The sequence below is a fragment of the Micromys minutus genome (genome assembly GCF_963924665.1).
Source record: "Micromys minutus genome assembly, chromosome: 4".
Lineage (NCBI taxonomy): Eukaryota > Metazoa > Chordata > Mammalia > Rodentia > Muridae > Micromys > Micromys minutus.
Window position 1 is genome coordinate 6353117 of NC_137973.1, and position 254146 is coordinate 6607262.

Below are 254146 nucleotides of genomic sequence, written 5' to 3' on the forward strand. Positions count from 1 at the left end.
AAAAGAAAGAACTATGTCTTTTAAGTCAGGACTCAGAAAGAAAGACAAACCCAGACAAGCCTCATAGCAGTTAAGGGGCTACTCTAGGGTGGTGTGGGAATTCAGGGAAAGTGCAGTAAAGTACAGAAAGGGATGGTTATTCTGCCTTTCTCTTTATCATGGCTTAAGGCAAGCCTGCCTTTCCAGGGCCGATCTACCTTTCTGAAGGTTGATGCTTTGACCAGATAATAGGTATAAACTGGATTAACTCATTTATGTTTGGGGTCACTTGAAATGTTTTGCTGAGGCCTGGGACTTAATCCGCTTAAACAAAAGATGTAGTTTTCCTTTTTTTTTTTTTTTAACTATTTTTGCCACTCATGAAATGAAATATTTTCATCTTTCCAAGTACCATGTCCTCCTTCTGAGCCTGGCTAAGATTAAGGCCGGCTCAGAAAACACTGCACTATCCTCACATTCTATACTAATGAGATACTGACTCTAATGCCTTGGTTTGTTAACTGTGAGAATGGACCAGATGATGCTTGGTAATGGTGTTTACAACAGCAAGAGTTTTGAGGGCACCTTCAGAGGGGATCCGAGTTCTTACATCCTCTAACAAACAAAGAACTGAATGGGGACACCAGTTGCAGCAGAAGCAGAGAAGGTTTATTAAGATATACTTCCAGAGGAGGAGGCAGACCCAAGCAAAGAGATAGCTTAGTTGCTCAATGGCCATGTTATACAACGTCTTGGTGCTTTGTGTCACATCGCATGGTCTTTCTGGATGATTTACATAGTGTAGGCTTTGGGACTCAGTAAAAGCTTTCTTGCACATGCTATGTAACATTTAGTTCTACATACAACTTCATATATCATATGTCTCATTAGTATCTTAAATCTCAACACAGGGGTATGTGTTTTAATATTCTAATGTGTCTCAAATCACCCCCCAGACACTCTGGCTTGCCTCTGAACCTCTGCCAGGGGACAGACACCTAGCCTCAACTGAGAGCTTTCTAGCCTTCTTCTGTCATCTCTGTCCATTCCGATACCTTTGTAATGTCTTCCAAATCTCTCTCCCTACCATACTCTCCTGCCCCACTGTGGTTTCTCAACTCCAATAGTCTCTCTGTATGCTGTGAGGACGTTTGTCTCTGAGAATTAATAATTGGCATCCTAGTGACTTCCCTAGCCTGGTCAGTAAACGCATGTCATTAGCAGAAGCCCCCACCCTGAAGACATTTATTCAGCTGTGCACTACCTTGTCTCATTAGGGTCATACTTGAATTTCTCCACTTGAAAGAGGGGTGCGAAAACCAACTCATGGCTGGGAAAGTCTGACTATCTGAATATCACTTTAAGCTACTCCATCTTGTCTTCTCTCCATGGGGCTTAGGTATTACTAAGGTAAGAGAATCTGAACAGCTCCAAAGAAGAAACATTCAAACCACTCCAGACCCTTTATGGCCTATTATAGAAAACAGCCAATCACTGATGCTCTTCTGTGAGATGGATTTTTGTTGTTCTCATCGAGTTCCCTCGATGTTGTTTTCCGCCATCCTACACAGACTACAGAAGCTAAGCAGAGTCAGGCCTGGTTAGTATTTGTATGGGAGTTTGTTCTACTTAGGGATCTAGAGCACTGGATCTAGAGCACTGGATCTAGAGCATTTCCCCACAGATTTGTGGTTGCCCACGTCCTCAGCGATGAGCATGTCAGTGTTTATGTAAACACTCTCATCCTAACGTTCAGGTTATTCTTGCACGCATGTGAATAATGGTGGTGTACTATCCAACAGATAGGCTCTGTAAATTGTAAAATGTGAGCCAAAATATGTTACAAATTGTAAAGGGCATGAGACTTCAGGAAATGAATAGAAATGGACATCACGACATCATCTGAATTCTTAGGGATCATCCTGAATACTTGTGAGATGTTTGGTTGGTGATACTCTTCTGAATGACCCAGACATTTACATCATCAATTAACCCTTTCTAATCCTTTCTGCTTCTTAAGAACTACTCATTTGCAATCTTAAAACGTTCGTTTTCATTTAAAGATGTTGTGCTTTTAAATTTTCAACAAATTATGGTCAGTTTTGTCTTTTTTCAAAAAAAAAAAAAAAAAAAGAGAGAGAGAGAAAGACAAAGGTCAAGTTTACCAAGCACATAGTAGGGTTCAAGCATTATCAGTAAGACTCTTCATTCATCTGAGCCCTCAAAGCTCTTCTTTGTAATATACCACAATGATTATACAAGCAACTCCAATTAAATTTAGAAAACAAACAAACAAGAAGAGACCTTAAAATAAGAGGGAGCACTTAATAAGGAAGGGTTCAATGAAAGTGGATGAGAGAAGACAATGGAGAAATGCTGTGTGTGTGTGTGTGTGTGTGTGTGTGTGTGTGTGTGTGTGTGTATGTGTGTGTGAGAGACAGAGAGAGATCACCAAGGAATAATGTCTGAAAATTAAAACAGTTGCTTTCAGCTCATTTTTCTACCATTCAATTGATTTTTTTATTTATTTCTTTATCTTTGGAGATAGCGCTTCATGTAGCTCAGGCTGGCCTTCAACTGGCTCTGTAACCAAAGATGGTTACAGAGATGGATCAGGCCTAGAATCCTGATCTTGCCTCTGCTTCCTAGCTATTCAGTGGCATTAAATGTAGTTTCCTCCATGCTAAGAGAGCTCCCACATGCGTGTGAAGCATGACAAGGTGGCTGCTGAGTATTGTGGCACGTGTTGTCCATGTCGACTGAGTAACAAATGCTTCTGAGGACATAATCACAGCTCGTTATTTTATGGTCACACATCATTTCATTCCCTTACTAATGTTTAATCCTTTTACCCAGCTTACCTATACAACTCATTAACTAGGCTGTGCCATTAGCAATTATTGATAATTTCTAAATCAGACCCAGACAAAAGATGTTTTCTTTCATTTTGTTTGCATTTATAAGGAAAATGTCTGCTTTTTTTTTTTCAGTCTAACGGACACAATATGTCCTAAAGTTGTCACAGTAACCCAAAGAGGACTGACAAAATACCACAGTATATAAACAATCCATGCATTAAGGAAAATGTGTGAACTATGCTTTTTTAAAATCTTTTATTTCCTCATAGAGTCTTCTCATAAATGTTCCTTGCTCTGTATACGCTGGAAGGCTGTCAGATGTATATGGCACGGAGCATTTGAAAGGCCTTAAACCAGAGTTCGAATCTCTATCTGTGACTGATGACGTAATTAACCGTGAGCACTGACACATCTGACAAGTCCTTTTCCTTCCGCACAATAGATTCGCTCTACCTTTCAACCTTGTTGTGAAGACATGGCGTTTCCAGAGCTGTTAGAACACTATCAACAAAGAGCAGTCAGATACTACATGACAGCCACCGTGCTGCTCAGTAGCAAGCAACTGCCTTAGCTGGAGTTCATGCCCAGTAACGTTCTACTGACTAATACAGATAATCGCCTACCCTTTGATAGCTTTATTAAACCCACAGAAGTAACCGATGCTCCGATGCTCCTTCCCTTTTGGAGACTGAAGATACTGAAGATAGAAGAGCCCGGCAGTCATAGAGCAGTAAGCACAAATCTGCTAGTGCATTCTTGTCCGCTCTTCCAGGATATGGAACGTCGGTTCCCAGCGCGGGGAGTTATCTGACAGTAGAAGTACAAATGAGAAATTGAGGTGCTCTAATCCCCACTGTACCAGCAGCCAGTGTGAGATAGATCCACAAATCCTTTCTCAGGGTCAGCCCCACAATGAGGCCTCCAGTCTGGGGGCCCAGCTCTAATCCTCTTCATTTGGTGATTTGGGTAATCCTCTGGCCTCCCTCTTTGGGGATAAACCTTATCTTACTCCCAGGAGGGAAACAGGGAGCATTGGCGTTCCAGTCACATATGATGAAGTAAGATTCCTGTGATGATACACAAGAGGGAAGCTGAGATAGTCAACTGAGGCTGTGATCCTCTGCCTTCATCTGTAAGAAACATGGGATTTTTTTTTTTTTTTTTGTAAGCTTCCAAAAAAACAAAAGATAGGTTTTTCAAAAACTTTCCATGAAGGTACAGGTTCATGATTGGAAATTTGGAGAGGCCATTATACAAAAAAGGTCTCATCCTGAGGGATGGCCAGGAGGTCCCACCCTAGTGCCCCTGGGACAGACGCAGTGCAAAGATCGGCTTCTTCTGCTGTTGGTTCCCCTGTTAGGAGGCACAGAAGGTTAATCAGTTCTGAAGCAGAGGTTGCCAGGGTTGGAAGACAATGATTAAATTTGCATAATCTGTTTGGAAGGTGGCCTGTCACACTGGATAGACAGTTTTAACTGAGAATCAGATGACCCAGGTTAGATTTCATTATTTCTTTATTATTTATGTGGACTTGGGAGGAAAAAATAACCTAAAATAGAAGCTTTGGGCTTCTTATATGTAAAATGTGTGAGATATACTGGCCACAGAGTTTAGTGGTGAATTGGCCAAAAGAGCAACTGTAAGAAGCAGCCTCCTGTACCTGGTACCGAGCAGTCTTTCGCTAGGTGTTAATTATTTTTAATTCTGTACTGACAAGGAGTGTCAGTTCTGGTCATATTCCTGCTTGTGTCTTACCTCTGCAGTCTGGAATTTGACAGAAACGTTAAGTTCTCTTTTAAAAAGCAGTTATTATTGATTTGGTTTTGGGTTCCTCTGGATAATCAATTATGCATTATTAGTGATTTCTATTGCATCAGAGTTAAGCTCTAATTTTTTAGATTTGCCTCTGTACAGACTTTCATATTTCTAACATTTGCCCATATTAGCATAGAACTATGTTCTTCCAAAGCCTTCCTAGTTTCTCATTTGTCTAAGAGTTAGTACAGCTTTGCTCTTAAAATTTAACGTCGATTTCAAGGCAATGGTTTTAAATGGTTTTCTGTGGCTGGGTATGAACCGGGCTTTCTGTTTTCAAATCTGCATCTGAGAACTCCGACTGCATCCTATAGCCAACTGAGAAGAGCTACTGGAACAAAACAGTATTTCACAGGAAGTTCATAAAAACTGCAAGTGTGGATTACCAAGTACGTAGCTGGCATTTGCCTCGGTTCCTCGGTGAGTGTAATTCACCCGAATGCGTGCTTTACACTGCCCTAGGAATGATCAGAAGCCCACTGTTGATGGTGGACATCCTGCCTGGGGTGGAAAACAAATGCTAGGCTCTAAAGAATAACATGGTGGAGCTAAATTCTTTATGGACGGGTCATTGAAGCACCAAGGATGTCCACATTAAGGCAGAAAGGAAAATGATTTTCTTAAACTTTTACATGAGGTGCTCTCTGAACTTTTTGTCTCTCTGAACTCAATTGGAGCTCCATCTCCATACGGCTCAGTTTTGCGAACCTACTATGAGTGAACAGAGCGGGGGAGGGGGGACTGTTGGTTTTGCATCCCATATCTGCAGTCTTTATTGACTCTGGTCAGTGATCTGGCTTTGTGGGCCTCTCCTTTCCCTGTATGTAGAATGGCTAGGCACAATGAAATGTGTCTCACTGTTAAATGAGATAAACCAGAAGTAGCCCTGAATCTACTATAGCGTAGTCAACCTGAATGGTAGGGTAGAGCTGTTGTGGTGAAGGGTGTTGGTAGTAATGCTGGCCCCAAAGCTCCCTGTCCTGCTTTATCTATATAACAGAAACTGATCCTATTGCTACGTGGAAACCCACCCCTGCCTCTGGGAAGCCTGTCTGCGTAGACACACAAACAGGAGCCAGAAGAGAACTATGACAAGAATAGGGATATCCTTGTCTACCTGAGAGACTCCACAGCTTCAGATCTCTGCTTCGTTGAACTGAGCCCAGTTATACACGATGGTTCATCCCCCTGCCTCCACCTCTCTAATTGATATTTTCTTCCACAGTCACTTACTGCATATATGATCTGGCATGGACTTTCTCTTTACACAGCATGTACTGGGCTTTATGTTTTCATTTTAGAAGTCAATCCTCCCCAAATTGCACAGAAGCAGAAGTTGATGGGCAGGACAAAGGGGACCCTCCGTGCCCTTTAACTGTCACCAATTCACTCATGGTAGTGACAATAAATATAAACACGGTCTCTACTTTCCCAGCTAAACATAAAATCATTTCGAAATTGTCAATGTACATATTTTTAAAGCTTTACTGGCAACACAAAGATACTAAGTTCACGGTGCCTGCGGTGTGTGCAGCTCAGGGTTCAGTCCTGCTCAGTGGGGAAATTCCGTTCCACACACGGTTTGAGGGTCTCAATGAGACCATGATCTGACACCCTTTCTCCTCAGCATCCCACCTGTAATAATGAATTCTAAGCTCAGACCAAAGACAGACAGCGTTTTCTCAGCAGCTGTGCTGTGCTTCTGACATATAAAGCTTCGAATAAACCAAGCATCTGAAATTGCCATTGAGGTCAAACCATATCTCCTTGACTTTTGACTGGTGTTTTTTTTTTTTTTTTTAATTAACTTCTTGGATTACTTGCTTTTGTTGTTGTTGTTGTTGTTGTTGTTGTTGTTGTTGTTGTTGTGATAGAAGACCTGCAGAAGCAACTTGCAGAAGGGTGGGTTAGTTTTGGCTCACAACTTGAGGACACAATCCATCAGCAGTGAGAAGACTGAGAAGTGAGAGCCCGAGGCCACTGTCTCTTGGCATTCAGAGGGTTGTTTTGCTTTGTTTTCTTAAATGAGGCTGGAAGATGGTAGCAGCCAGTTTGATTTTACTCTAAGATTCAGCCGGGATCCCAAGCCCATGGTCTTTAGAAACACCCTCACAGAAGCACACAGAGGTGCATTTCCATAGTCACTCTAAACTCAGTGATGCTGGCTGACAGCGGAGTAACCATCAAAGTTCTATGCAATCGTGTTTTGCATATTTTGCTGGGTATATCAATATAGCCTCCCAAACATCTCAGAAGAGGCGTGTCACTGAAGGAGAGCTTGGAAATATCTGATTACGTATTATGGGCTGAATATGCAGCTACATATCTACAAATGGTTAGTTTCTTTGCTTCATCCATGCTGTTTGTGACAACTGTGAAATGGGCCACACACACACACACACACACACACACATACACGAACATGAACATGAACATGCACAGGCGCACACACACGTGCACACACATTTCCTCTTGATCTTTTTCCTTAGCTGTTTGGATCTCTGCAGAAGTTGCTTTTCTTTTGCACTAGTAACCACGGGAGGATTAGCTCCAACACTCTTCTTAGGCTGAGCAATGGTAGAATGCACTTCTAACGCCTGAGTACTCAAAAAAAAAAAAAAAAAATCCTGAGTGGCTGCCATAGCCTGAACTCTGGGGAATTTGGACAAGCCCACCCCAAGGACTTCACATGGTAGTTTAGTGGGTGAGGAAGGGCTGTGACTGGGGTATTAAGCTGGCCCTTGGTAGTCCCTCTGACGATCTGCCTGATTTGAAAACACACACCAACAGCTCCTGCACATTTGAGATATATTTATTTGCCTTGATCTTCTTTGCAATTTTATCTAGAAAATTGTATGTTCAAGTAGAGGGGAAGGTACAAAGTATTTGTTTTCATTTTTTAAAGTTCTTAAAGGGCAAGACAGTTTCTATAAGAGGAGTAAGAGAAGCCATGCTCCTTCAGTTGCCTCCCCTCTTCCCAGCCTAACCCTTCGGTCACCCTTGTCCAAAACCAGACATGCTATGTACAATTGTATCCAAGGCCTGGGACTTCTGTTAACTAAAGAGTACGGGTCACGTTGGCTTCTTCAAAAACAGTCAGTTAACTCTTCCTTAGACTTCTCTAAGCAGAGGAGACAACTCAAAAGCAGTACCAGAATAAAGCAGTACATTACTCTGAAATCAATCACTTCATACTCACAAATAGAAAGCCAGCCTGGCCACCTCCAGAACGACCACTACAGTCTTGCAATGAGTTGCGGGTTCTGCCCCCTCCAGACACAAGCTGTGTGCGGAGCTCGCTTAGACCATGCTGTGGAGATGGGTTGGCTTAGGATGTCCAGAAGAGGGACTCACTAGCATAAAGACAGCAAGGAAGGATCCATGGCATATTAGGATAAAATACCCAGACAAAAACAGCTTAGCAAGAAACTGTTCCTTTGTCTTCCAGCTCCAGGTTACATAGAGTTCACCACTTAGAGGAAGTTGAGGGAGAAATCCAAGCTGCCGGTCATATCACTTCCACAGTGGAGACCAGAGATAACATGGGTGCATGCATCCTCACCTGTCCGTCTTCTTGGTCGCTCATGCTCACTTTCCGCACACTTACACATCTCAGGGCCTCACTCATGAAATGCTGCTGCTGCACACAAGAGGCCCAACATTCCTACAAGTTCACCACAGACATTTGTTGCTCTCTTCCCACGTGATACTAGGTCTTGTTAAGGTGACAGCTAAAACAAGGAGGAGAAGGAGGAGCAGGGGGAAGAGGAGGAGCAGGAGGGGGAGGAGGAGGAGGGGGAGGAGGAGGAGCAGGAGGGGGAGGAGAAGCAGGGGGAGGAGGAGGAGCAGGGGGAGGAGGAGGAGCAGGGGCAGGAGGAGGAGCAGGGGTAGGAGGAGGAGCAGGGGGAGGAGGAGGAGCAGGGGCAGGAGGAGGAGCAGGAGGGGAGGAGGAGCAGGGGCAGGAGGAGGAGTAGGGGGAGGAGGAGGAGCAGGGGGAGGAGGAGGAGCAGGGGCAGGAGGAGGAGCAGGAGGGGAGGAGGAGCAGGGGGAGGAGGAGGAGCAGGAGGGGGAGGAGGAGGGGGAGGAGGAGGAGCAGGGGCAGGAGGAGGAGCAGGAGGGGGAGGAGGAGGGGCAGGAGGAGGAGCAGGGGGAGGAGGAGGAACAGAAATGGAACTGGTACACTAACCTCAGTAGAGACTCTGTAGGGAAAGTCTTGGGTTGTCGTCATCTCAACTAGAGCTGAGAAAATGCAGGTGAAATAGCATTTATCATAACCACGTGTGGAAGATGAAGATCGGTAGAAATAAAGCACAGGTGCTGCTTTCGGGCTTGAGAAACTGTGTGAATGGAGATGCAGCTTGCAGTGAACAATGAGAGATCTAAAGGAAAAGCTGACCATCAGACACTTCCTCCCACTTCTGTTGTCCTTGCAATAATCAACCCAACATGAGCCAGTTCCCCGTTTCCCACAGGGCTGTCTATATAAATCGTGGCCTCTGAACACAGCCCAGCAATCAGTACAGATTGTCACAAGCCAGGTCTCATGGGTTCCTACCACCATGATGCTCTCTGCTCAGTGGGTACTTTTCCTTCTCCTGTCTTCGGCCTCAGGGGGTCTGCATCCATTTCCATTTACAGTCATCCCTGTGTCCTTCACTTCTTGGTTCTCCTGCTCATGGCATCCATACGCCAAGCATCTGCAGGGACAGAGTGTCTCTTCCATCACTTTATCTAGCTCAGGTATTAGTTCAGTTATTGGAGGGGACTCAGTGATTTGTAGATGAACTGGCCCCATGGCAGCCTACATAGCACTGCTCACAGACACCACACAGCGTCGCTGCAGATATAAATGCCTCTCCGTAGACTTTGATTCTGTGCCACTCCAGAAACAGGTGCCTCTAAAAGGCCTTCCATCTAATGCTTAATTGAGTACTGTTTTGTTTTTCATTGTTGTTGGTTTTGTTACTGAGACAGGGCCAGGGATGAATTTCGGCCTATTGTGGTGTTTTATACACAGCCAGCAATTCCTGGTCAAGCATTGTGCAATGAGCTTCTGACCCTTTTTATTACTAAGACAAAAAATATCTATTAGAATAATTTGCTTGGGTTGCTTTTTGCCATAAACCCCACCAGAAGTCTCTGAGCTTCTGGTATTTCCAACAGAAAGGGACACTGGGGCAATTGTGCACACCTTTGTTTAGCTTGTCCTACAAAGATTGAAGTATGTTTATCTATTTTATAGCTGTCTCATATGACAGTCCTCCTTATTAGGCTATACAGAGAGATGAGCATCTCTTGGGTGATATAGGGTATGAAAATCTGTCAGTGAGTGTCCCAGGAACCCCAGAAGAACTAAGGATCTGTTACATTAAAGGCACAGGCTGCTACAGAACCTTTTCACCAACTTTGTCAGGCCTGATATGCACGCTCTCACACTGTCCTACTGACACAAATTTTACAACTGTGCTCAGACCTTGCAACGTGTGGTCAGCCAGTTCCACCCTCAGTCTTACCAGTGCACCTTTATGGAACTTGGGTACTCTTCTAAACCTATTAACAGAGGGGCTTGTGTTACGCCGTCTGTGTAATGGAACTTATTATGTAGGATAGGAAGGATAACAAAGCAACATCCCAGACTACCATCCCATGATGACTAGCAGGACTGTGGAGTAAAACTTGGAAGAGTGCTCCAATCACTGGCGAGGATTCCAAGTGAATGCAAGTCTGTCCTTGGGTCCAGAAGCTTAAAGGATGCTAAAAAAAAAAAAAAAAAATGCATTAGCCTGGAAATACCTCACCATCTCTGTCAGTTGTTCAGTCAAAGGCACAGTGCTGGTCACCACAGCAAATATGGAAGGGACTGACTGATTATAGCTCTCTGCAACACAGTCATTTTCCAGAATCCATATCTTCTTCATGAGATGTTCAAGGCTGTTTAAAGAGCTTTGGGCTGAGCAAATAATCTCTACTTCTTCTAACTCCTAATGATTTCTGAAGTCCCATCACAGTCCCCAGGCAGTCTATGCTGTTGTTGATATTCATCATCCTACTCTGCGTGGGCAGCATACAGGTTCCCATCTCATCCAATCATAGAAAGCTTCCTTTGCCTGCCGGTGCTATACCTATATGGTCTATAATGCTATGCAGGTGCTCCAGCAATACATATGTCCCAAGAATGCTCACTTGCAGTGGAGGAGTACACACATATACTCTTGGGAAGGATAGTTACCCATGTCCAAGCTTGGTCCTTCTTACCTGTTCTTTTAGTACCGTATCCATCCATGCGGTATATGTACCAGTGCTTTGGGGTGTTGTCATGAATTAAAGTACACTCAGCTCCAGTATTTACCAAAGCCCCCGTATTTTGCACATTAATAGCAGACCACTAAATCCATAATTTGATATGAGATTTCTGGTTGCCATGTATGGCCCCCACCTGAAGGAACCCTTATCATCCATCAGAAAAGTGACTTAGGTGGTTTCTACCTCAGGACATCTCTGTCATAACTAGAGGCACAGTGGGGAACCGCCTTACCTGCCATTCTCCCCTTTCAACCCTTTGGTAAAATCCTGGCCAGATTTAAAGTCCCTCAGGAGCTCCCTAGGAATTCACCTCAATACAAATCTTAACACCTTTGTTCCCAAATAATTTTGATGGAACCGACTGCCTGTTTTCTCTCTCATCCGGATGCTTTAACACCTGCCTCAGATGGGCTTTCTACTGCTGTGGTGATAGACCATGGGAAAGTGACCTGGGGAGGGAAGGGTTTACCTCATCCTACAAGTCTCGGGTCCTACATCTTCATTGGCACCATCCCCACCAATCATTAACCAAGAAAATGCATCACAAACATCCAGTCATGTGGAGACATTTTCTCTGTTGAGAGTTGAGAGTCTCTCTTCCCAGTTGATTCTAGCTTGTGTCCTGAGGATATAAAAGTAACTAAAACATACAAATTCAGTTTGTTTGATGGTTTGGATCACTGAGGTTTTTAAAGCCCCTCTTACCACATAGAGACTGCAAACCATCACAGGACTCAGCAGAGCCACACAGGCCCCACAACCACCTCATGGGCCTTCCTGAATTAACTTCTTTCCTAACTCTCCTGTGAACTATCTGGTCCTCAGCGTCAAAGACTGCCTCTCCTTTTTCCAGTTCCCTCAGCAATATCTGTTCACCCTCTACTGTATTTCACTCCATGCTATTTATGGGGACCTCATCTGGGGATAAACAAATACACAGTCCTATATGCAGTCCATGTCGGACAAATCTCTCTTATATTCCCTCAAGTGTACCACCTTTCTTTGTCTTAAGTAGGGTGGGTGATTCTGTTTTACAGTTTTACTGCCTCCAAACACTCAGATTGATCGATCCTCTCTGCTCCTGTGTCCAACAACTTCATATGTGGACTTTCATAGCCTGCTAAACCATCTTTCCCAATCACACAGTTCAGGTGCTGAGTATCCCCAACATCACAGTTTCTTGTCCTGGACCATTATTAAGGCCTGGTCTGCATACTGAAGCACAGACTTTCTCTTCTCCTCTATTAAAGGAGGGGCCTGTTGTCTATCTTCTGTTACTTCTACCATGTCTTCCTCCCCCTCCTCCTCTTCCTCCTCCTCCTCTTCCTCCTCCTCCTCTTCCTCCTCCTCCTCTTCCTCCTCCTCCTCTTCCTCCTCCTCCTCTTCCTCCTCCTCTTCCTCTTTCTCCTCCTGTTTCTCCTCCTCCTGTTCCTCCTCCTCCTCTTCCTCCTCCTCCTCTTCCTCCTCCTTATCCTCCTCCTCCTCTTCCTCCTCCTTATCCTCCTTACTCTCCAACTCCTCACTCTCCAATTTCAACAGCAGGTTTCAAGTTATTGAACGCCTGAAAGAACTTTTTAGCATAGACTTATTGATCTAACTGGAACTCCACCAGCATGACTATGTCATCATTTCTTTTATCTAATTTACTCAGTAAATCAGAGGCCAGCGCAGAAGATGATAGCCATGTGTCCTTTTTGGGTTATAATTTTTTCTTTCTGCAAACAAGTACCCTCTAGTCAGTCATCTCAGCCTCAGAAATATTTCTTATTAAACATGGCGGTGGCCAAGCAAACTCTGTACCAGCTTGCCAATACTCATATCCCTTACACACTACTCTTAGGGACTACAGAATTTTATATAAACCTTAAACCATTCTCCAGGCACCTCCAAGAATCCCTGTAAAGGAGGGAGAATAAATTTTACTGGCTGCCACATGAATGCTATGGTACACACACACACACACACACACACACACACACACACACACTAATAATAATAATAATAATAACAATTTTTACTAAGTTTTAAGAGTAGATAGTAGAAATTTTGTCTGCTGGTGACTTCAAAGAGAGGTAAGATTAAGCTACAGTTACCAAAATCCCAGTGCACAGATGGACGGAGGCAACGTCAGCTATGAGTTTTATGAAGAACTAGAGAGGGACTCTGCAAGTGTCTCCACTCTAAAAATTGCTAGGTGTTTAAGGAACTGGACGTGCAATGTGGTCGCTGCACAGTGATTGCGTATGCCCAGTGACCACACCATGCTCCCGGCATGTGTGCATTCAAAGGAAACTGTGAAACGGGTAAATAGGTAACATAAAATAAAGTCTGCATCAGATAAAACAGATCTGCAAACTATGGAGAGTAATCAGAGGGTTCACATCCACTTCATGAAGTCACTCAGTCATCAGTGTCTGATTAACACATGTCTGCTTAATGCATCTTGTGAATCAAAATGAGCATCAGTGCAGGAAGGTCCAGGCACTCTGCGCTCTCCTCAGCAGCCCTGTGTACCACCTCCAGACAGATCTGATGGCTGTTATGTTTCTAGAGATTCTATTTCCCCGGATACAGGAACAAAACACCATTTTAATAACATAGCTATAGGGTCTTCTGTTTTTTTAAATTCAACCATATACACTCCCTCATAAAATCAAAAGCCAGCATCCTGAAGTTTGTAGCTTGACCATTTTTTTAATTTTTAAATTCATGTTCTCTAAGAATTTGTAAGCTGGGAGGGACTTTGGAAGATCATCTGGCGCAAAACCTGCCAGGGACAGATGGTGGCCTGTCCCTTCCTGGTCCCCTGGAACATGAGAGAGGTGGATGAGAATGAAGAACAAGAATAAACATGGCTTCCAGGGAAAAACAAATCTTAAAACTGGGAAAATTTTAACCTTTTAATTCCAACATTCAACTATTTTTGTTTCCACTTACTTAAGTGTTTTATGATCATCCTGCAAATAATTGTCTTAGGAATAAAATAGCAAATATATAATAATGTCAACTATTGTAAAATTATATATTCATAAAAGTACTCTAATTTTTTATTAATTCACTTATTTGTGTGTGTGTGCGCACACACACACACACACACACACACACACACACATGATTGTGCACATGCACATAAGTAAGTTAGCACACAGGGCATGAAAGGAGGTCACAGCACAACCCGTGAGAGTCAGTCTCCTTCTTCCACCACATGGCTCTTGGTAGAAATCCAGGTCATCAGGCTTGGTAGCAAACACCTTTACCTGCTGCTCAGCCATCTTGCTGGCCCCATGAGTTTACTTTTACTGGAAAGACTAGGTAGCAAAACGAGGTAGCGACACATGATGAACAGGACAGTCCTTTCATGTAAATGAGCCCAAACCACTGAGCATGAGAGATCACCGAGCTTAGCCATTAGGAATACCTGCATTTGATTGCTGCATGACATTTGGCAAATTACTCGACCTCTCTGTGCCTCAGCTTCCAAATCTACAAAATTAAATGAATAAATGAATACTTCTTTCATAGGATGATGTGAATAATACATTATTTATCTATCTAGTCCTTTAAAAAAATACGTGATGGAGCAGAACTGTTGCTTGCAAACATTTTATTATTATGATACTTGACATATATGCTGATAGGCAAAAGTGAAGCAGGTTTTATGACCAAAGTGGCTCTCAGTCGAATCCCAGTGGCATTTCAGTCTTGTTTGAACTATTGTATCAGGGTGTTTGACTTTTACAGATAACTGAAAGTTTTAAGAGAATGGAAGGAAGAAATGTGTTCAGCAGGGTAACCAGTTGGTCTGGTGAACAACACCGGTCGCACTTGAATCTTTCTGACGTGGACAGTACGGAAAGCTCAGCAGCAGCTCTTGGGGCAAAGACGGCTGCTGTCCGGACGAGCCACCGTGTGTGACGTCCCCACCGCTACTCATGCCGCGCCACGGTGGTTATTGCCTCAACTATGTTAAAATGCATTTTTGTTTCCTTAAGTGCACTAAACATTTGACAATTTCCATTAGCACCTCTGTAGAGAAGTTGCAAAACAAAAGCAGAAAATCGTATAATTATGAAAGCATCCGACCAATTTTCCCTGTCATTTTCTATTACTTTTAGGTCAATAAACTTTATTTCCCATATAAAAAAATAAGCACATAGAGTACCTGAAAAAGCCTAAAGCACTTTATTGTCGTCTTCAAAAGAACATCAGAAATACAGCAGTTGCTGTTTTAAACTCTGAACACACAGGCCTTTGCTGCGCTCAGCGCTCCGGCTGTCTATAGGCAGGTTTCCTGTCATCCAGGCTCCTGCCTACATCAGACCTGTCACGGCCTCAAGACCCTGTTACCATCAGGAATGCTTTTACTACTTTGCAAATAAGTGTTTGCTGCACCTATTATTAACACCGCTATAGTCAGTTTAATAGCCATGGTCCCCTGGTAAGTACACAAAGGGAATAAAAGTGACAAATCCCCACTGACCTCGAGGTTATGAAAGTTTGGTGCTTCCCAGCGCTAGTGGGTGACCTGGGTGTGGTCTGCTCCTTGCTAAGTTTTACTCTTATTAAGTGGCCGCCCAGGTCAGGAGGATCCAGGGCACAATGCATTCCAACAGTCACAGCCAGCATGGGTGTTGTGAAGGACATGCTAAGAGTAATATAAACTGGGACCACTGACAGGGAGAAACCTCAGAGGAAATTACACGTGGTGTGCACCCACCCATGTGAGCCGTGAGTGTTCATGACATGGAGACCTGGGTCTGTGTGACGGGGAAAATGGGGTCATGGGTCAGGGTGTGTGTGTGTGTGTGTGTGTGAGTGTGTGTGTGTGTGAGTGTGTGTGTGTGTGTGTGAGTGTGTGTGTGTGTGAGTGTGTGTGTGTTTGTGAGTGTGTGTGTGAGTGAGTGTGTGTGTGTGAGTGAGTGTGTGTGTATAAAAGATCCGGGTAGAGCCTAGGTATAGACATGATGGAGTTGAAAAACATCACAGTGTCAGTTTCTATCTTCTTGAGAAATGAAGCTACTTTACAAAACAGACTATGACTTCAAATAACAAAATTCCCCATAAATCACGGAAAGGCAATCTGCATGCATTCAAAGTAGCATATTGATTTGTTACCAGTCGACAATTGCAGTTGAAAATAAGCATTTCTGCCCAGCACTACTGGGACTGGCCACCTCTCAGGCCCTTCATGTCACTTCCCTTGCTGGGCTTCCTGTCACCCACAGACTGTCTCAGGGAAAGCCAGTTATCAATGGCACGGAATCTGTGCGTGCATTCTGACCAAAGCCTCTCTTTGTTCTGTGGACTTAAACAGGTCTCTTGAACCCTCTGGGCTTTTTTATGAAAATGAAAAATGAAGCATCCAGCACATTGTAACTGCTTCATTAGTGGGAATCATTAGCTCTTGAGTAGGTGACTAGACTTCAGTGTAAATTAACTTCATTAGCATCTCCAAGTGTGGAATAAAAAGCTCCAGATGACCTTCACTGTCCATCTTTTCGGAATAGACAGTTCTGAAGCAGGTGCCTGGGATGGACAACCACAGTGTTAAATGAAGACCGCCCACCACCACCTCACACGCTCTTCACAGAACGACATATACGATCCTAATCCCTTCGGGCACTCAATGATCTGTGGCTGCAAGAAGTAAGAATGTCACCCAGAGAGGCCACAGCTCAAAGAGACAGTGTAAGGTACGAAGTGAATGTCACAGCAAGGACTTTGAGGCCTTGGTCCTGAAGGACAAACAAGAGTCTTCCGGATAGGAGGTGTACTCCCAACACAGTTATCAGCTCATGTGAGGCAGAGGCTATGGCGATCTGTTTGTCTGGAACTAGATCAGAGGTTTAATTTGTGCTGCAGACAACGGAGGCAGAACACAGGTTTGGTGTGAGGAGTTTGTACACCAAACAAAGGGAAACAGGCATGTGACAGATGATCACACTGAACTCTGCATACATGAGGATTAGTCATGATCTCAATAGAGTCCCTGTTGTCTGGACCTCATAGCCCATTAGCAGAGACATCAGACCACTGATGTTTCTGATGCCAAAGCCCATGTACTTCCCTGTGCTGCCAGCTACCCACAAACTCCAGAGAGGTCCAGGAGGAGTGAAGGCTCTTCCGATAATCCTGGCCCTCGTGGGCTCCTCTACTTCCAAGGTGACAGTCCATTGACCAATCAATAGCTAGGTCACCATGTCCTCTATACCAGCTCCTTCTGTATTCTATACAATAGCAGCGTATTCTGAAGTTACAGGGCACTTTGGGATGGTGACTTTGAGATTGTCACTCAACTCTCTCAGCAACTTGGTTTTCTTGTCTGGATTACATGATGCCACCTCCAGTGGTTTCCCTGGGGAAAGTTAAGCCACATGGGAAATAGCCTTCGGCAGTATATGTGCTAAAAGTCCAAATGTGCTCATTGTGATGTAGCTGTTACCTTCATTAGCTCCATGACACACATAATAAAATCATGTGTAGAGTTTACCGATAAAGAAACTGAGGGCCAGAGGAATTTATAAACCACCCAGCTACACAGCTGCACAATGACAGGGATGGGACCTCAAGCCTGGTCTTGTGCTCCCACAGCACCTCTTCCACAGTGATGACATATACACACAAGACAGCCTGGTTTTTCACGTGACATCTTGGAGTCCTTAGGGACACACGACTATGTCACTATTCTGTCACATTCATAGTAACCGGGCTAAGAGTCATCTCTTAAGGACACACACTCTCAAAACACACAGCAAAGGAACGAGTAGAAAGATGATGAGTTATGCCTGGCATATCACACTTGGATTGGAAGTCTATACACACTAAGCCAAAAGTGCTATGTCAAATGTTTTCAATGAAATAGGTGACAAAGCACATTGAATCACTACGAAATGGTCAAAGTGACTACCTTCCAACAGAGACACAGACCAGTGATCCCCCCCCAAATTGTTCAAGCTTCAACTGGACGCCCATGTCAGCCGCCAGAGCATATATACAGCCCCCTTTGGACTCATGCCACAGCTACTGGTGTGTCCACTTCCTCCAGCCTTTATATAATTAGCATACAGATATTATTAGATGGTGATAATGTCTGGGCACATCGTACTCCGTTTACAGGCTTGTAGTTAAGGCTGTTAGTCACGCCTCATGTGACTACAACCAAATCTGTCACACAGTCTAAACTGACCAATAAATCCATGTCAAGCGGAGAGAATAATTCCAGTGATAATAAAAGGCAACCAGTTCAGATTTTTATGTTATTGGCAGACGTTTCCTGCTGCTGGAATGTTGTTTAACTTGCCGGGAAGCAGTGGTTAGCACCCAGAAGCTCCTAGGGACAGACCCAGCAGTGGGAATCAAGAGAGCTATTAGCTTCCTGAAGACAAGCTAATTGTTAGATCTGCTGTTGAATTAATAAGTGCCATCCATGGGGAAGAAGCAACTAGAAGGATCTGAGGGGTACTCTGTTGTGCAGTACATGAATGTGGTTGCTATGGTGACATGTTTGTTCTCCAGGAGACAGAAGTTGGAACATAGGGCTCTTGGAACCAAGGACGCCATTGTCTGCATGAAGCCCTTTGCCTTGGCTTAGAAGCCATGAAGCTTCTGAGTCACAGTAAAGGCTGCTTTGGGTCTAGCATTGTTCTGGCAGAAGCAGAGGCTTACGGTTTAAAGCCATGAAGTCTGGCAAATGGTTCAGCAGCCGAGCCTGGCTCAGTTCCTCCCACGAGAAAGGGCTACAAACTGCCTGCCAGTGTGAGGAGGAGGTGAGCAAGAGCTCAGAAAGGGATCTACGGTTCTAGATCCATCTAAGACACAGAACTAGCATTCAGCCCCATTACCTGGACCCGTCTACACCGTGACAGACAGGTGCCCACACTGTGACGTCATTTCCAAATCTGATGCTCAAGAGCCTCTTTGGATGTATGAGAAATATGAACAGTGACACACAAACACACACACAACACACACACACAACACACACACATACACTACTGATTATATAGTCTTAAAATGCAAGTTTCATGCAGCATTATACGCACGTGCATGTGCGAGTGCGTGTGTGCATGCGTGTGTGTGTGTGTGTGTGTGTGTGTGTATGTGTGTGTGTGCATATGTGCACACTTGTGTGTATGGAGATATTTTTGTTCATGCTCAGTTCTCAGGATGGAGGAAAGGCTGAGGCTCTGCTTCAGGCTCCCACAATCCTACTGCAGAAAGTCCTGCTTCCCCTCCTTGTCTCTTTCAAGCTGAGCTGTCCCCAGCTCTGTCCCCCAGCCTGTTCTCATCTGACCCCTTCCTCGGGAGACCTAGTCCAGTCTCTAAGCTTTAACTCGCTCCAGTTCCAAAGAGAGGTCTTTAGTGCGGCTTTCTGCCCAGTTCTGGATCCGTATACCCAGCTTCTATTTGTGTGTTCACCTGATACCATAAAGTCTGTTCTTAAAGTCTCCTCATCACACTGACTGAACCAGTGTCCTTTAGAACAGCTGGTGCTCTTAACCAAAACTGCTGAGCCCTCTCTCCAACCCCCATATTAAATAAGTTTCAGCTGGACTTGGAATGTAAATTCTGTTTGATCAGACTTCAGTCATATTTCTTTTTTAGTCTTTGTGGGTAGGTGGGTGGGTGTGACGGGTGGATGGTTGGGTGGGTGTGGGCAATTGTGCATGCATGTGTGTGTATGAATGTGGAAGCCCGAGTTTGACAGTAAGTGTTTTCCTCCATGGTTCCCCTCCTATCTTTCGATACGGTCCCTCAGTGAACCTGAACTCAGTTGCTACCCCGAGTCTGATATCACCGTTCAGAACAGACGACTGAAGGCATAATCTTCAGTCTCTACTTCATCAAACATTCGGTACTGTGCTAATTGTGTTAATAAGGCTGAGAAGAATGAACTAAAAAAAATCTAAAAATAATACGTTAATGAGTCATGATGCCTTTTGTGGCGCTGCATTATTTTGAAGAAGAAAAAAAAAACTGTGAGGAATGCAGATGAACAAAAGTCATGACATATTAATGATTTCAAACGTGTGCTGAGCTGGGAAGTGTCATGAATAATTCACGTAAGACATCAATTGTTTTCCTTCATACAAAAGGTTAAAATGCAAAACTGGGGGAAGGGAATACGCAGGAAGACGGGCTTGTGTGTCACTGTATCCTGTGACCCCCTTGCAGTTGATACAAGTCCAAGCCCTGCGGTCGCCTTCAAATCAGTTCAAGGAGTGAGACTGAGGTCTCCGGACTCAGCTCTTCCTCCCACTGGCAGCTGCTGGCCAAAGTGAAGACTATGTATTTGATACCCGGTGAGTTTAGTCTGTTTTGTGAACTCAGATCTCCAAATCCTGAACGCACAGTCCCCAGGAAGAAAAGAGAAAGGAAGCAGCAGTGAGGCTCTGGTTTAATCCAGTCTCTGCTTATCTTCACCTTGCAAGCAGTCGCAGCAGGGAGCAGGGGGCTGCATCTGAAAGGATGCTCTCACAGGTGACAACAGTGAACCGGCCAGTAGCACAAACCCATAGGGTCACATCTTTGCTTTAATATGATACTTTGGCCTTTGTCTCCCCTTAAGCTGACTTGAAAGGCAAAACTGTAATACACAAAGGAAAACAGCCCCTAAGCCAGGTGTGGTATGCACAGCTGTAATAGCAGCACATGGAAGGCTTAGGCATGTGTGGCCAGCCTGGGCTACACACGAGATCCTGTCATAATCAATTAATTCACTAATCAATAGTCTATTTTAGTTGTATATATGCTTTCATGGCTTAATACATGCAAAATCAAATTTCTTTCAGATCTACATGATATATTTATATTGTATAAATAGAATACATCGTGTATATGCTTTTAATAAGCATAAAAAATTAACTTAAATGACAAAAGGAAGAGCAGGGCTGGAGAAGAGGCTCAGTGGTTAAGAAGACTTGCTATTCAATCATGAGGACCAGAGTTCAGGTCCCAGCATTGACATCAGGAGAGTCATGGCCATCTATAGCTCAAGAGCCAGACATCTAAAGTCTTCCTCTGACCTCTGCAGCCACCTGCCCACACATACACGTACATACAACCACATAGTCACATGGACATAGACACACACACATGAAAATAAAAACAGACCCTTAAGAAAACTTTCTGCTGAATTCATATGACAGCTCTTCTCTTGCAAGCTGCCAGACCTCAGACGCATCATTTACATCCGAATGCTTCAGTTTCCTGTGTGGTATGAAGATAATAAAAGAACCCCTCTCTCAGGAAGTGCAAATCAAGTGCTATACTTATACGTTTGTACACACACCCACCACCTACTACAATGACTAGATTGCTAATAATTGGTAAGCACAGCAGCTATTTTCCTTGTTAAAATGTTTCCTCAGGTGGAAATATATATATAGGTGTATGTGTGTCTGTGTGTATATATGTGTATATATATATATATATATATATATATATATATATACATAAATACATATACATACATATGTATATATGAATACAAATATATTATTATACTGGGATATTATGCATTTATTTGTGATAGATAAGAATGTATTTATATACATGTATGTTTCTATCTATAACATGTTTATTTATGTACGAACACTTATATATTTGCCTATGATATCTAGATAAGTCGTAGGTAAATATATCATAGATAGAATAGATGATAAATGCTTTAATCATAGTCTTCAATAGTTTCTCACTCACAAAAATATAAAAATTATCCATCACATTAATATATAATGACATTTAACAAGTGAAATAGGATTATTTCTGACTTCAATTTTGACAAGCCTGATAAATTTTTCTTACTTTAAAAATCACTAACCAAGCGTGAAAAAGCGAAGCTTACCCTGGACGGTGTCACAAATTTCATCATTTGGATTCATCTGTTGGCTGGCTGTGTTTGCAGGTCCTTTCCCTGGAGTTTAATGGAAGCAGGCAGCCTTGCCCAGCAACGTGCAGGAGAAACGGGGTTTCGCTCTCCTCTCCACTCAGCCCTGCGCCTTTCTCCTGGAGCAACATCAGCAGCTCTGCGGGAGACTGGCTAGTGTGGGCAGAGGGCCGAGGGACACTGAACTATTGGGTGTTTATTCACTTGGAGTCATATTTGTGTTTCTACTGTTAGTAACACAACAAGTCTATTGCCCCATTTATTCCTTACAAATTGCAGTCTGAAAGGGCTCAGAGTGGCTTAAAATGTGTGAAAAATGTCCCGGGTGCCTTTTCACAAGAGGCCAGCCATAGATCATTTTCAGATTCACTTCAGCATGGGGATGAAAGCCTAACTTAATGAAAAACAGCATGTTGCAAAAGTATGTATATTAACATTAACAAATTCAATACTATTCCCAGGATGGTTGGGGGAAACCTAATACCACTTAAGGAAAATGGTATTATGGAATCTTTTCAGGGTAGTGGTTCGTCACTTTGCCACCTGGAACAACACTGTTGGGAAAGGTACATTCGGAGACCCACCTGCAGGCTGGAGAAAGCACAGGACTGAGAATCTCTGGATGGGAAGAAGAGAGTGAGAGAAATGCTGAAAGACAGGAGCTGAGACTAGAGAGAATCTGAACCCTAAGGGATGCCACCTAGGGTACCAATGACTCCTCCGGTTCGGGTACCAACGACCCCCAGGTTGTGGCTGGGAACCAGGGGTGGAGGCCAGGGTCTTGTGACATATCTCAATCCTTCGTTCTCTCTCAGATCTACTGAATAATAACTCTGGGCTAGGCCCTGCTGTCTCCTTTGCAAGATCACTCAGTGATGCTTTAGTTCTAGTGGGCTGAGAGCAGGGTCAATGGTACGATGAAAATGTAACGTGTTAGCCTCGCCAAGCAACAGCAACTCCTACTGTAAGTACTGGTGGCTGAGATCCATCCAGGCCAATTAAGTTGTTGAGGGAGACAAATACATTGATGTTTTCTGAAAACCCACCAGGTCACTTTAATGTGGAACCAGCTTTGATGCTTAGACTACAGGTTTGTAACGTGCAACAGACCAATCACAGAGAGAGCGGGTTGCATTGAGGAGCTCTCCTCTCTCGTTTCAGCCTCATAATGTTGGTCTGTAATCAACACCTTCTTCTAATCGTCAATACCAGTTATGCATGAACTCGGTAACAATGCTCCATGACTGTTGGTATCAAAAGTTCTTCTTCTCCTAAGTAGCTTGAGGTCCACTTCTGTTCACACAGACTAAGTTGCCAGTTAGAATTATTTAGGTATGGAGGTGGGGAATGGACAGCTATGAAACCAAATAATATATTTGCGTTTTCCCTTATGAGTTGAAAAAAAAAGTATCTAGTCCCCCTACCCTAGGTCCAATGTCATCTTTGGTCATCAAAAAGGCTTGGGCACTCAGGAACTGAGGAATCTAATATTGATGAAGGACTTCTGGTTGGAGACTTATCTCTAAAGAGGGAGGTAAGGTCTCAAGCTGGTTTATAAACTGTAATTCAAACAGATGAAGAATTTCCCTCAACCATTCCTTAGTGGCTGAGCCAGGATAGTTCATGAAAACCAAGTGCCACCCCCTAGACCAGTTGCCCACATTCTTTTGGAACTCACTGCACAGTGGGCTAGCCTGCTCTCCCCACCCCCCATCCCTCTCTTGCTTGTCAATGGAGGCTTAGATCACTGTCACCTTCAGACACTCTCACAAATACTTTATGCACATTGTGTTTGTGAATCACCATCGCATCCCACAGGGCAATGTTAATGTCATGATGGTCCCCATTTTCCTGCGGAGTCCAGACTGGGATTTGGTATTTGCCACAGAGTCATACCATTCCCCCTCCTGGCACATCATTTGCACAGGACTTTCCTTACACCTGATTTCCCACATAAAACAGCATCCAAAAGGTGCAAGGTCATGGGAGATGCCTAGATCAGTTCTTCTCATTGTGATAAAACGCCTGGTAAAGATCACTCTGGAAAGGAAGAGTGTAATTTAGCTCACAGTTCTTGGGTAAGGTCTGTCATATCGGGGAAGATAGGTCACCTGGTCACACTACATCCAACAAGGAAGCAGATAGCAACAGCTACTGAGGCTAGCACAAAACTCCAAGCCACAGAAGAGTGATGCCTTCACTTATGGTGACTTTTTCTACATCAATCAACTCAATCTTGAAAACTCCTCACAGACGTGCCCAGCAGCTTGTCTACTAGGCAAGTCTCGGTCCTGTTAAGCTGACATCAGTATTCACTTTTGTCTGCACAAACACACACATAAAACATTAGCCCCTCATTTCTCGGCATCTCCAGGCTGAGCTGGAATCATCTTTCCTTCTGAGGGATAACACGGACTCTCTAAAGGAGTGGCTTAACTCAGGTTCTGGATTGACTAGTGTTCTGCGCGATTAGCATCTCCCTTGTTCCCACTTTCTGCTCCAGCCGCTGCTGCTGTAGAGTCTCCTTGTAGCTGTGCAAAGAAGCGGAAGACCCAGCCTCATCTCCAGCATTTCCTGAGACTTTTTGGAATGACACACAGAATCCTGTTGTCTAGGAAGAGAGACAAGAGCCATGGCACACCTCCGTGTTCCACAGCCACCTCCCACTAAATAATTCCAGCCCGCTAATAAAAAGCAGAACGTGGTGACAAGCCCAGTGAAAACCTAGAACTTCTTTACAGCCATCTGCATGCTGAGCTGTCCCATAGGTGACAGAGTGAACGTCAGCCTTGAAGACGCACTGCACACAATTCACACATCCGTATGTGGCAGGCCCGCTAACTGTCCTCAAGACTTGCCACGGCAAACAGTAAACAAAGTACTAGACACACACTTCTACCAGGACAGATCAGGAGTTTGAAGACTCTGCTAGATGTAATCTTGTAAAATGGTGACATCAAGTCTTCTCGTAAATTCATATTGTCATCTGTTCAAAAAGTATCTAAGGACTAGAGAGAGAGCACTCTGCTCGTACAGGGGACCCAGGTTCAGTTCCCAGCATCCCTGTCAGGCAGTTGTGACATGTTTATAGCTCCAGCTTTAGGATTTCTGACTCCCCAATTGGACCTCCAAAGGCACCTAAACTCACATGCACAAACATACACAAACAACTAAAAATAAAACTAAAAATTTTTAGAATTATCTTTATAAAAATAATAGATTCTTATTTATTTTCTTGGTTGTTACACACTTGTGGGAATATATACATATGAGTGTATTGTGATACACACACACACACACACACACACGGTTTCCTGGGTCATACCTATGTGGATAAGAAGCCAGACTACAGCCTCAGGTCTGAGACCCAGGCATACCCTACATGGCAGGCACGGGTCGTGCTTATATGGGTGGTGATAGTGGCACACACAGCAACCACAGTCTCCGGAGGCTTCCAGGAGGAGGACTGTTTGAATGGCTAGGTCCAGAGCCAGAAAGACTCCCAGGAAGACGAACATGTAAAGTGATCTCACTAGAAACACTAGAAACAGAAGAGCTGAGGCCACAGGAGTGGCAACACTTTTCAGCTTCTCCAACCCTGACTCTCAGCGAGCCACAGGCTTTACATCACATATCCGCATTCATGCACACACATGCATGCATATATACACACACGTATTCACATCTACACACATGCACACACATAAAAATACACATATGAGAACCTTACAAATGTGGACATGCACACACGTACATACACAAATATGCACACTTAGGCATGCATACATGCAGAGACGCATATATGTGGACATGTCTATGGAGACACATATGTACAAATGTGCACACATGTATACAAAACACAACAATAACAACAAGAACCCAGTAGAAGCATCCCAAGCTGCCTGTCACCTGACTTGGGGAACAGCACTCTGATGGTGTTATATCGTCAACCTAATTCTTTTGTTGAACGCCGTTGTGTTTCAGTTTCAAGAACGCTGCTTTATGGAGGAAAGCAGAGCGAGGTCTTGGCAGAGGGGAGGACCGGGGTCCAAGCCAGTACGAAGCTTTGATCAGTAGTAACCGAGTGCCTAGCTCACCTTGTCATTGACCCACTAGCCTGATTCGTGCCAAACAATCTCTCTTAACTGATAGGAAACCTATTGGCTCACATCTTCATGTCTCTGGTGGGACAGCTTAACAGTCCAACAAGGACTCATCTTCTCACCTGACCTTACAATAAAAACCTTTACAGAAGAGAGCTAAAAGTTACACCCTCTAATGCGGTCAGAGTACCAGGCATCTCTGAGGGAATTCTCCCAAGGGAGTTGGTGTCTGGGTTGACATCAGTGGGGAAAAAAATCCTACTTTCTAAAAATAGCTTGAGCTGTTCGTAAGTGTTCTAGAAATGCTGCTCGGTCAACGGTAGCTCTCTCTCTCTCCTTCCTTGTCCTCAAGAACAGAACCAAGTTCTTGTCTCCTCACTTGGTTCCACCAGCTGAAATGTCAAGGTGCCTTTTACTAGCAGTTGAGTGGAAGGGAGGGAATGGCCCTCTCGGAGTAGATACAGGACTTACCCGGACACCAAATCCTCATCCCAGAGATTTATGTCTGAGGAGAGCCAGCAGTGGGGGAGGCGGCAGCAGCTAACAAGCAAGGGCTTTTTGTGGGGTTTTGTTGTTATTGCTGTTTTTGTTTTTGATTTGGTTTGGTTCGGTTTGCCTTGAGTTGGGTTTGGGGTTGGTTTTTGCAGGAGCAGGTTTTTAAGAAAAGAAGGGCGAGTCTGTGCTAGGGTGAGTATGTCCTAATTGAATTGATTGTTAGACCTTGGTGTTTAGTCTCAGGAATGGGTCAGGAGTCAAATAAGGGAATGGATCTTGGGAGTTTGTTTTAGGAATGTTATCTAATGGGCGCACTCGGGACTGGGAGAGCCCTTCAATAAACAGCCGCCTGTTCCAGGATTGTGATCCCGAGCCAAGAGGGAACAGTTTGAGAGTAGCATCTATCCCAAGACTGATAATTCCCAGACAAGGTGGTTGAGGATCACCCCTCTCAGCCTCTTCTCCCGGAGGGCCTGAACCCTTGATGAAGACACAGGGGAAACCAGGTGCTCCCAACCTCCATCCTCTCCCTGACACAAGCTGAGGTACCGTCTGACCTTCCATTTCTTTTGGAAGACTGGGATGATAATGAATACCTTGCCGTAGTGTGATAAAGGTCAGACGCAACGTAGGTAAGCGGGAGAGAGCCTGACTGTCAGCATGTAGAGGTGCTGGAAAGGATCACAGCCACATTTGCCATTGTCATTTCCATGATCTAGTCTGACTGATTGTGACTGAAGTGAGGACTCATTCTGGACCACGGCCCTCTGCCCATCTCAATACACAAACAATATTGAAGCCAGTGGCTAGACAGTAGGGAGGTCCCCAAGGAGCACAAGATGTGTTTAAAGTGGTAGCAGTCAAGTCACGATGTGACATGAGCAATTTAAAAGAAAAAATGCTAAAGAACTGACTTCCCTGTGCAGCATGTTCCCAGATCTCAATTCTCCTACATTACCAGACCTCTCCTCCCAAGCCCTGTAGGACATAAACCTGTTCTCGTTGTCTCCGAATTCTTCCCAACCCCTCACTTGACTCTGTTTCAGGCACGTGGGGACACTTGCCAATGCCTTACCTTGCCTCATAGGCCTGGACAATCCTGCAACTCTGAACTGGATACTCGGGCTCAGTTTGAAAGGGCTCTTGATGGCTGGGGATAAAAAGCCAACACAGAGTTTCTCTGCAAAAGAAGCATGCTGGGATCTATCTGCAAACCCAGAAAGAAGTGTGCTGATGCCTTTCAAGTCAGGTGGTAAGGAGTCCCTGAGGGGGGAGATGCACCTGAGACTACAGCAGGAGCCATGAGTCAGTGTCTCCACTGAGCTGTGACCTCCATGATAAGGGCCTTTTGGGGAAGAGAGATGCATCAGTCTGTGAATTTTGCACAGATAAGAAGCATTCATTTCAAGGGAAGATGTCAACCAAAACTTAGAAATGAGCTGATATGAGCAAAGTTTGCTGTGCTTGAAAGTAAATTCTTGGTTATATAAATTCATTTACTTTTAGATTAGAGCACGATATTAAGAATAAACAAACTCAACACAAGCTCAAACAGCTTCCCTCTCACTAACCCAGCTCCCTGTCTAAGTGTCCCGAGGCAGGGTCTCATGTAGCCCAGGCTGGCTGCCAACTTGCTATGTAGATGAAGATAACCTTGAACTCCTGTCTGAATTCTGGGGGTTATAGGTATGAGATGTCATAGTTTAAGTGATGCTGGGTATGGAACGGGGTCTCATGTTTGCTAGGCAAATAATCTACCAAGTGAGCCAAACAAATAGCCTTTGTTCACTAACATTCATTCATTCATTTTACATCCCCATCCTGCCCAGACCCCAACCCTCCTTTTTTCTCAGTCTCACCCGTCAAATTCCTTCTCCCATTATTCCCTCCCTTCTCAGAGAAGGGGAGTCCCCCTTGAGTACCACCCCACCCTGGGACATCCAGTTGAAGTAGGCCTAAGAGAATCCTCTCCAACTGACACTCAACTAGGTAGTCCAGTTTGGGAAGAGGATCCAATGGCAGCGACCAAGTCAGAAACAACCTCCACTCCAATTGTTAGAGGATCCACAGGAAGTCTAAGAAGCTGCACATCTGATACAAATGTGTAGGGCTTTTAGGTCCAGCACCCCCCCCATGCTCTTTGGGTGGTGGTTCAGTCTCTGTGAGCTCCCAGGGACCTAGGTTAGTAAACTCTGTAGGTCTTCCTGTGCTATCCTAGCCCAACTTGAAACATATCCCACTTAGATACCCAGTCCCTGACACTGTAATGATACTCTGCTGTGCTTGCAGACAGGAGCCTAGCATAACTGTCTCCTGAGACGTTTCATCCAGAAGCTGATGGAAGCAGATATAGAGACCCACAGCCAAAGCGTAGGTAATTCTCAGGGAGTCTTGTGGAAGAGTTGGGGATAGAGCTGAGCATGCTGGAAGGGTCAGGGTCACTAACTTTCAATACCATCAATTGAATATTGGAGCCTGCATATACATGTAGTGGCCTTGAAATCAGAGCACCATCACTGCTGTCTTTCAACTTTTACTAGTGTTTAATTGGATTTAATTAAAAAAAAAATTCTCAAAACAAGAGAAGTTGGTTAGGGCAAGATAATACCTTCTTTTGCTGTTCAAAGTTCAAGAGCTGGTGGACCAGGATTACATTTGTGCCCTGCTGAGAGTCTTCTCTTCCATTAGTGTCATATGTCCTGAAGTCTGTGCAGGCTAGACAATTTATATGAGCAAGTATGTTTGGTTTTGATGAAAAAATTTGCCACTCAGTCTATGAAATGCCATACTTGGCAGGATATTAAAATGAAGGAGATTGGGCATATTATTGTACTCTTAAGGACTCCACTGATACATCTTCACACAACACTTGAGTTGGTGCTGAGCCTTCATTTTGGCCAAACCCATCCTCCCTGGGGTCCCGGGTGACAGGGACATAGCACATGGAAAAGGTGTATTGAGAAAAAGCTTCAAAGACAATGGAAAACCATCAACCAGTTTTCCTTATTCAACAATCATTAAGAATTCTAAAGTTATATAGCATCTTGTCTTTACATGAACCCAAGACATATGCTCATGGTCATGTGTGTGTGTGCCAAAAAATGTGGTTGTGTTGAGACTTGAACACACACGTGATACGTAGATATACATTCAGATAAAACATGCATATACACAAAATAAATAAATAAAATATTTTAAAAGAATAATTTCAAAACCAATGACCTCCCAGGAAGGATAATGATGGGAACCAAGAATCAGAAATGCAAAGGCTAATTTTAGGCTGGTACCATCTTCCCAGCCCCCACACACACTTTCCAGGGAGCCAATTACACCGAAACAGAGCACTTGGTACTGGAAGGAACTGTATGACCACATAAACTAATTGCTTGACTAGGTGACAATTATTCAAACAATCTCCCTTTGGCAGCTTGAGTTTGGACAGATATACTCTACAGTTGTGACTAATTAGATCCTCGGTGTCACCAAAACCTGGTCGCACATAGGACTACAGAACTGAACTTGGAAGGTCATTACAGATGCTCACCATTCCCCTTCCCAGTTGCCTTTACTGTGTGGCAAGGCTGCTGGCATAATCCTTTCCCGCAGGCTTCACTGACGACTGAGGGCACAAGTGTTTGTTAAGAGGGAGGCCCAGTCATTGAGACCAGGCAATCACTCAATAAGATCCGCAACTGTTCTCTTCTCTTTATTCCGAACTGACGACCGGAGTAGAGCAGACAGCGTGTTCACGTGACTCCTACCGCTTAGCTGTTCCTTTGCTTCTCGGTGGATGCGGGCCAGCTTGCAAGGCCCGTAGGCTCAGCTTGCAGTCTGGATCAGACACTTGTTCTGGGAGCGTGGTTCGTAACTAGTGGCAATGTTGCCCCACCCCCAAATCAGCTACATTTGGCAAGGTCCGGAGAAGCTTTTTCTTTGCCACACTTAGTTTGAGTCTACTGGCACCCAGAACGTAGAGGGCATCCCATAGTGTAGAGTTCGCCCTCTCAGCCTCTGTCGTGTGCGTTACATTGAGAGGACCCACTCGGTACAACCCAGATGAGGCGGGGTCGGGACTCAGCTTCCTCACTGCCTATAAGGAAAATGAGCTCCTGGATTCCTCTTATAGCCAGAAGTCCACATGGGAAAGATACAGTAGATGGCTTGCCATACGGCCCAACACAGTGATGCCAGTGCTTATGAGGACGGTAATGGTGGAGCTTCGCGTGCCGCAGGCTTTAGTTATGAGCCGTGAAGGGAGGAGACGTGTAGGCTTTTTTGTCTCCCAGAAAAGTAAGCGGATCACAAAGGCCTCACTCTTCCAACTTCAACCCTTCTCAAGTTGTTCCCAGCAAACATTGAAAACAGATTCTCTCCTGCTAGCTACTCAGTGACTGAGAACTTATCTTTCTGCTTTAATTGAGGTGCGGCTCTTATGGGAAACAGGCTATGTCTGAGTTTATGTATTTGGACGCAAGAAGGTACATGTGTGTCAGCAGCTGAGGATGGTGGTACCGCACAAAAGCATGAGATATGTGATTGCACCTCAGCAACCCCCAAACCAAATGCAATTTATTCCTCTGGCCTACCACCTAAGCCGCATGCTTCAGACTTCCCAGTCCTCTAGGCCGCTTCTCAGACACGTGGAGATCAGAATTCCTTTGTTTATGCTTGGAGTTATTTGTACCACTGACTTGACAAGTTCTCATGCAGGCACATCTAGATAGCCCTAGGAGATGAAAGTGTCCTCTGAAAGCTTAGTGAGACACTTACTTCCTAATAGAAACAAGACAGATCTTCAAAAATGAATAGGTCTACTTGAGCTTACAAGAGGGAAAAGACAAAGAAGATGATTATGTATGTACTTTATTCCTCACCAAGAAGTGACTTATATAATAGACTCAATGTGGATGTTTCATTTGACTTTCATTCACTGGGTTTGGTGGCACATGCCTTTAATCCCAGGACTCAGGAGACAGAGGCGGAAGGATCTCTGTGAGTCTAGGGCCAGCCTTGTCTACCTAGTGACTTCTAGAACAGTCAGGGCTAGAGAGAGAGAGACCCTGTTCCAAATAAAAATACATACATCCTAAATTTTTTCCATATTTAAACATTATACTATGCCTGAAGACACAAGAATAAACAAGCCACCATCCCTGTTCTCAGGACCTTCTCTGTTCGTTCCTCTCCTCTTGATGCCTTTTCTACCCCATCACCTAGGAGTCTAAGATGAGTTTCCCAGTCATTTCCAGGGACTCATCCAACGTACCTAAAATAACCTTTCTATGTCTCATGAGAATACTTTCTTTGGCTAACTAAGTCAGTTCCAAATCTAAACCATCAAATTCTACCCTAAGCAAGGTATGCTCTATTCTTGTGGAAAATCCTCCTTCCCCTGCACACTCTTTTCTCTGTACACAAAATGTAATTTACAAACTTCTATAAGGCAGGCCCCACCTATGCTATGACCTAGTACAGGGTATAATCACTGATCTCAATCTGAAGAGAGGTACTAAGCTAAGTTGCTTTCTTGGTTAGAAGAAGACTGGGAAGCAGGCCAAGGTACAGAAATACCCCCAGGAACACTTACTGCCTATGTCTGTGCCTGACATCTAGCAGGGAACTAGACCAAAGCTTGGAAAACAAATGTTTGTTTTTCAAAATTCAAGTACAAGTACCAAGAAGGATACAATCCCAAAGACTAGGCCCCTTCTTATGCTGTGGACCAAGAGCAGGTGGTTTAATGCAACATGCCTCTTGAACATATCAGCCTAGCTCTAACTGGCATTTCATGAAGTAAGAGAAGGAACAAGAAAGACAGCAAGGAATCCTACCAATGCAGCAGGACCTTCAGAGCCCAAGCTGGGCACACTTTTATTCCAGAAGAGGAGGATGCGATCGGCAATCATCCCGTGTCAGACCAGAGTAGCCTCGAACCGAGCCCAGGGCACAGACATGAGCTTCTGCTCAGACGGTCGGTCTGAAGCAGGGCCTCAGACAGAGGTGGAGTATGTGTAGAAAAGGGACTATTGTGTCTCTAGAGAAACCGGGACAAAAATATTGAACTTCTACTCTGACACAGTTCGGTATCTCCTGACAAAGCCTGGAAGACTGAAGACTGCCGGGCCAGCTATGGAATCCCAAGTTTGCTGCAGCTGACAATAGGAGGAAGACAAAGGCATACATAAATAATACGCTCTGTGGGTGGACAAAAGCACAGCTGTGCACGCGTGCTAGTGCCGTCCCCAAAGGAGACAGTGATCGGATTAGCTCAAGTGTGAGTCAACTGTGCTTGTTCTTTGCTTCTCACACTCTTACCATATACACTCTTACCGTACACGGGAGGCACAGCGTGAACGTTACCACACGGTCTTTCTGGAGCCCCCCCCCCAAAAGCCAGGAATCTGCAAACTGGGCCTGCATAACTGGGTTTGGGCACCATGACATTGGACAAGACAAGATGGTTTCTTAGCTCTGGTGAAGACAGTTCAGGAACAGCCCTAGCTTCACTTGGTAGTCAGTACAGCTAACATTACTAATGGTCTCCCTAGGACATCAGAGAAAAGGAAAGTCCTTCTACTCAGCAATAAAACCCTGTATACAGAGCCTTGAAGGCTGCCCTCCTATGCCCCTGGCAGAAAATTTGTAGTCGTGGCTAAGCAAAGAACAGTGTTCTCTCATTTAAGATGAGATTGGGGTTTCTCTTTGGCCATGGAAGGTTCTAGAAAGGTTTTTCTTCTATAGTCCTTCCTCTAAAAACATATTCTTTCTAAGAAGGATATTCTTCCTAAGCTCCCTCTGCCTCAGAGTTCAAAGACTTTTGTTTGCTCTTTACTAGTTTAATATACATAACAATAGGCCTGTTCTGCTTATGTTTTGAAATATCTTGTAATCATAGCTAAATGATTTAGCAAGTTAAACTCATTGGATATGTCAGAAATGCCTAGTTCATTGTTAGAATGGATGTTTAAGCAATGGCCAATATGAGGTTATTTCTCCCAACATAGACTATTATCAGATCGGCCTGAGCAATGAACCAGTCTCTTCTGATCTCTTCAAACAAACAGTGGAAACTTCTCCGATATGCCAAGTCATAGGGTGGATGTCACCGTAGCAGACAGAATTCCCCGTTGTCAACTTTGACTGGATTTAGAAACACCTAAAAGACAAACTCCAGATGTGTGTGTAAGTTTTCACACAGGTTTATGTCAGGAGAGAAGACATCTGCTGAATGTGGGCAGGACAATCACGTGAGCTGAGTAGAAGCAAGCAAGCTGAGTGCCAACATCAGTTCTCTCCCGTTCTCATCGTAGATACAATGTGACCAGCTGCTTCGTGCTTTCCAGATCATACCTTCCCACCATGACAGACTGTACCCTCAAACTGCAAATCAAAAAGTCCCTTCCATTTAGCTCATGTGTATTTTGTCACAGCTATGAGAAGAGCACTGTGAGTATACACAAGCATGTTGTCATTACCTCTAGATTTGAGCTGAGTCTCCAAAGTCACCATTGGAGAGATCTATCTCTAGCCACCCCCAAGCTGCATGCTCTCCCAGTGTATCAAAGGATCAATGGGTCTTATCTGTGTCCCCTGGCTGTTCTTCTAGGTGATGATGCAGGCCCTCCTACTCTAGGAAACTCTATTCAAATGACCCTAAGCAGCATTTTTAGCTCACCAAGGCCCCTCCCTACAAGTATTTCCTAAGGGCAGACACTGCCACTAGTACACACACTCAGAAACCTAAAAAGGAACCTAGAGAGAACTTGCACAAGCAGTAGGCAATTGAGGGCATCCATATGTTTGCTCACAAGGCCCCAGGGTGCAGAAGTGAGGAGAGAGAGGAGCAGTCTACAAGATGAATGAAGCTAGATCTTCCTACCAGCAGCACTATACGCTGTCGGAACTCCAAGGAGTGTTAGAATTTTAAATCTCACCCTAACCTCCCCGGTATTTTCATGTATTAGAATATATTTGTTAGGGTAAACGGCTTTTGTATCCCAGGAGGGCTCCAAACTCACTAGCTGAGGATGACCGAGAACTCTTGGAGAACTCTTAACGTTCCTGCCTCCCCCTCCCAGGAAGCTTATTGTTAACCATCTATATATAGACAGCCTAAATGACAAGTTCTGAGCACTTCTGTAGCCTTCAACCTGTTCCCTGCCCCAGGGCTCTTCAGTGTTAGAGAAATGGGGCAGCCAGTGGAGTCTGCTCTCCTACTCTGTGGGCATGCCTCCAGCCTTTTCTTCTGAGCACAGAGTTCCTACTGTCCCATCTGTCACTGCCTACAGCCAGCTTTGAATGGACCTGTCCAGATGGATTTCTTCCTCTCGTTATTTAACAAAGCCATCAGAGCTCTAGGATTGGGATGGAAACATTTGAAGAAATTATCAGTCTTTAATGTATACCTCATCTCTTTGAGCATGTGTCTTACATATGCTATTTCCAGAGTTCCCAGTGTTTTGACTTCAAAATGGCTTCCCTACATAAGCCTGAACTCTCTTAAATTGTCCTTGTCTCCCCTTGGCACACAACTCTGTTGCCAAGTCCTATTTCCACACTGAAGATATTTTTTTCCAAGTGAAAGAGAAGCAATCCACAGAGTCTGAGTTACACCAAAATGTGAATGATTGACAATCACCCTCTTCATTTCATGTACAATCGGCTATTTCACAGAGTTCTGATTGGCCAGGCAAGGTGTTTCATACTTGTACTCCCAACAGATGGGAGGCTGAGGCTGGGAGTCACAAGTTCAAGGACAGCCTAGAATATGTAATCAGCTCTGTCTCAAAACACAGCTTTGATTACGTAAAGTGAGTAAATTCAGATGATAGTTATTATACATATTGGAAACAAGATGGGTAATAATTTTTACTTTTAATGGTAAAACATTTTACATTATTGATATTAATAAAATATAGTAACAACGTAATTATGTTTAAGACCAACATGGTAAAATATCCCAGGAAAAGAATGCAAGCTAATTGTAAATTTCACTGGTTACTTATTGAACCACGGATGGGAGCTGAAAGACACAGGTGGACGTGCGCGGGATTCCGGTGCCCAAAGGATGTTATGGACGAGCCGCTTCCTCTAATCCCCACGTCAATTCTCAGAGTGTGGGAAGTCGTAACTAACTTTACATCGCAACCCTTTCTCCTCTTCAGGCCTGTAGGGAGGTGATTGTAACCCCAGAGAATTCTTTTTAAACTTAGAGAGAGTTTATTGGCAAATATATATATTAGAAGAGGGGAGGATCCCCAAAGGGGCTTCTAATATGTCCGATACCTTCTCAAAGACTGGTGGACGGAAGAGGAGAAGTGATTTCATTCTCCCTACACAGCAGGGAGTGCTGTGCAGACCCACAGGCCATAGCCTGTGTGAGCTCGAGTTTGAAGGGAAGAGCAGGCAAAAGACCGATGTTGTGACCCCATAGTTGACCTTATTTGTCCTCAGCAAAGGAGGCTAGTAGCTGTCTAGGTGGTTGGGGGTAAAAAGAGGGGGGGGGGTTCTGGGTTTCCTCTCCCTCTTTTCTCTCTCTCTCTCTCTCTCTCTCTCTCTCTCTCTCTCTCTCTCTCTCTCTCTCTCTCTCCACACACACACACACACACACACACACAATGATTTTTTGAGATGGGATCTCGAGAAGCCCAGGCTGGCTTTGAAATTGCTATACAGTTGAAGCTGGTCTAGAACTCCACACTCCTCTACTTCCAGCTTCCAAGTGTACAGTTAAAGGTGTGTGCAATGTCTGGGCTGTAACCACTCATTTCTGAGACATATCAGAAGAATTTGGAGGAGCCCCATCTGACTTCACCACAGGTGAGCCAAGCGGTCATCCAGGAGTCTGTAGAAGGCTGGCTTTCTAGGATTGCATTCCAGAGACAAAAGCAAAGAGAGTTCCTTCTTTGTTTCCCGGAGCAGTCTAGAGGAGTCAACATTTTGCAGGAAGCATGCCCGTGCCCCTAGATCTCGGAGGCAGCACCTTCCTCATCCTCTTGCTGGCAGCTGCCTCTCCCTGCATCACACCCAGCACACTCCAGACTCAGGCCTTTGCACCTGCCACTTCCTTCCCTAGGAGTGCTCCCCCAAACCCCCTTCCACCCACACATTTCATGCAGTCTATCAGATCCCTTCTTTGCTTTATTTTCTCCTTAACACTCGCAACACAGGGGCACACTGTGAGTTTCTCATCTAACCAGTTTCTTACACAACTCTCCATTAGAATGTAAACTCTACCTGACTCTTAGCAGACCTGCAATAATGCTCTTAGGGAAAAAAAACACTTAGCAAATACTTCGTGTGAACACCATTTTCAGAGTTGTTTACTACAATAACTAGCCTCCTTTGGGGTTTCAGGAAGAACCTCATGAACAGCAAGATCCCATTCTCTTCGGAATACTCGGTCTAAAATAGAGCTTTTAAAGTGTTATTTCTACCTAATATCAATATGAGCAAAATTCACATCACATTTCAGATATCAATGGCTAGGAATGTGGGCTTGCGACCCACTTACGTGCAATTTACCTGCGAGAAAGTAGAAAGTTCTGAGCCCATCAGGAAATAATCGCTAATTCATTAGGGATGGGGTCTTAATGCCGGTTCCTCAGTTCTGATTGGTCAGTGCTGGTTCTTGAGCACATGGTGTTGCTGTCTTTTCTGCAGGGCAAAGCGATACACAATTTATTCATTCTTTGCTTTGAGGGCTGTGGAGAGAGTAACCAAAGCAGCAATTTCCTGAACTCAGAGGGGGAAAATGCTTTGCTTGAAAATAGTTATTTTTCATACAATATATCCTGATTACAGTTTCTCTTCTCCCTAGTCTTCCCTCCACTCCTCCACTCCTCCACTCCTCTACTCCTCCACTCCTCCACTCCTCCACTCCTCCACACCTCCACTCCTCCACTCCTCCACACCTCCACTCCTCCACTCCTCCACTCCTCCACTCCTCGACATCTCCACTCCTCCACTCCTCCACTCCTCCACTCCTCCACACCTCCACTCCTCCACACCTCCACTCCTCCACTCCTCCACTCCTCCACTCCTCCACTCCTCCACTCCTCCACACCTCCACTCCTCCACTCCTCCACTCCTCCACACCTCCACTCCTCCACTCCTCCACTCCTCCACTCCTCCACTCATCCACTCCTCCACTCCTCCACTCCTCCACTCCTCCACTCCTCCACATCTCCACTCCTCCACTCCTCCACTCCTCCACTCCTCCACTCCTCCACTCCTCCACTCCTCCACTCCTCCACTCCTCCACTCTTCCACTCCTCCACTCCTCCACTCCTCCACACCTCCACACCTCCACTCCTCCACACCTCTACTCCTCCACACCTCCACTCCTCCACTCCTCCACTCCTCCACTCCTCCACTCCTCCACTCCTCCACTCCTCCACTCCTCCACACCTCCACTCCTCCACTCCTCCACTCCTCCACACCTCCACTCCTCCACTCCTCCACTCCTCCACTCCTCCACTCCTCCACTCCTCCACATCTCCACTCCTCCACTCCTCCACACCTCCACATCTCCACTCCTCCACTCCTCCACATCTCCACTCCTCCACTCCTCCACTCCTCCACATCTCCACTCCTCCACTCCACTCCTCCACTCCTCCACTCCTCCACTCCTCCACTCCTCCACTCCTCCACTCCTCCACTCTAGTCTGCGCCGACGTCCTTTCTGTCGATCACTGTAAAATGAACAGGCTAGTAGGGAATAATAATAAAATAAACTATGCATTGGAACAGGGTAAAACTAACAGAAAGAAAAGGGCCCAAGACAAAGGCACAAGAAACAGATATAGATGAGATCCATACTTTCATACAGCCAGAAATTTCTTTAAAACACAAAAACAGTAGCCATAATGTATTCACAAAGGATCTGTCGGGTAAGAATAGATGATAGACAGGCAGGTGGACAGGCACACGGACAGACAGACAATGTGCTGACAGGCAGACAGATAATCTTAGAAAAGACAAGGCCCTGACACAGCCTTATGAGACAAGAAAACTCCAAAGCCTTTGAGTTTGTTTTCCCTTGAACATCTACTGCTGGGCACGCAGCCTACCCGTAAGAGTAGTTTGTTTACCCGGTGAGGCTCCCGTTTGAGAAAACTAAACTTTAATATGCAAGTAATTATCAACTGAAGATAGCTTCTGTCTTGGAGACCTGTGCCCACTTCTCCACTTAGCTCTGGGAACCCATCAGGCACAGACCATGCCGTTCTTATGTGGACTGTCTCAGTGTCTGTGACTTTACAAGGTGTTGGTCCAGTCTAGAAGGCCTGTCGCCTCTGCCTCTGACATTCACTCCATCTCCCTTCTGCAGCTTTCCCTGATCCCTGGTGGTTAGGATAAGATATAGACACCCAGGTTAGGACCGAGTGTTCCAAGGTCTCTCGCCCTCTGCCTGTTGCTGTGGGTCTCTGTACTTGTTCGCATCTGCTGCAGGAGAAAACTTCTCCGACAATGACCGGGAAAGGCAATGATCTGAGTCTAGTTCCTGAGGAACTGCCACACTGTTTTTCATAGCAGATATACAACTTTGCACTCCAACAGCGATGGTCCCGGGCTCCCCTTATTTTACATCCTCACCTGCGTGAGTCGTCCTTTGTTTTGTTGATCTTGGCCATTCTGACTGGCACAGGTAGATGAAAGCTCAAAGTAGGTACAGTTTGCATTTTCCTGATGATTAAAGATGTCGAACACAGCTTTAAGTGTTTCTCTGCCATTTGAGTTTTTTTTCTTTTGAGAATTCTCTGTTTAGATGTAGACCACATTATCCATAGGGCTTTTTGATGCCATGATATCTAGTATTTTTAGCAATATTTTAGATGTTAACCCTTGATCACATGTCTTTACATCTATTCTATTTATTATTTATCTATTATCATTATCACTATTACTCTGTAACCCATTACTATTGATCTATCATGAGTTTAAGTCTATTTCCCACTTTCCCTCGTATCAGGTTCAGTGTATCTAATTTTATTTTGAGGTCTTTAATCCATTTGGAGACATTTTATGCAGGATGATAAATGGGTCTATTTGGACCCTTCTACGTGCAGCCATCCAGTTAGACCAACACCACTTGTTGAAAATGTCTTGTTTTTCCCGTGTATTTCCAGCCATTTTTTAAATCAAAAGTCGGGTTTACGTCTGGATCTTCAGTTTGATTCCACTGATCAGTGTGTCTGTGTTTGTACCAGTCCCGTGGTGTTTTCATCTCCAATGTTGTTGATTCAGATCACCTCTTTCCATCTTTTAGTTAACTTCTTTAGGGTTTGTTATCTTATTGATTGTCTCAAAATTTTTGTTTCATTGATTCTTTGTAGTTTTTGATTGTTTGTTTCTATTTTACTGATTTGAGCCCAGATTATTTCTTGACATTTACTCTTTTTGAGTGGAATTTCTTTCTTTTGCTCTAGAACTTTAAGGTGTGTCTTTTAAGTTACTAGTATGAGGCCGCTTGAGTTTCTAGATGTAGTCATTAATGCAATGAAATTGCCTCTTAGACCTTCATAATTTCCCATAAGTTTGGGTACATTGTTTTCTTTTTCATTCAATTCTAGAAAGTCTGTAATTTGTCTTGACCCATTTCCCATTCATTAGTGAGTTCTTCAGCTTCCATGTATTTATGAGTTTTCCATTGTTTCTGATATGGTTGGTGTCCAGCTTTAGTCTATGGTTGTCAGATAGGATATACGGTACTATTTTAGTTTTCTTGTATCTGGTGAGTCTTGCTTTGTGTCCATTTCGGTTTCTGAGAAGAAGGTATATACCCTTTCGTGCTTGATTGAAATGTTCTGGAAATATCTGTTAGGTCCATTTGGTTTATGACGTTAGTTATCTCCAGCATTTCTCTGGTAAGTTTTTGTGTAAGTGACCTGTCTATTGGTGAGAGCAGGGTACTAATGTCTCCCACTATCAGTGTGTAAAGTTCATCATGTGAGGTTGGCTTTAGTAGAGTTTCTTTTATGCAATTAGGTGCCCTGTGTTTAGTGCATAAGTACTAAAAATTTCAATATCCTCTTCTTGGCATTTTCCCCCTTTGATAAATATGTAATATCCTTCCCTATCTCTTCTGAATAGTTTTGGTTTGAGGCCTACTTAGTAAGATATTAAAATGGCTATCTGCTATTGCTTCTTGGATCCATTCACTTAAAATATTTTTGTCCATCCTTTCTTCCCAAGATGATGTCTGTCTTTAATGTTTAGATGTGTTTCTTAGGTGCAGCAGAAAGACAGATATTGTTTTTATATCCATTGGGTTAATAAGTGCCTTTTGCAGGGGCGTTGACACCATTGATATTGAGAGTTATCAATGAGTGGTATTTGTTGATTCCTATTATTTTGATGTGGTGGTGGTGGTGGTGATGGTGTTGTATGATAGTGGGAGTGTGCATGTGTTTGCATGTGTGTGTGCATGTGTGTGTGCGCGTGTGTGTGTGTGTGTGTGTGTTTGTGTGTTTTCCCCTCTTTTGATTTGCTGGTCTGTGATTACTTACTCTGTATTTTCTTGTATATGGTTAACCTCTAGTGATTGAAGATTTCCTTCTAGCGCCTACTATAGGACTTGATTTGTTGATCGATAAAGCTTAAATTTGATCTTATCATGAAATTTTTTTCTCCATTTATTGTGATTGAAAGTTTTTCTGAGTCTAGGTGGGCATCTGCAGACAGACTTAACGGAACATCTGTCCAGCCCTTCTGGCTTTACAATCTCTATTGTAATACAGTGTATTATTCTAACAGGAGTGTCTCTACGTGTTACTTGATCCTTTACCCCTTGGATATTACAATATTCTTCCCTTGCTTTGTATCTTTATTGTTTTGCGTATTGTGTACTTAGGGGAATTTCTTTTCTGGTTCAGTTCACTTGATGTTTTGAAGTAAATATCTAGTACTTTGATAACATCTCCTTTAGATTAGGAAATTTTCCTTCTGTGATTCTATTGGAAATATTATCTGTGCCTTTGACCTGAGTTTCTTCTTCATCCTCTATTCTTATTATTCCTAGATTTGGTCTTTTCATCCTGTTTCAGATTTCCTGAACGCTTGTACCTGGAGCTGTTTTCGATTTAACATCTTATTTGACTGGCATGTCCATTTCTTCTACCATGTCTCAGTGCGTGAGAATCTCTCTTCCATTAAATTCTTTGGTGAAGCTTGCCTCTGAGGTTTCCTTTCCGGCTCCTAAATTTTTCTTTCCAGATAACCCTAACTGTGAATTTTCCTTATTGACCCTATTTTTATTTTCAGGCTTTGAACAGTTTTGTTTATTTTCTTCAATGACTTCTGTTGTGTTGTGTTGTGGTTTCTTTCAGAGATTTTTGTCCTGGTCACTGTTCTGTTGTTATGGCAAGACACTATGACCATGACAATTTTTATAAAATTTATTTGGAGCTGGCTTACAGTTTTAGAGGTTTGGTCCTTCATCCTCATGGTGGGAAGCACAACAACATGCAGGGACACGAGGTAGCTGAGAGCTACATCCACACACATAGGCAGCAGGAAGAGTCACTGGGCTTTGGCTTCTGAAACCTCAAAGCCCAACTTCCCCGAACAAGGCCATCCCTCTCAAGTAGTGCTACTCTCTGATTCAGTATATGACCCTGTGGGGGCCATTTTCATCCAAACCACCACAAAAATCATTGATGTCCCCTTTAAGGACCCCTGTCATATGCGTGACAGCTATTTTAAGGCCTTGTCTCGTGTTTTCTACTATTCTGCAGTTCTCTTCTGTAGTAAGGCCACTGGCCTCAGTGGGGACATATTTCCTGGTTGTCAGCGATTGGGTCTATGCTTGCATGTAGGAATATAGATTATGAATGGCTGTAGTTCTGGGTTCTAATATCTGGCCTTGTCTTTGTTGGGTGAGTGTTTTGTCCCTTGGTTCCTGTTGCCCTCTCAGATCCTTAAAAGAGTGCGTGTGTCTGTAGGAAGATTGACTAGTAGAAAATCCTTCTGAAATCCTGATAGGCGTGGTCACTGGGGATTCTGGGTGGAATGTATTTCTAGGTACTAAGAGATAGCACTCAGGAATGAGGATGGACTAGCAGGGGAGAAGCAAGTGAGAGGCTCTCAGGAGTGAGAAAAGCAAGCATTCCACCAGAGTCTGCGTAGTCCCCTGGGTGTGGGAACAGAAAGGGAGAATGAAGATGTAAAGCTCTCTTCCCTGCTTTCCTGGCCTGCTCACTTCTCTGGCAAGTTTGGCTGGTGGGTTGGGAACGCCTGCAGGAGTTGGAGGCGAGGACAATGGAATGGCTGTGGAGGAAGTTTGGAAGAGATGATCTGTCTGGTCTTCTAGAGATGGAACAGAGAGAGAGAAGAGCCCTTCAGGTGGCCTGCTACCAAGATGGAGTGTAACTGTGGTTTAAAGGATGGGAAAAAATGAGAAGTACCCAGGGAATCCTTCCTGGAGACAGGAGATAGGAAAAGGGGGTGAGGGTGGGGGAAGGAAGGCTGAAAGAGAGCCATCTGTGTGACCTGCTGGAGAGGAGGGTGGACCAGCAGCAGCAGGTAATCTACCACAGAGCTGGGAGCTGGGGGTCAAACTGGGATGGGAGTGTGGGTTTGGAGAGGAGGAGGAAGAGGAACCATCTGCACATAGCCTACCGGCTTCTCTAGCTGATGTGGACTACAGGTTGCCAGAGAATGAAAAAAAATCTATTTTAATGAAAAAAAAAAGAGTGATCAATTCTCAGTTGACATTTCTGTATTTATCTTTTTATAAAGTTGATAACATCAGTAGCAGATTTTTTTTTTCACAGACTCTGGTGAGCTTGTCTATTTTTTATATATATTTTTAGTTTGTCAGGTTGGAGATTATAATTTAATTTCTGCTTGTCCTCTGCTAAGATCTACAAATTCTTCTAGTACAGAAGTCCAATACCCATTATGTTCACCCACTAGGGAAGGGAGACATTCCTTTTCAAAAGAAGGGAGGGCAGGGCATGAGTAGTTGTCAGAGAAAGCAAGAGTAATTAACTTCCACCAGGCAGAGGGGGAGGCCGTGAGGGCTAACCCGATGTCCCTGACTCCTCCAAGAATAAAGACCGCAATAAATAATGGCAAATGCTGAACGCTGGGCAGCTTCCTGGGTTGTCCCCACTTCCTGGTTGGCATTCTGAGTGACAATCTTCAGGATATACACAATCAGTGCAGGACAACTGCTCACAGTGTGCAGGGCAGCGGGGAGCAGCCCGTGCCACTATGCCAAGTTTCCTTGGGAACTGTACAGCAGGTTCTGTGTGCACGTGAGCCCTGAAATGAGAAGCCATTCTGTTCACTGTGAGATGACCCCAGAGCAGGTATTGCAGAGCAGAGCCAGGGTTCAGAAGAGAAACTGTGGCTAAAATGCAAGGGTCCGTAATGCTCAGTCAGGTAGCAGAAGCCAAACCCCGTGAGCCGTCTTGGATATCAGGACTTTCTTTTGCTGCTGATGACACCGTCTCCAGCCAGGTTCCCCAGATAACAGACTTCGGAAAGGAGATGTGTGCTGCCCTGAGAACACAGAACCACAAATGTGCTTTCTTCAGCGCCCGCCGCCATCTCAGATCATCTGTCATCTGTGAGCGAGCTCCCTTCATGGAGTATACCTTCTCCATCTGCAGAGTACTTGGGCTCCCTCCCACTATCCTGGAAGTCGAGGGTGTTAGAATCAAAATGAGAGGCTGCAAAGATGCCCTTCCTGACATGCAGTAGTGCGGACTTAGTGCTGAAGTTCTCCATTAGCAGCGAGGCCTGGCCCATCATCGGGGCCAGGCTGAGGCACCGGTGGGACCCAGCAAGTAAGGTCTTCAGGACTCTCTTTCATTTTGTCCACAAAACTTCCGGTTGTCATCCTCAGTGATGGGGGAGAGCTGGGGCAAGAGAGGCCATGACAGGCATCCGGTAGTTCTGAGGAAGGCGAGGAAGCTGCCGGCATTGTTTCACACTCATCAGGTCCTTTGGCCAAGCACAGCGTATGTTCAGATCCACAGCTGATACAAGCCTGTCAGACTGTGGAGACTCAGAAAGGAGGGCCCAGAGGACACCGGACACCAACACGGCTTTCTTTCAAACAGCTGGGATATCTAAACAGGGTTCACACAAGATGAGGGCGATCTCCCAATATCTTCCATTTCTTTTTGGCGTCATCTCTCCTCGTGCAGATGAGTGTCAAAAGCTAACGACAGCCACGCAGTGCTCTTCCGATGCAATGGCCCAGTCTGCCTGCCTGCTGTTGTTCAGACGTGGGAGCACAGACGACATGGTGAGTGGCCCTGCACTGCAGGACACCGTGAGCTGCCTTGTGGATCCGTCCGCATGCCCCAGCCTCAGTTCACATCACAAACATCGTTTCCATATAATACCTATTTTCATGTAGCTACAATTAGAGCGTAAATAATAATAATTTAGAATTTTAGGGTTTCTCTTTTCCCTCTTTAATGATTCCCAAGAAACATCACGCACATTTCTCCGCATTCTTTAAACCCTACATGTCTGCTCCTGAATAACAACTTATGGGTTCTGGCAGTGAGGGAAAGTCGCCCCTCTCCTCTGTCAGCTCGAGCCTCTTCTTTGCCATGGACTTATTAAGGGTTGGACGTTGACAACAATATTCCAGTTTTGTTGGCATAGCTTGGCATCATTCCAATTCTATCCCATGAGCCTCTTCTGGACACTTTACCAGGTAAACTGCATTGGGACAGGAGACAGGTCAAAGGGAAGCTGTTAAGACGCTTACCTTACTCTTGGCCCCTTCCTCATCTTTTCTCCAAATGCATAGCAGGCCCTGGGCTTGGGAGGTGGCTCAGCTGGCAGTAATGCCTGCCCAGGAGGTAGGACACTTGATTCCAGCACCAGACAGATGAGGCAGAAGAGGCGGAGACAGTGCATGGTTCAAAGATCGGGCCCCTGGAAAGCGCCCAATAAAACTTGGTTTCTTCCTTTATCCTCTCCTATGGTAAGAGAATAACGAGTGTCTATAAAGAACGCCTTCTTAGATTCAGTAACGGCTACTGAAAAGCTGGCTCCTGTGGGAGGCGGGGCCTCAGGACAGGGAAACTGGCTGGCGCTGCTCCCCAGGCGCCTTTGGTGCAGGATTGCAGTGATGCTAAGGAGCTGGGAGTTTTGATAGAGTTCTTAGTGCAGGTGCTGAATCTTTGAGAACTCGGAATCTTAGAAGAAAGTGGAGTTCAGTCCATAATTCTGAATGACAGGATCTCAAACACCGTAACTCTAAATGTTAAAACCAAAAAAAAAAAAAAAAAAAAAACAAAAAACAAAAACAAAAAACCCAAAACTACAAATATAGAAAAATAGCTTTAAATTTTAATTTTTTATTCTATGTGTATTTAGTATTGTTTATGTAAATGATGTGTGTATGTGTTTGCACGGTATGTTCACAGGTCATGCATGCACCATACACACGCCTGTGTGTGTGTGTGCGCACGTGCACGTGTGCACTCACGTAGGCCAGAGGTAGGTCTGGGGTTATCCTCAGTTCCTCTCCACCTTAAGTTTTGAGACAGAATATCTAGCTGAGCCTAGAGCTCTCTGATTCAGTGAGGCTAGAGGGTCAATAGACAGCAACAGGGGTCTGTCTGTTTCATCTCCCGTGTCCTCGGCCCTGGGACCGCAGGCACGGACCCCTGTACCAGCTTCTTATGTTGGTGCTAGATCCAAATTCAGGTCACCAGGCTTACGCCACAAGCAGGTCATTGACAGAGGCTTCTCCCTGCCCTGTTTAGTTTACATTTTTAAAGTTAACTTTTAAAATATCATAAAAATGATTAAAATAATTTATTGACGCATGCATTTTGGATGAAGACATATACTCATGCACAAAATAAAAATAAATACTTTTCAAGTGGATGAAAATGCCATCATTAGCCAATGAGAAGAATGTGGTTTTTAATTACTTTAATTTTTCTAACAAAGTGTTGATTTTTGCTTTTGTTTTATTTTGAGGCAAACAGGATGCTATGTGTGAAAGAGTGTGGGGCAGAATTATGACAACTGATTAGTCATAGTCACAAGTATCCTGTGTATAATCAAAAACTGCTTTAACCCTGTTCCCATGATTACCTTTTATATCCCCCTTATATGGCATTTTTGCCCAATGAGAACTAAGTCAAATCTGTAAAAATCTTAAAAGAATTTCAGTGTTAAAATTTTAATTATCTAGGGTTAGAATTTTTTTTCTAAAAATATTTGAAGAGTTCTTATCTTTCAAGATTACACCTTTCGGGATTTTGGCTTTTTAGGATGTAATCTGTGTAAAGGAGAGACTATGTCCTTTTTTTCTAGAAATCCTATGAGCATGTTACCGTAAGCATGACTGAAATCAACCCCATGGTCTGAGCACACTAGACAGGGGATGGCATCTTAGTCTAATGTGGTGGTTTAAATATGCTTGGCCCAGGGAGTTGCACTAGTAGAAGAAGGTGTGGCCTTGCTAGAGGAAGCATGTCACTGTGGGTGTGGACTTTGAGACCCTCCTCCTAGCTGTTTGGAAGACAGTCTTCTCCTGGCAGCCTCCAGATCAAGATGCAGAACTCTCAGCTCCTCCTGAGCCGTGTCTGCCTGAGCACTGTCATGTTTCTACCTTGATAATAATGGATTGAACCTCTGAACCTGTAAGGCAGCCCCAGTTAAATGTTGTTCTTCATAAGAGTTGCCTTGGTTACGGTGTCTGTTCACAGCAGTAAACCCTAAGACACCTGAGCCACTTTGTCTACTTCTGGAAACCAGGATTGCTTCTGGCAATGTGCTGCCATGAAAATTTGTTGGGGAAAAGTTTAACAACCAACTTCAAATCAAGGTTTCATTTGTGTAATCCATTGGTGTCCTCAATCATAAAGCTGACTCGGGGAACAACCAAGAACGCGAAGGGTTCATTTGGGTTTTAAGCTTGCCTTTCAATATGCAAACCAGCTGATCCAGTCTGTGTCCTCAGACCTTCAGCCCCACCCTAACTCTCAGCCCTCAAGCCAGTATTCTCTGTGCTATAAACCATGCAGGTTCTGATAGGCTGGAGACCATCCAGAGCCCTAAGCCCACTGACCAGTAACTAAGTTGTTCACTTTCCCACAATCCATTGAAATTTCCCAGTAAGGCTTCTTCCTGCCACTTAATCCTCTGGTTTGCTTTCTGTGGCAGGCATAGCATGACATAATCTCTCAGTGGCATGAGTCTTTCTGTGTTGGACTCCAGCATATTCTATGCTTGTTAATGTGCAGGTCTGTTTTAAAATACCCTGTGTCCTACTTCAAGGCTTCTAGTCTAGTTTTCTTTTTGTTTCCGTGATAAAACACCCCAACAAAGAGCAGCTTAGGAGAGGAAAGGCTTTATTTCGTCAAACAGGTAACAGGTCATCAGCGAGAGAAGTCACAGCAGGAACTAAAGTAAGGCTTTGAGGCAGAAACCGTAGAGGAACTGTTTCAGTGGCTCGATTCTCACAGGCCCTTACATATCCCGCGTCCACTTACCTAGAGACGGTGCTGCCTATGGTGGCCCAGGCCCTCCTGCATTAAATAATAACCAAAACCACCTTGTAGACTAAGAGCCAATCTGATCTAGGCAATTCCTTAATTGAGGATTCCCGCGCCCTTGACTCAAGATCAGCTGGACAATTAAGCCAACTAGGACAATACATAATTGGCCACAAAACTTCCAAACCATCCTCGAGACAAAGCTGTGCCCTGATTAACCCGCCAGGCTCTTCACTCCCCTTACTCTGTGCATTCAACACGCATTTATCCAGCCGCTACTCACCGAGACACACTTCTGGGCCTTGATAAGGAACCACTGAATACAATGGGCAAAGAGTCCTGCCCCTTAAGAAATTCACATCTCCGTAGGCACGACTGCGTGATTCCTTCGGAGAGACATGCTTTTCATAACAGGATGGTGGTCTCCTATCGGTATGACATCCGTTCATAGGATTCAGTAAAACTAATTCAACTAAGTTCATAGCAGAAACACAATGATAATGGCAAAGCTATGGTCTATCTCGCTATCAAAATCTAAAGGTAAAAAAATTTTATTTTAGTGGAAATTCAAAACAGACTTATGAATATGGGCCTCTTTATTTATTTATTTCCTGTCCATGCTTTTGATTTTATTTAGAATCAAAGGGTTAAATTTCTTAAGGAAAAAATAATTATTGTAAACAGGTCTTGGGTCACTGTCACACACCCTCCAGGGGTCTCTCTCTCTCCCACAGAAATTAGAGCACACCCTCCCCCTGCAGTCTCTTTCTATGGGAAAGAGTTGGTAACATGTTCTGTGACCTCAGTGTTCCTCTTCACAGCTGCAAACCCATCCTCCTCCCTACAGCCCAGACCCCAAACCATTGTGAGTAACAGCTATCTTTACCAGTATCTTAACTTCTACCCTCTTAAGCTAGGTAGGTCACAACTCAACCCTACTCTACCTCCCAAAAAACCTATGAAAGACAAAACTCCCTTTGTTCTACAGAACAGAATGGTCTGTGCCCCTTTGGTTCTAATGTGTGGCAATGACGCTGACTCTCCTAATTGTTATCCAACTTTACAAAACCTGTTTGCCTCAGACTCTGCTCTCTGAGGTTCACACAGCAATCTTCAATCCCTTCCCACTGAGCCTCCCAGCTCCCTTCTCTGTGAACCTGCTCTACCCTTTTTAAGCTATAACAATATGCATAGGGTGTTTTTTTTTTTTTCTAATACCTTCTCCATGCATGCCCCACTGCCCTGATAAGGAGACTTACTGGGTGTGTTGGGGCACACCCTCAAACTCAGCACTTGGGAGGCAGAAGCAGGAGGATCTATCTCTCCAAGAGCTCTAGACCAGCCAGAACTATGGAGTAAGAGAAAGAAAACAAAAACTAAATAAATAAACTTGCCTGAATCTTTCCTTGTAAATTCACTTCTGGTGCACACACTAGAGGAAGCTTCACAAGGAGGAATATTACACCATCAATTCTGACTTCAGACCATTTAGCTTTCCTGACCTCACTGTAGGTACAGTGAGCATGGACTTTTCCCACATCTCAGGTCTGACTTCTCATATCCAGTGATGATTGTCTAATTTATTCACACCAATCCTTCCCCTGAAAATTACTAAAAGTACTGAATAAAATATGTTTTCATCTTTTCTTAAAAACATCATTAAGCCAGGACACTATGGTGCCAAAACCAATCAAGGGAACATAAGAAAGAAGCCACTTACCGGAAGCTGTTTTGTTCCAAGAGTGGCTGCCTATTTAGACTGAAACTAAACTCTGAATTTCCTGGACTCATGGGGTGAGGTGAGGGAAATCAGATCCCAGGGCCCTGTAAAGGGAGACTATAACAGGCAAACACCATGTTAAAATGAAACATGAAAGGCTCTGCTGTGAAGAAATATGTCCCCTCCCATAGCCACCAGGAAGATGCTTTAACCCAGAACAAAGCAAAGGCAGGAAGAAAAGTGAAGGAGAAACTCAATTCTGAGAGGCTACAATCACAGGAATATTTGAGACCTTCAAAGGAGTCCCAAAGTTGTACTGCTGCCAAGAATCCAATGTAGCTTAGTATCACCAGACTGATGCTGACCCTACATCTCCTTGGAAGCAAAAGCCAACTTCCACCTAAGGGAAGAACCTTAATTGTATTAGACTTGGAAAAGCTTTGGAAAAGCTTTGTTTCGTGGGTCACGAGCAGCACACACTCCAAGGTAGCTAAGCACACAAAGACACAAGGTATCATAAGCAAGAGCCAGAAACAAACAAACAACAACAACAACAACAAAAACAGGCAAGAGAATCATCAGACCTCTCATACTGGAATTAGCACATATAGTTGTTAAACAAAAAGGCAGTTAGTACATTTAAAAAAATGTTGGAGCCAAAAATATCAGAAACGATCAAGAACTCATAAAGTGTTTGCAAGTTCTTTTAAGTGACAGTATCTCTGTCAATCAAAAAGGGAAAGACACAGGTCTTCACTTCCACAGCTGAAGGCAAACTACCTGAAGAAGCAACTTAAGGAGGGCAAAGTTCATTTGGCTTACAGCTCTGGGGTGTACAGTCCACCGTGACAGGGAGGGACTGGGGGCAGGAACAGAGCTGAGGTCTAATAATGGCAGGCATGTCAAATAACTAAAAACTACCTGGTCCCTGAAGGCCACCAATAACCCAGCACTCAGTAACTGGTTTGCTCTCTAAGTTTGTCTTCTCTTCACTAGTCTCCCTACCCACCCCCACCCCCAGTTCTTCTGAATTCACGGAGTTTTGTGCTCATTGAATTCTCTACACAACTGAGTCCTCTACACAGTATCCACACTCACACGCCTCTCCACTGTCACTGGTGTGACTCCTTCAGCCCAGCTCTTAATTGCTCCTGTGATTCATGCTGCTTTATAGAATGAGCAATCAGTATATAAGTTTTAAGAGCCTTGTACTAACCAAATGTTTTAAATAATCATGTCCTTCCCACAGCATAGACGGAAATGGTGTTTCCAGATCACTGAACATTTGAGACAAAGACAGACTTACATTAACTTCAGGTGCTGATTATGAAAGTGGAATGAAAACTTTTCAATTTCCAGGATCCACAGGGTTTATTAGTTCAGCCCTGAATACCAGTGGAAGGATGTTATCCTTATAGAAAATGAATGACAGAGTGATGGAGGGATTGCTCAGTGGTTAGGGGCACCTGTGCTCTGGTACTGGGCCCAGGCTTGGTTTTCAACACTCACACTGTATCTTACAGTCAGAACTTTTGTTCCAGGGGATCAGATGCCATTGTCTGACCTCTAAGGCCACTCCACATGCATGACTATATATATATTCATACAAACACCCAACCACATTAAGTAAAATAAATAAAGCTTTTTAACATTTTGATGCTATAAATTGACAGTACACCAATGACTCTCCTCATCATCTGAAATTGTGCAGCATCTGGTAGTTTAAAAAGTCCTTTGGGTTTCTTTGGAGAAGAAACTTTTGCTACAAAAAAATGCAAATTCTAAGGTATCTCTTTCCTTCAAAGATAAAAGCCACACATAGAAAGAGAGCTGGTGAAGTCTTCTATCTTTTCATGTGGAAAGAAGCTGAGAGAGCATTTATCTGTCAGCAGTCTTGGATATAGACCAAGCAGACATAATTATTGGAAATGGTTAATTGGATCTTGACCTTCACACACTCGAGCTGTAGCTCTGGGTACCTCGTTCTTAATGCTTTAGATGAGTATACTGTGCCTGCCGGCTAGCATTGAAATGCTCTAAAGACAAACTGGGAAATGCCCTACAAATGGATAGCAGCCCCCAAAGATTTTGTTGGCACATTCCAGATGACAACAGGCAGAGGCCAGTACAGTCTATGGAATCACCATTTATTTTCCCTGCCTTCACCTCCAACAACAATGTGGGGATGCAAGGGTCACCTGGGAATGAATATCACCAAAACAAGACTTGTGAGTCTTTCCCTTTCTAAGGTTTCAGTGAATACGTTTTAAACACTGTTTCCGAAAGTGAATCCACCCATTACTAAATCCTCACAGAATGCCGTATCTGAGGGCAGGTGATTGGTGTTTCCAAAGCATCTACAGTAGTTGGCTTCAGTCCCCTCTGTGTGGTTTATTCAGCCTGGGCCAGTAACTCCTGTCCTGTTTGAGAACGCACAGGCGAGCTCACACTGTCACACTCCTCTGTGTCCTCCTCGAGAGCACAGCTTTTCTCTCATCGTGTGAGGCTCTAATTAGCCAGTAGAGTTGGGATCTATGAGACCTTTTCCAGGACTGGCAAATCTCATTCCGAGTAACTAAATATCTTCATAATGAAAATTATGAGCAACTGCATATTTCAAAACTCAAATGGTCACACAGTAAAAATTACCCAACCCCCTAACCTGACAGCAAGTTCTGCCATTGGTTCAAACTACAAAAGTCTCCCCTTGGCTCGCGGCTAATTCCAGAAACTGTGCTGGTAGCATAAATGGATATTTCAGCTCAATTTGCCTTGAAATCTGGACTGTGGGGTTCACCCAGCAGCCTTCAAGCTCTTCCAACCAAGCTTCTCAATTGCTTTCTGATTCTTGACAAATTGGTTGAACGAGCTCAATGTGTCTGTCACTCCAGGTCTCGGTGCTCGTCTGTGTAGTACAATTAGCGGTGTGGTTTATTTAGAAAGCTTGTCCCCACCACGAATGACAAACTCCATCCCAAATGCTTGCTCTCCTGTTTCTATGGCAAGATTTCCTTCCAAATGAAATTGCTCTTTGCAACTCCGGAGTTGATTAACACATCCAACATTTATGGACTGTCTTCTGGGTCAAGGAAGAGGTTTTGGAGGCCCTAGGCTGACCCTCTAACTAAACAGCTCTGGTGGGTTTATTGGTACCCATAGCACAGAGAACAGTAACTGAGGCCTTTCCCACTCACACAAGTCCCACCCTTAAACTGGCTTTAAGATGGCCACTGCTACCCTATCAACTTCCTCTGTTAACTTACTGTACCCTACCATCCTTCCTTCAAAGACCTCCTTATTATCAAACTTTCCTCTTAATCCTAAAACTGATGTCTGTTTTCCGCTCTCATCCAAATCCTGCTCTTTAAGAAACACCGAACTGGATTCTGTAAACCCCACCCCTCAGTTACTTAGCAACAGCCAGGTATACCCCACCCCTCAATTACCCAGCAGTGGCCAGGTATGCTCCGCCCCAGTGACCTGACACTATAAAAGGAGCTGCTTGACCCCTCCTCGCTCTCTTGGCCTCTCTTGCTCTTGTGCTCTTGCAGCCTTGCTTTCCCTCTTCCCTTCCCTTCGCCCCTCTTTCCCACGTGCTCATGGCCTGCCTCTACTCCTCTACTTCTCTCTCTCTCTCTCTCTCTCTCTCTCTCTCTCTCTCTCTCTCTCTCTCTCTCTCTCTCTCTCTGCCTCCCTCTTAACTCTCCCATGACCTGAATAAACTCTATTCCATACTAAAAAAAAAAAAAAAAAAAGAAAGAAAAAAGAAACACCCAACTGCTCCATCCAATGCCCAGATTCTTTAATTTGTGTATATTGTGTTGGTTGGTCGGTTCGAGTGGTTTGTTTTGTTGGTTGTCGGTAGCAGAATTTTCCTAATTCTATCTTTTCTTGCTGAGGATTCTGAAATGTTTAAGATACAGCATGACTCAGAGCATCATGGGAGTACTCTGGAGCTTGATGAAGCACACAGAACCAGAGTAAAACTCGGATCTGAGCCCCTTCGGCTGTGTTCTGGTTACCAAGAGCTTCATATGGCTCTTGTGGAGGATCTAGTCACTGTGCGTTCCAATCTCTAAATGCCTCCATGTTTCATCCCTTTCTGCTACCGTCATCTTCTCTCTAAACCAGCCAGAACTCTCAGTGAGAAAAACACCATCCAATCATCCAAACTAGAACTCTATAAATCAACCCAAGACCTGTCCAGCTCATTAACCCTTCCTCATCCTCTGCAAGCCCTTTGGGTTTAGTTTTATTTCCATCATATATTAACCCTCATCCCTTCAGACCTGAACTGGACTCCTACCCTCTCAAATGACTCACTTGACCACTCAGAGTCATCTTCTGTACCACAATACTTTTTTCAAACATATCTTGTCATATCCTTACAGCTTTTAGAATGAAGGTCAGACATATTGGTTCATGGCTGTTCAATTTTGCTTTTCTGATGCTGTGACAAACACCATGACCAAAAGTACTTAGGTTGCAGATGTGCAGCTATTGTATTGTGTCCTGAAATTACTGTTTTCCAGTAGTCGTCCACCATCTCTGGCTCCTACAATCTTTCTGGCCCTCTTCCTGATGATTCCTGAACCCTGAGAGGAGGAGTTAAAAGTGAATGTTGGAAGGAAAGGTATTGGTTCAGGACCCCCAAGACCAAGTTCTTGGCACAGAGGAGACAGAGGGCAGGGGACAGGAGACATAGATACAATAGAGGATAAGAGAGAAGGGGAAAGGAACAAGGGAGAGGGAGGAGAAATATTTGTCCCAAAGGACAATGGCGTATCTGTGGGATAGAGAGAAGACAGACTGGGCTCACAGGGTTATACAGGTACAGGGGGAATCTTCTGTGTTAGGATGAGGTATTTAATTTTAATTGGACATGTTAATTAGATGAGCCAAAGGGAGATTTTGATTGCTAGACTTCAATACATTGATAGTAGGACCTTGGTAGTCAGTCTCAGGAGGAGGAATATACCTTGGAGGCTGGCTTTAAAAATGTAATCTAATGGCTTTTTCAAAGCAGAGGGAATGACGGGGAAGGACAAGGCCTGCTCAAGCTGCCAGATGTCCCATGAACTAACAGATGACTGTTACAGTGTGCATGAGGTCTGTGCAAGACCAAGTCAGGCAAAATCCCACCCTGGAAGGGAAAGTGGTCAGGAAGTCTTACCCTTAGCTGGGAGTTATTGGCAAAAGATGACTGCTGGGAGTGGAAAGGGCAATGTTCTTCAAGGATGTTCTAGTGGGTGGTATCACACCCATTCGCATATTGGCAGTGCTGAGTGAATTCTGTTGTAGAAGATGGGGGGGACACAGGGAGTTGAAAAAAAATATTAGAGTGGAGATCCGGGGATGCAGGCCTGGTGAGATTGTACTTCAAGTAGCTGGGGCACAGAGAGGTCTGAGCCGAGGACACAGAAAGCGTGCCCCCCCATTGGTTCAGAGGAGCAGGAACTCTGCCGTAGGGGCTCAGTTTCCACCCGGAGGGCCCGTGCGTGCGGACCAAATGCTCAGGCCATCTGACATCAGGAACAGCGGAGATCCAGGGACGCAGGCCTGGTGAGACTGTGCTTCGAGTAGCCGGGGCTCAGAGAGATCTGGGATGTAGGGATGGTTTAATATACAGAAATTCATCAACATAATAAACCATATAAACAAACTCAAGAAAAAAAAACCACATGGTCATCTCACTAGATGCTGAGAAAGCATTTGACAAAATTCAACACCCCTTCGTGTTAAAACACTTGGAAAGAACAGGAATCCAAGGCCCATACCTAAACATAATAAAAGCAATATACAGCAAACCAATAGCCAACATATAACTTAATGGTGAGAAACTTGAAGCAATCCCATTAAAATCAGACAAGGCTGCCCACTCTCCCCCTACCTATTCAACATAGTACTGGAATTCCTGGCCGAAGCAATTAGACAGCAAAAGGAAATCAAAGGGATACAAATTGGAAAGGAAGAAGTAAAAACATCACTATTTGCAGATGACATGATAGTGTACATAAGTGACCCCAAAAAATCCACCAGAGAACTTCTACAGCTGATAAACAAGTTCAGCAAAGTGGCTGGATATAAAATTAATTCAAACAAATCAGTAGCCTTCCTCTATTCAAAGGACAAACATAAGGAGAGAGAAATTAGGGAAAAGATGCCATTTACAATAGTCACAAACAATATGAAATACCTTGGTGTGACTCTCACTAAGCAAGTGAAGGACCTGTATGACAAGAACTTCAAATCTCTAAAGAAGGAAATCGAGGAAGATCTCAGAAAATGGGAAGATCTCCCATGCTCATGGATTGGAAGGATCAACATTGTAAAAATGGCCATCTTACCAAAAGCAATCTACAGATTCAATGCAATCTCCATCAAAATTCCAACCAAATTCTTCATACAGTTGGAAAGAGCAATATGCAATTTCATCTGGAATAACAAAAGGCCTAGAATATCGAAATCCATCCTCAATAACAAGAAAATATCTGCAGGAATCACCATCCCTGACCTCAAGCTATATTACAAGGCAATTGTGCTAAAAACTGTATGATACTGGTACAGAGAAATGGCATGTGGATCAATGGAATAGAATAGAAGATCCAAAAATGAGCCCTCACATATATGGTCACTTGATTTTTGACAAAGAAGCTGTAAACATTCAATGAAAAAAGGCCAGCCTCTTCAACAAATGGTGTTGGTCTGACTGGCACAGCATGCAGAAGAATGAAAATAGACCCTTTCTTATCTCCTTGTACAAATCTCAAGTGTAAGTGGATCAAAGGTCTCCACATTAAACCAGATACACTGAAATTGTTAGAAGAAAACCTTAGAACACATAGACACAGGAGGAAATTTTCTGAACAGAACATCAATGGCTCATAAGGTCAAATATCGAGAAATAGGACTTAATGAGATTACAAAGTTTCTGTAAGGCTAAGGACACTGTCAAGAAAACAAAATGGCAGCCAGCAGATTAGGAAAAGATCTTTACCAACCCCACATCTGATAGAGGCCTAATATCCAAGGTATACAAAGAACTCAAGGAATTAGACACCAGAGAATCAAACAACCCTATTTAAAAATGGGGTACAGAGCTAAACAAAAATTTCTCAATTGAGAAATATTGAATGGCTGAGAAGCATCTAAGGAAGTGCTTGACATCCTTAGCCATCAGGGAAATGCAAATCAAAACAACCCTGAGATTCCACCTCACACCAGTCAGAATGGCTAAGATCAAAAATTCAGATGACACCAGTTGCTGGCAAGGATGCAGAGAAAGAGGAACACTTCTCCACTGTTGGTGGGGTTGTAAACTGGTACAACCACTCTGGCAATCAGTCTGCCGGTTCCTCAGAAAATTGGACATAGTACTACCTGAAGACCCAGTTATTCCACTTCTGGTCATATACCCCAGAGATGCAACATACAACAAAGACACATGCACCACAATGTTCATAGCAGCTTTATTTATAGAAGCTGGAAAGAATCCAGATGTCCTTCAGTAGATGAATGGATACAAAAATTGTGGTACATTTACACAATGGAATACTACTCAGCCACCAGAAACAATGACTTAACCATATTCTTAAGAAAATGGCTGCATCTAGAGAATATCATCCTGAGTGAGGTAACGCAGTGACAAAAGAACAGACATAATATGCAGTCACTGATAATGGGATACTAACCCCAAAAGCTCTGAACACCCCAGAAACAACTCACAGACTATATGAAGTTCAAGAAAAACAAAGGCCAAAAAAAAGAAATAAAAATCACTATGCTTAATCTTTACACACCAAGAAAACTTTGACTATTTCCAGGTTACATCTTGTTTTACATGTACTTTATGCTCATTGTAACGAGTAAGATTTTAAGGCATACTATCAAATCTTTAAAAAAATAAAGTACTGGAAAAATGTATTCATATACTGTTATGCAAAAATGCTTAAAATGTGTACATTTATCTTTGTTTTTTAAAACAAAGTTGTTCAATTAAAAAAATTAATGTGAAGTGGAGGGAGTTGGGGGTACACTTGATCAAAACACATACTTTTTACACATTTTTCATACAATTTTTAAAATCAACTTAGGGGAAGAAAGTGCTTATTTAGCCTATACTTCTAGGTTACATCACTCAGGACAGTCCAGGCAGGAGCTCAAGCAGGAACTTGAGCCAAAACCATTGAGTACATGCTGCTTTGTGGCTCAATCACTGTCCCATGTTTACCTAGCTTTATTATGCATACATTATACAACATTATCTAGGAATGGTGTTACTCAAAGTGGGCTGGGTGCTCCCACATCAGTCACCAATGAAGACAGTCTCTCTCCCGAATGCCCATAGACCAGTCTGATGGAGGAGGCAAGTCATTAACTGAGGTTCACCCTCCTGAGGTTATGCCAAGGTGACAATAAAAACTATCCAGCATAATGATCATATCCTGTGTTGTCTTTATTATCGGTAACATCCGTGACAGAGTGTGTGACACACACACAGAGAGAGAGAGAGAGAGAGAGAGACAGAGACAGAGACAGAGAGAGACAGAGAGACAGAGAGAGACAGAGAGACAGAGATACAGAGATCTCCCACCTAGCTTCTCTCTCCGAAGGTTCTCAGAGCCTCCCAGAATGGCACCAACAACTGAGCATTTTATACCCAAACCATAGCCAGTTTTCTTTCTGTTTGTGACTGCCTTTTTCACAGAGCTATCATGTATCCAAGCACTTCTCCGTTCATACGGAAGAGTGTACAGCCCCTATAATCCTTGCTGGCTCCGACTCCGTTCTTTCATAAGTGGGTGCTCTTTCTTCTCCTTGGCTGTCCCTTTTCTCATGAATATTGAAGGTGGTTTCGGTCCTTCCGTTCCAGTTTACTTTGAGTCATACACTGTTAAAAATAGTGCATTCAGGGGCCTAGACAGGATCTCAGTAGTTAAGAGCACTTGCTGACACCTTCTTCTGGCCTTGAAGGGCACCCACATACATGTGAACACACACACATTGCATAAATAAAATGAATTATTCTTAAATAGCACATATTCCTTAGCTCCAATTTCACTTTGATGGTCATTACTCACTCATAGTCTGTGAATACTTCCATGAAAACAGATGAGTCAGCAAGAAGACTGTGGTGGTTTGGGCTGCTTTTACCCAAGCCTGAAGATCTGCATTCAGTTTCCTAGGATCCACGGTAAAAGGAGATAACCTACTCCTGAAAGATAGACAGACAGACAGACAGACAGATAGATAGATAGATAGATAGATAGATAGATAGATAGATAGATAGATAGATAGATAGATAGATAGATACGTAGGTAGGTAGGTAGGTAGGTAGGTAGGTAGATGTAACTTTTAAATCAAAAAGCATTTACTTAGTTAGTCTCATGCATTTGTTCAGCCAATGCTCTCTGCTGTGCATCATATAGCAGTGAACACTCTGGTGAGTTGTCTGTTCTCTTGTACTCACAGTGTGAAAGAAGAAATACACCGGAGAAAAAACATGTGTGATGGCTAACACCAAAGGTCAACTTGATTTATTAAAAAGAGCATGGGGGGGGGGGTTCTAGAGAGTACTATCTGGAGGAGGAAGAACTAATTGATTATGTAGGGGCCATCCCATGGGCTGGGGCAAAGACTGGGGAAAAAACAGAAAAGGGAAAAGACAACTGAACTCTGGCATTTCTTCTTTCTCTGTCTGTTGACCCACTAGGAGGTGAGCAAACATCTCCATGCTCCTAAAGTCTTAGAGCCCCCTTCCTGTACCTTCCCCACCAGGATAGATTCCAACTGTGAGCCAAGATCAAGGTTTGCTTTTACATTACATGTGTCAAACATTTAGTCACGGGAATGAGAGAAGCTTATGACATAACAGTTAAGTATATGAAAGTTTTCGTGTATGTGGGAACTTCTTTTTGTTTATTTATTTATTCACCTTATATTCTGATCACAGCCCTGACTCCCTCCCTTTCTCCTAGCACCACCCTCACCAGTCCCTCCCCTTACCTCCTACCCCTTTACTCAGAGAGGGGAAGCTCTCCTTGGGTACCAGCCCAATTTGCATCAGGACTAAGCACATCTTCTCCCACTGAGGCCCAACCAGGCAGTCCAGCTTGAGGAAGGGGATCCAACAGCTGGCAACGGAGTCAGAGACAGGTCCCGATTCAATTGTTTGGGGACCCACATGAAGACCTACATATCTGCTACAAATGTATAGGGGACCTAAGTTCAGCTTCTGGGTGCTCTTCAGTTTCTGGTTCGGTCTCTGTGAGTTTCAGGGAGCTATTAATGCAACTCTGAAGGTCAGGAACAGCTTCTCATTCCCAAGGGTGATATTCTTGAGGTGAACCCAAGGTGTGCTCCAGGAAAAGAAAGTAGCCCATTAAGGGCCTAGATATGAGAGTACAGCCACAGAGGTTCCTCTCAGCTACAGATGGAGAAAGGCAGGAGACTGGCAAGAGTGGGGGGGATGCAGAGATCATGGAGATGCTGGCCGGGGATGCTGCAGAAGACACGGTTAAGGAAATTCGACTTCTATCCCTTAAACAATGGAAAGGCTAATGTATTGTTTGGGGAAGAGAGTAACATGGTGAGAGTGGTCCCTGTCGCTAGCTTTGAGAGAAACAACTAATCAGGACCCACCTGGAACCAAGTGCAGGATGGCAGTGAGCTGGACCATTTGGTGCCAGGAGAAAAGAAGTCAAAACATTTGGGTTATTGCTCACGAGGTAGAACTGACAATGTTGACTGACTTTGGGGAGAAGAGCACTTGGGAATCAGCAGCTAGAGAGAACCTCAATCCAGTTGTCTACATCCAGGGAATGGCAACACTACTTTTATAACTGGGTGACAAAGACGACCTCGGGTCAGGCCATGCTGAAGTGAAGACACTTTAGGACTAGCAGAGTTGTCTAATACATTTGAATATGCAGGTAATGCATGAACCTAGAAGTAGAAAGGAGGGAGGGAAATAAGACTAGAAAGTTGATGGTCATTATTGAATACATTGTAATTAAAGCCAAGAAGATGAAAACAATCTCATTCGATTCTGGGTCTAGTGAGGTAAGGACAGGGATTATTTACCTTTGTGTCTCCAATACTTCAGACCTAAGACTTACTGGGAATATAGAAGATTCTTTGGTAATTTTGTTGAGTAAATGAATATGGCAAACAATAAGCTACAATTTTAAAGCATTTTGAATATAAAATACTTAAAAACAAAATGCATTATGATAGTGACATGAATCAACCACACTATTAGAAAGTGGTATTAAAATGAATAATCTAAATGAAAAAAAAAAAAGGTTGGGCAGAATAATAACTGCTTGGAAGACAAATAAAATGCATTTCACATGGACAAATTAAGGCACAGCTACGCTCCAAAATTACCAAAGCAGATTGCAAATGCTACTTTATTATGATCATTTGTACAAAGCCCGTGACGGTACAATTAAAATTTGATAATTATATTTGTCTATGCATAATAATTAGCAAGAGACAAAGAGATTAAAAAGGATAAAGAGGAATGAAAAAGTCAGCAACCTTTAAGCCATACACTCGGCACCACCCAGGCTTGGCTTCAGCAAGGCTGTCATGGAGGCGTGTTCTCCCTCCTCACGGTTCCTCTCGGAGATTTAAATGCAGCAAGACAACAAAACTCCTAGGGTCTTCTTATGGTACATTTGCAATTATTTTCAAAGGGAACTCGTATCTTTTTGTCCTTTTATGGAATTTATGAATTCATTCTCTGGGACCAATGTAATGGATATTGGTTCCACCATTCAAAGAACAGGTCTTTCCTGGTAACAAGTATACGTGTGTGTGTGTGTGTGTGTGTGTGTGTGTGTGTGTGTGTGTGTGTGTGTGTGTATCAGAGCATTTGCTGGGTGCTTTCATCCAATGTATGGAGGTCAGATGATGATTCCATGTCTTGTTCTATCATTTCCCAGACTATTTTCTTGAGATAGGCTCTGTCACTGGACCTGGAGCTACACTGACAGCCAAAGTCCCAACAGTCTTCCAATCTGCTTCCCACAGAGCTAAGGTTATAGGCATGTACAGCCATGCCCAGCTGCTTACATGGGTTCTTGAGATTTGAACTCAGGTCCTCAAGTTTTTCAGCAAGTCACCTTACCCAATAAGCCACTTCCCTAACTCCCAGTCCTTCCTTAATTAAATGATTCTTTATTCTTCCCATCTATTAAAAGATATGACTTGGAGTTCTCTTTCAGTTTTTGTGTATAATCCCACTGTCTGGGTGAGTATGACAATAATTCTGGAGTCACAATCTGAGGTAACTGTGGGAGGCAACAGACTCATGGAGCAATGGGGCTGTGGTGGGTGGAACATGTTACAAAGGGATGTTACAGCTGCTCCGTGCCTCCCTTGTCTTGACTCTAAATTGGGAGATTAACTTGCCGACTTGTTTAGTCCCTTCCAGCTCAGTAGTTTTACAAGGCTAACCCTAGGAACATTTTATTGTGCTGTGAAATCTCAGCTTTATTAAATTTGACTTTACATCATTACTTTATTATAGTGGCTCTCCATTAAATGACAACAGCTGATACACAGTATCTCCATCCCTAGTGAAGTTAAAAGCCTAAAGAAACAGCATCACTGTTTCTGATCTAAGATGATCTGGGTGATGCTGCTGCTCCGGTTCTCTGTGCTTTTACCATGATGCAAGCATCTGCATGGGCATTTACTCTACCTCATTTGATCTTCATGAGAGGCACATGCAGTAAATACTGACAGTATTGTGAGGATTCGAAATGGTATTTGTATTTTAACAGCTGGGTAATATCGAGGATCCATCTTCCAGAGCCTGATTTCTTGACTGCAATCTTACTACTAGTCTGATTTCTGGGCAGAGTTCGAGGATAGAGTCAAACCCAGTGGGGAAGAGTTGAGTGAAGCTGTCAGAGAAGTTTATTCACAGAATGCAACCTTAAGGAGTAAGCAAGAAGGGAAAACCAAAATGGTCCTGCAGGAGTGCTCAGTTGTGAAGTACAAAGCATCACAAACCCCTCCCTCTCATGGATGCTGCCTGGATGACTTCCTACAGGCAGCCACAGCTGCTGTGAATGCGTTAGTGCAGTGGTTTGACATATCCAGAGCACTCTGCTCTGTCCTGGTCCTTGGCCACCATGGGCTTCTATAACCTGAACTCCCCACTTTCTCAATGTCCCCTGAGCGTCGTAGGAATCAATAATACAGATGTGCCACGCGTGGCTCGTGACTACACAGGTACCGATTCACTGTACTGTGACCATTCGTGAATTTCCAGGTTAACCAGCATCTACAGGATAGTATACATTTTAATATTTCTCTTAAGCATATGTCTGGATAAGGAAGTGTAGATGTACAGGAGGGTAGTAATTGCTTTATTATTTACAGAGGCAGGAACACTTTTCGTCTGTTGGAAAGGGTGTTACTAAGACATAAGTTAAGGTTGAACAGGGGCACAAATTACAGACCACAGCTATGATAGAACACGGCACTGTAATCAGAAAACTTAGATTTTAATGTAAAGGACACTTCCCACTATTAAATCCTGGGTAAATTAACTTGAGACGTCTCCTCATCTACAAATGAAGATAATTAATGTTTCCATCTCCTGCTATGAAATTAAATGTTAAACACAAGGTCTGGCAGAGTAAACACTCAGTGTATCCTGCTGGAAGGTCGACACAGCTTCCTAGTCTGATCATTTCTCTCCAGAGAGGAAATTGTGGCAAGATTTTACCCTCTTTCTTTTAAATAGACCGCCATCATCATTCCAGTCTTAAATTTCAAGCAAACAAGCAAAAAAGGGTTTCAAACTAAAGTGATCTCTTCTGTGCTTTCACCGAGCACCTTTTCAGACACAGGTAAATCTAAGAAGTAAGGTGGGGGGGGGCACAGGCACAACGATGCACATTGACCATGCAAAGGTGTCATCTTTAATATCCAAGGACCTCATTGGTTCAGCAGTTGTATCTTCAGAGCAAATTTGAACAACAGTGCAGAGTTTGCACATGCCTCAGCCACAAGTCTACCTCGCATCAGGAGCAGCACTCTCTGCAAGGTGAGGTCTGCTGGTGGACTTGTTAAATATACGGAGAGTTGGGGACTTTTGTCACAATATAACGTTCAGTTGCGTACCATCAGGAGAGTGTATGCTTATGAATTTTATCTTTGAGGAATTGATATTTGGGGCTAGTAATTGAGTGATGTGTGCCTGCATACAAACAGATCGTAGGTTTGCTCTGCAGCCCTGCGGAGGAAAATATTGAGATTTTCATTTTGTGTGTAAACTCGCAATGATACCTACTTACGGTTTATGCTATCTGTATGATTTGCAGTATGTGTGTACTCAGGGTCTATATAATCTATCATTTTGTAGGTGTGAGTGCACGTGTGGGTGTGGACCTGAACACCTGCATGTGAAGGCCAACAACACGTGTTAAGTGTCTCCTCTGTCACTCTCTACATTTATTCTCCTTTTCTGAGACATTGAATCCGAAGCTCTCTGATCTGGCCACACTGTCTGAAAAGAAAATTGTCAAGGCCTGTGCCAAACTGAAAGGAACCCGACAAGTCTGAAAAGCAAAACAAGGGAATTTTCACTCGCAGCTAAAAATGTGTAGCTCACAAGCACTGAGATCACGTGATCTATTTATTTTTAATCTGAGAGTTTTAAATAAATTTATGAGTTTGGGGGAGTCTCTGAAAGCAGCTGTAAATGTTGAAGTATAGCTTCATTCACCCATATCCCTGTGTCGGTGACAACTGGACGTCCTGGTCTCCATTCCTGCCTAGAGTCAGCACCAACCTGCCTGCCCATGCCAAACAATCACACCCAAGATGGCTTTCTGAGTAACCTAGACAGCACTCCCTGGCCCTATTTTATTGTATGTGTTTATGTTATTATATGTCTATGGATGCCTTGACGGCGTGTATGCTCATACACTATGTACATACCTTGTATCCACAGAGGTCAAAAGAGAGTATCAGTATCAGATCCCCTACACAGGGGTTACCCTCAGTTTTGAGCCACCATATGGTCCTGAAAAATCAAACCTGGGTCCTCTGCGGGAATAGCAAGTGCTCTGAAGCACTGAGTAATCTCTCTAGCCTGCCACAAATTTTAAAGTTTCTTTTTTTACCGTGTGTGTGTGTGTGTGTGTGTGTGTGTGTGTGTGTGTGTGTGTTGCTTTCTTGTATGTATGTGCACACAGGAAGATGCTGGATCCTTTAGAACTAGAGTCACAGATGGTGGTGATCTACCATGTGAGTGTTAGGAGTTGAATCCGAAACTTCTGCAAGAACAGCAGGAGTCTTAACTTCCCGGGCAGCTATCCAGCCCTACAGGCTGCATCTTGAGCCTTTCTGATATGTAAGTGCAATATTCTAAAACATACAAAAATGTTTTTGATACAGGGTTTTACTGTAGTTCAGGCTAGTCTTGAACTTCTGGTTCTCCTGTCTGCACCTCATCAATACTGTGACTACAGATGTGAAATCCCAGATTCCACCTTATCTATGTTATCCAAGCCTGGGAGCAGCCTCATGGCTGCTAAGCAAACAAAATTATTTTAATCAAGAGAGAAACCAACACAGCATACAGCACAAAAGATCCTAGTCAAGGAACAAGCCTAAGACTCCTTTGCTTTGAAAACAAAGTAGGAAGAGTATAAAACTGCCTTATAGCAAGCCAGGCTGAGTTATTCTTTCAAAAAGCACTTCCTGGGTTGATATTTGTTCACATGGCAAACCTTACATCCCTGCTTTTGTCATCCTCCCAGCAAATGATCCATAAATGTACAGGAATAGAAAAAAACAGTTGTTAACCAGAGCGTGCCTGTAAAGATATTGCCTGTAGAGCCACATCTTAGCTTCAGGTGCCTGGTACAGAACCCTGTATTTCTGAAAATGTCAGCTAGCAAGGGCAAGAAGCTGAAAGTTAAAAAATAAATAAATAAAATGCACTCTGAAGATAAATTGCCCACATTCCCCATAGCAGGTGAATTTCAAAGCTGATGTTAGTCCTGACTGAGGTTTTCAGAAAATGAGAAAGCCTTTCAAACTGAAAGTGTAATCGTGTTCATGCACTTAATTTTTCCAGCTTCAACTGCGACAAGCATCACATGGTTTGTGCATTTAAAATCTTTAAAATATGTTTCTTCAGTTCAGTGTAAGGGTTATTTTCAAAGCCAAGGCGCAGCACGAATTACTGATGACAACTTTGGAAACCAGTAGATTTGTCCATTAAGACATAAAATGTGATCCTCCGACGTTCATCTCCACATACAGAAATGACAAATCTTAAGTAACTGTCAGGGTAATGGACAACAGGTACACATTTACTCCCTGTCTGCCATAGTCCTCGTAACTGAGGTGGGACCTGTTGTTAGGACCCTGAGCTGACTCATGGCTTTGGCTGTAGTTTAGCCCAGGAACTGAAATCCAGTTTGATGCTTTTCCGCTTGGACTGGAGTAGAGAAGAAGGAACAAACATAAGCAAAAGTTGAGAACGCCTTGTGATGCCTAACATAGTCCCAGGGAACTTGCTCGAATGAATCAAGTCCACCTCATCACGGGCTGGGAGTGTAGCCCTCCCCGTCCCCAGTCAGTAAGGGCTTGCTTAGGATGTACATTCGCCTTTCTATTCCCAGCTCCACACAACCTGCGCATAGTAGAGCACCTGTAATTGAAGTAGTCAAGAGTTAGTGCAGGGGGGAGCAGACGTTCAAGGTCATCTGTGACTACACAGCACACGTTTCAGGCCAGCATGGACTATATGGGAACCAACCTAAGTGCAGATAAAGGTGGAAAGTCGGGTTGAGGCTTGCTAGTAACAAAATGTACCGAAATAGTGGAGTGGATTTCATTCTAGATTTGTAACAGGCCTTCCATAGAAATTAGGATAAATTATGATGCACATAAACTGTAAAGCCGAACCTGAGCAGAACACGTCAGAAACAGACAACCTTGATCATGGAGTTTACCCTACTACATCTCTGCTTTGGAGCACTCTGAAGCATTTTTGAAACCCCACTGCCTCTCAGCATCATTCGGTTCATTCAGCAAGCGTTGGGTGACATCCCCTTACACGGCCAAGTTCCTATCAGCATGGAGGAGAAGGGGCAGGCTTTCAGGGAACCTGAGTTCTTTCCTACTTGCTGAACTGTGTTCTGAGAAATGTCCATGCAATTCGTCATCCTCCAAGCATAATCTTTATTCTCTTGCCTCTGCGTTTTACAGGTCTCCAGCCTGTATTCACTTGGCAAACTCTCACTCACGCCAGCAGTTAAAACACAGTCCTCACCTGCTCTGGGAAACCTTCCCTGACTCCCTTCTTGTGGCCATCTTTGGAGCAGATAAGCTACATACACTTGAGAGTGTTTACTCTGCTGTTTGCCTGTGTGTGTGTACAGTGCCTTCCCTGCTACATGCCAAAAGTTGAGCTGAGACTCAAACACTATGCTCAGTGAATGGATGGATAGATGGATGGATGGATGGATGGATGGATGGATGATGGATGGATGGATGATGGATGGATGAATGGATGGATGGATGATGGATGGATGGATGATGGATGGATGAATGGATGGATGGATGATGGATGGATGGATGATGGATGGATGGATGGATGGATGATGGATGGATGGATGGATGGATGGATGGATGATGGATGGATGGATGATGGATGAATGAATGGATGGATGGATGGATGGATGGATGGACGGACGGACGAATGGATGGATGGACGGACGGACGGACGGACGGACGGACGGACGGATGGATGGATGGATGGATGCATGCATGCATGCATGAATTTTTCACACCAAAACTGTATTAGAATGTTAGCTTATTAGAAAGCACTACATTCTTCATAAACAAAAGGCATACCAATTCCTGTGGTCCCCAGATACATCCTTGTTTAATAAAGAAAGCAGGAGAGCCGATCTTCTGGCACCTAGCAGTACTTTTGTAAAGATTTCATTAGTGAATGATTCTTTTGAATGAAAAGATATTTCTTATATTAGGCAATTTCATGAGCAATTAGAATAGGATTTTCCTTAAAAGAAAATATTGTTTGCAACATGAAAACGTTCTATCCGGAATTATTTAGATTCTGCTTTTAGGATAAAAGAAATTGATAGTGCAAGCTTACAGTACAAGTGTAAAAAAGATGCTATCTTTAAAAATTCATCTTGTGCTTTTGCTTTTTCCAACTTTCTTTTACATGACAACATTGCCTCAGAGAAAGTAGGCTTGAGAATAAGAAAAATGAATGATTCATCTTCTTTTTTTGATTCTGAAGCAGGCTTTTGAAATCTGACATCTAGAGTAGGTCTCAACAAAATTAAAATATATTAACTAAGGACCAATCTACCAGCTTCTCTTCCCAAGGAGGACCAGAAGATATAGAGATGCTCACTCAGTGCTTCCAGTAAGAAGATGAAAAGAAGATGACCCAAGCTAAGGTACCACAGGAGAAAAATCTTGGTGTAGGAGAAGACTTCAAAGTCAAACAAGCATCACGGTTAGGTTCAATGTGCTGGGAAATCTAAAGCCATTAGTAATCAGTTAGAAAGTCACACCATAATCCTGTGAAGAGGCGCTTTTATGGTGGCTCTTATCAGCAGGTGCTCCACCTGGGCTTTTTCAGTTTAAGCACACCCCAAGACTTCTGAACCCCACTCATATAGCTTTTAATAGCTCAGTTACTCAATGCAGCCTGAATTTTCTTATCAGTTTCTCTTCAACAGAAAGAGTGAGTCCTTAAGTTCCAGGGACTGAAGTTTAGTAGAAGAATGCTTCTCAAGCATGTGTGAGGCCCTGGGTTCAAGCCCCAGGTCTGAGGGTGAAAGAAATCTTTACTTGCCAATGGAGCAAAGGGATAATACAGATAATGTATTATTTACATAACATCTATATGCATGTTATATGTAGATATATTATATAATTATGTAATACATAATATGGACAATAAATAGAATAATATGAGAAGAAACAAATGCCATTATATAAAAAATCATTGAGTCATGCTCAAATAATCCCATTATTCATCTTAAATGAAAGTTGGATTGTCTGAAAACTCAATATGAATCATTTGTGAGAAGCATCTCTGTGAAAAGTATAATAAATCTGGGTAGAACATATCCAAAGCCCAAATTTTTTCTGCAAGATGTGAATATTAGAAACAAATGTTCAGAGAATGTGCATAAGATGATAACATGAGGACAGTGTAAGATACAAGGTACTAAGAGACTGAAGAAAAGATTCAGGGCAAAACTTTGATGAGAAGTAAAGAAGGGAGAACATTGGGGCTCCGTAGAGTGTTTCTTCCTAGCAATTCTGACCTGGGCAGTCTCTGGTCCAAAGACAATGTTCAAGATAATATGGTTGACCAGTTAGCTATAATTACTGAGAACCTCTGATGAATGAAGACTATAAGGGTCTCTAATTCTATGCAATAAAGATAATGAATCATTCAACTGACCAATCATTGGCCAGCTTTCATTTTGGGTCAACCTTTGTAAAGGAGCAAAGCAAAACATATCCTCTACCATAAGCTTATAGTCTAGAGAAATGAAGACAAAGTCTAGCCAAAGAATTATATAAGCAAGTACAAACTGCAGCAAAGGTAAATGTTCCATAAAAAAAAAACAACATAAGGCAGACATGGTAACTCATAACACTTGTAATCCGAGCATTTCTAAGACAAGGCAGGAGGATTGCTGCAAGTTTAAAGCTAGCCCAGTATATGTAATGAGTGCCAGTTCATTGTATTTACAGAGTGAGACCTCACATCAAGAAAATAAACAACAACAAAAAGAGATCCACCCACACTCTATGAAAGCTTTAACGGGAGACTTTGTGAATGTGGCTCTCTTAGCCACTGTCCCACTGTTATAGAGAGGCAATTCTTATAATAAAAAAAAAAGAGAGAAAAAACATTTCTTTGGTGGATTGCTTATAGTTTCAGAAGATTAGTCCATTGTCAACATGGTGGGAAGCTTGGCATCATGCTGACTGGCAGTGCAGCAGTAGCTGAGAGCTACGTTCTGATCTGTAAGCAGAAAGAGAGACTGGGTTTTGCATGGGTTTTTTAAACTCCAACGCCCACCTGCAGTGACACACTTCCTCCAACAAAACTACATCTCTCAGTCCTTATAATCCTTTAAGTTGTACCACTCCCTAGTAACTAATCTTTCAAATATGGGAGCCCATAGGGGCCATTCTTAGCCAAACCTACACATTGGATACCTCAGGATACTTGTCTCTTGGTCAAAGATACAAAATATTTAAAGGTTAATCCAGGAGGAGAGAGAGAGAGAGAGAGAGAGAGAGAGAGAGAGAGAGAGAGAGAGAAACAGTCAAGGTCATTAGAAGGTGCCTTTTCCCTTTCCATTTCTAGGTTTAAAATAATATAGCTTATTTTAAGACAATATGTCATAACCTTTAAAAAGATAGAACTCTATACATTCTTCTGCTATACATATATTTTTGGAGAAGTCTTAAGCTCATTAAGCCTAAGAATTCTTATCTGTAAAATCAAGAAAATATCACTGATTGTTGAATGAGGCAAATGAGGTAATGGTTATAAGGCGATTAATCTAAGCCAAATATAGACTGTTTATTAAGCTTTGGCTCTAGTCCATGAATGGCCATGACATGGCATTGGAGTAGAGTATAAGGAGACAGAAGTTCTTAGAGTTTGAATATGCCCCCAGCTAGAATGGCATGCCAAGCTACTAACAGAGTGACTACAAACTTGATGGGAAGTGTCATGTCTCTTCATTTTCCTTTAAATCTAATTAAATATTACTTTTACACATACCAAGAATATTTTTTCCTGGATAAAAAATTATTCTCTATCAGGAAATCCAAATTTGATTACTGGATTCCTGTATCCCCTTCAATCTTCTGTCTCCCAAAGTCACTTCTGATTAATACATTGTCCAATTATCTTTGCTACTTGATGGTAAAAACTCAATTGTCCAGAGTCTCTTTGTTCTTCATCTAGGACATTCTATCCTCTCTAATAATTCTCTCCCTCTCCATCCCTTTTCCTTTTTTTCTTTCTTCTCTTCCTCCTTTTCTTACATCCTTTATCTTACCTCTCCTCCCTTCTTTTTCATGTTGTAGCTCTCTTATCTTCCAGAATACAAAGCTAGTGCCCTTGATGGTTCAGGCTAGAACACTAGCACACCAAAACTGTGTCTGGAATGGGTCTACCAAGACAGAGTCAGAGGACACAAAGGCTTTTGTGCATCATATACACAAAGAGATAAAAACACAAAGAAAAATTACCTGATAAAAATTTTTAAAAATATGTTATGTACTTATTCTAAATGTTGTTGATATAGAAAAACAAATGCCTCTAACACACAGAATGGATCTTCAGATAAAACTTGAGTCTTTTGTTTTTGGGAATAGAGAAAGAACATCCTTAAATAAAAGACTGCATTGGAAATCTTCCTGATGCATATCTCAAATTAGTTAGGTGAAGCATTTGGAGTTTTGATTGTGGTAAAGAATAGGAGATGAAGAATGTTGAACAGAAAAAAAAATAGATAGGATGGATACAATTAAATATTTGCATGGATAATGGAAATAAAATAAAAGTCTAAATAAAATTTAGGCTTTTTAAAAGCTTCAAACCAGGAACATAGAGAAACTATTGTCAAATCATCTCATAAAGTTACTCCATCAGAGAGACTTTAACAGAGAAAGATGGATATGCAAACAGTTTGGTAAATGGAGGTTTCCTGAACCACTCGACATTAATAGAGCTATGACACAAGAAAGGGGTGAAATACTCATGAATAAAAAAGACCAGGGAGCTGTCATCATCCCTAAGGCTGAAAGGACATGAACCAACTTACCAGAACCCAAACAGTATCATTCACAGGAAGTAGACTCTAGCTAGTAAAATAAAATGAAAAACTTGATCTAGCCAAGCTCACCATCATTAGAGCCATGATAAAACACTGTATCAAGGAAATGCACAGGAGAATAAATCATCAAACGTCTTTCTCTGCTCCCCTTTCTTCTTTCGCTTGTGTCTCTAAGAGCTGAGCCCAGATGGAATCTATAGAAACTAAAGAATTAAGGAAACTTGAGTTTTAAGGGTTAAAGTGGAAAGAGAGTGGTCACAGATATACTTTTATCACCTGAGGGGCATCACTACTATCTGATAGAGGGCTAATATCCAATATATACAAAGAACTCAAGAAGGTAGACTCCAAAAAATAAAATAATCCTATTTTTAAAATGAAGTAAAGAGCGAAACAAAGAATTCTCAACTGAGGAATACCGAATGGCTGAGAAGCACCTAAAGAAATGCTCAATATCCCTAGTCATCAGGGAAATGCAAATCCAAACAACCCTGAGATTCCACCTCACACCAGTCAGAATGGCTAAGATCAAAAACTCAGGTGACAGCAGATGCTAGCAAGGATGTGGAGAAAGAGGAACACTCCTCCATTGTTGGTGAGATGGCAAGTTGGTACAACCATTCTGGAAATCATTCTGGTGGTTCCTAAGAAATTTGGACATAGTACTACCTGAGGACCCAGCTATACTACTCCTGGACATATACCCAAAAGTAGCTCCAACATCTAACAAGGACACATGCTCAACCCTGTTCATAGCAGCCTTATTTATAATAGCCAGAAGCTGGAAACAACCAGATGTCCTTCAACAGAGGAAGGGATACAGAAATTCTAGTACAATTACACAATGGAGTACTACTCAGCTATTAGAAATAATGACTTTATGAAATTCCTAGGCAAATGGGTGGAACTAGAAACTATTATTCTGAGTGAAGTAACCCAATCACAAAAGAACACACATGGTATGCACTCACTGATAAGCGAATACTAGTCTCAAAAAGCTCTGAATACCCAAGAAACAATTCACAGATCTTATGAAGCTCAAAAATAAGGAAGGCCAGAATGTGGATGCCTCAGTCCTTCTTAGAAGGGAGAACAAAACACTCATCAGAGGAAATACGGGGACAAATAAAGGAGCAGGGATTGAAGAAAAGATCATCCAGAGACTGCCTCACCTGGGGATCCACCCCATATGCAACAACCAAACCCAAGCGCTATTGCTGATGCCAAGAAGTGCTTACTAGCAGATATGGATGTCTCCTCAGAGGCTCTGCCCAGAGTCATACAGATACAGCTGAGGATGTTTGGTGCTAACCATTGGACTGAACATAAGGACCTCAATGAAAGCTAGAGAAAGGACTGAAGGAGCAGAAAGGGTTTGCAACCCTATGGAAAGAACAACATTATCAACCAACAAAACCTTCCAGAAGTACCAAAACACCAACCAATGGGAGAGACCCATGGCTCCAAGTGCACATGCAGCAGAGGATGGCATTTCGTGGTATCAATGGCAGGAGAGGCTTTTGGTCCACTGAAGACTTGTTTTCCCAGTGTAGGGGAACGCCAAGGCACTAAGGTGGAAAGGGTCACTGGGAGAGGGAACACCTTCATGGAAGCAAGGGAAGGGGGGATGGGAGTGGGAGGAAGGGGGATAACATTTGAAATGTAAATGTACATAATTTCCAATAAAAAAGAAAGAAAGAAAATAGAACTACTCTACAATCTGGCAATTCTACCTCTTGGTTTATAACCAAAAGTTATAAAGTCAGTATGTTGACGGGATGTGTGCTCCCATGTTCACCGCAGAACTATTTTCACTGGGCAAAATATGACAATGACCTAGGTGTCCATCAATAGGTAAGTGGAATTTTAAAAGTATGGTATATATACATGATAGAGAAGTACTCAGCCTCTACAAAGAGTTAAACCTTGTCATTTGCCCCCAGAATACATCCCAGAGGACGTTATTGTTGGGGTCTGGGATCATCACATTAACCACTCCAGACCCAGATCACAGTTAAACAGGACTCAGAAGCTCTGTGTGTGTGTGTGTGTGTGTGTGTGTGTGTGTGTGTGAGAGAGAGAGAGAGAGAGAGAGAGAGAGAGAGAGAGAGAGAGAGAGAGAAGCAATGTGAAATGCCTGGCAGGCATGGAACAAAATAGCTGGAGCTATGCTAGGAAAGCAAGCTTCAACGATTATACTAGTAAAAGAGGTTCTGATTAAAAGGCAAGTATAGAATCTATTTGAGGCCATAGAAATATAGAGGATAGAACATTTGTCCTAAAAATGGGGTAAGGGGACTTTAGTAGAGAAAAGAAAAGGTTATAAGAGTGGTCAAAGGTTATAAGAAGTCACACAGGAAGAGTAGGGTCTGGTGATGTACTACAGAGCAAGGAGGCTATTGGTAATAATAATGAATTGTTCATTTCCAAACACATGCTAAAAGAATGGGCTCTAACTGTTCTAACCACAAAGGAGAAGTAATAAGTAATAACATTAGTTAACCTAATTTTCTTATTCTATAATCATACACATATATATATATGTATATATATATTGAAATTTTGTGCCCGCTCCATTAATATACACAATTATCATTTTGTCAATTAAAAGTAAAAAGCATGGCTTGGGCTACAGCCCAGAATAGAACGTTTGCTGGAGTGCACAGGGCCTCAAGCATCACAAATAAAGGAAGAGAGGGCAGGAGGGAAGGTAAGAGGAAGAGAAGGCAGAGAAGGGTTACAGTTCAACCGTAGAACCCTTTCTTAGCATGAATCCATGTTCGATCCCAGCACTGCACAGACGAGGAATGAGCCATGCACATCTGGAATGCCATTATTTGGGAGGTGAAGGCCAAAGGATAAGGAGTTCAAGGCCATCCTTGGCTACATAAAGTATTTGAGGCCAGCCTATGCTACCTGAGATCCTGTCTGGAAAACACTAAGACAGAACTTGATTTCGATTTTTTAAAAAAACAACTCACCACCAAGTAAAGACTTAAATGAGAAAATGAGGAATTACCAGACTAAACAATAAGAACAACAAACGTTCTGGGCTGGAGAGATGGCTCAGCAGTCAAGAACATAGGCTGTTCTTCCAGAGGACCTGGGTTCAAGTCTCAGCACCCACATGATAGCCCAAACCTGCCATTTCCAGGGGTTCCAACATCCTCACACCAACATACAACACCCTCACACTGACATACAATACCCCCACACCAACATACAACACCCTCACACCGACCTACAACATCCTCACACCAACATACAACTCCCTCACACCAACATACATGCAGACAAGACACCAACCTGCATGAAATAAAAATAGAGAAAAAAATAAAAACCTTTTTTTAAAAAATCTTTTAAAAATAAGTGCAACAAATTTTCCTAGAAATGAGGCAGTGTGTGAGCAGATCCAAGGTTGGCCATTAGGAAGGAAGGCTGACACTAGCTAGGCCTGAGGTCCGCCGGTGCCCTGGTCTGTATGTTCTAACAGAAAATATAAAAACGAATGCAGAGATGGAAGACCGAGACAAAGCTCAAAGGACGTGAGCTCCTTGTCATTGTGTCCTCAGAGTGACCTTACAGTTTGCTCAACAGCTTCTCTAGAGCAAAAAGCTAATTTTTGCATTTTGGTAGGAACAACAGAAACGCAACCAACCTCACTTAGGAGTACAGCTTTCTGGTCACTGAGTTGAGATTATTTTGAAGAATGTTTAAAACGGAGGAGTTACTTTTTCAAGGAATCAAAAATAATTCTTAAGATGTATTTTTTCACAAGAGAGAGGCACACTGTGTCTGCATGTGTCACATGAGTGTGGGCACCTGTGGAGCCTATAGAAAACCCTTGAAACTCAAGTTGCAAGAGATTGTCAGCTGCCTGAAGTGGATGCTGGGACCTGAATTTCTCCAAGAAGAGCACTAAGTGTTCTCAACTATTGAGCTGTCTCTCCAGCCCTGGAAACTTATAAATAATTGCAAATAAAAATTATTTTTGCCAAGATTGGCTTACAACCTGTGGGAACTCGACTCAATATAGGGCACAAAAGCAAAATAATTAAGAGAAATCTGATGTCTGTCCAAACAAACGCTTGAAGTACCGTCAGCAAGGTGGCAGCTGACAAAGAGCCTCTACTTAGGGAGCACAGAAAGGTACAAGAAAGACTATGCCACTCAAGAGCCTCCTGCTCCTCCCAAGTGACTCTACAGGACCAAAGTGGGGACCAGATGTTGCCAGCTCTCTTCTCTTTCCTGTGGATTGTGGTTCTGTTACAGATGACAGGAATCACTCTATTTTAAGCACAAAGGGCAAAGCTCTTCAGCACAGGAAATGAGGTGCTTAGAAGGAGCTGAGGCTGGGCTGCCAGCAGAGCAAGGAGGAGCCAGCTGAGGAAGCTCAGAGCCACCTCAGCCAAGGCTGAGGGGAGATCAGAAAACTCTTACCCTACAACAGCTCAGAAGAAACTCCTCCGGAGGTTAGGAAGTGCTCCTGCCAAGTCTGTTGGCCCCAGAACTGTACCCCATTGCACCCACACTAGCCCCCAACATAGCAAGAGCAACAGGTAAAAGATACAACTGGCCCCCTTCAACACCCCCTGGCCCCACAAAGCTGGTGGTAGAAGTGTTGCTATAAAAATGTCCAGTGCACCCTCAACAACCCAAGGCTTTGCCAATTGATGTGGTAAGACACAGAACGCATCACCTGATAAATTTCAGTGCCAACGATGGACTGATCAAAACAACTTAAGTCATAGCTGCATGTCTATCCCAGAAGCAGCAGTTTCAAGTGGCCGTTACCTGGAGTCAGGGCAGTAGAGGAACTATAGACAGGGCAGTAAACCTTTTTATCCACTACTCTGTGTCTTTACACAAAAATCCTTTGGAATGTTTAATGATGGCTGGTTTAGTCCATTTCTGTTCCTAATAACACAGTGTTGGGTAACCTACAGAGAAAAGATTATTTTGGCTCACACTTCTGGTCCAAGGTCAAGGGGCCACATCTGGTGGTGGTTTGCTTGTAGTAGAGTCTTGAAGGGGGCATGGGAGGAGCTCATGCGTGACCTAGGCTCACCAATGTTTTTATAAGACTCTCTTTGGAAACCACCTATTAACCTACTAATCCATTAATCAGCTAAGAACAGAGCTCTTCTCATTCCTCCGAGGTTCCTTCTTATCCTCTCTCTTAATATCTCATAGTGGGGATTAAGTTTTAACATGAGGTTTGGAGTAGTCAAATCGTAATGCCGGTAATACATTCTACTGAAAAGATAGTTGTGGGCCAGCCAAAAAGAAATGTGCAAGTTCAGAAAATAGAACAGTAACTGACAGCGCGCACTTCAGGGCAAGAAGCAAAAGGACTTCAAGCCTAGATCACGTGCCTCACGCCTCCGCCAATCCCTGGATATCGCCCGGCGTGACTGTGAGAAAGAACTCAGACTGCCTGATGTTTGACACGAATCTTTTAGGAGCCCCCTTTGTTTCTTGTGATCTAAAAAAAGGAAAAGCCAAAACACTGGGCTAAAGAACGAAGCCATCCAGTGTGGATGCTCATGGAGGGGTGTGAGTCACCTGAGCCCAGCAACAACCTTGGGGTGGGCTAACCCTCCAGAATGCAGAGAAACAATTTTTTTTCTTTAAATTTATTTTTACTTTATGTACATGGGTGTTTTTGCTTGCATGCATGTCTGAATGAGAATGTCATATTTCTTGGAACAGGAGTTACAGGCAGTTGTGAGGACTTTGTAGGTGCTGGGAATTGAACCCAGGTCCTCCGGAAGAGTAACCAGTGCACTTAAATGCTCCATCCCCAATTACAGTTTCGTATTGCCAAGAAAACAAGCACAATTTCCTGAGTAATGTAGTTTATGAGTTTTGTGGTAATCACAGACTTTGAGCTTAATGTCCACATTTATTGTTTAAGTTTTAATATCTTAAAGATGTCTCAGTGAAATTTTTATATTCTAAAATGCTGCAGCAACTGCTTGAATTTAAATAGGACCTTTGTTTCCATTGCTTGTCCCTCAGCAACATTTCTTGTTTATGGAGCTCAGATTTCCACCAGAAATGCATATTCTTTGACCTTTCTTTCCTGTGGAGACGACTCATGATGAACACTTCTCAAAGCTCTGGGGTCACCCAGACTCCCACACTTTCCCAAGAACTGCGGTGAATTTTTCACTGAGATTGAGACAAGGCCAAATCAAGGCTTTAGACTTTGTCTTATGGTTTCTGTCGCTGTGAAGAGAAACCATGACCAAGACAACCCTTACAAAAGACAACATTTAATTGTTGGTTTATAAGTTGGTTTATAAGCAAGGCTGGTTTCTAAGTTCAGAAGTTCAGTTCATTATCATCAAGGTGAGAAGAATGGCAGCTGGAGAAGGTGCTGAGAGTTCTGCATCCTGTTCCAAAGGGAACCAGGAGACTGCCTTCCAAGCATATAGGAGGAGGATCTCAAAGCCCAACCCCCCAGTGACACACCTTCTCCAATAAGGCCACACCTCCCAACAATGCCATTCACTATGGACCAAACATATTTAAATCACCACAGGCTTCTTAACTGATATGTACACAAACAAACACATAAACACACACGTATAAACATGTATATATGTACATATACACATATGTATGTGTATGTATATATACTTCTGGCATTTATAATATACAATTTTTGTAGATAGATATATGAATAGATAGATAGATAGATAGATAGATAGATAGATAGATAGAGATCCATACAGTGTGCATGTTTGCAATTTGTACAACCATATGAAAAAGTAAATAACCTGTCATTATCTCTATCTTACTGAAGCTCAGGAGGTTTATGGCTTGCCTCATTAAGATAAGCTAGTGAACCAGATTTGGGTTCTCCATGACTGAATCCCACACTCGTTCCCTGCGTTGCACACATTCATTAAATATAGCCAAAGGGCTGGAAAGTTCTCAGAGAAAAGTGGAGCACTAAAGAAAAGATGGTGGCTATGTCCTCGTCTGCTTACAGCACTCATTTATCTTGGCATCAAGGCCAAGCGTGCCGTGAGCTTGCTCTCTGCTCAGAGACTGGGCAAGCGTGTGCAGCTTCTTGCCTGAGTCCCAAGCCAACATCCCTCCACCAAGAATTAGGCTCTACTTTTATATCCTTTAATCTTAAAGCCAAACGAGTCCTGAATCTTGGGCTCTTTTTTTTTTTTTTTTTCTTGTTAAATGCTTTCAAACGTTAATTGTAATTCATTTAGAAAGAAACAATTTCGGAAGGACTAGACAATTAAAATAACCAATTATCCCTTCACCCAAACTATCCCTACTGCTATGTTCTATGTAAGTCTTCCTTTGTGAGCATGTTAAAATGTGAAAGCAAATTGCATAATCTCTTTTGCAATTCTCTCTCCCCAGCACGAACCTATTTTCACATCATTTGTCTTCTTCAAGAACATTTTAGGTCCTCGTTGTATTGCATATTTTTAATGCCAGCAACTGGAAGCCAGAGGCAGGTGGATCTTTGGGTGCCAGCCTGTCTACATGGCGACTTCCAGGACAGCCAGCGTTACACAGTAAGACTGTCTCCATAAATAAATAAACAAATAAATGAGTGGTTGGATGAGACCCATACCATCCCATTGCATGGTGTGAGAGTTTACTTCATATCCCAGATTAGACTTTTAAATCAGTTCTGTTCTTTCCCACTGTAGATATGCGAGGCCTATCTCAAATCCTGTCTTTAGCAAAAAATTTAACCCTAGTTCCACATGTGAGCCCTAAAAGAGAAATTATATTCATCATATCCCATTTCTCTTCTCAGATAAACAACAGCTAATTGGGTGAAGTCAATCAACCTCCTGGCCCACAAGCCATTCATTTAAACTGATCAATAATCAAAGCCAAGGGAACCAGTATAATAGAATAGGGAGAAGGCATTTCAAATGTACTTGCAACCAAAAGAACCTGGACTGAAGCTCACACTGTGATGAGGTCTGAGGCTGAGTCTTCCTGAACACTTGTGTTTTCTTCATTCGACTTCTGCGGCTTGAGGTTGCCAGCTCAAGTCTGCATATCCAAAGTCTCTTGTGTGTACTGTCTAATCTCTCCCTATATTTACTGAAACCTTTATTCTCCAACTAATCGCCACTAAATGGTGATTTTTTTTTCTAATTTGCTTTTCCAAATGTTATCCTAAATGACATCTCCATGATCTCGGAGTGATTTTTGACATTTTCTATGGGATTGGCCTGTCGGAAGTTCTCTTGGGAACTACTTGTTTATGTCATTGGCTCAGGTCTTCCTGGCAGAGTCAGCATAGTTTACTCATTGATTTAAAAATGACTCCTTGACCCCTCCGACTTGCTGACTTTTATACCTCACTATTCCACTAGATTCCCCAGGCTCTACACAATGTTTGTTTGTGTGACGTCTGCATCTGCCTCCATCCGCTGGTAGATGAAGCCTCTCAGGAGACAGTTATGCTAAACCCTGTCTGTAAGCATAACAGAGTATCATTAATAGTGTTAGGGGTTGGCTATATCTCATGAGGTGGGCCTCAAGTTGGGACAATTATTGGGTACCTAGACAACACAAGAAGACCCACAGAGTCAACAATCTTGGGACCATGGGGGCTCACAGAGCCCCAGGGAACATATAGGAGCTGAATCTAAACCCCCTACATTTGTATCCAATGTGCATCTTGATCTTCATGTGGGTCCCCTAACAAGTGAAACAGGGGCTATCTTGGTCTCTGTTCCCTGAGATTGGATCCCTTTTCCCCTACATGGACTGTCTGGTTGGGCCTTGGTGGGGAAGGATATGCCTAGTCTTCCAAGACTAGATGTCCCAGACTAGAGTGGTTCCAAAGGCAGGCTCCCCTCCTCAGAGAAGGGGACAGTGAGGGGAAGGATTTGTAGGAGTGGGACTGGGAGGGGGGGCTGTGATTGGGATGTAAAGTGAATTTAAAAAAGAAATAGAAAAAGAAAGGAAAAAACAAACAAATACAGGGACTTCTTGTATCACAAATCTTGATCTTGATCATCAGTCTTTTTTTTTTTTTTTTTTCTGTTTGCTAGTGAGAGGCTGTAGTAGAGAGGAAAAGATGGGCCAAGAATTTCTGGAAAGATCTAAGGCCAAGAGTTTCAGGAAAAACCTATCATCCAAAGAGGACTGGGTTAGAAGTTCCTCAGGAGCTCATCTCCAAGGCTCCAATCCACCCCACTTCCTGGTTCATTGCTGCTGTCTCTGACATTAGCATTCAAGGAGCAAGAGAAAGAAAAGTGGGTTTGGAAGGAGAAAAGGAGAGGAGCCCTCACCCCCCGAAAAGAACCCAACCCAGCCTTAGGAGTTCCTAACCCAATGGTTTCACCTCCTGACTCTTGACCCCTCTCCCCTAGAGCAGTATCCTCACTGGGGAGTATAATTGTTTTGGGCATCCATTCATAGAAACTTTCAAAGATCCATAAACACATATAGTTTCAAATAAATTAAAGTCGATATCTGATATGATATGTTGTACCTGAGAAACCGCATCCCAGCATCCTTTCCCAACAGCATCTGTCAGTAACTTGTGTTGGTGGTCTGTACTAGTGCACAAAGTACCCTGAGATTTGAGCCAAATAAATAAATAAAGATAATGTGAAACCATATTAATTTAAAGGTTGGCAAGGATATTAACAAAATGAATGGTATTAATGTCTGGGTACCACATTTCTGTGCAAGTCAAGTGGTTGCTAAATCTTTGCCTTCAATAAAGTTGAAATGGGCTTCAGTTCAGTTGGCAGTTGATAGATTGTTTGCAAATGTTATTATAGATCATTTCATCATGCATATAACTCTGTGAGAGCCATGACAGGGACTGCCTTCATTCCTACTGCCATAGACAAGATTTCTGTTTGCATTGAGTACATTTCCTTAAACTTTTAACATTATTTATTCTGAATGTACTTATCAAATGTTATCATATTCCTGCACAGCTTTGATCAGTGGTGGTACACTAGTCAGAGCCAAAGATGACCTTGAGGTCCTGCTCTTCATGACTTCTATCTCCAAATGGTAGGACCAGAGGTACATGCCACCGGGCCCTGCTAGAGACTGAATGTATTGTATGCCACTGACCCGCTAAGCTGAGAGCACAAGCTAAGCCCCTGTCCTCAACCTTCAGTCGCCTGTGTTTCCAAGAACGAAGCCCTGTGGGTATAGATCCATCCGGAGGAGGGAAATTATTCTCGAAAGTGAGGCAACACCCTGAAGCATAAGGAATCATCTCAAAAGAACCAAGATTGGTATCACCTTACAGGACTAGAATAATGACCAGGATGTGCCTGATCACACTTTGACCAGCGACTCCTTAATTATGCCTGCCCCTTGCCCCCTGTTCCAAGTCTTCCTCTAACGCTCAAATGGGAGCCCCGACATCAGACACAGAACCATCAGAGAGCCCTTTTGATTATTTCCTTTTCCCAAAATGTTGATTAAATCTCTGGTCTCCAGTTTTTTCCACTGTTACCCATGTCTTTGATCAAAGCTTTGGATGGTTACCTGAGCCTAGCTTAGTGGGGATGCTGGGGGCGGGGCTTCCAGCCTGAAACTCCACCTACCAACTTAAAAGTTTAACTGCTTACCCATGGAAAGTGTATTGCTCAGTCTTTGCATAGCTTGATGTGAACAAGGGGATTTCAACTCTTCCCCAAAGGCTCCAGCTAGTCCTCCTTTCATTTTCAACCAACAAGAGCTGGGTGTGGGAGGAGAAAGAAGGAGGGGAGAGGAAAAAGAGCCAGAAATGGAACTCAACACAGCCTTAGTTGTTAGGACAGGAATTAGTTCTTCATCCTTATTTGAATAAATAACACTAGTTTAAAAAATAACAGTCCTGGGGGGCTGGAGAGATGGCTCAGCAGTTAGGAGCACTGACTGTTCTTCCAAAGGTCCTGAGTTCAATTCCAACAACCACATGGTGGTTCTTATATGTACTTATATAAATGAAATGAATAAAAAACTTAAAAAATAAAAACAGTCCATCTATCATATATCTTTTATATTTCTTTTTTAAAGATTTATTTATTTTATGTATGTGAGTACACTGTAACTGTCTTCAGACACACAGAAGAGGGCATCTGATCCCATTACAGATGGTTGTGAACCACCATATGGTTGCTGGGAATTGAACTCAGGACCTTTGCAAGAGCAGTCAGTGCTCTTAACTGCTGAGCCACCTCTCCAGCCCCATCTTTTATATTTCTTATAATTGTTTAAATTTATATTGTAAAGTTGAAGGAGCAGTTGGGTTTTCAAAATTCCTTTAATTGAATGGAGAGATGGTGCAGTGGCCTGAAGTCTTGTAGCTCATGAGCACAGTCACCTGTCATCCCAGCTCAGGACATCCATGTCGTCTTCTAGACTCTAGGACACATACACACGTAAACAAACATAATTAAATCTTCAGTTTCTCCTTAGGAACTATCGAACACCACTGTGTTTGGACAAGTGTCCACTCAGTATTCTTTCATTATTAAATAACTAAGTAGTGGGAGAGGGCCAAAGAGATGGCTCAGTGGTTAAATCGTACACTTCTCGGGGGAGACTCGAACTCAGGTCCAAGCGTCTGTGTCAGGCAGTTCCTGGCTGCCTGCAGGGTATCTGCTTCCCCAGCTTCCTGTGTCACCTGCACTTATGTGTGCATAATCACATATGTACATAATTAAAAATGAAGTAAAACTCCTTTCTGAAAAGCTAATAGACTAGAAAAACAACTCAGATGGCTTCCTGAAGCCCTGGGTTCAGTTCCCTCTACCAGAAAGGCAGGAGTAGCGGTTGGGTTCTATAATTGCAGCAAAGAAGGAAAGTAATTGTGAGTGGAGCCACCCACCCGTGTTATATGTCTCTCTTGTCTTCAAAGCACAGGCATTTGGAGCATCAGCTTCTTGAAAATCTAGGTATAGAGAGTTCCAGGTACAGAAATTCTCCTTTCTTCGCAGAGTTCACATATCAAGATAACAACCAGATCTATATACTTCTTAGCTTTGCAGTCAGGGTCAAGCTGCCGTAAGATTTGGGAATCTGCACTGAGGTCAGTGAATTCTTACAGCCCTCACTGACAGCTGGTCAGAGTACTCCCTGGTAAATAAACAGCCTATCTCTTTCCAGAAAAGACTTCCACTTTGACTGCTGCAGATGGCAGTTTGAGACAGGGGTCTAGCTCCCCTCCCTACAAAGGTCCATTGACCTTTATTGCAAGTGAAATAGCTTATGGGGACAATAAATGACCAACCTTACTGTACTGTAAAACAGGGCTCCCTCTCTCTCTGCTCAGCTCCACTAAGAGTCCTCCTGTTAATAGCCCTCCTCATGAAAGCCCAGTGGCACGGTCCAGGTGCAAACCTACACAGAAATACAGCTGAAGCTTCCAAAATTGCTTGAAGAAAAAACATGCCAAAGGGTCTTGACACAGGTAGTTCTTGTCCAGAGTTTGAGATCACCAATTTTGCATTTTTTTTTTTTTTTGCTTTGATCTAAAGGAAGTGGCAACTGACAAGATTCTAGAAACAGGAGAAGGAGCTTAGGCTAACATCACATCGACAGCTCCATCTGACCCGGTTATCAAAAATAAGCCAAACTCCAAACCAAAGAAATTAAAAGCAACAGAAAAGAAACTGCAGTTTGCCTTCCACAAAAAAAAAAAAAAAAAAAAAAAAAAAAAAAAAAAAAAAAAAAAAAGTGTAAATGTGCATTAAATCAAAGCAACTATGATTTCCTTTAGGATAATGTTAAGTATAAACATAGAAAATAAACATTAGGCCCGTACTCGAGAGGAAGAGACAGGCAGATATCTGTGAGTTCAAGGTCAGTGTAGGCTACATAGTGAATTCCAGAACATCCAGAGCTACATAGTAAGATCTTGTCTTGAAAAAAAAAGTAAATAACTAAATCATACATAAAATATGTTACAAATATGACTTACCACACTATCTAAAAGCTATGCATTCATCAAAAGATTTGTAAGTACTTGACTCACATTGATGCTTACTATATATATATATATATATATATATATATATATATATATATATATATATATATATGTAACATACTATACTATGTTTGTGTAAATAAACATTTATATAACATACTATACTATGATCGTGCCGGTTAATTTCTCATGACTGTAACAAAATACCTAACAGAAGCAACTTAATAGGGAAGGATTTATGTGACTCACAGTCGGATGCAGTACATGCCATTGTGGGGGGAAGGCATGGTGACTTCCTGATAGTGAGAATGTAAGGTATGGCTTCCCCGTCTCTCTTTAGAGAGAAATTAGAGAGAACTAGAGAGAAAGCGGACTCTCATGCCAGAAATGAGACCCGGATGGATGCCTCCCTAAGACTCCTTTCTAAAATAGCCTGCGAATTCGGGGTAGGCCAAATACCTAAAGGTTCCATGACCTTCCAGAACATCACTGCACTAGGCCTGAGCATCAAACACATGAACCTGTGGGAGACGGTTGACCTCAGATTATAATATCCCACTCCTGGTCATAATGTAAAGTGTGTTTCGTTCAACTTAAAAGGTCCCAATAGCCGCTCACAGTTACATTCAACTCAGAGCAACCTCTGAACTATGAGCCCCTGTAAAATAAAATAAAACAAAACAAAACAAAACAAAGAAGGAAGTCACACGCTTTCAAAACGCAATGGCACAGAATTAAACAGTCCCATTCCAAAGAAGATAAATGGAGCATAGCAAGAAAAGTTGATTAAAGAAAGATCAAAATCCATCAGGGCAAACGCTAAACCCCATAGTTCCATGTCCAGTACTCATGGCACGTGATGTCACCATCTGGACTCCAAACGGCTGCGTAGTCCAGTGCACATAGTTCCGCCATCTACAGCAAAGCATCTCTTTTATCCCTTTCTCCCTGTTTCCTCCAAGTACACTGAATTCACTCCAGTGGGTACCAGATGCTTACCAGGGAAGGTACCCAACCTTTCTAGCATTGAACAGTGATGCATATCCAGTCAAATTATTAGAATATTAAATAAGTTAAGCCAACCTATTTCTATTAAATAAATTGTAGTTTACATGATTACCTTTTTAACAGGAAAAGCTTCATCTGTTTACTCATTTATCTATGGTCCCACTGGGCTTTTTTTTTCCCTTTCTCCTAATTACCATGAGTGCTGTGGTTAGTGGAAGGCCACCCCTAATAATGTTTAAGCCAATCTCCTGTGTTGGTTTCTTTGCTCGTAACTGACAGAAGCAATGTTGATCCACCAGAACACTGCCAGAATTGTTTAGCCAAGTCTGAAGGAAGATTTTATGAAACACTGGCCAGGATGCAGACACTGCACAGGTCTGAACCTAGGACTCCTAGAATATGGCCACACGTTGCTTTAGTCTGATGCTTATAAAGGCGAACCCCACAAGGCAATGTACTGTCTACTTTTGTCCAATTGGGGTAAACATACACCCTAACACAGTTCTCGCCTACTACCACCTACTTGCACGTGATCACTTTCTGTGCAGTTACAGCAACCAACCTTGGTAACAGAAGTGAAAACCCATGGCTTGTTACCTTACTCCAAGAAGTCCCGGGCGTTCCAGGAAGTTAACTGTTCTCCCGAAAGTAGAGCTTACAGGTTTATCTGTCCTTAGGCAAGTAGGGCTTACAGTTTAGAGGCATTGCTGTTTTATAGACCTCTTAAGCACTGTAATTAAAACTTAGAACATAACTTTAGCCACCATAGAAACCTAACAGGTAAACTATTTGCATTGATTCGTGGTTCAGGAGGATTCAGGGTTCATCACAGCAAGAAAAAAAGTGCAGAAGTCGGTCTATGGTGTCTGCACAAATCACATGACACTTAGCAGAGGCAGGGTGTCAAGAGCCAGGGGCACAAACAAGATTCTTTGCCACAGAAAATAACTTTGAAACAAGTCAGTTTGAAGCAGTTTGGAGTTTACTCAGGAATGATTTTAATATAAATTTAAGTGCGAGGTCAATGGAGAGGCATTTAGGAAAATGGGAGCACACACCCAGGCATGGGTCACATTTAACACTCAGTGTTTGGTTGGTTCTTGAAGTTACATCTCAAAGGGTTACTAAAAAAATGAAATGAGATTACAGGGTAGTTCCTTATGTGCTGTGAATGCAAGTGAGGAAAAACTCTAGTTCTCAAGGGTTGTACCTGAGCTGATATACTGTGAACGAGGTTTATAGCCTTGCTTATGAGATTCCCAAAGGTTGCAGGCTCACATTTGGGAAAGGATTGTGGTCATATTTCAATGTCATATTTCTCAGGTCTTAAACATAGTTCATTGCTATATTAATACTCTTACTTGAAAATATTTCTGTGGAAAAGAGCGTATTATCTCTGTGTGAGCAACTTTTGAAGCAGATGCTAATTTGCCTCCAATTATGTTTTTTTCATTTTACTTAAAATATAATTACATTATTTTACATCTTCCTGTCCTCCCTCTTTTAAATCTATGACCTATTTTTCTTTGTTACAGACATGTGTTTTGTGTGTGTGTGTGTGTGTGTGTGTGTGTGTATACACACAAAAAATATTTGCAGAGATCTTTTTTTGTATGTGTATGATTTCGGAGTGACCAGTTGATATTGGAAAGCCAATTAGGGCGCTCATTCTTTTGGAAGACTACTACTCCAGTTCTCAGCATTTTCTTGGTTGCCTGTAGCTGCCTAGTCAGGGTAGAGCTTCTCCCTTTCACTTTAGCGTGTCTGCTGCTGTTGTCTTTCTTCCAGTCTCTTTAGGCTTAGTTTGAATTATTGGCTTCCACTTGAAGAGAGACTTCAACTAGACTCCAGAGCAAGAGACTCCTTTCCCTTCCAACTTAACCTTAATTTTCTGTCTCCCTTTTGTGCCTTCATATAGATTAGAAAGCAATCTAGGTTCAAAAGAGTCAGGGTATAACCCTAAAGGCCCAAGAATTCATGTCCTCCATCTAACACCCAGCACCTAAAGGTTCCACAAATACCCCAAATAATTTCTCCAGCTAGGGACCAAGTGCAAATACCCCAAATAATTCCACCCTCTAGGGACCAAGTGCAAATACCCCAAATAATTCCACCCTCTAGGGATCAAGTGCAAATACCCCAAATAATTCCATTAGCTAGGGACCATGTACTCAAACACTGGAGCTTATAAAAGGCATTTCACATCTCAGCATAACAGGCACCATCAAGAGACACTCTTGTTACCCTAACTTGTCCCTAGCACATCACATTCAGTGCAGAGACAAAGCCACAAGCTAAAAGCAGCACAAAGGTTTGGTTTGGTTTGGTTTGATTTGGTTTGGTTAGGTTTGGTTTTTTTGCTTGTTTAGTTCGTTTCGGATTTTTTGGGGGGAGTGTATTTTATTTTATTATTATTTTGGGGAGGTGGAAGTGGTGGTCAGTTGGGGTTTTTTTCTTTTGGGGGGCAGGGGGTGTTTCTGAAACAAGGTTTCTCTGTATAGCTCTACCTATTCTGGAGCTCTCTCTATAGAGCAGGCTGGCCTCAGACTCAGAGATCATCTCTCCAGCACCAGACCCAGCTTTTTCCATAGATGCTAAGGAGTTGAACTCAGACAGTTTTGCTTAGCTGGTAAGCACTTTCCCAACTGCAGCATCTCCTCAGACATCAGAGTTGTTTTTCTTCTGTCTTGTGTTTTCTTGAGGTGGCCTCACTATATAGCAGAACTATATAGTAGTCTCAGGTTCACTCAGTCTTCCTGTCCCAGTCTGTAGCGTGCTAGGATTATGATCACCATGCCCAGTCCACTTGCTACTTTTAACCATCGTATGAAGGAAGAGTTTGTCCTGAATTGTCTGTCAATCTCCAGAGCCTATTATGATGTACAATACAGAACGAAACACCTGTGCTGGCTAGATTTATGTCAACTTGAAACAAACTGTAGTCATCTAAGAGGTAGAAACCTCCATTGAGGAAAATGCTTCCATAATGTCAGGCTATAGGCAAGCCTATTAAGACATTTTCTAAATTAGTGATCAACAGGGGAAGGACTCAGGCCCTTGTGGATAGGGCCACCGCTAGGCTGGTGGTCCTGGGTTCTATAAGAAAACAGTCTGAGCAAACCACAAAGAGCAAGTCAATAAATAGCACCCCTCCATGGCCTCTGCAGCAGCTCCTGCCTCTAGGTTCCTGCTCTGTTTTAGCTTCTATCCTGACTTCCTTCAGTGATAAGCTATGGTATGGAAGTGTCCTTTTCATTCCTAACGTGCTTTTGGCCATGGTGGTTTGTAGCAGCAATAGAAAGCCACACTAAGACAATACTCAATTCAAGTATCAGTTTCTGACTCTTCCTGCCTCTTTTACAGTCTAGGGAGTAGCGTGATGGCCATTCCATCTCAGAGGTTTGTCCCGAGGGGTTGAGTTGTCCCTAGGAGGTTCTGGAGTCATGCCTAGCACATAATGAACAATCACCCAACCAAGGGCTGTTATTGCTGGCATACACAGTGACCTTCGAGAGTAAGTCGGTTCTTATTTCCTTCATCATAAACAGAAATATAAGGAACGCCATCTTGAATTCATATTGTTGGGTTAAAGAGAGAACAGAATGAAACCTTTCAGAAGTATTCCCTTTGATCTTTGCCCCTTGAAGAAAACGTAATGGTATGGAAAAGAAACCCTACTGGAGCTCAGACAATGAAGCAGAGGAACCCACATCTATCTGTCAACAAGCACTCATTTGGCAAGCATTCACTTTATCCACAAAACTATATGGACACTGAACAGAAGCCTCTGTTTCTACTCCGTTGAGTTAATTCGACAAGTGTTCAACGGTATGCTCTATGACTCTTTTATTCTGTGTGTAACCGGAGGAGGAGGGAAACGAGGCGTTCTTGTCCTTAAGCACACAAACTCCCTGTACAGGTAGCAGGAGACTATATAACCAGGTGCCAAATAACTTTCCCAAAGAATCCCGGATCTACCATGCAGGCGGTACTCAGTTAGCTAAGCAGTGTGTGCTGGCTAGAACTACCTGGCAGACTTAGAAGAATTTTCAAAGGACCATAGCCAGTTGGCTGCAAGAAAGGAAGCATGTTACCACCCAAGTGAGGACTAAATTAAACCATACTTTCTTCTCAGAATCCAGCCTTTTATAATTGCCTTTAATCCACCCCCAAATGAACAGGACAGCTTTGCATTTAAATATCAGCAGCAGGAAATGTTTGCTCTCACTGAGACACATTCCCCCAACGCTGTTGGAAGGTGAAGGCAGCTGCTGGCTTTGGCTGGAGGCTAAGGCCAAGAGGGCCTCTCCAGAGTCCAGGCTTCCAGAGCAGTGACAGCCCTGGTGGAGGACAGTGTGCACTTATCTGTTGGGGGGATGTTGGGGAAGTCGAAAAATAAACACCATTCACTCACAGGGTGTGTTACACTGTAGTTTTGGGGGTTGGTGTGGGCACCTGGTGGGATTTCTAGGTTCTTATGGCCCAGAAGAAGAAATCAGAAAAGAGCTTCTTCCCCTTCTGTGGGTTATTTTCATTCCTTGTGGGATTCTTTGCTAGTGGTGGGTTTTTTGTGGTTGGGGGGGGTTGTTTGTTTGTTTGGTTTGGTTTGGTTTTTGCACATACTTTATTTTTTTTTACCTGTAGACCACCTGCCTGGGGCTTCCAGCCTTTCTCTCTACCACTGGTGCCTTTTGTGTGCTGATCCTAAAGTGTTTGGACCTCACTCTGCCTTCCTCTCCTGCATAGAGAAGCAATGTGTTTAAACAAAGGTCAGGAGCTTCAGCCTCTCTGGGACCTTTGCCTCCTTGTCAGTGGGAAGGCTGTCTGACTGATTGAGGGGCACAGGGCCACTCATTTCCAGAAACCCATTTCTGGCTTTCAGTAAAACTTCCAAGTTGACAGAAAGTCCCCTTGTAAGAAGATAAGACCCCCCCCTCCCCGTTCCTGGCCTTTAAACTGCTCAGGCACACATTATTCTGTGTCTTATCAAGACTCAGTTAACCTGCCTTCAGAACTGACAGACTCCAGACGCCCCCAGGAGCCTCCTCAACACCAGGAGACCCGCTGCTTCGCCCAAGCAGCAGACAAGCAAATCTGCCTTCCTTATATGGTGAAAAGTGCCCTGCCCCTTTAAGGCCAAGACACTGGGCTGCAGTCACAGTCCCTGGGAAGTTTGCGGGCAGCCCAGTCCTGTATCTGATCCTTGCCGCTCTGCAGGTGAGTTCCCAAAACCTACCACCCCCACTTGCACTCAACTCTCAGAATTGTTCCCAAGATGGCTTGCAAAGGCTTTTCTGAACGGCTAGAGAATTTTAGGGTCAGCCGATAGGGAGTTACTTGCAGAAGTTTGAGTTGAAGGAAAAGCAAGGTTACCAGAGATGTGTGCAGTAATGCAGCCAGCCAGGATGCATCGAACTTCACCAGCGAGGAAGCAGTAAGATTACAGACCCCCCTCCGAGGCATTTCAGGACAGGAAAAGAGAGAGCAGATTCTAGGCAACGCCATGAGGGGTAAGTTTAGACTCTTGCGCTATATAAGCCGGTGAACTGCAAGTTTAAAGCGAGTGGGGGCAGGAGGAAACAACGCTTTCTGCAAGTGCTGGTGGTTTTGTACAAGCTGGAGTGCAGGGCTGACTGCAGAGGGGAAAGTCCTGGTGAATGTTCAGAGCGCTGGGCTGCAGCCTTAACCCTTTGTCTGGACAACTATAAGGCTTGATTGTCACAGATCCAAGGAGGGACTAGGAGGGGGTCCTGTGAAAAGTCCTGCGGTATAATGCTACAAGAGACTAATTCGGTGAGGAAGACTTCAGTCCTGGGAAAGGTCATGTATCTTCCAAACACCATGTGAAAGAATGCGCTAGGGAATTCTGTCCCTCACCAGCAAAGGCAGGAAGACTTAGTCCCCTTTAAGCTGACTGTATCTCCATCATTTATTAACTCTGCTTCCAGATGTTTCTTCCCCTGATCTGTAGCCTCTCGAGTTACCAATCTGCAATCGAGGAACAGAACTTTTGAAGGTCTAAATACTTGCTAGCACGGTGCATCTAGGAAAGGCTAAGATGCATTCTTTTGGAACTGGGATTTTATCGATTGCCTAAGGAGAAGTGGGTGTGGCAAAGAAAAAAAATTACTTGAGGGTCATTTTATCTCCTGCCCCAAGCCTTTTAACCAGGCCCATTCATCAGCTACAGTCGAAAGAGAAGTCCGCCCAGGAATTTAAAGGAGAGATGGTGTGTTGCAGTTGCAGGATGTGGGGGTCGCCTTTCTCTTTGCTAAGTCAGGATCTATTCATCCTCTGAGGCCAGCTGGTTTTGGTGCAGTAGCTGGCGGTGGGAAGGTTTAAAATTGGATTAAAATTTCTTACATATTCCGTGCTTTATAAAAATATTCATATGTCTGGGTAATCACTGAAGAATGTATTAACCAATGAGTGTACTATGCTATACCTGTTAATGCTTCCTAAAGACTCCTTGGATAGATTTTTGGTTTTATCAACGGGACCTCTTCCAGTCAAGGTTTTCCATTCCCATTCAAGAGCTTTTCTCTTGCCTGGCTGTTCTTGGGTGGGCAAAGTCTGACTCTGACTTGCTACCCCAAAATCATAAAAAAAAAAAAAAAAAAAAAAACTCTTGTGAGCTTGGCCCACAACAAATGCTACTGTCCAGGCAAAAAGTTCATAGTGGCAACATCGGCAGTGTCTGAGCCTATGGGCCTAGCTCTGCTCCTTTTGTATTAAGCTAATACAGAAAGAAGAGTTGGGAAGGCTGCTTGCTGTAGGCCTGATGATTTGAGTTTGGTCCCTGGATCCCACAAGGCAGCATGAGAGAACTGACTCCTAAGGATTGTCCACTGACTTCCAAGGGCACCGATGGCATAAGCGCATCTGCACATGCACATACACGCACATACACGCACATGCCTATGCGTGCACACATGTTTATATGCTGCTTTCAACGTGCAAGGAGAGCGAAATCTCATTCCCCCCAAATCTCTACGAGGCATACACGGTGATCTTCTGTAAACGTAAACATTTTAAAAGCACAGCTTCTTAAACATCTCACACAGTCGAGTGGCAATGGTATGAATTCACAAGGCCATTGATTTGAAGCACGCTTCAGTTTCCTCGCTGCTAATGTGTGGATTAAAAGGGACTTTCCAGGACGGTAGAAAGACCCATTGGAATTCACAAGGTCTGGGCTACATTTCTGGTTCCTTCCAGGGCTGTAGAGAAGTTTCTTAGCTAGTGTGAGCCTCGGTGTCCTTGTTTACAAAGTAAATGAGTAACTCACTTTTTCTCTCCCTGTGACCTGAAGACATATAGCTTCCTTAGAGGAGGAAATAAAGTTGGGAAGCAGAAAACAGCTCTATAGCCTAAGTTTAGAAGCACAGTGGGTTCCTCCTCTCAGCCCCTTTAATGTAGGACACTCCTCTCCGATCAAAACTCAATCCCAGTGATTAACCAAGATTACTGTGGGCCGTCTTACAGCAAACTCACATTCACTTGTTTGTGTTCAGAGACCACGAAGAGTTGACTTTTCCCTTTGGCATAAAAGCATTTCATTCATGTGCTTGAAGAGCCACAGTAAAGCCTCTTAGCATCTCTGTTGGAGGGATTCACTCCAGCAGAAATGTTTAAGGGGAATTTCTTGTCCGTATACGGCGATTCTTACATGAGCTTCAATAACACCAATTGCCGCTGTTTTTCTAAGAAATCTCTTAACACATTCACATCTGCTCTTAAGAATGCTGCAGTTTGTGTTGTTTGCACGATTCATGCCACTTTGAGAGCAGGAGTGTTTTACTGTATGTAATAAGAATGTATATGGCATACTTCTATATGGAAGGCAATCTCCTTGCCATATTTGGAAGGTAAAGAGACATTTCCGCAGCAGAAGTACCTGTCACAGCACACACACCAGCTAGGGAAGATGAATGACCCCACTCCCACCGAGAAACTGATCTCCTGGTCTGGATTAACACCTCTTCTATCAAGAGGCTGGATTTAGAGTCCCCCTAGATTGAGAGTTTAAATTGGGTGTGAGACTCTAGGCTTCTTCCTTAGTGTGTCTGAGCCTCAGCTCGAGAGCATAAGGGAAGGTTGATGGCACCTAAGCACATGGCTGGAGGGTCAGAAACAAAGCCAGCCCTGTCTGCTGCGTCCCAGTGTCTAACAGTTCCTAAGAGAGCTGCTAGACCCCCTTCGTAAAACAGTGGCCCTGGGGCTCAGCTAGTAAGATCTTGCTGTGAAATCAAAAAAAAAAGCTTGAGTGCAAAACCCACCACCCATGTAGAAGACTGTCAAACCAATGTTGAAGAGACAGGCAGATTCCAAGGACCTAGCTGGCTACCTTCTGATTCAGTGATCAATCTGTCAGAAGAAAAATAAAAGCAATTGAGGCAGACACTCAGTTTACTCCTTTGACTCCTGCATGCCCACACACATAAACTACCAATGCACATACAACACGCGAGCACACACACACGCATACTACACATATATGCACAAAAATAAAATTTTAAAACAATGTTAGCCCTGGGCCTTGTAGCTCTTCAAACTGTTTGCAAGTATATTTCTCAGAGTACACAAATGAAATTTTAATGTTTTAAAAATGTTTTGCCTGCATGTATGTATGTGCACTAACTACATCCATGCCTGGTGCTGGTGGTAATTAAGAAAAGATGTCAGATCTCCAGAGACAGGAGGTAAGATGGTTGTGGACCACCATGTGGATGCTGGGAATAAGACCTGGGTCCTCTGCAAAAGCAGCAAGTGCTAGATGACCGAGACATCTCTCTAGTCCCATAAGTTCATTCCTTGATTAAAAAGTGTAAGTTTGTGCTTAAGTAGAACCAAAGGTAGTTACTGAGATGACGGCAGGTACGTAAGTGTAGCTTAAAGGCTGCTGGGTCTGTGTTCTGTAGATTATTTAAGCTCATGGGAGATACTACAAGAAGGCTTGGAATGAGGAGCAGGAAGTGGTCCTAATGAGGCAGGGGAGCTGGAGACAAGAGAGGGGCTGCTCTGAGCCTCGGGACCCATCTCCAGCTCTTTGCTTTGACTTGTGCAGATAATTTTATTCATTTGTGAGGTGGCCATGATGAGGAAACTTGGGGAACTGTCTTGAGCAGTGTCCAGCTTTCAGATAAAGCTACACTTGGATCAGGAGAACAATGGTACCTCTGTCTGTTGCCCAGCTGCCTTGGGGGTGCCTGTGAGCCAAGCACACACTTGTCTGGTGCTCTTGGGGTCTGTGCTTTATGTTTGTGGCAAGGTGATGCCTGCCTGTGGAGAACTGTCGCTGGAGGCTTCTGGGTCTTGCCAAAGATGTGTGCATGGCAGTTTGCAGGATCTCCCGATTTGTCTCTAGTAACTACCACATGGGCAGCAGACATCCTTGGCTTCCTCCTCCTCCTTTCATCATACTTACATCCAACTACTCTGACTTCTCTCTGTTGTAATAATTGCAAACTAGAGAGAGCATAAAGCATTTGTTAAAATCAGGTTATGGCCTCATCCCTTGCATAACTATATATAGATCCGGACTGAGGCCAGAATATCTACACTTTTCTGTCACTGCTGATAGTCTAGGAGCCCCACTTTGGAAACAGGTCCTGTAACCAGCACTGGATTTCAGCTCCAGTGCTCTCGGGCTCTGCCCCTGTTCTGTTCTGATGTGCGCATGCGTGCATGTGCGTATGTGTAAAGTACAAACATCTCCCTGTTAAAAATAAAGAATAACCTTGGCATCGCACAATGGAACACCAGAACAAAATGGAAGTAGGTCAGCAGGGCAATTCTTGTAAAAAGGGCGCACTAAAACCAAACCAATCTAGGAAAACACCAGGGACAAGATGGCTTCCGAGTCTGAGCCCTAAATATGGGTCAGGTGACGGCATCTCCTCCCTTCACAATCTGACTGGATTAGCTAAAGCACACAAAGAGGAAGGGAGAGGTTCAGGGAATAAGAGTCCCCACTGGGTTGACTGCCTTATACCCACCAAAATTACTTATGATTGTGTATTAAACACACGTCGTGTTGTGTCTTTCCAGTACAAAATCAAATTCTCCCAATGTGCTTGGAATCCCAAAGCAAACTGGAAGAAAGTAAATAACCCAATTCTCACTCGCAACAGGGGGGAGATTTGATCCTCAAACCGAACATTTCCAGAAAGTTCTAGATTGCCCGCCCATACCTCGAGATCCCAGAAACAGTGCAGCAATGGGCTCTTCCACATTGAAGGTCCCCACATCATGACTGACTTTGTCCGTGGACCCCCTTCTCTTACATCTCAGACTCAGATAAGAAACACAAGTTCACGTTTCATTTCATTTTGATGATGGCTCCATTAAAGAACAAAAAAAAAAAAAAAACTTGCCTTCCCTCTTTATCTCAGAAAGGGGAGTCCATGTGTGTGTGTGTGTGTGTGTGTGTGTGTGTGTGTGTGTGTGTGTGTGATGGGATACAACTGACTGACAGGCAGTAGTTACAAATACAGACATTCTGCCCTAAAGTGGTGAGGACAGGACAAACACATTAATTATAGCCTTGTATGCAAAGGTCTCTTCAGACATCACAACCGATGGCATTATACTGAAGCCACCCCTATGACCTAATAAGGAGATGATGATATACCAGCTTAGCCCCTCCCTCCATCATTAATGGACAGTGTAGAATATTTTCTTCCCAGTGCTTTATACAAAGATGAGCATGATGATGCCCTTTTGATTCACCTTAACATTTGTTTGGTTGTTTGGATTTTGGGGGACTCTCTCCCTCTATAGCTGGTCCCAGTTAGAGTTTCCATTGCTGTGAACACACACCATGACCATGGTAACTCTTATAAAGGAAAACATTTCATTGGGACTGGCTTACAGCTTCAGAGGTTTAGTCCATTATTCTCATGGAGGGAAACATGGCAGTGTGTAGGCAGGAATAGTGGTGGAGTTACAAACAATTCTACTTCTTGATCCAAGACAGCAAGGAGGAGACTGGATTCCATGCTGGATGGAGCTTGAGCATAGGAGGCCTCAAAGCCCAGTCAGTCCTACAGTGACAAGACCACACCCACTCCAACAAGACCACACCCACTCCAAGAAGACCACACCCACTCCAACAAGACCACACCCACTCCCAAGGCCCATGGGAGCCAATTACATTCAAACTGCCACAGTAGCCTAGCAAGGCCTGTATCTCTTTATGTAATCCAAAATGGACTTGAACTCATTGTAATCCTTCCTGCCTTGGATGTCTGAGTGCTAGGATTACAGGCGGAGCTACTATGTCCAGCTCATCTAAGCATTTGCTATGAATAATAAACCGATATAGCTCAATGGTATCAATTGAATCAAAAACAGCTATTAAATATCCCTAGACACTGATGATACAGCATAAAGGAAAGGGATACAGCAGAATTTACTTTCTAGAGAAGACAAACAATAAAAAAAGAAAGAAGGAAGAAATTATAATACTTGTTCACAGAGGGGAGGTTGTGTGTGTACTCTCCCACCCTCCCTCTTTCCCTCCCTTCTTTCCCAGGCTGGCCACCCTCACAACCAAACTTCAACATTCAGGTGGCTGAGGCAAGAGGGTTTTGAGTCAGAGGCTAACCTGGGCTACATTAAATGATTGGCACTTCTGAGGCAGAGTCCGGGTGCTAGATCTCAGTGTTGCTTAGAGGCATGCACACAGGCTTTACCGCTCAGGCTGTGCTGCAGAATCTCTAATGACAGCTCCTCTGGAACCCTAAGGGCAGCTCAGTCAGAGCTGCCGGAAGCTGCTGAAGCACTGTTAACACTGATGTCCAGAATGGAGCGAGGAACTGTGGGAGAGCAGACAGGGGGGTGGGCAACGACTAGACTGTGAAGAAGGAAACTACATATCCTTAAAAGTACATTTTCAAGTGAAAAGAAAAATAAAGATCAGGTTGGACACAGTACCCTGCACCTTTAATCCCGGCACTCGGGGAGGAAGTAAGCAGATCTCTTGGGGCTAGCCTTGTCTACATAGTGGGATTCAGGACAGTCAGGGATGCACAGTAAAACATGTCTCAAAAAATATCACTTTGGAAGCTTTTAGCTGTGCTCAATATTTATCCAGTATCCAGGACACTAAGATAGGAGGCTTGCTGCCCGTTCTTAGCCATGATGGGGCTACCCACTCCATGCTGAGTTCTGGGAGAAGGAAGGCTACAGAATCAGCCCTGACTGAAATGAATTTTCATTTGTTCAGTCATTTTGGCTACCAAAGTGGAGAGAGACCAGCAAAGCACAGAAATCAAAGACCGTGGTTCATCAGGAAGTCATTCCAGCATCCACAGCGGGCAGGGCAGCGGCCTGGCTGAGGCCCATAGTAGGAAGGTTCCCAGAGGACCCTGTCTCCAAAGGAAGGCTCTGTCGAAGCCTGTAATGCCAGCACTTGCAAAGCAGAGGCAGGTGGGTCACTGTGAGCTCCAGGCCAGCCAGGACTACACAGCAAGGCTCTTTCAAACAAAAGGAGCCTACTAAGTAAACATAAACCGTTTCTCAGGACACCCTGAACTTAACTCCTTTTGATTTTTCCATTTGACACAAGGAGTCGTTGAGGCACCAAATTCCAGAGCTCAATCTTTCCAGCGTAAGCCAGATTCCTCTGCAATACTGCCCTACCATCGACTGCATTCCAAGATGCTCCTTCCTCAGAGAGAGAACTGGTTTGCTTCTAGCTTGCAAAGAGAGGTGATGTCACCCATGCTCCCTGAACAACAGTATATACTTTCCCTCTATGAAGAGTCACCAGGAATGATCCTGTTTGTATCATTTTATAAAACCTGGGTCTCATCACATGGATGACAGGTACCAGGTCTACATTTATTCTTCTGAAAGGGTATCATCAAAATATCCTGAAGAGATTGCAGGCATTTTAGTGCTAATTTTACTACAGTCTTAAAACCTTGCAAATAGCTTCCAGGTGCATACCAGGCAATTCAGCTTCCGGGACTTTAGAGGATGCCCCAACTGCCTCTCCTTATAGCTGCATCTTCTGCATCCCTAAGCACGTGGTCCCCAGACTTCTTAGACTATCCCTATATACAGAGACCAATGAAGCAATAGGAACCTGTTGATTTGCCTTCACAGGGAGAAGCATCCCAGTGGTATTGATATAAAGAGGGAGAGAGAAAGTAGGTATCTGTCTGTCTGTCTGTCTGTCTGTCTGTCTGTCTACTGGTGAGTGCTTCCACTGTGTGGCAGGTGCCTCTGCAGTCAAACCTGGGTCCTGCCCATGTGTGATCTCAGAGTTGAACATGGTGACTGGTCCTACCTTCCCTCTAAGCGGACAGAGTCCGGTGCTCACCAACTCATATTCTGCCTTCTACTTTCTGAATTTTCGAAACTGAGGAGAGACAGAGAGATTAGGCTACCTCTCATCCTGAACCTCTTTAAAATTATCTTGGAAACTGTATCAGCCCAGCAACTAAGGAGGGGCATAGCTCAGTGGTAGAGCCCGCATGCTTAGTATGCACAAGGCATCAGAGTCAATCTCTGGCACCTTTACTTTTCAAGGCACAGAAGTATAGCAGCTGTCTACTTCTGCCTGGCCACCTTTTCCAGCACTCAGGAGGCAGAGTGAAGCCTACCTCTGTGAGCTTGAAGCCAGCCTTGTCTACATAATGAATCTCCCAGGACTGTGTAGAGAGCCCTGTCTCAAAACAAAAATAAACAAAACATAAAAAGCACCCAGGTTCAGATATGGAAATAAAAACCTAGAGAGAAGGCTAAGATGTGCCTCAGTTGGTAGAGTACTTACTTAGAACACACAAAACCTTGGGTTCTGACCCCACTGCCTCATGAACAGAGTATAGTGTTGGACCTATGCAATCCTAGCACCAGGGGCATAGAGACAAAAGGGTTATTTTCCTATATAGTGAGATCACGACTAGCCTGGCTTTGTGAAACCCTGTCTCTAAAGAAAACAATGCAGAGTTCTGCCATCTGGGAGGCTTAGGGATGGCCCTAGAGGTGACACACCCCACTTGTCTAGCCAAGAACAAAGCAGGGTCGAGTACCAGGTATGTGTTTCATAGAAAGCAAACTTTTCACATCCAGAAAATCTTGTCAGAAGTGGTAACTAATCACAAAAAAATTTGGATAAGACCACTTTGATTGTCAGAAACTAGGTGTTAACCGAGGGAGGGCTCTTTCAGACTGTGAGATGCCCAGAGGCCGGGTATCTTTGTCCTCTCAGGCTCCTCAGGGACTTTTGCACACCTAATCAAACCAAACCAAACCAAACCAAACCAGCTACACCTCCCAGGCCCTCCCAGCAGGAGCAGGCTGCATCTCTCTTTGAACCTCTCTTCCCCTGCGCGTTAGTCCTTCTTTCTTTGGAAAGAAGCTATCCCATAGGCAATTGTTTGGGTCTCCAGCATTTAGCTGAAACACACACTCACTGAGCCAGTGCTCAGTAAATGTTTGCATGAAGGGGAAGGCAGCGTGTGCAACTACGGAAAATGCCCAACAATTCAAAGCCCCAAGACCATTTTTACTTAAAATCCCATCTTTTCCCCAGATGATCTGAATTTCTTAGAATGAGGGAGAAAGCAAGAGAGAAGGGAGTTTTTGATGTTCTAACAATAATTTTTCAGATACTCGTTTTAATACTGTGTCTCCACCAAGATGTATGTTTCACACTGATGTTAAGAATACTAGTCTACCTAGCCTTTATGAAATACTTTATATTTATAAAAGACAACTAGCATATACTTCCTTGTAAAATGTACAGATTCAGCCAAATTGAGGTGGCACATGCCTTTAATTCCAGCACCCAGGAGACAGAGGCAGGTGGATCTTTGAGTGTAAGACCACCCTGGTCTACAGAGTAAGTTCCAGGATATCTAGTGCTACACAGAGACATCCTGTCTAGTGAAAAAAAATCCAAATTCTTTACTTAATTGTATGCCTCCTTGAGATCTTCCTAAAAAAAAAGCAAAACAGAACCACATTCCAACTTAGAGAGTTTAAAATGTTCTGCCTTCTCTGAATAAGCTTGGAGCCTTTCCTTTATTGAAATAATGGAAGTACCAAGCATCATTAAAATTACTAAAGAGCATAATTCAAACTCTTGGCCCGTCCACTTATGTTACCAAAAATGGTAATGCATTGCTGATGCCAGGAGCAAGGAGCCAAAGCCAATTCTGGCTGGGTTCTGGGAGGTTGGACTTAAGTCTGAAATAGCTGTGGCAAAACTCTATGCCTTGGATTAGGGATGTCTGTCCACAAGGCCTCTGAGCTCAGCATCAGAAAAGAGTCAAATGCCATCTGTGCTGCTCCCTTGGTGGGGGATGCTACCGCCCAAGGTTAGCAGGAACACTGACTGCCCTTCAAAGTGTCATCCCCTCAGACACTGCACTGCTGAACAGGGGCAGAGTAATGGCGTCTTCAACTTCATCGTCTGGGTGTGTGGTGGACTCTCCTCTGTCCATCTTTCTGAACCCTGTTTGCAGTATGAGGGGCAAAGGTTTTGAACTCAATTATTTTTATTTTCTTGTTTGCTCTGTAAAGAAGAAATTTCTTCAGGTTCTTATTAATTCTGTCCTGGAAGTAAACCATGATACAAATGGTGGTTGAATGGTGTCCTGGCTCGTTTTAAGTCAACTTGACACAGGCTGGAGTTTTATGAAAGGAGGGAACCTCATTTGGAAAGATGCCAACAATAAGATCCCTCTGCAGGGCATTTTCTTAATTGGTAATCTATGGGGGTGGATAAATGGCAGTAATAAGCCTCGTTCTGGCTCATTTTGGACATATTCTTTTTCTGTATGGTGGGTATTTGGTACTGAGGATCTGACCCAGGGACTTGGACATCCAAGCAAGTTCTCTGTCACTGAGCTACATCTCCAGGCATGTGTGTGGTTTTGAGACAATGTCTCATTTTGTCCAGGTTGGTCTGAAACTCATTATGTAGCTGAGGCTAGCTTAGAATTCCTGACCCTCCTGCCTCAGCCTCCCAGATGTCAGGAATATCATCATGTCTCTGTCTCTTTTCTCTCTCTGCCTGTCTCTGTCTCTATTTGTCTGTCTGTATTTCTGTCTGTCTCTGTATCTGTCTCTCTCTCACACACACACCACACATACACACTTACACATTGTTGAGAAATACTTTGTGAAAGTCGAGAACATTACTACACGTAAGGATAAATACTTTCCCTGCTCATCCTGGTTGCCAGAGTGGAAGATCCAAGGACACCTCTCTCTGTCTAGAAGCGGCCCCATATTGAATATAGAGGGTAATTCTCGTACAAGGCAGCCCTTAGGTAGCAGCCTGCAGAACGTCAGAGCACATAGGAGTGGCTGTAGTGCCACCTGGTACCAGACGGGCAGCGTGCCCTTGGCTACCCTGCAGTCACACTGAAGCTCAGATAGCTCATTTTTCTTATCCCTGGCTTAGCCAAGTTCCCTGCATTGGGTTTCTCTGATCTTTCTGCTGAAATCAATCTTGTCTAATTATCTTCTGTTCCACTCCTTTGAATCCCTTCCAGTCGCTTCCATTCCTCGGGTGTTTAATATGGAGTCTGGGTGAGGTTCCGGCTGTGGCAGGTAGAGGCAGCTGCTTGCCTCTTTAAGGAGCTAAGATGCTTTGCCAGGGAACCCTCTGCCTGAGTGCAGAGTGAGCCCAGCACAGGTGACACACAGCAGGTACTACCCACGGGAGGAAGCCATTGAGATTGCTTCTAAATGGCTGGTACACTCCAACTGGCATTTAAGGTGCTCCACACCCCACCCTCTGCTCTGGATTTTTTCTGTTCTTGGTTTTTTTTTTTTTTTTTTTTTTTTTTTTTTTTTTTTTTTTTTTTTTTGGTAGTTTTCCTAGTCCAATAGCTATTCCAATGATTAATTCTTTGATAGTTTGTGCATTTAAAAAGTTAAAATTCCTTTGATTTCTACCCACATATTTAATGAATTTAATTCATGTGGTAGGAATTTGGCAGATTAACATTATTTGTGAATTACTCTCTTTTATCCCTTTCTAGAAATTACTCCTAATCACATTAATATTCTCTTATTTTGAAATTCTGTTAGAGTGGAATTGGCCTTGGTGGTAGTTAATTTTCGGTTAATGAGCTACAGAGCAAGATCCGTGCGACTTCCATTGCAACATGGGTGTGGGCAGAGAAGACATAAAATGTGTGTCTTTAGATGGCATCATCTGGAACTCACTAGTAACGGATGCAGTGGGTGAGCGAAGTGAGGGCTCTGGGGAAACGGGGCTGCACTGGAGTTGCCGCAGTTGGGAGAGAGCTACGTGGAACTCATCCTGCTCTCTAATTAAGTGCTGCAAGTGCTCCCATGTTTTTAAAAAATTGTTTTTAAAAGGGTGTCAGGTTGTTTTTAAGGCACAGAAAATGGTATAAGTAGGCTGAAACAGAACCGATCCTTCTGGATTGGTGGAGAATGTACAGGGAGGGTAGGCTTCTGCCCACCTCTGCCCCTGGCCACCGGTATGCAGGAGGGCTTTGGCAACTTTTGCTTTCTTCAAGATTCAGTTCAAGCGTCTCTTTTCTTTTGCGGGTTTTCTAAACCACGCACATTGAGTGTAGTGCTCCTCGGACATTTTTTATACAGCATGCTTTGATGGTGCCTCCCCTGAAACCTAGAACCCTGACTGGAATCTCTGGCCTACTTATTGACTTTAATTGTTGACATCCCTGTTGACTGTATTTGTTGGCATCTATTTTTTCCTAGTTCTCTGAGCTCTTTGGCCTCTTTCGATCCTCTCTGGTGCCCGACACATAGATATCTGGATAAGTAAACAATGAAATAACCAGAAGAATGTCTAAATGCATCTGAGGTTATCTCCTTGAGACTGCATCTTTCTATGCAAGGACTGAAAGACCCCCGAATTGGGGAAGCCCCTCCCTCTAGTACCAGGAACTCGCAGAGAGCCTATCTTGCTGCAATCAGGCAAGAGGTTTATTGGGGGGAAGGGGGTAGACCAGAGCTCTGGGGACGACACATATCTCATGCAGGAGATAGAGGAGTCAACCCTGAACTCAATTAGGGGGACATATTTATAGGGAAAATTACGTAGATAGTTAGCAACAAGCGCATAGCAATTTCATTGGTTTATTCAAATTGGCACTCTCTGTCTGCTTTTGGATATGATTCAACTCCAGACCACTCTGTTTTGGGGCACACTGACCTTCATACTAGTTTTTGTCAGGACTGCAGAGCCAGACCTATTGAGACCAGGTGGTCTGTGGTTATTGTTCTCAGCCTTGAGACATACTTGTCCTCCAGGCAGGGTTAGTGAGACTAGCTTAAAATTTTAACTCTTTCAGGACCTCCTGCCTCCTCCCCATCTTCTTCTTTTGGCATTTCCCTTCAGCCACTTGATGACCCAGCTACCAGCCAGTTGTACCTGCCCAGCTAAATCCTTCCCATTTGCTGTTTCTACAGCAATGATCGTGTTCTACAGTTTTATGCACACTCATTTTTTGATGATACTCAGCTATGTGTGTTTAGACAGTCTTCTATTTATATACATACATATTTATATACATACTATACATACATATTTATATACATATATACATGCACACATATTTATATACATACATACATACACTGGGAAGATGAATTAATACATCAAACCTGTGATTTCACAGAGACTATTATTTAGGATAAGATAAATGTCGTTAGTGCTTGCCATGTTAACCACCCTCACCCAGCCTCATAGATCAAATGCTCAGTGTAATCTCTATAACTGAATTCTTGGCCATCCTGTTAGAAGCCAACAGCAAACTCATAGACATACTGAAATATCACTTTCTGAAACTGCAAAGTAAAAACACATACACTTTTCTTATGAGACAGCATCTCTTAATGCCCAAGTTACTCTAAACTCATGATATAGCTGAGCCTGGCCTTGAACTCCTTCCTGGTCTATCCCCCAAAGGCTGGGATCACAAGCTTGTGCTACCATACCCAACACTACATGTAAAGAGGATTATAACACGTAAAATGATGAAACATCTTTTGGGCTGTCGACCCACATCATCACAGAGGCTCAGAGTTTTAGTGGGGGTTAAACTAAAAGTGTGTAGATTGTGTCACTGATGTGAATTCTTATCTTGGTCAGTAATAATCCACCATGAGAGCCAATGTTGATAATTCTGTTTAATGTATGTGTTTCTCAAGTGCTGTTTGCCTTTTTATTCATAAAAATTTATATTAACTTATATTAACATATCAACTAATATTAATATATAATATATAATAATATAATATATAGTATATGATAAATATATAACACATAATATAAACAATATAATATAATATATAATAAATATATTAATTTATATTAATAATACTGCTCATATAAAATTCACTATATCTCATCAAGACCAATGTGTTACTGATATGTAAAGCATGTAATTATTTTACAGTCATTAAGACAGCAATGGAGCTGGAGAAGTAGTCCCAGTGGTGAAGAACACATACTTCTCTTCCCAAGGACCTCAGCTCAAATTCCAGCATGCACTTTGAGCAGCTCACTACTACCTATAACTCCAGCCTCAGGGGATCGAACACCAGCATCCTCTGACCTCTGTGGCACCGACATTCAGACAGTCACATGCACTTACTCATGCCACAACTCCTTGTCTCACACACACAACATTTAAAAACAGCAGCAATGGGGGGGGGGGGAATGGCCATAAGCAGAGGACATAAAGAATGTGTGAGGCCTTAGGTTTAAGCCCCGGCACTGACTGGCCATGGTTCTGCTATTTATCAATCATAATCTCAAGGGCTGTGGCTTAGTAGTAGATCTGAATCTAGCAATGGCAAGAAACCTAATGTCTAAAGTATGGCTCAAAATGATGGAATAAAGAACCTGCACACTTGTACTGTAGCAAAGGGACATTTGTACGCTGTTGATGACAGTTATATAAAGCTTTCCTTTTGGGTATGTTTATTGGGGTGGGGTCCAGATAAGGTTTCTCTATGTAACTAGTTGTCCTGGAATTCTTTTTGTAGACCAGGTTGGCCTCAAATTCTCAGAGATCCTCCTGCCTCTGCCTCCCAAGTGTTGGTATTAAAGGTGTGCACCACCATACGCAGCTCTGAGTTTAATTATAAAATGAAACAACTTATGGAACCATAGTACAGACTGTTTATGTTCCAGCCAGACCCCAGCAGTGGATACAGGTCTTGGCCTAACTGCTGTTTGGCTCCATGTGCTTCCGGGCTTCATCTGCTCTGCGGAGCTTAAGAGAAAGGATTGAGTCTAAGTTGAGGATTATAACTATATAAAGAACGTTCTAGAAAGTAGACTCGTTACATGTTCTAAAACAATCCAGACTTGTCTCTATTTAAATAACCACACATTCAGAGACGTGTTTTGTTTTGATTTCATTCTCTGACAAGGAAGGGAACGTGATTCTTTTTAATTTTAAAAGTTGATTAATTATTAAGGAAAACTGGCTAACAAAACATTTGGTTTCTGGGATCATCAAATCTAATCATGGTCACGTTCTTATAATAGATTTTCCGCTTGGAACAGATTAGTGAGGAACCTCTATCACAACATATCTCACGGGAAAGTAGAAGAAGTGGATGCTTTCCTATCCCTGGGATCAGCAGCGGGAGAATGACTTTGGTGGAGTTTGGGAAGCTCAGCATCCTGCGGCTCTTTAGCCAGCACATGGGTTTGTGCTTCTCAGCCTCCTAGCTCCTGGTGCACTCAAGCCTCCAAGGACACAGAGGCAGCATTTCTGGGAGAGTTCATCAGCAGCCCTTGTTTCAATATGCACTTACTCCCAAAGGTCGCTGTGAGCCATTAGCAAAGCGGGAGGTCACAAGTCATACAGGCTTTGCTGCCAGCCCATAGCTGGCTTTGTGAGAACATCCCTGTGAAGGTTCTGATGTAGGTGTAATGGAAAGAGAAATGGAATGCATATGCATATCCTAATGAAGGGATTCTTTGTAGTCAGCACTTATTCACATAATAATTGGGCGTCAGTGAAGCTGTTACAGTATAATAAAACGGGAAGGTCTTAGAAAACCATACATAGGCCATTGGCTATTAGTGTGATTTTAAAATATAATCAGTAACAATTAACAAAGCCCATAATATGTCTGCAGCCGTTTCTGCTCGCTGGTACTAATGATGCTAGAAACTGTTCTAAATGCGGCTCTCTTAAATTCTGTTTATGGGTTCTCTCATAGAATAACTTTATAAGGAGCATTTTCTGATATTTTAAAATAAAATTAAAAGTCATTTACATTGTACACTAAATTTTAAAAGTTAGACATAGAAAAATAAATGTATAAGAACACGCAAATCTATGAAATGTAATTTTTTAAAAAAAAATCCAATAAAAGAAAAGAAGAAAAAAAAAGGATACCCAAGTCCAAGAACTTGTCTCTAAGCAGACCCAAAATATCAAGGAAAATTGAGCTGGGGTGGCATGGGCTGGGAAGATAGATCCAAAGGTATAGAGCTTGCTGGACTAACATGAGGACTTGAGTTCAGATCCTCAGAACACACTTAAAAAGCTCAGACCATGTGCATGTACATACAAATGCTTGTCACTGAGTCTGATGGCTTCCCAGCCAACCAGGCTAGTCAGAATAGTTGACCTCTGACTTTGATATAGGCATGCACAGTGCATAAACACACACACACACACACACACACACACACACACAGAGCCATACATGTTAAATAACTATAATTTTTGTCTTTGTGTGTGTGTGTGTGTGTGTGTGTGTGTGTGATTGTGTAGCTCTGGACATCCTGGTACTTGTTGCATAGACCAAGCTAGCCTCAGCCTCGTAGACTGGCTTGTCTCTGCCTCTCGAGTGCTGGGGTTACGCTCAGCCTTTGTCTTAGAGTCTTGATGTCAGGTTCTGCAGGGTTTGGGTGCAGGCCGTTTGCTGAGAGACAGCAAGGGAGGAGATGATGAGTGGATTGTATAATCAGAAGTCTGCTCTGCGAGGGCTCAGACTAGATTTTGTCCGAGAAGAGACCTGTGAGTCCTGTGGCCACGCATACACAGCAGCTGGGGGAGGCATCAAGGCCTCCTTACAACAAAAGTATCTCCTACTTCCATTTGGTCGTGTGAACGGAAGGTGGGGGCACAGAGTGGCTTCCATGTTTGTGCCAGGAAAAGCAGAGTAGAATGTTACAAAGGTGCAGAATTTACCCTCCTGACACCCCAAACTTTAACAGTGTAGAAGAAATAGATGAAAGGGTTTTCCTTAAATTTTCTCTTTACCTTTTTCTTTAGCTTTTAGCCTGGAAAGTTAAAATGCCAACTCTGTGACACATTTGCATAGAATCAATTTTCCATTAAAAATACATAAGCTTTTAAGATATTGCTCTTTTTGACCTTTTCCTCTTAGTCAGCTTTCTGCAGAAAACTGATGATTTCCCTGACTATAGGCTGGTTCCCTTGTTCTTCTTTCTTTCTTCTTTCAGGCTTTTATTTCCCCTTTTGTAGTGGGGAGCAAACCCAGAGCTTCACAGTGCCATCATCTGACAACTCCAGTCCAGATTTTCTGTTAGCTTTTCATTGGTTAATCTTCATGTGTACGGGTATCTTGCCAGTTCATATATCTGTGTACCACGTATGTGACATGTTCCTGGAGACCAGAAGAAAGCATCAGATCCCCTGGGGCTGGTATTACAGAAGATTGTGAGACACCATTCTGAGTGGTGAGAATCAAACCATGTCCTCTTAACCAGTAAGACATCTCTCACTCCTCTATTTTTTTAAGTAACGATAGTCTACCATGATGGCCCATGCCTCTAACCCCAGCACCATGAGGAAAGTGGATCTCTGTGGGTTTGAGGCCAGTCCGTTCTACATAATGAGTTCCAGACCAGCCAGGGCTGTTACATGTGAGACCTTTTCTGTCAAAAAAGAAAAAAGTATTCATTATATATTTTTTCTTGTGACTTTCATGAACTGATCTATTACTCCAAAAGTGAACAGTCTCTTAGATCTTTTCCATGATTTTTAAATTTACTACATGCTGCTTTTACTGATCCACTTTTTGTTGGAGTGTTTGGGAGTTTATTTAAGCTAAGCAGCTTTTGACTTACAGAGCAATTCCTTCAAGTGTACATACTTTCATCTGGATGAAACTTTGGGCAAATTTGGATAAAATGAACATCTTCTGAAAAGTTCACTTACACAATTACTTTCCTACTTGGCTGGGGCACGTGGAATGTGAAAAGTTAGTGTTGACAGCTGGGCCAAGATAGCAGTGGTGGACCAGGACCTCCAAGAGAGATAGCAGGAATGGACTAGGATTTCCTTGAGAGAAAGAAGGCATGGAGCAGGACATCTGCACAAGACAGCAGGATAGCAGGGATGGAAGAGGACCATTCACACAAGACTTATAAGGTGCCAGTTCTTCAGCTCTGACTCCAGACTTAAATTGTGGGTGGCTAGAGCTAAGAACTGAAGTTCAAGTGACGATTCAGAGGTCAGTAAAGAATGAAGCTGCTTTGGGATTTGAATTTGAACTTAACAATGATGCAATGAGTGCCCTGGCCCTCCCTGTTGCCTCTAGTGCCCATTTCTGCGCATTTGCCTGATTCTTGCAGGTTTCTGGGTCCCAGCACATGAAGCCTTAGCAGTTTCTAGGCTCAGACAGTTTCCATTTCACAAGGAAGCTCTTGGGCCAGAGAGCTGCACAGACCCTCTTGTCCACGAAGGCAGGGCTGTTCAGAGCCAGTGCTAATGCTCTCGGAAAAGCTTATTCCTGCTCTACAAGCTGTGTCCCTGTATATGACATTGGCAATGGCAGCAGCCAAGTCTTATCATGAAGTGACCAGAACAGAGTTCTCATGTCTCCAAGCCTCCTGCAGACCCTTTGGCAAGCATAAGACAAAAACACAAGACGCAGGGTCTCCAAGGCAGCTTTTTACTTACGAGGGTCAAATGATACAGGCTTCTGTGCCTACCCCTCAGGAGGCGACTGTGAACCCGTGGAGTGAGTGCACCTATTGTCCCCAGATTGTCCTTAATGATCTGAGTTATACCTTCCATCGAAGCTCAAAAACAACTAGCTCAGGGCTGTTTAAGAATGTAGAAGATGTTGACGGAACACGCCCACAAGAGGAAAGTTTTAGCAGTTGACAGTTCTTTCCATCTGAGGTGAGACCTTCTTAGAACTTCAGCATGCTCCTTTCTCGTTTTTGTCAAAAGAGCGAAATTCCTACTAATGGAATTCCAGAATGGCCTCTGGACACTCCTGTTTATATTGTGCACTGCACATTCCTAGAGGGTACAACTCACATTGTTGTCTATACACATAGTGTCAAATGGCCCCACCCATAGGGGCCTATTGTACAGGTGAGGGCCTGGTGGAGATCCGTCTATGACCTCTCTCTGATAAAGATGCCCTCTTGGCTGTGCTTAGCCCTTTGGGTCACTAATGCTTACAAGCCACGCAGGGCACTCTTCATCATGAACATACGTTCTTCCATATTTCTGTAAATATCAAAACTGTTAGTCTAGGGGTCCCATGGTCGGGTTTGGAAAACACATTACTGGGTCTATTTTGTAAGTACTATTTGGGCTAGCTCTAGTCCTTTGGGAATGTATACGGTACAGTCACATTATCTAATGGAAAATCAAAACCTTTAAGATGCTTTCTTATCTTCTTTATTTGTTCTGATTATTTGTGTGTGGAAGTCAGAGGACAACTTTATGGAGTTGCTTCTCTCCTTCTACCTCTGAGGAAACAACACAGGTTGTCAGGCTTGAACAACAAATTCCTGTACCTGATGAGCCATCTCTTGCTGACCCAAGAGATGATTTTAAATAAACATTTCTATTAAAATATGGCACTATTAATGGGGGGATATAATCTTAGATGTACTGAAGACCATCTCTATAATGTATGCTCAGAAAAGCTACTTAGTGAAAGCTGACTTAGTAGAGGTACCATGGATACAAGAGAAGCTTCCTCACATATACATTAACGCAGCAAGTGAACTTGGTATTTTTTTTTTACATTTTATCGATTCTTTGTGAATTTTACATCGTGTACCCCAATCCCACTCATCTCCCTGTCCCCTTAAAGTCCATCCACTGCCCTTGCAACCCCCACAAAGGAAAAAAAATAGAATAAAGAATTCTTGTTGTAGAAGCTATGGTGTCCCACAATATAACCTTTTGTCCACACATCTTTATTTGCAAATGTTCGTGGCAATGAGTCACACTGGTTTGGTCTGAGGCCTCTGGCTTCTGTCATACTATCATCACTATGGCATCCTCACAGGGAGTCCTCTCAGACATCCTGCTGTGGCCTGGGGTCATGGAGGTCCTATAGCTTTGGAGCTTCACCACTGACCTTTCGGCGCTCCAGCAGATCATACTTGGAGGTAGATGTTAGGGGTGAGCCAACTCAGAGCCCTGGATCTGGCCTGGGAGGTAACTGAGTTGCTCAACCTGAGCCTGCAACGCCATAGTTGCCACAGAGTCACCTAATGCTGCAGCCAGCAAGGACCCGGTCAGCTCTTGGGCTCTGTGTTCTCAAGGCCAGCTCTCCTGTGCCTTAGCCACCAGGGCCAGCTCTCCTGTGCCTTAGCCACCAGGGCCAGCTCACCTGTGCATCAGAGCCAGCTCACCTGTGCCTTAGCCACCAGGGCCAGCTCACCCACCTGTGCATCAGAGCCAGCTCACCTGTGCCTTAGCCACCAGGGCCAGCTCACCTGTGCATCAGAGCCAGCTCACCTGTGCCTTAGCCACCAGGGCCAGCTCACCTGTGCCTTAGCCATCCAGGGCCAGCTCACCTGTGCCTTAGCCACCAGGGCCAGCTCACCTGTGCCTTAGCCACCAGGGCCAGCTCACCTGTGCCTTAGCCACCAGGGCCAGCTCACCTGTGCCTTAGCCACCAGGGCCAGCTCACCTGTGCCTTAGCCACCAGGGCCAGCTCACCTGTGCCTTAGCCACCAGGGCCAGCTCACCTGTGCCTTAGCCACCAGGGCCAGCTCACCTGTGCCTTAGCCACCAGGGCCAGCTCACCTGTGCCTTAGCCACCAGGGCCAGCTCACCTGTGCCTTAGCCACCAGGGCCAGCTCACCTGTGCATCAGAGCCAGCTCACCTGTGCCTTAGCCACCAGGGCCAGCTCACCTGTGCTGCACAGGTGTGGTGCAGGGCCCACTCTCCTGGGTGCTACAGCTGGTGAGGGGAGGGGCCAGCTTTCCTGCTGTCTTGACTTCAGGGCCAGCTCTCCAGACTGCTGCCTGCCACAGAGAGGCAGGGGTGGGAGTGGGCAGAAACATGGTGTCTTTTGATAAGGAAAGTGATACAAAGAAAGAGACATTTTTGCATCCCATTTTCCATCTTTTCTAGGATGAAATCTATAGTGTCTCTAGACCAGAAGAAGCCCATTTTCTTCTAGACATTAAACCAACCCCTGCTATTTGCCAAACACCTGCAACAGGCAGTCTGCCCTCTTACATCTGCAAACTGTGGTCGTAAAGTTGTTTAGAGACTGGCTGGAAACAAGGTCCAGATGTTCTCCATCCAGGACACTTCGTCCTACAGAGCTGTTCAACATCCCCAAAGCTGCACACAGGTGACAACGCTGCAGAACATCTGTGTCCTGGGTGTGACTTGCATGGAATTCACACAAACCCTTGGCCAGCCAACTCGTTATATACTAGCCACAGTGTAAAGGAAGTTCAGTGTCAGGGCTAGTTATTTCAGAACTGGCTTGGAGAATTTTTCACAGATCATCCTTTTATCCCCTACTCACGTGTATTTCAAACAGGTCCTCTCTCAGATCCTGCCTTCACAAGTTACAGTCCTGGAAAGAGCACTAACCCCGAGGGGCGTGGCCATTTTAGCCACAGGGTTTTATTGTGGATCCAGTTTTCTGCCTGTGACAATAAAGACCCAAGCTGACCTTAAAGGGATTTTTTTTGGGGGGGAGGGGAGTAGACAGGGAAGAAATTTAACATATTAGTTGGCAGTTAGTTTTGGTGTTTCAAGATAGGGTTTCTCTGTGTAGCTCTGGCTGTCCTGGAACTTGCTCCATAGACCAGGCTGGCCTTGAACTTAGAGCTCTACCTGCCTTGAGTGCTGAGATCAAAGGTGTGCAACTTCATTTTAAAGATTACTTTATTATGTATACGAGTGCTTTATTTGCATGAACGCCTTCATGACAGAAGAGGGCATCAGATCCCAGTATAAATGATCCAGAGCTATTATGTGGGTGCTGGGAATTGAACTCAGGACCTTGGGAAGAACAACCCAATGCTCTGGAGCCATCTCTCCAGCCCCACCTGCCAACTTTTATTTGTTTATGTCTGTGAGTGTTTTTATTGCGCATATGCAAGCATGCGTACTTCAGACATCCCATGCTCTTGAAGGCCCGAAGTTGGGTGTCCAAAGTTAAATATATTGTGAGTGACCATGTGGATGCTGAAAACGGAACCCATCTCTCCAGCCCTTATACTCTTCCTTTTACAACTTAATACAGTAATTTGCTGAATATTGCTGAACTTAAGAGGCTAAGCGCTGTGCTAGCCAGCTGCCTCAGACACTGGTGTGAATACTGTTCACACAGGGATTCCAAGTGGAAACAGGAGCTGGCCAGAGGATGCTGCAAGGAGACCCTTTCTGACATTTCCCCCAGTGAGGTGACCCACATGGGACCAAGATCTACTGACCTTATGGATGAGAGAATTAGAATAAAAATTCTAAACCCAAATTACCCAGTGCCGAGTCCTGACTCAGCCGCCTGCCTACTGAGTTTGTGACACTAGGCAAGTTACTTAGTATCACCATCCTTGACCTCTTCACAGGGAAATGAGGAGAAAGTTTCCTCAAAGAAATCTTGAGGAAATGAAAGTTAGAAAGTACCAATAACTCCAACAAATGTCTACCAACCCTTTATTCCTTTGATAACCCCACTGCTCATGAAGCACAGAGCATTTTTTTTCCACACCAGAATCCCATCTCACCTAAGTATTTTCAAGTCACCATAGCAAAGTATAAGGCTACAGCTATGCACTGTTTTACATGACTTAGAACAACATTTTTGAGACTAGGTCTAAAATTTGGAACCCAGGTGGTTAAGGCCCAGGCTAAGTATAAATTCCTCCTCTGGATGGTCTGAGCCTGTGTTACCACCTAGTTTCAGACTGTTTCGAGGATCGAACTCAGGGCCTCTGGTCTTTCGGATCATCCTTTTAACCGCTGGACTACACCTCTAGCACCCTAGAATAGGATACTCACAAAGTAAGGGTTTCGTGAAACTTCTATTTGTTTTTATACAGATGTGTGACCTGAGTTCTAATATAAAACATAATTCTTACCATGAGGCTATCAGAGAAGCCAATGAAACAGCAACTCTGAGGGTGTACATCACGTTACAGTGGATGCCACCGGTTGGGAGGACTGTCCCCTGACCCAGGTAGCAGGAAGAACACAAACCTTCCAGGAGGAAGTGGCTTATTGTCTGAGGTTTAGGATTTAAAAAAAAAAAAGTTGTTTGGAGAAGTTGGAGGCGGTGATGGAAACCAGGTCCTTTAGAGGCAACCCTTGCGGAGTTTTGGTCAGGGAGAGAGCTACATTCCTGGGAAGGCTGCACTTGGCTGCATACAACAGCCGGGACTATTTCAGAGTGTAATACTTAATGTGAGGGTGGTTGGTGGCCAAAAGGGACTTAATCTAGGCAGAAATGACAACAGTAGATTATAGGGAAGGTTCTGTTCCACAGTTCTCATGTCTGATTCACAGAGGTTGGAGGGCGTAGATCAAAGGAAGAAAGCAGCAAACTAACTTGGGAAGCTTCCCTAAAGAGGAAGAAGCCGGGACTTTTCCATCACTTTGCAAATCATTTCTCCATCCTACTGGACAGAACTGCTCACTGTTGCTGCCCTGAAGTTGGCGGGCCTTCCAGTTCCAAAGTGGGATGGAAGCCTGGGACAGGATGGTGGCTGGGCTGGCCAAGCACTTACTACGGCTAGTGGAGGAAAAGGAGACTTGGTACTTCCCTTCTGATCCAGATTGTCTGGTCAGAAAAGCACGTGAAACTACAGATAGTTCCGAGATGTTTACAGCTGGTTTTGAAATGCCACGCACTTCCGGCGGTGCATTTACCTTGCCAAATGTTTCATTTAGGTTCCATTTTCTGATCCCAGACTCTCCAGATGCTGAGGCGTGAGTGTGCCAGCTGTGTGGGTGGCTCAGGAGGTCCCGGTGCTTAAAAACGGGGCCGTCAATCTAATGTGCCTGTAACCCCAGCTGATTTCCCCACCTGCGCCTGCCAGGGAGAGCACGGCTCTGTGAATGTGTGTGTGCTGTATGCATGTGAGTACAGATGTGCATTCAGGTCTACCTGCCTGTGTAGGAATGTGTGAGGCCACAGGGTGACGGTGCCTTATTACTTCAGCTTATTTTGAAATTCTTTTTCTTGAGATAGGGTCTCTCTCTGAACTTGGGGCTTGCAGTTTGGGGCAGCCTGGTTCCCACTATCAGGGGCCTGTCTCCATATCCATCCCCAGCATGTTGGGGTTACAGGCAGCACCCAGCTTTTACAGAAGGCGCTTTACTCGATAAGCCATCATTTCTCTTTTAGGTAGTTTTTTTTTTTTTTTTTTTTTTTTTTTTTTTTTTGACCTAAGCTTTGTCATGTCTCACGGAGCAATACTTCCCGTCTATGGCACAGAACACAGGCCACCTCCACACCCTTCAGGGGCAGCCTGCACCCCTCTACAATCTCACAACAAAACATGTTTGTGGCACTAAGCAGGCTGTTTACAGATGTTCATGTGAAGTGTATTTTAAGTCCTAACCAGTCCCTTTAGACGGTAGCATTGGACTGACCAGAGACCTCATTTCCTGTTATTCAAGGTATTGCCGCTTCCAGACCAGTTAAGGTTTGATTACATTTCCTGGTCAGAAGCTTACCTAAGAGAGGAAATCGCTGAGACAAAGGCCTCTGCACCAAGTCCCCAACAAAAGCCTTGAAGGCCGGTGGCAGCCACTCCTCATCCAGGAATCCCAAGCATGTCTCTGCTCCTCCATTTGGAGGGTGCCAAGCTAGGGGTTTGCTCCAGACTAGCCCTGCTGGAATAAATTAGTTACAGGCCTAAATCTGGTAGTCCAAGAAAGCGCTCCATTTCCTTGTAGAGTTAAGAGCTCTCCCGTCCTCAGTACAGAGGAGGCATTGCCTAGCCAACTTCTTACAGGGCAAGACGGTTCAGAGGAAAGTTTTAGTCCTTAAAAGGTATCCTGCAGTCCAACTACATTATCCAAGGGAATAGTTTCCTTCATTGAACCTTCTGCCTAAACAAGAAGAACTGGCAAGTTCAGGTAGCCCGTGTATGGTCTTGGAAATTTTCCCTTAATTTTTTTAAAAATTTAATTCCCTGAAAGAAACGTCAAGCAAGCAAAGCCAGCCAAGGTACTAGGGGCATACTACTCAGGGCTGCTTTCTCTTTTTACAATCTTCTGGATCCATTCTGTCAGAAGGGATGTCTGGCCCCGCCTTTAGGATAGCTCTCCACCCCGCCTCCTGACCTCTACAGTAGATTCCAGGCTCACACTCCCTCTCCTAGCTGCACACACCTCGCTGAGGTCATCCTCAGTGCCGCTGGGAAGGGGAAGGAAACGTGAGCAAAAGCAACAGGTTCCACCCAGTGCCTGAACTTGGAAGTGGATGTCAGGGCGCGGGGAAGGGAGAGGAAGCAGTAAGAGGAAAGGTGGAAAGGAAATGAAAGGGGCCTGACCACTGGTCAGTTGAGCTCCTACTCAGCTTGTCTGATTGCTTGTGAGGATGACAGGAGGTCCTTCTCAGGGTCACTTGGGGACTTCCGCATGGACTGGGAGGCAGCAGGTCCGCGCGGCCCTCCAGGAGGCTTTGCTTGGGTAAAGAGCCCAGCCAAGAGGCCTTGATGTGCATTCAGCACACTGCCCCCTCCCCAGGGCGCGGCCCTCACGAACGGTAAGGTCTGCAAGCCTAGCGCCGGTACCCCCACCTCTCCACCCCCTCCTTCCGTGCTCTCCCAGCCAGCCTCCTGCTCCAGCCTCCGGCGGGGAAAACCGGGAGAGCGTACTGCGCCGCACCCCGCAGCCTCTGGGCATGCTCCGTGGCGGGACCGGGTCTGCCGCCGCCGCCGCCGCCGGGAGGGCGCGTCTTCCCTTCCCCAGGGCGGCGGCGCCTGCAGCGACTGTCGCTGCGCCCCGGCCCCACACACCTTTGGCGGAAGCAAGCACTGACGGGTCCCATCCTGCTGGGGCGAGGGCCCCACAGCACCCCCGTGCTCATCCTTCCTGAGAGGAGCTGGCCCAGGAGGCGAGCAGACGGGATGTGCCCGGCGACTACTGCGGTTCCTTAGAAAGTAAAGCTGAGCTCCTCCGGCTCGGCGATTCAGCGGCCGCCCGTAGGGGGCGGGGCGGGGCGGGGCCAGGTTGGGGGTGGTCCCAGTGCCCCCGCGAGGTGCGAAATCAGATTCTACCTCCCTCTTGGGTCCCGCCCCCAGGGAATCAGAATTCAGTGGGAAAGTGTTTGGGAGAATCCTAGGGGTGGAGTGCTAGGGCGCGCCTGGCGTAAAATGGTTAACACAAAGTCCGCGCGCGCCCCTGGACTATGAGGGTGAAAAGTGCGCGCCCTTGGCTGCACACCCCTTTGCTAATTTGCGGGTTAGTTAACCGGAGGAAGTCAACTTGTGCGGGGAAGGGGAGGGGAAGCAGCACAAGCTGCTGCTGGCTCTCGCCCCAAGGCCTCTAACTGCGATCGCACCTCAGGGCTGGCCGGCGCCGCGCGCGGGGAGGTCGGGGCGGGCAGCGGGCGGCCGGAGCAGCGGGCTCAACCCGGCCACTCACTCTTTCTGCCTCCTCCCCCCAGGATTACCGAGAGGATGGGATGGATCTAGGCAGTGACGCCGGCAGCAGCAGCAGCAGCCGCGCCAGCTCACAGTCCAACTCCACCAAAGTGACCCCTTGCTCGGAGTGCAAATCCTCATCGTCGCCGGGGGGCAGCCTGGACTTGGTGTCTGCTCTGGAAGACTATGAAGAGCCCTTCCCGGTCTACCAGAAGAAGGTGATTGATGAGTGGGCTCCGGAGGAGGACGGGGAGGAGGAGGAAGAGGAGGACGATCGAGGGTATCGGGATGACCGCTGTCCGGTCCGGGAGCCGGGGGACGTGAGCGCCAGGATCGGCAGCAGCGGCAGCGGGAGCAGGAGCGCCGCCACCACCATGCCGTCCCGGATGCCTAACGGCAACCTTCATCCGCACGACCCCCAAGACCTCAGGCACAATGGCAACGTGGTGGTAGCCGGCCGACCGAACGCCTCCCGGGTTCCCAGGCGACCCATCCAGAAGACCCAGCCTCCAGGGAGCCGGCGTGGAGGCCGGAACCAGGCATCTGGGGGGCTCTGCCTTCAGCCTCCGGACGGTGGGATGCGTGTCCCTGAAGAACCCCCTGCGCCCCCAATGGACTGGGAGGCGTTGGAAAAGCATCTGGCCGGACTGCAGTTCCGGGAGCAGGAGGTGCGAAACCAGGGTCAGGCGAGGACCAACTCCACCTCTGTAAGTTGGCCCGGGTGCGTGCCCACGCGCGCACACCCGCGTACACACCTCGCGCGCAGCCCACACACCCCTTCTCCGCGCTCTCGCCGGTGGCTGTGGCCCCATTCATCCTTTCCCGAGGGTGGGGGCTGGGCCGGAGAGCCTGCCTCCTGTTCCCCTGGGGTGCGCTTGCTCTGTCTGTGAGCTGTCTGGGTTTACTGGATGGGCGGAGAGAAGGGAGGGGCAGCCAGGGGGCAGCAGAAAGTCGGTCTAGAGGAACCCGCGAGTCATTTTGATGGAATTACTTAGGTTGTGAGTCACTTGCCTGAAAATAAATCTAGGGAGATTTCCTGACCTAAGTCAGTGCCTGCGGGATCTGTTTCACACCATAATAGTTGTGGCTTTGTCCATCCTGGTGTGCCTTCCAGCGTTACCCCTCACATCTCGCCCTGAACCGGGCAGTGCCTGTGCACACGCATGAATCACCTGCCCACACCTCAGATCTGGCGATCCGCTGTGTTCCATCCTGGCTCCTGGATTTGGATGGCTTAAAGGCCCTCCTTTGACTTTTCGTCCATGAAACCTGAGCGTTTGGTGACCTGGAGAAAGTGGGTGAATTGAACTGCCTGGGTGAAGGGGGGGGTGTTGCTGCCTCTCCCTGTCGGCGAATCCCTTCTTGTTTTGATAAAAGAACCACTTATAGTTCCTTACCGGAGGCTACTGCCTCAATTCTGGAAAAGCCAGACAGGGAGGGTGCTGGCTTGGAGCCGAAGGAGGGAGAGAAGGAGGGTTGCATCTATAATAAGCTCAGGCAGGTTTGTACTTGTCTTAACATTTTTTTTTTAATCCCTTGAGAGGAGAGCAGATAAATGACTTTAAAAGAAAGGAGTCTCGGATGGACCTCTCTTATCACGGTTTGAGATAAAGCAACTGTTGTAATTTGAAATCATTAGCGATATCCCTAAATAGGGCCGAAGGGCACAGTTTAAATGAGCTGCTTTCTGTGTGTGACAGCCAGCCGTGTGGCCGTGTAGGAAATGCTTGCCTCGCTGGTGTAATTTGGCTACTCTGAGTCTCCCGGGCTCCTGGAAATTGGGTGCATGCACTTCTGACTTCAGGGGTGAGAGTGCTAGCAGGGTTCTCCAGAAAAAAATTGGCACAGTGTCTGTCTGTGCCCTTGGTTGACAGAGCCCATTGGTTAGTGTTCCTTGAGAGATTACCTGTTAAATTAACACACTCCTTTTAACCCCAGCTGCTTATAAGTATGCCATGTCACTCACAGACATGGAAGCTCTCCGATACAGCCAGTGCAGTTTCTGTGCCTTTCGATAGAAAACACCCTTTTCCCGTTTAACTCCCGGGGTTTGAGCAACGATAAGCTGTTACAGAGCTGGGCTGGGAGTCTGGTAAGGTGAGATAGGATGGACTGTCTGCCCTCTGGGAACTTGACATTTAAAGGCTTGCCCGACCGAACCTTTCGCGGCCCAATGCTCACACATTCTCTTGTTATTGTGGGCAGTCTTTAAAACTAAGGTACTCCTTCCTTCAGCAACAGTTTGGAGTTTCTTCCTCCTTGTTTTCAGATTTCCAGGCTCCCAGCTCTTCTAAAAATGTGCGCTCTTGTTATTTTTTACAAGTCATTGCACTTTTTTTTTTAATTTTTAAAGAAGTTTAAAGAACACACACACACACACAGACAGACACACACGTACGTTGCGGTAAGGGATATATGTGCGCCATGGTTCGTGTGCGGAGGTCAGAGAAAAGCCTTTGGGAGTCTCTTCACATGGCCCCTGAGGATTAAGCACTGGTCATGAGGTTTGGTGGCACTTTAGCAGACTGGGCTATCTCACAGGCCGGTTTGTGTTTGAGTAAAGTTATTACTACATGTTTGCTAAGGATGGTTTTTTCAAACTAAGATCTCCATGAAATCACCTCAATACTTAAAAACATTGTAATACATCCATACACAGTCACGGAAGGCCTGATGCTTTCATTGACTTTCGGCTTTGTGTACGCACTGCATGATTGTCGAAAGCTTGTTACTTTGGGTTCCTGTTATAAAAGTTCTGAAAACAGCATTTAAATTCTGTTTATAGTTGCCTGGAGTAAGCAACCGTGTGGCCAGGAGCCGGAGAGCAGCAAATAGTTGGTGTAGAAGGCCTGTCTTTGAAAGCGGCAGGCTAGTCCTCTGGCACTGCGCTACTCTTTAGAATGTTGTATGTCTCCACATGAACAGGGCTGGGTGCATTCGTGAGCAGGAGGCTGTAAAACACAAAAGAGAGGCTAGGTTCTCTTCCCATAATCCGAGAGCCACCTCAGGGATTTGTCCTGGCTGCTATGTCTTCAGTTGCTCTATTGGTTTGGTTCCCTGACTCTTCCCTGTTCTGTTCAACTCTTAGCAGCTGTGAGAGGTTATTCCTGCCCACCCTTCCTAAAGCAGAGCGTCTCTCATCCTCCCCCACCTTGGCTTGGTTTTCTTACCACTTAGTCTCGTTTGTAAGTCCCCACTATTTTGGGTCTCTCAGAAATCTAGGTTAGCTGGTGAGCTAGGTGACTTGGTCCCAACACTGAGGAGGTAAGAGGCAGAGGCAGGTGGACAGCCAAAGCTACACAGCGAAACCCTGTTTGGAGAACCAGAAAGAGGGGCATCTAACTGAAAGTTCAGGGATCTTAACTCTGTTTTGGTTTGGATTGGGAATTGTTTAAGATCAACCTTTTAGGCTTATTTATTATATTTTATGTGTATTACCGTTTGGCCTGTGATGTATCTATCTGTACTATGAACATGCTGGTGTCTGCAGAGGTTAGGAGAGGGTATGGGATCTCCTTGAGCAGGAATTATTCATGGTTGTAAGCGACTGCATTAGTTACTTTCTGTATGGTGTGATAAAGCACCATGGCTGAGTGACTTGTAGAAGAGTTTATTTTGGGCTTATGCTTTCAGAAGGTTCGAGTCCATAGTGGTGAATCTGTAGCTGCAGGCAGGAGGCAGAGAGAACTAAGTTGAAATAGCAATGGCCTTTTGAAATCTCAGAGCCCTCCCCAGTGACAGATGTACTCCACCAAGGCCATACCTCCTGACCCTCTCCAAACAGCGGACAACTGGGGACCAGCAATTTAAATGTCCAATATGTATGGGGACATCTCTTTCAAATGACCATTACGTGGGTGCTGAAAACTGAACCTAGGTCCTCTGGATTTTGAGATAGTCTGTCATGTACCCCAAGGTGGCTACATAGGAGAAGCTGACCTAGAATTCGTGTTCCTCCTTCACCTCCTTCCCAAGTGCTGTGATTACAGGTGAGCATCGGCGTTTATAACATCCTCGTATCACAGGCCTTATCCAAAGTCCTCAGCTTACAATTTCGAACAGAGAGCCTGAGATGCTGTGTGATTTGCCCGAAGAGAAGCCTCATGGAAGGGTATCTTTTTGGCTTTGTGTGAGAGGGTATTTTTTTTTTTCCTTCCCACATAGGAACTATTTCCCCCACTTTCATACTTAAAATACTTTAAGACAGAAAGGATAGAGTACCCTCCTCCCTGAAATAAGTTAAAAGACTGTTTGGTTTTGTTCTGTTTTTTGAGACAGGGTTTTTCTGTGTAACAGTCCTGGCTATTATGGAACTTACTTTGTAGACCAGGATGGCCTCGAACTCACAGAGATCTACCTGCCTTTGCCTCCTAATCCTAACCCCGAGGGCTGGGATTAAAGGCATGTGCCTTCATATCTGCTGGTAAAAGACTCCTTACCAACAAGACCTCTCTCGTTCCTCGGCAATGAGAGACCATCAGTCCCACGCTTCAGACTCTCCCCTCGAAGGCAGGGTTGGGTTAGGTTTGCCCACCACAGGCTCCTGCAGTCGTAATGGGACCCAGGGTTCTTCTCCCAGGCCGTGATTGTCCTGCTTTTCATCTTCAACACCAAAGAAAGCCTTGGGTCTCAGAAGTGGTTTGACTTTTAGGCTTCCCTGATCCCAGTAAGACTTACGGCTAAGTTTAAACCATTCCATATTCATGTAGAGCTTAAGACCTCCAGCCGACCTTAATGTGTGGAGTTCGGGAATTTGCCCTTCCCCTGGTGCTGATAGAGAGATGCTGGGGTCATAACTGGGAAATCCCTGAGCCACCCAATGCAAGCGTGCTGGTGACTGGCTCCTACCGACTTCTGGTGCTTCAACCCCAATGGCAAGTTTGACCGATTCTGCATCTCTGTCTCAGTGGCTCACCTTGGGCTTGTCACATGTGAGGAGGCCCCTGAGAGGGCTGTCCCTAGCAGGATTGGGCCTGCCCGATCGTGCCAGGGCTTGTCGTTTCTTTTGGTTGTACTTGTTCTTGATGAATGCTAGGGCCAGACAGACTAAAGATAGTTCTGGACACTGGTGATTTTGATGCTAGACAAGAGCCTTGATCTTGCATCTATCTCTGGGCTCTAGTTTAATACTGCCACATCCATTTTTCTTTTTCTTTCTTCTCTCTCTCTCTCTCTCTCTCTGTGTGTGTGTGTGTGTGTGTGTGTGTGTGTGTGTGTGTGTGTGTGTGTATGTACACACACACGCACATGTGTTTTGGAGACAGGGTTTTTCTGTATAATCCTGGCTGTCCTGGAACTCACTCTGTAGACCCTGCTGGCCCTGAGCCCAGAGATCCACCTGCCTCTGCCTCCCTAGAGCTGGGATTCAAGACTTGCACCACTGCTGCGGGGCACCTCTCATGTTTCTTTACTCGGGACTCCTTGGGCTCTTCACGAAGGTGGGGTATGTTCTGGTCCAGGGCCCAAGGGTGTCTTTCCCCTTCCTCTGTGGTTTTCTTATGAGGCTTCTCTCCTTTGGTGTGTGTAATCTTTCATGTTTAACCTGTTTCTGAAAACTCAGCTCCTTTTACCTTCAATCTTGTGTATTCTCTAAAAGCAGATTTGTTAAGCTGGGAATTTGGCTCACTGGGTAAAGCCAAATATGGTAGGCCATGCATGCAATCTCAGCTCTCCCACAGTGAGATGGGAAGTGGAGACAGGAGAATTGCCAGAAGCAGGTGGGCCAACCAGCATGGAGCACATAGTAGTGAACAAGGGACAGCCTGCCTCACACAAGGGAGGAAGGGAAGACTGTCAGCTGAGGTGGTCCTCACCAGCACACGTGCCCAAACTCATACACACACACACACACACACACACACACACACACACACACACACACACACACACATATAATCCTCACCCCATATTTAAGGCAGTTTAACTGATGTAGAATATAAATTGCATAATTGATAATGTAAATTTGAAGTTTTCTATAATACTTATGTGACTTTTGACACAGCTGTGAAACCACAAAATCAAGGTATCAAATCCATCACCCCAAAGTATCTTGGTGTCCCTTCGCATTTCCCCTGTCTTCTTCCCAGTAATCACTGGCCTGATTTCTGTTCTATGAATTGACTTACATTTTCGGTTTCGTGTATTCCTTAGTCATCTGTTGATGGGCACTTGGGTTAGTTCTAGTTTTTTGCTGTTATGAGTAAAATTGCTATGGCCAGTTATACACAAATCTTTATGTGAACTTTCACCCCATTTCCTTTATGAGAAATATGAGAGTGGGACTGGATCATACAGTTGGCATATGTCCAGTTCCTGAGGAACTGCCTTCTCCTTCCAAGAAGCACCATTTTAGGTGACCACTGCCTTGACGGTATTTTTAAAAATTTATTTGTTTATTTATTTTCTCTGTGTGTGTTGTGTCTATGTGTTGTGTGTGTGTCTGTATGTCTATGTGTGTGTGTGTGTGTCAATGACTGTGTACACATACACATGTCTTGTTGCATATGTACCACAATATGGGTTCCAGAGGTCAAACTCAGGTCATCAGGCTTGGTGGCAAGAGCCCTTACCTGCAGAACCATCTCCTGGGCTCCATGGTCTTTGTCATGAGCCCTTACCTGCAGAGCCATCTCCTGGGCACCATGGTCTTTGTCAAGAGCCCTTACCTGCAGAGCCATCTCCTGGGCACCATGGTCTTTGTCAAGAGCCCTTACCTGCAGAGCCATCTCCTGGGCACCATGGTCATTGTCATGAGCCCTTACCTGCAGAGCCATCTCCTGGGCACCATGGTCTTTGTCAGGAGCCCTTACCTGCAGAGCCATCTCCTGGGCTCCATGGTCTTTGTCAAGAGCCCTTACCTGCAGAGCCATCTCCTGGGCTCCATGGTCTTTGTCATGGCTCTCACGCCACTAACGAGAACTTTGGCTCCCCCTCCTAGCAGCTAGTCTATGTCATTGCGTTGTCAGGACACTTCTATTCAGGTTACTGGGGAAGCTATAACATCTAACCAAACTCATTCTGCATTGTTCCAAAAAAAGAGAGTTATCTTTTTTTTTTATATAATTAGATAAGAGTTCTAGTTTTAGACCCCACTGTCTTAAAATGCAGTTTTACTACCATGCCCTTGACAGGTATATTTTCCTCATTTAGTGGAAAGTTAAGAATTATTTTAATTGATACATTAATTGAAAGTAAACTCTCCTAATAAGGTTATTTCTTAAGTACTTAAAAATAATTTGTCTTTTTATTTGTTTATACTATTAGCTAGTAGCAAACTTTAAATTGCCCACATTTCTCCCTAGAAAAGTGCTAATTACCATTAATAGTCAATGTATTGTTCTGTAAGAATTACAGCCCAGTTATTCTGCACAATACTACAGAAATAACTAAATTGCTGAGTGATTTTTCCGTAAGTTACTTGGGGACTATGGTTAAATTACACAAATTCCTGTTTTAAAGACTAAAATAAAATCCCTTACTAGTCCTACAAAATATAGGAAGGTTTAGATGTAAAGTTAGCTGATTATGCAGTCAGGAACCTAACACTGGAAAATTATGGTGTGGGATATAAGTATCATTTATAGCAGAACACACTGTGTGACAATGTAATTTTTTTTCTTTCTGGGATTACAGATCATGAAGGCTAAATGTATTTATTCTATGGTTCAACAATTTACCCTGCACTATCTTGTACCATAGGGAGACTTCCTTTTTCTACTTTGTGATTGCGTGCTGACTCTTAAGAGTGCAGATGCAGGTCCCGGACAGCAAGAGCTAGTGTTTCAAGGAGACAGGTGGTTCAGTGGAAAATGTGCTTGCTACAAGTCTGATAACCTGAAGTTGATCTCCTGGAAGGAGAGAAGACATGGACCCACACCATACATACAATATATACATCATACACACATACACACATGTACACACACATATAACATGCATATGCACACACACACACACACACACACACACAGAGAGAGAGAGAGAGAGAGAGAGAGAGAGAGAGAGCAAGCTTTGGTTATCCTGGAACTCACTATGTGGACCAAGCTGACCTCAAACTTGGAGATCTTCCTGCTTATGCCTCCAGAGTGTTGGCATCACACCCATCTTGAAAAAGAGTGCTTTTTGTTTTGTTTTGTCTTGTTTTTAAGATGTGAAAGAAAAATGTTCAGGTTCTAAATATACCAGCTTGCCAGAATTGAACCTCAGCTTAGTTGTAGGGTTCTGCTCAAGGTCCTGAGTTCAATACCTACCATTAGTTGTAGGGTTCTTGTCTAATCGTGTTCAAGGCCCTGGATACTTAACAGTGAAGACAAGAAATAGATTTAAGAAATACTCAAAGGGAGAAACTTTGATAAATATAATATTTTTATTCTTTGAAAATTTTATACAATGTGTTTTAATCATATTTGTAAACACCCCAATTTTGTGCTCCCTCTAGTGAGTGATTTGGGCTGCCCGTATACTCCTGGGTTCGGGGCCATTACTGGAGCACCTTGACTTGCCAGGGGTCTCACTCTTAAAGAAAACTGGCCCACCCTCCCTAAACAGTCCCTGGCTGCCCACAGTCCTCAGTTAGGGATGGGGCTTAGGAGTCCTGTCTGCTCCATGCTAAGACGTTGGACAGCTTCATCACGTGTGTGGTTCTGTGGAGGATCAACCACAGGGCTGTGAGTTCATGAATACAGCACACCTGTTGTATCCAGAAGACACCATTTAGCTCCGGTCCTTCCCAGCCTCTGGCTCTTCTAATCTTTCTGGCCCCTCTTTCTTTGTGGTCCTTGAGCCTTGGGAAGAGGTGTGATACAGATGTGTCTAAGCACTCCAGCTACACTCTGTCCTTTGGCCAATTGTACTCTGGATATCTGTATTTTGTGTGTGTGTGTGTGTGTGTGTGTGTGTGTGTGTGTGTGTGTGTGTGTGTGGTGTGTTGCATTGCAGAAGGGTCCTTTGAACTATAGTAACTGAATTAAACAAGATCTCTGCCTCCGAATAGGTTTGTCTGAAGCAACTTTGAAGCCTCTCTGAGATGTTTCTCTGAAATCCTGATGTAAACTTCCAATTATCCTCACCAGCTGACTGAGCTCTCACAGCTCACGGCTGGCTGGCTGGCACCTCCCCTGCCTGGCCCTGCCCCCCATTACTCTGTTCACTGCAAAGTCCTTGCCTGGGATTTCTTACAAGGCAAGCTTGGGAAGCCCAGCACAGGAAGCATTTGCTTCTACAGCAGGAGGCAGGCAGGGTTGTCACCAGCCTCACCTTTGAAATCTGACCCCCCCTCTGCCTGGTCAGCCAAGCTCTGAGCAGCCCCTCTTTCCCTGGGGTTTTACTCCACATACGTGCTGTTATGACGACACAAGTCAGAGGGGGCTTTCATGGTTTTGCCCACATTTGGACAAATTAAGGGCTCCCATTTGAAGAGATGACATCGGAGGATCGGGGTTCAGGACCATTCTTCCTTAAACTCAGAGGCCATCGTAGACTCAGTAAGACCCACGGACTTGACTAAAGCTGTGTGGCTGACAAAAGTCAAATTAGACTTGTCTGGTCTCAGGCTTTCAGTGACAACCTAAGCGCTGCTGGTCTTGTGGTTGGTTGTTATCTTCCTGTGGGTGTCTCTCTTACCTGTACAAGTCTTCAACATCTCCCCCACCCCTTAAACACACAGAGCAGAGTTCATGCACATCTGTAAGTTGGTATTTTGAACCACATTTTGGTCTCGATTCTTTAGTTTTTTCCGAGCTGAGAGACATTATGAGGTTTATTAGTGTTAATAACCATAATTTCATTACTATTCCTGAAGACCTTGCTCAAATGATCTGGTTTTGCACATACGTATTAAGATAGAAGTTTGCATGTCTGGGCCTCATCCCTAAAGACTTATGTGGTTTTGCTTTCTGAAGTCTGACATTCAGTTCTAGTTAACTTAAGAGCTGACTCCACAGCTGTGGTGTTTCAGAGGCTTTGTAATTCTGGAGCCTCTAGGAGAGGTGACATTGTTGACTCTTAGTTACTGCCAGTCTGTTGGACACCCGGCTTCTGCACCCATTCAAGGGCTGATTGTAAAATTGATCATCTCAACAGAGAAGAATATTTTAGAGGGATAATCAGAGAGGTCACCTCAACAAACCTCATCCCTTTTCAAAGGTGAAAATGGACTGTGTTGACCAGTGTCTTAGCCCAGCCTGACCGGCTTCCAGATACCCCATTCCACTCCAGTAGATACCATCACACCTAGACTGTGAGTGCTAAGGGAACGATCTCTCTGTCTTGTTCTATATATAAGTGAAGATGGTTCGTTTTTATCTAGACCGATGGTTCTCAACCTTCCTAATGCTACAACCCTTTAATAGTGTCCCAGACATTCATTGCTACTTCATAACTGTAATTTTGCTACTGTCCTGAATCATAATGCAAATGTTTGATATAGAGGTTTTTTTATATGTGACACCCCCAAAGGGTTTGACCCACAGGTTGAGAACTACCAATTTAGACATTTTAAGCGGATAATGTATTATGAGCTAAAATATAAAACAGAAGTACAGAAATTTAAAAAAAAAAAAAAAAAACAAGCAAACCAGAAAAGGCTTTATAAAATAAAGCATTTGCAGGCCTCCTGTGGTAGCACATGCCTGTGGACCAGTAGTTGGAAGTTCAAGGCACAAGGATCACACAAGATTGAGGCCAACCCACTTAGGGGTCCCTAAAGTCAAGGCAAGACCCAAGTCCCCTTGAGATGGCTTCAGCAGGTGCTACAGGATGAGAAATGGGAAATTCAGTATCTGGGACCTGCGGGATCCAAGGCTACTGTTGAGCAGCAGGGCCCATGGCCGGAGGAGGAGCTTATGGCCAAGTAGGCCACAGCTCTGAGGTGGAGAAGGAGACCCGAGGTAGGAGGTCTGTCCTCCAGAACAGGCACAGTATGCTGGATAATGTAGCCTTTGTGACGTCAGGCCAGGAATCCAGGAAAACAACCGGAGTGGGTAGCAGTGCCTGCTGGGAGGGTGTGTACCGGTGATGGTGGTGTGGACTGGGGTACCACCATAGAGCTTGGACTCTGTGCCTCTGAGAGGCATTGGACCACTGTGCCGTGCTGTGCTGGGTCTGCGGCTCTGTAGAGAGACGCAAACCTAGCCCTTTGTAAAGACTTAGCCCTGAAACACGCTCTTCTTACCTTGCATCTTAGAAATGCAATGCATGTTACTTGTTTTGCCTATTCTCGAAAATAACAAGCATCCGTGTTAACATTTTGGTTCTTGGTGTAGTAGGCAAATGCGGCATCTCTTTGAATAATAATTTTTTAAAAAGGATCAAATTGTTCTCAAGGGCTTTATCTGTGAAAAATTGTGAGCAGAGTTTTGTAGCTGGCCTGCTAACCCGCTTACTCAGGCTGCCTGTAGAGTTCTGAATCCAGATTACTAGATGATAGGACTCAGAACTCGTTACATGTCTTTTGGTGTATTGGTAGTCATTTAGAAGTAAAATTTCCTCATGCATTAACAAAAAGTATTTGTGACTTGTGAAGTCCACGAAATAGTCTAAATCGGGACGCTTGGCTTAGTCAGAATATGGGTGAGAGCAAAGAATAGAAAAGTGGCCATAAGGAGCGGGAGGCATGTGTGAGCTCTGTTTCCTGCGTGTTTCTGGATTTTCCAGCGGGTTTGTTTTTGACTTTTTATTAGTTTGCTTTGTACCACTACAAGGACTTTTCAGACCTGTTTCTAAAGCACGCATCCTTTCAGGGTTTTCTAGAACACACATGCTTTCAGGGTTTTCTAGAACACGCATGCTTTCAGGGTTTTCTAGAACACACATGCTTTCAGGGTTTTCTAGAACACACATGCTTTCAGGGTTTTCTAGAACATGCATGCTTTCAGGGTTTTCTAGAACACACATGCTTTCAGGGTTTTCTAGAACACGAATGCGTTCAGGGTTTTCTAGAACACACATACTTTCAGGGTTTAAGCAGAACTTTACGTCTCCCACCCTTTGTATCTTTAACTCGTGTTTCATTTCTGTTTCTTTATTTTTCATCCATTTAGAATTAGCATCTAGTGTGTTCTGATGTGACATCGACGTGTCGCTTTGCCCTTGATCTTCCCTCCCACTCCCTCTTGCTCAACCCTGTCCCCCTCCCCACGGCTGCTCTCTGCTTTCCTGTCCCTTCTACTTCACTACACTTCCTTTTACCTCTCTGTCTAAGACCTGTTTTTCTTTCACGCGCATGCACGCTCGCACACGCACTATGAGAGATCTTGGCATTTGTCATTCTGAGTCTCCACTGTTTGGCTCACCGGATACTCCCCTCTTCTGTCCCCTTTCCTGCAGATGTCATGGTTCCATTGTGCTCTGTAGTTGGATGAAACTCCACTGAGCGTTTATACAACGCTTTATCCATCATATATTGACGGACACCTAGACAAGATCCATTTCTTAACTACTGTGACTAGTGAATTAAAGCAGCGGCAGCCAACACACACTGACACCGGTCTCCATGGCCAAAGACAGGGTCTTTTGGGTGTGTACCCATGAGAGATACAGCTGGGTCACATGGTAGTTCTCTTCTCCCAGTCCACAGTGGCTGTACCGGTTTGCATCCCAGCTGGCAGTAAAGAAAGGTCCCTCTCTCCCCCCACATCTTCCATAGCACGTTTTGTTTTGTTCTTTGATGGTAGCCAGTCTCACTAGGGTTAAACAGAATCTCTAAGAAGTTTCTGTTTGTATTTCTGGGTGGCTAAGCATGTTGAACATTTTTTGGTAATATTTGGTCTTTTGAGGACTGAAACATGCATTATAGCCCATATATTAGTGGGCTACTTTGTGGGTCTCGGTGTTTATATATGGCCTACCTATCAACAGCCCCACCCCACCTCTGGTCTGATATAGTTGATGCAGATTTTCTCCTGTTCTGTGTGTCACAAGTTCACTCTCCTGATAGCTTCCTTTGCTGTACAGAAGCCTTTCAAGTTCCTATGGTCTAATGTGTAGTGCTTGGGCTTATCTCTGAGATATTGGAATCCTTTTCAGAGAGTTCTTGCGTGGGCCTGTATCCTGACATCTCTGACAGTGTTCTGTTTCCGGCTTTATATCAAGGTCTTTAGATACAGATCTGATTTCTCTGTCTGCCTGTGGAAACCTAGTTCTCCCAGCACCTGTGAGGACGGCGCTATCGTGGGCGTCCAGGCAGTGTCATTTGGCCAGCATTGTTCGGATTGCTTAGCACTGCTTTTGCTATTGCTGTCTTTTGCGTTCCCATGTAAATCTTAGGACGTCATCTTTAATTCACTGAGGACTGTCTGTCATTGGAATTATGGGGGGATCATGTTGAATCTGGACTGTTTTTGGTGATGTAGCCATTTTTACAGTATCTGTACCAGTCAGTGAGCATGGAAGAGCCTTTTGTTTTCTACTGTTTTATTCTGCTTCTCGGTGTCTTAAAGGGCATTAGTTAGCAGCTGATTTTTGAAATACTGTCAATTCAAAGGTTCTATCTTTTTTTTCTGTATTCCCAAGAGAGGTGATTGAAACCTTCAAAAATACAGAGGAATGTCTTAGCTATTTTTGTTGTTGATTTGTTTGGTCCTTGTTTAATTTTAACAAAATATTTCAAAAAAACAAAAACAAACAAACAAACAAAAAAATCAAGACAAAACCTTTTTTGAAGCAGGTGTGTGTTGGGATGGGGAGATGGCTCCGGGGTTGCTCATCCAAAGGCCTGGGGTTTGATTCCCATCATCCATATGGAGGGTAGAGACAGTCTGAACTCTAGTTCCAGGGGACTCAGGCTCTCTTATGTTCTTCCTCAGGCACCGTATGTGTGTGGTGTGTAGACATGCAGACAAAACCACCATACATACGGGGAGAAAAAATAGAAATAACATTAAAAAGGGGGATGTGGGGTAGGCTTTTCCAGGTGAAACAGGCAAAAGATGCACCATCTTCTTTAGCCGATGATGCTGGTTTTCAGGATGCTTGGCACAGGGCAGAACTCAGCACCACCTAGCAGGCAGGCATGGGCACAATGTCCTGCCGATCAGGGTCTTCCCAGGCACTCAGCCCTTTGTTAGGTCTCTTCTTGTTCTGCTATAGGATGGGAAGAAGGCAGCCCTGCTCCCTGGCAGCAGCTATGGGCTGGGTCTGCCTGCTAAGGTGGGTAACAGGCATGCTGAGAGCAATAGCAAAGGGTGAGTTGTAGTTCCTAAGCCAGTGACTTGATTCTGGTTCCTTCTTCTTTTGCCACAAAGAGAAAGAGCTTAGTTGTCTAAAAACGTTGAAAGCGAATGAGATAATTTTTTGACAATTCCTGAAACCCCTGGCAGTGGTATAAATTTATATTTGAAATTAGGACATTAAAAATATAATAGTATCAGGAATGGGGCTGTGTGTGAAATGTTGGCATTTTTAATTTTAAGCCAGCAGCATAATAGCTCTTGCTTCCCTCTCTTACCCAAAGAGAGTAAGTGTGGCGTCCAGTTATATCCAGAGTCTGAACTTTCGGGAGACTGTGGTACAGTGCCTTGGAACCTTAAGGCTACTTCCTTCTGCTAAAAATAACACGTTTATAAATGGTATCAAGATCAATTTTGTTCTCTCTGTTTCTTCTCATGGCCTCGGTAGCTAAATATTATCCTACTTAGGGAAATTGCAGAGTTTTGCTCTTTGTGACCCATTTTGACCTGGTCTGTCAATTTTTTTATGGACATCTTCATCTTAAGTACTCATGCCCACTGATTTTACTCTAAAACTGGTTCTGTAAGGGGCAAAAGAGCAGACGGCTGGGATTTTATTTTTGAACACTTCAATTATGTAACCAGTTATCTGCTAGTGTTTTTATCAAGCCTGCAGAGGGCCCATACTCCAAATATCCCTTAAAATAAGGTCTCATTCTGGAAGGAATAAGTAAGGAAAACACAGGAAGGGGGGGAAATCTCTGATTTACTATGGAATATAATGACTTAATTCTTAGATTTACTTTTCTGGTGTGGCATAAAAACCCTTAAGAGGATGGGTGCCCAAGACTTCTGTGCTGGGAAATGGGTACCCGCCCCCACAAGCTCCGCCCCACAAGCTCAGTCCCCCACAATCTCCTCTGTGCTTGAAGTTGCGCTGATGCATGCCTTTTGGAAATCATCGCACTTCAGAGCAAGAGTGAGTCATTCCCTCTAATGCTCGCAGACAAGTAACCCATGGAAGCCAACCTCAGGTGAGCAGCCCCATCAAAAGCTTCTGGATGTATCCCAGAGTTACTAGGGAAACGGCTCATCCTGGCTAGCTACATGATGACACATCACAATATGGTCTCAGGATTCTGAAACATCGGGAGAAGCCAAACACAGACTTGTGTAAGCAATATCTTATCAGATATTTGATATTTGACTTGGATTTACTTCCACACATGCACTGTCAGACATGTGTTTCTCAATGTAATTAATAACATCAATACCTTGACTACCAAATACTGTCAAGGAACCATAAACACACACCTGTGTTCTGCAGGTGAGAATCTGACTTTAGTGTGCCAGTTTTTCTCCACACACCTCAACCTCCCAAGGTTCCGGATGAGAAAACGGAGGCCCGAGCAAGTGACATGCCTTACCTGAAGCAGGGTGATTTGGGGCAAGGGGCGCAGCTTATGGAGAGGTATACTGTGCTTCTTGAAATGGGGGTTTCAAAAAGAACCCATGTGGGAAGCTGTTCTGATCTTAATAAAGGAGTGTTTTGTTTCCTTCTCTCTTTTCGGGGGGGTGGGGGTGGGGGTTGGTCACAATAGGAGTGATAATAGCAAGAGGAAAAGCAACAGGAAACAAGTTGGGTCACCCCACTTGTTAGCATTTAGTTTCCTTTTCCCCTTCACGGCAGTTGCAAAAGTGATTTGCTGATTCGATTCAGGGAGATGTGTCAGGGTTCAGTTTTTATTGTCAATACTAGTGAAAAGAGTCTTTAAGAAGAGATTGTAGTCTCAAGTTCTTCTATCTGTTGGACAGTTATCTAAGACCCTTACATTCCAAGGGGTGCTGAGTGCTGATTTTAAGGAGGTTGACCCTTAGGCTAGTTCTCTGCCACCAAATTCTGTCCCTGGCCCTCAGAGTCTCAGGGAGTTGTTCACACTGGCCTTGAACTCAGCAGTGCAGGGAAGCCTTCAACAACTCGGGGTTTTCCTGCTTCATCCTCTTAATAAAGTCTAATATTAGGTCGTAGTCTGTACCACTGGTACCCCATCTTTCCTTCTTCCTTCACCCTCAAGTTCTTCCTTGAACTTGCTGTGCAGTCAAGGATGGTCTTAAATGTCGGATCTCCCAGAGCGTCATTACACAAACGTGCCTCCAGGCCTAGTTCTGTGGTGCTGGGGAGTGAGGGGGGGCTGTGCTTGCAGGACAAGGACCTTACCAATGGAGCTATGTCCCCAACTCTCTGCTGTTTATTAATTTTACAAAGTTACAGCCCTTAACCACCAAACCTAAATAACTTTCATAATGCCCAGAAGCTAGTGAACATCATCCACATTGCTGAATGGTATTGAGACTTTATTTAATGCTGTTTTTCTTCATATTATGGAGAAGGAGTTGTTGAAAAGACAACCATTTGAACCTTTTTTTTTCCTTATTAGAATTTCTGGCTTTAACTACTTTGTCAACACACAGCAAACTAGACAAGTTGGAGATATTCATTTACTTTTTTCAAAAAACGTAGGAATCATTGATATCAGCTTTCTCTCACAACTCACTTAGAAATAATTGTAGGTTTACAGAAAAGTTGCAAGGATCATATGGAAAGTTCTGAATATTCTCCACTTACTCCTGATACTGTCGAACAGCTGTCAAAACTAAGGAATGAGCAATGGCACCAAACTTAAAGATTTTATTTGGATTTGTACTGACTTTTTGAAAAGTACAGCTATGATAAAACTGTAAGACAAAATTAATAAATAACATGACCAGTGTTGCCCGCAAAGTCTTTATGTAAGTAAGAGTTAGGCCACTGGATAGTGTTTGCTCTGTCAGTGCGTTTTGAAGATGGGGTTCCTGGCCAGCTGTTTTGCCTAAGCTCCTCTGGCAAGAAGCCCGGCAGCTGCTTCTGTGGGGAAGAAAGGGGCAGGAAGGAAGGCAGAGCCAAGGGTCAGATGCAGACTTGGAGGCTGAGGTGGAAGGATATCCTGATCCCAGAACAGGGCAACTCTGGAGGAAAAACCAAACAAAGCAGATAAGAAAGATGAGGAAGAAAGGCAGTCAGAGAAATGTGCGCAGAACACAAGGTGAATTCTTTAAACCCAGCACCTGAGTGAGGGGTGTCACAGAGTTCCTAAGCAGAGGCACTCTGCATGCTTACCCACACTCTTTCCGGTTTTCTGTTCTTTTCTAAATTATTCATTTATTTACTCCCTTCCTGGTCCCCTTCTCACAAAGACCCTCCCCCATTTCCCTTACTCTTCTCCTCAGAGAAGGTGGCCCCACTGGGTGCCCTCCCACCGTGGCCACACCAAGACTCTGCCACAGATATCAGTGAGGACCCTCTCTCACTGGGACCAGACAGGGCAGCCCTGTTGGGGAACAGATACCACAGTCAGGCGACAGCTATCGGGAGAGCCTCTGCCCCAGTTGCTGGAGGACCCACATGGAGGCTGAGCTGCGCATGTGTGCCCTGGGCCACACTCATGCCTATTCTTTGGTGCCTCAGTCTCTGAGAGATCCCAGAGGTCCAGGTTAGTTGACTCTGTTGGGCCTCCTGTGAGGTTATCATCTCCCTCAGGGCCTCAGTCCTTCCCCCAACTCTTCCACAAGAGTCCTTGACCTCCGTCCAGTAATTGACTATGGGTCTCTATCTGTTCCAGTCAGATGCTGGGTGGAGCCTCTCAGAGGACAGTTATGCAGGTTCCTGTCCGTAAGCATAACAGTATCATTAATGGTGTCAGCGATTGGTGCTTGCCCATGGGATGGGTTTCAACTTGGGCTGGTTATTGGTTGGTTATTCCTTCCATCTCTGCTTCATCCTTGTCCCCGCATTTCTTCTAGACAGGACGAAGTTTGGGTGGAAAGTTTTGTGTGTGGCTTGGTGTCCTTGTCCCTCTAAATGGCTGAGGACAGCCACAAGCTGCTCTTTGGCTCCAACTCCGTGCTCACCAGGGAACCATGCGGGAGTGTAGCCCTCAAAACTAAGTTAGGTGGGCTTTTGTGAAGGTGCTGGGTAAAACCTGGCCAAGGAGGGGAGTGGCAGTTTTACCAGGCAGGTGGGAGTGGCCTGTGGCTTAGAGGACTGGATAAGGAACATGTCCGGGAGATTTTCCAAATTGGAAATGGCATTGGAAGATTATTGAGACTGTCGCAGACATGCAAAGAGGAAGCAAATTGGGATGTTTAACATTTGCTGACTGACCGGATGATCCGAGATTTAAAAATCGAATCCTGGATGGGTGTTGAGCATCATGCGTCACTAGGAGAAGCTTATTCAAGTGACTCAGTGTAGTCTCATAAAAATGGGTTTCCTGTTTTCTTTCTTTGTCTTTGGCTGACAGGATGGCGAATTCTTCCCGAAGGCTTGTTAAAATTCGTTCCCTAATTGCATGTTTGATGTACTGTAGATTATGATAGCACCAACCCAGCATTTCTTTCAGCAAAACTGTTTCCCAACCCAAAATGTTTTGAATAAGTGCTTCAGTTCATGTGTTCCTGCCAATTCCTTAGGCGATCTCCCCTGGGCAGAAGGAACCCTGGCGTCCCACGCTAGTCTTCAGCGTCCCCTCCTGCAGAGGATGCTTGTGGGTGTGGAGGCCGAAGAGTTACCTTCCTAAAGCTCTGCAGTTTCCGCTAGGGAACTGACCTCTTTCCTTTGTGTGGTGTGTGCTTTGGTTAGTGAGTGATTACAAGTGGCTGACTCATGCTCTGGGAGTTTCCATCTCAGCCGCTCCTCCGCTCCTCAGCCAGCGCTGTGTGGGCGGAAGGGCAGCCTGCTTCCACTATAGGTTCACTGCGCTGGCTGTGGGGTCCTCCGACCTGTTAGAGGTAACTGCTGCCCAGCGCGCGTCCTGAAGGAACCGTGGCTTCTTCCTCTCCCTCAGCCCCTGCTCCTGTCCAGTGTGCTTGCCCTGTACCCATCTCCCGTCCATTCTGTGCCTTAACATCAGCACTGCTGGCTTCATTGTTTATGTGACAGGAACCCTAACTGGTGACAGCAGACAGCCTTTTGACATAAAACTCAAATTCAGATCGTGACAGTCATAGACTTGTTATCACTTAAGTAGACGTCTTAAACCAAATCATGGAATTGTGAAGCTTTGATCAGCCTTCAAGCCCATTGGCCCAATGTTCTTTAGGCTGCAGGCAGGAAATAATCACACAAAGGAAAAGAAACATGCAAGTTGTCCTAAACTGGACATAATCCATGAGTACCTACATACACAGACCGCAGGACCCTGACCCTCTTCTCCTGCCCTTGTGACTTGGAAAGGACAGGAGTGACAGGCACAATGGGATTCAGCTGTGTTCATGGTGCCAGAGTGTTGTTCAGACGTGGAGGCAGAGTTTGCTGCACTGTAGGTACACGTGTGACCTCAGCCTTTGATGCAGATGAAACTTATCACAGGGAAAGGAGTATTAGCCTGCCCTGGAGCCAAGCAGCGGCCTCATGTTTATCAGGAGTGACGACCTATGATACTATGCTCTAGATCTCATTTTCAATCTTAATTTAAAAATGCTCTGCAACCATTCCTTATATTGTGGACTGTGATTTGTATGTTCTAAGATGCAAACCTCTGAGTTCTGAAGGAATAAATGTGCTCTCTCTATTTTGTTTTGACAACTACTTTTCTTTATTGGATAGTTTATGTATTTACATGTCAAATGTTATCCCCTTTCCTGAGATTCCCTCTCTCCCATCCCCCTCCCCCTGCTTCTATGAGAATGTTCACCCACCACTCCCACCTTCACACCCTGGCATTCCCCTACACTGGGGAAACAAGCTTTCACAGGGCCAAGGGCCTCTCCTCCCACTGATGCCAGATAAGGCCATCCTCTGCTACATATGCGACCGGAGCCAGGGGTCTCTCCATGTGAGCTCATTGGTTGGTGTTTTAGTCCATGGGAGCTCCAGGAGGCTTGGTTGATTGATGTCGTTCTTCCCATGGGGTGGCAAACCCCTTCAGGTCCTTCAGTCCTCTCTCTAATTCTTCCACTGGGGTCCCCATGCTCAGTCTGATGATTAGCTGCAAGCATCTTGATCTGTATTGGTAAGGCTTTGATGGAGCCTCTCAGGAGACATCCATATCAGGCTCCTGTCAGCAAGCACTTCTTGGCATCAGCACTAGTGACTGGGCTTGGTGACTATATGGAATGGATCCTCGGGTGGGGCAGTCTCTGAATGGCCTCTCCTTCAGACTTTGCTATGAAACCCAAGAAGAAGGAAGACCAAAATGTGGATGCTTCAGTCCTTCTTAGAAGGGGGAACAAAGTGCTCACTCTGCTTTGGATTGAGAGCTGTGTTTTAAAGTTGTTTCTGTGAAGCTTTTCAGAAAAGCAGCAGGTGATGCTGTGCATACGTTTCATAGATGCCCTTATCTTTTCCACTGTTGTGTCTACTCCGTGAAGACATGTGGAGTGTGGGTGCTGTGTTACGTGTGGGGAACAGAGAGCAGCAGAAGCTTAACTATCCTGGACCGTCTTAGCCGCGTGGAGCTTCCAGTCCACAGCACAGACCGCTAGATAGTGTGGTGACTGATGCTGGGAGAAATGAGAAGACAGTTACTAAGTCTCACTAAGTCATTTGTCATCCTTTCCAAGAATAGACTGTGTGAGTGAGTGAGTGTGTGTGTGTGTGTGTGTGTGTGTGTGAATTTGTGTGTGTGAGTGTGTGCGAGTATATAAATGTGTGTTTTGAGTGTGTGTGAGTGTGTGTGAGTGAGTGTGTGTGAATATGTAAATGTGTGTGAGTGTGTGAGTGTGTGTGTGTGTGTGAATTTGTGTATGAGTGTGTGTGTGTGAATTTGTGTATGAGTGTGTGTGTGAATTTGTGTATGTGAGTGTGTGTGAGTATATAAATGTGTGTTTTGAGTGTGTGTGAGTATGTGTGAGTGTGTGTGAATGTGTAAATGTGTGTGAGTGTGTGTGTGCAAATGTGTGTATGTGAGTGTGTACATGTGAGTGTGTGTATGTGAGTGTGAGTGTGTGAGTGTGTATGTGAGTATGTGTGTGAGAGTGTATGTGTGAGTGTCTGTGTGTGTGAATGTTTCTGTGATAGGCCTGTCTATCTTTTGACACTCTTCCTTCTAAAATTTAAAATGCTTGCAAAAATTTTGAAAGAGCAACCGCGTCCCCACTGTGTGGTGTTTAATTGCAGTAACAATTTAATTTAATTGCTTTGGTGGCTAATCTTGATTGTCAACTTGAAACCATGGTCTTAAACTGAATAATTGCTTCAGTCACATTGGCCCGTGGCACATTTTCTTGTTAACTATTTGACATAAGCGGGCTCAGCCCGCTGTGGGTAGCACCATCCCCAGTTAGGTCGGCTGTGTGAGAAAAGTAACAGAGCGGGTGGTGGTGGTACACATCTTTAACCCCAGCACTCAGGAGGCAGGGAGGCAGAGCAGTCAGTTCTCTTAGAGTTTAAGGCCAGCCTGCCTTTCAGAGAGAATTCCAGGACAGGCAGGGCTACATAGAGAAACCCTGTGGAGAAAACCAAAACCAAACAAATAACGAACAGGCACACAAAAAGAAAGCGTGCAGGACTTAGGCCTGGGAGCAGGCAGCATACTTCTGTTAGCTTCTGGTTTGGCTTCTTGTGATGGTGGATTGCAACCTTTGAGTGAAACTAACCCCTTCCTTCCCAGGTTGCTTTTGGTTCTAGTGTTTATCACAGCAAAGCAAAGTAGAACATTAACAGTGCTTAGTGAGTTCCTTTAGGGCCAGTGATGCAGCAACGTTTCATTTCGTAGCCTAGGGCAGGCAGGTACTGCTAACTTCCCAGCCAAGCCACCCTGGACCCAAAGAAATGGTACCAGCCCTTTGTCTGCAGAGGCACATACACTTTCAGATACATCTGCTACAGCAAATATTTGGAAGTCAGTCACTTTGACCCTCATTGCACAAGGACTGGTTGCCTGTACCTGAATTCTTGTTTAGTTTTCCAGACAGTCTCACAGTGTTGCTCTAGACAGTCTGGATTCCAAGATCCTCCTGCCTCAGCCTCCTGGATGCACGTGCCTCTTATGTAGCTTGTCTTTCTTTACCCACAGCACAGCTACATCTGAAATTGTGCAATCTCTTGATACTTTCTTAGGCTTGTTTTTCTTCTATTAAGTATTCTTCATTAGTAGAAACCTAATTCGCTAAAAATGTGTTTAAACGAAAGAGTGTGTATGTCACGCTTTTCTTTAAAGTCTTCTAATCTCTACCTCTGTGCTTATTTCTACTAAACCGTTAGTTCTTGGGTGTGAAAAACTCACACTGGCTTAAAGAGAATGAAATGATACTGAGGTGAGTGAAAACGGTTGAAGCTCCTTTGCCCGGGTCCTGAGCAAGCTGTTGCCATTGGATGCAGAATGTGTTCCATGCTACAGGCAGCCTGGAGATTATGGGGCCTGTCCTTGCTGCTTGGAGGGTGACACCTGGAGCTTAGTTTCCTCTGCCCAGGAATCCTGAATCTACATCGAGCAATTGCTTAATCGGTAGCAGTGTGTCTTACAAGGGTGGCAGAATGCTTACGTGCATGCAGGATGCACGAAACTGCACACCCAGCCTGAGTACGAAGGCACATTCTTATAATTCCAGCACCGGAAAGCTGAGGCAGGAACATCAGGAGCTCATCCTGGGTTACACAGCAAGTCAGAGACTACACAAGGTTCCGTCCCCCGACAAACCAAGAACTCCTCTTTCCTTTTTAATAACCACAGATCTTGAAGTTGCGTTTCATTGTGCTTAGATAGGTGTGGTGTGGAAGAGAATCATAAGGGGTGGGAAATACTTGTGTGAATTTAGTAGTGGCTTGATGTTTAATTCTCAGGCCTCGGGAACTTCCTGAGTGTTTTGGTTAAAGGGAGTGGGCATATTTGTTGGGGTTTTTTGCAGGTCTGGATACTGTGAGATGGGACAAGGTTAACACAGAGAACCTGGCGGTTTCCCTTTTGTGTTATTGCAGATCCTACAGCAGTAAGACATGGGGTAGAAATGGTCACAGTCGCCCTAGGTTAGGACACTCTGTGAGCTCCTCCCACAGTGTGTTGTTGGAGAAGCAAGCCAGGTCATCGGATTCACAATGATTGGATTTCGGAGTCTGGGTTTGGAGTGAAGGGTAACTACGCCGTCAACGTGGGATTCACAATGATTGGATTTCGGAGTCTGGGTTTGGAGTGAAGGGTCTATGCCGTCAGAGCGTGAGCAGTGAGTCGGAGCAAGCGACCCGACCGAAAGCTGTTGGATGTCAACTCTGGTTTGCAAGTCTGAAGTGAGTGTGTCTCCCTCCACATGTCATCTAGTTGAGCAGGTTCACACCTGTTCATTCGCCATTGGTTAGTGGAAGGGATGAAGGAGGGGTCAGCTGCGCCCGGAGTCAAGGCATTTTCAGGCCTACCATCTGGATGCGCTCTCTGCTTTCATCTTCTCTGCAGTGCCCCTCCATCTTGGGAGCTGCAGGTGCCCTTCCCGCAGAGCCTGCGGGATCTCCGGGACCCCCTTCCCGCAGAGCCTGTGGGATCTCCCGGACTCACTAAAAGCCTCTCCAGCTCACATGACATCTTCATGGAGGAGCTGTTGCTACACAGGAAATTGGAAAAGATGTGCTGGGGAGAAGCGAAGGACTCCCCGGATGGTGTCCGTCTCCCCACTTTTTTTGGCTGTTTCCCTTTGACGGGTGGCTTGTGTTCTTTTAGTTAGCTGGCCGAATTCACAAAAAAGTTAGGGGCTTCATGGCATAGCGCTTGGCTGGAGAAAATGGTTTACAAATCAGTCAAGAGCAAAACTCCAGGCTGAGAAGATGGCTCTGTAAAGGGTTTTCCATGTATGTACGAAGACCCAGGTTTAGGTTCCTTGAGTCCAAGGAGAAAGTTGGGAGGGTGTGGTGGGCGGTCTGCAGCCTGCTATGCTATGCTGTGCTGGGAAGTGCAGAGGGGACCCTGGAGTGAGCTCAGTGAGAGACCCTGCCTCAGTCTGTAAAATACGAGGGAAGACAACCCAGACAAGGCCACACACACCACACACACATGCAGGAAGGGGAGAGAAAGAACAGTGAACTTTGACCTCCAGTACGGGTGAGAAACAATCTACCCTTTGGCCTTAGTATGTCTGACTCTGAGAGCTAAGAGGCAAGGATTGTGGGGGTTTCTAGAATCTTCTCCATCCATCCGTCCCTTTTAAAGAGTGAAATGCTTTAGCACGAACTCCACACTCTGAAATACTTTCTAAGAAGTCATATTAAGTATGACTCATCTTACACACCTAACAGTTGTTACATGAAATGCGGCCTTGGGCCGTTGTCTGCAGGGTCTCGGTTTGTTTGCTTCTTTAAAAGGCATAGCCACGCTTCCGGAGACAGAAGAGAGTGCTTTTCCATATTAACGCCGTGCTATTGGGGCACATGGTGTGCTTCCCTCTCCCGCATTACTGCACGGTGATTAAATATTGACTACGAGCCAGCATCTGACAGCCAGCAGCCTCACCCTGGCGAATGCTGATGCGTGGATGGATGTAAATACAGAAGCATCCCCGCAGGGCCAGCCTTTTTTCTTGGGCAAACCCTGAGTTATGCATGAGGCGTCAAACTCAACTGCTCCCAATAGAAGGATGTCACTTGAAACGAGTAATTCCTTAAAAAGCAACCCGATTCTGTCAAAAAAGAAAATATATTTTCCCAATCAATTTGAATAATAAAGAAGATGTTTGTGAGTTTTAACCGAACACCCGTGAACAAAGGAGCTCCCAACGCTGGGACTGCTCTGGCTTTCAAAGACTCTGACTGTCTGGTTTCTGTGAAACAAACTGACTGGAGTCATCAGATTTACTTCCAGGCCACGAATTGGGAAGTTTCAATGCTTTTTGCTACTTCATAGTCACTGCATTCTTTCTTGCCACTGTTGTAAGTAGGTTCCCTTTACATCACAGAATTGTCTCCCCCACCCCCTTTATGGGGGGGGAGATGTTTAGCTTGGTTTTCTAAAAGAAAATATTTTTTTAATTTCTTTTTTTTTTTTTTTGAGGTTATAATATAATTACAGAAAACAGGTTTTTTTCAGTATTTTTTCCTAGTAATAAAGTAGTTTATTATGAGATCTGATCAATTTTTATTGCAGTACTTTTTTTTAATTAATTGTGTACGTATATTTGGGTGAATATGTGTGTGTGTGTGTGTGTAGAGAGAGAGAGAGAGAGAGAGACCATGTGAAGACCAAGGGTCAACCTCTAGGGTATTTTATTTTTAAGATAATGCTGGCCGCCCATTCTATTAAGCTGCCTGGTCAGCAGGCTCCAAGATCCTTCTCCATGGGTGCTAGAGATCAAAACCTACCCCTCATCCTTGCACACCAGACAGCTCACGGACACAGCTCTCCCTAGCTCTTGCAGGACTCATACCCTGTCATAAACACCTCGACGAGGAACGCAACGGTTGTTCCTGCATGTTGTAAAACTGTTGATTTCTCAGAGTGATTTAAACACGGGTCTCCTTCTCAGCAAGTGTAGTCCTCTAAAATGTCGGCGTCTTATTCCAGCAAACTTTCTAGACTTTTCCTCCTCTGAGCTGCCTGGGCCACCTGTGTGGTGACAGCTGTCTGAGCATCAGTGTCACCGTCACCACCTTCAAGGTCTCCTGAACTTCTTAACAGATGCTTCATGAAAAGCATTGTGTTTCTTAGCTAGGGGTGGTGCACACAGCCATAAAATCAGCACTTGGGAGACAGAGGCAGGGGGATGAACAGCATGGAGCCATCCTGAGCTGCACAGGGAAAGCTTGTCTCCAAAAACCAACGTCTGCGGGTGCGGCAGAGTGTTGCCTAGCGTGTACCCGGTCTTGGGTTTGGTCCCCATCACTGTGAGTTTTTTAAAAAACTGTATTCCTCAAATGATTCAATTTAGCCAAGATGGACTGGTACATATTTGAGGGTTTAAAAATAATCTGTATTAGAGATATTATTAGCATTAATAGTAGTAGTAGTGGTAGTGACATAATTATTAGCATTATTGTTGTTATTAGTACTGTTATTATTATTATTATATATTATTAGTAGTAGTAATAGCCTATTCAAAAATTTATTTTCTTAAACACTGATGATTCCATTCTCCTTCGAAGCATAGTGAGGCATGTGCTTGGTGAGAACGAACATCACACGAGAGGCAGCGGAACACCCGTGAATGTGGTTCCGGCCCACGCTCAGTCAGAACACCCGTGAATGTGGTTCCGGCCCACGCTCAGTCAGAACACCCGTGAACGCGGTCCGGCCCACGCTCAGTCAGAACACCCGTGAATGTGGTCCGGCCCACGCTCAGTCAGAACACCCGTGAATGTGGTTCCGGCCCACGCTCAGTCAGAACACCCGTGAACGCGGTCCGGCCCACGCTCAGTCAGAACACCCGTGAATGTGGTTCCGGCCCACGCTCAGTCAGAACACCCGTGAACGCGGTCCGGCCCACGCTCAGTCAGAACACCCGTGAATGTGGTCCGGCCCACGCTCAGTCAGAACACCCGTGAATGTGGTCCGGCCCACCCTCAGAACACCCGTGAATGTGGTTCCGGCCCACCCTCAGTCAGAAGCACAGAACTGAACCCCAGAGAAGCCAGGCAGTGCGTGTGTGTCCCTGGGCTGAGGAGCTAACAGACATGAGGCCCCACAGCGAGGCCACTCACATGTGCAACCCACTCTCTGTACTTCAGGAAAGCAGAAGTGTTTGTGAAAACCAGATTGGTGTACGTATGGATGATGTGTTTGTTCACTATGGTTCAGAATAATAAGTGCAGCCCGCTCACTATGGGGAGCTGAAGGGCAAGAGAAGGTCTGACTTGGATCTGACCATGTGCATTTTCAGTCAAAGGAGACGAGAAATGCCCTACAGAGACACAGTAACTGCCACTCACACGGCACGCAACAGTTAGAGCACCAAAGCTGAAGACACTTGCCTGAGAATTTGTCAAGGACGTTCCCGCAGGAGTTGACTGGAAGATGTTTACCTCTGCCTAGTACCCAAACTGTTTGCATGGCTGTGCCTTTAGTCTGCACATGCTCAAAGCTGCTGAGCTACTGGCTCCACGTTCCCAGTTGGCTCAAGGCCTTTGCATTTTTCTTTTGAACACCGGGTGACTCTTCCCTGTACCTGGGTTGCTCAACAGTCTTGTGCCAACTGTGAAATGCTAGATGAAGTAAATAGATATATAGTGTAATAAGAAATCCCTTTCTCATTTTCAGTGTGCGTGTGTGTGTGTTTGTGTGTGTGTGTGTGTGTGTGTGTGTAGAAAGCAGATTTAACAAAATAACGGAACACATTTGAACTTGACAAAGGTTCTCAGAGATTGAGCTAAGGACTAGTAGTGTGGCCTCCGTTCCGCCCTCACACCAGCTGCCTCCTCTTGCTCCTTTGAGCCTGAACACGGTCAGCACCGAGAACCTGGCACAGCTTCAGAGAAACTCGATTTAGGCTTCAGTAAGAGGAATGAAGGAAATTACCCAAGCTATGCTTTTATTCCATTTTAATAGTATGTTATAGATAAAATTATCATCCTCGAGGATACGTAATAACCTCATCAAGATGACTTTCAGTGTGTTGAAAACAATCTTCAAAGCCGGGAGACAACCTCGCCTTTTGGTTTTATAGCTCGAACCCCCTGGATACTTGCAATGTGGATGTCATGAATTCGGTTCACTTGTTAGAGAACCCTATTCTGCACATGATACACTGTGGAAGGTTTTAAAGTATATACCATTTTAAGGCTGCATTTTTCATTTCACTCTTGCAGATGAGCAATGCGCTGATCAGAATCTGTCCTGAAAGCTCTTTCTGGATCTAAAGCCAGGCAGAAACGTCGAGATGCAATTTCGCATCTACACACTTAAGACAGCAGGGCTGCAGCCGGGACAAAGCTTAAGAGGGGCCTGCTGGATGCCGAGTGTTCTGCCACTTGTAAGAAATTCAGCATGGGGACACTCAACACATTCCTGGATGCGACTTCCTGTTGGCTTATGTATATAATCTGGAAGATTCCTGAGGAGAGGTTTATTGTCCACAGAAATTAAGTGGAAGTGTCTTCGGGGTTGGCTCTTTTCCAAGAGGCTCCTCTTAGGGCCAAATTATCCCTAATACCAGAAATATATAGGAGTTTACTAATTGTTAAACATATGGTACTGGGAGAAAAAACGAAAAGAAGAGAATAAATTCCTACTCTTAACACAGGCTGCTTTAGATCTGTGGTGCTTCCTCCCAACCCTGTAGTAATCATATCTCCAAAGAAATAGAACCGGTGTGTGTGCGTGTGTGTGTGTGTGTGTGTGTGTGTGTGTGTAGAGAGAGAGGGGGATGGAGGGAGAAGAAGAGAAGGAGAGATGGAGAGAAGGGGTTTTAGGCCTTGGTTTAGGAAACTGTGACGGATGCTAAGTCCAGGCCAGCAGCAAGAGTTGATATTGTATCTTGGAGTCCAAAGCTTAGAGGCTCTCTTTTTCTGGGACCCATGCTGTCTCCTTTTCAGTTGAATGGGCGAGACTGGCCTAACATATGGAAAAAAATGTTCTGCATTGCAAGTCAACTGATTTAAATGTCAACCACATCTAAAAGATACCTTCAGAGAGATTTCTTGCCTAGCTGATGACTGAACAGTGGGGCCCTTCGGCCTAGTAACTGTTTGGCTTTTAATTACTCAGCACTTTCTCCCTCCTTCCCGCCCCTCCATGCGCCTGCATCCAAATAGCAACATCTTTTCATTCAGTGCCTCTGGAGCTTGAGCAGACATTGAGAATACTAGAGCTCTTGTTGAAACCTGAAAGCCCATGGAAGACTGGGTCTGGGAACTCAAGCCCCAGGAGCTGCTGATGCGGATGGTCCAGGGACCACAGCTTGGGAACTGCTGGGAGTCTGTGATTCAGAATCTGCACTTTAGCCTCATGGCTCCAAAGCTGATTGTGATCGGAGGGAAGTTAGGCTCCCAGAGATGGGCCCAGGGAAATCAAGATTGCGCTGCTAATGTGTAAAACATCAATGCCAATCTGCTAATCTGCAGTGAGAACTAAAACAACCAGCCACCAGATGCCTGGTAGGAGCAGCTCCACAAGTGTATAGGAGACAATCAGTCTGCTGATGGACAGAAGGCAAAGTTAGGAGGACACTGGGGTCAGGTGTGACCTGTGCTTTCCAGTATAGGTCCCACATTCTAAAGTATCCAGAGCCTTCCAAAATCGCACCAGGAGCTGAAAAGCAAGTGCTAAGTCTGCGGAGGACTTTCCTACCACACTATAATAAACTAAGGAAAATAATCCCACCAGCACAGGAGGCTCAGTCTCGCTCAGCATTGTAGTTATAGGAGTTAGGGAATCAGAGCCAGTGGGGAAATGGTCAGGATTGGAGAGTTCGCCACAGCCACCCCGCATGTCTGTTTACTGGGTGCTATGTGCAAGGATTTGTAGGGCTTTGGCCCAGTCGGAGCAGTCAGAGTTGCAGCTCTCCAAGGGGGAGCCCAAGCAAGGCTAACCCGGCCACCACTACCCCCTGAGTAGGTGACAGGTGACAAGTGGCTAGCCACCTAGGCTAAAGCGGCTCCCAATGCAGAAAGTGTCCCTTATGGTGTTATAACTAGATAAAACAGCCGTGCTCGGGCTCCTCGGCGTTAGTGAAATAACTCTCACTTCCTTGTGGTCTTACATACATTTTGGGGTGAGTTGGGGTCTTAAGGCAGGTGCTGTCTATTGGCTTTGTCTGAGGTCTTAGGGATGCCTCAGCTGCACGTGGATGGGCTTTGGTGTGGCCTCTGGTTATCACAGTCCTTTCCACTGGGTGTCAGAGTCCCGTGTTCCAGGACAGAAACCTGGCTGGGAGTAGATTTTAAGGCCTACTGTTCTCAATTAGGAGCATTTCCGGGGTTTCCGAATCCACTCACCCTTACCAGGCTTTCTGTCTGGTGGGACGGTCCACTGCCCCGCACAGGCCCGGGGCTGGGAGGGAGGATTCCAGTCGTCATGCCTACAGAATCCACACTTCAGCCCTTGCCCTTGTCAAGTGATGTCCTCTCCACTCTGAAAACTCCAGCGTACAATGGAGCTCAGAGTGCAGAGATCAGAAATGCTGGAGTCAATCATTAAAATATTACCTTTCTACAGAAACGTGTGTGTGCACGTGTTCACATGCATGCATGTGTACGTGTGGGCACGTGCATGCTGAGGTCAGTGTTGGCTGTCTTCTTCAGTCGCTCTCTCCAGTTTTTGAGTCAGGGTCTCTCACTAAACCTGCAGCTTGTGAGCAGCCGAATTGGCCAGCCAGCTCTACGTAACTCCAGGGTTGCACCTCCGGGCATACAGTGCCGTCCTCGGTGTTTATGTGGGTGCTGGGTCCTTGTACTTGGAAAACAAGCAGTTGACTGACTGAGCCATCTCCCAGCCCCTCCCACCAGAAGTTTTGTTACATGAATCGCAGGCTGTTTTTAATGGCAAGTGAACGGGAGCAGAATGAGAAAGAACGTGTGAGGCGTGTCCTTCATACCCTGAGTCTCTTTCCCTGGTCAGAACTGAGGAGAAGGAACATGATTTCTTTGTGCTGGTGGCCGACTTAGAGGAAATATTTTTATACTTTGTGTGTTCGGTATTCGCTGTGTCCGTTTAGGAGCTACTTGTCTTTGTTGTGCCGTTTTAAGACTTTCACATTAGGTGTAGGGTGCCTTCATTAATTAAACATAATAATAAGAATAACCTGTGTGGCAGACGGGGTGGCTGAGTGGGTAAGGGCCCGTGTCACCTGAGGAGCTGAGTTTGGTGCCCGGGACCCACATGGTGGAAGCACTGAACCGCTCCAAGTCCTCTGTCCTCCCCACAGTGTTTGCAGAGAACATGTGTCTAAATGCCATGTTCTGTTCTTTCAAACCCCAAAGTCCTTTTCCTCCTGCAAAGCCATGCTTGTGCGTAAGGACAGTCTTCGGGACTGGTTCTGAGGGGTCAAGGGCCGGCTGAGCCTGTGCTGGCCCCTCACACTTCAACTTAACCGAAAGCCTCTCTTTAATTTCTTGTACAGATTAGTACAAATAGCATTAGAACACGGGGACATTTGACCTGGGAGCTGTCTCTAGGTGACATGGACAAGATGATTCTCAGGGATCTGAGCGGTAGATTGGCACAGGCTCAGCGACATGGGGTGAAGGTGATGTAGCTCTAGGGGTCAGCTTAGGGGTCATTGTGCCAATCCAGGCCCTGGCAGAAAACAAAGTCATTTTACAAGTTTCAATACAAGGACTTGTTTGCACAAGAGAAGGAAGGCAGAAAGAGCAAAACCCAGACCCCGAGCTAACCCAGAGACACTAGCTGCTAGAGACTATCATCTGCTACTGCTAGGACCGAGGCAATCAAGGGGAAAGACATGTGATCAGGATTTCCTTGGAGTCACGTGACTCAGGCCTCCTGCAAGACGAATGGATAGGCACAGCCACCGTCAGCAACATTGTCCTAGGCTGGCACTCCCGGGGTGTCTAGAGAGATGTCCCCCAGCCTCAGGTTCCTAGAGCCAAATCTCTCCACGTCTGTCCTCTCAGGAGGCTAAGCCTGTCGTAGGTCTCAGACTGAAGGGCTCTGCAGAGAGCCAGGTGACAGCAGAGCCTAGGGAACATCCTGCTCACAGTGTCAGAGAGCAGACGTCTGTGCTTCTGTTCCCCTCCTGTGCCGGGTCTTATGAACTGTAGTCACTCACCTGTCAACAGGTTTTCCCTCGGGAGGTTGGTACTAATGATGGGCGGACCAGAGAAGGAGCGAAGCTGTTAGTTTGTCTCAGATAATTATATCGATTGTTTTCTAAGTATTAATAAAGTGATGATGGTGATGATGATGATGATGATGATGATGATGATGATGATGATGATGATGATGATGATGGTGGTGATGATGATGATGATAGAAACAAAAAATTAAATGCCAGAGATTAGAGTGCTGTATAATTGTGGGTTTCTCAGACAAGGGATGCCTGTAATATTCTGATTTTGCTTACGTGATGTAAACCCATGTTTTTAAACAATTGCTTCTGTGTGTCTTTCTTTGCCCAGTGTGTGTGTGTGTGTGTGTGTGTGTGTGTGTGTGCGCGCGCGTGTGCGCATCTCCTTTTTCTATAGTTTCTTTGTTCATTTCTAGAGATGATGGAGTTGTTCATTGGTGGGGCTCCCCCTGTACTGTATTCAGCTCTGTGCGATCAACCTTTACTCTGGGGCCGTCAGATACCAGGCTGTACCTCAGAGACAAGGAGGCACTTGTGGAGTGTGGCTTTAGCCAAGTTAGTCTTTGACCTTGAGTTTCAGCAATGACCCCTTATGCTCCTACCCTGTGGTGCCCTGAGTGCCGTGTAGACAAACACTAGCATAAGCACGGTTGCTAAAAACCAAGTGTCGTGGGTCAACGTCAGTGTGGACCACAGTCATATTTTGATGACCATTCACAGTTTTGGTCCAGATGTTTTACTCACCATTCAACCTCGTGGAGTTTTTGTTTGCTAGGATTTGTGCCTTTCAGTCACTTAGCCGAGTTGGTTGTTTATTGGTTCTTATCATTCCCATGGAAGGGAATGTATGTTTTAAATTGTCGTTTAGGACTTGTTCCATTCTGTTGCTCATCTTTAGAAAGGAGCTGGGGGGAACTGGGTTTAACCATTTCTCAGGACTTTGTCAGTCATTACTTACAGGCGGATGTTTTGTCCATCAGAATAAAGATGTGGTGTGGTTGGGCCGACATGGTCTGCCATGACTGTAGCTCTGATTGGAAATTTAAGTAAGAATGTGGATTCCGGTTATAACCACGAAGAGACTTTTTATAGCCAGGGGTTAAGTATTTACTCCTTTTCTACGTCCGTCTGTCACCTTCTTGGTTCACCAATGAGCGAAGCTGTTTACAAACAGTATATAAGGGTCTGGGGAGATGGTTTAGTGGGTTAGTGCTGCGGGTCATGAGAACTGAAGGTCGGATACCCAGCACCCACTTAAAAGATGGGTGTGTGCTTCTGTAACCCCAGCATGGGGGTCAGAGATGGGTGGATCCCAGCGCTCACCAGCCAGCCAGCCAAGCTGACCTAGTGAGTCTCTGGTTCCGAGAGAGACCTATCTCATAAGGCTAAGAGCAATAGAGAAAAGCATGTCCTCCTTTGGCTCGTGCACCCAACCATGCAACTTTACAAAAATGAATACTGTATTGTTGCATTAAATAACAATAATAATAACAGCAATAATAAAAGGAAAAGGCACCATACCATGCTAGCTGCAGCTACTCTCTGCTCTAACAGTCTCTATACATGGCTAGCCCCATCTAGTGACCACCCAAATCCCTGTAACCCGGTAAAATCAAAACTCTAGAGGCTTGTAATTTATCAATCAGATTTATATCAGTAAATTCTCACCCCATAAAATGTCCACACAATAAACTCAGAGCCAGTTGATATTGATGCAAACTGCCAACCTAGATAAGACAGATTGTCCTGTAATAATCCATCTCTTATAAGATATCCATAGCTACCTGTGGCTACTTAAAGCCACATAGATCTGTGTCATCCTTCTCTTCTTCCATCTTCTTTCCTTCTCCTGGAGTCTACCATCTTACCAGGGGGCCTCTAGTTCTTTACATATTGCCCCCCAAGCTCTCTCTCTGTCCCAGAGACCTCAAGTCCCTTTTCTCCTCCTCTTTTCTCTCCTCCAACCTGGAATTCCTGCCTACTCGGGACTGGCCCAGTGATTGGTCCCCTGAAATGTTTATTCCTTAGGGGAAGGTCCTTGCCATACTATATAAATTTACCTTTGCTATAGTGGCCTTTATAATCTATCTTAGCTTTGTCAGAGTGATGCGGGCTTCTTCAGTCATCCCATGTGTCATGGCATTGTAAAGACTTCACCATGTTCTGGTCCAAGGACTAATGCTCCCCACCATAGGTTCTGATTCACCTGTTCCCCCGTATTCCTGTGTATGTGGTGTGAACTGTCAGAATCTGTTCATCTCTAGGCGTATATCTGTCCATTGCAGCTCCTCAGATGGTTCTACCAAGCACTCAGGGTCAAAACTACTAGCATAGCATGCAGACAAAAGATGAAACCGTGTGCTTGGCTTTGTGCCTGCAGCCTGTGTGTGTTAACCGTTTGGTTGTTTATTGCAGTATGGCAGATGAGTTCATCTCTTAATCGCCGCTGTAACAAATTGCCACCAACAATAACTGTTGTGCATATCTGTGATCTCACGGTTCCGAAGTCAGAAGTCTGAAATGATCTTCCAGGGCCAAAGGCAATCCTTCTGCAGGGTCTGGAGGCTCTCTGGCCTTCCCTAGCTTTTAGAAGGTGTCCACGTGCCTTGGAGCATTGCCCTGCATCGTTCTTACGTCAGCTTTAGCTGCTGTGGTCCTCTTTAACACTCCCGCAGCCCTCTTGTAGAGACACTTGTCATTATGTTAAGACCATCCAGCTTATCCTGGATAATCGTGTCTCAAGATTTAATTTACCCATACCTATGAAGTCTTCGCTGTCAAGAAATCATAAAGACCTAACCATGGGGTCTGGGGATTTAGGCTTAGCCGTGTGGGGACGGCAGTACTCTGCAGGAAAACATCCCTCCTCCACTTATCTGAGGAGAGCGTCCTCTGAGTCAAACCCAGGTCCTTGGTTCCGCTTCCTCCCCGACAGCATCGGAAGGAGGGACATTCTGTGACACCACGTTCAGAATTGCAATTCCACTGATTAAAAAAAAAAAAAAATGCTACCAGTTTTTAAATTCTCAGATGCCTTAAGAATTTGTTCTAGAAATAGATTATGTAACATTCGATTCTTTGTGAGCTCTGGTGGATTGCTGGTTTCTCTCAGATGGGGTTGCTTTCCCATCACCAAGCCAGTGGCTGTCAACAAGAAGTGAGTGTGGCTTCTGACTGAACTTACTCTTGCTACAGTCATCTACCAACCACCCACTCTATGCCAGTCTCCTAGATATGAAAAATAATGAACGCTTTCACCAGCAGGGGCAGCATTTCTGTAGGCCATCGTCAGCCTGTCTTTGCTTTCTTAGTTTTTGCTGTTGTTACTATCCTTTGTTTTTAGTATTTGCATATAAAACGGGCCTACCCCCTTCCCTGGAAGAGGTCCTTTGTGACACAAAAATGATTAAAAACTTCTATGAGAGGCCAACAAATAGGGTTTGAAGAAAATGGCAGAACACAGAAAAAGAACAACCTGGAGAGACAGGAAGCCGGCCAGAAGGGGGTGAAGCCTCAACAGTGGCTTCCAACTCCAACTGCTTAGTGGAATTGTGGGAAGAAGGAAGTGTTACCTTTTTAAAAATCCTTGCTCCTGGGGGCCCACCCTTAGCAATTAAATTTAAGCTGATTAAAAGAGGACTCAGACATCTGTCCCAGAAGAAATGATGTTGTGTTTGGTTTCATAGAAGTGAAACTATAACAAGACCTAAAAGCCTACGCCAGAGCCCAAGGACTTAGTAAAGGACTGAGAACTTTCTCTGTGTGCTCATACGTGCCCAGTAAGTCCTTCTGCCCACCCTGGCTCTGCCTCAGTTCCACGAGACTGTCTGCTAAAGACTCTCTGACCTTCGAGGAGAGCAGGACCGAGCTCAGACCCTACATATTCACTAGCTTCTGCTCCATATGTAGCTGGAGGGATAAGTCTTTAGGAGTTGTGGCTCATGTAGGCACGAACCAAGCTTCTAATTCGATTTTCACTACTTGTTAAGCATGTGGTCCTTGGAAAGTTACTTAATTGTGCCTTGGTCTCTTCACTGGTGACAGGGATGTGTGGAGGAATGAGTTCCAGGCAGAGGGAATAGCATGCATTGAATTATGAGTGAAGATATGCAAGTTGCATTGGGAACCCAGTACCCATGGAGAAGGATGTAATGGTGCCAACGGTTAGGGGAGGAGAGTCCTGTCTTTGCACGGTTTTGTTGTATTTCGTAGGTGGATTCTGAGAAACCAGACAGAAGTCTGGGTTTGGGGGAATAACTGACACAAAACTTGGAATTTGTAATATAACTCCTTCAGAGGGGACCTACAGGGGATGCATCCTCATGAACCATGGTTCTCAGATTCCCAGCATAGCATAACAAGGAAAGCACACCTGCAGATAATGGGAACAAACTAGGCTCTCCCTGTCTCACACTTTTATGAGATGATGGAAAAGGGGCTGCACAGTTTTGATTTGGGGCATAAGTTGTAGTAGGGAAGCATCATGCTCAAGCAAAGTACAATATTCCCACTTCTTTGGTGACAAGTTCTGCATTGACTGTGGAAAAACAAAATAGCAAATACTCTTAGGAGTGCACCAGAGCATCTACAACCATGCATGGGAGATATAAATCAAAGCCTTCCATTCTGAATGCCAGTGAGGGGAGAGTCTGGAAGTTTCTGGACAAACCCCACTGTGTCTTTCTCCAGATGATGTCACAGCACTAGGACAAGGACGCGAAGAACTCGGCTACTGAATTAGTCTGTGTTTCCATGACTGACGCACTTTGACTATTGTCTTTGGACCCTTGCTGTCAAAGAGATCTGTGTCGACTGCTTCAACCTCAAGCCCTTCAAAATCGTTCGTAACAATTCTTCCGCTGTATGACTCTACTCCTGGGACATTGAGAACTGATGGCTACTCCCAGTTAGGGGACAGATGATAGGCCAAAGCCCAACTGGATGAGCCAATGAGTTCTATTGGGGTTCCTTGCAGGAATATGATGGGCAGGTTATTTACCAGGAGCAGAAATGACTCAAAGACAGCTGCACCACCAAAGCCCACCTCAGCGTGGGTGACAGCTCACAGCGCTGGGAACCTGGAGCCCAGTGCACAGCCTGCAGGCAGCTTGGAGACTGCCCATCCTTTCCAGGTAGATGAGTCGGGCTGAGCCTCTCCCAAGCAGCTGAGCGTGTGGTGAAAGTCTCTCAGCAGCCAGCACTGCTCATGTGGAGTTAGGGAGGAAAGGGCCGAGCGAATCCAGTCAAACTAAGGGACTTCCTGAAGCCACTTTGAGTTGTTTACTTCCTGGACTTACGCCTCCCTGCAGGATGAAATTTGTCACTTGTCCTTCAACAGTGGCTCTCAACCTTCCTGGTGCTCTCTCTGACCCTTTAATACAGTTCTGCATGTTGTGGTGACTCCCCAGTCATAAAATTATTCCATTGCTACTTCAGGGTTGGAATTCTGCTACTGTTATGAGCCATAATATAAATATCTGATATGCAGGATAAGGCGTCACTGCCTACAGGCTGAGAACTGCTTCCTTGGCGCACCCTGGTTCTTAACACGCGTCTTAGACCATCCTGTTGTCTCAGCCACTTTTTAACATCAAGTGTCTTCATGAGCTTCCTTTCAAGATGGAAGGCACAGAGCCGAGGGCTCTGGTGGCGCTCATCCCAGCAGCCTCTTAATGACAGGTGATGCTTCACAGCTCTTGAACCTGAACATGTCCTTTCTTAGTACGTTAATAATAGTATCCCACAGGTCACTGTAAAACGTGATTTTATTGGAAGTCTGGGATTCAAATGTGGAACTTCTTTTTTCAAGGCAGGGTTTCTCTGTGTAACAGCCGTATGTCCTAGAACTCACTAGACAGACCAAGCTGGCCTCGAACTCACAGAGATCTGCCTCTCCTCTGCCTCTGCCTCTGTCTCTCTGTCTCTTCATTTTTACTTTGAAAGGATCAAGCAGAATGTCAACATTGTAGAATTTCTTACTGAAAACAGCATGTTGATAAGATACAGATTTTTATTGAAATGTTGTCAGACTTTGCTAAATTTTAAATTGATTCTTTTGGGAAAATACAATCTAATGATTTGTTTGGATTACTATTCGTCTGTGTTATACAAACTAGATAGTTGGAAAAAATAGGCTTGGAATCAGACAAGCCATGTGTGTGTGTGTGTGTGTGTGTGTGTGTGTGTGTGTGTGTGTGTGTGTATTATGACTCTGTCTGCATCTGTATTTATCTGTTATTTGTGTCTTTGTGTGTGACTTTGTGTGTGTGTGTGTGTGTATGTATTATGACTCTGCCTGCATGTGTATTTATCTGTTATTTGTGTCTTTGTGTGTGACTGTGTGTGTGTGTGTGTGTGTGTGTGTGTGTGTGTGTTTTAAGTGTTTGTATGGGGTCCGTGTGGAAGCCTAAGACTGATATCAGGTTCTTCAATTGCCTTCCACCTTATATTTTGAGACAAGATCTCTTGCTCAACATAGAAGTTCATTTTCTGGCCAGAATAATCCCAGAATCCTCTTGCCTGTCTCTTCAGTGCTGGGACTATAGGTGTATAGTACCATGCTCACCTTTTTCATGTGGGTGCTGGAGACCCAAACTCAGGTTCTTATGCTTTCAAGACCAGCTCTCTACTGACAAGCTCTCTTCCCAGTCCCCTCTAATCCCTTTAGCTGTTCCATCTTGAAAAACAAACTTAACTTTTTTTATTCTGACTCCTACATCTGTGGAGCGGGCACAGCAACTGCAGCCCATAAACAATGTTAGCTGTGTGCTTTATCTTTGTAACTATTATCATTTAGTTCTCATTTCCTGTCCAGAGGACCCGCGCAGGCCAATCAAGATGGCTGCTGAGCTGTAGCCCTAGACTACATTTACAGTTGCCTAATGTGGATGATTCTTCCAGACCCTCGCCATAGTTTCTGTTGGTTTTAACAGTAGTTGTTAAGCTGGAATTTTCCATCTGATGATTTGAGATTGTGGCCTCACGTGTACCTGCCAATGACGACAGTTAAGCAACCACTACAGCGTCTGGGCAGGAGGGCAATAATTTGACCTACATTCCTTTCCTCTGCTTTGCTCATAGTTGAGCCACCCCCTGCAAATTCTTTCTCCCCGGGCATTCCTTCTTTCTGAGGTAAAGGGGCCCTGCCCTGTGGAGGCCAGTGAGGCTCAGGTATGCTGCCTTAGCTACCTAGGGGCAAAGAACTGCTAAATGAAAGTCAAATTCGCAACCCTGTGCAAATACGTGGCTCAGCCTTTCAAAGCCCACTCTCTCATCCGTGAAGTCACAGAATGGAGGCCTGCACATTCCCAGCACTGAAACTGGCACAAAATCGAATGTGTTTGTGTAGTAAGAGTTTGCCAAGGTGCCTCCTGAAGGCAAAGGCCTGACATCGATGACCGTTGATGAACAGCAGGACAGAGTGACCCAGGCCCCTGACAGACAACCCAGCAGGGGTGGTAAAAAACACTGCAAGGGTAATGGAAGGGATTATGAGGGGCAGATGTGGAAGGCTTCACTGGGACCCGGTGGCTGAATTAGGAGTTGGCCACACAGCCGGTTGGGAGACATGAAGGAGAGCCGCTCACAGGACATTGGTCAGTAATCCTGCGTTGGGTGGGAGGGACTGACTGGGGCCAGGTTCTTCTCAACCTTGTTAGGAATTTTGGGCTTTATCCTTAGAGAAATGAAGTCTCGCCGAGGCGACTCACACTCGAATGTCTGAGCTGAAGCCCTGCAGGTGAGATGGAAGGATCTTGGGCCCTGGAAAGGTTTTTGAGAAGGCGAGTACTACCTTCATTTACTCACATATCCCCCCAACCCCACCTCCACTGAGTGTGAGTGGAACATCCCTCATGTGCCAATGCTCCTTCCTGTGTACAAAATGTCCCCTGAACACAAACTGCACACACTGTTGTGACCATGCCGTAACCCACCCCCACCTTAAAATGAGAGGTCTAGTGTAGGCAAGCCAATGTGCCTCCAGTCGGCCCCAGTGGTCATGAACCTGTTTGATAAAGTCACCCCGAGTCGCAGGATTCAGAGTCTTTGATCTGAATCCCTCACAGGGCCTCTTTTTCCCACAGATGCAAGAAAGGGGCCGATTCAAAGCTGCTCGAAGCAGGACAGGCTGTGTCCTGCACAGCTTCAGGGACTGACCTACTGGGGCTACAAGGGAATGAGGAAAAGGCAAGCGTGGATACTCAGGAAAGCTGGGATTGGGTGGACTGGGTTCTTGGATGAGGAAGCAGCGTCCCAGAAAGCTTAGCCTGTTTATTATATACAGTGAGATACAGAGGTGGGGTTAATACCTACACAAGGAATTGGCTTTATTACATACCGCTGGATAAGGAGGCAGGGTTAGCTGACCTCAGTAGGAGCGGTCTCTTTAAGGACGCAGTCTTTGAACAGTAGCCATCTGGGTAGATATAAAAGATTCAGGAAGAAAGCTGTGGTGGACAGTTTTTTGCAGACTTTGATAACATTCACACTCAGCCCATAGGAGGCATCTGCCTTCCCTCTGAGCCTCTCCCAAGGAAGGTTTTATCACCCACAGGGCTGAGGCATTAGTCCTGGACATGGAAAAAATACACATTTGCTCAGGACATCAGTCGGGGCTTCCTCTGCACAAAGGCCACAGCCACCTGTGAAGACAGAATGTTATTACCAGTTCCTGTCAAACAGGTGGCATCTGAGAGCAGACCACAGGTCTGAGGAGCACAGACTTCAGTAGCAGGTGCTCACCAGGAACTTTCTACATGTGATCTCTGCTGAGTGCCAGGCTGTGAGGGTCCAGGCGACACACTAGGAGCTGGGTCACGATCCTTCTTCTGTTTCTGTGAGACCTCGACCTGCAGCTGCAGCCCTTCTGTGTCCCCCTCCTCTGACACTCTTGCCTGTGAGAAAGGCCGTCTGCCCACATCTCTTCAATACAGACCCACACCCCGTCAATGCAGGGAAAGCCGGTTTTTGAAAAGGGAGACCCTGTACACTGAGCGTAGGGGAACTTTAATCCAGCAGCATTGAGATTCTGAGAAGGGATCACATCCACAGACCTTCTAGGTCTGTGTGATCTGGCAGAAATGACACACCTTTAATCCCTCTGCCTGGAATTGTCTGATATCTGTTTCCCCTAAATTAAATAAGAGATGTCTAATGTAGGAAGGGAGTCCAGTATGTTCCGAATATGCATTTTGTCATCTTTTCTATAGTAAGCAACTTCATAAATATCTTATCAGCATATTGCCATAAGTCTTTAAAGAAAACAGATCTGTTTGTTATAGTTTAAATCCTTTAAGGTCTTTTTCTCCTTGACGTTAGCTATTCAACCAGGAAAACTTTCAATTTATGTAATCTCATTATCACTCTGTAGGTCTGGCTGGCTTGGAATTCACTGTGTAGACCAGGCTGGCCTTAAACTCACAGAGAGCCACCAGCTTCTGCCTCCCAAGTGCTGAGATTAAAGGCATATGCCACCACCCACCATGTCCCACGTGGAATTTTCTTTTATAAACAGTGTCTGTGCATTTCCTATTTATTCCCATCCCCCCAAATCTCTAGAGGACAAGAAAAAAAATGAAACAAACAAAACCAAGATTTTAATGTAACAGTGAAAATAAAGGACTTGGCACAGTGCCTAATATCTGATAATCACACAACGTGTCAGCAAATTTTATGGCTACAGTTAATCATCTTATTGCTGTTGTCACAATTCTGATTGAAGAAACCCAATCTTCAGTAATTAGGGATACTATGATTATAAAACAAATGCATAAGAATGCAATTCTACAAATTTACAAGTAGTCTCTCGCTTGTACCAATTAAAAACCAAAAGAACAAACAAACAAAGATTGTGTCTGGGCATAGTTGGGGTTTCTATTGCTGTCACGTAGCACCAGGACCAAAAGCAACTTGGGGGAAGAAAGGATGTATTTCAGAAGGCGTGTCCTGATTATGGACTTCGATAAAGGGCAGTCAGGGCAGGAATCTGGAGACAGGCGTTGATGCAGAGGTCACAGAAGGTGCTGCTTATTAAGACTTGCTCCTCATGGCTAGCTTAGCCTGTTTTCTTACATATGTCAGGACCACTAGCCCAGGGGTGGCACCACCCAGGTGAGCTGTGCCCCCTTTTGCCCCACCCCAGTTATTAGTGTATCACAGATTTGCCCACAGGTCAGTCTGGAAGGAGCATTTCTCAGTTGAGATTTCCTTAAATGACTCTCCCGTGTACCAAGTTGACAAAAAACCAACCTGCATGTTACTAAAACACCCTGCAAGCACCGGGGGGGGGGGGGGGGGAGTGGCACACGGTGACTCATTGAATCAGTTCATCTTAGTTTTGCAAATATAACGTGAATTTTTGTTTTATAGATGAAGAGGCTGTAAGTAATAGTCTAAATTGCTCAACTGTAGTAGAAACTTGAGAAACTGGCCCTGTTGCGTCTGGAGAACACTTTCTTAGTTCCACGGAAACTGCCAGATACAGGAGGCAAAAGCAGTGATCTGAATAGATGAGTTTTCTCTTATAAAAAAAAACAAAAAACAAAAACAGTTTTATGCACAGTTTTTTTAAGTCCCAGTTTCTCTCCACATCTGAGAGGTGTCCATTCTAATATAATGTATGTAGGTAGAACTTATTCTGTAAACTGTGAGTGGGATTTTAGTGTCGTGACTCATCCTTTTAACAGCAGCAGATATGTCCCTACCTCAGATGAGTGCAGAAACATAAACAGTGGATAAACTGAGGCTGGACCGTCCCAGATTATTACTGTCAGTGACTGATGTTCCAAATGACAGAGCTTCCCGGAAGTAGGGTTTCATTTCACAAGGATTATGGAAGAAGTGTGAGGTCTGCTACCTAAGACAGCTTCAAGAAGGCAGACATCTCTGTCCTAGTGTTAGCTGTGGATTTCGCTTTGTCTTCCCGCCTATCCCCAACTTCTTGGTTTCTGCTTATGGTCCAAGATGGCCGCTTAAGCACCTGACATCCTGTAACACAATGAAAAGGGGACACTTTACGAATGTAAAAACCAAATATTTTGCTAGAGAGAGAAGGAAAAGTAAGCGTGTAGCACAGAGCGATTGCTTCCGTTGCTGCATCTGTCCCAGAATACCCTGTTCTCGGCTGCCTTGAAGAGGAATCCTGAAACAGATATGTGGGTCCTAAACTTCTCCTCTGGCCACCTGATTTTGAGTGAATGGCTAAAGTCCTTAGAAGTGGTGATAAAACCCTTGATTTGCAGATACTTGAAGTTTATCCCCAGAACCCATGTGAACTCGCCAGGTCACGTGGCTCTGGTCTTACAATCCCGGTTCTGGGGCGACAGAGACTGGAAGATCCTCAGCTCAGCGGTCAGCCAAGCTAACCTAACTGCTGAATTGAAGGGCAAGAAGAGACTTCGCCTCAAAGGAAGCAGACAGCGCTCTGAAGCTGGTCCCTAAGGCTGTCTTCCAGACTCTACACACGGGCACACAACTAACTGCACACACATGTATCATATACACAGAAGTAGGCTGCGGAAAAGCAGAGAAGGCCATGGCTAAGTTTTTAGTAGCTCCTTTGAAACTGCTTAAAGTCTCCCTAGAGTGTGGATTATTCCTGAATCACAAGCATTAACCCTGCAAGTACAGAATCATCAGGCTTATCTTAGATTCCCAATCAGAGATACAGACCCTGCGTGAGGGTACTGCATTTGCAGATTCTTGCCGGCTGCTTTCATCAGGGCATATCTAGGGAGTCTTGTCCCCGGTGGGAATACATGCAGACAGTGGGAATGCAGAGGGCTGCTCCTCCGGTTCTGTAGGACACTGCATGCTTTCCTCCTAAGGAATATTGAGATTAGAGTCCTAGCGACTATAGTTTTGGATGCTAAAATCATCACCTGTGCCACACATACGCCCAAGAGACAGCTAAGGACAGGTGTCCGCCATTATCTGCTTCCAGATGGAGATAAAGTCACCCAGCTCCAAGAGCGTTGCCACAATTTGAACTGAGGTGGTGGACCTGACATTTATACCCTTCATAGATGGAACTCTACCTCTTCAAACGTATAGGACATCTCACAACATTTGATGGGTTTTAGAACGTGATAAACTAGGAAAAGTCGAGAGGTGGCATCAGTTTTGCCTGTTCCCTGGAGTCATATGTCATCCCTTGGCATCCTCTGGGGACCATTTCAAGACTCCTCATGGTTACCAAGATGCTCAGAAGCGTATACACACAGCCTGTTAAGTATGGCTCCCCAAATGATGAGCCCTTGGTTGATTGCGTATAATAATGAACACAGGACAAGCACAATGGAAGGTTTTATTCTGAGCTTTTTAGAGAATGATCACCAGGTTAAGGTCTGCGCATGCTCACTACAGACATTCTTATCTCAATTAGAAGAAAAGATGGGTAGGGGGTGGAGACTTCCAGGAACCCTGTCAGAAGATCTCACTGTTCTTAGCAACTTTCTCCACCCCTCCCCATTCAATCTTTAATTAATTTAAATTATTAATGTGTGCATATACAAATGTGTGAATGCAGGTGCCTGACCTGTGGAGTCCAGACAGTGTTTATGGGTGTTTGCGAACACTGAGAACTGACCCCTGCTGGTCTTTAGTCACCTGCTGTGCCACATCTTTGGTCCCCGCCCCTACCCTCATTCCCACCTCCATCCATTTGGTCTTCAGGCTCTCACTGCCCATATAAGGTCATGTTTCTTTGAACTGGCAGCCTGGGCAGTGCTGTGGGAGGTATCATGTAAATTAGCTTAGGCTACACTACAAACTCCGCCAGCAGATCCTCATCTCAGAGCACCCAGGCTTTGCTGGAGGACGTCAGGGACCCAAATGAAAGTTAAAGTTACTGTTAAGAGGAGGGCCCGTAGAGGGAAGCGGCTACAGTGCTAATTAGACGCTTCCTGTCGTGGGCATTATTCCAGCAACACCCTGAGCACTGGGCCACGCCCTGGACGCCAGGGCTTCTGGTATCACTCACAACTTTTAGGAATCTGCTGACCCCTAGTGTCTTCAATAAAGCATTGGTTATAAAACCTAAAGACTCACTTCCCACCTCTTCCCTCACAAAAGAAGCCCCAGAGCTCTGCCACATTCACAGAAGAGGAGGTTGTTGAGTTTACTAAGAAGCCTTACTAAGAGTCCCTTTAAACACACAACACACAGACTCCCGTGTGGTGGCTCCCTACCTGTAACTCTTAGCAGGTTAAGTCAGGATTTCTGAGCTTGAGGCCAGCCTGGACTACTGGTTTCAAGGCAGCCTCATGTATAAAGTGAGATCCCCATCTCAAAAACAAAAGGCTGAGCATACATGTTGGGGCTTTCCTGACCATCACTGAGTGACCTTTATGCAAACCTGGTAGCTCCTGTCAATCATATCCAAGTGGGTCTCTTCCCTTGATGCAGAATTTGCTTTTGGAAGTAGGGCATAGGTACGTTGTGAGGACTCTTAGTGAACATTGCGTGGATTGATGAGGACCACCACTATTATCCCAGCATTAAGAGGCAGAGGCAGGAGGAGCTCATATAGGATGCTAGGACAGGCTGCATATAGCAAGTTCCCCAGCAGCCTAGCCCTACAGAGAGACACTTTAAAATTAAATAAAGAAAGGAAGACAGGCAGACAGAGAGTCAAATAAGTAAGAGTGCAGGTATTTTTCATCCATATTTTACTCATACACTGTGATGCAGTCAGCAGCTAACTGGGTATATAATGTTATACAATGTATTTCCAGTGTCCCAGAAAGCACACCTGAGCAGCTGTTTTGTGCTGTGGGCTGGCAACAGTGTGGCCAACAGCTCCAGTGCTCGGGTGAAGGGTGTTTGTTACACAGTATTGGCTTGTGCTGCAACTGGGAGCCAGACCTGAGCCGTTGGTGAAGATAAGTTACCCCCAACTTCCCTCTTGTCTGTGCACTTGAAGACACAAGACTTTAGCTGCTTTCCTAAATTTGGGTTATGGGGGGGGGGGGAGGAGAAGGAAAGCCAGAGACAAGAAGATGCCGCCGAAGAGTATGTCTTTGATTTGTTTTCCTTGTAACCAGTTTCTAAGGCAAGTGTGAAATATGGCAGATCTTCAGCTAAGAGGAACTTTACCCAAAGCAGGGGTTAGAAATTAACAGCCCTGATCTTTGGAGGGCACTGAAGGACAGATAGAATCTCTCAATCTGGGATCTGAGGAATGTTCTGGAAAACAGGCGGGTGTTTGACAGCCGGCTGGTTTTAGCAAGCAGAGCTGCTGTTGCTGCGTTCAAGCGTCACACTGCTTGCTGCCCAGGGGCTCATGCAGACACTGCTGGGATGGCCTCGTCCAGTCCTTGCAGCCTCTTCCCACGGGGAGGAGAGCACACACCCATGAGCTGCAGCCTCAGTGGCTAAGAGAGGCACCGGGAGGTAGCTAAGCCCCAGATGTGTGCAGGGACTGGAACAGCCAAGCAGACATTAGCATGGCTTGTGCCTGTCACTAGATTAGACGCCAAGTGAGTTCGCCACGATGTTGCCTGTGATGTTTTCGTAGATGGCAGACATACTAGATATTTGTTTTATCTTTCGTTGACAACTTTAGAGTTTGCCTTTGTGGCACACAGCTTTCTTGTAGAAATGGGGACTGGGACTGTATTCAGTCTATGCTAAGTGGGAAAAAGCTGTGACACTTGCAGACCACTTAAAAGTTGTAGACTGATCTTTGTCACTTTGAATAGGATCTTTTTTATTTTTTTTTCTTTTACATTTATTTATTTAGTGTGTGTCGCTTCTGTGTGTGTGTGTGTGTGGAGAGAGAGAGAGAGAGAGAGAGAGAGAGAGAGAGAGAGAGAGGAGAAAGGAGAAAAATAGTGTTGTACATATGGAGAATCAGGCATCAGGCCTTTGGAGTTCAGTTTCCTTTCCACTAGTGGATCTTGGGAGATCAAACTCAGGTTGTGAGGTTTGGCAGCATACGGCTTTACCTACTGAGCTGTCTTACCAGCCCTGACTGTATTTTGTTATAGGCTCATATTCATCTCCCCTAGCCTCAATTCCATTTCTCCCTCCCTTCCTCTGCCGCTCCCTCTGTCCCTCCCTCTGCCTTGGGATGACCCAAGCTTGCATCTGTCCACCTTCTCAAGCACACAGCCCAGCTTCTTCCTTCCGTCATGTGCCCAGAACATGGAGAGGTCAACGTGTTTTTCCAAGTACTGTCTATGGTTTTGTTAAAGAACCAACCACCGGGAAGATTACGACAATCTGAGGTTTTCAAAAAGTATTTTTAGAATGTTGTTCTGTGTATGTTTCTATCTTTATTGTCGTTTTCCTGGTTTGGTGGTGGTGGTAGTTTATTTGATGTTTGTTTATTGGGGGGGTGTTGCTTTGTTTTTTGTAGATTGGGTTTTTTTCCCTCTCCCTTCTCCAAATTAGTGTGTGTTTGTGTCTATATCGAATGGATGATCTCTAATTAGAAATTCCCTTGAGAAGTGTAATCAGCCAGGGAAATGTGGGGAAACTGTGGCTAGAAAGCTGTTTAATTTTGGCAAGAAAAACAGCGAGTCCTCACCCTTCCTGGCTGTGTGTGGCAGCTGTGACTCTCTGCTGTGTGAGTCTCAAGGAGGGAGCTAAGCACCAGGGCGGGGGCTTGACACCGTCTGTGAGGGCCTCCCTCGCCTGTGAGGCAGCTGTCAGCATTCCCTTTGGAAAGATGAAGAAATCGAGGCAGAGCTACCCTGACATTTGCCCAAGGTATAGTTTACTTCAAGACACCACCAAGTTTCAAGATGCAGGCATTTCTAACTTGAGAATCCTGCTTTTCTACTCTACCAAATGTCCCAGCCTTCAGGTGTTTTTGTCTTGGAACTAAAAATACAAAGAACAGTGAACATTTGTTCAATTAACAGACAGCTTCTTTAGAAGCCTTCTGTTTTTACAGAGCATTTGTTTAGTTTTCATTTTAATTAGCGACCGTGAATGGGAGGCACATCCTGGTCCCTCCCCTCGTGGCCAGACACCACCGTACAGCGTGAGCAGTGCCGGCTGGGATTGTGTTTAGATTGACAGCAAGAATTCACTTTCAGCCCTGGGACTGTGAGCTGTTCTTCCATTCCTTCTTGCTAATGGAAACCTTAGGTCACTGGGAACAGCAATCTAGCCCTAGATCCCCTACAGTCCCGTCCAGGGCTAGAGCAGTGTCTCTCTGCCTTTCTAATGCTGTGACCCTTTGATTTAGTTCCTTATGTTTTTGTGACCTCCCAACCTTAAAATTATTTTTGTTGCTACTTCTGAACTGTAATTTTGCTACTATTACGAGTCATGATATAAATATATGACATGCAAGATATCTGATATATTACCCCCCCCAAAGGGTTGTTGTTGACCCACAAATTTCGAATCTCTGGGCTAGAACCCTTGTAGAGTGGTTAAGAAACTGCTTTTGCAGAGGACCCAAGTTTGGTTTACAGCACCCATATTGGGTGACTCACAACTAGCTGCAACTCCAGCTTCAGGGTATTCAATACCCTCTTCTGGCCTCTTTGACTACACACACACACACACACACACACACAGAGAGAGAGGGGGGGGGGGAGGGAGGGAGGAAGGGAGGGAGGGAGGTAGGGAGGGAGAGAGAGAGAGAGAGAGAGAGGGAGAGAGAGAGAGAGATCACAGGGTGTGATGGCACATGCCTTAAATCCCACTACTCAGGAGACAGACAGGCAAATCTGAGTTTAAGGCCAGCTTGGTCTACATAGTGTATTTCAGTCCAGCTAAGGCGACAGTGAGATCCTGTCTCAAATCAATACTTAAAATCCTTTAAAATGGCCATGTGACATATTTTGTCCAGTGACTGTTGTTTCTCTCAGATACCTATTAAAGTGGCTGGCTTAGCTGACCAGTATCTTTGTTTGTTTTAAGGGGGTACACTGTTTTTCAAGGTACTATAATACCAGAATTACGTGTGAAGTGTGATTCAAGCAAGGTCCTATTCTACCTCCCTGTCCTCAGAGGATGCCTCAGGAAGTGGGCTGGTAAAAACAGATGCCATAGCTGGTCTCATCCAGAAGGCCAAAAAGCAGTGGCCAATGCTGTCTTCATTTCTACTTTCTTGTTCTCTGTAGCTAGGAAAGGAGTCGGTGTGAAGGCGAGAGCGCAGAGGAGCCCAGATGAGAGGCAGCGGAGGCTCGGCCTCAGTGCCTGCCCTCACCGTGTGAGCAAAACGAGCTCTCAAATTTCTAACATTTTTCTGAGATCTAATCTCATGCCACACCTCTGCCTGCTTTAGGGGCACAAATCAGTGGGTTTCAGCCACTTTATATGGTTATCCAGACACCACAGGACCCAAACAAAACACCTCTTTTACCCTGAAGTATCGCGTCTGCCCATTGGCCGTCACAGTCTGTTCTACTTCCGGTCCAGGCAACCAATGATGCTTTCTGACTCTGGGTCTGTGTTTTCTGGGTGTTTTCTTTAGACAAGATTATTTATAGTATGCCATCTTTTGCCTGTGCCTGCCCTTGCCTACCCTATTTCTGTTTTCTGTGGCTGTCCGTGTTGTGGCAGGGATCACTGTTTCCTTTTAAATTACTATTTAAATGCTATCTCATTGTATGTCCACACTACAGTTACTCTATTCACTGGAAGCTCTGTGTATTATTTTCACTTTCTAGACATTATGACTAATATTGGCTAGTCATGGCTGCCAGCTTTACACACCTGGGAAGAGGGAATCTGTTGAGGACTTGCTCCATCAGATTTCTCCATGGGCACACCTCTGCGGCATTTTCTTGACTGTTGAGTGAGGTAGAGAGCGCAGCCCACTGTGGGCAGTGTCATTCCTAGGCAGGAGGTTCTGAGTGATATTAGAATAGCAACTGAGCAGCATTCATCTACGGTCTGAGCTTCTGTCACTGTCTGGAGTTCCTGCCCGCAAGTCCCTGCTGGACTGTTCCCTGACAGTTGTCCGAGGAAATAAACTTTCTCCTCCCCACATTGCTTTGGGTTAGCGTATTCACCAAGACAACAGAAACAAAAGTAGGATGGTTGGTATGGAAATAAACATTCACACACTGTGTGTGTGTGACATGTGTGCGTGCACATTCGAGTGTGTGTATGTGTGTGTGTGTGTGTGTGTGTGTGTCTGGCTTATAATTTTCATACTGATATTTTTGAAACCTATTTTTAATTTTGCTGAAATCTTTTTTCTGCCTCAAAATTCTCTTGAACCGATCATGCTTTCTGATGTTGTCCAACAACTCTTTGCCTAACCCAAGCTTGTGAATCTCATCTGTGTTTTCTTCTTCATTTTTAAAAACCCACCTTATGCTCCAATTCATTTTGAGTTCATTTTAGAATAGTTTGGCAATTTCTTCAAATAAATTTTAAAATTTATCACACGGACTTCAGTTCCCCTCCTGAAAGTTTATCCTTTAACTCCAGTTTTTTGGCCTGTTTTGGTTTCTGCTTTCAGCCACCCACACTGTGTCGGAAAAGCGGCCCTCTCTGTCCCATTACCTTGGTACCTTCCCTAAAACCTATGTGCTATGGTTGTGTACTGACTGGTGTTGTGTCAATGAGACACAAGCTGGAGTTATCTCAGAGAAAGGAGCCTCCGATGAGGAAATGCCTCCATGAGATCCAGCTGTAAAACATTTTCTCTACTAGTCATCAAGTGTGTGGGGGGGTCCAGCCCATTGTGGGTGGTGCCATCCCTGGGCTGGTAGACCTGGGTTCTATAAGAAAGCACTCTGAGCAAGCCAGGGGAAGCAAGCCAGTAAGTGACATCCCTCCATGGCCTCTGCATCAGCTCCTGCTTCCTGACCTGCTTAAGTTCCAGCCCTGACTTCCTCTGGTGATGAACAGCGATGTGGGAAGTGTAAGCTGAATAAACCCTTTCCTCCACAACCTGCTTCTTGGCCATGATGTTTGTGCAGGAACAGAACCCTGACTATGACGGATTGCAAAGGTTTACTTGTAGACTCTCGGTTCTGCTGCATTGATTTATATGTCTTCCCCTTGCTGCACTATGATATCTTAATTAAAGGGCTTAATGGTAAATTTTAAAATGAAGCATGGGCTTCTTCCTTTCTGCCTTTGTGGTGTGTGTGTATCTTTCATATGTTCATTTGTATTTTAGAATCAGTTCATTAATTTCTGCCCAAAAGACTTAGAATTTTTAAGACCTTTATTGGGTTCACATAGCTATTTGATGAGAATTTATGCCTCAATAATGTTGAATCTTCTACCTTTCTTCTTTAGAAATATCAATTTCTATATCTATAACAATAATATTGACTGTATAGTAAATATATACTAACAGATTACATATTACATATCATATTTATATATATTGTATATGAATCATATATTTATATAGTATATACTACTAATAAAATAATAGCATATAATATATACTAATAATACAATAATATATAGTATAATATATACTAAGAATATCAATATCTGTAAGTATTTAGAAATATCTATTTCTCACCGGTTCAGAATTTCCCCCTGAACATTGTGAAGCTCTAGTTTTAGCTTTTCAACAGTGCTTTGAGTTTGTCCTCTACCCTAGTTGGCTTTCATTACTATGATAAACACCATGAGAAGAAGCAATACAGAAGCAAAGTGTTTCTGTCAACATACAGTGAAGTCACTTTTTATGAAAGGAAGTCAAGGCAGGAACCTGGAGGCAGAGACAAAGCAGAGGCCGTGGAGTAGTGCTGCCGAATGGCTTGCTCTCTCTCCAAGGCTTGCTTAGCAGCACGAACCACAGTGGGCTAGGACCTCCCACATCAATCACTCATTCATCAAGAAAATGTCCCACAGATCACTCTGATTTCTCAGTTGAAGTTTCCTCTTCCCAGATAACAAAAAGGGGATAGGGGGGAAAAAAACATAGCACCATCTCAGGTGGGTTCTCATAGCAAGCTTGGAGCTTCTATCAAATAACATTCATTTTAATTATTTCCTGCTATAAATGGTAAGAGGAGATTCATGAAACTTAATAAATGGCAGTTTAATTTCCCAGCCCTTGCTGTTGCTCTGGATATGTATTGTCTTAGTTGGGTTACTATTGCTTTGATGAAACACCAGATTACGAAGAATGCAGTCTGTGAGGGAAACCAAGACTGGAGACCAAGCATGAACCTAGAGGCAGGCGAATGCTGAGACCATGGAGGGCTTCTCCCGGCTCACCTGGCCTTTCTTATAAAACTCAGGACCATTAGCCCAGGGGTGGCGCCACCAGGGATGGGCTCCTTCTCCCAACACTCACTGATTAAGAAAATGCCCTACAAACCTGAGTACGGTCTGAGTAATGAAGGGGTGAAGCACCACCCTAGCCATGCAGACAATGGGGCCAGACCACCTTAGCCATGACTTAGCCAAGGTAGAACCCGCCCCTTCCAGGAACGTAGTCCATCAGCTGCCAAGAATGTTGGCAGCTGACAGTTCTCAGCTGAGAACCTCTTCGAGGTTAAACAGAACTGTTTTGTCTTAAATAACGCCTCCTTCTCCAGATAAGGCCATATCTAGCGACTGATTAATGCGGGAAGACAGAGGCCCTGCCTCTTTCTCCGGGACTGGAACTACTTAGAAGGGCCAACCACCTCTATTCACCCTGCTGCTGCAGAAAGACCCTTGTTTACAGGTGCGCTGGACGCAGGGTGAACCTTGGCTTCATACTGCTCCCTCGTTCTTGGGTGCTGGCCTGGAGCGTGCTCAGGAGCTCAGTTCTGCCTGAAGATTCTGCTCTCTCTCCAAGGCTTCCCACTCTTGTGTACAAAGGGCTGGATGCCAGAATTCCTTTCATAGATGCGAGGATTGATGTTTTATAGAGGCCAGAGAGAGATTAAGCCACTGTGATGGTTTGTATATGCTTGACTCAGGGAATGGCTTTATTAGGAGGTGTGGCCTTTTGGAGTAGGTGTGACACTGTGGGCGTGGGCTTTAAGACCCTTACCCTGGCTTCCTGCATGTCATGAAGATGTGGACTTCATCTTCAGATGAAGATGTAGAACTCTCAAATCTTCTTGCACCATGACTGTCTGGATGTTGACACACCTGCCCTGATGATAATAGACTGAACCTCTGAACCCGTAAGCCAGTCCCAGTTAAATGTCCTTCATAACATTTGATATAAAGAGTTGCCTTGGTCATGATACCTGTTCACAACAGTAAAACCTTAACTAAGATGGGGACCAGTAGTGGGGGCTTTGAAGAACAGAGTAAGGTGTCAGCCTCAGTAGAGAGCATCTCAGAAAGCCTTAGCTGGCCTACATGGAGTATATATAGCCAAGTAAAACACTGGAGATAAACCTGTTAGGTTTGGATGTAGATGTTCCTTACAGCCTCCTGTGTTTTAAAATGTCCCAGTTGGTGCTGATTTGGAAGGTGGTAGCCCGCTTGCTTTTCCATTGCTGTGAATAAGAGTCTGACCAAAAACTTGGGGAGGAAAGGGTTTGTTTCATTTTCTGCCTCCAGGCAGGTCACATTCCATCTCTGAGGGCAAACGTGGCAGGAGCTCAAGCAGAACCAGAGTTCTGCTTTTTCATACAGTGCAGATCCACCTGCCTGGAGACGCTGCAAATACTGGTCTGGCCCTTCCTACATCAACAGTCATTCTCAACCTGTGGGCTTGCTACCCCTTGGCAAACCTCTGTCTCCCAAACTATTTACATTATGACTCACAACAGTAGCAAAATTACAGTTAGGAGTAGTGGTGAGAATAACTTTATGGTTGAAGGGGTGGAGGTGGTGTCACCACAACTCGAGGAACTGCATTAAAGGGCCGCAGTGTGCGGAAGGTTGACAGCCGCTGCTGTGCGTTGTGTCAAGTTGACAGTAACAACTAACCGGTAAAGCTGTGGAATCTTCTAGAAGTGGAGCCTCGCTGAGAGAAGGGAATGATGGGAGGTGGAGGTGTCTCATGGGCCATATTTCATCCTGGTTCTGAGTTGTTTTCTGGATATGTGCAAATCCCTCCATCCTCCGACTGGCTTGGGCTCTCTGCTCTTATCACCCATCCCCACTCCCCATCCCATAATCAAATGAAAAGTAGCTAACACAGACCCTGACATTCTCTCTGTAAAGTGACCATGGTGTCCCACATTTAATATTCTTTCTGCCCACCTCCACCTGTGGTCCCAAGGAAGGGCCCTGAATCTGGAAAGGGAAGACTGGATTTTAGGTCTCTCTTGCCAGCGCTCCTGTCTTAGAGCTTCCATTTCTCCTTAAAATGAAATAAGGAAAACTTGGCTGGTTTTGTTTGGTTTTTTTGTTTTGGTCTATACTGATCCTTATTTCAGGTCTGTAGTGGAGTAAAATGACAGAAGGCCTCCTCGGACAAGTGGCTTTGGGTGACATCAGAGCCTAATAGATTTCTTTACTTGCATAATGCAGATCACCTCATGTTGGTACCTCAGACAGGTTTACCCCGGGCTTGACTCGGAGAACACGTACTGGGTGTGTCCTGCCATTGACTGATCATCCTTGACCACCGGGCAAAGGATTCTCCATGATTTATACCCCAGATCATCTCGTTTTGTTATTTTAAGTTTGATGGGGTACAGTTACTTCAAAGATTAAAAAAGAAATAATCCTTTTTCTCTCACTTATTTTTAAATAATAATTTAAAATTCGTTGAGCTCGGGTCTCACTAGATAGACTGTCTCTCATGATAGTCCTTCCGTCTGTGGAGAGCTAGATTGCAGGGTGCACCACCACACCCAGCCTTGACTTCCGCCCATAATGATACAGCGGTGATGCTGACTGACAGTGTCTGCCACCGTATTTCAGACTGTAGCTAATGGACAGGTGTAAGACATCTAGAGGGTAAACACTTGTGCAGACTGTCGGCACTCTGTGCTCAGAACTTAGCTCATTACTGTCTCCTAACTCGTCTGTGTGTGGCAGGACTGTCCCCCTGTGACAGTGGCAGTGGCCTCGGGCAGCCACAAACAATTCACCTGATAAATGATCTTAAACCATCCCCTTCCCCATAACAGATAGCACTGTCCTTGCAAATTTCTCTTTTCCACCTCAGCTCTTGCCTATCCCCTTGACCCTTGCTTGGTTTTTCACCCTCTAATCTACCCAGCTGTCCACTCCATTCTTAACCCATCAATCTCTTCTTGATGGTAGAGCCTAAATTCTTAAATGGGCACCAGAAATGTTCCATATTTGGCTCAGTTTACCTTTGGTCTAATTTTCCAGCACTTCCTTGTGTTCTCCCATACGCCTAACTCACAGCCCTCACGTTTTGGTGCCTTTGTGACATCCTCTGCCTGAACTGATTCTCCATCCTGTCTCCTTCCTGCTCAGTTAGCTCCTACCCATCCCTGACGCACAATTCTACAGACTGCTCCACCAGAACACCTTCTTGACCCCGCCACTTGGGTCTTGATCTGATGTCCTAACCAGGATCTGGTATCGTAGGTTCACAGGACAGGGCCCGGGAGGTGGCTCAGCGGGTAAAGGGTCTATCCTCTCAACCCACGTGGAAAAAGCCAGGTGTGGAGGTCACGTACACAGGTACTCACAGCCCTGGGGCTGTGGAGCTCCGCTCACTCCTGAGGCTTGCTGCCTACACAGCCTCCCTTCTAAAGATGAATTGTCTCAGCAACAACAGATGGTTTCCAAGATATGACACCGAGTTGTCCTTTAACCTTCACAGTGCCTGCGTATGCACAGCTGCACATACACAGACATGTACATACAAAATACATGCATAAGATACATTCGTGACATGTAGGACAGTTGCTTATGTGCTCCGTGGATATGGGTCTTATTTCATATCTATATTTCTGACTCCTGAAGGCTTCAGCCTTCAGTTAACTGTGTAGTTCGGATGTGGGGGTGAAATACCAGTGATGGAAAGCGTCAGGCTAACAGCCGGGACAGCTGTGCACGTGAGAAGCGGGCCGTGGTGGGAACTTTCACCTGTGTTCAGGGGGCGGTCAGTGAGGAAGGTGCTTGTCTTCTTCACACTCCCATCAGACGTCCTCAGTCGGAGGGCTACTCGTCACACTCAGTGTTACTCACGCAAGTTATAAGGAGGAAAAAACAAACAGAAACCCCACAATCACTGAAAAACTGCCTATGAACTGTAGCTGTGTTTACTTTGAATTAGGGGCAGTAAGATCATTAGGGTGCAAAACTAAGAGGAGTCTGTGTGCAAACAGTGTGAAGTCCTTGGTCACTTATATACCCCCTGATAATGCTATCAGCCCCCCACCGGCCACCAGGCAGCGGCAGAGTCTGAATAGGGCATGGAGAAGAGTGTTGCTGATACAGCATCAGAACTGTGACAATGGTCTTGCGAGCCTTTTGTGCCTCACTCTGAGCAGGCTGTGCCCCAGGAAGCTGTGAGCCACATAGAAGCCCTGCTGTAACGCACAACTACATTGTTTCCTCTGCCTTTTAGGCAGCCAATGAGTTTGTTTTTTACACTCGCAAAGTCGTGTGTTTCAGGTTATCCGGAATGAAAAGACTTAACTGTGTGGTTCTATTCTTATGACCTAGTTAACAAACTTTAGCTCGCCGGTCTGGTAGCCAGGAATCCCACCCAGAGCTCTGTAGTTCTCGTTCTTGCCCAGGGCCACTCATGGGGCAGCAGTCATCAGAAGAAAGCTTTACTCAAAGCAGGAGGAACATCTTGCTGGAGCAGGTGACTGGAAGCCTCAATTCCCGAAGAATGGCGGTCTCCATAGGCTGTTTGTTCCTACGTCATGGTTCAGGTTCTCTCTGTGCCAGCCTTCAGCTTGTAGAACACAGTCTCTAAGTCTGGGCCACATTCAAGATCTTCCCACGTCATGGAAAGGGATAGAGGAGTTTATGGGTGTGTTCTGAGAGTACTTCATTCTTCAAAGGAATTTAGAGGTGCTGGAATAGCACAGAGTTAACCATGGCTCATCTAGAAGCCCTGCAAGGCCAGCTCATACCTCTCACACCTTATTTCCGCTCTCCTGCTTCTCAGTGGTATAAGGGAATCAGAAACGGCAGAGCCCATGCCTGTGAACCTTCCTCGGATCCGTCCAGATGTGGTTTGTCCTCCTGCCTCCTTTAACTGGTGCCAGTCACCGATGAAAGTACCTGTGCCTTTCTTTTCCCTCAAAGATGGTGGGTGGCTCAGGGAATCATTCTTGGAGGGAGTCATCACCCCTGATGTCATGGTTGGGTGTGGTCAGGTCTCCCAGGAAACCACCAAAAGGTTGGAGTGAAGCAGTCCTACTGCCACATGACAGTCTGGACAGTGTGCTATTGGCCATTTCCAGCTCTGCCACTAGACTCCTGATGGACATTGTGAAAGACTTCTGTGGCCCCAGAGGACAGCCCAAAAGTTAACTGTGAAGTTGCAGAACCAGCTGGAGAGTCTAAGTGTTTGTCCCACCCACAACACCCACCTTAATCAAAATACATGCTAGGAACTTCCTGCTGATGAGAATTCAGACACCAGCACCTAGCACTTTGAATTATAGCTTCCTAAGAGAAGAAATGACTAAAACATCTAAAAATAATAATTATAGACAAGTCATTCTTTAGGGGAAATTATATATGTAGTCAGGTCGGTAGCTTATAGAAAAATTTCAAACCTGTAACTTTCATTCGGTCTAAAATTAGATGAACTCTACACATGACGGGGAGAGGGGACTGGGGGAACGAAGGAGCCAAACCAGAACGAGAATAGAGAAGGCACGTGTGCACTTACATGTGCGCACTTCTCTTCCTGTCACGCTCAGTCAGAGACCTCGTGCAGAAGTGAGTTCCTGGGGTTGTGTAATGTCTAACATTTGAAACAACTGAGAGCAAGATTGTCTCCTGACATCTTGAGGACTCGGGAAACTGGGAGTTGAGCCAGACACAGCCAAGCATCAGTGTCACACTTAACATGAAATAAACGCCAAGATAAGAACTGGGAACATGGGATGGGAAGGGATATCCCGGAGAGACCGCTACCATGTACGGTGTCTGCAGGGGAGACCTCTCTACTGAGGCACCATTTTTGAGGAGAACAGAAGCAAGCCCTCAGCAGAGCTCTGAGCTCAGAAGGCTCTGGTGTAGACCGAGTAGAAGGAAGAACAAACCTCCTTGGCGCTGGGAAGATGGCACTGGTTCCTGGCTGAGGCTCGGTGTTTAATCTGAGAGATGAACGCTATTAGAACGTTTTGAAGAGAAGACATAGAATCTGGTTGTCAGATAAAAATGTTCTGGTTATTTTGCTGAGACTAGGCCAAGGTGAGGCAGGCTAGAAGGGCAGAATTGGGGAACCTGGGAAGAAAACATATGTAATGATCCAGGGAAAGAGGATGGAATCAGGTAATCCCAAGGGTTTCTGAAGGGTCAGTCAAAGATGTTTTGCTCCTAGATTGTGCGTAGAGGGATAGGGAAGAGTCCAGGGTGGCTCTCAGACCAGGCATGAGTGCAAAACTTGATCTGAAATGGGAAAGGCTGTGAAGCAGGAGGCTGAGGGTGTCAAGGTTTGGAGAGCTTGGGTCGGGTTCATAAACTTGAGGCAGCCATGAGATCTGCATGGGGAAAGGTGTGCGCAGAAGAATGAAGGAATCTGGAGTTCAGAAAAATGTCTAGGGAAAAGATGGGAGTGTAGAAGTCTCTGGGGAAGAGATGAAAGGGAGGGAGAGGGAGGACAGGGAGAGAGGGAAGGAAGAGGGACAGAGACACAAAGAGAGAGCTAATCCTATGAGTAAGCCTCAGATAGTCTTGTAAGTCTATAGATACAGATACTAGACTAGTATAGATACTAGATCTAGACACAGGACATAGGTAGTCTATGTGCCGTAGAGCATCCAGTGACAACGGAAATATTCTTTGCATCATCCAAGTGTTCAGCCTGAGAACCATGCATGTCTGAACCACTTAAAACATGTGTGTAACTGAAGAACTCATGTTTGAGTTAACTTAAAGAGGCACACATATTGGACAGGAAGCTCTTGTGTATTAAGAGTGAGAGAAATGAGGAAGGGTCAATGAGGAAAGACTAGTCCTTTTGAATACTTGGTCCCCAGTTGGTGGAGCTGTTTAGGAAGGATTGGGAGGTGTGGCATTGTTGGAGGTGTGTTACTGAGGGTGGGCTTTGAGATTGCCATTCTCAGCTAGCTCTCTCTGCCCTGTGCTTGTGGTTCAGATGTAAGCGCTTAGATACTGCCCCAGTCCCATGCCTGCTGACACATTAACATCCATGAAGATCATAGACTAACTCTCTGGGACTGTGAGCCCACAAGATTTGTGCTTTCTTTTATTAGTTGCCTTGGTCATGGTGTCTCTTCACAGCAATAGAAAAATAACAAAGACCGAGGGTATTTTTAAAACAATGAAAAGCACCATCCCCACAACATTTGTAAATAAGAAAATAATTAAGCATCTATTAAATCTTATCATGAACTCCAGTATTTAATCACACCTTTTCTTTTTCAAATGAAGGACTAGAATCTCCTTCAAAAGGATTTGGCAGCATTCTTCCCGTGTACAAGTAAGTTGAAAATCTTTAAGTTATTCTGAACTAAGAGCAACCCGTGACTGAAGTACCCGTCACAGCCAAGCACTAGATCCTCCCCCAGAGTATTTCTTGCCTGGATTTGGGAGCTCTCTTGTTTGCACAAGAAACATCGATTTCCTGTAGTGTGTTATCTCAAGCAGATGATGGGAGCAGAGCTGTGGGGGAGAACGTTCCAGACTGTGCTGGTGTACACAGACAGACAGGACTCTAACCTTCGCACTATCTGAGAAACACCTGAGCTTCTTGTGGGCAGATGTTAACAAAGAGACCACAGGGCTTTTGGTTAGCCCAGCCAGGTCTGTGTGCTCTGAACCAGACACAGATCCTCGACTAATCTGTCATACAGCCTGGACGATGACGATGACACCTTCAGTAGCTCTGTGTGATCCTTTCCGGTAGTACGGTGGTGAGGATGAGAACCATTTTCTGACAGAGAGAGTGTGGGAGAGGGGACTGGGAAGATGGCTCAGAGGGCCCAGTGCTTGTCATATAAGAATAAGGACCTGAGCCTGACCCCCTAAAACTCAGATTTAAAAAAAAAACCATGCATGCCAGATTCTCTTATAATCCATGCCACAGAGATACAGTGACTGATTCTCAGGGCTTGCTGGCCAGACAGTCTAGCTTAATTAGCAACCTCCAAGTTGACTGAGAGCTACTGTCCTGAAGACTATAGGGAAGAGTGATTAAGGAAGGCACTTGATATGAATTTCTGTCTATCACATTAGTGTGTACATGCACACGCGCGCGCGCGCACACACACACACACACACACACCAGGAAAAGAAAGAGAATACAAATCAAGAGACATGAGCTATGTTCACTGTCTCTGTAACACATTAGAATGCTTTCTGAAAAGCCACAGTTTAAACTGTAGGTTTTACCTTGGTTTCAACACTAAGTCTGTTCTCTTTCTTCACTATTTTTATATCCTTTTAAATTTGAAAGGTCAGCAGGCAAATATAAAAGCATCCACCTTTCACAAGTCCAGGTTGCCTTCAAATTGGCCTCTTTGTCTTGACTAGAAAGTCACTTAGGGTACTTTATTATTCTTTGAAGGTGAGAATTGGCTTTATATATTTATCAGTATGATTTTGGAGGTTGAGAATTTTGCAATAGTAAGTCAGTTGCTTCGAACCAAAAATCTCACCCATAAGGTGTCAAACTAGGGAGGAGGAGTGTTGCAGTAAATATTAAAAATAAATTGGCATATGTCGTCACCGGCCCTGTGGTCTCACTCCGAGAGCGCCACTTAATATAGAGTCATGAGCACAGACTGTCACTCGGCCTAAGCTGCCCCCGAGGTGTCACTCCGTTTGAATGACTGCTTCCATCCCGGGCGGAATCACCACCCCACCCAACACATTTATAAATTTATATATTTAATTCTTTTTTTAAAAAGAGATATATTTATTTTATGTATATGAGTACGCTGTAGCTGTCTTCAGACATGCCAGAAGAGGGCATCAGATCCCATTACAGATGGTTGTGAGCCACCATGTGGTTGCTGGGGATTTAACTCACGACCTCTGGAAGAGCAGCCAGTGCTCTTAACCACTGAGCCATCTCTCCAGCTCCTATATATTTAATTCTTAATCCACAAACCCTCTATACAATAAGATTACATCCAATAGACAAAGATACAGACTGTCCTTCCATATGAGATAAAAAGACCTGTAGAATTCTTAACATGTTCGTAGCTACCTAACGCCAATTAAGTCCACCTGGATCCAGTTCATCCTTCCCGAGCTCCATCTTCATCCTCCTCTGTCCCCTTCCTATTTCATTCTTCCGACCCTCTCTCTCCACCTCCCTTCCCCAGCCAACCACCCGCTCTCGCCTTTATTTTACTAATTAAAATGGGAAGAAGGTTCTGATGAAGTCACCTGAGTAGGGACTAGGCAGCCCTTCTTAGGGAAGCAGAATTAACATCAAAATACAAATGGCTGCAGGACAAACTAGAACAGAGGAGGAGAGGACTCCATAACTCATCTCTTTCCACTTAGCAGCTCGATATTGAATTAGGAACAGTCAGCTACTGCAGATTAATAATTGTTAACCTTACGTGATTCCCTGGAAAGAATTATTTGCCATAGGTCCAGCCGATAACATTCAGTCTTGGCCCTGTGGGTGGTAGATCTGCAAAATTAGGGGTCCCCCTAGAGCCTGCCATTACCACAGCTCAAAGTAGAGGGAACTGTGGCCAATATGCCTCCTAGGCTTAGTTCCAAACTGGCAGTCAGCCTCTTGGCTCTCAGGTGAGCTTCAGCTGACTTCAGACAAACAAGCAGCCACGTGGATATCTTGGCTACATTGTTAGTACTAACAGCTAAGGCACTGGCTATGGGCACTTCCCTTCCCTGAAGTCAGAGACTTCCTGGTATTGTATCCCCCAAATATTCATTGTCACCCACTATGTGTCTGGTACTGCTGGATGCTAGATGCAGGATTATAGACTGAGCAATGGGCCGCCACTTTCTCATGGAGCAGTTCAACACTACACACCTCCTAAGAGACCAAATAGTTACATATTAACTGAGGTATGGGGAAGAAACCCAGTAGCACCTGATTGAAAATAGCAGCTAGGGAAAGGTCTTCCCACTTTAAGTAATAAAGGTAGCTTGTGTGGTGGGGAGACTAGAGTCCAGGGTAAGAACCAGCTTGTGGGAAGACCCTGAGCAGACCCAAGCATGGCTTTTCCCAGACCACCTACTGGCCTACAGCTGGATAAGTAAGTTCACTTTCCTTGATTCTGACAAAGTGTCTGGGGGAAATCAACTTATAAAGGAGAAAGGTCTACTTTTAGTTACATTTTCAAAGTTTTCAGTATCAGCAAAGCGGGTTAGGACAGGAAGACAAGGCTAATGAGGTGCTCAGGATGCAAGAAGGAAAGAGACGGGAAGGGACCAAGATCCCAACATCCCTTTCAAGGGTTCTCTCCCAAGGACATGATTTCCTTCCATTAGGCACTGAAGGATCCACCAGTTCCAAGTAGCTGCTAACCAAGCCTTTAACGCGGTGGGGGAGGCTGAAGATCTAAGTTGCGGGAGTGAGCAAGATTTTGAAACAGCTAAAGGAAGTCGGCAGGTGAACTCGCAGAGAGCGGAAAGGCTGCCAGCCCTTAATGTTTTATAAGACCGGGAACTAAATCAAGAGGTAAAACATTATCAAGTCAGGAGAACAAGGCGAGTAGTGGGTTTAAATTTCTTTCCAAATGGTATTTTATAAATGTATGCCATTAAAAAGTAGGGCCGAAGGTCTGATGGCTGAGCTTGTAGTTACAGCTGTCTGAGAGATCTCTCTGTGCTCTGTTTAAGAGATCTCTCTGTGCTCTGCAAAAGGCTTTTGACTGAGAGTTTTGAGCATCACTACGTGCTCACCAGCACATTGCCACTGAAGTCTCTAGAGCAAGCACCTTCAGCTGCTCCTGTGCGCGGTCCCGACGGGGATGGGAAGAGGGCAGACAGAGGTGTCGCACAGTGGGTCACGCTGCGTTTTCTAGTGTTTCCTCCTGTAGGTTGATGTCAAGTTCGAAAATGGGGCCTGGACAGATGGCTCTGTTGGCTAAGTGTCCGGCATGTCATCATGAGGGCCTGAGTTCAAGCCTCAGCACAACCCCACTGGCGAGGGGAACCCGGATGCAGCCGCCCCAGAGCACAAGGCAGGCCCCAGCTTTTTTCCCTGGCCAGCTTGTTTGGTAAACATCAGGTTCTGTGAGACCCCGACTGAAAACAGTCAGGTGAGACTCACAGGGGGTAGGCGTCCGCCTCTGTCCTGCACAGCAGATGCACCGACGGGTCCAGAGAACAAAACCAACATAAAAAGAAAGCTGACAGGCCTATTTACACAACACCGAGCCTGTTCTGTTCTGAGCTGTTACATTCTGCCTTTGCCATTCTCAGAGGAGAACTGATTTAAGTTTGAGTTTTGGAGGAGGTGGGCTTAGCATCCTGATTCACTTGAATTCAGATCAGCCTGTGACTGACATGAGCCCTCCTCTGAGCTCACCTCCAGCTCAGTCCTGAACGCCACCCTTTTCTAGGCAGCACATTTCCACCCTGGAGAGATGGGCATCTAAAACAGGAGCGGCATCCTCGTTCAGTGGCTCTAAGTTAACAAGGTAATTGGATCATTAAATGTTTGTTTCTGGCAATTTCATTATACACCCGGAAACCTTTCAGACTAGTGTTTGTTTGAAGCTGAAATGTAAGCGCAGTGTCTCACAGAAAGGCTCTGAGACCGCAAAGGATTGCAAACTCCATCCATGGTGTTTCCTGACTGGTCCCTAAAAGCTGACAGAATGTCCCTGGGCACCATCCGTTGTACATAATCGTGTTTCAACAGTACTCCTGCATTTAAAAGCGAGTATATTTAAGGACCATTGATGAGTTATAATAGTTTCTTTAGAGATTATACTAATAGTTTAATTATATATTATTATGTTCCACTGTGGTGATAAAATAGTGACTGGGGGTGGGGTAGCTCAGCGGGTAAAGCATTTACTTTGGACATGTGAGGGTGCATGTTCAAATTCCCAGAACTTATGTAAAAGCAGACTTGATAACTCCTACCTGTAATCTCCATGCTTCTACAACATGATAAGACATGTTGAACTCTCAGAAGCTCATGGGCCAGACCTCTGTGTGCACCAAGGAGAGGAAGACAGGAGAGACCCGGTTTCAAAGGAGGTGAAAGGCCAGGACCAAGACTTGAAGTCATCCCCTGATCTCCACAGTGCTGTGACACATGTGCCTTTACTTACATACATGAGCGTATGCACACACACACACACACAGAGAGAGAGAGAGAAAGAGAGAGAGAGAGAGAGAGAGAGAGAGAGAGAGAGAGAGAAAGAGAGTAACCAATTTTACCTTAATGAAATTCACCTTCGCTTGAAGTCTAGTGTTTTTCTGCCTCACCCCAGGTTCTGCACAAAGCATGGACAGTAATAAGAATTTTGTATTGCTAATTTGGAAAACTCAGGTTATAAAAATCAGTTTGAATTCAATTAAAACACAGGCATCTCATGGCCCGGAAAAGTCCGAGGACGGTTTTGCACATCAGGGCCTTAGACAGGAAGCAGTTGGCCAAGAAAACGTATGCCCCGTCGAGCCCAGCGATGGTTCTTTTTGGTTTGTGTCAGGGTTTCATGAGGCCCAGGCTGCCTTTGTACTATGTAATTAAAAATGATCATGAGCTCCGAATGGTTCTTCAAATCCTGGCCCAAGGTTGTATCAACTGTAGAGAACGCAGAAGAAAGGCCTGAATGGTAACTTTGGACATGTTAACGTTGTTGTGACTATATAATCCTCCGCTGATGTGACTGATGACACTTAGATTCATATCTTCCCTTTGAGGGTCGTTTTGCCCTGTTATCCTATTGCTACTTGAAACTAACTGAATGAACACAATTGTCCACTAGAGGGCACCTTTCCAACTGGTTTTTATCAACCACCCCTGGTTTAGAGGAGTACCAAATAGCCTTCATCACCATCATCACCATCACCACCATCACCATCACCACCACCACCACCATCATCATCATCATCATTATTATTACTGTTGCTGTTGTTAGAGGCTCCATGTGGTGCTTTAGATAAATGTAACCATATTGATAGATAAAATTATCAGCTCACTCAAAGACCTAGAAGGCAAAGAGGAAACATGGCCCTTCTCCCTCCCACACACCCCTTGTGTACACATACATGCACACATTCGTAAACACACTTGGTGCTATCCCGGGCTTCTCTTGGAAAACATGTTTGATTTTATTTGAAAATTAGGAAAGCCTCGTTAGTTCCCCTACCTCTATGTTCGTCTGTCTGTCTGTCCGTCCATCTGTCCGCCTCCCCCCATCTCCCTCCTTCTCTCTCTCCCTCCATCCCTCCCTCCCTCCCTCTCCCCCTCTCTCTCACGCTCAGGTAAAACCATCATTAAAGATTTAAACAACTCAAGAAGCAGCCGTGTAGACATCACATCATGTACCTATGCATCAGCTGCTAACTTTCCCCAGCATGCAAATTTCATCTTGCCTTGGGCAGAAAGCACACAGGGGAGACGCACAGGGCTATGCCGTAAACAGGTACTGTGGCAGGTCCTGCGGAAATGTAACCGTCTCATTATTCCGCAGGGAGGGTGCCGCTGTAACACTACCTAGTTGCAAACTGTATCTATAGAAACCCAGGGCAGCAGCCGGTATTTTTAGAGACTAATTTGCACCTATTATAATGATGTGCTAAACACCTCGGTCCTCAAGTCCCCCAAAACATAAAACTGGAAATTAAAATATGAAAATGTAAAAATAATCCATAGTACATATACAAGTGAGATTGTTTGTAGGTTTTGATAGAAAAGCTGCCTATGAAGGAATGGTAAAATGAATATAGCATTTCGGCCCATACCATGGGGAAATCTATTCCCTTCTTGTTGATGCAAAGTAGGTCCACTCTTTCTTTGACTTCAGCAGATTGAGTTTGTCCTGCTGGTTTCTGGGATAGTTGATCTGGTCTATATGCCTTTGACTGTGAACGTGGTTGTTCTCTGCTGGCCTTTCTGAAAACTTCATGCCTGAGAGTCTCCAGGCAGGAGAGTGATCTGAGTTGTCCAGGAAGCCAGGCTTGGTTCACTGCCAGGCTGAGGGCAGGCTCCTCTCCTTGGCACAGCTCCCACAATGACGAGAGAATGCCCAGCCCATCAAATGATGAGAAAGTGTCCTTACAGATTGATGCCCTGTTAAAAATATCAGTGTTCTGTCTTCTCGTACCTTGTTTATAAGAAATGTAAGCAATTGCTCTATATTGTCAGGAAATCACCCGTGAGTAAGATTTTCAGTCCTCTGCCGCCCGGCTTCTGGATACGTTCAGCCAAGCATCCTCCAGAGGCTGCTGCATGCACCATGACCGAGAACTGGTTCCACTTAGCTCTGCTGTCTCCGTGAAATGGGGTTCCTTTGATAAGACACAGCAGAGCAAAATACACAAAGAAACGTCAGCTCTAATTGGAATGAGACTATAACAGACAGCTTTAATATGGTGCCTTCAAATATTTGTGTATAACCGAAGAACTGCATGTTTTCATCGAAGTGCAAGCTTGACCTCAAGTTAATTTTATCCTCATAAAGACTTCTTTTTTTTAAATCATTTTGCATTTAGGCTTTGGTTTTAAAAGGAGATTCTGATACTATACAAAATAAGAATCAGCCCTACCGATCCACACCACGAATTTTCTGAGGAAGGTATTCTCAGTGTAGCCTAAAATACTAAACATCAAGCCAGAGACAGAATAGTCAGACTTTAGAGCAAATTATTTTACATTATTTATAAGCATCTCAGGTTTCTTGTTTGTAGTTACAAGGATAAGAAATACTACACGTCTCATTTTCATTTTCCCCTAAGTTCCATCTTCTGGTTTTCTAAACATTTCTGGAGAAAAAGGAGTAGATATGTCTTCTGGGTCCCTTGCCCTCCTCTGTAACAAGGACTTTGATAAGGCTGTAGCCTTCAAGTGCACTACGGAGGCCTCCTTCCCAGAGCTCACAGCCCCAGTTAAGATGCTCATTTGGCAACCCAGTTAAAACACAAAGCAAAGACAAGAAAGGTGTGAGGTTGCGGTGACAGCCAGATGGCACAGGACTGTGGAGGGCCAGGCTGCCTGCATCTGAGATTTTGCAGGCTTCACGTGCCCAGCCTCTCCCCAACAGCGCGCCTGGTCAGGCCACGCAGCAGGAGCAGAGAGGGTCTGAAAATGATTCACAGCTGCACAGAAGGCGTCTGCCAATGGCACACACTTTGCTTTATCAGAGAGACAAAGGTGTTCTCCTGACTTCTGTATTCACCTCTTATCCAGTCTACAAACTGGGCAAGAGTGGGAGCCACCAGTGGGCTGTCCTGGGACAAGCAGCTCTTTAGCCTTCCCGTCCTTCCTATGCTCAGCACGCCCACTGGGTTTAGGTTTAGCACGGTACTGAACACGGTGCATGAAATATGCATCTATTTGTGTATTCACTGTCTAATTCTAACACCTTTCTCCTGCTAGCTGCTGCCTGTTCCTTACCAACACTAGACACACCTTAGGAGTCTCAACTACCCTCCTTGTTTCTGTGGTCCTTCTGTGCCAGAGGTCTCAAGGAGCACAGCAAACCCCCTAGGAAATCGTTTGGAAAAGGTTCTCCCACCATTCCCAGCCTCTCTGTTCTCCCTGCAGCCCTCAAGCCTTAGCCCCCGCCTGCCAGAGAGGCCGCTCTGCCGTCTGTATCCCATACCCACCAGAACATCCTCCTTAGTCAGCATTCCTGTGCAACCTCTGACCTCATTTCCAAAAATGGGGCGATCACATGCCAGGTGTTCCTTATCAACTCTTCTAGTACCTGCCACTTTCTTATACTTCCCACCCGTCACCCTCACACTGTCCCTTCTGGCCGTTTCCTTCCCCGATGCCCACCTCATGTGTGGCTCCGCCCCCCCTTCTCTCTCTTAGGTAACTATGGGTGTTTTACCTGCATGTCTGTGAGTGCCTGGTACCCGTAGAGACTAGAGTGTCAGACCCTCTGTCAATGGGGTTATAGGCAGTTATTAGCCAGTTCATCCGTGCAGGGAGTCAAACCTAGGCCCTCTAGAAGAGCAGCCTCTCCAGTCCCTGGTCTTCCACTCAGAAAAACCAACCAAGTTCTGTAGTATGTTGATGGAGCCACCCTGGTCCTCTGAATGGACAAGAAGAGTGTTTGCAAACTGCCCTTTCCACTCCGTCTCTCAGTGTCACCCCCACAGTGGCAGGGCTGCCCAGCGCTGCCATTGGACTGCTCACGGTCCCATAAGAATAGCTCACAACTTCCTCTTGTTCAGAACATGTGGCCCTGGCTGGGTTTCTTCTCGGCTTCCTAAGCATTTGAAGCAGATAATGTCTGACAGCTCTCCCATCTCCTTTACCCTTCCGTGGCCGTTCACCTTTCTCTCACCTTGCTGGCCACACCCCCATGGCTACTTGCCCTAAAACTGGGCTTTCACCCGAAGACTAGTTTTGCATGTGTGCAATTATAAATCATCACAAGTCAGCTTAAGTCAGCACGGATACACGAATTTATTATATTACAGTTATGGACTTAAAAGCATTGGCGGTACTCCCGTCTGACAAAGTCGGGATGCTGATTGAGCTGTGTTCCTTTGGGAGGCTCTGGAGAAAATTCTAGGTGCAGCTAACCATCGTTTCTCTGGTGGTGTTTTATCTCCAACACCAACACCACAAGACCACCAGGCAAACATCTTTCATACAGAAAAGGAATCTGGGTTTTTGTTTTGTACTTTTTGGGGTGTGTGTACGCATGTTGCATGTGTATTTATTTGTTGCTGGCGTCTGAGATTAAAGACTTACTGGATATCCAGGCTGCCCCCAGTCTCTTCAGTGTCAGGATTAGTCATGTCCCATTGGTATCTGCTAAGACCCAAGCTCTATGGAAATGTTCACCCTCACTGAGAGCTCTTTCTCTTCTCGATTCCTAGTGAACACACACACAGACTCTTGTTGGAGGCATCTGGCTCACTTTGTATTGTATACAGTTGTTCGTGTGGTGTAATCTTACACAACCCTGCTTTGAATTGTGCCCAGTAGGAATTTGTTTTAATTGCACGGCTGTAAGAGTCGGGGAAGCTGTTGGAAAAGGCCTTGCTGGGTTCTGAAGCATCTTCAAAGGTTTGTTCCTAGACTTGACACCAGTGATGACAGAAAGAACTCTCCTCCTTACACTGGGAGCTGGTGGACTCTGATGTTCATAGGATTAAACTTCTCCCAACTTCTTTTATCATCCTAAGGGGTCACATCCCTCAAAGCTACATAGCACCTAGCTGTTCTCCATTGTGAAGGATACTTACTGCCTAGCTCCTCTGCCTTGCTTCCCCCCACCACCCCCTAACTTCCTTTCCGACCCCTCACATTTCATTGTGAACATTTTAAAGTGGAGATTTGTTTCACAAATTTTTACTTATATATTAGTTTCTTCTCAGAGCCCATGAGTCTCCAGCCTTATACAAATGGTGTCTCTATACCGCCTTAAGAGTCTGCAACTGATGTCTTACTAAACACGCTTTGTCAGAGCTTTCCAGTGGCCTCGTCCTCCGATCATCCATCAGTTCATATACGGTTCATATATCAGTGAGGGTCCCTGTGAATACGTTAGCCTGCATGTTCTTGACTGGGGCTCAAAAACAAAAACAAAACAAAAATCGTGGGCAACTAGCTCTTTCGTTTTACCTCTTTGAGGAAAGCACTATATTTAATAAAGTGCACACATCTTAATATTTCCTCCGTGAAGGCTGACCAATGCCTGTACCCATGTCAGGTGAACAGTTCACTCCTGTAGGACCTGCCAGACCGTCTCCTGTGCTCCCTGCACATCCGTCCGTGACCCAAGTTTGCTTCTGATGATCTGTGAATGTGCCTGGTTACTTACTGCTCAGAGCAGGCCTCTGGGGCTGCAGAGGTGACTCAGAGTGAGGAGCATCTGCAACTCCAGCCCCAGGGTATTTCATTCTCGTCTGGTCTTCATGGGCACTACATGCATATGGTGCACAGACATGCATGCTAGTAGACACCTGGACACAAAAATAAATCTAAGAAAGAGAAATATAAACCAGCTCTGGATTATGTTCCTCCCACTTACCACAATGGGGAAGAGAAAAGCTGTTTTTGAGATTTAAAAACACAGCTATTTTATAGTGGCATAAGCATGTAAGTCAGTTGAGAAATGCTCTTAAGCTTTCCTCCTTACGTAAGTCAAGCCACGCTGGTTTTGGTTTGGGCCTGCTTTGGCCCAGTCCAGGTGAGTTGGTTTCTGCGGAATCCTACTGAACATTTGTCTTAGTCTACCCAGGTTTCTGTAAACTACAAACTCAGTGCCTCTAAACAGTAGAACTTCATTTCTGTCGTTCTAGAAACCATTCAAGGCACTGTGGGTTCAGTGTCTGGTGAGGGTCTGATTGATACACAGCCCAGTTCTCACTATGCCCTTTGTAAGGTGACTGCCTGGAGCCTCTTTTAAGAGGGTACGAATCCCTTCCAAGGGGGTTCCTTCTCATGACCCCAGCAGCCCCACCTCCTCATAGCTTCACGCATTTCGGATAAACTGTCTGTCCATCAAGCTAAAACAACCTTGTTGGACTGAGAGACTATTCAGTTGATAGGAACCAAAAACCAGTGTTCCCCTCTTGGTTTTCTTTGTTTGGATATTATATGTTTGCTGTTTGTGTGTTTGTTGTTATAGCATCCTTAGACCTCAATTTATATAATTGCAAAGCAACAATTTTGGGTGAAATAGTTTCTGGAAGTTCCATCTACATATGAAATATAGAAAGTTTCAAGTGCTTGCCTCTCTTTATTTCTAGATTCCTTTGTGTAGCCCAGGCTGTCCTCAAATGAAATCCTCCCACTTCAGCTTCTTCGGGACTAGAATTATGGCTAATACCACACAGTATCTGATACTCGACAGAAGATTTACCATTTTAAAGTTTGTGTGTGTGTGTGGTGGGGGGAGTCAGTGGACATCTTAGTAGACTCTGTTCTCTCCTACCTTTATGTGGGTTCCCGAATCAAACTGAGGTCAGGTTTGTGAGCGAGCATTCACCCACTGAGACATCCCATTTGCCCTTCAACTCAGTGGTTTTAATGGAAACTAGAAGATTAAAGTTTAAAAAAAAATCAGTGGTCTGTAGATAGCACTTAAAACAAACGGTTGTCACTATTTTTAGACAAAAATAACAAATATTAATGTCCTTTGCTGAACTGTTTTAACTTAAATGTTCTTGGGGCATCTGGTTTTTGTGTAAAGTTTTTTTTTCTTTCTTTTTCCAGGATTGGTAAATCATAATGTATATTATAACATGAAGTCCCTTCCGGTAGACAGTTACCCAGACCAGCCCTGCTTCAACTGTCCCTTTTTGTCTTGTCTATACCTTTTGGGAGGGGGGTGTTTTGACAGCATTTGGGATGCAAGTGTCAGAAATCTGTTCTTTCCAAAATCCACCTCTGAGTCACCCCCACTGTCTCTGGAACAGCAACCGTGAAGAGTGGATCCTGTTCAGACAAACAGAAAGAAAGAAGGCACTCAATGAAATATCTTCAGCGGCTTATGTAATACTTCCCAGAACCCGCAGTTTTTAGAAAAGAACAGAGTCCAGAAAGCTGTGTGTGTGTGTGTGTGTGTGTGTGTGTGTGTGTGTGCACCTGTAGATTCAGGAACTAGAGTCATGAGATCAAACCGCAGCCTTTGACATGAGATGCCCTGGTGTGGGGGTGTGGGCTTGCTGTCCTGCTCCCTTGCAATCTGTACAGATCTCTGCTCCGTGTGCACAGCAGGGAAGGCTGGAGTTTGGGGGGGGCTGAGCTTTTCTTGTTGTGCTTCCTGATAGCATTGTAGCCGTCCTTCCACCCTAGGGTTAAATAAACGTGTTACTACCCCCAGACTGCTGCTTAGTATCAGTGTTCATCATCGGACATGGCAACGCCCTCTGTACTGGAGGTTCTGAAGGACGCATGTCCACAGGACATTTTCCTAGAACCCACTGCTCAAATTCAAAGAGCACAGGGCTGGACCTGTCTTAGTACTCTTCAATCCTCCTGTATGAGGTCTGAAATGGGTACACACATGGGCAGACCATAAAACTAAAACCTTGGGAATTTTCTTTGAAGTATGATGGGCAGGAGCCAGTCAGAGTTTCTCTGAGGACCATTTACGTCAACAAGGGCCAGAGAGGGAGAGTTCAGTGAGTCGAGTGCTTGTCACCAAGGCTGATGACTGAAGTTTGAGCCTTGGGACCAACATGGTGGAGGGAAAGAACCAACCTGACTGCCACACACTTGCCAGGACATGTACACACTCACCTTACTTAGAGACACATAAATAAAAGAAATGACAATGGGAATTGTTTGGAGCAACCAAGGAATAGAAACAAGGAATTTTTATTGTTTTTCCCCTTAACTTTATGTCACTGAAGAATTCCTTGTTCCCTCCTACATAGCCTAGGATCCTAGAGTGGCCCTTGAGACTATTCAGATATTGTCTCCCATTTTCTCCCAGAAACATACATGATCCAACCTGTATTTCATTTGATAATGGTCTACGGGTCCCAAGCCCTTCCCATGCAGACCTGAGGGTAGTCTGCCCAGAGATTACCTGTGTTATGCTGGGGTTTCTATATATTCAAGCCATGGATTTGATAATTTATTCATGCAAGGCCCTACCTTTAAAAAAAAAAGTTTAGTTTTCACGTAATGAATAAGTAATACCAATCTTAACATTTTAATAAGTTTCTCTAAAAATTATAGAAATAATGGTTCTCTCATAGTTTTTGTTTGATTACAAATAACTAAGCAAATGGGGTATCTTTTTAAATTAATAAAATAATACATATATTAGTGAAAATCCTTACTTTAGTTGGAAAGTTGACAAGATACTTTAAAAATGAAGCATGAACCCAAACCTTGCATGTGTGTATCCAGCGTTCTCTTTAGCACGTTAAAAGTTCCGAACAGATCTTCAAGGCCTGGCTTTCATAGGCAGCATTAGTGGGCAGGAAGGATGCTTGCTGCAGCCGGTTAGGAATGTCCAACTGCAACATCGATTTGTGTCTGTCGCTCGCTCTCTCCCTCGCTGGCCTTTTTCTCTATAATGAGTACTAGAATGTTTCCACATCAGTTAACTGCCTTCATAAAGCACCAGAAGGTCACACCAGCCCCAGACAGATCCTTTCCTTTGTGCCTATAATATAATTGGCTGATTGTGCGGGTGATGCGCCCGCCCCCTCCCCCAGGCCGGTCCCAGCTCGGCTCAGCAGCCTGCCTCCCGGTTCCGGAGGAGCAGAGCAGCTTGGAGGCTTCAGAGCAAGCTCTGTGGCTGCGCGCTTCCCAGCACAGGCAGTGCCACTGCGCAGGTTGCTCAGCGGAACAGCATCCATTTTAATCTGCGGGGAGCCCCTTCCTAACCAGGGCGTTCTCCCGCGCCTGTGGATGCTCAGCGCTTCCCCTGCGCAGCCTCGCCCAACAGTCCAGCTTTGGGGTCTGCATCCTAGGATGTTCTGAGATGGTACACCAGGAGAACTGCTCGTACCAGGTAAGGTTGGGAAGCCTGATTCTGAGGCCCTTACCCAATGGGAGAGGCCTTCCTCTCCTAGGGCAGCAGGTTGCCTCTTGCTGGATTTTCAGGGGATTTTTGTCATCCTGGGCTCCACTCCCGGCCTTCATTGCATACAGTATCTGAATTCTAATGAGGCTTTCTGAGGAGTAATGGGGCAGAAACGCTGCTTCTTTTGGCCTTTAAAGCGTTTGTGGCATACATGGTGGTGTGTTCTCTGCACACTGTAGGTCTGTGCGAATTCGAGAAACTGCTCCGAACTGTAATTGAATTTAAGGGGTGGGGGAGTCATACAAAACTGAAAAAAAAAATGTGATTATTGTTCATTGCATAAGAGGTCAATTACTTAGGATCCGGTTTTTAAGACTGTAAGAAGATCATTTAAATTAAAAGTCCTCATTGGTGACTTAGAATTTTTCCTAAGCCAGTCAGGAGGCATTTGGCGTCTCAAGTTGCACTGACATATCTTCATGAACCTGTTTTTCGCCAGTGTGTTCTTTTCAATGGTTAGCAGGTAAAAAATGGCAGTACCGGTGTGGATTAAAAACTTCACACAGAAAAAAAAAAATCAATCACACACGGTCGTCTTTAATGTGCTAATTTGCTATCTGGGGTTAGGAATTCAACACTTCAGACAAGAGTGTTTCGTAACTCCTTCCTACCACTTGGACTGTGGAGGCAACAGTGTAAACAGCGAAAATGTTTTCGGAGAAACTGCTCTATGCAGCTGCATGGCTGGGGCACCTCCTGGGTGGCTGGTATTGAGATCTCACTCACCTGATGGAGTTTCTCAGAGACCGGCTCTCTAAGCTAACAATGCCTCTTCCTTGTGAGCCTTAGGTTACCTGAGACAAACAGGTGATGCTCTGAGGGTCACATTTCACAGTGACACAGTCTGCAGGCAGGGAAAGGGGTGCATTTCACAAGACTCGGGGAAGGCAGCTGTTGCTAGCTAAGGAAAGCACGCCTGGGAAATACGTCTGTGTGCTATGTTTGCGCTTAATAATCGGAATTTTATAATTGTGGGCCTGTTTTCATTTTACGGGACATTTAGTTCCACATACAGACCCTTTAGGTATCAGGATTTGTGTTTCACGGGGTGTTCTTTCCTCGAGAGAGTCAGAGAGCTGAGAAAAGACACGCATGTAGGGTGGGGTACGTCAGTCATCTGTGGAGAGCCTTGTGTCTGATGACATGATAGTGTCTTAATTAAAATAGTTGTCCTCTCTCTTTGCATGGAAGCTCTGTAAGTAATGGTGGGGGGGGGGTTACTAGAGGATCACTCCCTGTATTTTTTTTTCCATTAGGCCAAACACGAAGCCATTGTTTTTGGAAGGTGAAAAATTGGTCAGTATCAGCAGTTTCATCTGGAGAGGGAGGGGCCACGTTAGCCAAATGTTTCTCCCAAAGGAAGACAGATGTGACTTGACAGGAACTGAGTATTTGACAGTGGCACTGTGTGCTTAGTAGTTTTGAAGTCACCGTTGCTTATTTCCACAGTAAAATGTGTGTTGGGGTTGTAATGACGGCTAATAGACTGTGTATCACCAACTGGGGCACCTGTGTGGGCTCCTCCGAAATGCTTTTCTTCTGGGCGAGCTAAGGAGAACAGAACCAGTAGCCTTGAGCCAAGTCTTAATCCCGCTTAGAAACCTTGTTTTTAGAGTACATCTGCATCACATAGATTGGGTTTAGAGAAAGTGATTTCTCTAAATCCTTAGCTTGATGTGGCCCAGAGTCACGGTGCTGTCAGCATTGTTTTTCTCAGAAACATGCCCCCCTTTTGTCTAGGGCCTATTCATTTGTTAATGGCAGGGCAGAGAGGCTGTGGCATATTGCTTAGGTTAGTGGGGCTTTTGGTTTTGATTAATTTTTAAACCGGAATCTCACTATGCCTCCAAGGCCGGCTTGGAACTCACAGATGTCACCCTGCCTCTGCCTCTCCTATGCAGATTCCCAGTGCCAGCAGTCCCAGTGGGTTAACCGACTTTCACTGGCAGATTGATTATTTTCTCCCATCCCTGAGGTCGACTGGGATTTCTGGAGAACATCCTAATGGAGCAGCTATGAGTGGGGGTTCACTCAGTGTCCCGAACGGATGTGGATGGCTGCCATTGTCATCCTATGGCAACCAAGTTCTTCTAAATGGCTTACCCGTCTCTGCCCCGTCTCTTGACGCCCACAGTTGGTTTTCAACACAGTATCCAGAATAAGCTGTTAAAATCGAAGGCTAATCATGTGCCGTATCCCAAATACCTTGAATGTTTATCATCCCACTCAGAAGAGGAACCCAGTTATTCCTAGGCCCTGGGCTTTACACTGATGTCTCTCACCCCTCCATCCCCCCACCTCCATTTTCTCCTGGGCTCCACCCTGCTTGCCTTTACTCCTCAGTTCAGTCCCCCTGGTCCACCTGGCACCCCCCCCCCCAGTAATCTTGTCACATTCACCATCAGGTATACACTGTGCTAAGACATCGCTCGACCTTCATCTAGAGTTCACATCGCACTGAGCAGCTCCACCTTACACCTTGTGCTTACTTCAGGCCTTTTCTGGGGTGCCTCCTCTTTAGACATCTTCTCTGGGCCTCCTCCACAAGCCTTGAAGTTTCCTATTTCTGTTTTAACATTTTCATTATAGTTCCCAAATTTGTCTTTATACTACACATTTATTGCCACCGACCAGTGCCACTTTTACTTCACCGCAGTCTGTGTTCGAGTTCCGTTGCTGTGTGGGAAGGTCTGTGTTCGAGTTCCGTTGCTGTGTGGGAAGGCTTCTTTTCTGAGGCCAATAGTACAGTACCATGCAGGGGCAGACATGTCTGACCAAGTGAAAAAGGCATTGCACAGACCCTCCGCCTTCCCTCTGTGGACTTGCTTTCCTGAGAGGGATACAGGCTACCCTCTTCCCTTTTATGTCAGTTTGCTCATCTCTGAATCAGGGGTTCGCCTGTTGACACGGCGTGACCATTGCCTGGTCCTCTGCCAAAGGCCAAGCAAGTCAGCCATCTTGCTCCTGCGCCTGCCTCTCCTGTGTCTGTGGAACTTCGTCGAGCCTCATGTCACTTCCATGTCGACCACTTGGGGCTGGCAGAAGTACAGTCTCTCCTGCTCTGTTGGTGACTGTGTTGCCCAAGAGCGTATTTGTCTCCACAAGCAACCCAAGCCAAGGGAGAATGGGCAAGGAATTCTGCTGGGGAATTTTCTGTGATAGTTTCGGGTCACCCTGCTTTTCCGATCTCCCTCCCCGGGTTCACGTGCACCTCCAGCTCACCAAGACGTGGGTCGTCACTTCCATCTTCACACTGTTGAAAACAAGCGCCCTCGGCCTCCATTTTCTAGTCTTGGGAGAAAGCCAATCTCTTCTTCAAGCAAAGAGTCTTGCCCACAGCTACAGGCCTGGCAGCCTTCAAAAGGCCAAATTCTTCTAAAGGGTTTCTGATGGACCGCTTAGAAACATTGTTAACTTGTAAGCACAAGTTTGGGGCAAGGGGGTCCACTGAGCTTACAAACCGCCCAGATAGTTTTTCTCTTCTCCTGCGGTGTTGTTTGGGGGTTAGTACAGAATGGGAAAACAATGACAGGCTTTCATCCCTCCCCCTTGCTGTCGCTTAAATGGCCAGCTCTGATCCAGATCACACCCTTGAATTCCTAGCTACTGTAGCTACTGTGGGAATGGAGACACAGGAGAAGAGATACCAGGGCATGTGACTAGCTCTTATCTACCTCTCTCCCCAGCGCAGTCCCTTCCTCAAACATTCCTCCTTAATGTTTCTCCATGGATTCCAGACCCTTTTGCATGGATTCAAGGTCTTGGCAGGGATCCAAACCCTGGACTAAGTACTCTTCCCTCCCTCCCTCCCTCCCTCCAGACCCTATGCTGCCCCCACACTTTGTCCCCTCTGTGCTGTCTCCAGCTGGGATGCCTTCCACCCACACACCACCTGCCCACACCTTTTGCCAGCTACTTTTAAGGCGCAGATGCCACCACCTCCTGCAGAAAAGCTTCTTCCTCCATCGAATGTCTCCCCCAGCATTCTTTCCACTCCTTTAGAGCCTTTTTACAAGGCTCTCACATGAATCTGCATCTCCCTTAGAGAAAGACTCCTGAAGACAAGACCCTTGTGTCAGTCTTTGGAAGGCTCTGCCTCACACACAGATTATATGTTTAGTAAATGCTTCTTGGACCGAACGCAGCAGGGAGTCAGCAAAGATGACCCCAGTATATAGGGACCAGGTACCAGGCTTCTGAGCATTCATTGCCAATGCTTTAAACATCCTGTATGCCAGACCAGAGACAAGGAGCAACACACAGTCCGTGAGTGAAGGAGATGTATGCACGTCCCAGCCCAGTCTGGGAAACCCCTCCATGCCTACTGATTTCACCCCAAGGTTTTACCGTCCTGAGGCTCGTGGTATATCATCGGGCATGTTTGCGCGATTTTTGTAAGCTTTATTATTAAAAAATGGGCGCAAGACATGAAAATACCACACACCAAAATTAAACGGACCCAAGGTTGGCACTAACAGGACTTCTTTGTCTACAGCTAGAATTGGGGTTCAAAACGGAAGGTCCGAAACTTCTCTTTCTATGCTAAACATTGTGCGCCCGTCCGCCATCCACACAAACAAAACCATGACAACTAGAAGCAGGAAAACAATTAGCTTTACGTTCTCCCTCACAATGCTGTCTGTTACCTACATTCAGCCTTTCTTCTTCACCCCTCATTATAGCTCGCTTTCCCAGCACGCATCACGGTCTGTCTCTAGGGACTTCCATATTTAGTTGAGGCAAGCTGCCTTTCCAACCCCTCTTCTCTTTCTTCTTATTCTCCTCTCCCCACTTCCCCTTTCCCCCAGTCCCTCTTCCTCCCTGCACCTCTGCTTAGGACCAAACCCAAGGCCTCCTGAACATCTACCACTGAGCTGTACCATTTCCCCCATCCCCCGTCTTTTCTAGTTTAGCTTTGAAACAGGACAGTCTGGTGATCCTGGTAACTTATCCTCCTATGTAACTGAGGTTACAGGCTTGAACTACCAAGTCCACTTGGTGCTTTTGTTAATGATATTACATGTTCTGACATTTTGGGTTTGTTTGTTTGTTTGTTTGTTTTGCAAGATAGATGGGGGACATGGGGTTAATGTCACTGCTTCACAGAACACTAAGTTTTCTGGAGCAAATATGTGGAAGTGTCATGCTCAGCTCACAAAACCAAAGATATCCAATCTTGGTCTCAAACTGTCAAACTAGGGAGTGTATCAGTTTAAGTAGTTCATCAAGATACCCTCGAATTCTCAGTAGGGAGAGCAGTAAACAGCCTAGCAAACCCAGATTCGGGTGGATCATGGAATGGTAGACAGAAACAAAGAACTCCACCTATCCCTGTTGACAGCGGCTCCTTTCCTTCTCTCTTCCCATGACTTAGAGAACAAGGTATCAAACTGGAGTTTGCCCAAGAGTTCCAGGATAAACCTGGGTTCATCTGTCCAGGCGGGGAAAACCACACCACTTCAGGAGGAAAAGGAGCTTCCAGGCATTTTAATGTGCTGCTTTCATACAGGCTTTTTAGTGTAAGTTCAGTTGCCCCCATCAGTCTATAGATGTTTCTTTTGCTGGGAAGTTTTGATTTCACAGTAGATAGTCCTGAGGGTAGTCTTGCTTAATACTTTTCTTGGTTAGAGAGTGTTCTGTCTGTAATGGTAACAATTAAGAAAGTAATTCTGGGTGTAAATGTCTGTATGGTTTGTCTCTAGCTAGAATGTCTGCATACCTAATTCTGTGCTTTCTCACAAAAGGAAGCGCAAGTGACAGGTGCTGAGTAGGCGAGAATTCAGTGTGAAGGTCACGTGACATAGACACGAGGTACCCACCATTCTTGTAGGGGCTCCGTCTTCGTGAGCCACACTTGGTGATATAAGGAAGTAAAATATGTTAAATGGGACGGATGGTGGTGATGGGGGATAGGGACAACAGAAATGGTACTCCCCTGTGGTCCATGTCACCGCACTGAAGCCTTCGGAGAGTAGAAATCCCACATCCCTCACACACATGCTTATGCATGTGCATATGAATATAGACTCTCGGGTGACCAGTCACAGGTTCACAAACACAAGAAACATGAATAGGGCTGTATACCAACCAAGCCAATTTCCATCATATATTTATATTCTCCGTACCAGGGGAGAATTTCAAACTTTGATCTGCACTGTATTGAAGCATCAGAAACTACTCAGCCTCCTGAGATAGAAAAGTAATTTGACCAAATTGCTTGAGTTCAAAAGAAAGCAGCCATCGGGGAAGCCTGGTGGCAATCAGAGAGCCATTATGGATTGGGACGCAGAGAGAAAGATAATGAGGGTGTTGTGGTCCCCCCTGGACACTGGTCCGGGGGCTGTCAGAATGTGCGAAGAGGGGTTTCTGGGACCCGGGATCCTAACCTGTGAGGAAGATTTACAAATATGCCCCTCCATCCTTGGGTATGGAAAAGCATTTGTCCTCAGTAGCTTTCAGTCCTGACTCCTCTTCCCCCCACCCCCACCCTGATGTCAGTATTTTAATGTTTTTAACCTACCATCCTTAAAGCACTGCAGATTTTCATGGATTTTTTTTTCCAGCCACACGAATGACTTAATTGAAAAGCAAACCCAATACAGACAAGCTTTACGTGGAAGAGAACATTGTTTGAAAGAGACTGTGGCGTTGAAGGGGCGGTGGGTGAGCACCGAAAGGACAGATCAGAAGGCTGAAGGGTTAATGAAGATTAACCAGAGTTCCCACCTGTGAATAGAAGAGGCTTTTGACAGTCCATAAGTGATTTCCCAGTAATGCGCTCAGGGTTCTCGGAGTCAATAATTTCCACCAATGGCTGATAATGATCATTTAAAAGCATTAGATCACAGGAGAAATATGCCTTGCCATTTAGAGCATGGCTTGGCGTCCTTGGATTTCAGGGTAGGGAGGGGTGCTTTCAGCCTCAGATTCTGAGAGGCTATAAGCACATCTCAGAGAGAGAGCATTCGTATCCAGGCCTGTCTTCTTCCTGCATAGGCCATTCTCTGTAGGAAGGACGGACATAATGGTGTGGCCTTGCTTCCATAGCTGCTGCAAAGCCACCCACCCTATCTCCAGCTCCTGTCTGCCAGGGCGGGGGCTGCACTTGTTTTTCCAATCCTGTGTTCATTAGGACCTCTTGAGTGTGAAACTTATTACACTGTTGATCTCAAGCAACAAAAATCAGGGTCTTGCCACCCTGTTTGGAAATGCAGACTGAAACAGAAGATGGTTAGTAATGATGTGTTTCCCTAAGCTCTCCCACAAGTGCTTCAGAAACATAAGATGCATTTAGAAGTTGCAGGGACCTTCAGAAGGACGGCGTCTGTCTTGGTAGGCCTCCAGCTGGACCTGTGGCTCTTTTTCTACAGGCCCCTGGGCTTTCTTGATGCTCTACTCCAAGAGTAGCAAAGCTCTAGAGAGCATGAGAGATCACTTTGTCACGCATGATAGGACAACAGCAATCAGATCACCTGCAGAGGGTTTGAGCGATGTGCCTATGTGCTGGGAGCTCACCTTGGGAGTCACCATACTTGGCTTCAGCAGGCCTCCTGCAAGCTTTCAGAGCCCTGCACTGCGAGGTAGCTCTGAGTCAGCTGTGGGAGCACAGTACTTACTTAGGATAAGAAGGAAGGAAGTTCCTTCTGTGCTTTCATACTAGCCATCCTCGTGGTTTGGTACAGTGGTAAGATCTCTATTCTGTTTCTCAATATTCTGTTTCTAAAAGATGATATTATTAATGCATGTACTTATACGTTTTATGCACAAACGTATATAGTTAATGCATCATTAATATGTTTGTATTATGCATACAATATTTAGTGTATCTAATATATAAATGAATATATATTATATATACAATAATACGAATGTACTATTGTTTGTATAATCTGTGTGTGTGTGATTAATGATAAAAGTGTAGTTTTTCTAATTTCAACTCTGTATTGAAGCCAACCCAGATATAATGAAGGTAAGGAGGTAGTATCAGAATTGTATGTGTCTTAATGTCTTCAGATTTCTAAATTTTTATAGCTTTAGTCCTGCTTTTTATAAGTCGTGGGGTGCTTAGAGACTTACAATAAATAGGGACCCAAATGAGTGACTAAAATTGACCGAGACATAGAACAAACAAGGGAGGAGAAGGGAATTCAGCTGCAGTAACTTTGCCTGTCCTCTAGGCTCCACATCGAAAGCTGTGTATAGTTCTTCTGAAGAAGCTATCTTAACAGCATGGAGGAACTGTCCTACAGGCAGGTGGCCTTCCTCCCGAGGCCAGCCAGCCTCCTGGGAGTCCCACAAACAGTGTGGATTGAAAAACACCCATGTTAGCTCTTTCTGCTTCTCACTGTGGACAGAGCGTTTGGAGGAAGCTTTCAGACACAGGTCTAGTCCTCACTGTTCAAATATACAGCAGCCCCTCAGTGGAGACTTGCTATAAGCAAAGCAACTTTGCAGACGCTGTGGCCTGAATAAAGTAACTAAATACAAATCCCTATTCCCCTAGGGGGAAAAAAGGCCTAAAACAGTAATTGCTGTCAGAAAAATGCTGCTGTGGCTCATGAGAGTCCCATGGTGAAGCAGAGAAGATTCGCCAGCCCTTGCTAGGTCAGGAGGGCCGCAGCTCTCCTCCCATTTGCTAAGGGGCAGCAGCAGGAGGGCTGGGACAGTACATACGGGTGCTTCAGGTACGTGATTTAGAAAAAAAGCCAGCACATGACTGGGATGCTGCTGGCTTTCTCTTGAACACGTTCTAATTTAGAAAACAAAAAATTGAAAACCTGAAAGTAAAAAAACAAACAAACAAAAAACTCCACCTTTATCGTGGCTGTTTATTGCTTTTGGGGGTCAGCCAGTAGGGAGCTTGTACACCTGTTCCGTATGGGCCACCAAGGCAGAGGACCTACGTTCAAATCCCTGCCTGACTCTGGCAATTTAGGTGGCTAGGCACTTACTCAGCATCCCGGGTGCGCAGCCGGCAATAAAACATTGTCCACAGGGTTACTGAAAGAATGAAGGACGGGGAAACACAGGTGAGGTCCTAGCCCCAGCAAAGCACGCCTATTGTTACATAGTTTCAGGTTCCTTCTTCTCCACCATTGCCTCTGTTTGCTTGGGATACTGAGGACAATTCAAGGTAGGAGCGTTGTTCTAACCCCACAGCTTGACCTCTGTGATTGCTCTGCGCTGTGGTCACAGCCCTAGCCAGCACTTGGTGACCACCCTTGCCAGACAGTCAGACAAGCACTCCAGGACATTGCCGTCTGGAACGAGAGTCCAGGGGTCTGCACCAGAACAAGACAGGGCCTTGCAAATGTATCCCACAAGATGAAACTTGTCAGTGTGATATCTTACAAAAGGGCTATTCATCCCCTCTGGAGCAGAGAGGACTGGCTGGGGGGAGGCTGAGGGGCTGGGGGGGTGGAAGAAAAGGATTTAGATTTGGATCTGGGCTGAAAATATTTGCCTGAGAGAAACAGGGCTACCATAAAGGCCACTGAGCCCTGTTTATATCACAAGCACAAATTGAATTTAAAAAATATTTATAGTGGTCACCAGCTAAAGGTGAGCCTGTAAGCAGAGGTTGAGATGCCAAACAAGGTTCTACTGAATGGCATTTTCCTTCAGAACTGTTCTTAACAATGTCGAGGTTGCTCAGGAATGTGTACCGGAGAATTGATTGACTAGTACATTTGCAGTTTTCCATGTGAGCATTTCAGAAAGGAAGGCCTGTTGCTAAGTGGAAGCTTGGCCTTTGCTTTCTTCTGTGGCTGGTTTTCCCTGCAAACTACTGTTTTGAAGTAATAGCTTTTTTTTTTTAAGTTTATGGGAGTATTAATTTGACGTGTATGAGAAAGCTTGAGTGTGTGCCTGTGAACTTCTGTTTGTCTGCTTCTTTGATCCAAACATCTTCCAGCTGTGGACCTTTCCCTGGCTGCATGTAAAATCCATAAACAAACCCAGAAGCCATGGGAAAAAAGTAGAGAGAGCAATAGAAAAGAAAGCCCGTCGCTGGCTGTATCTTAAAGAAAAGTTGATGGATTTCTTTCTTTTTGCCTATATTAATAGGACAAAGCCTGCTCCTGGGGCAGAGAAGGGTTTCTCTGGGTTGGAACCAGCTGCCGTCTTGGGTTTAGCCCTCATTCCAGATGCTGAAACTTTTAAATCTCATAAGGGATTTGGGAAAAAGAAATGAAGTGGTTCCCATTGGTCGTGGAAAAAAATGGCAAACATCTGTCTTACCTTAAATGATAGTTTTTGTTCTGTGTGCGGCACCCAACTCAGCTCACAGTGAGATCTCTCGGGCTGCAAATTTGTTGTGTCTATTTTTATCCCGCAGTCCACTGGCTTCAGAGTGTCTCACCAAGCCCCAGTTCACACAGGGCCCTGAACTGGGGTCGGGTCAGCTGGCTGAAGCTTACCGTCCCTCCTTTCCCTTTTTGGGAGCAGGAAAGGTGCTGGGGAGAAGAATTTGGGCCAGATCACTCAGGGAAGGTGACAGCCGATGGTAGGCAGGCTGGACTCTCTCAACAAGCCGATTGTCGGGAACAGAGAGCCTTACAGCAGGCAGCTGCCCAGTGCCCGGGAGAAAGAAGCCAGGCGGGCCGGGCGGGGCAGTGTCTGAGGCAGAAGGGGGCAAGGACACCCCAGCCAGGCCTAAGGCGCTTCACGCCAGCATGAGTGGTCACCAAGGTACTAGGCAGTTGGTACTTCAGCCTGTCAGGATTCATGGGAGATTATTTCTTAAGTGAAATTCTAAGGAGTTAAAGGATGAATTTGGACCGTGATGAAATGGATGATGACATCATCAGTCGAGAATCCCCATTGGATTTGGAGGGGAATTATAAAAAGGTAAGGGGGGGGGTGCTTTTGTTTATAAACAATTGGACCATTTTTCTAAGAGGGAGGAAGGTTGCCAAATTCCACACATGGTGGTCACTGCCCTTACTCACTGAAGAACATCTAAATGCACAGAATTAACCACAGTAGGCTTGGAGACCCCAGTTCAGGTCCCTGGTTCTTCTCAGTTTATTCATATAACAGCTAAGCCTTACATGTTAGCGCTCTAAAGTTGAGAGAGTTTCTGTTATGTGCTTCATTGCAAAGCAGCATCTTATGCAAGGCTTTTTTTTTTTTAAAATAATTGACACATTTTAGCCCTTCGGTAGAAACAATTACTGAACAGGGTTAATGAATATAAGTTTGTTTTTAACAGTGAAAAAAATAAGAAAGTTTTATAGAGAGCTTTGGGATCTTAAAAAAAAACGATACACAGTATCTGTTAATTTTGTTTGCCTTTCCTTTTGAAAGTCAGTAAATATATTTCGGGAATGTTTTATGTGGTAATTGTCTGGTAATGACAGGCCCAAGTAAAAAATAGCTTTAGTTATATGGGTGAGGTCATGAAATCCAGCTACAAGTATATGCTTGTCAGCCCACAGAAGCCCGGACGCACACCGCACTCCATCCTGTGTTATTTGACAACAGTCAAGTGTAGTTTTTAGTGGGACGACATGAGGAAGAGGGTCCTCCGTTCCCTCAAAGAGGCCATTAGTGGTTTTACCCAGAGTGAGAGACAGGAAGAAGTTTCTAGCATGTTTATTGCTCACATCTGTGGCATCTGTGCCTTAAACTATGCGTGTGAATGTGGAGGATTTACCGGATCCCTTACCATTTCATGATCACTTGTATTCTTGATCTGGAGATAGAACTTAAGTGTGCGGAGATGTCAGTGTTTTCCCATTCCTTGTGTTCTCCAGCCAGGGACTGAGAGCAAAGTGTGGTGACTTTTGCGTCCTGAAACCCCAGCTGTCCGCCCTTCCCCCACTGGGCGGAAGCTGGTACACAAAAGACACTTGGGACATTCTGCCATCGGTCAGATCACTTATCCAACCCTGCCGAGGTCGGGTGTCGTTCTCCTCTGCCCTGTTTTCAGTGCCAGACAGAGAACTGGTCACAATTTTCTTTGTCAACTCTTTTTTTTTTTTTTTTTTTTCAGAATTAAAAAAAAAAAAAAGAGTGCAGATCAGTTTACAGTAAGGAAAAATGAAAGGCATAATGTTACTAATCCTCTAACAATAAAACCATGACTGCTGTGCTTGGATCCTGCCTAGAAACAGGGAGGGAATCAGAGGTCCGCAGTAAGTGAGTGACCTGTACTACATGGGCCACCTGAGACCAAACTACAGATAATCAGGAGTCCAGGAGCTGGGTGTCACCACCTTCTAGGCCACCACCAAGCACAGGCAATGGAAGGCCATGTTCCATTCAGGAGAACTGGTGCGGACAGGTTAGTACCAAACAAACAAATGACCGATGAGGTGAAGCTTCCAGACATGTGGGGTGCTGCAGGTATACAGTGTTGGGGACCCGAAACCTAAGGGTTGGCTCCTTATCACACAGCTTCCTAGTTTCCTTCTCTAGGCAAGTGTCCCAATGTCTGTGCAGTGTTGCTCACACCTGTGGTCACTGTGAAAGCTTCACAATGCTTAGAGGGGGACAAAAGTCGTAATTTTATTATGAGCTTCTAGTGAAATTGATCAACATAGGCTTTTTTTCAGAGTGCAAAGATGAGAAGAACAATTCCCAGTGTAAAAAAATCACTTTACCTAATCCAAATCTTTCTTTTCAAACTCCCCCCCCCCCCCAATGGCTTGGGTTGACTAAGGAAAAAAAGTAATGAGATGCCATAAAAAGTACTCTATAGGCGTTCTGATCTCGCACCCATCAGTTAAATGTAATGGGACCTGTGCCTCAAGAATACATTTATTTTATTCCAAAATTACATTGATTCACCATTATAAGTATAAATGCCTAGAGCATATGCACAAATAGCTAATTGAGAGGATAAAACGCTTATAAATAAAAATAAAACTCCAAATAAAACCTTTCCTTCTCCGTGAACTCTCCTCTCATTAAGTTCCAGCATCAAAACCAGTGGAAAAATCAGTGCTTGCTGCCCAGGTGCCCCACAAGTCCCTGAATGGGTCACATTAATAAATACCACATGCGTACAGGGATTGTTTTACAGGGCTGCTTTAAAGTCAGACAAACAGCCTTCAGGGGAAAAGGTCACTTTTCGATGACTAAAATTAGATTCAGGGAGGCAGAGGAAGGAAGAGCTTTATACAGCTGTCCCTTTTCCTTGGGGAAGGCCTGCCTGTAGGAAAGATGTTTCATTAAGAACCCGGCTTATTCAATAACAACAGTAAAACCAAGCTGAATAGAGAACAGATCACAGTACTTAGGAGGGAAAGTGGGGGTCTTGTCCAAGAGTGAGGGATATGTGCGTAGCCCACGCGTCCCCCTGCTCCACGGTGGCCACTGCTGAGTCTCTGCTGAGGAACCAGAGAGGCCTGAGAGACCACACGCTGCTCTCGCTCACGACCCAGGTTTGGCTCCAGGCACCCACTTGGTAGCTTCCCCACTTTCCCTGTAAATCCCATTCGAGGGGATCTGACAGTCTCTCTGGCCTTCTCAGACCCCAGGCCCAGCTGTGGCACACATACACATGTGTAGGTGAACACTCAAACTCACACAATGTAAATCTTTAGAAGAAGGAGGAGGAGGGGAAGGAGGGGGAGAGGAGGTGGGAAGGGGGGAGAAGAGAGGGAGGGGAGGGGGAAGGAGGGGGAGGAGGAGGAGAGGAGGTGGGAAGAGGTGGGGGAGAAGAGAGGGAGGGGAGGGGGAGGAGGGAGAGAGGAGGTGGGAAGGGGGAGAAGAGAGGGAGGGGAGGGGGAAGGAGGGGGAGGAGGAGGAGAGGAGGTGGGAAGAGGTGGGGGAGAAGAGAGGGAGGAGAGGGGGAGGAGGGGGAGAAGAGGAGAGGAGGTGGGAAGAGGGGGGGAGAAGAGAGGGAGGGGAGGGGGGAGGAGGGGGAGAGGAGGTGTGAAGAAGGGGGGAGAAGAGAGGGAGGGGAGGGGGAGGAGGAGGAGAGGAGGTGTGAAGAAGGGGGGAGAAGAGAGGGAGGGGAGGGGGAAGGAGGGGGAGGAGGAGAACCATCACCACCACCACAGAGCATGTGTCAGGACAAGGAGGCCTCCAGCAGGTGCCCACCGTCCTCATGCATTCATTCCCCTCCAGCCCTCCACCACCCACCTCCTCCATCATTCCTTAGCAGCCTTGTTGATCATTTACACACTGCATCAAGGTCGTGGAAGGGAGGCTGAGGAGTCTTCCCTCTAGGAGCTTAGAAACAGAAAAACACACTACATACATAAGTGCTGCCGTGGAAGAATGCCCACACACAGTGTGGCCCTCCAAAGTCTTTACCCAGAGCTGTGCCCGGGTAGGGGATATGCAAACGAACGTTAGCAGACGGGAGAAAGGGAGTCAGGAGCATTCGGTTTTGCACCGCAGCCTAAGACTGTTCCCAGGCGCTGTGCACAGAAAAGGGAAGCAGTACAGTCTCAGAGCCTGGCATTGTCCCACAGAGGTGTTGTCCCAAGTGTCTTCCATCTAATTACAGTGAAAGATTAGGGAGGACCCCGTGGAGGGGGAAAAAAAACCATAAAAGGCTGGAAGGAAAAATATTTAAAGTGAAGCCACAGCTGTGCCTCATGTTTTTTTAAAAGGTGAGTGGAAATGACTATCTGAGATAAACTGCAATAAACAGGAGCCGGAACGCCAGCTGCCATTCCTGACAGGCTCTGCCCTCCCCACACAATTACTGAGGCAAAGCATGCGAGACCTCCATTAACCCTCACGATCCCTGTCTCTGAGGCATGAATATACTTGAAGAACCAAGTTAGTCACCCAAGCCTGGGCCCTGTGGCCCATGTTTTCCCCCTACCTCTGCCACCTCCGGGAAATCCTTTCCAGTTTTGGCATCGGGTTTGATTCTTTCATGCAATGGCCAGACCTCAGTCAGCCATGATGATCAGGGTGTTTCTAGAGTGTTCTGTGAAACACAGCACACAAGGTTTCTTCTTGCTCAGCAAACCATATGCGTTTCTTTCTCATCCGGACCTCCTCCTTCCTCCCCTTAAGAATTACTTTAGGGCTCTAGCTCTTTCTTTTGGGGGATCGGCATGGTATTTTTATGAAACTGAAACATAATTCTCATACATCAGATTCCTTCAGGACCAGGAGTGATGGTCCATGCCCTTCATACCAGCTCCTGGGAGACAGAAGCAGGTGGAGCTCTGTGAGTTCCGGTTCAAATCCAGCCTGGACAATATAGCAAGTTTCAGGCCAGCCAAGGCTACATAGTGAGACGTTGTCAAAACAGCAACAAACCACTTTTTAAAATGTTTTGTACTATACTAAAATGCTTGTGCAAACTACTGTCTAGTTTGAGAAGACTTTATTCCCTCCCCCACCCCCAAAACGAACCTGGGACCGTTAGCAATCCTTCTGTGTCTCCTGTCCCGTTACCTTTTGACAGCCATTTTTGTTGGATTTACCTGTTCCACATAGTTTCTAGCATTTTTTCCCTTTTTTGTAATCTTCATCTTGCCCCCTCTTCCTTTTAATATCAACACCAGCCACCATTAATAAACTACCAGCTGTGGTGTTCTCTGTGTCAGAGAGCACTCTCTACATCCTCTTGTTTAAACAAGAAAATAGATACTATCTCTTCTTAAAGGGCAAAACAACCTGAGGCTCAAAGAGTTTCTGTAAGCTGAAGTTGTACCATCTCTACCTGTATCCTCAGGCCTAGCTTCTGTCCTACCTTCTTGTCAGATTGGGTCTGTCTCCAACTCTCCTGGATCCTAATCTATCCAGCTAGTGGGCTGAAGACACCATTTTCCTGGCGGTTGACCAGGGCCATTTCATACCTAGGCAGTGTTTTGGAGTGTTCTGTTCCTGACTGATACCAGATGACCATGATGGGTTTACAGGCATCTAAACCTGCACCCGTTAAAAATAGAGTTGTCAGATAACACCATCCAGTGTACAGAAGGCTTTTGTGCGCCCAATCGTTTGGGAACTAGAAGTGAGCACAGGCTGCCCCCAACAGCTTCTCTTTTGGGACATGCTGATCAGAGGGTAGAAAGCCAACTGCATCCTGTTAGGGTTTCACTTACATGCTTCTAGAGTCAGGATTGATAGTTGAGCTTTTCCACCCATCACCAAATTTCCCGTGATGTTTGAGCTAATGCGAGGTGTTTGTTAAGCACCTTTGTTCTTTCTAGTCCTTAGCCATCAGAATGCTCTGGTATCAGGGCCCTTTAGACTGTCTTGTGCCTGCCTCCGAGCACAAGGAGGCAGCCAGTCAACAACCCTGCGCAAGGCCACCTTCCTGACTACACTAACAAATATTTCCTCCTATAAACTAGAACCCCAGTGCTTTTGACGTCAGCTATTCTCAGGTAAAACAGAGGAAACTTTCCCCATGATGGCCCCTCCTGGATAATAGGTATCCAAGGCCAGCTTTCCCAAGTAGTGGTCCTGAAATTTCAAAGGCAGTTCTGGAAACCTGTCTGATATCTCATTGTAAACTTTTTTGTAGAATGGTTAGTGTAAGCGTCCAAGATGGAAAATGTCAGAAATACTAACTGAAAAATAAAGTGTCCAGGGTTAGTGTCCATTCAGCCGTACAGTGGAAAGACCCAATGCCGTCTAATACTATATCCACCCCTCCCATACTTTACAAGCACTTCCCAGGGTATATAATAAGTGTAAGAATTTGAAATAACCTTCAGTATACAAGTATTTATGCACGTGACATCCAGAAGCATCCTATTTCTCCTCTCATAAGATACTGTTTTCTATTCTGACCTTGTTATAAATCCGTGGTTTATCTCAGCAAGGATATAATTAAGGAGTATCATCAATATACCTGAGTTCTCTTTTTACCATTTAACTTAAAAGAAAGTCAATGAAATTTGCCACTGAACAAACGCACTTCCTGATGTTTGAAAGCCTCAGCCTCGCCCACACCGGAGAGTTGCCTACAGCTATTAGTCCAGCTGTCTTCCAAGCAGAAGAGAGAAACAAGTGACCACCATTTCCTAAAGGAAGAGCACTTTTTTTTTTTCAGGGAGCTTCAGAATCCCAGTTGGGCTCCCTAGTGGATGCTAATGGTGATGAGCCAGGTATTGATAGGTGAAAGATTGCACTGGCTCAGGAAAATCATCAATGGCTGCCAAGCAGGCATCCTCCCAGGGCCAGTCACATGCCCTGGCTGCAGAGGCTGGACAGGCTGCATGGAACAGATGTGGGCATGGGGGAGGGGAATTAACTCTGCTTAGAGCAGCAGCATCTGGAAGCTGGTTAGGCCTGCACACTCAGCCCCCGCCCAGACCTCAAGCACAGAAACGTGGCCTGCGCTTTCACAAGCCCTCTAGGTGATGGCCATGCACTCAAGTAGGGGAACTATTGGCTCAAAGAAATGTGTCACCCATAGAGAGCATTTTGTGCCTGTGCACATGCACAGTCTCTCCTTGACAAACTGATGTCTCAGCAGCTACTGGAACCCTGACTCCCACTAATTGAGGGAAACCAATGACTCCAGAGACAGTGCAGCCGGAAGTACTCAGCAAGTTCTTCCTCTGCAAATGCCATTTTCCTTCTTAGCCTTTTAGAAAGTATAATCGTCTCTTAGTATCTATGGGACATTGCTTCCAAGACACACACACACACACACACAGAGAGAGAGAGAGAGAGAGAGAGAGAGAGAGAGAGAGAGAGACAGAGACAGAGACAGAGATACAGAGAGTCAGATAGAGCAAAATCTATAAATGTTCAAGCCTCAACATAAATTAGTGCAGTTTGTATAGACTCTCATATACTTTATTTGCCATCTTTGGTACAGTATAGATACCTTGTCATTGTGTTCTTTAGGAAATGACAAGAAAGAGGTGTGTGCACATGCTTAGTCCAGACAGATACCCTCCAAGCACTTCCTGTTGAGTCTCTGATCTGAAACCTCTGGCTGGGGAAACCACTGCATTTACTTATTTGCTTTTGCAAGCAGTTCCTTCCGTTTGTAGGAAGACAGAGAGTGGGCAGTCAAGGCTCGTGAGCAGTGAGTACTCTTGACCACGGAGCCATTTCTCTGGCATCAGCAACTTCCTTCCACAGCATCTCTGGGCAGTTCTCATCAGTTAAATCCTGGGAGGGTTTTAGGCAGTGATTCTTTAAATATGTGCAATCATGGGGAGATTAAGTTCTTCTTGGTCTGACAAGCCTTTCTGGCTGGCTTTGGTTATGTCCTGTGCATGACTTAGGAGGAGGACGTTCCTGGTATTGTCCGGAACACCAGCGACTTTATAATTAGGGCTAGGATATTGTTCCCCAGAGACTGTTCCTTATGCCTTAACAGATGTGCCAGTTAATTATGCTTTAGAAATGTAAGAACTACTCAGTCCTTCCTTGATAAATTTCTGGGCAAATTATTATATTCAATGGCAAGTAGCCCTGCTTCGGAGACTTCATGATGCCGCAAACAAAGGAACATGGCCCAGACGTGAGCAGGAGGAACCTAGCAGAGGATACAGGAATGATATCATTGTATTGATATAGGGGGCGGGTTTGTCCTGTATCCTGGAAAGAGCATAGAGACAAGTGGACTTCAAATAGACAGCGTCTACCCAAGCAGAACATCCTGCTTTTCCATTGACGAAGTGCTGTTCTTAGCCATGTTTGGGGGATTGCAGTGGAGCAGCCTCACCCCAGGAAAGGAGTGTTGTGTGCGTAGGCTAAGAGTCCTGTGAGATACCAGCACCCTTGATGACCATTATAAGTAATATCTGCCCAGACTCAGTGTGAGGCGGTAAGGGATGCCTAGGGCATAGCCTAGGACAAACTGCCCGAGGCTGATTAACCACCAAGATCTAAGCAATTTCTCTTCCACCTTGGCTTTGGACAGTTTTTCTATCTTGTGGTCATGAGCCACTATTCCTCAGTTGCTCTTTGGCTTTTACTAGCAATATCGATTTCAGACATTTAAATTTTGTTTTACGAGAGTGTTTCCCAAGCCTTTGGAGTAGGGGACATGGCTCTGCGGGCCATAGCACATCCTGATGGCGTCATCTTGTATTGGCCTCTCCCTCTCCCCAAAGGCTTAGTCTCCAGCTTTGGGAGTTGTGAGATCCAACTGGCCTATGGATAGAATTGCTCAGAACAAAAGACTCGCTCTGCTAGTAAGTGGAATTGTAGTACTTGGAGCACTTGGAGTCAGACGTTCCAAAAGGAGTGCTGAGCCGTGCTGACTAGGACAGGGGCTGTGAAGATGTTTGCACGTATCTCTGTTTGACATTGCTCTCCGGTCCTCTGCTCTGTGCTGCGGTAGTCGCAGATATCCGTTTGCAGTTGGTCTGTGGGAATATGTGATCAGAGAAGAAATTGACCCATAGTTCTAGTCTCACTGTGTGCCTTCACCATAGTGTGCACTCTTTCCCCTCAGTGATGCAGAGAAGAAAGATATGGGACCAGAAAGCATCTACCCAAACCCTAGTTCTTCTCCATAACCTGTTGTTACGCTCCATTTCTCATCTTCAAAACACAAGTTACTGGAGGATTAACCATGATGTTATCTTTATGATGGCTACATTACCATTGGCCAGCTGTTCCAAACCCTCTCAGTTTCCTCTTCAGCAAACAGATTGTTCTCCATTCTGAACTGAAAAGAGGCTTCCATGCACAAAAGCCACCAGCAGTGTGACAGAGAAGGCAAGCTGTTGACTTAAGCAACTACACACAGCTAAAAGTCAAAAGGGCAGATTCCCTTAATGTAGCCAAATGTAAACTGTCAGATCTCTGTAGAAAAATAAACAAACTTAGGAGCGTAATGGAGGGGAAAGAAAATACAGAAGCATAAATACATAAACATGTATTCTTACTGATAAATGAAAGCAACGGAACTAAGAGAATATGCCCGCCTATCAAACTAAAAGCAACAGCAAGTGCTCCAGGTTAGCTGGACCGCAGCAGAAGCCGCCGTTTCATCGTTGGTGGGCAAGTGAACAGAAGCAGCTTTTCTTTGGAGTACTCTGACAAGATGCGTCAAGAGCTCCAGCAAATGTTCACACACAGCGGATCTGGCAGCCCTGCTTCCAGGAACTCCTCCCTGGGAAATCATCAGACATGTGAGCAGGGATTTATGTAAAGATGTTATTTTCAATTCGACACTACCCCAAATGGCTAACTGTGGAGGGAAACTTCATAGGATGGGACGAGAAGCAGTCATGGAAAGTGTGTTTGGAGTGCTTATAGGGGAAGTCTTCAGTAAATGCACAATTAAAAGAAAAACTAGGAGGAAATACACCAACTGTTAGCAATGATCTAAGTAACAGATTCTCGTTAACATTTATATTCTCTTTATTTTTTTTATTCTGTTCAGTAAGATCTGGAAAGGAAAACAGGAGGAAAATGGCTTCTCAGTGCTCTCCTAATACCAATATTCGTAGCACTCTGTATCCCAGAAAGATCTGACAAGGAACCAAGAGGGTGCCCACACAGCCCGGTGGGGATGGCTGTGGCCTTCATTAAAGCTTCTTCCAGACCTGGACCCAATGCTGGACCAGCAAACTGTTGACCGTTAATCATGAGCACTCACACCATCTCCTGGTTTTTATTTAAATACTCAGTTCTACTTAGCAGTTTTTAGACTGTTGAGGACTTGTGGTTGAGACATAACTTAAACTAAATTGGTGCAAAATACGGATGTATAGGGGGTGTGTTTCACGAGGTAAGCTTATGTGTGACAGGTGATAGACCTTGCTGAAGGTGCCAGCACTACACTTGTGGGTAGTTAGCCAAATGAAAGGCACTCTTTCTGTCTTGACAATCTCATACTGACTTTCTTAGTGTCCTGTTCTTAGCAGGACAACACACAGAATCCTGTAAAAATGTTTCCTGTAAAAAAACAGTCAAACAGTCTTTCCCTTTGTGGCCGTGTTGTATGCATGTGCACACACACATTATCACCTTGGAGTGTGACAAAATGGGATGGGGTGGGGGTGGGGTAATGGCACGCTGTATAGATAGATATTGCTAAGTGTAGATTAGAATGCTTATGGTATTCAAGAATTTAAAACTGTTAAAGAAGAGAGGAGAGGTGAACTGTCTTTGAAGAATATGTTTTCAAACCTTTTGAAATTAAGTGTCTGAATCTAGCACCTCAAGATGTGTGCTTTAAAAATTCTAGTTCATTCTAACATAGCTCATTGAAACACTGCAAATACTATGCCGCCATATTTTATTGTGCTGTTGAAAGTGATACCCACACTCATCCCCAAAGGCTTTGGAGCTCCTGAAATGAGGCCAGGTTGACTGAGGAACTGAATTTAAATTTTAATTAACCAATTGTTAGATTGAAATGCAGACAGCCACACATGACCCCAGTGTGCTGGGAGACAGCTGTCCTTACCCTGTCTTTCATGTGGGAATGAAGTAAGTCCTTTGACAGCCCATTCTTCCAACTCGATGTACTAGATATTTCTGACTCAGGAGAGCACAGGTGTGACTCTAGAACCTTCTGTGGGGAGAACTGAAGCATCACCAAGTCCTGTGAGCAGACAGAGGTAGCAGTAGTCCTTAAGAACCCGCTCAGCACACAAAATTTATAATCTTTTTACCCCACAAAAAAAGAAGCTCCCCCCCCCTCACCCACCAATCTTCTCAGCCTTGGCTTTCTAGTTGGTTTTGTAGTGGTTTTATTTTTAACTAAGGAAACCATTTCTAATCTTCTACCCCCGTCGTTAAAAGTTTGGCCTGGTGAGTTTTTATGGGGCTTTTAACAGGAAGCTGAGTATTGGTCAACATACCCAAATGACCAGAGTAGCATAGCTCAAGTCTTTCCACTGTGCATGCTTTGAATCAAAATGTGAGGCCGGGGCAGCCAACTACACCTCTCCAATCAGCACAGGCATTCCGCTCATGCTCATACATACTCTGGGAACAGGAGGCACAGAAGCAGTCCTAGCCAGCAAGACGTACGCCCAATGCAGGCAGACCCGGACCAGTCTTGTTAGCCCTGTGCCACACCAAGCTATGGCATCAGCCAGCTCCCAAAAGCCAGTGTGCACAGCTGAATGGGTTATTGCTCTTGCTGCCGAGGGTATGGGCTGAAGATTTGGGGAAAAAGCAATGATTAAATTTAGGAGAAATCGTTGGCCAGCAGGTGAGAGGGACGATTGTTACAAACCAGCTCCACCTATAGCCCCATGAAGATGGACTGGCAACATAGTGGATGCTTAAACTGGAGAACAAAAAAAAAAAAAAAACATCAAAGAACTGGAATTAGAGCCATAAGAGACTGCCTGTGTTTGTGTTCTGTCTGCCCGCTGATCGGCCCCTTGTTTTTCCCCTTGACATGTTAGGCACAGAAGAATGAGAGAGAGTCTATCAGACAGAAGTTGGCGCTCGGAAGCTTCTTTGACGATGGCCCAGGAATCTACACCAGCTGCAGCAAGAGCGGGAAGCCAAGCCTTTCCTCCAGGTGAGCTTGCTTTTCCGGTGTGTGCCATGTGGTGCCTGTATGTCTAATGACAGACAGCCGTATGTCCTCATGTGCTGGGTTTCAGTCAGACCCTTCCCCACTTGTGTGTTGGGTTGTTTTCACTGCTGATTGTTGTTATGGCTCCATGCCCAGCTACGTGAGGTCACATTTATATTTCATTTTTCTTTGGACAGAACACTGATTACATGGACAGACCAGGCCTAAGCAACCGATGCCTTGTCCATGTGGCAGACCACCGGATTTCCCACTAAGCAGCCCCAAGGCATCAAAAATAGCCCTTAATATGTTTAATTGCTATGAATAGTGGTACCTGAGAACTGTAATTCTCACTTTGATCATCCTGTGTTTATTACTGCTTTTAGATTGTCTGCCAGGTAGTTTCTCTTGGTCTTTATTTTAGGATAGTGGTTCTCAACCTGTGGGTCGAGAGCCCTTTAGTGGTCAAATGATCCACCCATAGCCCACGTTACATTGTATGAAGCAGCAACAAGAATAAATTCATGGTTGGGGGTTGTCACCACATCACGAGGCACTGTATGAGAGGGCCGTAGCATTAGGAAGGTTGAGAACCACTGTCTTAGGATATCGTCACCCCCTTATCATTGTTTATTTCGAGATATGATTGGTGCTTTGCATAGCTTTTTATCCCAAATAAGATATGCGACGTCCGATTTTTCCAGGAAAACAAAAACAGGTTTCTCAACCTTTAGCATGTTTCTGTATTGCCTGGGGACTGTGGTTTGGGTTGAAGGTGTCTCAGCTGAGCTCAAAATCTCACATTTCTAGGCCACTGCTAGCTAACGGGCATACCACCATTCTGTGGCCTACTCTGCTTAATGGAAGGATGGATAATTTTCAGAACTATCCCATTCCTAGAGACTAATGGAAGCACGTAAAACGTTGTTTTTATGAAGAAGTAACCGCATACCTGTCAGCACTCCTTGAAGTTCTCTGCCCCATCCCCCGCTGTGCCTGTTTCTTTGTCTTTTGAGCCTAAAGCAGACATACCCTCTGTAAACAGTGCATATACTGACAGCACCAAGTGACAATGTCCGTGCATTCATGTCTTCATCAGATTCCTACTGTACCGCTGCTGTGTGTGAGGTTCAGAATGAGCAACCTGATACCCGCTACCCGCCTAATCCTGCCCTGTGTGGTTCTAATAAGCCTGGTCTGGTCCTTAGAGATCGGAGGGCAGACACACGCTCACACAGTGCATAGTTTCAGAGAGGCCAGGTAATGGGTGTGCCGGGAGCAAGCGCTGGTTTGCCCGTGGAACGTTATAGCTGGGTACCAGCCTCGTCCCACAGGATCCCCTTGTGGCTATGGTAGAGGTCTTCTGACCTAGACACAGACCTGCAGCTTTGTCTGAATCTACTTTGCATTAGGAGAATGACTGCTTTTTACTCGTCCTCATCTTTCTGAATGGGAAATGAGGAGATGGGACCACAGATTTGGCTACTGCTCTCTGCTACACCCCTAAGAGGCCAGAATGTCTTATCTGGGAGTCCCACGTGTCCATTCAGCTGTGCCATTTCCATGTGGTACAAAGGGGTAGGCCTTTTATAAACTCATATGTCTGTGTCCTTATCAGATGTATTCAATGTCCGTGTTATATGTCATATATTTGATGTGATGTATTTACATATTAATCAAATGGGTGTTTGCATATATCCATGACAGTGGCAGAAACCCCCATACCCTTGAGCCCCATACCCTGCTCTCTTATAGTGTACAAAACTGTGTGTGTGTGTGTGTGTGTGTGTGTGGAGTGTGTGAGGTGTGTGTTTGTGTGTGTGGTGTATGTGTAGTGTGTGTGTGTGTGTGTGTGTGTGTGTGTGTGTGGAGTGTGTGAGGTGTGTGTGTGTGGTGTATGTGTAGTGTGGGGGTGTGTGTGGGGTGTGTGTGTGTGTGTGTGTGTGTGTGGTGTATGTGTAGTGGGGGGGGTGTGTGGGGTGTGTGTGTGTGTGTGTGTGTGAGGTGTGTGTTTGTGTGTGTGGTGTATGTGGAGTGTGGGTGTGTGGGTGTGTGTGTGTGTGTGTGTGGAGTGTGTGAGGTGTGTGTTTGTGTGTGTGGTGTATGTGGAGTGTGTGTGTGTGTGTGTGTGTGTGTGTGAGGTGTGTGTTTGTGTGTGTGGTGTATGTGTAGTGGGGGGGGTGGGTGTGTGTGTGTGTGTGTGTGTGTGTGTGTGTGTGTCTGTGTGAGGGGGTACACAGGCAAGCTCCTACATGACTACTCTGCTTTCTAGAAGCAAGGACAGTTTAGCTCCTCAGCTGCTGCCTTAGGTATTTGCCTACATATCTCTAAATAAAATGCTTACGTTCTCAAATTTTATTTTAAATAACCATCTATTGTTCCAACTCTTTAAAACTGGGGTTTATTTTTATCATATTCTGCCCACAAACCTGCCTACCTACCCTTCCTTTCATTCTCCCTTTTTAGTTACAGCAGAGTTTAGGATCAGTTAATGATCTAACGTGTGTGCTCTGATCAAACTCTATTCCACCTGACCTGCTGTCTTAGTCAGGGTTTCTATTCCTGCACAAACACCATGACCAAGAGGCAAGTTGGGAGGAAAGGGTTTATTCAGCTCACACTTCCCACATCGCTGTTCATCACCAGAGGAAGTCAGGACTGGAACTCAAGCAGGTCAGGAAGCAGGAGCTGATGCAGAGGCCATGGAGGGATGTTACTTACTGGCTTGCTTCCCCTGGCTTGCTCAGCCTGCTTTCTTAGAGAACCCAAGTCTACCAGCCCAGGGATGGCTCCACCCACAATGGGCTGGGTCAGGGATGGCTCCACCCACAATGGGCTGGGCCAGGGATGGCACCACCCACAATGGGCGGGGCCCTCCCCCCTTGATCACTAGTTGAGAAAATGCCTTACAGCTGGATCTCATGGAGGCATTTCCTCAGCTGAGGCTCCTTTCTCTCTGGTGACTGTAGCTTGTGTCGAGTTGACATTGAATCAGCCAGTACACCCATGTAGCATGCTTCCATTACCTGAGACATGTTACTGTTTAACAGAAATAGAAACTGCCTCTGTGCCCTCTGCACATGTGAATGGCTTCCACTTTATTCTCTACTAAGTGACTACAGAAGCTCCTATAGCCCGTTTTATAGTGATGGGCGTGCGGATGTTTTGGAATACTAGCTGGTGTCACCTTGCTGCTCGTGACCCTCCTGCCCACGTCTTCTGCATAGGTCAGATTTCTCTTTGGTGTGTGCATGAAGGTGGACTTAGGATAAAAATACATAAATGTTCGCACTGACGCTACAGTGCCATTTGTGGCCAGTATGGTTGCCACGGGATACTGTCCTTCCAGCTCTGTCCCAGACAGAGATCCTGCGGCTCTGAGCCCTTTCAGCACTCAGTGCAGCCTTTAAAAAACTATTCCTTATCCGAATAGGAACATGACAGCATACTGTTGTGTTTATTAGCTAGTTGCGTCTCTTCTGTGAAGTGTCTGTTTGTGTCTTATTCCCAATTTCTGGTTTCCCTCCTGCTCCTCCTCCTCTTTTTCATGTGTGTGCTTTTCCACCTCGAGGTTAGCTAATCATAACGTTAGTTCAGAGTAGGATCCCAAATCCACACTGCAAATATCTTCACCCAGCTGTCAACTTGTTCCTCGATTTCTTATGTGTTCTGTCATAAGTCTTGATTCTTAATACAGGTGATTCAATTTTTTTTTTTCCTGGTCAGTGTTGCATTTAATTTTGTGTACGAAATTACTTGCCTGTAATCCCAGCCCACAGGAGGCGTAGACGGAAGGATCCAGAGCTTAGGACCCACCCTTTTCTACATCAAATCCTGTCTCAGAAAGCAAACAAAAACTTTATCGCATGGTCCAATAGATATTTGCTATGCTCTTACCAAGGGTCTAAAGTGTTGGATTTTCAGAAGTCTAATCAGTCCGCTGATTGCTATATAAGGTCCAGAGAGAAGACTTTCTTCACCATATAGCAACCGCTTTGTTATGCATGATGAATAACCCGCCCTTACTGGGATCCCAGGGACCATGCTGTCCCCTGCTCCTCTCCTCCATCATGGGGATTTGTCATTCAGTTGTTTATGTCATTGTTTCTACTCTGGCTCCAAAACTATAGTTTTTATTATTATCGATTCAAAATACATCGCAATATTTGGGTCGTCAGCTCTCTTTAATCTTTATCAGACAAAAAGAGAAAAAAGAAAATCAACACTTTTAGACAATGAGAGAATACTTCTTGGTTTTTTTATTCCTCCGTATAATCATCTAATTAAGTTTGGCAAAATATTTTCATAGATTTTTTTTAAAGATTCTCATTGAATCTATGCAAAGACCAATTCAGGAAGAATACATTTTTATAGTATGAAATCTTCTCATCCATGAACATGGTCTGTCTTTTCATTTATGAAGTCTTTCTGAAGCTAAGGATTTGTGTTTTCCCATTTAGAGCTGCTGCACGTGGTTTGATGTATTCATTCATCGATAGACAAGGCTCTGCCGCCACAATTAATAGACAGACAAGGCTCTGCCGCCACAATTAATAGACAGACAAGGCTCTGCCACCGCACTACATAACCAGCCCTTCTTACACCCACTGTCGCACTGCTGTGTGTAACTGCTCATACTTACCGGATATTCTCGAGGGACTTTTCTGAGGAAGTTTCTCTGTGTAGCCCTGGCGGTCAAACTCAGGTTCCCCTTGCCCCGGTCTCCCGGGTGCTAGGATTACACAGGCCCCAGCACATCTGGCTCCTGGAGGCTTTTATACAATAATATCTTCTGCAGACTGCAGGGACTTCATTTATTTCTGTCCAATCCCAAGCTTCTGGTTTCTGTCTCTGTTTCCTTTGTACCTGATCAGTATTTGAGTACAGCAAGGAGAAGAAAGCACAGTGGTTAGAACCTTCAGCTCTTCTCAGCTCGTTTCTCAGACTGAATAGAGTATTTCTACAATTTCCCTGTTTGGAGTACTGTTAATTATCTTATCTAGCTATTTATAGAATTAGTAGTGTTCCCTTCTATTAATAATTTACAAAGAACTTCCATTATAAGTGGACCTTTCATTTCACCACATGATTTTTTTTCATTGATGAAATACCGTTGTTTTCTTATCTTGCTCTGTTAGTGAATCAATTAGGACATTAGAGATTTTCAAACTGTTGAATTATCCTGGCATATCCTACAAACCTAAGCAGGTTGCTGTAAATTATCCTTTTCCATGTTCTTTATTTTTAACATCTTGCTTAAGATTGTTACATGTATATACATAGTTGACATGGGTCTTCCACAGTTTTAGACTGTTTTTTTTTTTTTTTTTTTTTCTGTTTTTGGAATATTGCTGGCTTAAAAATGGCAGGGACTTACATTTTATATTATCCTCCCAAATGTCTACATAGCATTGTGATCCCCTCTGTGAAGTCACCGGCACTGGTCAGGTGTTTCTTCTTGAGGAGCAATCTGACATACCTAGTTTTTGCATCTTTCTTGATTAATCCTAATGTGATGCATTTTCCAGGTATTTCTCCATTTTCTTTGTTGTTATTTTTTTCCCTGTAGCTGAGAACTGAACCCAGACCCCTGAGCTAGGCAAGCTCTCTACCACTGAGCTTAATCCCCAACCCTATTTCTTCTCCATTTTTTTTTTTACACTTTCAGGATTGTTAGTATATTTAACGTCATTGAAATCTTCCAGTTTAAGTTTCTTTCAGATACTTTTTTACTGAGCTTCATGTTTCCCATGTTTTTTTTTTTTTTTCTTTTGCTTCCCATCTGATAATGCTTATATAGAGACCAATAAAGGCTGTTTTTGCTGTCTTACTTTGCGGGCTAGGTTGTTTTGACATATATCATCCCCTCAGAGAGGCCTTTCCAAGCTGCCTTATTACAAATAAATGCCCACGCTTCTATCACTTTCTCTTTTATCCTGTTCACCCACTTACCTTGACATCGTGTTCTCTTTAGACCTGTTACCCTTATTAAGACATTTATAGAACATCTTTAAATCTGCTCTTTGTCTTTCGCCAGCACCCAAATATAAGTTATTGGGAAGCAAGTCTTTGTTGTATTCGTTACCAAGGCAACCACAGGAAGTGAGGTCAAGTCTCTGGGCACTGTTGAACAAATGAATCAGGATGGAATGAACCAGACTCAGGCAGTCCTTCACCGGGGTGCAGTCAACTGAAATCATCTAGTATTGTCCCATGGTCTGTGACTTACGGTAGAAAAGAACCATCGAACCTCACTGTGAGGGGCTGTAAGCCTGTTTGGTAGTGTCTGGTGACCCTAGGAAGAGAAGGCTTAGAAGTCTAGTGTGTGTTTAGGTACTTCAGTCTAGAGCACTTCTGATTTGAAAATACGATTCCTGATTCTTCCAGGCCAGAGATTAGCCAGGCAAAGAGCTGGTTTAGATGGCTCTTCCAAGAACTGAGACTATGCATTTCTCTTCTCTGCTCCCCTGAGTACGCCCAGGATTCTGCAGCATCGATCCTTGCTCTTCCTCTACCAGCCACTCTTGCCCAGCTGAAGAACTGAAACCCTTAAAATATCTCTGTTCATTTCCTAACTTTTTGATACTCTCGTGTGGTTGTTTCTCTTTCCCATGGCTGCCTTCCTGTCACAGATGTTAGTGGGATTTCATCAGAGCAGGCAGATAGCCGGGTCCACTGTGTTATGCTTAAGTCTCGTGGAGGTTTTCAATATTTGTCTTGTTTTGGTTTGCTTTTTTTGTTTTGGCTTTTGAGACAAGGCTTCTCTATGTAGCTCTGGCTGGCCTGGAACAAAGTATGTAGACCAGGTGGCCCCAGTCTCACAAAGGCCAGCCTGCCTCTGCCTCCTAAGTGCTGGGATTAAAGCAGTACACCACCACACCCAACCTCAGCAGAAATACCTTCTCAAGTAAAAGTCTACAAAGAAACCTTATATATAAAACCAAATGGTCCTGCCAATTGAGGAGAACAGAGGGTCCCAAAAATGCTTCCCACATCCCTTTTCCCTCCTACACTTGGTTCCTCTCTCCATTTCCCAGAGCCACTTGAGACTTAGAGCAGAGCCAAATTGGAAAAACACCGAGTCCTCCTCCCCTGGAGACAGCCATGCAAACAGGAATGTGCTCCGCAGTAGCATATAACGAGCCACACTTGTTGGCTTGCCTTAGAGAGATTATTTATAGCCTGTTCTTTCAGATGGGCTCATCATCTCTGTTCTGGGATGAGCTCATCATCTGTGAGAACGCCATGACTTTTCTAATTTCACTCAATATGCTATTTAATAAGGATCCTAAATGTTTCTAAGAAACATCACTTTATCTTGTAAATAGAAGGTCTTTTATGAGTGACCATCATCATCCTCATTAGCCATAGGTAGTGTCATTAGCCATAGGTAGAGGGACCTCCAGGAAAGTTGTTAGTCACATATCCCTATTATATGACCTGTGGTCACTAAGGATGTACATTTTCTTTGTGTTTTTGTTGATTCGTTTTGTTCTTTGTTAATTTCAAACATGTTTAGAAGGCATGCTGGTTACTCTCTCCTGTCACCTTCTGTGTCTCCCTCCTACCCCTATCAAACCCACCTTGACCATTACCAGTCACTCCAAAAGTGTTTCACGGGGCAGGATGTCAGCTCAGCAGTACAGTACCAAAATGTGCAAGAGCAGGCGCGATGGGTTAGCCAAACATCCACAACCAGGTAGACCTGTGGTGAATCCACTGCCCTGAAGAGTACAGTCTTCACCGAGATGGAGTACAGCATTTAAGACTGTTGGCAGAGCCGGGCACAGAAACACAGGCCCAGCACAGAGAAGACTAACTAGAAGGAAGAGTAAATCTGAGGCCACTATACGAAGCACCAGGCAAGCTAGGGTGACCGAGCAAGACTATCCAAAACCACCCAGCCAAAAATTTGGATTCTGAGATTGTAAGCTTCCTTTTTTAAGGCAGGGCCTACTGAAGTAAATGGGCTCTTTGGAATCCGAATCTGCCTCCTGTTCATGCTCTTTAAAGGATGTGAATTTATCTGCAAAAAAAAAAAAAAAAAAAAAAAAAAGTCATATTCAGTGTGTAAGAGACTTGAAGGTGTGAGAGTCTGAGTGTGGCAGGCGTGCCTTCAAGGTCAAGTGTCACGTGACCCACTGTGTTTCAGCCCTGCTGAGTTTTCTGGATGGTGTCATCTCTCTTAAAGCAGTTTTTTTTTTTTTTTTTTTAAGTGGTAAGCTGTTAAATCTAAGTTAGGCTTACAATAATCCCATAAAGACATTTTATGCTTAATACTATAGCCAAAGAACGTTGGATATTGCTGTATAACACAGCTCATTAGACCTGACGGGTGCTGGAGTGTGGCCTACATGGAGTGTCACATTTTCTTGCAAACTTTGTTAATCCAGACATAATCACCTTCTTAAACTGAGACTGTATGATCTTTGTCATTTATCGTTTTGGTAAAGGTCTTAACTGCTTAATAAGGAATAAGAAAAATGGATTACTTATATTTTCTTTTTGAAATGAGATTTCTAAGAAATATACTGGGTTTAGTGATATTCGGGGTATGGGGGAGACCTTGCTGTGCGTAGCGAAGGCTGGCCTTCCGCTTCCAGCCCTTCTTCCTGCTGCAGGCCACTGAGTGCCCAGAGCACAGACCTGTCACCAGTCCCGGCTTTTACTTGTGGTATAAATGTTCCCCACACATGTTCATTGGCTACAGTACTGAGCAGTTATTCTACCCCCACATTCTGAGCTCCCGTAGCTTGGTGTTAAGGAGATCGGAAGAGGCCTAGCCATTGTGGGGGACATATGAATAACCATTACCAACAGGCATCTAGGAAAGCTTTTATTTATGGACATTACAAGCCAACCCGACATTGAGAAGAAAACTTGCTTTCCTCTTCCTTCCTTCTCCACAGTAGCCCCAGATCCGTTTGACTTTTCACTCTCTTTTTACCTTAACCTGGATTGTCTTTAGCAGACATAGGTATAAAGCCATCCTAGATAACACACACAGGTATGAAGCCATCTAGATAACCGCTTTTTGATCTCGCCTGCCGAGGAGCGGAGTACCCAGAAAGAGCTATATCCTTCCCTCCGGGCTGTATGATAAGAACCAACTCCCCAGAGTGTTTTTGAGCAGCTGGTTTGAATAATGATTACTGTTTACTTATCTCAGCCATCCCCAAATCAAAATTCATTTCGTTCTTGGCCTTCCATGTTTATTGGTGAATGGCTGAAGCAGGGCCAATTACAAACACCTGCTGCCTCCTCTGTGTTTGGGTGGGAGGGAGGGAAACGGGGCCAGCTTAGGCCCATAACAGTGAACCTAGGAAGCTTTAAAGAAAGGGGACTCACAAGGCTTTGAGTATAGGAAGTGTGTGTGTGTGTGTGTGTGTGTCTGTGTGTGTCTGTGTGTGTCTGTGTGTGTGTGTCTGTGTGTGTGTCTGTCTGTGTGTGTGTCTGTGTGTCTGTGTGTGTGTGTGTCTGTGTGTCTGTGTGTCTCTGTGTGTGTGTGTGTGTGTGTCTGTGTGTGTGTCTGTCTGTGTGTGTGTCTGTGTGTCTGTGTCTGTGTGTGTGTGTGTCTGAGTGTGTGTCTGTCTGTGTGTGTGTCTGTGTCTGTGTGTCTGTGTGTGTGTGTGTGTGTGTGTGTAGTCAGCATCATTTGCCAGGATAATGAATCACGGTCTTGACTCTAACAGTAATAATTTTTGCATAATTTCCTGGAAGTAAGTGGTTATTTCAGCCTGGCAGGAGAGAAGAGGCTGACCTGCCTCAGTGCAGTGAGACTCACTCAACAAAGTGCTGTCTTTTTAGTGCATGGTGTATCTTTAACAGTTCACATTGGTCCCATACACATGCCATTGATTTGTCTGAGAAGCTCTTCACGTTGGTAGCGCCCGAATCACAGCAAACGGTGACTATGGGTCCATTCCTAATTCATCCCCAACACGCCTCAGACTCTACAGAAAGCCTCTCTGTTCTCAATGCCTTGTTTCAAGGAGACCATATTCTAAAATATTACACAATTTCCAAAGTGAGACAGGATTTAAAGTGGATCTTTTGAGAAGTAATAAGATTAAAATAGCAAAACAGATTTAATTAAGCAAGCAATTCTTCCCTTTCACAAATCCGAAAGAAAAGTAAATTGGTATTTGTGAAATTTTCTTTGTCTAATAAATAACCTTGCTTTACAATAATGCCGATGACCCCAGTTTAATTAGGAGCAATTAATTTTGTGCAGGCTGAATTTGACATCTTGCTAAAGGCATAACCAGCTGTGCCCTGTCTTATAAATTTTTTTCATCAACAATGAGAAATCAATTGCCTGAGCTACTGAAAAAGAAAAGGTGGGGTGGGCACAGGGTTGCGTGTTATATAAAAAAATAGCTTTGGTGAACAGCAGAATATTAATTAAGAAAGCTTCTAGGGTTTTTCTTTCATTCTGCACCATCTTTAACATGTTCTCGTGACACCATCAGTACAATTTACACCCCTTTACACAGTGGTCACGCACATGCGTTGGGCCTGGGCGTGCCAACGCCACTACTGGAAGCTACGCTCACTGACTGCATGCAGTGAGCTGTCCGGAGGCTCCCAGCATCCTTCTCCTTCACTGTGGTCACTGAACTCAGAATCTTTTGCTTCTTCTCGGCCAAGCAGCTCAACTGAGCCACATCCCCACCCAGCACCATCTTTAATTCCCTCTCTTAAGCATTTCTTGTGTCCTTCAGATTATCACATGCGTGAAACCCATGAAGATACTGTTACTGAGAACACAAACCCTTCCGAGTTGTTATTTAAACAGACTTGGGGGTGGCCGTAATTGGTTGTGTTTTTTCAGAAGTATAATACATTTGCAGTTAAATAGAAAGATTAAATAGTGTCGGTAAAAATGCCTTTAAAAGAAAAGAACAAAGAAATGGCCTCAGCACCATCAAAGGGTCCAGAGCACTGCCTGGATGTCACTAGGAAGGAAGGAGGGCGTGGCAAGTAGGACCTGACTTAGTGGCACTTGCTAATGACATCACTGTGCCTCAGCCTCCTGGTTTGTAAAATGGGGTGATAACAGTGCCTTCCTCATGAGGTCCCTGAGGACTCGGAAGTGTGCCCCGTCTGTACTGCCGCGGTGTTTGCTGTGGTTATTTCTGTCACATTCTTATCTGCCTCCATATAGTGCTGATGATAGCACGTGAAACATTTAAACTAAACAAAACGCCACTGATTAAATGCCCCCTGGGTACTTAGACTTTTGATTTTAGCTGTTCAGAGACTCACTTTAGACTGGTTTGGACATATACTTTTCATATGCTGTTTTATCCATTCTTTGAGAATCTCACACAAATTATTTTGAGCATATTCACCCCCTACCTCTCCCCGTAACTCCTTTCAGGGCTGCCTCCCACCCCCACCTTCTCCCAACTCTGTGTTTTGCTGCTATTGTTCAATAATCTAGAGTCTAATGTGTGTTGACTATATGCGCAGGATGGGGAGGCATCCATTGGGATATAGTTAACCTACTTGGGCCACACCCATTTAAAAAAAAACTGTTTCTCCCGCAGAAGCTTCTCAGTTAAGGGGGGAGTCAGGCACCCCTCTCCCTCCACGCTAGAATGCTGATGGCTTGATTATATACAGGTCACGTGGAAAAGCAACAGCAATGTGCTGTGCGTTCATGAATTCAGCCATCCCGTCACAGATAGACACTTCATTATGTGTGTCTTTAGTACTTAAAAACAAACACCCAGAAACAAGAGAAACATTGGTGAAGGTGTCTCCTGGAACTTGTCATGTCAGAGTTGAAATCTCCTGCATCGTCCTTAGCACCAGTGCCTTCCTTGTCCCCACAGTGACACCCTGATTGGGTGGGTACAGGCAATAGAACCTCGGTCCCCTCCAAGACAGTAAGTGCTCTTAGTCACTGAGCCATCTATGGCAGTGTTACAGTGGAATCAACCTAGTTACAATCTCTAAATGTTCCTCAGTGTGGCCAGCAAGGTGAACGCTATGTTTCTACATTGAAAAGTATAAAACGACATGAGTTAAAATAGTCACCTAGAAGTTAGAGTGGAGCTCAAGCTTGGTATGAGTGAGGCTCTGGTTTTCATCCAATCGCCAAAAAGAAAAGACAAACAAATCTTACTGAAGTCAGTTAACCCCCTAAAGCACACAGTACTGACACTGTCTGCCATATTTTCATAGGCGGTGCCCGACAGAGGAAGGCTTGCTTCTTTACCCTGCAGCGCTCTGGTAGCTGTCTGGAGAGACGCATCAGTTCAGGGACTGAGCAGCAGTTAGGGTGACCGGCTTTGAGACACAGTCAAGTTTCTGCCAGGCACATGAAGGAGTGCAGGGTTGAGATCCGGAAGGGTGTCCATGGGTGAGTGTGAGGTCCTGTCCACGGAACTGCTCACCTATGAGGAGCTGCCCACGGCTCGTGTCCCACTGTCCACAGCACCTGCCGAAAGCAGAGCTCGGGCTGCCTCAGTGTGACTGAGTCAGATGGCAGCTGTCAAACGCTGAGCCCCGCTCACCATTCCTCCAGCACACAGGCTCAACCCCCAGATCTCACCCCCCTCCCCGCCTTTTCTAATTCTTACCAAGTGCCCACACATGACAACTCAGAGACGTTCGAGGAAGACGAGTCTAAAGTCAATGTAACGCCTTTGGTCAAAAAGTGTATTTTTTCCCATCTTACCTAAACATTTGAAAAAATAACTACATTTTCTCTATCTTTGTGGGGTGTGCAGCACACGCGTGCCATGGCACATGTGTGAAGGTCAGCTTGTAGGAGTCCGGGTCTTTCCATTATGGTGAGGCAGGAGGACCAAAAGAGCTATTGCGCTGGCCCAACACACTGTAGCCACTCATTATGACCCTTCCTTCGTGTAAGACTGTATGGGCGTTTTCACACTCATTCCAGCGTGCCTGCGTGTGCACGTGTGTGCGCATGTGTGTGTGCATGTGTGTGTGCATGTGTGTGTGCATGTGTGTGTGCATGTGCGTGTGCACGTGTGTGTTTACCAGCTGAGTAGCTCATCCTGTTTCATCTTTTCTTAAGCATTTCAGTTTCCAGATTTTTGTTTCGCTGTGGTTTTCTTGTTTGCTGTTTCTTCTTCTCTCTTACTCTCATTTATGATTTATTTTACCCTTCTTAAAGTGTCGTGGCCCTTCAGGAGGAAGGACATGTGCCACTGTGCCTTTGTGCAGTTTTACCTGTCTGGGACTTTGTTCTTCATACGTAAAGCCAGGTCCCCACTCCTAAGTAAGGTAGGGAAAGGGCCTGGCATATGAGAGATGCTCACAGACAGCAACTTTTTATTTCAGAAGTAGGCTGCTTGGAAATTGTCAGAACTCGATTAAGATGAAGATAGACCACATTTGACATTTAGCTATTTTATGCCTCCTATCCTAAGAGGGCTTATGCTTGTCTTCCATTCATAGTAGAGTATTCCTCTTGAAAATACATTTTGCCGACATTAAAATCCTGTAATTCCAAATTCGGTTCCAGGGAAGTGGTCGTGAATGGAGGAAATCGGCACTGATGTGGAGTGAGAACGAACAGCTGTCTGAGGAACGCAAGTGATTTATAGCTCTCTGGAGCCAGGGTTAGGAAACCGGCTGGTGCCTCTCCGAAGGAAAAGCTCGTGGCCGCTCCTGATCTACTAGCTGCTTAGCCACAGACACTGTGGCTATGACATCTTGAAAGCCTGTCAGCTGTGCTTTGAACATGAACAGAAAGAATTGAGGACTAGCCTTAGAGGTGGGAGCAGAAATGGGGGGTGTATTGGATATAGAGAAGAAAACCCTGTGACAGCCATTTACAGACCCACCGCCTTTAGTGGTCTTCCTCTTAAGATGCCAGGTCAGAAGAGGAGAGAGAGAGAGACAGAGACAGAGACAGAGACAGAGACACAGAGAGACACAGAGAGACGTTACCCCATCAGACAAGCCATTCTTTGGCACATGGTTGGAAATACTAGTTAGCTTTTCTGACACACAACTTTCGGAGGGTGGCCCTCCGTGTCCTCTCCTGGGTTCCCGAGTACACAGCTGCAGTTCCTTTCATCTGAAGCTCTCCGCTCTAAAGTACCTGAATGTTACTTTAGTAATGTCCAGGTAGCAAAGGCGTTTAATGGAATAGGGGGTGTCCACCAAGTGTTTTGAGTTCCCTTCCAGTGTGTGTATTTGCACTGTGGTTGATGACCCGCTGGAAGACCTTGGTTATATTCCTCGATCCACTACCAGGCCTTTACTAACAGGGGTCAAGCACCATAAAATGCCTGTATGGTCCAATAAAAGCTGGAATGAGTGAACTAATTCAAATAAAACCAGTAGACCATATAGGACTGTAGAAAATTACAAAATGTGTTGCCTGATCCATGAATGAATGAATGGATGAATAAATGAATGAATGAATGGATAAATGAATGGATGGATGAATGAATGGATGAATGAACTAACAATTAAGCAATCCTTTTCTCTGCATACATGCATAGGGAGGTCATTTGTGGTGGTTTTTTGTGTGATGGTACCATATGTTGAACCAGCAACATTTACAGCTGGTGCATTAGAATGATTTTTAAAAGTCCAGTAGAGTTTTCTCCTGTTTCTTGACTAGACCTTGAAGCAAGAGGAAGTTTACACACTCTTGCAAGAACAAAAGAAGCTATAGCATTGTGTTCCCATAACAAATGTGGAAAAGTAGAAACCTTGTTCCATTCTCATTATTTTTTAAACAGCAGCAGGTATTTGTGTAGTTCTTGAGGTAAATGTGTCCAAGGCACAGTTCTTTTCTGGGGAGAAGAGCGAGGCAGAGTTTGTGGGGTGCAGGAGTGTTTTACAATTCTGTAGGAAGCAATAGTGTGTCCTGCCACCTATTACATGGTGTGTAGCTAAAGCACACCCCAAACTCAGTTGTTCTAACATTCATCATGACATAGTCCCAGAAAAATGAAATGCATTTATACATACCCTTGGGAGGTTATAATCTATATTTTATGCTCTATCCCCTTTGAAATCAATATGAAACAGAAAAATGGCATGAAAATATGAGTGATAGTTCATTATGTATAAAACCTTTGAATAATGCATCAAAGACCCATTCAGATAAATGGAAATAATGTATTCTAGCAGCTTGGCCACAAACTAGCTGGGGATGTTGAGCTGTGAATGGCACTGTGGGACCACGGCTCACGAGCCACAGTGGCTGTAGACAGTTAATGAGCAGTGCTGGCTTATGGGCAGACATAGGCCTATGGAAGTTCCCTCTTGCTCTGTTTCCTTTGTGAAGCTATCCAGATGCCTTGAAATGATGGACAATGATGGGGGACATTAGCCCTGTAAAATTATGCTACCAATCACAGGCAGAATGGAGTAAATTAAGGCATATCTCTCAAGTGTCCTGGGACTTTGATTCTGAGCTCTGAAATGAACCGACATGGAGAATCTACTCATAAATCGACGGCAGCGGCGAGACACACAAGATTTTGAAATCTTAAAAGAATCTTAAAAATGAGTTAGAGAGATGGATCAGTGAGTGCGGATGCTTGCTAAGCAAGCTTGAGAACCCAAGTTCCCAGGTCCCCACCCAAAAGCTGGGCATGCCAACAGTGTCTCTAACCCCAGGCTTGGATGCATGAAGACAGGTAGATTATGAAGTTCACTGGCCAGAGGAACATCTTCTCTGACCTTCAAATGTAGACTCATACATATAATGTGCATGCACACACACACACACACACACACACACACACACACACACACATTGTTTCTAGAATAGGCAAATAAGAAAGGACTCTGGTCTTCAGAGCTGTCCTCAGACAAGACTTTTATCAGCCCAACATAAGACCAAGGACACAAACCTGCTTTACTATCTTTTCTGCCCTCCTGGAAGTCACCAGCAAACTTAAAACCATGAAGTTGCTTCTGTCTGGAGAACATAAGTCTAATCTCTATATTTTAGAAGAAATGGACCTTCTCCCTCAGCGCTGGCAGAGCCTTGCTCACCATAGGCCAGTGTCCCACCCCTGAGCTCTCTGCCAGTTCCTCAGCCTTCAGAGACAATTCCTCATGCAGCCCAGGGTGGCCCCTCTCAACCTGCCTGCCTCTGTCCCCTTTGTGCCGGGATTATGGGTGTCACTGCCTGATGAGCTGGTTTGGGGTTTTGGTTTTGTGGGTGTTTTACCAACTTGCATACCACTGGCTGTGCTTTGAGATCTCCTTTGGTAACAGAGAATGTTCTGCCACCCCCCACACGCCCCCCCTCGAAGCCCCATGCATATCTATTCCTCATAACCGTGGTCTAAGTCAAGAGCGACCCTTTTTGAAGAGAAACTTCTCACTGTAAAACACAACTGCTGAGTGTCCCCACCCAATGTCCTTCCACTAAGGCAGTCAGCGACATCCCACGTGAGACACTTCTGTTCATGCCTTCTCCAGCAACAGCCCTCTATCCAGACCCAGACGGGGTGATGTGTCATTCCCAGAATCGGGCAGCTCTGCTGTGTGGCACCCCCTGTGGTCCAGAAAGAAGAGATTCCAGGGGTAATCATTACCTAGACCTTCCAGAAGTAAAATCCACCTATGGCATTCTTTTATGCAATGCTCTACTAAATTCTTAGAGAGATGTCTAAGGCCAGAGTTCAGACCACAGCTCCAGATTCCTGTGGTTCCATCTCCATGGGGTCTGACACACACTCTTCTGGCTTCCACAGGCACACACACACACACACACACACACACAGTCACACAGATACAAACATACATAAGTAAAACAAATGTCTTTTAAAACACCAAATGACCCCGAATGAGCTACTTTGAACTGACAGCTTCCATAAACAACATTTTTTTCCACTGGGTATTGTGCTTAGGAGACCAAGGCGAACTGAACTTCTCAGGGTTTAAGTAAGTGAGGCATCGAAAGGTCAGAGACCCGGGGAAGTGCAGTTTTCAGAAATAAACCATGCAGACAGCTGCATGTCACTGCCAGGCAGGAAGCCGACAGTGGGGATTATCTGTTCTTTAACTTCACGGCACAGAGGCCTTCAGAAGACCTGGTGGCCCTGTCACCCCACCGCCAGGCCTCTGCTTGGGGAATGTGGTTGAGTTCCACCCAGAGCTGTCTTCCGCCTAAAATGTGATTAAAGGCTAAAAGGCAAAGAAATCCCTCCTGAAGCGGGAGCCCACTGAAGATGTCTTTACTACAAGCCTTTCTTAAGTACCTATGATGTCACATTGTCCCTGTGAGTAACATTGTTGGCGATTATCACTGTAAGGAATTACAAGCCCTCCTGCCCCATCTCACCCTCTCCCACCCAAGCTCCATACAGCTTCCCATGGGGCTACTTGCTGTGCCACTAAGTTGGGGTGGGAGCTCTGAATCTGTACCTGAAGCGTTTTTCCAAGTCCCCCAGCTCTTGGAAACTCCTTGTGGGTGGTTGAACAGTTTGGGGCAGAGCTGTAGAATTTATAATCATTTTTTTCCTCAGAATGAAGATATTTGTCCTTGGGTATCTTTAAGTTGGTTTTGTGATATTCTTTCTTGCTGGTTGCTTTATATTTTTACAATCTTTATCTCCAGCGGCCAGATGCTTCTTTGTGAGAATTTATTCATATCCAGAAAATGCTACATAATGCTAGACTCGGGTGAGATTAAAATGTGTCCCCAAGACTGTCCTTGCTATCACCTTCCAAACCACACATCTTGATGTGGTTGTTAAAATTGCTTGATTCCACTTTTCAGACAAACTGTGGATGTCACAAATTTGATAAATTTGATGTGTCTGGATCAAAGGGAAGTCTGAACATTCTAGATACCACAGACCCACGAAGGAATTTTGAGGGAGTCAAGTCCCAGCACCACTGAGGGGCTACCTGCTTATTAGTAGGGGGGCCACCTTTCAGACAGCCGACTGTGTCGGGGTGGCTGTGAATGTGTGGCCAACGTCAGCTAAGAGTCTCTGCCTTTGCCCAGCTCCCAGAAAGTGGAGAAAGGACGGTAGTTCACATATACGGAGCACCTGCCCCATGCCAAGCTCTGAACAAAGCTTAGGATTTGGAACCCACTATGAGCCTGTCATCTCAGAGCCTGGCGCCTCCTTCCCTGCAGCTCTCTGGCTTCCTCATCTGTGTTAGGAAGGCTGGACATTCTCCCTATTGATGGAAGGGAAACCCAAGCTGGAGCTTGTGTAATTATAAAGTTTAACAATAGGTGGCAGTACATGCCCATCTTAATCTCACTGTGAGGCCAAATGGGGTTGCAGGGAGCAATTACATCAGGCATGAGCATGAGGGAGCGGGGCATGCAAAGTTTCCCCCATCATTAGGATAAACAACCAAACACAAATGTAAAGTAATAACACCAGAGAAAATCCAGTGTCTTCTTCCCCAAAGCAGGCTTAGGCTGGCTCCCTGTGGCCCCTTCTGGCACCCCCAGCCCCGTACACACCTACACACACACACACACACACACACACACACACACACACACACGTCCTTTCCAACAAGCCTGGGATATTGGAGATGCTGATCGTGACTCAGTAGTACTGAGACGTGGTTCACTTTCCAAAGCTAGTTAGGACCAAGAGCCAAGTCCACGGTCCAGCCACGTTCATCGCCGGTCCTTGTCCTTTCTGACTTCACTGCCAGAAGCATCCTTTCTTGAGCTTCAGAATGATGAGCTCTTAGAGATGTCTTCTCGTGGTGCTGGTTGTCGGGGTCAGTCTGGTGAAACACATGCGTGCGGGGACTGCAAACACCCTCGGCTTTCCTTATGCCTCTTGGGATGAACAAACCTGTGGGGCTTTTGTCTGTGAGTGACATAAGGGAGCTTCCTCCCTTGGCTGTTGGCAACTGCTTTAAATAAAGGTTGTCTTTGGTCCTGTCTTACTGGAAGGGAAGGAGCTGTAGTCTTGGGACATTGGTTCTGGTGAACTTGTTTGGGTTGTCCTAAAACAGAACCCCAAATGACATCATAGAATGTTACCTACCGGCTGAAGTCTGCTCATCTTGATTGGCAAAACTGTAAACACAAAGCATCTTTTTCTATGTGTTCATTATTACCAGGTGCTATAACATCTAACGTTAAATGAAAAACTGATGTGGAGAAAAGATTTGTATTTGCAGAAAAAAAAAAAAAAAATAGCCTGAGGCAGAAGGATTGCCCACCCAGGCTACGTAGCAAAATCTCGCTTCAACCACAACAGAAGGAAATGTAGAATGATTCGGTCCACTTAGCTCTCCATATGAAAAGCACATAAGAGTATTTTGTTAGTGAACTCCGTTAAATTAGCTCCAGCCAGGTGACAACTCGCTGAGTTACTGTCCCGCTTGTCCCTGCCAGGCTACAGAGTGGGATGAATCTCCAGATATGCTTTGTCAATGACAGCGGCAGTGACAAGGACAGCGATGCTGACGACAGTAAGACCGAAACCAGCTTGGACACGCCCTTGTCCCCCATGGTGAGTCCACATGGCCACTGGCTGAACCATTGCCACCATCCATGGTCATGCCTCCTTTCCTGTCAGCCTTTATTCTGTTGGGACTCCACAGAAGCCGTCCCAGAGGGGGCTGAGATTACATGTTTCAAGAATTTGACAGTGACCTCAAAATCATGACACAGTGACAGTAAATCAGGCTTACTAAAGTCGTTGACGATGAGAGATACCACTTACTCTTTTAAAGGGAGCTGGGTATGGTGGTGTGTGCTCTTAATCCCAGCACTTGGGGGTCTGTGGCAGGAGGGTCAAGAGTTTGAGGTCAGCCTAGGCTGCGCAGTGAGTTCAAAGCTGACCAGGGATAGATAAGGAATAGCTACATCCCTTATCTATCCCTTACGAATAATACATGTACGTGTGAAAGAACCCTTCCTAACGGGGCTTAGAACTAGAGGCTCAGCCGTTTCCCACATGTTCCAGAAGTCGAGAATAATCATGAACGCTTGCTACTGGGATGCTTTTCCCTCTGTGATGCCTTTCTCCTTTGTTCTAGTGACTAGCAACTGTATGCTGACCACTGAGCGTAGGGCAAATGTCATTTGATGCCTGATCTCAGAAGACTATCTCAGACCCTGGCTCTGGGTTCCATAATTAAACATGGCCCTGTTATAACGTTTACCACTCTACTATTCGTGCTCAAAACAGACTCATTCTAAATGAGCCCTTTCTTAGGTTTCTTGTGACTGATGGGCTCACTGTGATCACGTGGGTAGTGGACTTGCTGGGACCCCTTTGCTAGTGCCCCTCCCCCATTGTGTGGCAGCTGGAGTAGAACTTGAAGCTGCTTTTTTCCTTCACAGAGCAAGCAGAGTTCTTCCTACTCCGATAGAGACACTACTGAGGAGGAATCTGAATCCCTTGATGACATGGACTTCCTCACAAGGCAAAAGAAGCTACAAGCTGAAGCCAAAATGGCCCTGGCCATGGCCAAACCAATGGCCAAAATGCAAGTAGAAGTGGAAAAACAGAACAGGAAAAAGTCTCCCGTCGCTGATCTTGTAAGCAGCGGAGGCTGGCACGGAAGCGAGCGTTTGGGGGCTGAAGATGGGTTCTTTCCCAGAGTTATGCAAACTTGGGTTTCTCCAAGGCAGTTGGTCAGAAGCACCCACAGTTGAGAAAGAACGAAGTCCGTTTCTTTTCCCCTCCTCTTGTTACGCTGAGAAACACATGGGCAGCATTTCATAGAAGTGAACGCTTGCAGCCCATGATTCAGATCTCCCGTGTTCCTGCTCTAGCTCAAGCGAAAGATTGCTATAGCTTCTCACCCACCTCTGGGGAGACAGTGTAATGTAATGAGTTAGTGCCCTGAGCTCAGCAGCCACAGTTTGCTCTGCCGCTGGCCTGCTTCAGGGATCTGACAAGGGGCTCGTGTGGCAGTTTTCACTGACACAGCCCCTGGGTGGGAGTGTGACTGTGGAAGACCCAGTGAAGAAGGCATCCAGAGCGCATTGCGCAGTGCCGGTGGCGTGCTATGAAGTAGTGAACAGCAGCTGATACTGCTCATTTTGTCCCCGCTATTCCTGTCCCTCACGTTCCCCATAAGTAGTGTCAGACACCAACCTGAAAGCCTGGGGTGCAGACAGTGCATCATGTGGTATACGGAGGGCGTCGTAGTACGAAGTGGGTGTTAGATACGGGCCACCCTTGGGACACTCGGGGGCCGGGAAGGCTTTTAGACTCGAAGCCTGGGGAGGAGGGGGTGGGTGAGGGTGGGTCTGCTGTAAGAGCAGACTGGCTCTTCCCCGGGGTCCTTGTCACTCCGCTCACCCCTCCTCCGCTCCCCTGTGTCTGCAGCTGCCACACATGCCCCACATAAGCGAATGCTTGATGAAAAGAAACTTAAAGCCCACCGACCTGAGAGGGATGACTGTCGGGCAGCTACAGGTGATCGTCAATGACCTCCACTCCCAGATCGAGAGTAAGTGGGGGTCAGCCGGGCAGGAGCTGTGAGGCTCACGGCAGGGAGGGGCCAGGCTACCTGGGGTTCCTTTCTTGCTTTCACTGGGCTGTCCGTGTGTTTTCAAGATCTAGGCAAGCACAGGGCCCTGCTATTGTTTTTTCCTTTCTTTTTTTCTTTAAACTGTAAAACGTCAGAAGCTTTCAGAACTGCTCGAGGCTCACCATGGTTACCAGTCCTTTTAAAATTGCTGGCTCCTAGCGCAGGCCCTGCATTTCACTTGCGTCTGTTTCTGGAACAAACTTCCTTAGCTGCCAGCTTTATACCGCCGTCCCTCCCGCCTCACGCGGGCACACATTTGTTTTAACTGTCGTCACCACCACACATCAAATGAGACTTTTTTTTTTCTTAAGCTGGTGAATGTATACTTAAAATATGGAAGGATCACAAAGCTCTCCCCCTCTCGGTATAAAGAGATTCAACAGCCGAATCCAGAGAGGGTAGGCAGCTGGTGGGGACGGCACTCATTGGAGGTCATGTGTCACACAGAGAACAAGCACTGGTTGGCCCATGAAAGATGGTGTTCCCACAAGGCAGCAGGGTTAGCCGATCCTGTCAACAACCGCAGAAGAGATAGGGTGTGTGTGTGTGTGTGTGTGTGTGTGTGTGTGTGTGTGTGTGTGTGTGTGATGACTGTAGATTTGAGAGGTGACTGAGCCCGATCCTGTCAACAACCGCAGAAGAGATAGGGTGTGTGTGTGTGTGTGTGTGTGTGTGTGTGTGTGTGTGTGTGATGGCTGTAGATTTGAGAGATGACTGAGCTGGGTCTGGCTGAGGCCAAGAGGATCTGTGGGGGTCACTGAGAAGATTGCTCTGCTAGGTTAGTTTTAAATTTCCCCTCATAGAATGTTTGCTGTGGAGCTGGGGAAGGTGGAAAAACAACCCCCTGTGCCATGAAGGTAATGTGCAGACACTGGTGAGCGTGTAGAGAAGGCCGCCCAGGAGCAACTGAGAAGGATCTTCGTTTTTCCCACTAGATCCAAATGAAAATAAATGAAATGCGCTTTAGGTGATGTTTTAGAATCAAGAGAAAGCATTTTGGGTTTTTAAAGTTTTGGTTTGGTTTGGTTTGGTTTGGATTGGATTGGTTTTCGAGACATGGTTTCTCGGTGTAGCCCTGTCTATCTTGGAACTTACTCAGTAGACCAGGCTGGCCAGGAACTCAGACATCTGCTGCCCCTTACCCTTCTCCCAAGTGCTGGGGTGAAAAGTGTATAACACCACCACTTGGTTTGAGGGTTTTGTTTTAAACCTTAGACTCATGGAACACAAAACGACTTTAATTTTGTTTTAATCACCAGGATTGTTACTCATGCAAAGGCTGAGAAGCATGAAATATTTTACCACAGAAACAGCTTCTTCTAGACTTTTAAGGATTACCATTACTTTCTGGTGCTTTTTAGAGGCATGCGAAGTATTTTTGTGTATTATGTTTTTGTTCCCATTCGAGTCTCAGACTCTGAACTGAAGGCTTGGAGGGCTCGCTTGAAGTCAGAATCCCTAAAATCGTGTCCAGGAGGCCTGCTCCTTCCTGTCTCTTTTCTCACAGGTCTTTTCAGCTGCTCTCTGTGGATATAACAGCTAGAGCCCTATCTTCTCTGAGGTAAAATGTGAGAGCAGGCTCCTTGCTCATTCCTGAGCCATGCTGACTGAGCCCACTAGTATCAGGAGAGCTAGAAATATGTCCGTCTTCATGCCCTTAGTCTCTGGCTGTAAGGCAAGGGCTCGGGAGACTTCTCCTTGCACCGTTTTCCAGATGCCTTTCTTCAGATCTTACGTATCTTGCCACACCACAAAGCTAACTTCCCAGTATTGCAGAGGACATTTCTTCAGTATCTTTTTAATTTTACAAACAGGCCATGTTGCTCCAATGGGTGCTTTCACCTGCACATATAGGAAGCTAATATACGAGTCCACTAGAATTCAGATTTCTAGAAAACCGTGTAAATGCTGGGTGGACGTGGTGGCTTACCTGTAATCCTACCTTAGAAGGTACAAACAGCAGATCCCTAGCGTGAGCTGGCTAGCAAGACCAGCTGTGTGAGTGACCTGTGGGTTTGATTACAAGGTGGGTTTATGTCATGTGGAAGACCAATTGATGATCATTCCCACCATGGACCTTTGCATGTTTAATTGCTCACCCATACATGTAAAATCATACGTATACATGCATGCAAATCACACACATGTGAAACGTTGAAAAAGAAAAGATTCTTTCCTATGATCTTTAAGTGCTAATATGTACTCGTGTCTGTGAACATGCATTATGTTCTGATTTGGGTGTGGCTTCATCTGATTTTTAACATTGCTTTTTTTGCCACAGGTTTGAATGAAGAGTTGGTCCAGCTGCTCCTCATTCGAGACGAGCTGCACACAGAGCAAGACGCCATGCTGGTGGACATAGAAGACTTGACCAGGTCAGTCTGGCTTCCCCTTCCAAAGGAGAAAAGAAACCTTGGGTAGACTGAGCTTGAAAGATGGTGGGGAGAGAGGAGGGAAAATGAGTGTATGCTTATACTCTGGCATGCATGTGGAGGTCAGAGGACAACCTTGAGTGTCCGTCCTTGTCTTCCTCTTTGTTTGACATAGGATATCTTGTCTTTATTTGGGCTTCCATGGATTCCCCTGTCTCCCCTATCACAGTAGCTGTACACAGTACAGTCCTGTGTGCTACAGTATCCAGCTTTCTGTGACGTTCTAATTCTGTTGCTACAATAATTGCTGTGATCAAAGTAACTTAAGGGAAGAGTTTATTTCCTGTTACAGGTTATAGCACATCATTGATGGAAGTCAAGTTAGGTACTCTAAGGTAGAAACCATAAAGAAATGCTGTTTGCTGGCTCATTCACTGTCCAGCTCACCAACACTGACACTCAGCCAGCTTCTCCACACAGTTCAGGACCACTTGCCTAGGGAATGGTACCACCCACAGTGGGCTGGGCCGTCCCGCATCAATTAACAATGAAGATAATCTCCCACTGATAGGATCATCAGCCAGTCTTCTGATCTTGGCAATTTCTCTGTCAAAGCTTTCTTCTCCATTAACTCCAAACTCTATTAAGCTGACAATTAAAAGTAGCAAGACACTCAGTATTTACACTTGCAAAGCGAGCTCTTCACTAGCCAAGCTACCTCCCAGCCCAGAAATGGCGATAGCTGTCAATCTATGAGCACTTCTTACACTTCCCTCTAAATCAGGGCATTTCTAGCCTAGAAGGACATCTCCCCGCAAAGCTTTTACTCCAAGACCCTTCCATTTGGTTGTTTCCAGCACAGGAGCAGCTACATGATTGTCACAAAGAGCTGCCAGCTCTTAAGTGGGCCAGCTCTTGCTCTTTACTGCCATGCCATGGAGGGGAGGGATCCTGGCATCTTTCCACACCCCCGGTGCCACCAGGTTGTTCTTGTCATGGGGAAACTGTGATTTGAGTGTCAAGCTGGACATGGCTCCAGCTGCCTTACAGGTCAGAGTAATGAATCAGGCTGGCGCTGGTTCCTAGTTCTTCATAGCTTCTCTCATGGTAAAACCCATGGTGAGTATGTATGTGTATATCTATGTAAATATACACACACCCACCTTACCCATCCATATTCTATACACACATACACACACACACACACACACACACACACACACACACACGTGCATTTGCATGTGAAAGCCCTAAATTGATGACAAGGGCTGTGCTTGTTTTCTGTCCTACCTTTTTGGCTCATCTGGCTAAGCTGTTTGCTCTGGGGAATCTCCTTCCCCTGCCTTCTGGGCCTGTAATTACAGACTCCAGTCCTTACACTGGTATGGCACATGTGTTAACCACTGAGCTTTCTCCCCAGATCCTTGTTTTGTATGCTTTAAGTTATTGTATCCCTCATCTAAAAAAGGAAAGAAGTATGCCTCCCGAGTTGAGAATATTTACCAGCAGCTGAATTATTATAGCAACGCTCAAACAGTACAGTTGTCACCTGGAGACTTGTTGGAGCAACCTTGAAGCACCCAATTGTGTTACTCAAGAACTCAAGAGTCACAGAATCTAGATGATAGACTCAGCAGGGAAAGATGCAGCCAGGCCCCACAGTTCACAGACGTCTGCAGTCTTTCATAAGCTCCTGTCTTCCTGTGGGAGCCAAAACCTTCCCCGCTCCTGTGACGATGCTGGCATTCCTTGCTGAGAGGGACACTGAAAGGCTTCTATTCACTTCTCAAGATGCTAGACCTCAAATAAGTTTCTCTGTGGGCCTGCTGGTGTAGATGGGGTGATTTGGGAGGCAGGGCAAGCAGGACCATAAGGTCAAAAGCTTGGGGAAGCTTTTCGATTGGAGCAGCCCTATAATAGGCAGAGGTGTGGCACTCCCTTGAAGCCCTCCACATGGAGGGAGAGACCCATGCTTCTGTTCATGCTGGAACTGGGGAACAAAGGGGAACCAGGAGATGCTTTCCCATTCCCAGTGGTATCCAAAAAGACCCCTCTGGGAAGTCTAGGTCCACAGTTTCCTCTACCTCTTTCATGATCACCTTTATGGATGTCAGTTCGAATCCACCCTTTTCAATTTTGGCTCCTCACTAAAGCACCTAGAGATGTTTATGAAGAGATATTTATGCATTATAAATATTTGCCAGGTCCCACCCGGAGAGATTTTGATTTGATTATTCTTGGACTAGACTAAGAATCTGGCTTTTTAAAAGTTTTCAGGTAATTTGAAAATCACTTGTATGTCTCTTAAGAGATGTTCTTTCAGCCTACTCCCTAGGGTTTACTTTTTGGTGGTTATTTCCTCCTCATGTTGGGTCGCTAGGACACACCACACCACCAGATAAATCTGGTCAACAGTTATGACCTCAGAAGGCTTTATTCTAAAAGGCCATTCCATGTTGCTATGTTTTTCACACACGACTAGCCATGTGCTGGGTGCAGAGTGTCACCAGCTGTGAGGATGACAAGACCAGCTTATCTCCCCGTGTCCTGGCCACAGCCTGGTTTCTGTGAGGAGCTTCATCACACCGTCATATTGGTCTACTATTTCTCCCCAGGTGATGATGAATTCTCTATCCTGAAAGCAGAGACCACACCATTTGAATTCTTATGTTTTAGATTCTAACACTGGCCCTGCCATACACATAGTAGGTCCTCAGCAATAGAGGGGGGGGGAGAGTCATTTGCAGGGCTTTAATGATAGACATCTTAGGAAGGACTTTAAAGCAAAAATTATTAATGAAAAGGTTTGTGGAAAGCCTTTGCCCCTTGGAATTTTAATAAAATCCTTATGTATGCCTCAAAAGAATACATAGCTTTCAATATTTTCTAAAGCTGTGTGTTGCAGTAAATATTAAAAAATAAAATATTGGTTTATCTCTTTACCGGCCCTGAGGTCTCACTCCTCAGGCCAGACCCTGATACGGAGCCTCGCACACCTCTGACACCTGATCTGAGCTGCCATCACGACCCAACTTGTCCACGCAACTCCGTTCCCTTGGCGGTTTTCTACTGCCTGTTCTCTGCCTCTGTCCCAGGGTGTTTCTGTACCCTAAAATACCACATAAATGCAACTCTATAGCTGATAGCTTTTCATACAGGTTTATATTTCAACTCTCAATCCACAAACCCTCTACACAACAAGATTGTATCAAATAGACAAAGATACAAACTGCCTTCTATATGAGATATTAGACCTGTGAAATCCTTAATGTTCATAGCTTTTTAACACCAATCAATATTACCTGGGTCTAGCTGGTCCTTGGGAAGCTCCATGTTGCCATGACCTTCCCCCTCCGTCCTCTGACCTCCCAACCTCTGACCTCTCAGACCTCCCCACTCTTCACCTCCACCGCCCGCCCAGTTACTAGCTTTCCTTTATTTTACCGATTAAACTGGGAAGGTTCAGTTGGACCATGACCTGGCCCTTCTTGGGGAAGTGGAATTAACATTAAAATACAAACAGCTTCAGGACAGTCTACCGCTGTGCGTCACCACTTTTTCTTTCTTTGCAGGAATCTCTTGATGGCGTGTACTATTGGGGAGCGATACTAAAACAAACACTGTGGGAGCTGTCATTCAGTTAGCTACAGTGAAGCTTCCATCACGGGCATCAGAACATTTTAACTGAATTTGCTTGTGATGCTCACTGATTGACCTATGAAAATGACCCATAGCTCTTTAGACCCACCAGCAGGGCCGTGGTCTGTTTGGCCTGGGGAGGGGACAATACAACATTTCCCTGGGTTCCTTGATTGCCAAATATACATTGCCATTTGTTCTAGAGTCCCTGCATGTGGCAAGGATGCTGCTGTCACATGCCCAATTCTTGAAACTGCTTGTGGTTTGTCTTCTCTGCACCATGGATAGGAGACTTTCTGCATGAAACCAGGGCATAAGCTAGGCGTCACCAGCTCCCCACATCCAGATGGTACACATCTTGTCCCCAACCCTCGATGACAGCCAGAAACCACAGCCTCAGCCTCTCACAAGATTTGTCATTTCCTAAAATCATCCTTAAAAACCGTTAGCTTTTGACGCCTACAGATCTTACAGGTCTTTGGGTTGTGGCTGTTGAGTGCGTTGCCAAGAATGTGGCCATTTCTCCCTTCCTGCCCCCACCAGCCAGCTTCTGGATTGTTCAGGTTTTCCATCACACCTCCCTGGACCATCTTTGGTTGTATTTATATTTTAGGATTAGCTGGGGGTGGGTAACTTATGCTAACGTGGGGAAGCTTCATCCCCACAGAGTGTCACGTATTTGACGCAAGCTTTCATAAGAGTAAATTAGAGGGACAACGCTCTGGGTTCTGTCAGCCTTAGTTAATGTCCCCATCTATGAGTGTTAAAACAACAGCTCAGTCTGCCCTCCACCACTCAGTCGTGAAACCTGATCTTGACTTGTTTGATAATTCTTCCGGTTCCTGCCCTACTGGGGCATCCTCCAGGTTAGGCTAGCGCTCTCCTTTGAACTACAGTCCCATCTTTGGTGTTTGTTTTCCCTCTGTGCTTTCTTCATTTGCCATTCGCTTCCTGGCTGCATTCACAGGAATACTCCCTACAATGGCCATAGCCTTATAGAGCCCTGGCTGCAATGCCCGGAGTGTAGAAATCACATTTTAACTCGTCACTGTTGCACACATTTCCAGCTTCTCACCTCCAGACATCTTTTAGACACAGCCCTTTGCTTCTTCACCATAGTGACATCTGTCAGCCTCAGATTAATCCTGCAGTACACAAAATCAAGGAATCGTAATCCACCTAACATAAAAGCCAGAACAGTCTACTGAGCTTAAAGGAAGTCTCCCGTCTCGCACGCGTCTCGCCCCGACTCCTGGTGTGGAGGGCGTTGGTTGACCAGTAGTCTGGGTCTTCCTGCTCAGTGCTAAGTGATTGTATTGTTGCTTTTGCAGACACGCTGAGAGTCAGCAGAAGCACATGGCTGAGAAAATGCCTGCGAAGTGAAAGAGAGCCATCCGCCCGAGGACAAGCTACAATTTATTTTGCTTCTGTGGTCGTAAAAAAAAAAATGCTGTTGCTAAAGGTGGCTCCGAAACAAACATCAGTGTTCGTCATTGGTAATGCCCAAGCTTACTGTCCCGTGACTGGCCTTCGCTTCTTAATTTATTTTATTTTTTTTTTTTACTCTCGTCACGTACTATCAGGCCTTTTAATAAAATATTGTTCCAGGAACTGTACAGTACTTAAACCAACAACAACCGCAGATAAGCAGAGGGTAGTTTTAACTTGGTTTTTGTTTGTTTAGCGACTTTGAGTTGGAGCAGTGACTATTTCATCCTTCGCTGTAGCTTTGAAGAGGAACTGTAAATGACGGTGCTATACAAGTCCAAATCCATGCCTGCCTCGTAGTGAAGTCGTAGCTCTCCATACTATGTATATGTTAATCAGTTTTCAACATTTTGTGAATGTTGACTACCTGAGGTTTATTCTTAGATGTGCTATTAACATTCTGTCGGATCCACATGGTCCCTTGAAAGTTTTATGTACAAATATGTAAAATAAAAATTAAAACTTTGTTTCATATGATCTATCCTTTTGCTCACTAACAAACGCTGGCTGTGCCTCCTTCGCCCTTTTCCCTTCGGGGAGTCCCCACCAGACAGAAACTGGCAGCAACGTAAGAGAATCCAAAGTCAGTTCCATGGGGCCAGCGTGACTGGGATTGACTAACGCAACCTTCAGGAATGTTGCCTCTTTAACACCTATTCCTCGTCAGGTCCTCGGAGTGTGTCAGCGGTCCTTCTAACAAATTTACCTCGTGAACAAATGGTGTTTGCGCCCCCGGAACCGAGAGCATGACATGGCTGAGTAGCGAGGCTTCCCTGCACTGGACGCTGCCCTGGCTGTGCCCACTGGCGCCCTCTAAAGGTGGAGGGTTCACGAGGTTCTCTTTCTGCCTGGGATGCATGAGCACCTATCCTGTCTGACTAGTTCAGCTCACAGCCTCAGCGGGTTAGATGTGGGTGGAATCGTTTTGGTTGGTCTGACGTTGGGGTTCTTTCTGAAGTAAAGTTAGACATTCGTTCAGTTCCACGAGAAAACTGTAACACAACACATTTTTTTAACCATGTTTTGGAAGCTTCTTTTTTTTTTTTTTTTTTTTTTGGCACTTGTAATTTTTGAAGCACTTTTACTGGTCTCAAAACTTTATGGCTCTAAAGAGGATTGTAGCTTGTTCTCCAGAAGGTGGAGACTCGCTCAGTTAGCTGGTATGCACAGGTTAGGAACACACCAGGAGAGGGACGTGCAGTTCCGCAGCCCAGCTCCGCCCCAGTCACCTGGTGGAGTTCATGGTACAGCAAGACTTCATAAACCAGTATCCCATGCCCCTGTCTCAGAAGTACTCTTGAATTGTAAGTCCCTGAAGGAGTTACCACAGTGCATGTTTAGCTTGACTTGTAACGCGCATCACTTTTATGGGCTTACTCAGCATTTACATTCAGAATAGAAAAGACTTGTAACCCTGAGTGTGGTTCAGCTTTGTTCCCATGTGCAGCCATGCAGCGGAATCCTATGGAAGATTCAGAAAACACTGGTTCTAGGGCCATGTTGTGTCATTGGCATGTTTAGTATCAAAGCATTGATTAGGGGTGGCCATGCAGGCACCACAGTGGCATATGGAAACAGGGACCACTTCCGGGAGCTGGTCCTCTCCTTTCCACCTTGTAGGTTCCAGGGATTGAACTTAGGTCATCAGGCTTGGCAGAAAGTGCCTTTTTCCACGTAGCCATTTCATTAGTCCCCCAACACCTGCAAGAGGTCCCCAAGTTCTAATGTTGAAAACCACTGTCATGGAACTTCTTTTTCAACTTTTTGTTAAGTCATGTTTTTCAGTGTCAAGGTTATTTTTTGTTGTTGTTGTTGTTGGTTTGTTTTAGTTTAAGTATTATGTTCTTATTAATTTAAGCCCTTGGGAGAACATGAAGTAACAGAAAAGATGGAAAAAGTCTCTGCTCAAGCAGAGAGAGTAGTGTGAGCATCTAAGCCCCGGCTCCTCGGGGCCGACACCGACACTCATTTGACAAGAAAGACGGTCTTAATTTCTAAAGCCCTTGCCAGACTTAACACCAATAAATTTTAGAAATGTCTTCTGTCTTAAACAATGTACTCTCTATAGCTACGAAAGTACATTCTGAAGAAATCCATGGCCTCTCATTCCAGGCTCTCTACCCATTCGTCCAGCCCATGCTGTCACTAAAGAACCCCAATTTAGGAAGGGAACAAGGTGTGAGGACACACCAAAAGGAGCCCCTCAAGATCCTCCCAGCCTCAGTCTTTCTAGGAGGAGAGTGGTCCCCTTGTCACCTGAGAGTCACAAAGGAAAGTGCTCTCAGTTAGCTAGGAGCCATTTCAAACCTCCTTTCCTATGGGAGGGTCATCTCCAAGACTGTCATTTCAGGACCTTCTCTGCCCTTCTGCTGAGGTTTGCAGACAAAGACTGGGTCTCAGCAGCATTCTCACCTGCTCTAGGTCACCCTTGTGTACGTAAACTAGGATGCTCCCAAGTCAGCTAGATGGACAGACCCAAGGATGGGACACCGTTCCTCATTCACATCTATAGAGACGGAGGTGTGCTCATGACCTCCCAGGCCCTAAGACCAGGTCTGGCTGAGAAATGCTCAACCATCTTCCTAGGGCTGGGATCTCAAGAGAGTTCCTGAGACTCTGACTTGTCACTTGTTAGTACCATATCTGGAATCACTGCAAAGACAATGTGTCACGTTCAGGAAACCACGGTCAACAAGAGCTGTGAGAGCTACTGAAGGACAGGCCAAAGGGTGAGAACGTTGATTGGAAGTGGGGAGGCTGACTTCTCTGTTTCTACATTTGACACCACACACACACACACACACACACACACACACACACTAAATACAAGAATGTGGTGTTTGTCTGAGTCTGCATTATTTTGCTCAGTGTGATAACGTCCATTCCCATCTGTTTCTGCCAGTGGTCAAGCCCCTCTCCTTAACTGTATATCCAGACCGCTGCCTGTAAACTGCACAAACCCTGCGTTCCTGGCACGTGCTTTGTTCAGTCTCTTTCCTTTGAAGATCCTTTCCAGGAATCTCCACTTTGCCCCTAGGTCACATTCTTGCTTGAGCTTAGCCTTTCCTTTGGTGTTCACCCCATTGCTCCTCCTTAACTGTCCCCTAGTGTTGTGCCATATCTCACAGTACAGGGAGCTAACAAAGAGAAGGCCAGGCAAGGCCACTGAGGAGACATTTGATTCCTTGTGACAACATCATTTTCATCTTTAAACATTGGGCTTGAATGGCACCTTCTTAATGAGCCTCTTTCCCACACATGCACACGTAGCCTAAAAGAATTCTCTGTCAGACTTTCTACTTCTTGTCCCAGAGCAGACTCGAGTCTCCGTGTGGTACGGACAGCCCTCAGCAAAGAACGAAGCAGACAGCTGGAAGACGTGTAGATTGGACAGCACTCCCCTCTTCCTAACAGGAAGTGCCCCTCTCCCTCCTTAGCTGAGGGATGGGCCTGTAGACTTTCACAGTGAGTACTCTCACTGTTGTCAGGGTTAATCCCTGTGATTGGCTCATTCCTCAGGACTCGGCCTTAGCCCAGATGTCTGTTGCATTCCTCCACTGAATCTGACATCTCTAATAAATATTCCTATCGCAGACATAGCTATCCATATGCCCTCTGTGTCTAGAGCTGCACACTTGTCCCTAGGACACGGCTCATCCAGCAGAGGCGTTCTCGGCTCCCAGTGTCTAAGGTGACTCCTTGACTCACTGATTTTTCCCAATAAAGTGTTTGTGGCTGTGATGTGTCTTAGCTCCACCTTAGGCACTGGAGAGAGTCTGCCCAGCATCTCTCTTCACACCAGCTGCAGTATCAAGGCCTAGGAGGTGTCAGAGACACAAAAGGGAAGGAGATGGGTCACCTAGTCACAGCGTGGCGGGCAACTGCCTGCTGTTCTTGTAGGATTCCGGTGTTCCAGGAGTGAGGAACAGCGGAAACTGAACTGTCACACTTAGTTGAGTCTTATCATTGCACTAGCAAAGGCAGGCCCCCAGTAAGGGCGATCGTATTTAAGAAAAAGCTAGGAAACCAGTTCTGGTCTCTGAGAACAAACTGTTAAGCAATATACCACACTATTTCATTTCCCTGGAAAAGATGTAACTCACTCTGTTTCTGACCACTACCTCTACAGCTTAACTCAAATCCTATTTCCTAGGCCATCTTCCGTCCCTGGGGCAGAGATCAAAAGAAGGTCAAGATAAGATTTCTGAATAAACAATCCTTTCCAAAAATAAATATGGATTTTTATAATGATGTCAAGTGAGCATAGGAGATCTCTTTGATATCTATCTGGAGTAGACGTGATCTACCCCAGTCCTCGTGACCACACTGGGTAGTTCAACCCCAGCTGAACTCTGGCAAGTACAAAGTACCATTTCCACAGATGCTCACTTACTTACTTTGTCTAAATAAGATGCAAGGGTTGCATGTGCTCATTCTGATATGGGTTGACAGATGATGATATTTTCCAGGATATTTTAGTAGAAGCTATGGTCAGTCATCAATATGAAGTAATGTGGGTAATTTATGAATTGATCACCTGTCTGTGCAAACTGAAAATAAACCAAAGGACTTCCTGGTCTGGAGCTTTGGCTGAAGAAGTGAGGAGAAGAGTCTGTTGTAGTGCACGCATTTTCATAACTTGCTTCTCTTTGTACATTTTTTTCTGGATTTTTTCTGACACAGCCCTTGTTTTGAAAGTTATTGAATCCATCTCCCTGGACCAGGTCTAAGTGCACAAAGTGGGAAGGGAGGGGAAACGATTCTGTTTTATACCCCACACTCAGGCTTTTGCTTGGTTTGTTTATAACAAGGTTCCTTGATTCTTTATATTCGATCAATACTTTGTTTGTTCTGGCTTTTCAGAAAACAGCCATGTGTGTTCGAACTCAGGTAAGGCACGCAGGGTAGATGTGAGTTCTTTAATTTTCTGCTTCATAAGGTTACTTTCTTTCAGTTTCTGTCCTTAGGAGAATGCACAGCCTGAGTGAGGATTCTCCATCTCACCTTATGTGTGGGCTCTGAGCATCCCTGTGTATTAGACATGCCATTTTAATGCCTGTGCCCATCCTTTACCCCCCAGACAGTTTAGATGCTCACAGAGAAGACAGTATGGATGTTGTTGTCAGGAGAAAAGGCTTTCCTGCTTATCACAAAGCAGCTATTTCCTTTTTCCAGTGAACTAACAGACGTTTGTCCTCATTGATAAGCTGCCTATTTTAAAGCATGTCACATCTCAGATATGGGTCAGGCCCAGAACAGAGCATCAGGCAACTCTGTCAGGTTAAGCAACTTTTTATTATAATTTTTATCTTTCGAAATTATAATCACATCATTTCTCCCATTCCCTCTCTTCCCTCCCATTTATCCCTGTCTGTTCTTTCTAAAATTCATAGCCTCTTTTTCACTATATGTGTATGTGAAATATATATATGATAAGTATATTATATATAATATCTAAGTATATATTTCACACATATGTATGTGTATATATATTCCTAGATACATAAATACAGTCTGAATAATGTCATCTGTATGTATATGATCTTGGGATGAGTACATGGTATTAGATAAGCAATTGGGAGGAGGGGATTCTTCCCCAAGAAAGACAATTCTTCACTCTCAGCATGAGTCCCTACTAAGAACTTCTAAAGGGAAGTACTTAAGGCCTCAGAAAATAACTACAAGTGGGGATGTTTGTAAGGGAGTCATAAACCCATCCCAAGCAGTTCTGGCTAACCCAAGAGTGGGAGTGAAACCCCACACGGGCTGTCCTGGAGTTCCCAGCCAGTGTTACACAGTACAAAGTAGACTGTGGGATTTGTATAGGGACAGTAGTCTTAGCTTCCAGATCTCCCCCACAAGCAGAAGGCTAAACCTAGCTGAACATGAGGGTTTGGGAGAATGGCAGTGTGGCTCAATGCAAAGCCTGGGGACCCAGTGTTACCATCCGAGTTTCCTCTAAACATACCTTGGTACACTGAACCCTCAGGCCAAGCCACCCCTTGCTCCATGTAACCTGCTGGTGATGGAGCCATAGAACCAAAGCCTACCCTTAATCAGTCTGCAGTTCCCAAGGAAGCCTCCCAGTTCCAGAAATGCTCAGCGTCTACAAGGCATTTGTCAGAAGTAGCTGAATGATTCTACATTTCCTAGGAAGTCTATAAACCACCAAAACCTGGTTTTTGCTGAGGCTTGCAGATAGCTCGGTGGTTGAGAATTTGCTTAGCAAGCAGAGGTGTCCAACCTGTACTATGGAGTGAAGTCTTGAGTGCTCTCTACTTCCCAAGCTGATCTCGGGGCCTGTCTCCTCCCAAACACTGAGGTAACCATCATTTGAGGAATAGAAATCAGTGTGATTTGGAAAGAAGAGACAAAACAAGTAATTAAACATAAAGCAACAAGGGGCTGATTAAAGCCTTCTGGGGCCATACCTCAAGAATAGTATTCACACGTACGTCTTACACAAAAGAGCCCTAATCGGCCATCTTCCCTTTGAATCAAAATCCCTGGCCTTGTCTTTGTGCCTGTCTTGTTTCTTTTATAGTCAGCTCAGTCCCTGATTTGCATAGATGGTGTGTCAATAATGTGCTAAGAAGGCTTTTGCTAAGCCACTAAAAAAAAATCAAAATGCCCACTTCCTTCTTTTTAGTATGCATATAGGTATCATTTCCTCAAGCCATGCTTTTTGTGAAGAACTCTGGGCAACAGACTCACAGATGTCCTGGTTGGTGTCTAATGCTGTTGACTACTCCTGTCAAACATCACCAGTGCCTTGACTTCACATCCCAGGAACCTCTGGGACTTACAGTCTGGGTCCAAGAGAACACCCTTGGGATGGTGAAACTCAAGGGAAGATATTCATGTACAAAAGCATGGGATTGTCTGCATTCCAACTAAGTGCACAAGGAGTGCTGCTTTCACAGGGCACCAGACAACAAAAGACAGCATCATGACTTCTTCAGATTCCTAAGACAAGTACTGTCCATATTCCCAACTGAAATATGCCCCAAGCTTAAGGTTAAAACGGGTCTCACAGGGAACCTTGGGCTTCAGAGCCTCACAAACACAGGCGATCCTCAGCCCACTGCAGTGAGAGGTGGAGGGCCTTTAGGATGACAGTGCCTTCACGAAGCAATGTGAGCAATGTGAGGACTTCATCCTCCAAAATTCCAGAACAGAAGATGTTTGTGATGGAACTAGTCTAAGAGACACCTGCAAAGAGGGGGAAAGAGCATCAAAGTGACATTAGGGGACAGGGTGTGACCTTGGCTAGTGCTACTATTATGTGCATCATGCTCGAGGTTGCAGAAGCGCATAGGAAGCAGACTGATAAACAATCAAATAACTTAGGCAAGTTGAGAATAAGACAGTGGGGATGGTAAGAATTGTGAAACTCAAGGAAAGACATTCAATTCCCTTACCCAGACCAAGGGGATTGGTAGCCGAGAGATGGTAGCTGTTTACCAGTGCTGAGCTGACCAGATTTCTACTGTACTCCTCTGAGACTTCCAAACAGTCCTGATGAGCCCATGTTTGGTGGTACACATGTATAAATCCCACAGTTTGGGAGGCAGAGACGTGCTATGAGTCTGAGGACAGCCTGGGCTATTTAGAGGGCTCTAGGCTAGCCAGGGAGTCATAGTGAGAACTTGTCTTGAAAAAACAGCAATAGTTCTAGGGAATTGTGGAAAAGTAGTTACCTATCAGTCACAAGGGCCTCACCTCAATCCCAGTATTATATGAAATTAGGTGTGGTAGCAATTGGGAGGGAGGAGAAGGGTGATCGGAAGTTCAAGGTCATGTTAAAGTATATAGGGAGTTTACAGCCACCCTTGGATGCATTATATGAAAATAAATGTAGATTCTGAGAAGAGTACATTTCTTCTACCAGTCAGTTCTTGGCTGGACAAGATTAGTCACTGAAAGCTCCTTTAGTCTCTCCAATACTCACATTTACGGGCTGTATTTGTCATGTTATCTAATGACAACTTTATAAGTGCTACATACTTCTTTAAGATGTCAGGCCAGTAATAGTCAAGTCTCCGAGATGTTCACTGTAAATTCTTTGATAAAGCTGCCCTCTCTGCGTTGGCCTCCAGGAAGCAAGGAATGGGGCTGTAGTGTGTCTCTGTGAAATTGAGTAAAGGCTCCAGATAACTGCCTCTACTTCATTCTGTTATCCCTCTAAGTTGCTTCAAGTTCTTTTGAGGAACAGAGTCACCATAAGTAAATCAATCTATCTTTTGCTTCTCTGATTTTATTCATGCATTTATGTATTATCTTAGGTCTAGCAGGCTACTAGCATTCGGAATCTACTTCCAGGGTAGCATCAAGGAGAGATGCCAAAGGCAAAAGTTTTATCTCAAGACCATGTGAATAAAATTCAAGTCCTGATATCAATTATACCTCTAAAAAGTCTTTTATGTGTCTGCATATATACAATGAAATATGATCTTATATGCTCCATTTCTACTCTTCACCTCTTTCCATGTCCCTCAACATATCGCCTCCTAACTTTATGGCTATCTGTCTGTCTGTCTGTCTGTCTGTCTTCCTTCTTTCCTCCCTTCCTCTCTTCCTTTCACCCTCCGTTTTTTTCTCCCTCTGTTGTTTGGTCTCCTCTGCTTACACTGTCTCCCCATTTCAGCAACTGTCCATTAATTGCTTAGGCTTTCCTGCTCTTTATGCATAGGGAAAGTCATTTATTTTTATTTCTTCATTTCTATTCCAACAAATGGCACTTAATAGTAGCTAAGTAAACACTATTTGAAGAACTGGATGAATAAATGAATTTCCATATTATCTCGCTTCTCAACACTCAGTTTCCTTATCATTGAACTTCCATAAATTCTGAGGCATAAACATATGCTTCAAATTCCATATGCACTTTTTAAATTAGTGCATGTGTGGGTGGGGGTGCACTCAGGAGTGACAAGGTATAGATGGGGAGGTCATAGGACAAGTTCTTAGTTTTTCCCTTCCACTGTGTAGGTGCTGGGGATTGAACTCGGGTCATCAAGCTTAACAGTGGGCATCTTTACTCCCTGAACGTGGCATGCCGTGTCTTTCCAAGACATAGTCATTTCCAAGTCTTTGTGAGGCATTTATTCTACCATGAGATCTTGAGACAAACTTAGTTCTGAAGTACATAGTAGACATCAGAACTTAGTGTGCTTTATCAAAATGGATCACAAAATGTTAAGCATGTTTAAGGAAATGACTTAGATATAGAACAGAGGGTGGTTTTCAAGCTAAAAGGGAAACATGTATGATGAACCAACCACCCGCAGGTATCCAAATGTGCATGCGAGTGGCCGTGCTAAGAACCTGGCAGTGTTTTGAATGTAGAGTAGCTGAGCTTTCGAAGCCATCTGAGAGGAGTTTCAACTCCTTGATGTATACATTTTAGTTGCTCCTACTAAAAAAAAACTTTAGGGTAGAACTTTGGAGGTAGCCTTGACCAACAGACAGTTCTAGTCCTGTGGTGTTGGATTGCTTCTCGGTGTTTGAATGGCTGAGTCATTCCTGGAGTGTAGAGGAAATCAGCTCAAAACAGAGGTAACAATCAGTTGATCTTTCATTTACCTTTTAGGGGAACTGGACTGTATTCTTACGGCCTGAAAAAGTCATTGAAACTTCCCAGAGATGCTCAACTCAACCCCAGGAAACGATTGAGGACTTTTCACATCGCTTTATTACCACATAAGATCACAGAACTTTCCTAAGAACAAGGAAAGGCAAGCTGTTGTGATCTTCATTTTGCAGAAAGGGAAATATATACAGGGGTTAAGAAGGGCATTTCCCAACGCTTAGTAGTAGCCATAAGAATTAGACGGTCACATGCATACACTTGTATCAGGGGAACATTTCCTAGGCTCTTTGAAAGGCCTCCCTCCCCCAAAGTAAAACAATATATTATCTACATGTTTAAGTTGGCCTCAAACTTTCTACCCTAGGTTTAAAGAATTGCAAATAATATTATTTCCAAAAATTTCTAAATGTAAAATAATAAATAGATATATCTAATACAGCCAATGATATACTTTTCTAAATGTATACACTGTGATATGTATGTATACTAGAGTAGTTTGACCATAACATTCATTTTGAAATATAGGTAGAATGTTTAATTTGGCAGAACTCTTCTTGCTAAGCCTGCATGAAACTCCGGATTTTGCCTCCTGCAAACTTTTTAAAAATGTGTTTGTGTATGTGTGTATATGTGTATATACATATATACATACATGTAAATATATTCATAAATATATGAATTCTTATTTAACTAGAGAAAAAAATACTCTTATTTGTGAAGATTCGGGAATTTTTATTTCCCATTCGTTCTCCTCATATTTCAGTCCTAATATCATTATATTTCATTTTTAGAAATGTTTTATTTCTCTGTGAAACTTTTTTAGATAAATAAACACACTGGTAAAACTGCTTTTACTAACTAAACCATCTCACTGGCCCCCATTTCTCTGTTCTTGAAGAGGGGGAAAAGAAAAGAAAGGCTGGCCAAGTAAGATGACTTTCTTTTTAAATTCCTTGGAATCACAGGAAAATATCCGGGTCATTAATAATGATTGCATATACACCCAGCATGTGATTTCTTGTTCTCAGTCTGAATAGTTATATAGTTATGAATGAGCTGTTTCATGAATGTGAGACCTCCACAGTTTCATAGTGAATTTGACACCTGTAGTCTGGACCAGAGGTCGAATTTCCCATCATGGATTAGCACCATGATTGTCAGGAAGGTTCCTTAGGTGTTCTGAGGTCTTAGGGTCTTACTGCTCCTCCAGAGGGAAACCCCTGTGGTCAGATAAACAGGTTCCTTGGAAAAGAAGCAAAGCTGTTTAATTACATTGGCACAAATGGAAACCGAAGAACCAAAGGAAGAAAGTGTTTCTAAGAAGGGAATTTGCTTTGGTTTCGCTTTCCGTTTCTGTGGCATTTGGTTGAGATGATAATGCCTGAATAGTTCCTGCTCATGGCCTTCTAACAAGAAACCCTGGAAACCACTGAGAAGCGAGGCTGAATGGGCCCAGAGAGGCCTTCTCCCAGTTGGGCCTCCAGGTACAGAGAGGTCTCCCTGACTCTCTATGTGAGGTCTGTATGGCTAGCTAAACTCCCTTGTGTTCTACGCCTGGGAGCCCTGCTGACTTGTAGAGGTTTCTGCCTTAAAGGGCCGAGATGTTTCAAGCCTGTCCCCACTGTCTTCTCTAAGACTTCTTGTCCCCCATTTCTTCCTGCTAAGCATATTGTCCCATTTTCTACACAGACATCCTGAAACTTGGGACTTATGATGCTTGATACCTGTATTGTCTTTTACAAGTTCAAATTCAGTCACCACCAGGCCTTGCTGTTGCTTCTTCTAAATGAATCCCACACACTTTCCTGGGCAGGCCACTGACCAGTACCTTCTGGAAACTGACAGTTCTCACCAGGACTGTTGTAAAACCTTCCCAAAGTGCCACCCTCCTTATGTGTCACCTCTTAACCATCCTTGACACTGTCCTTTTTTGGCCTTTCAAAAATGAAAACACCAGTGGTATCAGTGGTGCACATATTTAATCCCAATATCCAGGAGACAGAGGCAGGCAGATCTCTGAGCTAGAGGCCAGCCTGGTCTACAGAGTGAGTTCCAGGACTGTTAGAGAAACCCTGTCTCAGAAAGCAAAACAAAACAAAATCTCACAATAAAACCTTTCAGTCTCTGTGGCAGCTCTGGCAACTGAGGCAGCTACAAGACAGGACGGGCCAGCAGAAGTCGGTTAACTCTACACACTTAAGTTTGCCTTTCAGCCTGCTGCAGCTTTCAAAAGGTTGGATAGACACCCGTATAAGCCTTCATTTCTTTTCAAAGAACACCAAAAAGGGGGCGGAGGGGTGTAGGCAAATCATTTTCAATCAGCCCTCTCAGACAGGCCACCTCTTCACAGCTGTATTGTATTACATGG

At 44.9% G+C, this 254146-nt stretch overlaps 1 protein-coding gene across 2 annotated transcripts; it reads left to right on the forward strand.

Moving 5' to 3' along the window:
• Positions 1 to 117009: 117009 nt before the first annotated feature.
• Positions 117010 to 242660, forward strand: SCHIP1 (schwannomin interacting protein 1). Of its 2 annotated transcripts, XM_080915874.1 has the most exons (8): positions 117010 to 117140; positions 117346 to 118029; positions 213086 to 213204; positions 232535 to 232652; positions 233489 to 233686; positions 234483 to 234606; positions 236969 to 237062; positions 242030 to 242660. In XM_080915874.1, exons 2-8 carry the CDS (start codon positions 117364 to 117366, stop codon positions 242079 to 242081), a joined length of 1371 nt encoding a protein of 456 aa, XP_080772000.1. In that variant the 5' UTR covers positions 117010 to 117140; positions 117346 to 117363; the 3' UTR covers positions 242082 to 242660. The 2 variants fall into 2 exon arrangements, with proteins under 2 accessions (XP_080772000.1, XP_080772001.1); XM_080915875.1 differs by lacking the exons at positions 117010 to 117140; positions 117346 to 118029 and adding an exon at positions 201204 to 201671.
• Positions 242661 to 254146: the final 11486 nt, after the last annotated feature.

Bases quoted from the DNA above. Each gene is read 5' to 3' on its own strand.
- SCHIP1 (XM_080915874.1), top strand. From the start codon at position 117,364: ATGGATCTAGGCAGTGACGCCGGCAGCAGCAGCAGCAGCCGCGCCAGC. The intron at 118,030-213,085 runs GTAAGTTGGCCC...TTGACATGTTAG, and splicing joins CGAGGACCAACTCCACCTCT to GCACAGAAGAATGAGAGAGA. The intron at 213,205-232,534 runs GTGAGCTTGCTT...TGTCCCTGCCAG, and splicing joins AAGCCAAGCCTTTCCTCCAG to GCTACAGAGTGGGATGAATC.